Source organism: Gavia stellata, chromosome 29 (assembly GCF_030936135.1).
Source record: "Gavia stellata isolate bGavSte3 chromosome 29, bGavSte3.hap2, whole genome shotgun sequence".
NCBI lineage: Eukaryota > Metazoa > Chordata > Aves > Gaviiformes > Gaviidae > Gavia > Gavia stellata.
In genome coordinates, this window is record NC_082622.1 from 287,383 (window position 1) to 560,156 (window position 272,774).

General features: G+C 47.2%; 8 protein-coding genes across 12 annotated transcripts; 6 read left to right on the forward strand and 2 right to left on the reverse strand.

Moving 5' to 3' along the window:
* The first annotated feature begins 107,601 nt into the window (after nt 1-107,601).
* Nucleotides 107,602-108,720, forward strand: POU3F1 (POU class 3 homeobox 1). Its single transcript, XM_059830935.1, has one exon. It carries the CDS (start codon nt 107,602-107,604, stop codon nt 108,718-108,720), a length of 1,119 nt encoding a protein of 372 aa, XP_059686918.1.
* A 32,539-nt stretch (nt 108,721-141,259) lies between these two features.
* Nucleotides 141,260-146,583, reverse strand: UTP11 (UTP11 small subunit processome component). The gene is made up of 8 exons (XM_059830893.1): nt 146,518-146,583; nt 146,342-146,403; nt 145,523-145,625; nt 145,155-145,268; nt 144,306-144,399; nt 143,881-144,011; nt 142,173-142,283; nt 141,260-141,547 (listed from the first exon to the last, which is right to left on the reverse strand). Exons 1-8 carry the CDS (start codon nt 146,578-146,580, stop codon nt 141,464-141,466), a joined length of 762 nt encoding a protein of 253 aa, XP_059686876.1. The 5' UTR covers nt 146,581-146,583; the 3' UTR covers nt 141,260-141,463.
* A 1,504-nt stretch (nt 146,584-148,087) lies between these two features.
* Nucleotides 148,088-179,071, forward strand: FHL3 (four and a half LIM domains 3). 3 transcript variants are annotated; one of them, XM_059830737.1, is made up of 6 exons: nt 148,088-148,122; nt 174,153-174,337; nt 174,418-174,592; nt 175,268-175,437; nt 175,619-175,805; nt 177,079-179,071. In XM_059830737.1, exons 2-6 carry the CDS (start codon nt 174,182-174,184, stop codon nt 177,228-177,230), a joined length of 840 nt encoding a protein of 279 aa, XP_059686720.1. In that variant the 5' UTR covers nt 148,088-148,122; nt 174,153-174,181; the 3' UTR covers nt 177,231-179,071. The 3 variants fall into 3 exon arrangements, with proteins under 3 accessions (XP_059686720.1, XP_059686721.1, XP_059686719.1); XM_059830738.1 differs by having other exon boundaries at nt 174,156-174,337; XM_059830736.1 differs by lacking the exon at nt 148,088-148,122 and adding an exon at nt 150,547-150,571.
* Nucleotides 179,072-186,288: 7,217 nt separating this feature from the next.
* On the forward strand, nt 186,289-194,743 carry SF3A3 (splicing factor 3a subunit 3). Of its 2 annotated transcripts, XM_059830810.1 has the most exons (17): nt 186,289-186,384; nt 186,614-186,661; nt 186,848-186,900; nt 187,388-187,493; nt 187,967-188,039; nt 188,446-188,537; nt 188,966-189,048; nt 189,433-189,571; nt 189,914-189,982; nt 190,345-190,412; nt 190,766-190,873; nt 191,199-191,268; nt 191,955-192,119; nt 192,234-192,344; nt 192,784-192,874; nt 193,795-193,850; nt 194,464-194,743. In XM_059830810.1, exons 1-17 carry the CDS (start codon nt 186,289-186,291, stop codon nt 194,539-194,541), a joined length of 1,506 nt encoding a protein of 501 aa, XP_059686793.1. In that variant the 3' UTR covers nt 194,542-194,743. The 2 variants fall into 2 exon arrangements, with proteins under 2 accessions (XP_059686793.1, XP_059686794.1); XM_059830811.1 differs by lacking the exons at nt 186,848-186,900; nt 187,388-187,493.
* A 10,246-nt stretch (nt 194,744-204,989) lies between these two features.
* Nucleotides 204,990-222,773, forward strand: INPP5B (inositol polyphosphate-5-phosphatase B). Of its 2 annotated transcripts, none has more exons than XM_059830638.1 (22): nt 204,990-205,046; nt 205,173-205,252; nt 205,727-205,824; nt 206,219-206,248; nt 206,726-206,836; nt 211,215-211,308; nt 212,682-212,870; nt 213,585-213,686; nt 214,097-214,211; nt 214,867-214,983; nt 215,826-216,013; nt 216,600-216,711; nt 216,875-216,984; nt 217,889-218,024; nt 218,632-218,742; nt 219,406-219,568; nt 219,725-219,960; nt 220,544-220,657; nt 221,050-221,134; nt 221,528-221,655; nt 221,912-222,023; nt 222,368-222,773. In XM_059830638.1, exons 1-22 carry the CDS (start codon nt 204,990-204,992, stop codon nt 222,490-222,492), a joined length of 2,613 nt encoding a protein of 870 aa, XP_059686621.1. In that variant the 3' UTR covers nt 222,493-222,773. The 2 variants fall into 2 exon arrangements, with proteins under 2 accessions (XP_059686621.1, XP_059686619.1); XM_059830636.1 differs by having other exon boundaries at nt 212,700-212,870.
* A 1,611-nt stretch (nt 222,774-224,384) lies between these two features.
* Nucleotides 224,385-239,229, forward strand: MTF1 (metal regulatory transcription factor 1). Its single transcript, XM_009822233.2, has 10 exons — nt 224,385-224,798; nt 231,577-231,815; nt 232,241-232,372; nt 232,909-232,982; nt 233,525-233,658; nt 234,467-234,544; nt 235,597-235,699; nt 236,288-236,844; nt 237,719-237,785; nt 238,838-239,229. The coding sequence occupies exons 1-10, from the start codon at nt 224,385-224,387 to the stop codon at nt 239,224-239,226; spliced, it is 2,187 nt and encodes a 728-aa protein (XP_009820535.2). The 3' UTR covers nt 239,227-239,229.
* A 7,665-nt stretch (nt 239,230-246,894) lies between these two features.
* On the forward strand, nt 246,895-250,208 carry YRDC (yrdC N6-threonylcarbamoyltransferase domain containing). Its single transcript, XM_059830640.1, is given in 7 exon segments — nt 246,895-247,041; nt 247,231-247,257; nt 247,259-247,470; nt 247,818-247,932; nt 248,282-248,401; nt 249,130-249,272; nt 249,601-250,208. Coding segments are annotated over 7 exon segments (828 nt in total). The 3' UTR covers nt 249,665-250,208.
* A 402-nt stretch (nt 250,209-250,610) lies between these two features.
* On the reverse strand, nt 250,611-254,060 carry MANEAL (mannosidase endo-alpha like). Its single transcript, XM_059830761.1, has 4 exons — nt 253,649-254,060; nt 253,090-253,199; nt 252,601-252,677; nt 250,611-252,150 (listed from the first exon to the last, which is right to left on the reverse strand). The coding sequence occupies exons 1-4, from the start codon at nt 254,058-254,060 to the stop codon at nt 251,514-251,516; spliced, it is 1,236 nt and encodes a 411-aa protein (XP_059686744.1). The 3' UTR covers nt 250,611-251,513.
* Between the last annotated feature and the right edge of the window lie 18,714 nt (nt 254,061-272,774).

Here is a 272,774-nt window from a genome sequence, read left to right on the forward strand (position 1 = left end):
AGCATTGTGTTATTTGTAGGTGCATACCTTCTATTGCTGGTGCAACTGTGTGCATGTATAGTGTGTACAAGAGGATGAGCTGAAACTGCACTTCGCCTATTAACTGATGATGCCACAGCAAATAAGACTTGAGTTAGAAGAGCCCTTACCAGATCATTTGAGAGCCAGTTCTAATCAACTTAATTCTTTCAGACTTTGTTTTTTAATCTTCCAAAGGAAATCTTTATAAATTTGTAAGGCAAAAAACCCCAACGAAAATAGAAGTTGTGTTACCATAGTAAAAATAAAGCACTTGAAACCAATTTCTTTGAGGTGGTGGTGTGCATCAAGCATGAGGGAAACACAAATAGAGTCCCCTTCCTTCATTCAGCTAGATCAACGCAATGGATTGACAAGGGCCCACTCTTGTGGGAGCAGTTGGCCAAAATTGCTTTTATAATATATTCTGGAACAGCAAGTAGGGAGGTACTAGAAGAAGCCCAAAGGGGCCAGGGAACGATATAAAGGTTGAATGTAAAATAAATTTCAGTGATTATATGTGGACACTGAAGTGGAGCTGAAACAAAAAAGAGGGTAGAGCTAGTAAAGAAAAAGCTAATAAAGATAAAAACAGTGCTCAATAATACCAGTTTTTCCTTCAGAATACAGTCAAAGGTTTTGGGGCGAATCCTCTTAGTATAGCTGCATTAACATTAGTGGAGAGTCTCAGGTGCTTTTTGCTAGAGAGTTGTTGGATGAAAAACATTATTTTATTGTTTAAAATGCCAGACAACTTGAGAACTGCACAGATTATGAGTAGCATTTGTGACTGGGTTTTTTCAGATTGCTACTGGTATTTAGAAAGAACAGAGAGAAGGCGGAGGAAAGACACTAGGATCCAAAAATACATGGTTTTGGTCTTTGCAGAACTTTGGTCTAAATGTTTCTCCTAATCTCTCCATAGTCGTGAGGCATCACAGTTGCCTATGGGCTTTTTTGAAATACAGTTTTTCACCTTTTGGTTACCCTTCCAGGACAGTACAGTGATAGAACAGGAAATGGAGGACACAAGCTAACTTTTGTTTATGGAGGTGGTGAATCTGACTACATTTCTTACATTTTGTAACCTTTAGCACCTAGTTTTGGAAGCTTTTTGAGCTGAGACAAGCAGATGAGGCTCTCCCCGCATCAGCTAGGACATCATCTGATGAAGCCTCACATGATAAAGGCTACGTAGTACTCTTCAAAGCTATGATGGTGGTAGATGGCAGATGGTTCCCCAGCAATAATTTTCCAAGTTGTCTGTTAACTACAAAGGTAGCAGGAAAATTGAATCATATGACACAGCTATACAGGAGAGGGCCTGCATCATGTCACTGATAGGTGAGATTTGTCCCACAGCACAGCTGTGCTCATAGATGTTTCATTAGCTGTTATATTGCAAGAACCAGTGGGAGTCTGGAATGCAGCTGGCAGCTGGGCTGTGGGAAGGGACAGGCAGCCAAGACAATTGCCAGTGCCATGGAAAGTTCTGCGAATGCCGTAGTGCAGGTGATTGGGTTCCAGGTGTAGTTCAACTTCTCCTCTGAACTCATTTGTTGTTCCTTGTGGGGACAGCAATATAAGAACACCATGGGACTCTTGCTCTGGATTGTTTTTCATTTTACAGTAGTAAATGATGATACTAAACTGGGTGCGGTGAGGTGGACGTGTCAGAAGGAAGAGCCAGTCATCTTACAGAGAGACCCGGACAGGCTGGAGGAGTGGGCTGGCAGGAACAGTATGAAGTTTAACAAAGACAAGTGCAAAGTCTTGCACCTGGGATGAAATAAGCAGAGCCCAGTACAGACTAAGGTCTGTGTGGCTGGGGAGCAGCCTTGCTGAAAGGGACCTGGGTGTTCTGGTGGACAACAAGCTGAACATGAGTCAGCAGTGCGCCGCTGCCTCAATGAAGGCAAATCAGATCCTGGGCTGCATCCTCAGGGGCGTGACTAGCAGAAATAGAGATGTGATCATTCTACTCTACTCAGCGCTTGTCAGGCTGCACCTGGAATACTGTGTCCAGTTCTGGTGCCCACAATTCAAAAAAGACACGGACAGACTGGAGAGGGTCCACGGAGAGTTCACAAAGATGGTCAAAGGGCTGGAGAATGTGCCCTGTGAGGAAAGATTGAAAGAGTTAGGCCTTTTCAGCCTGTAGAAGAGAAGGCTTAGGAGGACCTCATCACAGTATTCCAGTACTTAAATGGCAGCTACAAAGGGGACGGAAGCTCTGTCTTCAAAAGGAGCCACATGGAGAGGACAAGGGGCAACAGGTACATGTTGCCCTGGGAGGGGTTTCATCTTGATATAAGAAAGAAATTTTTTACAGTGAGAACAATTAATCACTGGAACAACCTCCCCAGGGATGTGGTGGAGTCCCCATCACTGGAGGTTTTCAAGGTGCAATTGGACAGGGTGCTAGATAATCTCATCTAGCCTTCCTTTCCCATGAAAGATTGGACTAGATGATCTTTCAAGGTCTCTTCCAACTTGAGCTGTTGTATTATTCTGTGATTTTCTCAGCAATTTAGTCTTCTGTGTTAATAGACGTCTTCTAGATGCTGACATCTAAAGCTACTGCTGCCCTTTGTCAGTGGCCACTTGCCATGTGAGACGATGTAGAGAATTGTCTGGTAAGAGCAAGCCAACGTTTAGCCTTTCTTTTCAGTTTGCCATTTAGAGCCGAAAAAGATCTTTACAATATATACATACAAGCTTATGATAGACAAATTGCCTTTTCTGTTCTGATCTGATAGTTGAATTGGTTTTTCCAAAAATGGTGATAACTCGCTTTAAAATTTCTTCTCCACTGACCTAAGAATATGATTCACAGTGGCAGAAAAAATAGGAACAATTTTCATAAGGTCATGATCTTGTGGCCTACAGAGAACTAAGAGGTCACAGCCCGCACAAACTGACTTGACTAGACAATTCAGGGAGACAGTGCAGAGAAATATCATTTAACTCTCCATTTTAGGTTAACCTTAGTGTTTGACAAAGACCACCAACAGAATAGTGCGATAGTGAATATTTGACATTGTTCTCCATTATTCCCCTATAAGCAGTTAAAATTTTGAAATTAAATAATTAAGCCTTTTTCGTCAGTGCTGAGTTATATTTTCTATGTATGCACAATCAGTTACACATTCAGGAAGGGAGTGAAAATAGAGCTTAAAAACAGTAGAAACAAAACTCTATTAAAAGCACAGACTGGCCTTTCAATACCTTAGCGTTTTCTAGCACGTTAGAGATTGCAATCATGATATTTATAGGTTGCTTGTGAGTCGAGTCAGAGGATCTTCCTTTATGCCTCCAAGTGCAGTGTGAGTTATGAGGTGACATCATCTTTGAATATTCTACTAGTATGTTAATTAAATTATAACTTTAGTTCAACTGAATACTTAAACTTGTAATTTTCTTGGAAGCTGGTATTCCAACAACTGCAGATATATTTAGCAGAAATGTGTTAACTCTGTATTTGCCAATACCATTAAAGATAATAAGGAACAAATCTATGCAGATGTCCTATGCTACAGTGGATAAGTGATTTTCCACTGTAACAAAAGGTAAAAGCCTATTCATTGAAGTGCAGCTAGAAATTATTTCTAATTGGTATGAAAGAATCCTTAAATCGGTATACTGCTTTTAACATTTTGGGCTTAAATTACAGTTAATAGTTCCCATAAAAGAAGCAATAGGAGAAATAAGAAAATTCAGAATCCTTGAACACTAAGTGCTGTCTAGATTTCCAGTCATAGCATCATCTCCAATGGTTTTACTGTCAAAAATAAAGCAACCAGAAAGTTGTTTATACCAACACAAGATGACAAAGTTTTTGCTAAATATCCCTAGCATTCCTCAGCGGAGTGCTCTCCAGGTTTTTGTGTGGGCTTAATTTTAACATATGCAGGTATGAGCCTGCAGCAGTGTAGGGCATCTCCCTGTCCTCATTGCAGACTGCTCTCCATTGCTTGCTGGAAGGGTGGTTTTGGTGGTGCTCTGCATCACAGTCTGAGGGTGTGCATGCAAGGGGCATTGCCAACTAGGCTGCTACCAGGTGTATTGCACCAAGTGTGAGAGAGGCTCTTGACTCTGCCCCATTTTGTTCTCTCTGTCTATTCAGTCTCATTGGGCTTCCTCTTTCACAAATGTTTTGCATACTGCTTGTATGTTTTGCCAAAATTGGGGAAGTTTTAAAGTTAGATAAGGTTTCATTCAGCAGTCAGAAATGGGTGAATATGCAGAGTCATATTCTTCAAATTCATTTTTCCTAATCTTTTTTGCATGAAACATGGTAATAGGAACATCATTGCTCATTGCCCCAGGCAGTTAGTCATGCGAGTTTCTTGAATTAATGCTTGATTGTTGCATAGAAAAAGTATATGGGCTTCGGGTTTAAGTAACAGCATGATTACCTCTTTGAGATAGTTGGACCTACGACTAAAATTAACTAATCATCTCCTCTATCAATGTTATAAAAAGAAGGGTCAGGTGATAGCTGGATTCATAAATGCCAAAAGACTGGTTGTGCTTGAAGATGTGGACAGAGGCAGACATCTAATGAGGATGTAAGTCTTGGCTCACCCATCTGAGTTGGAGTAAAGTTGTGTTTCTTTCAAGACTAAGCATGTTTTTCAGAAAAGGGGTGTAACGTTTGTGTGAGCTTTCTTGACGTGTTGAGCCATGTGGTTGGCTTACATACATTGTGAATGGTTGCAAGGTCTCCTCCCCAGTTTATGAGAAGACTTGCCACACTGCCCTTTCGTGGCAAGCACAGCACAGCTCAGACCATGCTTTCTGTTCGTTTTAGCCAGGGCCATGCAGTCAGGTGAGGGGAGGAGGTTCATTCAGTGAAGCAAGTATGTTCAAGCCTGCACAGGCTAGGAGCTGTTGCGGTGTGGAACCAGAGCAGGCTAGCAGTGCCACGACACTGGGACAAAGTGCCAACAATGCTGTTCTGAGGGACTGATGTCTGAAGCTTGGCTTTTGCATCCACAGTTAGACAGATACACAAGTGTGGTCCCTGGAAGCTTACTGTTCTTACAAAGATTACTGCAGTCTCAGACACCTAGTATAATCTAACTTTACACTGTAGAAACTACTCTCCACCCATGCCCAAGGCTCAGCACCATTCGCGGTGGTGGCGGAATGCGTGCCTTAACACGTCAAAGAGTATTGCCAGGGGTGGGTCTCAGAAAGGTTCCCAGTTCCTGGAGCGTTATGAGGGTCCCAAAGGTATCTGCAGAGTGTGTTTCATTGCTTTATTTTTAGGTTGTTGGAGCTAACAGAGCCATTAAGTGTGAAACATAAACTGGCAACAAACTAGCACATGCCTTGGGCAACAAGCAGTTCTTGGTTTTTTTAACATCATTCACCTCTGGAATGTCTGTCAGTGATGCATGATATGACAAAAGACTCATCCTTAGATACCAACTTCTTAGCACGGAATAAATTAGCAAGAACAGAAAATTCCCCTCCCTTGAACTTCCACAAAGCATGGCTACTTTGGCTTGTCTGCGACAGTTTGCAGCACAGTGCTTGGCTTGGTCTAGCTCTGAGATGCTACTGTCCCACGTGGGAAGTGAGAAGCAAGTGTTTGTGGAGAGAGCACGAGCCAAATATCGTTATTCCATGTTTGCCTCGTCATCTTCTATTTTTACAGTTGAATATTAATGAGCAGTGATACCTGGGCTTATCAGCACTTTAATTACAGGTGAGATACTCAGGGTTACTGTTGTTGCTCCCCTGTGGTTTTAGCTGTACTGTCAGGTTTCTCTCTAGATCATTAAATTCTCATTTTCATTAATGCTTTATTTCAGCACAACCTGCTCCTTGTAACTTAAAGATCTATCCGATTACCCTAATTCAAAGGATGAATGGCTGGAAGAGGGTAGTAAAATACAGCATCGGTTATACTTTAGCAAATCCATGGGTTGCGTTAATTATCAAATCATAGAGTCTTCACGGCACTTGGCTCCAACTCATCACTTCACAAAAGTGAATAGGACTGTCAGGACAGGCTCTTTGCATATACTTCATAAATTCTGTTTTACAGAGGCATCAGCTGAAAATATCAAGTTGAGCAACGAGATACAGAAAAAGAATGAACCACACTGCTGGAAATACAATGAAACTTTGACATTTCTAAGGGAATATTCACTCACAAGCTGTATAGACATCCACATGCTTAAAAGCTCTGAGACCTACAGCAATCAAAATGTACTTTTCTGGGCAGCTTTCTGAACATTTTTAGCATTTTTGCACAAGCTCTAATTTTCTGTGGTTGCTTCTGCTTTCCGTTCAGAATCATCTAGTTACTGGGAAATAGGTTGGAGGTGAACATTTAATCAAAAATTAGCAAACTTAATTTTGCGTTTAGGATTTCCATACAAAAGTACGTATTGAGGATTTGGCTAGTGGTTACCTGTCTTACTATTAAAAATGGTTTGCTTTGGTAAGGGACACTCTCAAGTGATGATCACTGGCACTGATAGTTTCTGCAAAAACAAAATATCTGCATGTGAAACTTACTTTCTATGTGGAAGAGTCAGGCAGGATTGAAGGCACAACTGGAATCCCCAAGGAAGAAGACACTGTCTAAAATAAACCCACTGTTTTATAAGGCTTTCCTGTAGTATCAGTGTTCTGACAGGCTGAATCTGAATGATCTGGGTCTCAGTGGCCTTTCAGCTACAGTGTATATGCTTGTGGCCAAGAAGTTCAGTACTGCTCTGAAGAGCACAGTTCTCCAACAGGATTTTCAGAATGCTGGAATCTGTTTGTTTGCTGTTCAGAACAACAATGCACGTAACCTACCCACCTTACTCCAGTGGCCGCCTGTAAGGCTATGGTTTTGCACTCAGCTGGTGCAGTCGATATACAAAATGCTTAGCTCTATATATTCCCCAGGTTATATATGCACATTCACCATACATACACGGTAGCAACATTTTAAAGGGATATAAAACATTAGATATTAGGGAGAAAATAGAGAAGAAAACAGAAAAAATAATTATGCCACTAGAAGAATCAATATGTGGTACCCCCATCCTGAATGCTGTATTTAGTCTCAAAAAGAATATGAGGGAAACCAGAAAAGATTCAGAGAGATCTGACATGGGTGATCAGAGATACAGACTGCCTTCGTACAGGATGGTGACAGATAGAGTAAGAATTACTTGATTGCAAAGAAGGGGAGAGTCAATGCTAGAGATTCTCAAAACTCATGCGTGACATTGTGACTAGTGAAATGTTATTCCCTGTTTCTCGGTATATTAGAACTGGAGGCACCTAATTACATTTTCATCCATCAGTGTTTTGTTTTGTTTGTTTGGTTGGTTTTTTTAATTAATTGTGAAGTAATTGGATGTCAGAGATGGCAGAAGTTTGAGTAGGATCAAAAAGGGATTGAAACTGACTCGTGAAATATAGGTCCTTTTGCGGGTATTGGCATGTTCCATATGCTACCTCTGACTCTGAAAGTCCCTTTAAAATATTGATGGTCAAAAGTTAGGACAGGGTGCCATGGGGAGGGTTGTGCCGTGGATGCCTTGTCTTTGATTCTGCACCAGGTATCTGTGGGGAGCAGCTGCCTAAGACAGGACACGAGCTAGGTGGGCCTACAGCCTGACACAAGACTGCTGTTCTTGTTTTCTTACATTTAAGAGTCTTTCCTCTGTTCATCCTGGAGCTCTATGTATGTAGGCAGAAACAAAAGGCTTCTTTTTGACAAATTTTATATTTCGGAGAAGATTTTCAACTGAGTCTTTCCAGCATTTGCCTGTATCACCTCCCTAGGTTTTTTTATCTGTAGTTTTGTTTTAATTGCTATCTTGCTCCTTTATATAGCAAGGGGAATACAAAATTAAGAGATATCTATAACCGTTAGCAGATGAACGTAAGCAGCTCGGTTTCAGAGTAACTGGTGGAAAACTAACTGCTATCCATACCCTTGTACAGCGATAGGCAACTTACCAAGCTTGCCAGCTGCCAGCATTTGTCAAGTGAGTTTTTGTCTATGCGTCTTCCCAAAGAACATGTGCCCAGTCATGAAACTGCTGAAGCTGTTCTCCGTCTCCCTCCTTGGACGTGCAGCTCTCACAATGTTTCCTTGCATGCACTGCTATTTCCCACAGTGGTTCTCCCAACAACTGCTGCTGCTGTGTTTTCTCCAGTGGCTTAGTCATGCTGGAGCATAAGCACCTCACCTCCACTGCCTCAGACAGCCAAGTCTGGGTGGAACTGGCTCCCTCCTGTTAGGCTGCTGGAGAGGATAAAAGCTGCTGCCTGTGTGTCTCTGGCAGAGCACCAGTAGGCCTAGTTTGTTCCTAAGAATTTACATAAAGATGGTATTTGCAGTATTTTGTCAACCCAATAAAATTGTCCATGGACTCTGTGCATTTTTTTTTTTTTCAGAATTCCACACAGAAAGTTAACCAGTATTATACATTATTATCTTGCTGTATAAAGCAAACAATCCATCGTATTGCACAGCAAGCCTGTAAGAAACCAATGGTAATCCATTTGCTGCAAGATTTCCCTCTTTAGCCTAAAGGCTCTTTATATTAAGAAGTAATTCTAAGTGGAATCCTTTGTATTTAAGAATCCTCTGATTCTTTAGTTCTTTTTCTCATAAGCATGAGCTAATGTGTACATGCAATGTGAGCCTGCTCTGTTGTTTGTACTCATAGAGCTAGTTTTAAGCAAATGCATCTTCTATTCACATAAGTCAATAATAAAGGGTGGCCACCGTATGAAAGCTAATCTCAGAACTCCAGTAAGAAGAAAACTTCCCATAATTCCCAAGCTGTATTTTTGTGGTTTTAAAAGAATGCTGTTGAATCTGCACTTGGAACAGAGTAGCTGAATCTTATTTATAGCTCTGTTCCGTCTGGTTCATTTCCTCTTACTTCCCTACAGAATGATATGAATGAAAATGACACTATTGACTATGTGGGTAACAATAAAGGAGCTTATAGAAATAAGATTTTTATAGTTTCAAGACTAAGGGAATCAAAAGCCTGAGAGCTATGATCTTAGAGAATAGGAGAAGGATCAGGCTGTGCTAGTTGAAGAGGTGCCACTGGTGAACCTTCTGGGTTTTGGGGTTTTTTTGGTTTTAAGCACAACTTCACAAACTACAAATTCGCATAAATGATGTGAACATTGAGAAAGACTTATGTGGGCATGGAAACTCCATGTCATACCTGTATTTCTTGGTTTCATTTGCAGCCAGATAGCAAGACAGAATTAATTTCTACAATGTACACTTTTAAAAATTAATATTATTTTTAAGTGTTCTTAATTTTTTTTGGCTGTTCAGTATTTTCCAAATGAGCGAATAAACCACAGAGCACTCAGACAATCTGCACAAAGCCAGCAAAAGTCACTAGCCTTAATACATCTGAAGAGGGGACACATTGCAGACTGCAGACAGCCAGAAATACAAAAGCAGAAAAATGAAAACTTACGAGTATTTCCCAAAAGCACTGCTGCAGAGTATTGTATTGTGGAGAGCACTGTAACATGCAAACTGAATCAGGCAAATTTTTATTTATTTTAATTCCCTCAGAAGCCAGATTATGCTCAATTTTTTCTATAAACAAAGAAAACATGGTGCCTTCCTCAACAAGCTTCCTCTATGCATTTAAAAATGAACAATCAAGACAGCAGCTAAGTTGGAATGAAGATGGGCTGGAGATGAGCCAGCACGTCATCTGGAAGAGCTCCCTGCAGTCAGAGTATGGTGGAGAGGCTGCAGAGCTCCTTGCACTAAGGATGGTGGGCACTTTGTCATGAAAGCATGTGCAATAGGCCACCTTGGGTATTGCTCACATACAGCACTCTTACTATAAGCATTATTCTTCTCGCTCCATAGTCATATCTGATGCCTCTACACCAAGAAATTGGTATTCATTTTGGAGAGAGTCCCACGCTTGGAGGTCTTCAGGGTGGCATCCTGAATACACCATTTCAACTTTAAAAGCACTTACTGTTTTAAGGGGGATTCTCTTTGTACGAATGGATGTTTTCTGGGCGAGGCACCATTGGCAAATGATGACAGATAGAAAGACTTATAGCAGAAGTAAGCAAACACTATGACATCTTCAGGGTAATTTGGAGTGAAAATATTCAGACCATTTGTAGTAACTTAAAGGTAAAATTATACACAAGTATATTACGAGCAAGATTACATTCAGTATTAATCACGCAGAGTAAGTACATATAGCTGTCTTGTTGCTCCTGCCTTGGCATTTAATGACATTTTGATGTACATAACGTATGAACAACAAATGTGTAGAAGAAAATAATCAATAAATAGAAGACGAATTATCACAGTGATGTGTATGTGGCAAATAAAGAAGGGAACTTGAATTCTCCGAGAATGCAACTATGCAGGTAAAATATTGTCAAATAACATGAAAATTTAAGCTTGACTGCTTATAATAAAAGTTTTACAGATGCTAGGGAGTTCTATCAGACAGGCCTAATTTCTGACAGTGCCTGTGAGACAAGGATAAAGAGAAGTAAAAGCTGTGAGGTATGAGAGTACTTTTCTCACTGCTTGTCTGTGCAACACCTTGGCCTTACAGCTTTAAGTCATCCACTCCATATTTACCGAAATGTAATGTAAATGGCTTAAATTTAGCTGAATGCTTCACTATTTTATGCTGCTGTGAAGTTAATGAAACTAGAAATCTGAATCAGTAGCCCAGGCTGACATGCAATGCCTTGGCATGGGATGCCAAGCATAGGTCTGAAACTAGTATCACTAAACAGGGCCAGTCCTGGGATCTCAGCATTCCCACTGACTGAAGCCCTGAGTTTGTGGATCTTAATTACACCCAGCAGGGTATCCTTCTTGGCAATGAGAGAAAAAAAAAAAAAATCTGAAGTCTGTCTCTTCAATATACTGTTAGTGCTGTGAAGGTGGAGGGAAAGCTTGGTTTGTATGTATTTTTCTTCTCTGTGCAAGAAAACTTAGCCTGCTGCCATCTTTCTATTTGTGCATTTCCATTCAGCAGTTTATAATGAAGATTTGCGTTCTTTAAGATGCCTTACAGATTGTTTCTTTACTGTTAACTAATAATTGGTTTTACTTTAAAGTTCATAGCTGGCGTGTGGTTAGTCCCCACTGAGAAACAGCCACTTTGCTAAACACGAACCAATTAATTGAGCAATGAGTTATCAAACAACAGGAGATGTTCCGATCTTTACATGTGTATGTGTAAAAAAATGTAGTGCAGCCATATTAGATGTCATGTTGCTAAAATAAATTCCTGTCTGTAAGGGACTGTGCAGTCAGACAAACTTTAGGTGTTGCATTTATTTCAGTTTGAAGACATTTACTTTTTTGTTTTCACTTTGATTTTTTAAGAGATAACAATTAAATTACATTTACATTGCTGTGTAAATGTCTTGAATTTTAGCATACGTGTTTGCCAGAGGAAGATTTTGACTGTTTTCATACTTTACTGAAATACTAACTGGAAGTTTCATCATGTAAGTTAAGAGACAAAAAAGACCTATTAAAAGTAGTTCAGCTTATTCCCCAGGTACCAGTTCAGGATCATTCTTCACAGTATTGTTCTGTGTAGACCTTTGTCCAGTTTCATTTTTCTGTGTCTCTTGGGTTAGAGCTCTTGCCTTGTATCATTACATCATGACGTGGAAAAGTTAACCAAGTGAATCTCATATAATTCTTGCTCTTGCACAGTAGATCAGAGCACAAGTGGATGTGTACATATGGTTGAATTTAGCAGCAATAAATGAGGCTGGGATCACAGCATTCAGACTGACTTAAGTTGCAAGTTTACGGATCTTGATTACAACCAGCAGGGAATCCTTCAGTGATGAAAGAAAAAATATTCAACAGCCTGTCTCTCCACTGTGTCTGTTGAACACACTTGCCTGATTTCAAATTAGATGTGTGCAAGTTCTGGAAGTCAGGCTCGTTGTAAAGATGGCAGAGTCTTGGAGAAGTAAAAAGGGAAAAGTAGTACTACCAGCACAGTAACTACAGCCTGGCTTTCTCTGACGGCTTCTTTCCTTCCCCTTGCTTTGTGTCCAGTGTGAATTGGTACTAGTGTTACTCTACTAATAAGGTTGTGAACACTATGCAAGGTCTAGCTTGTCTTTGTGCTGACACTGTGTTACTGTCATAGTTTTATTCTTGTCAGGGTATCTAAGTTCCAGAGAACAGGAGTGATATATCATGTGCTGTATCCATCACGGCTTTAAAGAAGGCGGTTTGTAGGTTAGTAGACTACAGAAACTACGTTAACGTTGCTATAATCCCCACCAAAGTCAGATTATGTCAGAGTTAGAAGTGAGGTCTGTAACGCAGCCTCTTAGAAGTGGTTAATGCCAGAGAGTGTAAGATATCTGCGGAAATGTTGGGACCTCTTTGGGTTTTTTTGTGAATGACCACAGCACATTTGTTGGGAATTGTGTTATATTATTATACTTATATATTTATAGGGTTGTGTACCTGTGATAGAAATTAAGCGGATTGTTCTAACTAAAGTAGTATATGGCTGAATGTGCTGTGAAGTTATTTTATCATGTGTAGTAATTACAGTACGAATACAATCACAAGTTACGTCCACGTTATTCCAGTTTTAAATGCAATTATTTAATACCTGAACTTACGGTTGCTGTAAAAAAAAGAAAAAAACAAACAACAACCCAAAACTTAGCTGTCTATTCACCCACAGAAGAGCTGGGTTGCTGATTCCTGTTTCTTACCTTCTTTCTTTAGCTCCATGAGCAGTACAAATGTCCCAGTCCACAACACTCTTAATTACAAAGGTCAGAAATGGGCAGCTGCACCTGGTTTTGAGCCACTGCTTTTCTAGGCATGGTCACCTGTGTTAGAACATACACAGCAACCATCAACCTCAGCATTCAGCGACAAGTAGATACCACCATGTTTTGGTAGTAACAGAGCTTTCTTCTTTGAAAAAAGCACTGTGTCCACATAAACTAAATACAGCAGAACAGCTGGATGATGGAGGATTCTAGATGCTTAGTTTAAATTCTAGTTCACTAATTCCTCCTCACAGCCAACCAAACAGTCCTGTAGATACTCTGTTCCATAGCTTTACTGTGTGGCCTGGAAATCCAACAGGTCCTTCATGATGCAGAAATTTTTCTTAATGCAGAAGAGCAGGGGAGCATCTACTTGGATGACAGTGATTGCCCCAAGAGCAGATGTAGATGTAACATCCAGGTGATAGCACAGGAATAAAGAGAGTGTTTGAATGCATGCTAGCCTGTGTTCCAGAAAGGTAGCTGAACAGTCTCCCCAGCAGAAAGGAAATGGAAGCAAATTTACCAACAAGACTCTAACACCTTCTTGTAAGTGCAGAAAGCATGAGAATGTGTTGTAATGGTGGTAGGCTTACGTAAGTGAGCAATTCCCCGTCTTTTTGTATGTTGTCTCATTTTGGGCAAAATGATAAAAAGTCAGCAAGTTTTGGCACCTAATTTTTTAATGTGGAATGGAAAGACTTTGGGAATTAGGATGAAACGAAGACAGACGCCTTTCTGGAAGTAATGTTGGTAACTTTAACCGGGCTATTAATAGTAAACTGCTGAATGAGCCACGCAGATATTATGTGAAAGAGGAGCTGATGAGTGAGGGCAGGATGGAGGAGCTGATGATCAAATTAGGGGAAAAGACAGATAAAATGACATCTGCGAAAGGTAGACAGCCATTAATAATCACTTTACGCATTCAGAAGGAACCTTGAGCAAATGCACGCCTTTCTGATGATTTGGCAAAGCTAGCATTGTCCTCTGTGTCCAAATAACCAATGATTTCTATCTTGTTTCAGAATATTATCTTGCCTAACATAATTTACGGCAGGTTGCCGATTTCTCCTGAGAAGGCTGAGCCTGTCGGAGCTGTGAGGATTAATAAAGGCTAGGACCAAAACCAAAAAAAAGCCCCTTGTAACCCAAAACCCCAAACTGTTTAGAAAAACTCCAGAATGGTAAGTTGGTTTTTTTGGGTGCTTCTGAACAAAGATGTCACTGGCAAAATACCTCTTTCCCAAGAGGTGGCAAAATGCACACCACAGTGAAAAATCATAGAACAGTATGATACAGACCACTTTAAGTAGACAATTGCATGGGACAATAAGCCATCAGGAGCAGATTGAGTAGTTTGGCATAAATGGTCTCTTACTGGTTTCCTGTCTCATTAGTGTATTTCCTATTTAATCTGTAGTCTCTGAAATGGGGAACTCTATTCAGCATGCCTGTAGTGATGGAGATGTCAGCACTCGATGACAGTTCTTTGTAGTGTGGGAAAATTTTATTCTATGTATAACTGAAAGAAATATAGGAGACATGAGCAAATGCACACCATACCACAGACTGTTTGACTTTTCCATGTAGTTATTAATTGTTTATTTCCAGATATTTTGAGGACAGAGGACATTGGATAACACAATTTCTGGGGCTGACACTGGGTGGTCCTATACGTTCAGGTGTATATGGGACTTTCCTGGTTATTATTTTTGTCTCAAAACAGGCAGTCCATAGGGAGTGGTCCTCAGAAAACCATCTCTGTATGTCTGTCTTCTGCCATTCCTCTGGACATCGGTTTTGTTCTCGTCCCTCCATTTGTCTGTACCTAAACCCTGTGTCCCCCCCTGCTTTGCAGCTTATTTGCTCTGTGCTGATCCTTCTCACCTGTCTGTTCTCAGGCAGCACCCTCTGTGGCGATGAGCAGAACAGGAAGCTTTCTGTGCCCTGCACAGCCTAGGACCTGGGAGAAGCTCTGTAGCCTGCTCAGCCATTCTTCACACATCTCCCAAGGGCTAAGTGAGAAGAACAAGAGGTAACACCTTAAATGAACCATCTCATGTATATATTTTTGTTTGATCTAAAAAGAGACTTGAAGTCTGTTGCCTGATGCTGTTGTTTAATAAAGTGAGTTGATGGATGCTTGGGACAATCTGTGTTGCACCCAGAGCTAGATACCATGGGTATTTTCAGCTCCTTTGGAAAGTTACTAAAAGGAGCTTGGCTGGATTTATGAAAGGCTTGGCTGCTGATCACAGTTCTGAGTCAAGTGACGCTGACACAAATTAGCAAAAGCTAATCCCACTCCTTGCTTCTCCTGTCTTTGGACCTTCTCTGCCTGTCTAAGCACCTGTCAGAACAGCATGCAGCACTGTGCCTGAGTTCAGCCCTGCCTCTAAGGACGACTGACTCTGGAGCACATTTACACTAGTAAATCTAAAGAAAATGGGCACTGCAAGGGGGACACTGCTTTGTTGTTATTTTCACTCCTGCCCCACCCCCCCAATCTGTTTTTGTTGGAGAGAGCAGAGGAGAGTAATTTCTTAGTGTTCACCTGCAACACTCAAGTGAAAAAAGTTCCATGCTCCCAGCTCCTGTGTGATATGCCAGGAATAATGCTGGAAGCAGGCTTGAGGGAAGGCCAAGTGAGCCCAGGCAGGCAAGCAGAATACACATTTTTCTAGCTCTGCTCCACATACCAAAATATTCCCCAAATTCATCTAACATTTCCTGCTGAAGGGTTGACAGACGTGCTTCTCAGATAGGGAGACTGTGGTACTCTACTCAAATATGTTCAGGATGCCCTGGGGCTAGTAAGAGGCATCTTGTCAGAAGATTTGCTAGGTATTACTACAAGGGAGTGGGTTTCATGTGCACTGCTCCCAAACACAACCACCAGTTATATCTTAGAATCTGCTGAGGTGTAGCAGTAAAGAGGAGATGATCATGAGTCTCATTGTACAGCACTGCAAACGCCGTGGATTGCAAGAAGCCTTTTCCTACTGCAGACAAAAGTAAGCAAGGACAGAATTAGACTTTCTATAAGAGTGAATGTCAGGTTTTCACCAGATGTTCTGCCCAACATGCAGCTAATTACCCCATTATTTTCCTTTCCACTGATGCAAATAACAGTATGTAGTATTGCTAGGACTTCCTTCTCTTGTTTAGGGTACGATATAAAAGAATATTTTAACAATTTTATAGTATATGCCTTTCTTATTTTAAACCAACATCATCTTGGTTTGCGGCTAAATGATGCACGTCATCCAATGAGGCAGATATTTGGGCTGATGCAAACTTCATTTTTCAGGAACGGGACAGATAAGTTCTCATCTTCAGAGATCGCAGAGTTCTCTAGGTAATATGTTAAAGCAAGAGGCACTAAAGGCTAGAAAGGCTTTTTTTTTACAACTCAGCAGCATGTAATTCACTGCTTCACTGAGAGAGAGGTGGAATTTAATTTTTTTTCCCTTGTGGTTGTTACCAGCCTGTTTGTGAGAGTGCATAAATTTGTGTGTGTGTCTGTGTCTCTGTGCACGCATGTGTGTGTGTATGCGCCATATTGCTGATGCTCAGATTGCCTTTTTTCCTATTTTATTTCTATGTTTGGGAGGGAACCCTGAAACTCTGGGAGAGTGATGGAGCAGTTTGACTTTAGCATCAGTTCCTCTGACATTATTTATGTGATGTGTTTCTCATAGGTTCCCTTGAAGTAAGAACTGTTCCCCGTCACACCCAGCCGCGTCCCATCTGGACTCCGACCACTCCCCCCATTTTCTCTATAAACCTAAAAAGCTGAGCTGCATTCTTTTGTTCTTCTGCCTGTGCTCAGCCAGTCCGTATAACAGCATCCTTTCTCTCAGACCTTCTAAACCTGGCTGGAATTGCTGTAATGAATGTATAAGTGACAAAAAGAAAAGCAGAGTGTAAAAGATGCTAATCAGCCTTTGTTCTTTTCAGACCTGACATGCAGGACCTGAAGTATAGATTTTGTATGGAGAGAGATAGATTTTAATTAAGCATCTTAATAGAGAAATCCTTCTTGTTTTTTTCAGAATAAATTAAGGAAGTAACTTTGATGCAATATCATTTTCATCTAATCAGTAACATTCTGAAATTACCATGTTGTTTTCCATTAGAAATACCATCATCCAACAAATCAGATAATATTATTTAACATAGCTATATTGCAGCCTCAGCTAACATTAACCTGGGCATGTGTATACACAGAACAGCAGATGGCAAGTGAGTTGACAAATGTTTATAGGGAGAAAAGGGCAGACAGTATCAACAATTTTATATACTCCTTTGAATAAGATGCCCATATCCGATCTAGATTCACTAATAATCAAATAAAGGCTTTTCAGGGTTTTGCCATCTGCATATAGAGAATACTGATTACTGACACTAATAAAAGGCAAATGTCATTAGCTTTTACTTGTATTCACAGATTACTAATATCTCCATTAAAACATTTGACTTTATATTTGGCATGAATTCAGGGGTTTTTGTTTGACATAAACTGATACATTGACAGAGACATTCCCATTAGCTTTTATACCATAGTATTTGCCTTTTTTTTAACGTACAAAACAAAGTGCATGAAGAGAAATCACCTTGCAAAGCTGGAACAATAGTTTTAAGTCTGGAAGAGTGATGGAGTTGCTGCTGCTTGACTGTATCTTCGATAAATGTGTGTGGTGGTTATAGCAGTTTTACACAACTGTAGTTTCTGTGGACAAATTTGCAAAGTTCATATTCATGACAGCCAGAGGTAGGCCACAGTTAGCCTTGCATGTCCAAGCACTCTTAGTTGTTATTAATATTTATTTTGTATTACAGTAGTGCCTTGAGGCAAAGTCAAGTGGGTGCCATGTTTGCCCAAAGTGAAAGCTTGACAAAGGAATGGGAAACTGAGACACCTGGAGATCAAGTGACTTGCGCAAGTCCTAGCATACAGAGACTCTTTATTTGAGCTGGCAACAAAACGCAGCTCATCTGTGTAGAATTTCTCTCTTGACCCACAATACACATTTCTCTTTCTAATGGAAGGGGTCTTCCCAAGAATAAGACATTCCCAACTGAGGTGTAGGGATTGTTACCTCCTGATCATATCATTCAGTTCTGTCAACAAGCGACATGAGGATCTGACAATAAAAAGCAAGGAAACCAGAACTAATCACATGTCCCATTTTTTCACCTACCATAGAAGCTGAACTAAGGGTTTAGGGCATATGAATAGGCATTAAAAGAGCACGCAACTTTCCCTCTCAGAACAGACTTTCAGGATCACTGCAGTTATCCTCTTGGTTCCTTTCGTTTGGCTAGATTATTACCAGTTCAAGCAACAGGAAAATCTAAGACTGCCAGTATTTTTTTATGTGACTTGAAGTCCTGTGTAATAGGCTCCATCAAAAAAACCCCAAAGTCGCTTTTTTTGACATCACAGCTGTAATGCAATTTCATGTGGTGTCCTTAAGATTGCTACACACACTATAATTTCTCATATACAGCTATCAGCAATAACCTTTTGTGGCAGCAGAGAGAAAAAATCCCCAAAATACATATTTGTCTAACATATACTTGTAGACCTTAAATCCTGTCTAACCACATACAGCTGTATTTCTCTGATCTCTGGTGTAGTGGAGGATTGTGCTTTTTGCTTGTAGGTAGAGCAGAAGCAGCTGGCAGGGCTTGTGCAAGTAGGAGCTCAGAGGAAATTCGCAGTCCAGCCTTCGTTCTGCTCACCTGGTGCATGCAAGGAGTTGGCACCCTCTGCAGTCTTACATATGCACAAGAACATAAAATATTGTGTTCTTACCGTTCAGTTTTCCTTCTTTGATCCTGAACAAAAATAACAGCTTAACCTAATGAGAAGTCAGAGGAAAAAAGCCTAAAAAGATGGTACAAGTCAAGAACAGATGAGGAGTGCAGAACTTGTGAATTTCAGGCACCCAGCAGTGTGCGTTTCACTTCTTACTGCCTCTCCTACTGTCACAGACCAATTTATATTTTGTGCCTCAACAGGAGATGCCCCACTGCCAGCAGAAACTTCTGATGATCCTCAGCCTCACATGCTGCTCTGGCAACAAGCTCTGAAGAATACGGAAGATTCTGCAACATATTATTCCTATAAATAAAAATGTATTTCTCACCAGGAATTCATATTCAGATACTCTTCCACATTTTAGCATTGTGGGTTTTTTTTCTCTTCTGGATATGCATTACCCCTTGTTCATGTCCTTTTAGCTTTTTCGGATACCTCTTTGTCTTGTGAAGTCTGGTAAGCAGTAGTACTGTCAGTGGGATTTTAGTTTATTGATTTGTGTGAAGATTCTTCCTAGCTTCCTTCTACTTATGAAGTTGTAATGAGTCCTTTCCAACCTGTAATTAATACATTATCTGAGCAGGAAGATGGAAATATTGCAATGAGAAAGCTTCAGGTAGCAAGCTACTCATCTTAATGTCCACAGTTACACATTGTGCAGTAACCCTGGCATTGCAGTAGTTTGTAGTTGTGGAAGCCTTTTTAGATGATCCAGATTTTAAAGTGCTGTCAGAGGACCGGCCCTAGAAGCATACAAAACCACCTTTGCAATTTCTTTAGGTACAAAAGCTGTTGGTCTCTGATGCTGCATCAACATTAGCATTTTAGCTGGGATCAGTGGTGGGCTTTCAGCTGAGATGTCCTAGCTGTCTACAGTTGCTGTGTCTTGGTATTGATCTTGAGGTAATCTTGGTGTGCGCTAAAATGGAAGACGCACTCCAGGATTGCTCATGATGAGCTACGGCTGCAAATGGTATCTGGCCCATGTGCGCTCACACTAGAGCCAGTCCAAAGTTTAAAACAAACAGACAAAAAAACCCCTCAAATGCATATAATGTTGCTGTCAAGTCCTCAGCACCAGGTGCTTTGTGCAAATGTGCTCCTATTGCTAGCAGATGTGCTACTACAATGCTCTAATGGAAGTAGTACCAGAGGCATGAGTTTAACTCAGCACTTTGCATAGTCTGCTGTACTAACTACACATATTGATCTGGGGTCTGGAGCATGAGCAAAAATTCAAGCACCATCCAGCTAAGATCTGAGCCACAGGGCCTTGTTAAGACAAGAGCTGCAGACCCAGATATTGTTAACTTGAGTTTTACATACGGAATGAAAATAGTGTAAGAATGACCTCAGAAACACAATTTCCTGGGAACTGTTGTGTGAAATTATAGGGTTTACATACAAATGTAACTAGCCAGGCTCTCTACACAGTATTGAGAAGAGTCCCACCAGACATTTGCAGTGAGTTAAAAATACAGGATAAGGTGGAGGTGGGAAGGGTTGGAAGACTTTCTGAAAACTATTTCATGGAGCTTGCCTAGCGTTTTTCATTTTTAAATTGTGCATTTGAAATAATGTTGCACACAGCTGAAGAAAGACTGAGAGAAGGGTAGCCAGAGAGACATCCCCACAAATCTTACCAAACCTAATAAATAATGAAGCTTAGTCCCCAGGCATCCCTGACTACAGCAAATCCTTTCCTAACTGAGCTAGAGTGCCCCACAATCTGGTTTGGTGTTACAAGGTAAAATGCAGATAGCATTTGTTCTGAAATGGGAGTCTGCCAACCAGCTTACAAGGAAACTGGCTTCACTTGTGTCCCTCAGCTTCCTGGATGCATAGTCAAGTGGCACGTAAGAGATTATGTCTCTTTAGCTAAGATGCAGACGGTGGTGTTACATATGAAGACGGTACCTTGCCAGTGCTATGGTTGGCAATGCAGGACAAGGCTTCAGCACATTTCCAAGCGTGTTGCTTGAGGCAGAGTAAGGGGCTTTTGCAATTAAATCCTGCAGTTGCTTGATGCTGAACGTGACCACGGCTGTGGGACTGTATGGAGAAGACAGTATACTATTGGAACAGTAGATATTCTAAAGAGATCATACGTTAGCTGCACATGTAATTACATCAGTTGAATTATCAGATTATATTAATGATCAAATCACCTTTGGAAACAAAAGTTGATAACTGGCTTTGTTCATGAGGAAACTGCCCCTTGAGCAACGAGCAACCTAGCATCACAAATTGGTCCATCCCTTTTTCTGGAACATCTGCATTCAACCACCTTGGAATTACAGAAAAACAGGTTAATTCAGCTTGGAAGGGCCCTCTAGATGCATTTGATTTAACCCCCCACTCAGAGCAGGACCAACACTGCGAGGTACCAGGGGAGCATAACTGACCCATGATTTTGATGCAAAGGCCAGACTTAGAGTTGTGAGAAGATGAACTTAGATGAAGTTCTATAGCCCGAGGTAGATGGTACTCATCATGGATAACAATCTCCCAGTCTTTCTCATGGTTTGTTAGTGGGATTAGCTGTCTAGTTTGCCAAGTTTTCTGTAAGAGGAAGACTTCTAGCTAAGATAAGATCAGCTTCAGAGAGACTCGCTTGACAGAACTGAGTCTTAGTTCATTTCATGCTCTGGCTGATATCATACGCCTACACCGTGCTGTCCTGCTAAGAGGCCTTGCTGAATTTCTGAAACTCCTATACCTTCCTGAGTCTCTGCTTTCTTCACATACAAATTTAGTCCATTTTTATTCCTTCTGTCTTGGTGCTGGCACTCCCTAAAGCTGTTTGGGTTTTTTTTATGCTTCCGTTTTATGAATGCTGTGCTTAAGCAGTATATGGCTAGCAAGCATACAGCTTTTGCAGGTCATAATGTTCTTTATTTTCTCAATGTGGTTCATTTAGAGGCACTTCAAGGAAACATTTTCCTGCAGGTTGCTTGTGAAAGGAGATTGCTTTGGGTAGTTTCTTTATATTCAGTTTATCTTTACTTTTACATGAAGTGCAAACGTACATTGATAATACATGGAAATGGTCAAAAGGAGAAATTAAAACTGCTTGCATATGCTTTTTGAAATGTGTTTCTGCTCTGAAAAGTAATTATGTGAATTTGACCTGGCCTCACTTAGCTCATCTTCTCCCTGAGAGTCAGGTCTGCTGACATTAGCGGAGTGGTTACTGTTGTCAGAATGGTCTTCCTGGCTACTATCCAAGAGACTGAATTAAATTTGAGATTTTATGCATTATCAGTAGATTATTTTTTTTCCCTATAAATTCTAATTGCAGGAATACCTCAAGCACTCCTGTGCCTTCAGGATATGGTTGACAGCACTGCACAAGTGTGACTGAGATCCTGATAAGCAAGTGAAATGACATGGATGCATAAGTTTACCAAAAACAGAACTAAGAGAATTTTGCTGGGGTGACAGATGGAACAAAACTTTGGTGAGTATGGATTGAGAATGCTTTGGCACCTAATACAGGTAAGAATGCCATGTAATTTCTTATGTGTCTGGCTGCGTGGTGCACATACATACACCTCTGATTTTTTTTCTGATTCCATGAAGAATCCCAGCGACATGTGTTTGGCCACATTTCTTATTTATTTTTAAAATTTGGGCATGAGTTTGAATGTGCAAATTTAGGCTTACAAAGATCAGATTTGTCTTTTCAAAAATCAGAGGTTATTAGAGGAACTTCCTTTTCCCCTTGGAAACTGCCATCAGCTACCCCAGAATGTCTCTTGGCTTGGAAATGTATGGCTTGAATTGTTAATTAGTGTTTAGGTTTGTATGTGAAAAGCTGATATTCTCTGCCTCTCTGAAGGAAGAGAGGCCGCTGTCCATTTTAGAACCAGTCCATTTCCAATCTGCTCTCTATTTCCACCACTGATGCTCCTATCTTGCATGTGAAATGAACCAGCTGTTACTAGGTTTCCCAAAAGAAAGATGCAGACTCAGTGATTGTCAGAAGACGGTGTGTATTCCGATTTGCGTAGGCTTCTCCTTCATTTCAGCCTCCTTCACTTGCCTAAAGAAACTAAAACGTGTGAGTTTCGAAGCACCGTGATACCAGTATTCCCCCTCTGTATATAATATATACTCCTCTTTTCACTGAGTCAGAAATACGTGATCAAAAAACCCAGGTATTTTTTTAAGAATAACATGCAGCTAAGGCAATTTTATTACATAACAAATAGTAACAATAAATATGATCAGTGCTTAGATTGTAACACAGGTGCTTTCCCACACACTATAGACCGTGAAGTAAGTGATAAAAAGAACTTACTAAATGGATCGTATTAGAGTGGGGTGTTGTCGGGCAGTGCGCTGTAGGATTTATTAATGCTAATATATGTTAAGAAAATACATTTTTTATTAGTCCTTCTCCACATACAGTTTTAAATCTTTCCATTGAAATCTTGGTGTAGAAATAAACCTGTTTAAAAGAATTTACTTCTGTGGCACAGCATGCCTTAAAATTTAACCAAAAGTCAACGTAATAAAAAAATTGATCAGTTCAGTGCACACATTTCTTTGCCTTAAACTGAAATGTGCATTCTGAAAGAGCATGGCTTGTGAATTGGAGATCCATGAAAGGAACAGACCTGCTAAAAGAATAACGTTTTGGTGCAACAAGCTTATTTGCTTAACAGCTTTCTGCTGCAATTAACATATGCGGCAAATGCCTTTATTTAATGTGACAGTCTGCTCAAATTACCCTCTTTCAAGAGTGGGATTATATAATCTGGAAATAGCAGAGTTACAATGAGATTAAAATTATTGAATGTCTTCTTTATCCAAAATGCCAGCAGCACTGCCTCCTCCTTGTCTTTGTACTTCATGCTGACTTGTAAATGATCTGCTTGGGCTCTGGTGTCCTTAAATTAATGAACTGTCTGAGAGCACTGTTCAGCATAGGACTGCTGTTTGGAACAAAAGAAAGAGAAACTGAAATAAACCCTGAGGAAGAGAGTTTGTGCATCAGCAGTACTGAAAGTATTTGACCTCATCCGGCTTTGTGGGTTGTCAGTTGCATTGGTCCTACAAGACTGAAACTAAGAGGATGCTAATGGCAAGGCATAAAAACATAAAGGACAAGATTTATAGTCAGGAATCAGCCAGTCCCATGCTCTTGGCTAATCAGTGGTTAGCCCATGTTCAGTTGGCTCCATTGAGACCACTTTCTCCCGAGACACACACTGGGGACCTTCTGACCAGAGAACTGGCTTGGACTGAAAAAAAGGGACACAGACAGCGTGGACTACTGCCCACTGCAGAAAATGCCACATGGGGCATCCTGAGCAGGGTATGGCTGCAAGTCACAGCAGGTGGATACTATAAGCATGATTTGATCTTGAACTGCTGTTTTCAGGAATCGCTATGCTGGTGGGGGTGTGAATGTGCATCAGCCAAGCCCATGCCATTGTCACTGTCCCATTCTGCACACCTCTGTCAGAGGCTTGCTCCCTCCAGCCTCCTCAACAGTGTTTAAAAAATATGCAAATTGCTTTTACCTCATGTTGCCAAATAAACAAATAAAAGGGGAGGGTGGTCTGATATCTGTTAGCTAATGGGTAAACAGAAATGACTGGCCCAGCACGCATCAAAGGTGAGGAATTGGCTTGGACAGGCACTCATCAGATGGTAGCCAGCAGACCACTACAAGGAGCCAGGAAGGTGATACAAGCCTCTCAGAGCAACTAAGACTTCTAAGCTCCAGGAAAAGGTAGTGGGGTTGCTGCTCCCCCACCCAGTAATTGGATGACATTCATTTCTAGCAATTTAATTGACTTGGTCCCCAGAGTGGCCAGTCTTTGAGCTGTTGCCTTGTTGTTTGTCCCTAAGATCATTTCTGCAGCTACTGAAGGATGTGGAAAGGAGGGGAGAAGGGCGCTTTGTGCTGAGAATGCATAGGCTGGTTTGAGACACTGGAACCTTGAAGTAAATTCAAAACACAACCTTCAAATCACAAATCACCTATGAAAATAGACTTCTCCCTGCAGCTGCTTAGAGAGAGGAGCAGGTGAAACACAAAGCTGGTCATGGTTTTACCCTGCATGCCTTTAAAAGGGTTCAGAGTCATAGCGAACTCAAGTGTACTCTCACTGTTAAGCCAAGAGACAATCTCCAGTTTCAGTTAATTTTAGAGCCGTAACAAATTCATCTTCCCAGTGCCTCCAAATGTGGGATTGTTGAAGAAAAGTTTTCATGACTTCTGAGTCTGGTGTTCTCTGTTAGTAGTACTGCCAAGGTGGTTAACTGATTCACATAGTTGCATATCACTTTGGTTTTCCATTCTGAAACCTGCTCTGGTCCATGGCTTTTTCTTGAAATATCAGCTACATATTTCAGAAAAGAAAAATGTTCATTCTGGGTATCAGTATGAGCAGCTGCTGAATATTAGAAAATAAAAAGCAAGGCCAAATAGGCAGAGAATCTGGAGACTAGGCAGGTTGGACAACTGTATGAAAAGCAGGTGATTTTACACTAGCTTATACTTTAGAATTATGAAAGTCAGTCCAGCTTGCATCACGGTGGTAGAGGATCAGGCAGATCAGTGCACATGCTGAAACAGTCTCTTTCTGTGCATGCATTAGCCTGCATCAGCTCATCACAGAATCTTTCTCCTTGCAAGAAGTTTTATAGGAGAACTGAAGAATGCCCTTAGAGCAGACACAGAATAGCTCAAATCTGCTCTGAACAGCAGAGTGCCCTCTGAGCTGATGTCAGTTTGTACTATATAGTTTTGGCTAGAATAAGCATGGAGAAAATTTTTTACATTATTCTGATGATTTGGGAATGGAAGTAATAAAGTAAGATTTGATATAGTCACAATTGCATTGAATGTGAAGTGGCATACTGCTTTTAACCAAGGGAGTTTGTATAATGTCTTTTATGCCCCATATGATGCAGGAAGGCACTTCTCTGCTTTTACTAGTTTACTGCTTTGTCTCTCACATGAAGATAATCCCAATATTAAAGAACTGCTAATTCACAAATGCCATGAAAAGAATTCATCCAGAGTTGCTTCAGAGAGAGGTGCTGAAAATCATCAGTGTGGTCCTAAACAAGGCAGGAAATGGTACCCTAAAATGTTGCCCAAGGGGCTGAGCTAGCTGAATTGAAAATTTAACACAGTAGTTGTTAACGAATTCGGGGACTGTGATGCCAAACTCTTTTTGAAACATTTGAATCTTTGGCAGTGCTGGAAAAGGAAGTAAATCAGCCGTGTTTTGGTGGCTTAGAATCTGTTCCTATCTCATAGATTGCCTAGGAGATTACAGGAGAGAAGTCTGCAATACAGTGAGTGCTACAGTAATGGGTAATCCTTGTTAATAGTTTGGGAACAATCCTATAGGGTGTAGTTACCATCTGAGTAGATCATAAGATGTTTAGAGTATGAGAAACTTCCTGACCATTTTTTCTTAACCCAACTAGGAACCCAGGACAGTACTCCAGCTGAAAGTCGTACTTGCCCCTCAGGAGTAAAATATGAGAGAATTGAATAGGACTGTTTGGGGGAGTTGCAATTCTGCTTTGTATTGGAGAACAAGACCCAGGAGTCTGTGTAGGAGAGGGAAGCTCTTGTGTGTGAAGGAGCCCATACCATTGATCCCTGATAAATGAAGCTGGGAAGATGTTGTCTAGCCAGGTTGCACATGCACATACAGAAGGATAGTTCCCCTGCTGCCTCCTTGGTCCTGTTGGAAAACTTGAGAGCAGAGCTAGGTCAGGGACTCCAGACCATAAGCCAAGGCAGGACTTACAGTCATCTCAAAGATTTTCTGCATGTTGGACTGTTACTACCTTGTGCTGGTTAGTTTTGTGTCCTTCCTCTTCCTCCTTCCTTCGCACGTCTCTTCACCTCAATTTCATTCCCCTTGTGCACCTCTTACCCTTTTTCTTGGTTGTCTTCTCCAGCCCTTCCTATTTATTTCTGTTGCATTGAATTTTTTCCTTTGCTTAAATTATGGCAATGTTACACTGTTTGTTTCCATCAGCTTGTCTGTTCTGCTTTACCCCTTTTCCCAGCTATAGAAGTTCTTGTATCTAATTAGGTAGTGCGTTCAGTGCTTAGCACAGTGTGCCCCTGTTCTTGGTTACCTCTTAGGATCCATGCCTGTAAAAGTTACAATTTCTTAACAGTAGTCATGCTTGAGGATGCCTAAGTAGGATTTTCTACAGCTCACTATAAAGTACCCTGACCACAGCCTGCCCACTCAGGAGCACACTGCGTAAACATTTGTAAAATTGTGAGGAACAAGGTAAGGAACCAGATTCTTTCCCTTCTTGTTTGGCAAAAAAACCCCCCAACTTTTCTTTGGTTAGCACTATGCTGGCAGAAGCTCCGTTTTTAAACACCTTCCAAGAGTGACTGTGAAACATCTAGAGACCACAGTATCTGTCACTTTATTTTTTTTCTGAGAGTCTGGGAAACTCCTCGAGACGTCCCCAACCCTGGAAAACTTCCAAGTATTCCTAGGAGAGTATAATGAGGCTTTAACTCTGAGCCTCTGAAAATTTGCATTTTCAAATGTGGAGGAGTCTGTTTCCATTCTTGCCAGAGGATTTGGCAGCCACTGCATCTCATTGGGACCATCACCCATTTCAATATGAGGATGCAAAGCCTTCTTTCAGTGTGGTCTTTGTAACATGGGACATGCAGATGGGTATCTGGGCAACATGGAAAAAGCTTTTGCATATGGCTAGAGGATGAAGAGAGCAACCAAAGAATTCATTTTTTAGTCCCATTCTCCCCACATTATAAAAATGACTGAATTGCTAACTGGTGTTGCCTGTCGCCCAGCGAACGCCAGGTCACCTCTAAGGGAGTAATGTTGTCTCTTCTACGTGCTAAACTTGCAGACTCTTCAGGCTACAGCACCCGAATTTCCCTCAGGTGTACTGAACATTTCAGGTGATGATTGACCGCTCTCCCTGATATTTGTATGATTATTAGTCTCTTCTCTGTGTGCTATTCAGCGGATGGCACTGCTCATAAAAAGCAGATAGGAGCAAGTTGGGCTGCTGCCCCTGGTGAGTAGGAGAGAGGATGGGCTGATTGATGACCCTTGGCTGTTTTCTGATGTTGCAGTTGTTTTTTATGATGTCATTAGGCGGCTATAGTCACATTAAGGAATCCCTCATGACATCATAAAGGACTTGATATTTCGCTAATGTTATTTCAGCAGAGTGGAGCTCTGGCATTTTACAGTCTTTGCTTTCCCCATAGAATTAGGAGTTGTCTAACTACAACCTGGAAGAAATGCAAAAATAGTCAAATGCCGACTTCAAAAGTTATGGTTGAAGAATGCTAATATATTGGGCTCTCTCAGAGCACACAGCACCTTTAGGTGGAATACATGATGCGTTTGTAAAAGATGCCATCAGTGAATACGTATCCTCATGCAAAGGAAGAATCAGGCGTGCCTTCCACTTTTTTTGGTGTACAGACACAAAAAATTTATTTTTTCTGGACATTTTTTGGAATAGCATGAGAGATCAATGGGCCATAGGATGGCACCATGGCACCATGTGGACCTTGGCATAAGAAGACAGAGTTGTGGTGTAATGGTGAGATCAGGAAAACACTGACAATGGAGCCAGAAGGTATCATTTCCTAACGTAAGAGGGGAATGCTAAACCCTGTACTGAGAAGAGACACTATTTTGAAGACCTTGGTAGAGGTGGGTAAAGCACTGTGCGTGCTGTTGCCAGCTGTACCAATAGAGGCATATGTGAGGACTGAGGTTGGTCAGCCTTGTTGAGTGTCACCTCACAGTGCGAGAGCTCAGCATCTTCATTGCAGTAACACAAACATTTCCCCAGGTGAAACTGCTCTTAGTTAAGGGTAGGAGACTGGGAAAGGAAGGAGGAGGACGTTTGCATACCGAGGGAGAAATCAAATTACAGTTTGCTTTACTGCAGTATTAAGGGATCCCTCTACGTGGCTTTATGCGGGTCTCTTCTGCTTTCCTTTCCTAATGAACTTAATAGTATATAAATACTCTGAATGGTACCTTAATCTGTCCCTTTTTCACAGAGGAAATACAGCTCTGGTTTTACATTACTTTTCTTTGTGTTCTGTGGGAGTTCCCAAAGCAAAGGAACTTATTTTTAAACTACATTTCTATGAATTTTGCTCTCTTGTCTCCGGTTACCCCAATATGTATGTACTAAACAGCAATAATAATATTTATTGCATTGTTTTAAGATCTTTCATTACTTCTCATCTGTGACTTTGGAATAGCACCTGGGAAGATAGCGAAGTGGTGGAGCACCCAAAGCCCCACTGAACAGCAATGGGAATTGGACCTTTACCTTGCACAGATGCTTTCAAAAATCCTTGCTGTTGACTGCAAAATCCCTCTTGAAACAGGCCTTAGGCTGCTAACTGTTTTAAAAGCTGTTGAAATTTTTACCCATAATGACAGGCAGAAAACTCCGGAATCTAAAAGACTCTGCCATATGGATGTTAATCTGAAATGAACACTGTCTTATTTTGCATAGAGAACTATACAAAATAAAAAAACTGCCTCCGAGACCCCAACTGGATTTGCTGTGGGATCCTTTTTGGCCAGAATCCATCTGCATACTAAAAATTCAGTAAATGAGAATGATGGGGGGGGTTTTCCCCTTCAGAGAAGCTACTGCAAGTACGAGTATGTAACAACTCAAATTTATTTTACAACCCCCAAAACAGGTAATTGGACTGTTTGGTATGAGACATAAGCATTTTCCGAAATAAAAGCCAAAAAATAATAAAAAAGTAGAATCAGGGCAAAAGTTAGTCTGCTAAGAAGAGGCTATCACATTCGTAAAGTGAGACTGGGGGGTTTGGGGTCTGGGATACACTGTCAGATCCCAAGTTACAACAGTCAGTGACCTAGTGGTTGCTTTCAGTTTGTTCTGTGAGTCAGATGGGAAGCAGATAGACTTGAGGCATAGGGAAATTCAACTTATAAATGCACCTCTCATTAGAGGAAACATAGGAGAAGGCAGAAAGGAGAGACCTGAACTCCAGAGAAGAAGGGGGAAAAGCTGAGGGGGGAGTGGTAGTCCCTCCTTGTACTCCGCACTCTGAGAAAATTATAGGAAAACCCTTTGCCTTCCTCATTGCCTTTCCTTCGTCTAGAAGCTTAGGCCTCTTTGGCATTTTTTTCAAGGCAATGAAATGAATGATGTTCCTTATGCTGAAAATCAAGAAAAGCCTTGGTTTTCTTGATTCCAGAATGTATCTTTAGGAATGGTCAGTGCCACTGCTCTGCAGACAAAAAAACCTGCCTAAATTCATTTATATCTAGGGCTAATCATTTTACCCATGTTTTACACTCTTCTCTGAAGTTTAAAGCTTTAATTACAGTTTTCTTAGCTGGCAGATTGTTTAACATTTTTGAAGAATAAATAAAATTGGCATTTTTCTCTGTAGCTTGCTGAAGCAGTATATTCCTTTTTGCCTCTTCCTCCAAGACCCTCCTTTTCCTAGTATATGTCAGTACAGCAGGAGAATAACCAAGGTGTTGGGGGGGGTTGGGGGGGAGGAAGAACATTAAGTGACATTAAATCAAAGATAGTTATCAGCTGTCAGTCAGCAAATGGCACAGAGCCAGAGCAGCACTGAGTAGGGGTCTACCTGTCCAGCCTTACTTCCTTTCCCTTCAGAGTTTGCAAAAGGTGTAATATTTGTCTTTAAACAACATAAATTATTACCAGGTGAATCTGGAATTTAACACAAAGCTCCATTTGGAGAATGAAAACACCTTTCAATAGAACAGTACCTCTGATGATGCATCATTTATCCATTCCATTTCAATGCCCCAGCCTCACCATCCAGTACTGCAGCAGTTGTTTTCTTCTCCTGCTTGGAAAGAAAAATATTCTTATCATTTTGAAGGGGTTACTGTCACTGACATTATTAATAGAGCTATGTTATTAAATTACTTTATATGCACCATGTATAATATTTGTCCTTTTTTAACACGCGTGACATAAGAATCTCAGTGAGAGACCCTGGTGTAGCATCTGCCTTTCAAGACGACTTCAGAAAAAGACTGTAAGGAGGCCTTTATCTGTTCTAGATGAGAGGGAAGAGGAATGGGAATCCTTGTTTATGTTCAGTGAGGACTAAATATGTCAGCTGGCTCTGCAACCTTTTCTCATGTTATGACATGTTCCCAGTATTATGTTTGACCAGTTCCTGTCAATGAACTGGTCCTTTCAATAAAATGCTAGGGTATTACAGAACTTTGCACTTCGTGTTGAATTTGTGCAGCCAAGCAAAAAGCTGCATAAAAAGGCCTTCTAAATACCAGAGGACAAAAAACCCCTGTTGTTTCTACTAGGTTTCAAACACTTGGATTTGTTCCTGCATAAAAGGCTGTTTGCAGGGTCTTTGTGCAAGTGAATTTCAGAGCAGGTACCTCATCATAAACATTCCTTGCAGTACTAGAGGTTGTGCCACAGTTTCTTCAGGCAGCCCTGCCTGTGCCTTTGAGTCCTGTCCTTAGATCTGAAGAAGGCAGGAGAGGCAGGCAAAGCATATGTATTTCAGAAGCATACCAGCAGCTCAAGCTACCTGAAATCTTGCTGAGGAGACTGTTCTTCCTCGGTCCTTGTGGTCCTGAGGCCATCTCTCTCTGCCTCTCTGGTAGTGCCCTACTTGTCACACTAATGCTAAGTCTGTGGCCCCTTGACAATCACAACCCCCAAGGCAGCAGATTTTAATTCTTGTCAAGGGTACAAAAATGTCTGTCTGAGAGCCTCCCATCTGCCATTATTCTGACTGCCAGCTTGCATGTGGTTGCGCATGGTTTGATCTCAACAAGAGTTGCCTGTGAATGGCACAGTCGCCAACTGACAAAGCTACACTCCAGAGTCTGTCCCTTGCTCTTCACTGCACTGACACAAAACTCAGGCTTTGCATCAGAAGCGAAAGAGCCCCAGGAACGGTGGACACTCTGGAGTGTGGTCCGGTATTCTTCTCTTGTGGTCAATGACTAGCTTTGCCTGCAAGTAGGCTACGTGTGTCTTGGGCATTGCTCACCACCCCTGCTGCTCTGTTCTCAGTTGAAGCCAGTCCCCTCTGTGTGATATCACAGTCAGGTGGCTGTGACAATGCAGGTAGATTGGGACTTCAGATAGCAGAGAAGAAGCAGGGGGACACAACCCCCTGAGGAATGAACAATTTTATTTTTGTGCAGTAACAGTGTCATGTACAGTGAAGATGAATACAAAGGAGAGTCCTCAGAGGACATTCTGGCACTCGGCATTTCCCAGGGTCATTGGTGGCTTTGTGATTCTTTTTTTAAGTGTATAAATCACTGATTAGATGTCTGTTTGCCAGGCTGCACCACCCTGGACATGCCTGGAGATGTCCCAAAGGAGGAGGTGGGAAAGGGGGAGAGTTGCCTGCAGCCTGGGATAGTTATCTGTTTGCTTTGAACAGAGCAACTGATCTACCTCTGGGGTTTTGCTTTCACACAAGTTCATCCAGTTCACCTACTTATACTGCTCGTTATTAATAGAATCGTTAGCAGGTTCACTCCACAGCTTGTAGGGAAGGTGTGCACATGGGTGGCACCTGAAGACAGAAAGTATCTGATTATATCTAATACTTATTTGGCTCATCTTCCCAGGTGTGCTGTTCTACAGATAATAAACCAGGCAACTTCACAGAGGGAGGTACAGGCACACCCTAGCTGTGGGCTCCGGCTGTATTCCAGCATCAGCTAACAAGTGGGATGCCCTTGCTGGTGAGGAGTTAGGGCTGTGCCTGCATATGCAAAGGAACATAGACATGGATGCTACGACCTGCAGAAATGGCACAGGTGAACAGATTTGTCACTGAGCAGTAGGTCTTCAGAGGCACCTGTGTTCTCAGCCAGGTGCTGACACTGAGCTGCTTTGTTGTCTACGGACACATCCTTCCCTTTGTGCATCCTCTTTGTCCCTGACTTCTGCCCATTTATACATAAGCTCATCATGGCACAACTTGCTTTCTGCAGATGTAGTGCAGCGAAATGCGGCTGCAGCATGGGTATGTTTGCTTGAATTTGCTCAAGTGTAGCTGCTCAGGTGCCAGCTGCTGCATAGATGTAACCTGTGTGTTGGAGCACAATGTCATGTAATAAAACTCAGGTCTGATGTGTGCATATAGGGAATGGATCATGCACACTGTTCACAGTGACAGGCTGCTCTGGGTCTTAGCACGTACAAGGAGGAGGAGGTCTGTCATGGACCTGAGTGCTGTAGGGTGAGCTCTCTGCTCTGTGATACGTTCTGCGGCATCTGTGGTCTTCCTCTGGCAGTGAGGCTGAGCACTGATACTGAGAGGTAGGTCCAAGATTTCAGCTGGAAGCAGTTGAAGAAGAACAGAAAGGAAACATGGGAAAGAAGGTCTCCTAAAACAATCAGACTTCCCCACCTCTCTCAGTGTTATGTACAATGGTACATGGACTTCCTCAGCTGGATTCCACTTACAACCTGCTACGCTACATCTAGAAATGAGCATGTAAGGGTGAGCAGTTCATTATTACTGAACACTCTATTCTGCCCTCACATGCAGATAGTGATCTTGATTTAGCTGTTCAGCCATGGATGCCTTTGAACTCAGACCTAGCAGAGCGGGCTGAATCTTTTCCATCTGATTCATATCCAGAGCTTCTGCTATTTACTCAAGCCTCTCGGGTGGAGACATTGGGTTGGAGAGCTTGTGGGAACAACTCCCTTCAAGTTCTAGCTGCAATCTGAAAGCTGTGGTGTAGGAAGAAAAACAGGGTAACCAGCCTGTCTTCAAAGTGAGCCTTTCTTCTCCCCAGAGCAAGTGTAGTTCTGACCCTATTTAACACAAGCTCTCTCACACAGAATGAAAGGTTAGTACATGCGATGTTTCAGGCTCATAGAAGAACAACTTCTCTGCCTGAGTGGAGCAGGTACATGTGTTTAATCAGCACTTTCATCAGTACAATTACAGTAAGGGTGGCAAGTGATTTTTTTTTTTTTCATCTGTACTGCCAAGTTTTCATGGCAGTCTTGACATTTTTACAGCACTCGCTTTAGCAGTAACATGTGCTCCATGCACTGAGTGACCCTTCAGCAAGTTAATGCTTCCAGATCTACCTCAGAGTGAGCTGGCTGGAGACCTCTGGCCAGAGTAGCACTGTTTTAGCTTGTCAAGATGGCTTCATTAGAATTTTCATTGCAAATTTAGTGCATGAAATAAGTTTGGCTTCCAGCCTGGTGACTTGTCTCAGTCACCTATGCTTTTAGCCTGTGTTCAGGATGAGCAAGAATGTCTTACTCAGTAGTAATCATGTCATCTTGGATTTTTAAACCTCTCCTTTATTCCTGGCAAACCAACACCTAATTAGTTTGATAGTATTAAATGCACTGGATATTTATGTTATCAGTTATTAATGTATGTTGCTGATATATGATTCTATTTGACTTGAACAAAGCACCTTTTACACTCTGGATGAAACAGGCATTATTTTGCTTAAGTACTGGGCAGATGGTAGCCTGATAGTCATTCATCTGCCCCTAGAAAGCATAGCACTAGTGGACCAGTTTCTTGGGCAATGCCTTTTTGTGCCTGGTAATCAAGGGCTGCCAGCTGTTGGGATATCGTTCTCGCACATCTTTGGCCATGAGTTTAGAAGGTATTGTGGGAGCTCTTCAGACTAACTGTATTGTATAGATTTGAGGACTGTGGTCATAATATCCATGAACAGGGAAAAAAAACCAGAAGGCAACATACACAGATTAACGCACCTGTCGTGTAGTCAGAAAAAACTGCTCAGAACAGATGCAGCACAATGGCTGTTTGCTAAATGTTCACGGGCAATTGGCTCAGTGGAGCTGTGCCATAGGGCTGCAGAGAGTACTCCATAAGCAGTGGTTCAGGAGTTCTTTGGGACGTAAAGCAAGTCCCTTCTCCAGTGGAATTTTTTAATGCGCCCAGATGTATAATAGTAATAGAAGCATTCTGTAAAAGGCAGGAGCTCAACCAGATAAACTTTACAATAAAACAAATATTAAAGCTTATTTATAGTGCCATGCTCTCCTTTCTATTTGTGAAACCTTGACATATTTATCTTTTATTTAGAAATTATTAGTCCCAAGCTGGGCTCAGATGCTTCATCTCCTTTTTGAGTTATGAGCCAGAAAAAACAGTAGAGCAATGATACCCTTGGAGTGATGGCTTTACATCTTTAATCTAATTAATTTATGAGCATTTCCAGGGACTCCCTACTACAGCACCTGAATGCCTGGAAATCCTGTATTTTAAGAGTTTTCCATTTGGTATTTTGTTTCCTTCTGCTAGTGTGGGTCTCATGTTTCCCACCCTGTAGTGTTCAGTACATAGAAAAGCGGTATTAATAAGTCTTAGCGCTTATTATGTCAAGTAAAATTGAATTAATTTCTCCTGAATTGTTTGTTGGTTATGTTTGTCTTGTTCTGATGAGATGATACTCACTGATAGCAGGGCAAGAGGTCCCTATTTGCGGCTTCTCTTGTTGTGTGTGAGGCCTCACCATTGCTTTGTTTTCTGTAACAGCAATAACCAACACATTGATGTGCTTTCCTTAAATGTTGTATTACAGGGGTCTGAGTTTCTCTTGAGCTGCCTTTAGTTTTTGTAGGCTTCCAGGAAGCAGTGGTAGATATGGCGATGTATCAGAGGTATCCAAATCCAGACTGTTTCAGATCTGAATTGTGCTCCTCTTTCCCTCTTTGGCAGGTGTGAAAGAGATGGAAAACTCCTGAATTAGCATTTGCTGTTTGTCAGTGCTGCGCTCCCTGACAGAATCAGACCCGTATTGGCTCTTTTTCTCCCTCCCTCTTAATTAATTTTGCCTGTGCTGAGCAAGCGGGCTCCAGCAGGCTCGCTGCCGTGGACTGATTTCCCTGTCTCCCTTTGATGTGTCTCCTGAGAGGGGCAGGGCACACTGGAGAAACTCATCAGAGAGACCTGCTATTGCTTATTTTCTTGCTGCCTTGGGCAGAGCTCTTCTCTGTCCTCTACCCTTACATTATTTCTCTTTCAACAGCAACTACGTTGTCATAATACAGTAGACGTTTCTCAGCCTTGTGAGCTGTGGGAAGCCTGGGGCCCATTTGCTCCATCGCTGCAGCAGGAGTCAGTGCACAGAGAGCACCGGCCGCCCAGGATGGGGTCGGAAACCGAGAGGCTGGGCCTGGCTTTCAGAGGCGCTTGGTACCCTTGTCCCTGGAGAGTTTACAACTCTGAGTCCACGGTTGAGGGCTGGTGCCAGCCTGCTCGCTGCTCTGGCTTGGGCCAGCGTGCCTCCCTGCCTGTCCCGGGGAGGCTCGTCCCCACTGAGCCTGCCTTTCTTTCTTTCTTTTTTTTCTTTTCTTTCTTTTTTTCTTTTCTTTCTTTTCTTTCTTTTCGTTCTTTTCGTTCTTTCTACTTTCCTTCTCTCCTGTGGTCCATCTCTGGCTCTGCGCGGCAGCCGACAGCCGCTGTGCTGCCCTTGGCCAGCCCTGCCCCGCCACCACAGCCAGGGCAGCTCTACCTCCCAGGCCTCCTGCCCTGGCGCGGCAAGGAAGGAGCCGGCGAGCCTGCGGCAGGCAGAGGCAGAGGCAGGGCAGCAGCTGCTTCCCCCCATGCAGTGCGGGAGCTGGCAGTGGTTGGAGGGACGGGGTTGAGGAGAGGAGGCACGTCGGCCGGGGAGAGCACAGTCCTGCTGCGGAGCAGGGAGGGTGCTCGCAGCTGGCGCTGGGGCCCTGTGAGGTCCCCTGCTTCGGAGCTGGCGTTTTCCGTGGTGCTATCAGGGAATCTGCTGCGAGCTGGCTGCGAGCTGGCTGCTGGCACGGGGGAACTAATGAGCTTTGAGAAACGTTGATGCCTGCCTCTGCGTGTATGAATGCGTGTGCACAGAGCAGACGCCAATCTGCAACGGTGTGTGGAAGGCTCGAGTCAGAGCCATGGGGCGCTTGTTTTCACCGCACCAAAACAAGTAATCACAGCTCTTCACTTTTTGCCATATTTTCTCTCTGTCTCGCTCTTTTCTTCTTTTTATTTTAAAAATATTGCCAAGTAAATGTTAGATTTCAAATGCCCTCATTATTTAGATTTATTCATGAGACTCCCACTTGATATTTCTGTATCGTAAAAACAGTTTGTGAATTCTTCGTAGCAAATTATTTTATGTGAACTTTTGAAATTTACTTTGTATTAATTAATTATTTGACTTTTGTAGAGTATGCCTGTTCCGTGACTGGACAGAGGAATGCAAGTCAGCTGCACAATATGAAGTGCAAATGCCAATTCTTTGCCAAATACTGAGCTCAGAACTTGGTGCAGTACATGAATTAATTCTCTTACTCATGCATTCCTATTTAAAATATATTAAAACCTCTTTTTCAGATCTTGGCTCTGATATCTGCAGAAGACAAATATGCCCCAAAACTACAGATTTGATCTTACTGCAAAACTGATCTTTAAATTCAAGTAAATAGTGGACAAATAATTTTGTCCTATCTAGCCAGCATTAGTCTTGAGTGGACAGTCCTTAAGAATGGAAAACTCAGCAGTGTAGAGAAGTAGATTACACTACAGCACAGTTGGAGAGAGACTGAAAATGAAACAAAAAAACCCCACCTTTCTTCCTCCATTGTTTGAGAAAAATAAACAACAATCCAAATTTCTGATTTAAAATTTGTTTGGCCAAGAAAGCCCAGGGAGCACCATAATGGTCTCTTTCAAACCAAACTCCGTAGTTGCCTACTGGGTATTTATCACCGGAATTATAAAATCACAAGCCCTCCTCTCCCCAGTGTCTTCAGCTTTCTCAGCACTAAAAGCATCATTTCACATACATAACAACTGCACTGCTCTTTTGCCTCGACTGACTCCGTAGGGCCCATGTGCCTGGGAAGGTCAGCTACTCTCACAGCCTAAGACACATTCTTCCTTTCAGATACAACATTTTATTTCAAGATTTGTGTGTTCTTCTAGTGTCCATCTACCGTCCTGTGACACAAACAAGGATTTATCTCTGCCCCATGTTTCCCACATTTGACTTGTATGCTGCTTGTTTCAGTCACTCTTTCACACTTTGCAGTGGCAAGAGGCCAAAATAAGCTTGTAGCAGCCTGACTTCCATGTTGGCCAAGGAAATTAGCACAGTACTTCTATGCAGCAGGATTCTGCAGCAAAAAAAAATGCACTCTTTCGTCTCAGTGGCAAGGTGGTAGTGAGCTGTGATCTGACCTTTCTTCCTTGGAGGCCTAGATTCAAACTCTGCCAGCAACTCCAGTCAGAGAACTGCAGGCAAGTTTGTCTCCACTGGCAGTTTTGTCTAAGGCGAGGCAGGGCAGAAGCAGCGAAGGGAGACAGGGATGAAGGGGAGCCACTCTGTTGGGGCGATGCCTGGGCAGCTTCTGCTCCAGCGCTGGGCAACTTGGCTGTAGACACCGGGTGCCATTCTGAGCACAGCATGGCATGGGTCGTCTCCCCTGGTTTTGCCAGTCCTTGGCAGCGTGGTGGGTTGAAGCTCGGGGTTCCGCAAGGACAGAACGCAGTTGCTGAGGTTTCCTGCCTCTCCTGCAGCTCCGCAGCGATGGCTTTGCACGCAGGTAGGGCAGAGGACGGGTGAAGCTCCTGAAGCAGAACAGCAAGGCAGCTGCTGGCCTCTCCATTTCCTGCAGGACTGGGGCTGGAAAGCCATGCTTACTAGGGGCTGTTTGTTGTCCCAGTCCCGTCACCAGAGACAGCCGCCCTGTTCTGGGCAGAGCACTAAAAAGGGCAACAAAGGATAAAAATCCTTTCTTCAGCGAATATTTTCAAGGTTCTTTCAGAAAAGTATAAGTTAGAAAACTGGAACTGCTCTTTAAGTGCCCAGTGCACCCTTCTTTCCAAAATGTGAATTTGCAGGTAGGTGAACAAACAGGTCTGCAGTGACTTGCTGCTGCTGGGGTGTGTGCATCTGAGCAAGTGTGCGTCAGGAGGCACTGTGCCTTGTGTGATGTGCTGTGTGTGGTGTAGGGTAGTTTTCCCTCTATTTTTCTCTAGTGAATAGTACAATAAATATGCTCCCTGACCTTGTTAGTGCACAGGCTAAAGTACCCTGAGGCTCTACCATAGCATACATTTTTCTTGTCTTTTAAATTGAACTGCCAGTTATATATGTTAGTGAAAGAACTAGAGGTAAACAAGCCACAAATCTGGTGAAGGAAAATGGTCACTGAAGCCACATTTGCTAAAGCACATAGTACCTCACCTTTTGTTATCTCTCTTTCTGGTGTTTATAAGCCTTTCTACGGGTTTTCTATACCTACTGCAGCTGTGGGAATTTCCATATTCTTATCCTGCTTTCAATTTGTTCCTCTCATCTGGCCAGGCCTTCGAGTACACCTCTTTAGCTGGTCTGTAAGGAATAATTGTTGAGTGCCTCTGCTTTTGGCGCACCTCAGCAGTGCCCTGCTATGTATCCAGATAGCAGGTGCTGGATGGAATATTTATTCTGACCTTGTAGAACTGGCAAGAAAAAAGCTGGGAGTGGGCACTGGGCCTCATACAGCGCAGTCTACAAAAGCAAGTCTCACATCGCTGTCACTATATCTTCAGATCGTGTTCTCCTCCTCATGCTTGCTGTGGTCCTGGCCACAAAATATTTTCCTCAGTTCCCATCAGAATTAGTTTTGCAAGAAGAGCTAAGAAAGCAGACAGGGGAGAGCAAAGAAGGTGAGGAGTTGGGGGAGAAGTGGATCAGGGAGTTGGGCAAGGAACTCGGAGAAGGGCTGGGTCCTTGCTCTTCTTGCAAGATGTTAATTTGTGACATTTTTGGCAGCTCTGAACCATTGTAAGGAAGCCTATGGCAAAAACAACTCAGTAATTGTTGGCCATCTGCTATCAAAAAAATCTAAAGTGGCGGAATGACTTAAAGAACGTGGCACATTTTTGGTCCAACTGATCTTTTACTGAATCCACTGGAGGCCATGTAAGAGCTGCTTCTCCAGCTCAAAGATATTTGCCAAGCTTAAATGTTACCCACCTATGTAGCTGCATAGAATGTGTGTTGAATGCATTCCTGCTGAGGCAGGAGCTCCAGTCCATGCTGCCCGTTGCCAACATGTTCAGCAATGCAGTATGGCGCACACTCACTTGTGAATGTTCTCAGCAGTATTGGCATGCTGAAGCCGCAGGGACTTCTCTCCCCTTTGTACTGTGATTTGGAGGTGAACTAGTTCACTGTGCAAAGTGAAATCTTGTACTTCGCCAGGATGAAGCAGCCCTGTATCCATAGAAATACTGTTTCTGCGAGCTCATGTTTGAAAACATAGGCAAATGGATCATTAGCTGTTTTAATTATGCAAGTCTGCTGTGGCAGTTACTCAAACTTTTTGCAAGGCAACAATAGAACCATAAAACTGGTTATCAAAGATCGCTTTTAATAGAAAGAAAAGCCTGTTGCTTACTCTTTCCTTAGAGTGGTTGGTGCTTTGCTCAAGCCCCAGCTAGCCCAGAGCTCAGGGGAAGAGTCAGGTCAGCCTACATCATTCCACAGTCAGAGAACAAGCTGAAACTTTCTGGATGCAACAAGCCATACTGAGAAGACAGAAAAGGTGGCCAGGCTATGGATGGCAACTAAAAGAAATTTTTTTAATGGGTTCTTGTTCCCAGTCCCCAAGAGGATTCAGCTGAAGAGCATCCAGGTCAACCAGGTACTTCTAACAGGTGAAAGCAGAGCCATGGGTTTTGATCCTCCCTGCACTGATGTGATCCATATGTGCACTTACAGATGTCTTGGTGCCACATATGGATCATGAGAGCCAGCCTCTGTAGATGTTGGCAGCAAGGTAAGCTTTTCTTAGTTAAGAAGAATCTGTAGAAAACCCACCCCACACCCATACACACTCCAAAACCTTCCAGCACTACATGGGAGATCTGATTGCTCTGCGGTCAGTCCGAAGTACAAAATGTGTTGTACCTGAGAGTTCAGGGAAGGAGAGTGATTCTGACAAAGTTGTATGGGAAGAACACTAGCCAAGACCACTGCTCTGGGCTGTGCTGACCAGGTAAACTGGATGTATTTATAAGCTTTGATTTGTCTCAGTATATTTATCTGAGGTAAGGACTTGATCATGCTGTTCAATATGTTCCATCTGACAAATGTTCTCTCAGTACAGTGGCTAACCAAGCTGAAGTTGCCAAAACCATGAAGGTCATTTTAGCTGAACAGGTCATCAGGACAGCATTAAAGGGTTAATTACAGTCCAGGCTTAATATAGCTCTATCTTAATATAACTGTTTTGATTAAAAAAAATTCAGTGTCTCTGTCCTGGCATGCACCCTCTGATCCACATCTCAGAGTTTTGTACAGCTATCAGTAGGCAAGTGGAGTTCCTCTATGAGAATATTAGAGGTATAACTTTGCAGGTCTGACATGCAAGTACTTTATATGTAGTACATTGTGTCATTTCATGGGGTGCAAACTGCCATGCCACATTTCTTTGAGATGTGGTACCGTGGAATGCTTCTTCCTTTACAAGTGGAATGTATTTGAACTCTCAAATCCAGCCTAAAAAGTGATGTGGCATACTAGAGCAAGTGATGTTGGTCCCTTGCCCTTTGTGATGGCAACTCTGAACACAAAACGGGGAATTCTGTCTATTCAGTGTTTTGTGTATAGCCGGGTTATTTTACAGATTATTTTACAGACTTCAGAAAAAATACTCAAGAACCACTCACCTATCATGGGGTTCATCCTGCAGTTGTGACTTACCACACAATAATATTTGTTATCTGCATAATATCACTGACAGCTTGTATTGGTCAAGTGTCTCTCTTCTGGAATGAATGCCTCTGTTCTTGCTGAAAGAACACCAAGTGTTAATGTGATTTAGGTCTTTCCCTGCCTGTTTAGTTGGCAGGAAGCTGCAAAGATGCTCAGATGACCATAGAAGCAGCATAGAGGAAAAATCTTGGGAGTTTTTGTAAATTGCCCCAGAGAGCACATTTTCAAAAGCTAGTTTCGAGACTATATTGAGGCAGAAGGTCCCAGGGAAAGATCTGACTCCTCAATTGCTGCTCCTGCTTTCTGCCATCCATCTAGTCCTTCGTGTGAGTTCTTGATACTTGGGCTGCAAGCATGCCATACTTTAGTTCAATACAAGGACCTGCCAGCTTAAGCACAGACATTGTCCAGTTTTCATTTTAAAATGAAAGAGAATATAATTTGCACATCAAATATAACATTCTGCACAACTACTGCTTGGGTAGTAGGGAAGGGAAAAAAAGGGCAACAAAGTCTGCTTGGTACAGATTGCTCGAATCATGAATATTCATCATCAAAATGAGAAGACCTGGAGTTTTCATAGCAGCTCCACCCACCAAACTGAAATAACTGTTAAAGCCTTTGCCAATAAAATGCCAAATGAAATGGGTAGAAATTGAAGCAATGTAGATTGTGCAAACCGGCTGTTTTCCACTCTGAATTTGGTGGATGGAAATAAGAGGTCTCCAGCAGCATAAAGCAGCTCTAGGTCTTGTGATCAAATATCTTTTAGCAAACACTGAACGTGGAGAGCATGAGATCTGGACTTGTATTGCCATTGCCTGCACCCATGCCCTGTACTCATAAGCACCATGTGGGCACTTGAGCACAGACTTCTCCTGGGGCTGAGTTGTTTTATATGACTGTAGTAATCCCCCCCTGCTAGCTCTGCTTGCTTTCCATGTCAATTCTCTTGTATCAAAACACCTAAAAATCCTTCACTGCTGGTTTTAATTACAAGCGTGTTAGCTGCTTCTCTCCATGTAATTACTAAAATGAATGGGAAAAGCAGAGATGAGAGAGTGTAAATGCTCTTCACACAGAAATGCAATTACGTCTGCGGGCATCTTTCCAACTACTCCATATGTTATGTAAAGTTTTGTGTATGTATGTATGAGTTAATGAGGCTATTTATGTTTTCCCTTCTTACCTTCACAATGGAATAATTTCAGACATATTTTATAAGGTATTTGTGATTGTTAGGTAGACAGATCAGTATCTCCTTCAGGTACAGTCATATCTGCCTCAAAAACCAAAGAAAAAAGATTACATTATTATTACAGTGTATGTGCACTATAGGCAAATATCTAATCTTGTGTGCTTAGTGTGCTGCTAATCTTCTAAAGTCAGTCTAAGTGCAAAGAGCCTTTGAATAGCCTCCTGAAAGTTGTGACATTAGGGAAGCACCTGCACCTGTGCATCATTTCTTTGAGGACTTGCCTTCACTGTGAAATCAAGTCAAGTTGTCTGCACCTGAGTTTCTTCTCCCCAGTTGGCCCACTGGAATAAAAGCAACTGCATTTAGCAGCTTTTAATTCTTTGTCCTGAGACTAGCTAAGCAGTTCTGTGAGCTGTTGTTAACTCTTCTTAGTCCTTTTGGTATGCATGACAGGACTCAGAAGAAAAGCCTGGAATACAGCGGTACGTGAGTGGACCTAGCCTGTGTGCATGTGGTAGAATGATTATAAGAGTCTCTGATAAATTGTACTTCGTCAAGCTTTATCCCATGTCTCCTGCTAGGGTGAATAAGCTAAACTGTGTGCCCTTGCATCCAGGCTAAAGAGGGTCTGTGTCTGGAGAGCACTTGCATAAGGAATGGGTTTGTAGTGTGGCTAAATATATGTAACTGCTGTTCTAGGATCTGCCACTTCCTGCTGTCTCTCCAGTTGCTACAGAAGGGCAGGGAGAGGTGGTCATTACCTCCACTGCATTTGTGAGAATCTTGGCATCAGAAATATGCTGCCGTGTTCCTTGTGAAGGAGGGAAGCGTGGGGTTGCTGTGAGCAGCCTTCTCATCTAGTTGTTCCTGCTAGGAAAGTCAAAGGAAATGAATCCTAGGATGCTCACATGTGTTTCTCGAAGGTGGCTACAATGGCAGTGACCTGGTATGAATACAAAAGTGAGTGAATTGTAGAATTAGCAAAGCAAAAAAAAACACCAAACTTTTTTTTTTAGCTTTATCAGAAAGGAAATGAAAAGTTGAGTAAATACTTTAGGGGAAAGAAATCACAGATGCATATGAAAAAAAGGTTTTCTTAGGTGTGTTTGACTTATATTTACATAATTTTTGCAATCTTCTTTCATGTAAAACTTTTTACTCAAAAAAAGTCTTTATTCCATGTTCAATACTTGCAAAAGTGAAGCTAAAATACCTTTTCAGGAAGCATTTGAACTTGAAAGCCCTTGACGCATAGTAACTTACAGAGAACTGGGGATCAGGAATGATGTCACGTGGCTCATGTGATCCAAATGGCAACTTTACTTGTGGACCAGAGCGTAAATATAATCCACAGAGGGTGTCATAACATCATGAGAAATACTAAACAGTTTGTAGGTAGATGTGTGTCTCTGTCTCAGTTCTACAAACAGAGATGAAAAGTGCATGCGTCAGGTACATTATTATTAGGAGTCATTTTAATAGGTTTTTAAATAAATGACGACTGTCCTTTTACTGAGTTGACTCAAATATCCTTACACAGGCAACGCTGAAATAAATGCAAGATATAGTTAAAATTTGGGGACCATAAAATCACAAATCATTTTTATCACTCAAGATAGAAAGTGAACTCTAGCTTCAGTGAAGTCAGTAGCAAATTTCTTTTTGCTATGTCAGTCTTTGAGGAGACTCTTAAATAGAAAAGATATTTGGTTGTGCACACAGGGAACATTCTAGCGGTATGGTACTTACTGTAGATCAAGTTCAGGAATGTTTTAGTAACATTCTTTATGAAGAGTGGAATATTTGAAGAATATTCCTTTTGAGTGGAAATCAAATAAAAACTGACTTCATTAAAAAGTACGTTATAAGATGCATGATAATGTATCAAAAATGGGAAAAATATACTTAATAAAATACAAGAAGTTGCTACTGTAATGCAATTAAGATTTTTCAGTCAAATGTGCTGTTTGTGGTGCCTCTGTTTTCCGTGCTAGAAATCTTTGTTTCTCATTTTCAACCTAATTTTTGGTTTATGTCATGACTCCTCAGGAGTATCAAGAGGAAGTTTTTATGCAAGACAGTGCTTTCTGAGATTTGTGTGACAAGCCTGGGTAAAATTCAAATGACTCTGTGATTTAATCCATTTGGAGCTGTTGCACTAAATCACTGTAGCTGTTGCTGACATACCAGCCCACAGAAACCTGGAAGCTGATGATATAAGTTTATCTGCGTATCTACAGGTGAAAACTCAGGCAGCCTTGAATTGCAGTGAGAAGTGTTTGCCTCTGTTCTGAATACATTTGGGGAATGAGCAGGGACTGCTTCTCTGAGCACTCTGTAAGAAGTCTTGCTGTGCTTTTCCCCCTGAAATAAATTGTCCTCAAGGTCAAGCTATCTTTCAGAATATACAGTAGGAACTTTCCCTTTTATTCCCAGTGATGCAGGCCACTACCTTATTTATTCGAGAAACACAGATTGGGAAGCCAAAAATATTCATAAATTACCTATTGCTAAAGTAAGTACCCACTTGACAAATTTGCAGCTGGCCTCAGTCTCCTGCAGTGGAGGCTCTAATTGGGAACTTGAGTTTCCTGCAGTCGTCCTATCTGTGTTCTCTCCTGTTTGCAGAAACCACTGACTTTCTGGGCTGGGACTCAGCTTACAGGTAAAAGGAAATGGAGCATGAGGGAGGCTTTAGTCATGTGTATAAACCCTTTTGACATGGCTTTGGGAAAATGAGCAGTAGTGTTAACCTTTCACCATTCTGATGCCAGTTTCACAACTGTCGTTAATATTTGTTTATAAACTTTGAGGTCTCAGCCATACCCCTTTAAGCTGACTGAATGTGTTACAGAGCAATTGCAAGATCAACAGTGTCTAGAATTGCAAGTAAGGGTATGAATTGTGATAAATAGTTCACAGAAGCTAAGACTGAGAATATTGGAATACAACAGAAGATAAGCTCAAACAAGATATGTCACTTCCTAAATGAAGAAAGAAAAGTTAGAATTTTCCATTCTTGGTTTTCCTCTCAAGAAAGCAATTTTTAACAAGTCCTGAAAGGAATGGGCACAAAGATTAGGGCCTTTAGCTTCTAAGCCAATACGAAATGGATATGAAAACTCCAAGTGGCAGAGCAGCACATGCAGGCAAATCATCCAGACACCTATTTCTGGCCAGAGAATTTTTCACTTGTTTGATCAAGGTGTATTTCATTTTCAGTTAAGGTGTTGTTTCAGAGGCTATCAAAATAGCGTAGCTTAAGCTGCTCCTTCTCAGGAGAGCGCGTGACTGACGTCGTCACTCACAACCATGGCTGGCCTCTGGCAGCCTCCACGGAGCCTCCCAGGGAGGAGGGCCAGGGAGACCATGTCTCTGGACCACTTCTGTCCACTGGGGCAGAAGGACACAATCGGGCAGTGTGTCTGGGCTGCCTGTTTCCCTGTGGGCAAAGAGGCAATTTTAGATCCAGAGTTGTCCAGCTGGCATCTGATGCACCTTTCAGCATCCATTACAGTGACTTAAAAAATGTATAAAAAGAAACAAAGAGGAAAAGCTGTGTTTCATCCAGATCATCTGCTGAGTGATACTTTGCCCTGGTGGGATTTAGCTCCCATTTTGCTTTGGGTTATCCTCCGAGGTTAGGAACATGTTGTATGGATGTTGTGAATAGGAAGTGGAAGTTTCTGTGGGGTCTCCATAAGTCACCAGATACAGATTCAGGAACTTGACTTGCAGCATTTACCTGCCACACAGAATTATGCACAGGAAGCTTTTGGCTGGAAGAAATATGGTGTAATGTTAAGGTTCTCTTCTGGAGTATATGCTTTCTGGCAGCTGCACTGAAGTGCAGCTATTGAGCTCCCCACCTTGTGCCAAGATCTCAGCCATTCCTTCCAGCACAGAGAAGAGGACTGCAGAGACAGTTCTACTCATTAAACATATTTTTCTCTTTAAATCCATTTTCATAATTTTATTTTTGGATGAACCAATAAATAAAGGACTCTATTATGATAAACGGAGTACTTGCAGCAGCTATAATGCACAAATTAAAGTTGGAGCAGGAGGTTTGAAATGTTTCCATATTTCATAATGAAGCTTTAGTCAGTTCTGTCATCACTGTGCTGAGCCAGATAATGTCTGGGAAGAAATACATGAGAGCTTCCCTGCCCTGTTTTGGGATAGAGGAGAGGGGGGTGCCAAGTTTGAGCAGGTGGAGGAAAGTTATTGCTGTTAAAACATTCCTGAGACTGAGTGCATGTAAGGAGAGTGCAGCCCAGGCGTGCTCCTGAGAGGTTCCGGACACAGTTGTAGTGCATATGCAATGGCCATTACATCATGTGGAGGGCAGCTGGGGAATGAAACTGGTGTTTGGACTGGGAGTGTTTCCAAAACAATACCAAGTTCTTTCCCTTTGTCCTCTCACTTATACCACCTGTGTGCCTGGGAAAGGCAAAGCCTGTGGAAAGACTCCAGTAAATTGTAGGTGTGGAGTGAAATGCCTGGAGAGCACAGAGAGGATAGGCAGTGCCAACCCTAGCCACTACCTTATTAAATTTAAGATGAAAGGCATCATCCCCCTTCCAGTCTCTCTTCAGACAGCCCCAGATTAAAATTTTTGGAACCCTGCAAGCTACTCTGCTTTGCTCAGGAAAGTTAACAACATTTTCAAATACCTGCCTTTTAGTGAAGGGACCCCTGACAGAAGTAGGTGATTGGAAATGGATGCCAGATCAGGAGTGAACCAATTTCAGGATGGCATAACTTCTTCCAAGTATGAAGTGTCTTTCAGGATCTCTCTTTCATGCCCTGCAGAACTGGCAAGTAAAGGGAAAACCTAACCTATGACTTTTTTCTTTGTGTCAGTGAATATCCAGCTCAAGTGTGCACAAATTTTTCTTTCCTGCATTAAGTTCATCAGCTGCTATTCAAAAGCCACATCTCCTTCTCAAGAGTCTCCACTGTGCAGCTTCCCTAGAAATTCCCGTATTATCACACTACTGTATGATTCTGCTGTAATTCCCATCTCAGATGAGCTCTGCTGAAACAGGACCACAATCAGAACAGAAAGATTTTTTTCAAGGAAGACAATTTCTTAGTAGCTGGGAGAAGTAAGAAGGGGAATTTTGTTTTGTTTTCCTCCCAGCCCCTTTGCATTGGCCACTTGCAGCAGCCCACCATGAAGGAGAACACAGGGTAGAGCAGCCTCAAGTGTATCACATCCTTTAAAGGGTCTATCACATCATCTCGCCCTGCTCCGATCAGCGTCAGAGTGAATGCTTATTTGCAGTTCTAGTGTAGTCAAGGCTAAAGTCTTTGTTCAGTAGGTAATGGCTGAAGAGGGGCAAGCAAGTTTGCTAATGAGCAAGCTCATTGGTCTACTTCTTAGAAACACTTCTTAAGCTAGTTGTAGAGTTCTGAGGTAATGGTTAATTTCTGCCAGAAAAAATAATCTCCTCTATGGCATGAATTTGAGGTGATCCACCTCAATTGTATCCTACATTAAGAAGGGATGATGGGAGATGTATTTCTACCTGAGGCTTGGTGCAAGGGGCCTGAACAGTGCTACCATCCTCAGTAGTATGGAAACAAGTTCTTTATCAGACCTGCTCAACCCAGGCTCAGGGCAGACGCTGCCCTCCAAATGTTACCTCTCCTGGAACAACACTCAAAAGAGGGGAAAAAAACATCTGGTGATCCTTTCCCCAAGGAGTATTAGAAGATTCTCTCCCATGTGTCAGTTGTGTCGGCTGTTAAAAAAAGTGCTTTTTTTTCTAGAAAAACAAAAATATCTGAGGTCTTACACAGTAAAATGGGAGACTGTTGTGGCCATGCTCCAATTTCTGTGTTCAGTTCTCCTACCCTGGATTTGTATGTGCAAAGGAAGCTCTGTTAAGAAAATCTCTCTACTACTCTGGTTGCAAGGAGATTTGATTTTTAAAATAACATTTATTAAAAATGGAATAAACTAGATAGAAAAAATCTAGTGCCTCCCCTGCCTGCTGTGCCTCCCAAACCTGAGATCATTCTTATTCGAGTGGCGGGTTGGGTATTTTTCCTCCCCATGGTGCAAAATGCATTATCTCTTCTGCTCTGTCTGACAATGTATTTGCATCTCGTGCTAAACAAGTGAAACAAAGCCCTCTTTGAAGTGCATAAAGCCATTTATTTCAAAGGGGAAGCACGGAGTGTGGCACGTTGGCAGTGCACTTGGCTTGAATTTATCTTGAAATGCTGAGATGTCTTTTGTGTGTTTTTATAATTACATCATTAGCACCTTTAAAGCCTATTTCACTATCTTCTAAATGTTCTGGTTAGAAATTCAGAGATGGAGAGGTGTATCTGAGTGAATGGAAGAAAATCAGGCACACTTCACAAGCCAATTTTCTTGACCCATTAGGCCAGCGGTAGCACCCAGCCCTTTGGAAGATAGAGCTGTCTGCTTCACCCACAAGCACCATGTGCTTTTCCCACTGGCTATTTCTTACACATACATAAGGGAAACTCCCTTAAAACAGTCACTTCCTTAACCTTCTTTAAGGCCCTCTGAAGACTCATCTTTGATGCCTGCAGATCCCTGCCAGCTGGCATTGCCTGGCTGTTGCTGAGCAGAGTTCTGCTTAATGTGCATAATGCTGCTTGCTTTTCCACTTCCTTCTCCTCCCTCCCCTCAAGTTTGTCTTCTCCACCTGCTGCATCTTGTTCTAATCTGGTTTGTGAGCACTTTGGGGCAGAGACTGTCTGATTTATAGCGTGTCTGCATGGCCCCTAGCACAAGGTAAAAGCTATTAATTCAAATCACCCTATAGTTAAAGAAAGCTTTATGGGATCAATACAGCTGTGCTATTAATAAATAACCCAGCTACAGTGTAGTAACTTTGTACTGTACATCACCTTAAAATAGCCCCGTAACCTACTACAGAAAGAGAGTAATTTCCTCAAGGCTATGGCTGGAACCAGACCTGGGTTTTGGTTCTCCATCGAAGTATTTGTTGTGCCTCAGAATCCTAGTCACAAAGACAGACCAGGCTGGGCACAGTGCTGGCAAAACTGATTTGATCTTTAAGAATTCCGAAAATGCTAGAAGTGCTAAGGATACTTTCTCCTCAAATCACAACAAGACTGCATCACAATTTATTTAAAAGCTTTCTTATTTTCTGCTTTGAAGTTGTGACTCATGTTTTACACTTCTGTGGTGTCTTTCAGATTAAAAATTATAAGCAATGTTTGTTCAAATGTTTCACTTGCGGTTTTTTGAAAATTCCTACATAGGTGTTGACTGCAGAAAAACGGTTAGAAATAAATAGTGTAGTAACTGTTTGCTTATTAACAGTCTTACTCTGGTGCTTTAGAACATAAGTTTGCATGTGGCTGGCACCTTGGTGTATATTAACGTGAATCCTGCCCTAGCCATGCGTGTGCCCTGTGAATGCTGCAGGCTACAGCAGGACTCTTGGCAAGGGGTCATACTTGTAGCTGGGGCAGAGGGGCAGCCCACGAGCATGAGTTGGGAGGTTTTCACTGTCACTTCACCACAAGAAGCAGCAGCTATGAGTTGGGGAAGGTACTTATCATTTGGCCACTAAGAGCATTACCGTAGCAGATCTATGGTTTCAGGCTGCTTGTCATATTGACTGGTGCTATGCAGCTGTGACACTATATCATCTCAGCTCAGGTAATTTTTTGCAGACTGCCAAAGGCTGTCTTGGTGTGACATTATATCTATGTAATTAAACATATGTACCCAGAGACAGTATCACAAAATTACATCCTCTGAGGAGTGAATTCTAAGACAGCCCAGACAAATATGTGACAACAGGAGGCTATAGAGCTTTTCACAGTGATGCTAGACCCCAGACCTTGGGCAGTGTGCCCCCAGACTGTCACACTCAAACCCAGGAAATGATGGTGCATGCAATTATACAAATGTATTGCGATAAAGCCAATAGGTGCTAGTGAGCTATCTGGGTAAGGAGCTCGTTTAAAACACTCTAAAGAGAAGGCGTTTGTCCTTTGCTTTGACTCCCTGAAGAAGTAAGTCCCATAAAGCTTTAGCAACGTATGTCTGAGCTTTTAAGCTCTGCTGGAGGCCCTGTGGGAGTTTGTGATTGCTAGACTGATACCTGTTCCCCTGCAATGTACTGCATCCCGAAGGTGGGGTCTGGGAAGTCAGTGGATCTTTGTGCACAACTCTGACTTCCTGCCAGGTGATTTTCATGTCGAAAGGTCTCCTCCCATTCCATCTTACTTAACTCTAAACTCATCACAATGAGGAAGTAGAAGCACATGCTTGGTTTGATGTTCCTACAAGTACAATCTGATTAACTGCCTTGGAGAAACCGGCTGGGACCTATTTTCCTGCTGTGACCTCTTTCTTCCAGGGCTTCACAGGCTTCTGGCACAGCTTTGACATCCAACCTGAAGAGTCAGGGCGTGCTTCGGAGAGTGACAAAAAAACTGCAGAGCTCTCGAGCTTGCCCTTGCTTCTGATGCTATGCAGCCAAATTAAAAGAAGGGGGGGGTGGGGGGGGAGTCCCTTTGTGTCCTGACTTCAGAGATTATGAGAATGGTTTTGCTTCCATGTTGTTTTCAGTAGAAATGGGAATATCTTGGCAATCAACAATTAATTTTGAAGGTGTAATATGAACAATTGATCATTTAAGGATCAAGAGGACATTTATCCTCTGAGCATTGCTGCTACCCCTTCCACAAGCATCATCTGAGACAAGTCGTTCATGAGTGTTAAATGTTACGTCTGCATGCTACATTGGATGTGTTGCATATTAGCTGCAACTGATGATTGTATGTAGCTATGCATACCAGCTGCACATGTAATTCATATTTAATAGTATATTTATGATTCAAACTGGGTCTTTCTGTTTTTTAAAAATAGCCTGGGAAAAAAGAAATTGCTCATATGGCAGGGCGTTCATCATTTCCACTAGATGACTACATTTTTTTGTTCCCTAGTAGATATTTGAAAAGGGAGTGTAGTGGTTTACTGTCTGCTGAAGGTGGCTGATTAAGAATTGTATTTCTCAAATTAGTATTTGAAGCAGTTTCCCTGAAGACTGTCATGGGAAGAAAATTATTTTAGTACTTTTTCCAGAAGATGATAAAGCTGTAACAGAATGTAAACTTTTCCTATGGTTTCCTATAGGTGGAAGCTGTTGACAAGTAAGCCTTGATTTGTAATCTAATTTGTCTGTGCTTCAGGAGCATCTTTTTGAAAGTAACCAAATATATAAAGATTAGTGTTACGCAAAAGTTTTCTGCACTAGGCTATACTTTCCTTCTGGTTTGTATATCCCAAGTGCAACTGGCTTGTGAATGAATAATTTTTTTTAAAGGTGAGCACACTCTATCCCAGCTGAAGAATATACATTCCATTTCAGTGTTACGAAAATGTGTTGTGAACAAACTTGTGTACAGAAGAAAAGCAAGGTGTGCTGGTGACTGAATAATCATTAATCTGTTGACAAAAATCACTGTTATTGGCTAAGATCACTCGGTAAAGTACTACTGTGTTTAACAATAGTCTTAAGAATGAAATAAACAGATCATAGTTTGACTTGCATTATCAATATGCTGCTGGCTGCTTTTCACACTTTGTGATAACAATTACTACATATGGGGCTAGAATATCATTCACCAGATGTAACTGTTATTAGACCATTGTGCATCTTACACTGCTAGTTCCAAACTGTTTCTGTAGTATGGATTTTGTTAGGCAGCTTCTGCAGCAATAGAGCTTTTTGGTGTTCAGCCTTTTGGTTTTTGTGACTGAGACTAAGTGAAAACCTGCTGAAGTCACTTTTGGCTCTTTGTTGCTAATAGATCATTGTGAAGCACAGAAACCCAGGTGTAGTTACACCAGAAAATACTGGGCATGTGTAGATACAAGCTGAAAATGCCATCCTGTCTTACGGGGGTATTCCATGTCGTAGGTGCTGCCTTGAACAAAGACGTGAAAGCTTTAATTTTAAAGGCAAAAGTCCAGAGTTGTTTCGCAGATGAAAGAAATGATCAGGAAGTGGATGGCTAGTGTATCAAAAACTCAAGGCTTGCGGCTTGTGTCAGCATTCACCATCACAAATGGTGTAAAATGGTGTTCCTCAGGTCTGACTGATAGATACTTTCTCTTTCCCGGTCTCTTGTACATATTAGAAGGACAAGCAAGAACATGGAAGTGTCTGTTTGCTTTCTGTCTATATAGTCATGGGACAGTACATGTAACTGTCATATTCTGACTTCTGATGCAGGTATGCAGAAGTCAATTAGTTGAAATAAGATCACTAAAGACAATTTTTCAAAGTATCGAAATCATTAAGAAGCCTAGTTCCAGATTTTATTTCTTACAGACATTTAGCTGTTATGCCAATCAGTATTGCAAAGGGATTTGGGAACTTGTGCTTCAAGCTTCAGAGGCCTTAGATATATAGTTCTTCTGGAAGTCCACCTCAAAATTTGGCTGCAAATTGTAATGGAACACCTGGGCCTCAGATATCTGTGTCATATTGAAAGTCACTGTGACCTACTCTCTGTGCTACAGAGTGCCCACACTGTCTTCTAAAATATGAATTAAGACCCAGAATTACACAGAAACTCTTCAAGTTTTTACACTGTTTCCATTTCATTCCACACTTTATTTGTTATCACGCAAAACCCTTTCTCTCTGATCTTTACTTTTGAGACATTCTGAGTGACAACCCTCTCAAAAGCAATTGATTACCTCTGTTACATGAGGGGAGAGTTATATGGGGAACTTTCCCGGATGAGCAGGACTCCTCCCTCTGCTATGCCCTTCTTTTTTTGAAAAATAAGCCATCTTTCTTCAAACAAAATGGTAACACTTATGCTTCCAATTCTGCTTACCCCCTGGCCTGGGCTTTGTAAATGTAAGTGCAGATTATGAATGCATGTGCAGTGTCTGATGTTTCTAGGAAGAATACTTTATAACTGAAATCTCTCTTCTCCTGGGGATGAAAGCAAAACAAATTTAAGGATTAAATCACACAGAGGTATAATCCCCAAGGGAAACTTACTTTAGTTATTATGATTATATTACGATGTACGCCTCAGTACAGCAGAAGCTGTGTGAATACCATTTCAGTGGGGAATAATTTTTAGTCTTACAGCGTATAGTACATTATAATGCATTTCTGGGAGCCTGATGAATAATAACTGCAATCCTCAGACTTCTTTGCTTTCTTCGGTTATTTTGATACTCCTAACCTTCTCCTCTAAAAGAGAAAGGAAAAGAACAGGAGATTTTTAAAATAAAATCTTACAATAATGTAGTTAGAGAAGTTTTAATCATGTATTAATTGCACATCTCTGTATATACTTCATGGTATACAATGTTTATACAGTTTATGGAAAAGTAACAGGGTGAACCTTTTCAAAGAGTCTCGTCCTGCTTTTATACTGGTGTAAGACCTGAGTGATCAAACCAGGTAGACTTCTGTGCTTGTTCTGTGGAAGTCAACTATGTGAGGTGTAAGGTGTGGGAAACAAGGACCTTCTGCATATTGTATTTGCGCACTCTTGCATGATATTGCTCACATGGTGCCTTGAGGCAGCAGATTAACCCCCAGAGCCCACTGTGGACCCGATATTGGGGTACAGCAATGTACTGATAGTTGTATTAAGACGTAGTATTTTGCATCCCACTGTACCCTATGAAGGAAATCTACAACTCAATTGTTAGAAAAAAGAAGTTCTGGGATTTCAAATTACTTTTTTTTTTTTTTTGGAAGAGGCAACTTGAAGTCTGTCCTGATGTTTGAGTGAACAGGCAATAAATGAGACTAGCTAAAAGTGAAACAAAAGGGTGTGGTTGCAATATAGCAAATGCTAAAAAATAACTGGCAAGCCACATGGCCGGTACACTGCTGTCTGGTGGTGTTTAACAGCACTGTACCAAGGAACAGATAGACATACTTCCATATCAATAGCATAGGAACTACCCCAGAAAACTGCTATTTGGTTAAGTATTAGTGTTTCCTGTCTCCGTAGCCAGATCCTTATCCTGCCCCATATACCATTATATTTAACTGTTTGTGTGTACCAAACAACACGGTGTTTATAGATGCTTAACTAAAGAACGGACTAAGTGACTTGACCAAGGTCACTCAAAGAGTCTCTCAGAGCAGGAACATGAGCACAGGTCTCCAAAACCCTAGACTGGTGTCCTTACCATTAGATCATCCTTCCCGTGAAGACTGAAAATCCATAGTGATTGCATCGTTGCACTGTATACAGCTTCAGAACAGCTGCCTCTAGAATACTGTGCTCCTTACAGAGCACTTCATTACCAGGAAGATATTGATTGACACATTGGAGGGAGTTCAGAGAAGAGCAACAAAAATAATTAGGGAGTGGAGAGATTGACTGGAGAGATTGATTTATGAGGGAAGATTAAGTGAGATAAATATGTATAGCTTGGCTCACCTGCAGCTGAGGATGGTGCATGATAAGTCTGCAAATATTTAAAGGGTGTAAACAATCAGGAGGAAGAATTACCAATAGTGGTCCAGTCTATTTGTAATTTGGTGGTACCACATGCTATTGTTGTACAGAGCTTTCTCACAGCATGGCTGGGCCACAGAGCCTGCCTCTGAACATCCTTCAGGGAAAAAACAGCTATTGGAGCTATGGGATTGGTGTGACACTACAGCAGGGATGCTTCTCTGGGGACCTGGCTGGGACTTAGGAGCATGCAGTGGTTTCACCTAACGGGCTCATGGACTCTACCTTGCATGAGTTTGGAGGGTGATTTCTGACCTGGAACAGCAGGATCTAAAGTCAGACTCGTACCAAACATGTGATATGCTGTAGAGGAAACAGAAGAACTGTAGTTAATATCACTTGCATCAGTTAATGTCAGTTGCCATGGCAACTATGGTACTTGATTATTATGGAATAGCAGAGCAAGAAGCCAGGTAAAGCTTGTGGAAATTCATAGTAGATCTGGATTGGATAATCCCAGTTTTGATCAGCCATAGAATGAGTTGGAAGCAAGCTCGCTCAAATAAATCCCGAAATAACATCGGAAATTCCATTTTTCAAGGGGTAGTGGGTTTCATAATAATAAACCTTCCCTGACCCTGTAGCTTTAAGAGTTTCAGGTGACATTCACTGACTGCTGTCAAATAACCATGGTCCGGAGCTTGCTGGATGTCATTGCTTATCCAAGACAATTTTCACTGTGTCATTCTGTGAATATAACAGGCAGGTCTTTAAGTCATTCTTGTAGTGAGACAGTGCTGGGTGTTCCCATGTCCTGGGGCAGCCCCTCTGCTTTCTGTGACTACATTTCATCACAAGCAGAAGACTGGGGTCTCTTGGCTTAGCAAAAATATACCCTGAAGCAGCACAGCTGTTCCTTTTTTTTTTTTTTCTGTGTCCACTCCCTTCTGTAAAAGAGAAAAAGAAAATCTCAAAAACATGAGTTCCCTTTGTTTTCCAAGTAGGTGGCCTGCTGCGATCAGGGAGGCACCCCTGAGTCTCAGGTACACTGTTATCGGGGAGTTGTTGTCAAGCTAATTATGTGATTAAAAAGGCAGAAGGGATGGATATGTAGAAGCAAATTGGAAAGGAAAGGCAAGCATCAACAAAATGAGGATGGGCAAAGACTATCTTGTTGCTCTTCAGAGACTGTAAACAGCAAAAGCCTGCTAAGAACTGTGAAGCCGTTGGCTGTATCAGATGTTGTGCACCCTGGAGAGATGCATCCCCCCAGGGAATGCAGAATGTTCTTCTGCTGTTCCCCTTTTGGCTCAGCAATCAGCAAATCCTGTGCAGTCCTTGTAGCTTTGTTGGCTTTGATACAAAGTTCAGTAAGTTCTGCCTTCTGTGTAGTGTATGAACAGTCTTTGAAGGATATGATGGCAGTAGTTCTGTCCACGTGCTGCTGGAGCAAAATACAGGGAAGAGAGGAGGATCCAAGGCTGTTGGGTCAAAGGTGCAGAATTACCTGACAGGAAGTTGCAGCCCAAAGCTAAAATGAGGTGACTAGGGTGGGAAGAAAAAAAGTTTTTGCTGTAAAAATTGTTCAATTGACCGAGAAGGCCCCGGACATAGGGACATTCTCCAGGGATAGGTCCCTTAGAAACACATCTGAACTGGGTGGTCATGGAAACCTTTCTACATTATGGTTCTTTAACATTCTTTACTTGTTTCTTTGCACAATGAAAATGGATCCTCAGACAGGCCCCATACCTTTCTCAGGCTTCTCAGCCCACGTTTCTCAAAAAATTTGTGGTCCTCACTCTTCCCAGTGCAGGCTGCTGTCAAATCCTTCGGGCGGGAGCAGTCCCTGCCCTTGAGGAGCAATTGGCAGAATAATGAAACTGTGCCTATCCCTTAGCCTGGGGGAAGAGTTGGAGCAGCAGACGGGAGCCTGCAGCTCCGACCATGGTGGGGAAAAGGCACAGACCTGCCAGGAGAAAGGGGAGTGCTGTATTTTGTTTTTTAAAAAGGAAACCGGTGTTTTAATTTAAAAACAATGGAACCTTTAGGGTGCTTCAAAATATGTGTGCTTAGCAAGGTGTTGTTTGTAATGAGAAATGGGCTATTTGCAGTGTAGTAGGGGACGAAGGTTTCAATGGTAAAATCTTGAGGAAATTAATAGCAAATGATCACACTTCTATAGGGACTTTTAGTTATCTTTTCACTCTTGTGACAGAATGTATTGTCCTTGCCATAACTTCAGCAGGAGGGAGCCTCCTGCTCTGTGGTCAGGTCTGTAGCTCTGTGGAATTACCTTTACGAACCCTGCTGAAACATCTGTGGAAGACTACTGCATGTCCGTGAGCAGACTCTTCTGCAAGGGATGTGTTTCCCAAGCTTTCAAAGAGTTTTTTGGGATTTAGGTTTTGGTTTTTCTTTTGCCTTTCCCTAGGGTTGTGTATATGTGCTAAAATCTGATCAAACTGAGAAGAACCTCTTTTCATATACTAAAGTTTTCACTTCAATATCATCACTCTGGGCACAGAACTAGGACTTGTGTCATGGACCTCACCTTTCAGCATACCTGGAAAAACTAAGAGGTTTGAAATTGTTAGGCCCAACTGTCTGTGAAAGTACAAAATTTCACTGAAATATGAAGATTTTCTACTGTATGTTTTGACAGGAACTTTGGCTTTCTGGTGTGAAGGAGGACAGAGAATGTGCTTAGTCTATGCCGGAGAAAATGTTGGGTTTTTCCTGATGTTTTTAAGTTGTACGTGTTAATGTAAAGGAAAAGTAGGCAAAAATTGTATTCAAATGAAGTCAGCAAGTGGATTGCTTGGTGTTGGTGTACAATAAATAGATGGAGGGGGGATTGTTTGAGGTTTTTTTTTTAAACAGTGTATCAGTTTACAAAGACTAAGTATGCTGATCTGTGCGTATGTGACTGGGAATTAAGCATACCTGTAACAGAATTGCATTGATGTGTGCAGCTGGGAAAAAGAAAGACACTAACACATAGTTGCATGTACAGAACTTCTCGGGTGAGCTTTCTTGACACTTGCCTGCCCTACCTCTTCCTTCTGTGCATGCGAAAGAAAAGCCCACAGCTTGTACTCCTATTCCAACTACTGACTTGTGCATTTCCCTTTTCTTTTCTTTTCTTTTTCATTGCAAGCTCTGTTTGTAGTTATACAGTCAGGTCTCCACAGAGTAATTTACTGGCAGAATCTCTCCCAGAATCCAGCTTGAAACCAAGCTGTAAAAACAGCTGAGAGTGTAAATAATTCATGCAGACAATATGACTTTTTTATGTAAATTCGGTGCATTAACCCTCTATTATAATGATGGACGACAGATATGGGCGACGTTGCCTTGGTAAGAGCTAATGGATGGCCGCCATAAATTCAATGCACATTTTATTGTGTTGCTGGAAATTGTGCCTTCAGGCAATGCTGTTTACTTTTATGTAAAACTCAGGGTTCCCTAAATATTACAAATATTTTACATCCGACTCCTCAGCATTTGGGCACAGCACACAAATCAAGCTTTCTTCATCTGAGTTGTAATTAAAGGTTTGGGTTTTTTCATGGACAATTATCTAAAACTATAAAGAGAAATATTTTTTCCCCTTTAGATGTTCAGTTGTTGATGTATTAGCAAAACCTTTGAAGAGAGATATTAAATAACTGCAACATATAGCCTAATGCAAAGTTATATGTTGTATGCATACATAACAAATTTGGAAATAGTTTCTTGTTACTGGTTTTTATTTTTCACCATTTCTTGTGCTTAGTTACACATAAAATATTCTTTTTTCCCCGCACATATGCTTCTCTCTATAATTCATATCTATTTTATCAGGGTAATTCTCTGAACCATGTCCTTGAGGAATTCTGTCTCTCAGTAAACATGGAAACTTCAGTTCATTTCAGGGAATTTTAAATATTTTGGTTACTTTTTAGTTTCATATGTTACTGTTTTGCACAGACCTTAAGTAAATTGGAATGACACTGGTGATTTTTCTCACACGAAATGGTTTCAGCAAAACATATACTGAAGTATAATGTTTTTTTGTAGTTTTTTTTACTATATCATTATTATAATAAATATACAATTAATTCACCTTAATCAAACCATCAATTTAATCTCATAGTACACTGCAGCTTTGGAAAAAGAAAACAAGAAAAAAGCAGTCATATGTAGAAAAGGATACTACTGCTTCCGACAGCGTGAATTGAATCTCATTTGTAACAAGGGTAGTTAACTTCGGAAACAACGGGGTGTTCATCATCCCTTTGCATGTTTGCCAAACACCAGTTGGCCAGAGGACCCTAATGACCAGAACAGTCTCTTGGGAAGCACCTGTGTGGGAGTTTATTGAAAGCTCTGTTGAAATTTCTGAGGGAAATCTTGTAGATTCATTGTGATAAAGGCATGTTCTCTTAGTCTCCTTCTTTCAGTGGAATGTGTCATTTTTTGGCAGTTTTGTTGTGATAGCTGTATGAAAAAATGCTGCACAAAGTTGAATGTGAGTGATTTCAACTGAGCTAGCTCAAGTAGAAATGCATTACACTTTCCAAAAGACCCTAATTTCCTGAGGACTGAATAGAAGGCACACTGTAAAAGAGGTAAAAAAACACTGAATGAAAAGGAATGCAACAACTATGAGGGGAAAAAAAAAGGCTAATTAAATCAGTCTTGTGAATCACATGTAGTATTAAGCAAAGGCTAACAGTTTAATTGCACATAAACCTATTTAATAATTGGCTTTATTTTGTGTCCTGGCTATGCATGCTTATTTCAACTATATTAGGAATGTCACAAGATGAAAGTGCATAAGCTGTAACCAAGGGCATTGATGTATTTTTTTGGTCTTTAATATTGACTGAGATTCCTAAATTTGGACTTTCAGATTTTGCACCTTATTCTTCTGACGTGCTTTACTGCCCTGAAGCCACTTTGCAAAATTCATAGCGGCTTTCACATGCTCTGATGCTTCTTGGGACCAATTCAATCTTGAACAATAGATGTGTGTGCAGTAGAGCCAGGAAATGTTACACAGGAGATCATGGGCTTATTCCCCAATAACATTTTGATTTGTAAAGTATTCGACTACACAAAACACACACAGGAGACAACATTAAAAAAACATTAGAGACCATAGCCAGCAAGACAGAAAGGTGGCTTACAATACAGATTGACAGCATGGCCTGGGATATAGGCAGGACACACTAAATAATCAGTGGAAATATTATAGAAAGTGTTTTCAATACTTTACATTATTCAGCCATTTAACAAATCTCTCCTCAGATGGCATTTTGCCTTAAAAAAAAAAAAACCACTAGTACCCAGACAAATGGTTTTTTCCTGTTGTTTAAAATAAATGTCTTCTGTAATTCACACATCCAGAGAAGGCCAATTTTCCAGTCTTGTTCCTTGTCCAGTATGTTCCCACATGGAGCAGACACAGATGTGGAACACTGGGAGGAGGTATAGGGCAGATTTGCTTTTTCTCCCCTACCAGTTTGATCTGTTTGAAGGAGGTATTGTCTATAACCCAGTACATACAAATGTTCAACAGGATCCTGTTCTTCTATTCCTTATGCAGAGCAGAGTATTCCTGGATCCATGGGTCAGTACCATCCTCTGGTTAATGATAGGTAGAGCATAAGGTATCATTCTGTCCAGGTATGCAATTTGAAGGTCAAATGTTCTGAACTCTTGAATATTAATACATGGCTGTCACCCTGTCTTGGACAATTTGCTTTTATGTAATTCGTTGCAAGCATTAGGAGACTTTGGCTGCACTGGGGAAAACAGCACTTTCCTCCCAGTGCTGCTGTACCAGCTTTGTGACAGTGTGTATCTCAGAGATGATAAAAGGAAAGGAAGATGTATTTGGAGGTGGAAGGAGGTCTTGAAAGCAGACAGACTGCCTTGTAGGATTGTGAAGGGAACACCTCTTCCTAGTGATGAACACATCCCGGGGTCAGTTCAAATTCAATCTGCAATTATAGATCACTACAGATCAGAGAAGTCTAGATAGGACTCATCTATGGAAAATAAAGATCCTTTCTTAATAATTTGCTCCAGAATAGTAATATTCTTATATTCTTCACTGGATGTTCATAGAACCATAGAATGGTTTGGGTTGGAAGGGACCTTTGAAGATCATCTAGTCAAACTCCACTGCCACAGGCAGGAACATCTTCCACTAGATCACGTTGCTCGAAATCCCATCCAACCTTACCTTGAACACTTCCGATGATAGGATATCCACAGCTTCTCTGGGCAACCCATTCCAGTGTCTCCCCACCCTCATTGTAAAAAATCTCCTCCTTATGTCCAATCTAAACCTATCCTCTTTCAGTTTAAAACCGTTGCCCCTTGTCCCGTCATTACAGGCCCTGGTAAAAAGTCTCTCTCCATCTTTCTTATAACAACCCTTTACATACCTTACAAGGCTGCAATAAGGTCTCCCTGGAGCCTTCTCTTCTCCAGGCTGAACGATCCCAGCTTTCTCAGACGTTCTTCATAGGACAGGTGCTCCAGCCCCCTGACCATTTTCGTGTCCCTCCTCTGGACGCGCTCCAACAGGTCCATGTCTGTCTTGTACTGAGGACCCCAGAGCTGGATGCAGTGCTCCAGATGGGGTTTCACCAGAGCAGAGGGGAAGAATCACCTCCCTCGATCTGCTGGCCACGCTTCTTTTGATGCAGCCCAGGATATGATTGGCTTTCTGGGCTGTGAGTGCACGTTGCCGGCTCAAGTCCTCCTCCACAGGGCTGCTCTCAATCCCTTCATCCCCCAGTCTGTATTGATACTGGGGATTGCCCCAACCCAGGTGCAGGACCTTGCGCTTGGCCTCTAAGAGGCTATTTCATATCAGCTGGTATGTCATCAGCTAGAGAATCAGAGTTCAGAGGAGTTTGGAGTAAAGCTCACAGAGAGTGTTTAACCCTGAAAGCAAGGAGCAGAGCTTTAGAGCTACGACTGCCGTTACAGCAACAGTCAGTGGAAACACAAATCCGTGTAGTGGGAAGGTGACACAAAAAGCTGCAGCAGTGCACCTGAGAGCTGTCAACAGGGCCATGGTGTCTTCTGAGCTGGAGTGACAGTGGGACGGGGACAAGTTTTTGAGTGATGCTTTCATAGTGTTGGTTATACCCATCCTGCAAAAAATAGCAGACAACTGATAAATTGGGGCTTCAGGGTCAGGCTTCCACCTTCCCTGTGAAATCAAAGAAACTACGAATTGGGGAACCATCTTGCAGGCAGCAAGAGTTGTTCATAGTTTTGTAGATGGGGAAGGACTTGTGTGCCTCTGGACTATCTGGAACAAAGCAAGATTTCTGCCCTCCCATTTCCAGAGCAAGCAGTGGGTACAGTCCCCTCAGGCCTCACAGACATTGCTTGCTGCCAGACAGGGCAGTCGATAACTAACTGGTCAAGGAGTGCAGCCTACATCTTTAGGCCACCTGTGCTCCCCCACTCCTTGCTTGTCTTGCACAGATTTCCAGATTTTGCTGCTAGTTTGAGATTGCTTGGAGATCTGTCGTCAACAATAAGGAATCTTCAGGTTTTCGCCTTGTCAGAAAAATACGCAGAATTCATCCCACCCTTTGTCCAATTGTCAAACCTAAAAGGTCTGTCCAACTGCAAACTCTACCTAAGCTCTGTCTCTTCCTTCTTTACATGAATGTGATGGAAGTGAGGACCTCTTGGAAAGGTGCTGGGAGACCAGGATGTCCCTATGTAAACTGTGGGAGAGGTTTCACTTCGGTTAATTTAGGGGTCGTGAAAAGAATGACACCCAGGCTGGTCCACCCATTTCTCATCTCTAAACGCAGCATTGTCAATATAGCGTAAACATTTTTGCTAGCCCTCTTCTTCTCTGTTTAATACATTTAAGTACTGCACTCTGCATATGAAGAATAGTGATGTTATCAGAAAGCATTCAAAAACATATGTTTTAATGAAATGTGTTGACAACTGCTGAAGTAAAGTTTTTGTTAAGTCTCAAGAGTTTAGCCATCACAAGCAGTATTAATGAATTGAATTAATTAAAAAGCATTTCAAGATGAAACAGGGCCTGTTCTATGTAAAATGCTCTATACATTAGACAAGCATTATGGAAATCACTGCTTTGTACTACACTGTAATGCAGCCATTTATAAAAGCTTCTCAAGATCCATGGATAGCAGTAATTTGGGTTTAGCGTGTCTTTGAAATTCATTGAATACAGCATGTGCTATTTAAAAGCATGAAATCTGGATAGTTCCACTGCCATCAAAGTTTGTATGGCTTGGAGAGGGAAACAGGAGCTCAGCGTTACTGGAATGAGCAAGTGGGCATGGAAACAGGGTGAGGCAAAGGAGCATCTGGTGAGCACCGGCAGAGGCTGGTGCTGATGTCTTTAGGGAGCAGGCTGTCTGACTAGCAATAACTCAGGGTCCAGAACTAGTCTGAAATCTGAGTTGTTTTACTAAAAGAGTCATTTCTCTCGTCTCTGCTGTTCCTCTGCTTGTCTGCCATGAACTCCCCTCCTTTATGGACAAGCCTTGTTCTTCAGCACATTTTCTCCTTTTTTGGTTGTTTTGGTGCGTTCTCTAAGAGGAATACCATCAACTGTGACCAGTGGCATTCAAAAAAATCTGTATTCCACATCAGATATCCCTGCAATGGGCATAGTAGGTTAGCATGAGCATCTGGCCACGGGCCTAAGAAACCAAGCATGACAAAGGATAGTGCAGTCCTATAGCAGGCCTGAAGAGATGGGTATCCACAGGCAGCCTGGAGCAAAGGGCAATTCTGTCTCACCTGGCCAAAATCAATCATAAAATGAGAGTCATTTGCAGGAAGCTTTTCTCAGTGGGAAATGTCTATCTGTTTGCACAGAGGGAAAAAACTTACTTGGGTTGGGTTAGGATTGTGACTTGGATTTGGATGAGTAGGGTAATGACATCAACACATAACACATTAAAAGAATGTATCTTTATAATATTATTTAATATATAAAATCTTCATAATAAAAAATATTAAGATCTTTATAATAAAATATTCTTCATAATAAAAATATGAAGGGTGAAAGATAAGAGAGAAACTGAAAAACAATATGATTTCATACATGTGTAGTGAAGGTTGTTTCATTTTATGTGTTTTAGGGTTTGGCTTGTGGCAGATTTATTTCAAATGGATGCACCTTTATCTATCTGTTTTGTAATCTGTCTGGGTCTTAATAAAGGAAATTTCATAATTCAAGGAGAACTAGCCACAAAACTGTTGGTAGATTTCAAATGTTGTATTATATTAATACTGACCATTCAATCAAGAATATGACCACTCAGTAGAAAAAAAGAAAAAAAAAATCCTAAATACAAAATGAGAGTCAGGTTCCTCAAGCAATGTAGACAGACACTTAAAGGATGGTAAAGTTTGCTTAAATACTTAGCTACTGCACATGTTTCTAAAAATTCATTTGAGACATTGCTTGGAATACTAGTAAATCTGCCAGGGACCCTAGTTGGTTAGCACAAGGGATAATTCCTTTGGCCCTTAGTGTCCTAGGAAAAGAGCTGCCAACATTGCATCCCAAAATGCTTAGGGAGATTCATCCCATAAGCAGGTATGATTCTGCTCTGTAGAAAAAATAAGAGAGCTTGTTCTGCTACTTCACTAAAGCATGAGCAATATGTTTGCACTTGTCACAGTTAACATTTGCATTTAGTATCTGCATGGTGAGAACTTCTAAGCTTGCTTATACCTGCTAAACAGGCACAGGTAGCGTTTGTGTCTGACCAAAAGAAGTCTCTCCCCCCTGGCTAGATGCTGTACTGCATGTAGAGCAGTATCTGCCAAAACAAGGTCTGGCATTTTCTATTTCCTTTCAGACTCTTCTTGCTAACTAGACTAGAAAGGACCAAAAAGCCTTTTCTATGCAATCATGCTATTAAGGGCTGAAGCAGCCTGGCCTTGATTAACTGACTAATTACTGCCGAGGCATCCTGGCAGGTGGTATCTGTGAGAGGCAAACAGCTTATAAGGGTGATGGCACCTTTCTCCTAATGTATAAGGATTGGGGGGGAGGGTGGAAGAGTGAAATGGTGGCAAGGGTTTGTGTGGCTGCAGCAGTAGGTTTAGGGTGACTTTGAGACTTTAGCTCCAATGTTTTACTAAGTTTTATTCAGTAGTGCAGGTAGTTTCCATGCAGGGCAAGGTACTGATGCAGATCTGTGTGTTATGCTGGGCTAGGTTTCTGTTTTGGTATAGTAAACAAGAAATACAGCTATTAGCAGCTGCCATGGCAGGAATAACCGAGTTAAGAGATTCTCTGGGAACAGCCACTAAGCATCGAACGTACTTAGCTTGTCTCTTACTACTGTGCCCTGTATCCCGAAGAGGGTCACTGCTCTGTAGGGCCTGGGAAAACTCCTGCTCCAAAATGAGCTGTACGTTGTTGTGGAGTAGTTTCCAAAATAAAATCCCAGTCATTGCTCCATGCTGTGAAGGCCTGAAGAGCTGGTAAAATATGTGGTCGTGTTGTTGTGGCTTGGTGCTCCAACTGAGTGTGAAGGAGGGAAATGGCTTTCAAATAACACAGCTGACTGCCCCTGCTCTAGAGATACCAGTATTTCTTGGTGTCAATTATGTCACAAGAGCAGTGTGTTCTGAGATCACGGTATCTGTCAGGCAGGGTGACCAGAGGGAGACAGCAAGTATGCAGCACAGCTAGGGTGATGAAAGTAAAGGTCTAGGATGCTGGGCAAATGCTTGTTACTGCTGACTGACGGTTAACACTGCAGTGTCCTATGGTGGTGCTGTTTTTGAAGACCTGTATTTGGAAGAGCTGTACATCGTAAAACCCTATCCATGGGGGACCTATGGCTCAGCTGAACCTGGGCTCCCAGAAGATACAGATGTTTTAACCAGCTACTTACTTAGCCAAATGGTCATCTCTAGTGTTGCTTAACCAACTGATCCTAGAAATTATTTGAAGGTACAAAGCTCAAGGCAAATGCTGACTGATTCTATGACCAGTAATATTTGTTAATTTTTAAATTATCAGTCTGTTTGCATACAGGTGTATGTTTCTTTACTGTTGCTTTTCCACTTAACAATCAATCTGTTTTGACTGTGATTCAGCTCAGTTCTGTGCTGTTGGACCAGCGTGTTTAAGTCAAAATATCCAGTTGTTTCCTAATCAAACTGTTACAGCATTTGAAAATCCAAATTGTAAATTACTCTGTGCACAAGTGGAAAAGTAAATAAAATAGGGGAGGTAGATACTTGTGGGAGAAACAGCAGTAAGAAGGGCAGAAAGACATAGTCGTTATGGCATAAGAAATAGCACTTGTACAATTTCATTACGGAGAACAATAAACATTTTTAACCCAGGCAAGATCAGCTGTAATCAGAAAGAAGGGAAGAAAACTGGTGTTTGACTCTCTTCTTATTGCCAGAACCTCAAGATGGAATTGCAGCAGCCCTGAGACAGTTGGTCAGACACAATGCCCTGTATTGTCATTTACTTTTAAGAGTAGCAGAAGGAGTCTTGTCAGTGAAGAATTATTTTCCCTGACTCTTGGGAAGGATGGCTAGCTTTGAAGCACTTTCTAAAGCACAAATTGGGGAACAGTTTTGTAATGCACTTGATTTTTTTTTTTTTCACTCAGTCACAGCTGAGAATAGCATCTGTAGTAGTTAAATGAACATGAGCATTAATCACTTCAAATTATGTAACATACCCAGACTATGTAACAACTACGATTTGAATTATATTTTGCAATGAGTGATATAGTTGCAGTTCATCCTGAAATCCTGGCTGGAATCTGTATCTAATCCCACGTGAAGTAATTTTGTATTCTCAGTTCAGCATACGGTAGAACGGCAATCAGAATTGCAATAGCATCACTGAACTGCATATAAGACACTGGAATTTAATGAGCATTTAAAAAAAAAAAAAATCCTTGTAGTCTTCTCCAAGGAGAAATTGTTGTATATAGTGAGGCAGAAGGTAACACTTCAAAACCTAGGGCACCAGCCAACCTTGCATGTTTGAGAGAGGGCATGTGGGCTCTCCAGACAGACACAGTCTCTCTCATACACGTGCAATGTACTACTTGTGAGAAGAGGGAATTCTGAGCCCTTGCTGAAATAATGGCAGGGAGGGTCATCTCAAGTGTTTTTCTGATCTTTAACCTCGTGATGCTGCTATATATTTTTTCTTCAAAAGAGCAAATAAGCAGCCTTGCCACACAGACTTGAAGGTAAAGTACAGTAGAGTTACCAGTTCTAAACAGTTCACAACCTCACAATAATACAACGGAAGTCTAGTCAACAGCCCCCAAAACAGGGATGAAGATATTCATCAAATCTGATGAGGCTCCTATTAATTAGGGTTGTTAAGTGGTAGTTACACTTTTGTTAGTATTACCATTTGGAGATTTAACTAACAAACCTAATGGGGCTACTCCTGCAAGATGTTAATTAGATATGGCAATTCCACTTACCCATGCAGCCTCAGCACACAACCATCACACATCAATATTTAATTTAATTACTGATGTTGTGGTGCAAGTCACATCTGATTTAAGAGATAAATATGCTTAATTAATAATGAGATAAAACACATACAGTATGTCACCTTTTGTCATTTGAGCTTTATTAGGTATAGTAAGAAAAGACAAATATGAACATTGGAGAGGCTATGATGTGGTGCTCGGCATCTCTGCATGATCCTTGTCCTTCAAGTTACCTGAGCTCACACTGTATTATAAATAAGACAAACAGAGCTGCAAGTGTGCAGTGCACCATTCTACATAAAGATACACTCGTGTCCTGAGTAATTTATAATTTACTTCATTTTTTTGCATAATTAAAAAAGTGAACATTCATCTTGGATTATATGTAGCATCTCTAGAAATTCATTTTATCAGGTTTGATCACAGAATTCTAATTTGTGTTGATGTGGCCTGGTACAGAGGCCAGGTGTGCAAGAAATCATTCTGCAGCAGCATCCTTTGGAAGTCAGCCTACTTTCCTTTAGCATTGGACATTCTGTGTTCAGGGCTTCCTACAAGAGGCTGTCAAGAACAGTGTATATCGTTGTCATGCCGCAAGGTAGAGCTCTGGAAGGGTGCATGCAGAAAGGTTGCTTACCACTTTGTAAAGTATGGGGGGAGAAAAGGACAGAGAGATAGGCCTTGAGGCTAGTTGTGATGATTAACTGTATTAAAGCAGCTTCTAGCTAGGACTGGATCACTGTTTCATAATGGGTTTTATAACCTGGACTGCCAGTCTTAGCCCCAAAGACTTACAGTTAAATACAAAACAAATGGATAAAGAGGTACTATACAACCAGCACGCAAGATCTGCTGAAATTAAGGAAACTCTCATGTTCATTTTTTTTTAAGAGGATCAGAGCCTTAGAAGGTCCCCCTCTATACACAGCATCCTTTGTAAGGCTGTGCTTCCAGGGGTTCACAAGCTAGCACTAGAAGTTGTGTGGGTTGAAACTTGCTATGCAAGATCTTTGCCTGGGGGCCATTTGGTTTGATGTGTTTGACAAAATTTTAAGAGCTCCTAAGTTAACTGTGCCAAACAAATAGTTTCCTAGAGGCTGAGAAGGTTTTTGGAACTTCCTTGAGGGAACATTCCCCATTGGCAGAAAATCTATGAAAGCAAAAGCAACTCATGACATTATAACCTACTGAAACATATATTACTCTCAGATCTGTCTGTAATCATTTTTTCTATGTTGTATATAACTCTTCTAGTATTAATATTGAGATTAACTAGTATAATGGGTACCTGTTGGGCCATCAAGAATGGTTAGTGAAGGAGACCATTTCGGTATGGTCTGAGAGCTCCTCTCAGAAACAAAAAGAGCCAGCCAACAAATCAAGACTGGGAAAGCCTTCAGCTGTCCAAGCCTGTTTTAATACCCACTCATCCAAAAGAAAACACATGGGAGAGTAAGAGGAGGAACACTAATGCACAAAGCGTAAGTGGAGCAATAGGCAGGGAATAATGGAAGTGCCAGTGCTTGCAGTGAGGGAGACTCTTCTTCAAGGATCATAAAATAAAACTGCTGTTTTGTCAGCTCCATGACCCAGTATAGTAGGTGGTCACCACGATTGGCACTGTGATCTATTGGTATGATGGGTGTACTACAGAGTTTCCAAAGGGTGTGACTGAGGTGTGGATTTCAACGGTGCTGAGCTCACACCTTCTGTTAGCTGCCAGAAGAGGGAGAGGCATCCTGGGACCTGTTCCCTCTAATTATGCTCCCTGGTCTTGACAAGTAAATGCATCCAGAAGCAGAGAATGGGGAATGGAGGAATTTGTGGAACCCATAGCTCCACCAGCCAAACCTAACGCTGAGGAGTGGTGTATTCCCCATGAAACCAGCAGCCTGGATGACTAGCCAAGAAATGTATGGGAGACAAGAACTAATCCTCTTTGAGAAGAACCTGTAATTTTCCCCCAGGAGAGAAATAGTGCTACAGCTGGAAGGACAGGGTAAGAGCAATGCTGCCTCCAGCTCTGTCTGAGCATACTGCAAATCTACAACTTGCATGGGAATGCTGAGGCCAAGTATCACCATAATGTGCATGATAGCGTGTGTTTACTTGAAGAGAGCGTGGAGGAGGTAATAGTATAGCTCACAGTGATTCGGCTTTCAGAGAATATGCAACACAAGTTATACCAATAGCATTTGGACTTGATGATCTTACAGGTCTTTTCCAACCATGGTGATTCTGTGATTCATGGGTATGCCCTGGGCAGACAGAGACTCTGGTAGTTGTACCAGGATCAGTAGCTAAAATGGAGGTGTAGCATAAAATTAAGCTCTTGTAATGAAGTTGCACTGGTTGATGGAGGCTTTATCCTACTGTGTGGTTAGCAGTTGTATTGATATCTGAGGCACAAGAGAGTCCCATTCTATCTTCCTTACAGTGCTGCTTTAGTAAACATTTGTTTCTTCCCTTTTATTTTTGAGAGCTTGCAGTCTAATCCTGAGGTAGTCCTGAATGCTCCGGTTTTATATTGTCATGGGGAGATTTTACAAGTTCTCCTGTGGCAGAATGTGGGCTGTGTGTGCCACAAAGTATACCCATGAGCTGATGGAGAGTATTAGAAAACTGGCTGATCCTTCACAGAGCCAAAGGCATGCAGGAAAGCGTTAATATTCTTTGTTTCTTCTTTCCTCTTCTTCCTTCCAAATTCCTACCTGTCCTCACTGGGGAAAATCTGCGCACAGTCTGTCCCAGACTGATGATTCCAGCGAGCACATGATGCCACTAGCACCTACATGTGTGAAATCCCCCTCTCACTCTTTCTGCAGAACACTCTTCCAGAACAGGGCCTGGGGCTGTCCCTTATGGTTCAGGCAGCAGCAGCCACTTAGCACAGGCAGTTGTAGTACTTCTCACCTGCTCAGCCTGTCTGACTTTTCCAGGCTTACTGGTGCCTGTGGGAGATGAACCTGATCCTCCAGCTCTCCTTGCCATTCACATGCTTCCTAGAGACTTGCTTTTGTATTAAAGTGCCCAAATCTGGTCTCAGGATTCGGGAAGGCAGCATGCCACTGATTGCTATTGATAGCAATTACTGCAAATTAGAATATACACCCAGATGACATCCAGCAATATACGCTGAAGTAGATTAAAGATTTAAACAGTTGTTTGACAGGGGAATAATAGTCACCCTATCCTTTCAGTAGAAAACTGTTTCTGGCCTCTGCAGTTTAGAGTACCTGCGTGATATTGTCGCTGTTCTGTTCATATACACTTGGACATGTTTCTGAGAAGCTGCAACTTATTGAGACCCCCTTTCCTGTGAATGAGTAGTTTAAAATTGTTTCTTCCAATGTTCATTATTTTGCACTTGTCTATACTAGTAGCTAATGGAGTTGTGTTGCAGAAGACTCACAGCTGGATATGACAGTCAGAACCAGATGTTCACACCCTAGGCCAGACACAGCTGTTTCTCTGTAGCTGGCAAGGGACGTAGAACAAGTAAATGCAGAAACAGCAAGCCTGAAAAAAATCTAAGGTAATCAGGCTGAATATGCCTGGAGATTTAGGCCATCTGGAAGATTGCCAGAGGGCTATTTATTTTGATGTCTACACCTGCTGAATGGGAATGCTTTGTGTGAACTCAAAGCTTTAAGTGATACCTTCTCTCTCCCTTTTTCAGCACTCCTCTCCCTCTAGGCAGTGTTGCTTGCTTGATAAATTGTGCTCTACAACTTAGGTGGGTTTTTTTTTTTAAAAAAAGCCCCTAAAACTTATCTTGTTTCCTGGCTATTGATGAGGGTAGAAGGAAAGCGCTGCAGCGCTGGAGAATAGAAAGAGAACACAGTGTCATAGACTGCCCCTTGGAGGGTTAAAGTCTGTAGGCAGTGTAATCTGCTAGATGTGTTGTGAGGCACTGGAACAATTTTCTTTGCCCCATTTATTGTGAATTGGGAGAGAAATTCCCATAAGCTTTTTACCTACTCTTCTGTGTACACTACACCTTCATGTGCTTAGTGCAACAGATTTATCCCACAGTGCCCCATCTGGCTCAGCCCTGCTGGCATGCAGTCCCCGCTTTACAGACAGCATGTGCCTGCCTTGCTGTCATCTTGAAAGCTCTTGGGATTTTTATTTTACAAAAAGTTTGGTGTTGATAGTGGTGATGAGCATGCTCCTACAGCAGCGAACATTTGATTAGGATGATTTCTCAGGGCCAAGGCAAGATTTTTGGGCAAACAAGACCAAGAGGATCAGAGATAGAAGGTCCACTATCTTAAAATTGCTCACAGGCTAGAGGTCTCTCAGAAGATCCTGGTTTCCCCGAGTCCCTGTGCTACCGTAAGGAAACGAAAACATCTCACAGGTGAGAGAGCAGTTACCTTAAGGAGTGATGTCCACTACTGCAATAGTAATCTCTTCTAAACACACAAAAATCTGTCTTCTCTTGTATTTGATTTTTTACAAATATTTTCCTGGTCATTGTTCTGATGCATTCAGCATAATTCTCTGAGCAATCTCCTACTCTCACACCCTCTGCAGCCATTAGCAACATAGATTTTGCCATCTCCCCAGCGTGTGCTGAGCCGTAACCCTTTTGTAGTTGACATGCAGCATATGCAGCTGGACTGATAATAATTGTGCCCACTGCTGTCAGTACCATTCCTGGTTCTCAGATGTGCAGCAAACAAGCATTTTCTTTTTTGCTTATGCACATAACAGTTCTTCAAATGTTATTATTGTTCTGTACTGGTTTTGGTGGGGATAGAGTTAATTTTCTTCATAGTAGCTCATATGGCACTGCCTTTTGCATTTGTGATGAAAATAGTGTTGATAACACACTGATGTTTTAGTTATTGCCAAACAGTGCTTACACAGCGTCAAGGCCTTTTCTGCCTCTCACACTGCTCCCCCACAGCAAGTAGGCTGGGGGTGGGTGAGAAGCTGGGAGGGAACACAGCTCGGACAGCTGACCCCAACTGTTCAAATAGATACTCCATACCATATGATGTCATGCTCAGCAATAAAAGCTGTGGGGAAGAAGGGGGAAGTTGGGGGACGTTCAGAGTTATGGCGTTTGTCTTCCCAAGTAACCGTTATGTGTGATGAAGCCCTGCTCTCCTGGAAATGGCTAAACATTTGCCTGCCGATGGGAAGTAGTGAGTTAATTCCTTGTTTTGCTTTATTTGCACACACAGCTTTTGCTTTACCTCTTAAACTGTCTTTATCTCAACCCATGAGTTTTCACACTTTTACTCTTCTGATTCTCTCCCCCATCCCAGTGGGGGTGAGTGAGTGAGCCGCTGCGTGGTGCTGAGCTGCCTGCTGAGATGAAACCACGACATGTCCCACAGGCAATAGTCAATTCAGTGGATTATCTGAAAATGCGCCATAGGTGTCTCTCAATTTCCCCACCTTTGCCAAAGGATACAGTGGATTTCCTAATCTTATTCTTATGGAATATCTGTTTCTTAACCTGACCCGGATAGTGGAAAAACTAATGTGTTATGCTGTGATGCTTTGCCAGAGGAAGAAGATACAGTTTTTCTTTGATTATTCGTTTGGTTTCCATTAGTAGGTAGGTGAACTACAGAGTACTTGAGCTGACACCTTTGAAGGACAACAGATTTTAAAACAAATAAAAGGAGACCTACTGTGTGTTATAAGCAATAATCAATAATTAAAAGCCTTGTTAAAGCATTGCTGAAGAGTACTTCAGAAGAAAAGTAGTTATACTGCATTTCATGGTTAATTCAATGTCAATTAGCTGATTGTTAACTTCCCTCCAGCTAATCTTGTTCAGCACAGAGAAGAGAAATCAAAAGCATTCTAGCTTTAACAAGCCTAGTGTTTCAATCATTCATCTCTGCCCGCAGGCTCAAAATCAGTGTCAACAGACGTTTCATTGCAATTTTATCAGCCATTTCTGCATGCCACTGTTTTCTTGGCTGCCCTGATTGTCCCTGAAAAACCATCTGTGGGAATCAGAATTCTTCTTGAGCAGAAAGCTGAACAGGCTGCACTTACTCTTATCTAACTCATGGTCGGGTTCCCTTTCATCTAGGTAATAACGAGTGCTCGTCTCCACCTGAACTTCCTAAACGGCTCGGTGAACTTCTCTTCCGTGGAAAGGTCCGCAGGAAGCTGTCTAATCCGCCAGACACGCAAGCACAGCCTGGGGTTCGGTGCGGCCCGCTGCACGCCCGCGCCGGCAGCCCTTCAGCACCGCAGACAGCGCCCTCCCGCCCGCGCCGGCAGCCCTTCAGCACCGCGGAGAGCGCCGCGCCGCTGGCGGGGCCGGAGCGAGAGACTGGAAGCGGCCGTCGGTGCCCGGGCTGGCCGCGGCTCGGGGGCATCGCTCCTCGCCCTGTGCCCGGCACGTGGGGTTTCGTGCTGCTTCAGCCCTCCTCTTCCTCAGGCACCAGCCGAGCAGCTGATTTCAGCACGGACAGAAATAGCTTTAGGGGCGTGAATATCTCTAAAGCCTGAAGAAATTGAGGGGCTCTCAGGCATAAACGTTTTTCTACCTACATGTGCTTGAATTGCCCATAGAAAACTGTGTCAAAAAATAACAGGTCACCATATAAAATTTATAAGATTGCAGACGTTCCCATTTGCTTCACAATGACATCACTAATTGTGAGATTCCATTCTGTGAAAAGTATCAAGAACAAGAACTAGGCTGAAGCCTGAAGTCAGATGCTAGTGGTGCTTGGGTCTTGTCTAGCTGTTACAGAATTTGAACTGATAACAGGCTGATTTCTACCTGAAATCAGAATATCTGACTGCTGCACTCGTATTGCAAGCAATGTAATATGGCATGTTACACTCAGGAATGACACAGGACCGGTATTTCATACTTCTTGCTGATTCCAGACCTGGTCTGTGGTGCTTCAGCTTCACTCCTGTCTTACAGCAGTGTAGACAATAGGTCCACAGTAATGTTTTTCATCTTCTGTGACTGATATGGAGATTGCCTCATCAGAAAAAGCATTGTTGTGGGCTTAGAAATCTGTGCGATTGTCATATTTTGGCTGTACAGCAACAGTGTTATATATCTGGCATAAAGCAGCCAACCTCTGGAAGCTTAAAATAATACTGCAGACCAAATGAAACCATCCATCGCAAGACAGAGCCACTGTCTTCACAGAAGTTTTTAAGGTTTGGCTCACAGTTTTGGACGTTGCTTTCCAGGAGGTACAAACAGATAGCATTTCACTTGGAGCTATCTGCACCATTGTGTCTCCTGCCTTTAGTCTGTGTGGTAGAATGCTTTCTGGAGTGTTGCATTATGTTTTTGCTCATTTAAGTTCTGTCTGAAAAACCTGCTGTTGTGACACCCATAGTATGATATTCAGTAGTACTGCCTGTTCTCTTGATTAAAAAATATAATTGACAAAACCAGTTTGTATCTGTATGAGTCACCTACATGTCTAGTTGCTATAACTCTTTTATTCCTTCCTTCATTCATTCACTCTATCATGACTAATGGTTAGATGAGGTGTTTGTGGGTATGTGGATCTCTATGATACACCTAGCAAACTTGTGCATCAGTTTGTTCTAACAGGAGGTATATGTGAATTACCAGAACTGGATCTGTATGTGTCTCTTCCCTGTTTTGGGGGTTTGGCTGGGATTGGCTTTTTGTTGGTTGGGGTTTTGGTTTGGTTTGTTTTTTGGTTTTGGGTGGTGTTTGGGTTTGGTTTTTTTTTTTTTTGGGGGGGGGGGGGGATGTTTAAAAAGTAACCTTTCATCTCAGCTGTTTTGCCCCTCTTTTTTCCCCTCAGAAATAAGCTCCTGGACAATACTGTGGGTATCAGCTTTACTTGTGTGATATATTTGAAAAATAATTTCTAGCAACATTGTTTTAGATGCTTAAATGTGTGAGGGCTGTGGAATTACCACCCTTGAAATGACCTCTGATTTATGTTCAGATAGGGGCCTGATTTTCGGTGCTCTTTTAGATAATGTTTTAGACTTTACATTTGTTTCTAACTCACAATGACCCAAAACAATGAATGTTTAGTTCCAGTCACTCTTGCCCTTGTCATTATTTTTGTGGCTCTCTTAATAATTTTTCTTCACAGGAACCAGTAGTTGAGCATGGAGGTGAGGCTACGTCATACTACCGTGCTACTCATTAATACAGTGAATTAATATGGATTTATAAGAAAGAAAATTTTATTTTACCAGCTGAGATGTCTGTCTTCCCCATCATTTTATGATTCATTCTGTTCCCCTGCCCCCGTGTTCAGTTTGAAACTGTTGTCATCAAACATCTACTAAGCAACCTAGCAAAAGCAGCCCAAAGATAGGATTGACCTACTCATAGCTCAGTTCAGAAACAACTTGGCTGTAAAAATCTGTATCAGAAGGTGAGACAGACTTAACCTGAAAAAATAAACTATTGGCCCTGTAGGGTAGAATATACATGCTCTCAGTGTGTATTATACTTACACTTTTGAAAGAACTAATTCACTTTTGGGGTCTGTGGCTTTCTGCCTGTTTGCTTCAGGAACAGGGTGTCCCAGCCCGGCACCTGGTGAGAAAAGTGGAGTCACCATCGTTACCCTTAACACACAAACTGGTTCTTCAGCCGTTCTCCTCATTCACGTTGGACAAAATGACTTAGTGAAATGATGTGACCTAAATCTGCTCACCAAGATTAAGAGAAACTTGGCATCTGTCCAGGCAGCATTTGGTCAGTGTTGCTACCAAGGTACACAGGAGCCAAGCTAACAAAATTGAGGTTATTTCCCTGGCTCGGAGATGTTTGCTAACACTGACACAATGCCCATGGATCAGATAGACATTTTAGAAGTTCATTAATTTTTATAACAGGCAGGAGGCCCACTCTGTTGCTTCAGTTTGTGAAAGGCGGTTGCAGAGAGGTGGGTGTTGGTCTCTTCTCCCAAGTGACTAGCGACAGGACAAGAGGAAATGGCCTCAAGTTGCACCAGGGGAGGTTCAGGCTGGATATTAGGAAAAATTTCTTCACTGAGAGAGTGGTGAAACACTGGAACAAACTGCCCAGGGAAGTGGTGGAGTCACCCTCCCTGGAGGTGTTCAAGGAACGTGTGGACGTGGCACTGCGGGACATGATTAAGTGGGCATGGTGGGGTTGGGTTGATGGTTGGACTTGATGATCTTGCGGGTTTTTTCCAACCTTAGTGATTCTGTGATATGTTTTTGGGGAGGCACCTACAGAGAGGCAAAGTAAAGTACAGGTCAAACCAAGCCCACACTGTTATACCACTTGTGTCTGAAGAGCTGAATTCTACAGTTGATCTTCTAACAGTGTCAAACATATTTACCTTAATGGCTAGCATTGAATTTCTGATTCTGTTTTCCCAATTTTGCTTCAGGTTTGGTGATCACTTTTGTGACACTTCTGTTTCAATGGGGCCCCTGATAACAGGGATGATCAGGAAAAGTTAGGTTCAGGTACCTGCTACTCAGAAGGTCCTTCATCACAGAGCTAGTTTTCTCTGCTTCTTCCTTTTCTCTCTTTTTTTTTTTTTTTAACAGAATAGAAGTTAGAGTATTGTTGCCATGATAAAGCTTTGCTTTTGTGCTTCTGTTCCAGGCTGCCTTTCCTTTGGTTTTGGATGTTGTGCTTGACCCCCTCTTAGATGTCCTTGTCCTTTCTTCCCACTTTAGAGTCAGAGGTAAGCATATACCATGAGAATTCCAGAGCAAGGAGGCTTTATGACTTCATAATGCATAATATGTAAATTCACATACCAGTGTCTGAGCCTAGAGTCAAATAGGAGTTCAGAATGGGAAATAGGAGAGATAGGCTTCTGATTGCTTTGGTTCAAGAAAAATCCTTTGTAATAGAATTTTTGTAAAGGACATACAGCTAACATTAAAGTTCTAAGCTAAACCATGCTGCATGATATTAGGGATTAGAGCTAAAGCAAAGTTTTTGTCTCTTCCCGAGGACCTGTTCTGTTGGATAGCAGATTTCTTTCAGGCTACAAAAAGTCAAGTTCGTGTGTTGTACTGGGTCTCCAATAACACAATACATATGAACTAGGCTACTGGTATTCAGCCTTGCAGTCTGCATTTACAATCTGGGGGCAGGTGGGGATGTGGGGAGGACAACATGGACTGTAGGTGAATCAGAGGTTGCTGTTTCCTCCTCGGATTGAAACAAGATGTGTGATATGGCCCCTCTCTCTCTGAAAACATGAACGTACATTATCAAGGTTGTAGCAGCAACAATAATGGGACAGGATTGATGGGGAGGGAGTAGACATGACCCATGAGGCAAAGGCGGGGGCGGGGGAAGAATATGACTTGACCAAATGCAGTTCTTGGTTTTTTTCTTCATGAAACACTGATCTTCACTAGGTCATTTTACAAACATTACTTCACTGGAACAGTGTTGCACCTTAGTTTGATCTTGTGAGCATATGATACTTCCTTTGGTTTTTCTCATATTTTTTTTCCAGTCCAGCATCTCAGTTCAAACTGTGGCTGCATGTTCTTTGTCAGGAGATGTTTCTGGTGTTCATAGAACTCTGCACAATCTAGCAGGGTGGGAACCACATGGCTGGGGCCTACAAGCACCAGCAGAATACCAGCCGTACCAGTGAAGTTACCCAAGTTTCATTATCAGAGTTCCGTTTCTCCTTGATTCTGTCTCGGAAACAGCTAAAATCAAGGCTTCTTTCAAGAGCTTATGCTAAGAAAAAGCTGAAAGTGCAATAGTGCAAAAAAAGGAACACCAAAAGACTCTAAAATTCAAAAATATTTTTCCTCAGGAAGATACCAATCTTACTGCCATCAGTGGAACCAGCAGTTTGCCATGAACTTGATACTGCATCGACCTCCCTGTGGGCACACATCTATGTCTTCATGCAAATATATCGAAATGGGTATTCATTTTTCTAGTATAAACTTTTAAAAATAAAGGACCAGTCCCTTGTGGAAAGATGCTCATGTGAGCTGACAAGAGCCATCCTCTCTTTTCCAGTTCTAAGAAGTGGTGTTTTCAGTGCAGGAAGGTGATTCTTGTCTCCTAGGATCTCTTTCTTTCAGGGCTACAGAAACAAGAGCCAATTTCTTTTTAGCCTAAATTAGCTGAGGATAAAGGAAATTAAACACTCTGGGAAAAGTTCTGAGGGAAACAAAAAGGGGGGGAGAAAAAAATCTTCATCTGAAAAAAAACCTGAAACTTTTTTAGAATAAAATAGTATTCTCCCATTTAGATTTTCCAATTTCTGGGACTTTTAGGCTAAAAAGAAATGCCTTTTCCTATTAAGAAAATTGCTTTCACTTCCCTGCAATGAACAGAATACTGTTTCTAATGATGGAAGAAGTTGAGTGTAGCTGCTGAGTAGCTGGAATGGGGATCCAACTATCAATGTGTCACTAGCTAAATGTGATTTGAGATGCAGTTTGCTTTTCTATATCTCAGATCTCAGGGCTAAACCACAAACTGTACATGACACAACTAAATTAATATTTAAAAATAATTACTTGCTGCCTGAAGGTAAACAGAAAAAGGGTAAATAATTGATAGCACTGGGACTGCCACACTGTAAGTCTGCTGAGCGTTTATGATGTGCTGTGAAGGTTCAAAGGGATTGCTCGTCTGCTGCCTCTGAAGGAGGGTTTTTGCTAATCATTCCAGGGCTTGTTTTGTCAGCCAGCAATGTTTTCAGAGTTTGAAGCACCAGAATAGAATGCCAGCTTAATTTAGGCGAATCTCTAACTTAATTTTCTAACTTTCCTTCCAAGATTTGCATTGTAAATGATAAGGTGATTTTCATACATATAATTTCTTTTTTATCCCATCAACATCTGAAGGGAAATTTTATGTGGTCTGCTGCCAAGAATGTAGAGTAACTTGCATTTAAGGAGTGCTTACATAATGTGCCACCCTATGACAATACCTGTCTGCAGAGCTTGGTGGTGCCTTGATAGTTGGCAGCTATTCACTTTTCAATGGTAAATATCCCTCCTTTTATGGCCCAACATCAGAATAACCAGCGTTCGAAGTGGTAGATGACCACAAAGAAAGGTAAGTAATTTCAAATTGATTAATTTTGCCCTGCAGTCAGAAAATTTCTTGCACTGATTATTGCATTGACAGTAAAAAAAAAAAAAAAATGCTGCCTCCACACAGGACTTCACAGTTTTCTAGTGTTAAAGCAAAGGATAAGAAAATAGACTGGCAATATATGCAGAGAATCAATAGCGGCAGGTCTACAGTGTATTTAAATAAGGTGCCATACATCCTTATGGGGCAGTGATCGTTAGATAAAACTTTTAAAAAGAGAATGAAAACCAAGCAGATGCTAGGATCTATCAGCAATGCCAGCTGGGTCATATGATCAAATGATTCCCAAGTGTTACTTGCAGTATATATTTTACTCAGTGCTAAGGACAGGAACACAGGTTCTTGTCTTTGTGCCCAGTCAGACCTTCAGTAATGGCAGCTACTTTAACGCCTAGCACTGCATCACACTTTACTTTCATTGCTTGAAAATGCAATCTAAGCTCTCATTTGGATTTTGGAAAAAAAAAAAACAAAACGTACTAAGGTGTACAAGCATGTGTGTCATTTGAAGACACGCAGTAATTCTTACACTCTATTGAACAGCAGTAAGGCTTTAAGTGGAATTTGTGAGACTTTTTCTGGATGATGTGCATCTGGAAGTGAATGGTAAGAACGGCTAAATAGAAAACATGATGTGCAAAGAGGGACTGACAAAAGTATGTTTTGTTCAGTCCAGAGAAGACAAATGGGAAATGGTAGAGCAGCCATCTTATATGTAAAATGTTGCAGCAAAGAGGAGGGAGTACTGTGTTCTCCCCTATGTTTATTATAATGGCTTAAACTGGGCTGTAGCGGGGGGAAAAAAGGGAAATGCTGCTGAGATAGGTCACTGTTAGAGCAGATTGCTGGGGGGGCACTGTGGAATCTCTGTCCCTGGAGATTAACAACACGTCAAACAAATATTGTCTATAAGGGATGATTTTAAGAGTACCTCAGTTCTGTCTCTCTTCCAGCCCTGGTAGTCTGGGGCTAAATAATTGAGACACAAAGAAGCTAAGCACTGAATCTTGAGTGGGACATCCGGGTCTACATATATTGGGTCCAAGCTCAATGTTTGTGTGAAACATATTAGGGGGTGTGAGGTTGCTAGTTTTCATATTTTATAGCTACTAGTGCAGCATTTGGATATTCCTGTATGTCCTAGCTCTACAGGTCCTTACTTACCTGAGAATCCCCATTCTCATTGATAAAAATAATACTATTTCTAGTCCTCATGGTTTCAGAGGAAGGCCTAAAATTGTGGCTGTCTACAGCCAAGAGGCTCAGAAAGCAGAAGGCTGCACATCTCTGATATGCTTTCATTATTATCACTGGCGGGGCAGGGAACTCCTGCTTTTTTGTGCTTGGGGTTCCCAATGCAAGGAAAGGCAAAACAAAAAAAACCAAAACAACAAAAAAAAAGTCTACTCTGAACTCTGTTCCAACATTCAGGTCACCACCCTTCTCCTTTCTTCCCCACACCCAAGACCACACACTTGCACTTGCACCTCCAGGCATGCATGTCTGCCTGCCAACACAGAGGAGGTTACCGATCTCATCACAGTTCTGGTTATCTTTCAAAGAAAAATGTCCTAAAAGAAACCCCAAGAGCTCAGTGGTGCAACCCCACCCGCTGCCACGGAGCATGGCCACACTAAGCCGCACACAGGCTGTGGAAAGGAGTGCTGCTTTTCTTGTTGGGAAAGTGGCCAATGGGTTTTATAGGAAGAAGCAGCTGCAGGCAGGTTGTTGTTAGAGTGTTTGCTGCTTTAAGGGAATGTGAAGCATTGAAACAGACTGGGGCATCTCTGGCCAGTACAAGAATCATAGTGGGAATTTCATTTTTCTTATCTTTCTCTGGGAAGTTATTTTATGTTATTTGCAGGAGTGTTTTATGAGACCCAGGCCTTTGTGGGATTACCAGCTTGAGGAATAGGAAAACGGGGATTCTTTCTTGAACGCTGATGTGAACAAGCACAGGACAGACCCACGCTCAAATTTCAGTACCTGTGGGTAGCTAGATGTCCACCCAGGTGCTCTAACCCTTCTGTTCTCTCTGTGAGTGGGATGTCAGTTTTTAGTTTATTTATCTTTTCTGTTTGATGTCTCTAGAAGAAAGTAGCTAATAAGGTGTTCAGAACTGCTCCTGAGCCAAACCAGAGGTTCAGTCCACTTTTCCAACAACTGGCCCAGCAAGGTCTGTGTTTCAAACACCCATAACACATGTGACGGACAAGGTTTGGCAGGTGTTGAACAAGCTAATGCTTCCCCAGGTGCCAGGATACAGTTTACATTTATTTCCTAATACATTTTACCTCCCGCATGGGCAGTACCCTCCCAGTAAGAGCCATCGCACTGTAGCTCTGTCTTGTAGAATACTGTAAGTATAGACAAATTCACTTGGAATGGGACAAGAGGTTACTGTCTAGAGGAGGATGTTTTCTCCTTCTGCTTAGCAGCAATGAGGAGTAATTTTCTAAACTGGGCACTTAGTACCAGACAAGACTGATGCTTCTTCAGCAAGTTCCCGTCTGATCAGCCTGCCACATGGTGAAGGAAGAGCCTGGAAGGATCCCTTTATTGTAAGGAGGTCTTGAATACAGGGACACTTTTTAACATTTCCATCAACTGCCAAAATAATTTCTGCAAAGGATTTCAATCTGAAATAGTAAGGTGACATTCTTGTTCTTCTCCAGCTCATAAATACAGATATTTAAAATTCAGTCTTTTCTAGGAACTCACACTCAACACTGTATTGAAGAAGGCTGTATTGGGTTTGCGTGGCAAGGTTTTGATAGCTGGGGGGCTACAGGGGTGGCTTCTGTGAGAAGCTGCTAGAAGCTTCCCCTATGTCCGATAGAGCCACAGCCAGCCAGCTCCAAGACAGACCCCCCACTCACCAAGGCCGAGCCCATCAGCAACAGTGGTAGCACCTCTGTGATAACATATTTAAGGAAGGGAAAAAACAACTGCGCAACGGCAGCCAGAGAAGAGAGGAGTGAGACTATGTGAGAGAAACAACTCTGCAGACACCAAGGTCAGTGAAGAAGGAGGGGAGGAGGTGCTCCAGGCTCTGGAGCAGAGATTCCCCTGCAGCCCGTAATGAAGACCATGGTGAGGCAGGCTGTGCCCCTGCAGCCCATGGAGGTCCACGGGGGAGCAGATATCCACCTGCAGCCCATGGAGGTCCACAGTGGAGCGGATATCCACCTGCAGCCCCTGGAGGACCCCACACCAGAGCAGGTGGATGCCTGAAGGATGCTGTGACCCAGTGGGAAGCCCGTGCTGGAGCAGGCTCCTGGCAGGACCTGTGGACCCATGGAGAAAGGAGCCCACGCTGGAGCAGGTTTGCTGGCAGGACTTGTGACCCCACAGGGGACCCGTGCTGGAGCAGTCTGTTCCTGAAGGACTGCACCCTGTAGAAAGGACCCACGCTGGAGCAGTTTGTGAAGAACTGTAGCCCGTGGGAAGGACCCACATTGGAGAAGTTCGTGGAGAACTGTCTCCCATGGTAGGGACCCCACGCTGGAGCAGGGGAAGAGTGTGAGGAGGAAGGATTGGCAGAAACACCATGTGATGAACCAACCACAACCCCCATTCCCTGTCCCCCTGTGCCGCCTGGGGGGAGACAGTAGGGAAAAATCTACCTCCTGAAGTGAAGTTGAGCCCAGGAAGAAGGGGGGGTGGGGGGAAGGTGTTTTTAAGATTTGGTTTTATTTCTCATTATCCTAGGCTGATTTTGATTGGTAATAAATTAAACTAATTTCCTCAAGTTGAGTCTGTTTTGCCTGTGACAGTGATGGTGAGGGGTCTCCCTGTCCTTATCTTGACCCATGAGCCTTTTGTTATATTTTCTCTCCCTTTTCTAGCTGAGGAAAGGGGGGGTGATAGAGCAGCTTTGGTGGGCACCTGGTGTCTAGCCAGGGTCAATCCACCACAAAGGCCTTTTATAAAGGATGTGCTCACTCATGGTAAATATTACAGTCACAGAAGAAATTATGCTTTGTTTTAAAAAACAAAAATGCAGAAAGCATTCAGCTTTTTTAAAAAAAACTGCTCTATTTTGCAGGACTGGTAACATTATCTCAGTCAAAACCACAAAATCTCTGGGACTAGCTGCTGGGTTGAACACTACTTTGGTTTGTCTTTAACAGGGAATAAATTGGCATTTCTACAGTGAATGGTATTGCTAATGCGAATTTTGTTTGACTAGGAGATTTCTGCCAGGGTAGTAATCTGGTGTATTATGAGGTTAGTCCTGTAGAAAGGACAGTAGTGAAAATAGCTCCTGAGTGTTGATTGAATCAAAAACTAAAAGCTAGCACCTTGAAGAGAACTTCCCTTGAAAACATTGAGGCTTTCAGAGGTGTATGCCAGCAGCTGTGAAGCCAACCATCCCAGTTAAGCTTCCCAGAGAATGCAGTAATACTTGCAATAAAGAGATTTTGCTAGTGAAATACCCACTTGTGAACTATTCATGGGTATAAGAAAAATGGATCGGAGGTCTTGCCACCTGAATTCCCTTCCTCTCCCTCGGTAGGTTATCAGCATGAAAACAGGAAATGAATTGGACACCATTAATAAAACATGAAGTCTTCGTGTTCAGGCTCTGTGCTCCATCGTTCAAGTGTAGAAGACACTGTGTGAGAAGGAAACAGAGGAGTCAAATCCACAAGTTCATTTACTCTTTTTAACTACACAGCAAACTTTGGCTCAGACTTGGAACTAAACCTTTCTTTTCTTCCCCTGAATTTGTTGAAAAGCTTTTAAACCCTCATACAGAAATCCTGAAGGATTGTTACTGAACTGTGAGTAGTCTTTCAGAACATAAAAGATTTTCCTAATAGATTTCACCAATAATTAGATATTGCTAATACTGTTTTTTACTCAAAAGTGTCTTTCACTATGATGTGCATTTTTAGACCTTGTTTTCATGTGTTTGCTTTTGGAGTTGTTTACATGGTGCAGATTTTTTTGCTGCAATAGATGCCCTTTTTTGCCAGTTGCTTATGTTTGTGATTTTAGGAATGTCCCAAGATACGTACCTTGCTCTTTTTTGGGGGCTCATTTTGCTAGAGGGGAATGTATGATTCACCTGTCTCATAAAAATGTTGTTTTCCACCGAAGAACAAAGGATTAGCCTCAAAGAATGGAGGTCTATATGCAGTAGACTGAAAGACACACACACACACCCCCCCACCGCCAGCACCACCACTTTTTCTGTCTGTATTTTAAAACCATCTCATGAAAGCTTCTGGTCACAGCAGTGTGCAACCCAAGGATGAGAACTCGCAAACCTGTTACAAAAAAGTCATGGGAACAAAAGTAGAAGACCCAGTTCAGCCAGACAAAGAGGCCTTCTGCAGCTAGAATAAAGGCTTGTTTTGTTCTATGGGGGAGTTTAATTGCAAAATACTTAGCACAGGTGAATCATAAGGAGCCTAACCATAGGAAGAGGTTAACCACAGTTATAGGAAAGATTCATCTGAGGCTACAGTAAACAAGTTCTTGGTGGGAAGAAACCAGAAGACTCTCCTCAGCATGGACAGGCCCACTCCTGAAACTCAAAGGTCGAGTTGTGAGTCCAAAGCAGGAATTCTCCTCCTGACCTTAGATAGTTCTTTTAGGAAATAGCCAGGTACAAGGTCAGGTGGAAAGATAAGATGTTTATTGCTAGTGGGAATTTCTGTCAGGCTGCTGTGGCTGGAACCACCAGTTCATCTCCCATGGGAGATGGTGCTTCATAGTAAGGTCTACCATAAGTGTAACATGGGGATTATTAGGACTTCCATATTTTTGAACAAATTGATATATTCTCACTGTTAAACAAATGTTGAAGTACTGCTTCCTGGATCCTGTCAGAAGCAAGAGGCTCCAGTCTCATAGAGGTTTTAGGCCAGGTCCAAATTCCTTTAATTATTTCTGTTTAGTCTCCTTCGAAAGAACCTGTTTGCTAGATGTGCCTCTTGCTTAATTCCTGAAATGCAGAAGTAAAACCTCAAACTGGGTGAGAGACCTGGACAGTGAGACAATCTACATTCGGCAAAGTTACAAATTCAGTGTTATAGTTCAGCTCAATTAAACATAATTTTCTTGGCTGCCATCTACAAGTTTGATGATAGGAAATTGGATTTGACTCATTACAATACAAAGGGGCAGTTTGGTAAATGTACATTTTCTGCCAAAATCATTAGTCAACTAACAGAGTAGAATTATGTTTTCATTGAAGTTTATGTTACCATTTGGTTTCCTTGGTTTTGCTGTCTGGCTCTATCCATAACAAGTGCAGCCAAGCTCTAATTCTCAGTCGTTTGAAGTTATTCAGTCTCATGAGGGATATGCCAGACAATTCATTGGACAATATTCAAAATATTAGCAAGGTTAATTCTAATTGCACAGAAGGATCTATATTAACATTTCTAGTTCAACACATTTTTTGTTACTTGTTTTAGGTCATATGAATTGTTTTTCTACATGATTGCATTTCTGTTATCAGAATGTCAAAATATGAAATAGTAAAATTACTATACAGTCAGTTCATATGCCAAAGAACTGATATTCCTTTGGTTGAGTCAGAGTATTTTTAGAAAAATTCTGAGCCCTCAGAATGACATTCTGAAAAAAAAAAGTTGAAACCATTCTTTTCCCTCAGAAGGACATGTCTGAAAATGCCCATTTCCAGTGTTCCCATCCAGCTCTAGCAAGTACTTAGACCGCGGGCCATGGCGGCACTTGAAAACAGCTGAGATGCTCAGGATAGTCCCTGGGGATGCTCCATGCAACGTGGCTGCTGGAACCCGCGCAGCAGCCCCGCTTCAGTGCTGGGAGCATGCGCGTGCCAGGGGCTGCGCAGCCCAAAGGTGGCAGGGTTGGGTGGGAGATCCACAGCAAGGGGGGATCCCCCTGGAATGGGCTCGGGTAGAGCCACAAGGGCCAGGCATGAGCTTCAGAGAAAGCCTTCAGATAAATGGGCCCATTCTCTCTGTTGGTCTGTGCATGGGTGTGCTAGTCCATGCACCATCTTACCACTGACTCCTGTGTGGCTTCCACCTGAGCAGAGTCTGGCACTCTGGGGAGAAATAGCACCTAGTAAATGAAAGAAACAGATGAAGAGGGAAATGTTGGAGGCAGAGAAGCACTGCTCTGAAAAAATCCATTTCGACAAATCCTTCCTATCCAGGAACCACCTTCTGTTTGCAGTTTGAGGTTAGTGGGAATAGAAACTGGAAGATTCTGTGAACAGTGAAGAATAACGCAGCTGAAACCTTGCTGTTTGGGATCAGCTGAGTGGAAGTCTGAGTGAACATGATCAATTGAGTGGAAGTCTAACTGGATGTGTTCATGGAGGGGTGCCTTAATAAGATTGAGGGAACGTGGGACTGAGCATGATTTATTGAGAGTAATTGAGTATTCAGTACTGGAGTAGGAACAGGAGTCACGTCACTTAGATTAAAATACCTCATGCGCTTGGTGCTTGCTGCAAATACATTCTTCCTGGAAAAAGAAATAGTTAGAAATAGCCTTCATTACCCCTTCAGAGTGTTTTCTAAATAACACTTCTCTGTTCTTTTTGAGATATTAGTATGTTAAATGTCCAAACGGTTCTTGCTGAAAATGATGCCTCTGTTAAATTACAAGTGCCCACTCATTTTCCAGGTAGAGGTACTAGGTACCCAGGGCCATTTGGAAACCACTAGCAGATGACTAACCAGCAGGGAGGGCTGGGAAAGACCACTTGGCCCTGCCAAAGGGTCTGAGCCAGGCCTTTTTGCTGCAGTCATTTGTTGCCTAACACTGCATCTGATTGCCTTGTAACTCTTTCCTGTGACTAAGTTTTTAGCCTTTCCTGTAGGAGTCTGTTTTACACCAGTCATTTTTTTTATAGTGTGTGTATATATATATATATATATTTTTTTTTTTTTTTTTTAATCTAAACTAAACTTTTCCTTCCCTAGCTCCAGGTCAGTGCTTCTCATGCTGGTGTCTCCTGCCCCTCCCTCTCCTCATCCTGCTGCTCGTTCACATTAACTGCAAGATAATTAGAGACTGATCCTGTCCCCTGAGTCGTTGTTTCTCCAGACTATGGCTTAAATCCTACCCTTCTGCAGCAAACCCACTGAGATCCTCAGGTTTGGTCCTTCTGGGGCTGCTCTTGCTGTTGGATCTAGTTCTCAGCACAAAGTTCTTTGATATTATAATGTTGTAATGGCAGGAGACCCTGGTTAAGCAAAAACAGAACCGGCCCTCCCTCCCTCTGGGGGTTGCGGGTTATTAACAGAGCTTTGCTCAGCTGAGCAACATGGAACTGTCAGGTCTCTGCCCGCATTCCTGTCTTGCAGCTTCAAAATTCTCATACTATTTAAAAAAAGCAAAAACAAGGCAGCTTATGTGGTCCCAGCAGATCCTCGTCCTGGCATGGCTGCTGATCTTTTGAAGTTAGAGGTTCACAAAATCCTGCTGTCCATCTCTGTTCCCCAAGAGGAACAGGTCTGGGAACTAGCTCCTCTGCGGGTTCAGCTTGCACCCCACTACTGCCTTGGCAAAGCCAGCTCCAAGGGGCAGGGACCCCCTTGACACCCATGCCCATCAGGGAATCCTTGCTGTGAGCCCAGACCCCTTGCCTGCTTGCCAGCCAGCCTGCCAGCCTCCACCCCTGCTCTGCCCTATGGAGACTTTTTTGTTTAGTGTTACCTGCTTTCTTTAAGTTCATTATGAAGCATTGTATCAACTGTCTTATTGGAATAGAAATTAATTCTATCAGCTGCAAAATCAGTGTCTTGAGTCTTTTGGACTTGCTTGGCACAACCTGCTTTTAATAAGCCCCTGTTACACAGTAGTTGTTAGACCTTATTCCCAGGTGTTTCACGCTGTTTACTCCACTGTGTTGTATGGAGCTGATACCAGGTTGAATGGGTCACAATTTCTTGCTTCTCTCTTTCTGGTCATCCTGACAAGCAGCGAAGTCGCTTCATGTGCTCACTGCAAACCCTCTAAAACTCATGCTGGACTGTTCGTGGTGCTGGGAAAACTGCCAGAGCTTCATCCCCAGCCTATGCTCTCCTTTTTGGTTCATGGACCGCTCTTGAAGTCACATTGACAAAAGGCAGCAGATCTGTGACACTTCTTAGCCCTGTAGCAGGGACAGGCAGCAGTATTGGAGCCAGACAAAGAGTTTGGTGCTTCAGAACCAGGTCTTGTTGGTTTGGGATCTTTCCATTTGAAGGCCTCTGGCACATTAAGAGCCCTCCCCTGAGCTTTTCATCCTCTTTCAAGCTGCTCTAATAAACCTCTTTTTTATTTGGCTCAGCTAGTAGTCTGTGGTGGGTCTCTTGCGTTATGCACGTGCTTACCCTGGACTGAGCATCACCAAACTCATCTCATGCACACACTGCAGACAAGCTGCTGGCTCACAGTGTGCTGCGGAGTTGAGTGGCTCTGGCAGCCACCTCTGAATGACTGAAAGCTTCATGTCACATATGCAACCTGCCATGCACCCAGCTCTGCTGGAATTATGGCTCTGTGCAGCACCGAGCATTTATCTCCGGTAAAGCAAGCTGTTCAGTAAGGTTCAGGATTGCATTTTACATTGCGCACAGCATAGACTGGGTGCAGTCCAAGACTTCCACATCTGCAGCTGTAGCATAACCAAGGGGAGAAATCCAGGAGGCTGCATCTCCCTGAACAACAGCACCACTTACAGCCTGGTCTCAGATGCCAGCCTGGGGCCAGAGCCACGGAGCAGCAGTCTGCCAGCACCAGGGAGGAGGCGGGTATCTGCTTTTTCTGTGTGCCTCAGGATTAGTCCACCACCGTTGAGCATCGCATCTGTGGCCTGCACCAGTCTGGGCTGACAACGGTCTCTGCTAAGTGGCTCTTCCTGCCTGGGGGTGCCTGGGGCGTTCAGCTCAGCAGGGTGCCTATGCCCTGGACAGAGGCTGAAGAGTGGAGCAACAATTTAAGCTGCTGCTTAAAAACATCTCCTTGGAAAGCTTCTACCTGCTGCAACAAAGAAGGTGCCTAACCAACAGGAGAAAGCATCGTTTCTTCTGTCTTGGTTTGCCATAGTCTAGGACACTGGCCTGCCAGACAGTTACCTGGGCATAATTTCTGGCATGAACTTGAGATAGCTGGAACTGAGGGTCAGCCTCTTCCAGACAATCCCAGCAGCAGAAAGTATCTGAAGAATCCCACAGACTCACACCCAATTTTCAAGGCCAGCATTTCTCCCAGCATACACAACCCTGCCCAGGAGGCTAGCAGGGTTACATTATCTGGAGTTTGAATCTGGACATGAGGAGGCAGGTGCTGGAGAAAACAGGCAGGCACATGAGCAGTCAAAGGCAAGAGCAAGCGTTTCAGGTCTGCACACTCAGCACATTGCATCCCATCCAAGCAGAGCTGGGGATGTTGAAGAAGTGAGACAGGGAACAACCGGGGATGGGTTGCAGGGCTTCTGCCAGACTGAGCACCAGGAGTAAGGCAACATCGGTGCTCTGTGAGACAGGGGAATGGAACTGCTTAAGGCGAGAGTCAAGGATCGAGAGGAAAATTATAGTGGAAAAAACCAAGCATACTGGGCTGCAATTCCTGAGGGTTGTGATGAGAGACCCTCTGGCCCCTCAACCTGTTTGCACTATTGCTGGAGACACACGAGTCTTAACATCCCAGCAAGAGGGAGAACGATCGTGCCCGGAGCGGGTGTCCATGGGAGGCACTGCCAGGGAGATTAGGCAGGGCAGGGTGTTCAGGGCAGTCCCTCACACCGGTTACTTTTGTGATTGTTGTTGCTCCAAGTCCTCTGCTTTACAGGAATGCGTAGTGCAAAGCACGAGGCTGGAGGCCCGCAGTGCTGGGTGTGCTGATACCGAGAGCTGCTTTGGCTCCCGTCTTTCAGTGCAGTTTAGCATGACCATGGCAGACGTCAGGAGAGGTGCCCACCCCTCCTGCGGGTCAGTGGCTGCTGGAAAATGCTCCTCATGGGCCCCCATGTCCTCAGTGGTCTCGCAGCTGCCCGCCGCCCCCTGGGGCTGGTGCCAGCCCAGCCACACAGCAGACCCACCGCTATGCTGCCCTGCCCGGGAGAGAAAAAACCAAACCCAAGTGCTAAGCGTCTCAGGAGCATGCCGGCCAGGAAGGCAGCAGGGGATCCAGCCAACATGAGCGGGCGTGCCAAGGCGGGGGGGGGGGCACCCCTCACCAGACAGGGTGTCCCTGTGGGGTGCCCGGCAGCAGCTGGTGCCCGGAGAGCTGGCGCCGGGGTTAGCACCCTGTCGGGCCTTTGCTTGTATATAAGTGTTAATCCTCCAGATGGAGTTTCAGCAAAGAGAAAGTTGAGGCAATTTAAATGGAGGGCTTAAGGGCTGCCCTGCACTGGGAAGGGGCTCAGGCCACAACTGGGTAAACGTCAGGTGAGCAGCACCAGGGACGGTGCCTGCTCTGGGAAACACTGCCAACACAAATCTCTTAATAGTCTCTCAGTCTTTGCAAGGCCTTAAAATCAATCGGAGGATTAACTAAGCAAAGCTGGTTTTATGATACCTGATCCAGCTCTGTGCAATTGGATCTAACCTTGCTTAGGCCCTCCTTTGTGACTGGGCTTGCTAATGTGCCGCCTGCAGCCTAGGAGCCCTGTGGAGCAACAGCAGCAGCCTGAGGAGGAGCAGGGGAAGACCTCCCGGGGGGGCATGGGGGAGCGGGGGGGGGTCCCACTGCCACGGGGGTAACCTGCTCGGGAGGGATGCCGGAGAGCAGCAGCATGGCACTGCTCATGCACGCCAGTCACTTCCCTCCCCCCCTGGCGTCTTCTCTTAATTCACCATTTCTCCTTGCAGAAGTTCTCTGAAGGTAAGCCACTGACCCCTTCTCACTAGCTACCAGCTTGGTGTGGCTTCTGGGACACCTTCTTCCCAGGAACAGGTATATGTTGCACTTTCCCTTTTCTCTGACCGTAGTGGCTCCTGGGCGGGGGTGTTCAGGGCTGAGCTGAAGCCTGGGAGCAGATACACCCATCTCCTGCCACGTGCACTGGTAAGCCTCATCTGCAGAGGACCACTTTGGAGATGTCACCAGTGAGGGAAATGACCAGTCTCCCTTAAACACACACTCTGGCTCCTGGCAGATCAATACTGTAATTCGTTTGATGACAACAGGAGCAGCCTGCCCAGCTGACACCAGGCAGCATCTCTGTTTTAAACCAGGTGTAGGAGTGTTTGTTCAGCTTTTGCCAAAGCAGTTTGCTCTCTCAGGCTGAAAGTTACTCCTAGTGACAACATGTGCATGAGAGCTCTGTCAGGTCCCTAACCAGAGTCCGAATCGCCCTAAACACCCTGTGGCTGCACAGCACGGGCGGATCTGGATGTTTCCACTGTACCTGCTAAGCAGTCACAGTACCAAAGTGATGTGAGGAATAATGAAATATCCCCTCCAGAACCGAGCAGTCTCAGTTTTCTGGCAAAATTCTTCCCTGCCCCTTTTTTCCAGCCTCACTCCTGCAGTCTGTGGCCAGGTCAGTTCAGTCCCACAATGCAGAGATCGTGATGCAACATAACACAAAGTGATACCTGGCTGCTGAATTACCCTGCTCTCCAGTATCTGTGCTGACTTGCGAGCCTCACAGCTTTAGGCCTGTCAGCCACCAGGAGTTCATCTATGCAAATCTGCTACAAGAAAATGAGGTCTATAAATAATAGACACCTTGGGCCTGCACGTCGGTACAAGGTAATCCATTGTCTTGCTTGAAAGGTATCCGGTTATATTTCATGCTTACGTGTGAAAGTTACAAGGAAAAAAAAATCCAACCTTTACTCACCTTCTGACCTAAAAAAAGAGTGGAGGGGAAATGTTTCTTGGCTGAAACTGAAACTGGTCTGCCAAGAAGCCAGCCCTTGGACTTCGCTCTGTGCTGGGGGGTGCTGTAACAAACACTCCTGCTTCTTCTGCCTCCTTTGCAGTGGTTGCCTCCTGCCCCTCTGGTTTTTTTTCAGAAGAAATGTGAGAAAGCTTATTTACACCCCAGCAAAGGGCTCCTTTAGATGTTAACAAAACCCAAACCGTTCCTAAGTTGTACTGCCTTTAAATCTTTCTAAACGGAATGTATTCATCTCAGAGCAGTCTTGGCTCTTGGGAGGCACTTCTCTCCTGACTGCTGCTTTGGGTGGCCCTGTATTCTTGGGAACACGGGCCACAGAAATCAGGTGAAATTATTTAATTCTCTTTCTATCCTAGTTGTGAAAGCATTTATATACCTGGAAAATATTCAGAAATGTGCAACAAGGCTGATCAAGTGTATAGAATAGCATCCATATGAGGCACAGCTCCATAGACTGTGATTCCTCAGCCTGGAAAGGGGTGACTGCGGGACAAAATGATAGCAGTCTCTGAAATCGTGAGTAGCATAAAGTCACCCAGAGGTGATTTGCTCACTGGCTCTGGTTCTTCAAACAGAAGAAGGTGGTTCTTTGCACAGTGTGTCATTAATCTGCACAAATCTTTGCTGCAGAACATTGTGGATGCTGAAGGTTTACATAAATTTGAAAAAATAAACTGGACAAAGTCATGGAAGGAAAAAAACCCACCACCTCCTAACAGCTATTAAATAAGAAACCTCACTTCTGTCATGGGAAATCTCTGCAAACTGTCAGAGTCTGGGAGAGTCTTCTGGAGGGGCATTGCTGCAAGCTTTGTGCTGTTCTGACAGTCTTCCTGACGTCTCTGTTGCTGGACAGGGTATCTTTGCTCTCACCTCCTATAGGCATTTGATGTCATGATGTCCCCATGCCTCTCCTCCCCCATGATTTCCACCCCCATCACCTTTTTCTAAAACTCACAGATTTAGTGTTACAATTAAGTTCTGCACTGAATATATTTTTGGTTTGAGAAGCGTCCAAACAATTCTTTGTGAAAGCGCCTTCTGGCTGCCTGTATAGCATTCTGAAAGGGACAAGCCTTTAGATAGGCTGGCAAGTCAAATAAATAGTAAATAAATGGTTCTGAGAATTGAAGTTTCCCTGGGAAGCCTGAATCTCTAGTTCTGTAAGGGCTTGGTTATCAAACAGATGATTTACATCTTACTAGGTATTTCCATCTGTTGATAGAAAAATGCTCTGTTGCATAATGTTCCTTTTGCTCCTGGTTCAGTTCTCACTATTGCCAGAAGTGCTTTTGGGCCCCCAGACCAGTCTGTTTAAATAATCAGCTGGGAGCCAGTGGTGCTTTGGGGTGCTCAGTCTGGTGGGCGAGCAGGGAAGACCAACAGCGAGGGCCTTGGCAGAGCCGCTGCCTGTGGGCTGCTGCCAGCAGGCACCCGGCTGCATGCCCTAAGGACAGCTTCTGCCTACGGCTCTGCCCGCTGCCTGCTGGTGCAGCTCCAGAGCACCTACCTCGGGGCTCAGTGCCCACTGGGCTTACTGCCACCCACTTCTGAGAATGTATTTTTCCAAGCTTGGATGCAAATCTCAGTCACTTCTTTTTCAGCATATGTAAGTTTGCTCACTTTTGGTCACACGTGTCCAAAGGATGGAATCTGTCTGTATTGCAATTGCAGGGGAACTTTGCAGTCCAATTGCCTGCAGATGTTCAAACTTGCAGCCACCAGAGGAAAAGGACAGCGCGTGCAAACTGAGTGCGCTTCCATGTTGCTCGCCTTTTGTGTCCGTTCCGCTTCGCCAGTCTGTAGGTGGACTGCTCTACTTCTTGGAGGATGAACTGAAAAGCTAGCAGTGCCAATAGCAATGCATTTGTTTGTTGCTACAAATTCGCATCTCCAAAGAACCCTGAGAACTGTAATTGCTCCAAAGTATCCCAGAATGCGTTGTTTTGTAGCAGTCACTGGGAATATATTATCCTTAAGTGTAAAACAAAGAACCTGGAAACTGTATTCAACAGGCAAGCAAAACAGGGAATATTTTAACCAGCAAAACGAGGGGAGAGTGTTGAGATGAATGAAGAGAGGAGGGAAATACTGGGCTCAATGCCTGATTCCTAATCCCTAAACTGTCTTACTATAGTATTGTGAAAGCCAGGAGGAATAAACCTAATACCACAGCTTCTTGCCATCAAGAAACTATCTATTAATACAGTACTGCTAAGGTAATTAACCAAATCAGACTTAGTCCAGTGCTGAAAAGGATTTCTTCCCCCAGGGATAAGCAGATGTCTCAATCTAATTATACAAGTTATTTAATCAGAACCAGAGGTTGGGTATCTAATGAAAATACTACCTAATGTGGGGGGGAGAGGTGGTAGCTCTGAAGCAGTGCAAGCAGAGGGGGATACAAGCTTCCAAACCGGTAGAGTTTCTAATGCTCTTCTGCCTTATTTCTATACATGACTTTAAGTAAGATCTCAGGACAGGAATTTGAAAAAAAAAATCACTTGTGAAAAGAACACATTCCAGCAAAATTTTGTTTCACTGCCTGGTATGGAAAGAAAGTTCTAAAAAATGTCATTAGTGCTTCACCCACCCATGGTGCTGACACTGGAACAAACAGCTGTGTTCTGTCTGAGGCAGTTGATAGCGCTAAATGTTACCGTTTTGTCAGCCTTGCTTCGCCTAGGTAAAAACTGTAACAGATGCCTAAAACCTGCCAGTTGTTCTGTGTGCGTGTAGCTGACAGTGGGAGTGCAGTTGTTCACAACTGGAAAGCGCACACTCTGCAGGCTTGCAGCAAGGGTGCTCACTGTCTTCTCAGGGATGGGCAGAGCCCCTGAACCGATGATTCTTGTGATATACAGGTGTCTGAAAAGCAAGTGGAGAATCACTCCCACCGGGAAGGCTGTGTTGCTATCACCAGGAGCCAGTGCGTGGGCTTACTGAACAGTCACAGGATGGGACACATGCACGCTCCAGCCTCGAGAAGACAGAGGAGCTGAATTCCTTTAATTTTATTATAATTGAAACCCAGGTACTCCTAACAGTTGTCAGTAACTTAGCCGCACACGAGGAACTTTCCTGCATGCTTGAAGGTAGCTGCTCCCAGGTGGAGCCATGCAGTCTCCAAGGAGGGGCACAAGGCTCCTGGCAGGACCGCCCCTCTCTGGGCTGGCAGTGCTCACTCCAGGCTCCTGCCCATCTCTCTCAGTTTAGCACGTTCCATAGATGAGGGTCTTCTCTCTTGAGTTCTTCCCGACAGCTTTGTCTGCCTCTCCACCACCGCTGCCCAGTTCCTGATGCTGGCCGCTGCGTGCTGCTCCTCTTGCTGGCTTGCCAGCCCCCTCCGTTTCAGGGCCAGACTGGCGAGCAGTGCCATGTTACCTAGTGATGCATTTCTGACTGTCCCATCTCATTAAGCTGTTCGAGCAGCATGCACCCATGGGAGAGTCAGGAGGGAAAGCCGGCTCTGGCTGCTTTGATTGGCTTCTTGCATACGTGTGCACATGCATTGCAGATAGTGCCGAGTCTTCCCGAGCGATTACTGACAGACAAGGAGTTAACATGTACAGCTGTGTGGCCAACCAGCCACTGCCTTGGAAGCTTTGTAACTGAGGGAGTGTGGGCAGCACCCCCAAAATTAGGATTCTGCCCTTTTTTTATCTCCGGGGCTCTCTTTCTCCCTCATTTCCACCAGCCAGTTTCAGCAGACTTGGTCCCACTAACATCCAGATGGGCATGAGGAGGCTCCTGATCCGCATCCCAGCAGTGAACACTTGCGGGCTCCTCTCCGACAGGCAAAAGCCCGTCTGCTTTCCCTCACTGGGGTCTCCCCAGCACCACGCTCAACCAGAGACTTTCAGCCTTTGTAGAACTGCAGGGTGATGTGGATGGCCAGCAATGCCTATGCATGTTTGCACCCACAACACACCCCAGCCTTGCTGCCACCGAGTTGTGTGGGCATGAGTCCTGAGTGAAAACAACAGAGCCTGTGCAGCGTCAGGCTGGGGACTCACAGCAGATGTTGCCCTCTCCCAGAAAGAAAGGGAGAAAAGAGGAGCACCACATGCAGCACAGCCACATATTTTACTTTCAATTAAGTGATAGTCCGGAAAGATCCAAAAGGCTTTGGGTTTGCTGGCCACCTGTGAGCTTGTCAGGTTGCTGTTGTTTTTATGCTGCCACCTAAAAAGTTGTCCTTCTGCCCTTCTGATGCATTAAGAGTTTAAAACAATAGCTTATGATCACATAGATTAAACGAGGACAGAGGGAAAATGTTGTTCAGCTGAAGATTTCCTTCAGTTACTTAAAGTTACGTGTATTCTTCTTGATTAGTTTCAATTAATCTTAACCTTGTATTTTGTCCAGTTTAAATAAGTTTATGTGTTTTCTCTGCTGCGTATACATATGAAGTGACATGCACATCTAGAAGAAACAGGCAACCTTTACGCACATTCTTCATTCTGAAGCACAGAGCATCTGTTTGTAACAGCTGAACTGAAGAAATATGGCATTTCTGAACATGTAGCTGTAGACGAATGGGTTGTGATATGCTGTGAGACTGAATGAAAGAGGGGAGGAAATAAAAAGTGCATAGACCACTTGAGTTTACGCGGGTATCAATTCCATTCTTTAAGAATCTGCTCCACAGAGACGTGTTTGCAAAGTGTGGTTTCTCTTTGTTCATGTAGAAATCTGCACACAAAAACTCTTGTGCAAAAATGATCTGCTTTTCTACTAGCACCTACAAATGGGAAAACTACAAATTGAGCACAGATCGGGGGCGGGGGGCGGTGCATGTTAAATCTTTTTCTGTGAGCTTACAGCTGTGCAGAAACAACTGAAGCTGAGGTGAGGCACTGCAGCCACTGAAAATCTGACCCTGGATATTAAACAACCCCCCTGTGAGATAGTGTTCATCTAGGGGATTTAAACAATTCGGAATTGCCAAAGCACAGTGCCCCTGAAAGAGAATTTACTAGACAATAGAAAAGCGATTGGCAGAAAAAGAAATAAAGATGAAATGTGTGTCTGTTTAACCTATTTTTCTTCACTTCCATACTTTGTTATGTATTCTGACTTCTTTAACCGATCTCTTATGGAGAACTCTTCTCTATCTTTATATCCACCTTGAACGACTGAAACACTGTTTGCCAAAGGCTTGCAGGCTCTCTCCCTCCCCAGTCCACTGCCCTTTCCCTGGAAAGGACAGATGTGCGCATTGGCAGACAGACCTGCATCTCAGCATTTCCGTGACGTTACCACCTCTTCAGACTACAGAAAGAGTAAAGCAAGGCTCCTGTGCTGCTGCTAAGAATTTTGTTGATGAGGTTCTAGGAAATGTTGACCCAAGTAAGTGGGACTGGGAAGAAAAGTGTTCAGAACAGTAGTAAGAGTGAAGAGGTGACACATCATTGCACCATGACTCGAGAGAAAGACCGGATCCTGGAGGCCTGTTGACTGCAGTGGGAGTTTGTTGGCCCACAGTGCAGCTAAACAAAATACAAGAAATACAAGCTGTGGAACAGATCAGAGCTCAGTTGAGACAGTCCTGTAGCCAGTCTGAGAAGTGCTGGGCCCTCCCCAATGAGCTACTGTCAACACACAAGGAATAAAGAGAAATTTGACTTTGAACTATGCTGTACTATATCCAGAAGACCAGTTGTATTTTCATATGCTGTATAAATAATACACTTCTTTTATCAGCTTGTACCTATTCCACACCGAATACCTAAGCGATCTGCCTGTGAATAAAAAAACCAGCTGCTTATGCATTGTAGAGTATGGGGCATTATGGCATCAGACCCCATGCAAAGATGCATCTGTAATCTTTGCATTTAACTCGTTCTTTTAACAAAGCAGGATCCACTCCTGTCTTGTCAACTGTGCAGTCCAGTATGACACAGACAACCTGCATTCTGTCCTCTGACTGCTTTGAAACACAAATAGTTTACGAAAAGGAGATTGAGGAACAGTTCTTTTCTAAGATTTGCCCACTTAAAACCAGCCCTGTGGAGCTGTGACATAGTCCCTGCTTGTGAAGATTTCTCTTCTAGAAGCAAAACTGTAAGTGTTGGGAATGATCTGAAGCCTGTCATTTCAGATGTGATGATCCCTTTTTGAAAATCTAATTAATTAAAGTCTGTTCATCTTGGAAAGTGAAAGGCTTGTGGTTTTTCTTTATAGGGAGCAGCAGAATGAATGTTTAAGATAAGATACAGGAGCAAGGTTTTGATGGTAACTACAGTATGTGGTCACCGGGAGGATGGTCGGTTGTCACTGGGACCAGCAGAAATCATTCTCTGCAGACAATGCATTTCCCTAAGGCAGATGCTGATGGGGAAGAGGGACTGTGTTCAGAGGGACAGCCCTCCCGGCAGTGGCACTGAGTGTGGCCATGCTCCTTGCTGAATGCAGACGTGGAATTAATGCCTCCTCCCATCCAAGTCTGTGGAGAGCTTTTTACTGGCGTCAGTGGCAACAGGATCAGAGTAGAGTCTTAAGGCTCTTCCCCTGGAGCTTAGAGGAGTTTAATGGAATAAAGTCTAAGTTGTAATTAATTGGCTTCTGCTTCTCCTGCAGGAAAGAGTTAATGAAGGCAAAGCTTGTCTGGCCAAGGGGCTGGTACGGCTCCAGTAGAGCTATGACTCACAGATGGAACATCCTGCCAAAGCACCCTCCTCATCCGCAGCTCCTCCTATCCCAACAGTAATAGTGTGAATTGGTCCAGCATCGTGGCCAGAAGGGATTGTCCCTTACAGCACCGGGTCTTCTCACTCAGTTCAATACTATTTGTTTGCACAAGAAATCATTGCCTGCCAGATAAGACCCTACACATGTAGCTGTATTATGTTGTTTCTGCGGTGCAGAACCGTGGTAATCTCATAAAGGCTCTTTACAGGACTGAAGGAAGTAGAGGTTAACAGAATAATTCAAATGAGTAAGGAAATGGCCAAAGGGAAGACAGAAACAGATAGACTGCTGGGAAGCAACACACAAGGAGAAGTTACTGAGTGAGCTGGGCAAAGATGAGTCTTGGAACTGACCAAGTTCAATATTTTCATCATTGAGCTTGGCTCAAAAAGAGGAGTGGAGAAATGAAATCTGTCGGTGGCATCATCCTTACAAAACAGCCCATGCTTAGTGACATGCTGTCCCGGGCATGATGCTCTACTCCAATTGCTCACCACTTCCCTCCCTCTGGAGAGAATAAGACCAGCGAAGAGCCACCAGCGGTGTCATCTCTCTGCTGCTGAGTTTCAGCCTGTACTGCCAGGCCCCTATTCCCGATGTGAGAAGAGCACAGAGGGTGGGGGGCTTAGTGTGCTGGGATACAGGCAGGGAGGAGCAGAGATGGGTAGTCTGGAGGCTGGTGCCTGATAGCTGTTCTCCAGAAGCACATGATCACCTGAGAAGTGAATTGCATTAAAAATGGATGTTTTTCTTCCTTCTGAACTCTTGTCCTCTGCCTCAGTTATAACAACAGGGCCAATGATGACTCACAAAAAGTACAAAAATTATGATAGAATGAAAGTGCAGTCAGAAGATAAGGAGGACTCTTGGTCTTGACAATGAGCTGAATTACACCACTTTGAATCCGGACTAGCAAAGCACAAATACATGGATTAGCACCAGTATAACAGATCAAAACCTGAGGTGGAGAGTTTACACAAGGCATAATTTGTAGTAACAACAAAATTACAGGGCTTCATCCCTTCATCTCCCAACCCTTGCACCTCAACCTTGCCACAATGAAAATTTCTGCCTCCCCGTTCTTCTACATCTGTACATTTTTCAAAACATCCCATTTTGGGTAGACAACCTGGGAAGCATGGCCTGTTAACACTGAAAGACCAGCTCTGGAACTGTACATCGTTAGAGCAATCAATGTGGAGTGGGGAGAATAAAGGAACACACATGTCCTACACCAAATCTGTTTGGAAAATGAAAAAACGAACCATTCTCCATGCAATTCCCCTTTCTCGCCAGTCGGACTTTGCAGGTTGCTATGCTGACTGTAATCACTGCTGGCTGACTTTGAGGGACAAGCACATGAGAGCTCCTGAGTTTGACCAGCTCCAGGTGTGGTGATTCCTGAGATCTCATTACTCACTGCACTCCAGTAAAATAACGGCTGCTTCTCCTCCATGTTCGAGTTGATATTAGATTGACAAGATCAAGTGACGGCACAACCGTAGACACCTTTATCTGCTGTATGCATAATCTTTCTTGCTGAACCCCTGCCAAACGCATCCCCAGGTCTTATCTTTTCTAAACTGAGTATTTATTCATGTGGTTGTTTTATGTAAACTGCAAAGAGCCTCATTAAATGGAAATCTTAACTCAAAAGCTTCATTATTAAGGTGGAACAGAGCTCGGAACGCACAGAGCGAAATTACCAATCTTTTGTGTTATTTTGGGAAGAAACACTTAGTGCCTTAGGCACCTCACGCAGTCCAGTGCTGAGCCTAGTGTTACCCGTAACCTCACTCAGGAAACAAGTCTGGCTTTAAGGTGAACAGTTTTACTGGCCGTTACACAGGAGTGAGTTCCCTAGGGCTGAGGAGAGCAGACCTCTTCAGGGAGAGGTGGGCAGGGACGGCTGGCAGCACTGCAGATGGCTGCCTCAGCCCCTGCTGAAAGAGAAGCTGAGGGGACCCTGGACCCTGCCCCACCCCGGCAAACCAGAAAAATCCCATCTGGCTTCTAGAGAAGGACTGGGCCAGGTGGGAAGATGGCTTGGGTGTGCAGCTGTGCACTGGCTATTGCTCCCGTTGTTGCTTGGCACTTTGTGCCTGCAGCACCTTTGGAGCTGGCTGACAACCCAGGAGCTTCGGGAGAGGATGAGTTTTTTGCAGACAAAACTCCAAGTCACTTCAATGCTGGCATTCATTGAAGGGAAATACCAAGATTTCCGTGCTTCCATGTTCTCATTTATATTACAAATGCTAATGAAAGAGTTTGAAATGAAAGACACATGCTTAAGAACGTACAGGCAGTGAAGGCGTTTCTCTGAAGCTGGAAATCAATTCTCCAGTATTTTCCCTTTCTTAGTTTGACTGAATCCAATATATATACTTTACCCAGCCATCAGAATTGCGAAACTGGTGCTTTGCACCAGACAAGAGTCATAGCATTTTTCTCCTAAACAATGAGCGGTTGCTAAACAGGGTAAAATTAAAGAAGGTAACAAATCAGTATCCAGAATTTGCATTTCTTCTGGAGAATCAGCTTTTCAGGGACAGCTTGTTTTCCACAGTAAAGAAAAGCTTTTTTTAATTCAAACCCTTCAGCAACATTAACATGCCTGGTGCAGATCTGTATACCCTGTCATACTTCTTATCTCAAGGACAGCACCTCCAACAGCAAAATGCTGCATCCATCACATGGGAGTATTAGCAAGTGCCCAGTCGTCTTGAGTATGAGTAAAATGCGTGACCCGCTGGCTTCGTGCCAAGTCAGCTGCTCTCTAAAGCTGCTACGTACCTCCCGAAATATTAGTACAGACTATTTGTTTCATTACGGTAGTGGGCATACATGATTAACCAATATTGTATTTGTGAAAAAAGGCTAAGAAAGCTGAGCCGGGCATGATGCATCAGGACACTGCGGTATCATGCACATGCTTAAAATCATGCTGAGCCACTTGTAGAGTTGTGCGCGCGCGCGCGCGTGTGTCTGTGTGTGTGTGTGTCCATGTTTGTGCACATGCACAAACACTGTTGGGGAGGGGGTGAGGAAAGCTAGTATGTCATCCCTACTTCCTTCCGTGCGTGTCAATCTTAGCGATTGTGGTACGTGTCTGTGCATGGGTGCATGTGTACATTTTACTTCCCTTTGTTGCGTTTGGTACTTTTAATCCTCTGGGGCATATCTCTGAGCTGAAGAACTTTAGAGCTGATACAGCTTTTTAAAGTGGGGATTATGTAAATGCATATTACGGGGCTTTCATAAATAGGGATTATTTGTTGAATACATTTGAGTGCTTCCTTTGGAGCCATTAAGGTCTGTTGTGTAAATAGGAATTTAGTGACTGCCTAATCTCAATTTCATTGATTCAATAAAAGATCACAACAGCATTTTTTGCATTCATTTTGGCCTTGTGAGAACTGTATTTCTGGACAATTTTCAAATAATTACAGGACTATATATGACTAAAGCTAATCATAGTGAGCATACCTTGCACATCTGTATTAACTCTTCTCCATGATTCACTCTCTATTTCTCTTTCTGTCTAGTTTTATGGTTAAAATCACTGTTGTCCCAGCCACTACCTTGTTAATTGTCACTCACTAAATTAAGAATTCTGCAAGTTTAGATGAGCAAAGCAAAAAGAATATTTTGCCAAAAGATATAGCCATCCAAAAAGTGGTAAAAAATTATTATCTGTGCTATAGTCCTAGATGAAAGACATTTAGAAAAAATGCTAAAAAATTTGGGAAATGCTGCCTCTCCTCAGGGGAGTTTCACACTTACAGACAGAGTTTACTCTGAGAAGACTTGACTTTTAGGCTCCTCTCAGCTGACAGGTAATGCTGGTATCTTTCCCTGCTGCAGAAATGGTGCAAACCCACTGATCCAATGTTCGATCAAGTTGTTTCAACTGGTGTCTGAGATGAGGCTCAGACAGTAACGGCAGCTGGCTTCACTCGTGCTGAGCCGCAGGAGACCTGGATCCACCATGACCAGAGGAGCTGCAGTATGCCATGGCTGTTCCCCCCACGGTGACCCCCGGGTGGTAATGCAGCTTACAGTGCAAACGCTGCAGAGGAAGCAGCAGCGTCCCTTCCCAAGACTAGCCACAGACACAGCGCGCTCGGAACAGCACGACTCCTGACGAAGTGAGCCTAATCCTGTTCAAAGACAGACTACAACCAAAAAGGACTTCCTGTCTTGATTGAAGCTTGTCGGGGCGACCATGACCATGTTTTCCCAAATGGGTGGCTTCCAGGGCATGCAGTTGCAGGGTGAGAGCCTCTCCCATAACTCTGTTGTTTGGCACTTGCCGTATCTTCTGGACCCAAAGCTCACCGAATCCAGCTCATCTTCTTTTCTCAAATTGACTTTTGTCTTCTGTGTGGGAGTCTTGTTGACTTGTTGGAGGTAGAAGCAGCAATGCCTTTGTTGTTTTGCCTTAGAAGAGAAAGCCGTCCTAGCCCCGGGCCAGGTTAAAGCCCCTTCAACACATTTGAATTCACTGGATCAGATGGGATTTGTCCAGTAAGTGAGGACATGACATTGCGTGCTCAATTCACAGGGTGTTAGTAGATACGTCATTCTGCAGTGTAACTCCACAGCCTTCCAGTCTGTACCAGCGTGGAAGAGAAAGCTGGTGCTGTTCAACCCCATTAAAACTGGAGGCTGGGGGGGATTCCTCCCCTCCAAGCCCCTCCTGCTCCAGTGCATGGATTCTCCTACTACACCTGATGGCACTGCAATGTCAAACATTGCAGATCCTTTTGGCATTACGCATAGGAGCTGATCCTAAACTGGGAGAGGAGTGGAGGGGGAACTGGCATGTCTCTATGTCCAGCAGAAAACTGACAGGGAGGATTCCTCCAGCTCCTTTGAGACAGGCTTCCAGCCATGATGTCCTGACACGACATGGGCCCTTGTCGCAGATCATCCACAAGCAACAGCAAGCCTGAGCATCCCCATTACCTGGACCCGGTCGGGGACCACAGCATGCACTGCATAGCCAGCATCCCCCTTGCCGTGCACAGCGGTTCAGGCTCCACTTCCCTACGTGCCGAGCTTGCCTCGTTATTTCAGTCCTCCCACCAGCCTCAGATCCAGCTGCATTAGGCAGGTTTTGATGCTGTCACAGTCACACAGAGAATGAATCATATCGAACATTGCCCATGGGGTTGTTTATTCCTTGAAGAGGGAATGGACTGCATGCCAATATTCCTGGTAAGGCATAATGAAGGAACTAGCTTTTGCTAGGAAACCTGGATGCCCTCCTACAGGGATTTGCTGGGTGATATGGCTCTAGAAAAGTTATGTAAAAATAATAATACAGATGATAAAAATAATTTTAAAAAAGCAAAGTCACTTTTGACAGGGTCTTTTAAACAGCACACCTCCTCAGCAGCACACCTCAGTGGAGACAGGGACACCAGGACACAAATACGCATGTCCAGCTCTTGAAGTTAGCGCTTATGTGGCCATATCTTAACCCTTCCTGTCCACTTTACTCAGGGTGAGAGCTCGCCTTTGCTTTTATCTCCTTCACATTGTTTTACAAAAGAGATACTTTGCCACCTGGCTCTCACTTCTGAAGCTGGAGTTGCTGAGAAAGGTGTTAAATGGGAATTTCTCATCTTCCTCTGTTCTTTGCTGTTTCCAGTCTTTAAATTCAACTTTTATTAAGCAAAACAAGCCCAGAGCACAATCTGTGCACAATGCCTTGGTTTGAAAAGATCATTTGATCAAGCATAAACCAACACTACTGTGTAAACGGTCTGTGATGGGGACCTAAATTATTACACACAATGTGTTTTCTCCTTCGGTGACTTCTGAAATACATTAACAGACATAAGTTTGAAACGCGATCCCATCCTCAGCCTTTGGAAATGATTCATTTCTATGAATGATTTACTGATTTACACACAGCTTATTTTGCATAAAGTTAGAGCTGGGCACATTTATTCATTGTGATTCCCTTAAAAATGGATATAAATATCAAAAGCAATTGGCTACCAAAAATTTGAATATTACAGCACTGCATCATGGAGAGTTGACATGAATATGAGTCTAGGTCAGAAAAAAATATACAGAAAATGCTTAAGCAAGTATGATATTTTACAGCATGTCACTGAATCATCTGAAAGGGTTATATTCATTACAAACGTATGCAGTGTTTGCAAAGGATTACTCAGGAAAAAAAAAGGAGACCATTATTCTCCTCATGAAATATGCTCCGTGATCTATGAAACCCATCTCTCCCGCAAAGTCCAGCCTCTTTCTACGGCTCTATACCTGAAAAGAGATACTGGATTCAGTGAAAGGAACCAATTACCAATCATTCCACAGCTAGAAATGTACATGTTCAATCCCAAACTTGTCAGTTTTGGCAAGGACAGTGCAAAACTGAGCCTGCCAGCAGCAAGGCATGTCACTCTTGTACCTGTTCATTCCATGATTCAGCGAAACAAGGGCCAGCGGCTCCCCAGTGCCCTGACATGATGCCTGAGCCCTTGCAATGGGCTGGCACTGATCCTGCTGCTGCCAGTTTGGCCCTTGGCTGCTGAAGGGCAGGAGCCGTTCCCGCTGGGTTGGGTGTTGTCACCCTGCCCGCTGCAAGCCTGGAGGAGGAGACGGACCTCTCCAGCCTGGCGTGATCCCACCCAACCCGCAGCTCCAGGGGCTGGGCGAACCAGGAGAGGGGTCCGGTGTGTGCCAAATCGGAGTGATCACAGGGCGGGCACCTCAGCAGGTGTGGGCAGCGCCTTTTCCCTGCCACCCCACGGCACTGGCACTGGGGGCTTGATTCACCACAGCCTGCAGGCCCGTCATCACGCCGGCACGAGGTGGGCAGTGCAAGTCGAGGCTCAAACTGGGCAGCACGATGTGCTGCAAGTTCGCTGGCGTGGGGTGTTGAGGCCTTCAACGCAGAGGAAAGGGATGAGGCACACCACCGCAGGAAAACCTTTCAGGGGGCAGCAGTCAATGTCCTTAACAGCAGAGAGCCACCCTGCCCTGGCGTCTCCTCTCTACTGGGACAGAGCAGGGCATCTGTGTATGGCCATTGACATGTTACACTCGTACACATATTGATCCGATGGTTCATTGTTCACCCAAGCCCTTGGCAAAGGTCACTGTCTCTGCTCCCATTTGTAAAAGAGGCGAAGATTAATTTTCAGAAGTGATTAATGTTCCTGGTGCCCATCCTGATTCACTTTGGGCCTCAAGCCCCAAGTCAAGTCTGGAGCTGGGTTAATTAAGGTGTCCCTTGCCCCTCTCCCAGCACTGCCAGACACGTCCGTTGCGTGTTGTCGTTGTCTTTTCCCACAAACTCCTCCACCCTTTATCCTGTGCCAACCCTCAAACCGGCTCAGAGACTTGCCTCTGAGGCTGCTTCCAAGACCCACATTTCCCGTGACGCCCAAACGATCTCAGATCCTCGTTTCTTGGCCCTCGGTGCTTTATCCTATGGGGTGTATAGGAAGGACCTCCCACCTTCCCAGGGTCCAGGGGCCGAGTTTTACCGAAAAGGTGAATCAGGGCTTTTAACGTCCGAGAAGCTCTTGATTACTACCGGGTTCATTGCCTGAGGAGCAGCGGCTGCCGCTGCGCAGCAGTTGCGGGAGGCCGCGTTCCCCACCTGCTTTGCAGCAGCCCAAAACCACAGGGCAGAGGGGACAGAGGCGCCCCCGGAGACCTGCCCCGTGCCCTGGAGGGCTGTGAGGCAGAGAGAGCGTGGGGCTCCGCTGGGCAGGCTCTGCAGCGTGCTGGGCTGGACCGTGCCGGGCCGCCAGTGCCGCTGGTGCCGTGCCAGGCCGTGCCGCGCCGTGCCACTGGCGCCGCTGCTGCCGCGCCACGCCGCGCCGCGTCGCGGGCGCAGTGCGGTGCCCAGCCGTGCGGCGCGGTCCCGCCGGCGCGGAGTGGCAGCGCGGCGCTGTGCCCTCGGCGCCGCGCGGCAGCGGGCCGGACCGGGCCAGGCCGGGCCGTCGGGGCCGCCCGCCGCGCCGAGGCACGTGCCCCCGAGCCTGCCGGCGCCCCGGCCCCGCGCCTCCGCGCTCGCGGCCGGCCCACGTGGCCGACCGCAGCTCGGCATGAATGAACCGCCCTCCGCCAATCGGCGGCCGCCCCGCCGGCGGGCGCACGCGGGCTCCCCCGCCGAGCGCCTCCGCCAGCCAATCCCTCGGCAGCGGCCGCCCGCCGACGGCCAATGGCGGCGGGGAGCGCGGGGCGGCGCCCCGCGCCGGCGGCGCCCTATGGCGGAGCGGCGCGGGCCGCCGGCGGCGGCGGGCGGGCCAATGGGGCGCGGGGGCGGGGCCGGCGCGCGGCGGCCCGGCGCCCCGGCGCGCGGCTCTAAAGCGCGGCGCAGCGCGGCGCGGCGCAGACGGCCATGGCCGCCACGGCGCAGTACCTGCCGCGCAGCGCCGCGCTGATGCACCCCGACGGGGACCGGCTGCACCAGGGCACCACGTACCGCGAGGTGCAGAAGATGATGCACCACGAGTACCTGCAGGGGCTGGCCCCCGCCGCCGGGCACGCCGTCGGGCTGGCGCACCACCAGTGGCTGCCCAGCGCCGGCACGGACTGGGGCAGCGGCGGGGGCGGCGGGGGCGCGCACCTCCCGCCCGCCGAGCACGCCAAGGGCGGCCCGCCGGGGCCCCGCGAGGAGCTGTCCGCCGCCGCCTTCCACCACCGCCCGCACCTGGTGCATCAGCCGCCGGCGGCGGGCGGCGCGGCGGGCGGCTGGGCGCAGGGCGGCGCGCACCACCTGCCGCCCATGTCGCCGCCGTCGGGGCAGCCGCTGCTCTACGCGCAGCCCTACGCGGGCCTCAACGGGATGCTGGGCCCGCCGGCGCCCGCGCTGCACCACGGGCTGCGCGACCCGCTGGGTGCCGAGGAGGCGGGCGCCCACGAGCTGGCGGCCTCGCCGCCGCCGCTGGGGCCGCCCGAGCCGTCGGACGAGGACGCGCCCAGCTCCGACGACCTGGAGCAGTTCGCCAAGCAGTTCAAGCAGCGGCGGATCAAGCTGGGCTTCACGCAGGCCGACGTGGGGCTGGCGCTGGGCACCCTCTACGGGAACGTCTTCTCGCAGACGACCATCTGCCGGTTCGAGGCGCTGCAGCTGAGCTTCAAGAACATGTGCAAGCTGAAGCCGCTGCTCAACAAGTGGCTGGAGGAGACGGACTCCAGCACGGGCAGCCCCACCAACCTGGACAAGATCGCGGCGCAGGGCCGGAAGCGCAAGAAGCGCACCTCCATCGAGGTGGGCGTCAAGGGCGCCCTGGAGAACCACTTCCTCAAGTGCCCCAAGCCCTCGGCGCACGAGATCACCTCCCTGGCGGACTCCCTGCAGCTGGAGAAGGAGGTGGTGCGGGTCTGGTTCTGCAACCGACGGCAGAAGGAGAAGCGCATGACGCCGGCCGGGGTCCCGCACCCCCCTATGGAGGACGTTTACGCACAGGCGGACACGTCGCCGCTGCACCACGCGCTGCCCGGCGCCGTGCAGTGACTGCCCGGCCCCGCCGCCGCGGGCCTCGACGGCGGCGGAGCGGGCGCGGGCGGCGGGCGACGCGCTTTAATTTATTCCTCAGACTGGCCCGGCCGCGCCCGCTCCGCGCCCCGCGCTGTATTTATTCGCCCGCCACGGGCGCCCTGCGCGCCGGAGCCGCTCGCGGCCGCAGCAGCAGTAGCCAAAGGTTTGCGATCTCTAATTTATTCCCTTCCTCGCGTGGCCGCCGGGGCGGCGGCGACCCCGGCCCGGCCCGCTCCGCCCCGGCCCCGCTCCGCCCGGCCCGGGCTCGCCCGGAGGACGCTTCGATATCGCTTCCCGGCCCGTTTCTATTTATTTTCTAACCGTGCGCGGAGCCTTCTCCCTCCCGTTGGTGGGTTCGGTCCGGTCCATCCCCTTGGGTTTCGGTTTTTGTTTGTATCTTTATTGCAAAACCAATGTAGACTGCGAGGGTACGTTTCTATTTATGTTATAGTAAATATTTTATTACTTACATAAACCATTTACCCAGGAACCGGTCTCGTGTCGTCTTTGCGGGCTGCGGCGCCCAGCCGGCAGCGGGCCGGGCCGGAGGAGCCCGGCGGTCGGGGCCGGGGCCGGGGCCGGGGGCGGCGCGGCGCTTCCCCCGCCGCCCGGCCCGCCGGCGCTCGCTTCGTTCCCGGGGCCCCGGCGAGTTCCCCCTGCAGCAACCGCCGGCGGCTGACGAGACCCCCGTGCCCCTCTCGGGCCGCTGCCTCCCGGGCGCAGGCAGCCGCGGGACGCCCCGTCGTTCCCCGGTAGCCGTGCGGTTGGCGCGAGTGGGGCTCGGCGGCGTTTGCCCTCACCCGGGACTGCGCTTGGGGGAAACGTCTTCGTCGCGCTTGTGCGCTTGTATCCTCTCTGCACGTGTGAACAGCCAAAACTCGAGCGTCAGCACTTGCGAGCACTGGCAAAGTGTTGCAGCTTTGTGTTTGCGGCACTGCGATATTTTACCGATCGTAACGTAACTTTTTGCAGCCTACAGTATGAGCAGAAACCATTCTAAACATAACTTTATTCCCGCTCGCAGAAGTCATAAATGGATGCTAGTATAGCTAAGAAGATTCCTTCCTGCCACTCAAACCACGCTCTCGGGTTTTCTGATGTCGCCAGTTCTTCATTTCATGGTTTCATGCCCTAATATTTTGTGGTTATGCCAGGAAAGGCTGAAAATTTAGTTACTGCATTCTCCCCTTCTAGAAGGATCAGCTTGCATCTCTGCCTTAAACCTATTCTCTTTCAGCAAACGTCAAGAAAAGTCGCCTGTGAGGGTTGTGTTTGCCTTTGCAGGTCCTTTGATTCCCGTGGTATTCTGTGTGTTGGGAAAACTTTTGAAATGTGCCTTTACAGAGCTCTTGCACTGATGAAATACTTAGTCGAAATCTGGTAGTAAAGCACCAAATTCTTTCTTTTTATTTGGTAGGGAGCTTCCCAATGTTGTTGAACATCTGGCGTTTGCTAGTTTCCCTCCTTGACTCTTGGTACAAATTAACATGCTGTGAAAACAGCAGGCTTAAAAGGGTTTTTCTAGGGATAGCACTGCATCCTGCACAGGAATTCGTTTATGATTATTTTTTTAATATATATAATTTCTTAACATATCAAATGTAACTTATACTTGAAAATTTATACATGAAAATTCTTGTCTTCACTGTGGTTTGATTTTGTTGTATTTTGTGCCTTTGGGGGGTGTATAATACTTGCCTAAGCAACGATGCATTTGCAATAGATCATGTTATAAATTACCGCATTCTCAATGTCTCTTAAAATGTAGCTATTCTACATTAGCTAATATAAAACTATCAAGTTCTCCTCAAATCAAAATACTAGTAAACTGGTTTTTGAGGTTTTAAAATAAACTCACTTTGAGCAGTTATTTCATTAATTACTATGTTTGGTGCTCATAGGTATGTAAAGAAATGGTTCACTTTGTGGTACAAATAAGCTAGCAAATGCTGCAGTTTAGTGTATTAATAACTTTCCTTGCCATGCAGAGCAGAGTAAGAAATCTCACTTAAAAGATTCAGTGTGCAGTGTATGTTTTGTCAGCTTTTGTTACAGACATAGCTTCCTTTTTTTATAATGTGACTGCTTTTTATAGAAAAGCACAGAATTGTAGGGCTGTTGTAGAGATCCTGAATTCCAGAAGTTTTGCTGTATTTACTGAATATTTACTGATTTCTAAATAGCTGAGCATATGCAGTAGCTTAGATGATACACTCCAGTAAAAAAGTGAAGGAGCATGATGATTCAAGGGTTTGAGTCAATGTATCATGAAAGCATTTAAATTAGTTTTCAACTCTGAAAATCTTCCCTTAGCTATTCTTTTGTGCGTTTCACACATATGTACCATTGTGTTTAATGTTTGGTAGTGCGGTAGCTCTACAGCCTTTACTTCAGAATGATAGCCAGGCTTTAAGGGAAGAAGAAACAAAATGAGAAATTAACGAAAAAGGGTTTGTTTTTTAAAGAAAACAAACTCTTGTTTGCATTAAATGATTAATTGTACTGCTTTTCTATACCAGGAGTGATTTCGGTAGCCTCTTCCTTCTGAACTAACCTGGCTGGCAAACGGTATTTATATTGATACTTAGAAGGGAAGGGTCAGTTTTCACATTGCGTTCTCGTAATGGATGAGATGCACTGTGAGTGCCGGGGAGGACGAGCACCCTTGGGTTGTTCGGTTTGTCAGATTGTATAAGGCGCTGGCAGCCCCACTGCATTAGCTCTCTCATGCTGTTGAGCAGCAAAAATAAAATACACTTTTATGTATCTTATTTCTGCAGTGCCGCAGCCCTCAGCTGTTCTAAAAATCAAATGCCCCAAAGGTTTGCCTCTCTTAGAAGAACTTGTTAGTTTTCTTGGTCAAGGATTAAATAGCAATTACTGGAGGGAGACTTGCTTTTTTTTTTCTATTATTTTTATTTTTTTGGTGGTTGTTGTTTCTCACTAAAGTGAAAGTATGAGCTCATGCTACTACATCAGGAGTAAAGCACATGAAGATAGGGCTGTGATGTTGGTACATTAAAGAAAAGCAAATGTACAAATAGTTATTTAACAGTGCACAGAGTACATAGTGGAATATGCAAGGTAGGAAGTGTAGGTAAGGAAAAGGAGTTACGTGCATTACCAATATTAAAGGGGTTTAGGTCTGCACTGATCTGAAATCCTTCCTTCTAACCCAAGGACAGAGGGAGCTGCAGGCGCTCTCTGCTGCTGGGCAGTGCCTGGCCCCAGCAGGTGCTTTTCAGAGCAGCATTGCTTTTGCACTTGCATTCGGGCTGTGGTTAGTCCCTTGATAGCATCGGGTGTGCTCACCGTGCTTGGGGCAGGCACTGTCCTCCAGCATGCCATCCGCCTTCAGAGGGGATGGTGGTGACCTGTTTGTCTTGCCCATGCGGGGTCCCGCCTGCACGGTCCAGAGAGGCTGGCGCCTGGCCGGTGAAGTGTGGAGTCAAATCTCAGCCTGGTGAAGTGAGGTGAAGTAGTCGCCAAGGGGTCCCTGGTCGGCTGGGGCAGTGGGCATCAGGGAAACGTGTCCCTGCGGTGAGCTCAGCCCTTCCCTCGTGCTTGCAGCAAGGCACAAGGCTGTGCTGTGCCGTCCTTGCTGGGAGCAGAGCAGCCTGCCTGCGCTTTCCAGGTACTCGGGAGGGCAGCTGCGCTTTCCAAATGCTGTTGTCTTATAAATCGGTTATCAGCAATTTTAGGAAATTGCTGTTTTCTGTAAGGCGGACAATATTTAGCAGAGTATCACTTACTTTTTTTTCCTTTTATTTTTGAAAAGGTGGACAGTTGCTGCTCAGCTTTCCTGTGTGCCTAGGAAAAGGTTGTGGTGTTCCAGTATCCAAATTTCTTTCTAAATTTCTTGTCTTAGAATATTATTGCTGCCACTTGCAAGAGCAGGGAGTGCTTGCTCTATAAAGACTGCAGAAGTTACTACAGCACAGCAGTTTGCCTTGCTAGGCACAGTCCCACATAATTATTGATGCCGTATTCATCTTATGCTTTCAGCAGAATCTGGTCTCTTCTGCTAACTGCTATCCACTCAGAGCCGGATCCCAGCAAAGTGCCCGCAATGCAAACTGTCCCCTAACTAGTTAAAGCAGCAGCGGAAACACAATAAACTCTTTTCATGTAAATTTGGGGCATCAGTGTTAACACCTTGGAATCTTGTTCCTAACTCTGCCCATCCCTGCTCACTTGCTCTCTCTCCCACAAGGAAAGATTTCAGCACCGTCTGGTTGAGCATATATTTTAATTCTGCGCTAATGTTGTTTGCATATATTTTAATTTTATGCTAATGCCACTGTTCTTTGGTTGGAGCTGGATCAGCCCCGGGAAAGCTCAGTGTTGTTATTTCACAGGTATTGGAAACAGGCGTGGGTCATGTCCCCAGGGCAGAAGTCCACAACTGTGGAATTGCTTCTTCTTAGCTGCCTTGTATTGTCTCTTACAGTTGGGTTGTTTAAAATCAGCACATCCTGGCCAACAAACTCCAAGCTGGTGCTTGTATCTTGTGGCATGTGTTCAGAACAGGAGTGCAGCCTGCTGTGGCTCTTGCCGGTGTGCCCTGCCTGCAGCACGACATGCATGTGGACCGGCTGCCCTTCTGCTGCTCTGGGAGCAGATCAGCTCCAGGCAGGGACAGGAGCAAGCTGAGATGTGGTGGGGGCTGTTTTGGTTTTGGTTTAAAATGCTAATGTCCATAGATGAAAGTGTCTGGTCTCGCTAAGGTTTATATTGCTGCTTAGAGACCTGGCCCAACAGACCCTCCTGAAATGGGCAGCTACAAAGAACAGGATTTCTCCAGGCTTACACCAGTGAATACGATGAGGGCTCTGATCAGCATCATCCCTCTGTTTTACATGTATGTGCATATATAGGAAACACTCAGAGAAGGAGCTTGTTAAGTCTTGAATGTGAACTCCCACCGCACTTGCAGACCTGATATATGGGCATTCAGCATCTCGCCCACTTGTTATTTGTTGGTGAGTGTAACTGTGCATGTGTGCGCACACAGCTCTCACCTGGGCACAGACATAGGAATACAGCCAACTGCACTTAACTAGGTGCTTTCCTTTGTGATTCATGTAACCTCTACCCATGAAAGTTCCCCCTAGTTTCAATTTGAACTAATAAGACGGGGCTTCTCCATGTAACCTACCATGCCGTGGACGGGAATTACGAGGTTGCAAAGGCAGCGTTAAAGCATATGATACTGTACACAAGATATAATGTGCATGTTAGATCAGACCTCATGAATATTTCATGTTCCTTGATATCACAGTATTTTTGGTGTTGGTCAAAATGAGTGTTGTTTCTTGTAAGCCTTGCAAAGGTGTTTTGGTTACACGGGTGCCCTGGCTCATATGCTGCTGAGAGCGCTTGCTACAGAAGAGAATGCTGTCTGTGCCAAACTTTAAAAACATTTTTTATTGATTTTTCCTTTTTACCACTTTTCTTTTGGAGTGTTCTGCCCGATAAAGACATCTGTGCAACACCTCCAGCACCCAGGTCGTGTTTCCTTGTGGCCACATTGACTTCATGCAGCTCCACAGAGGGCAATCTGCTTTTGATCACTTTGCCAGGTTACCGTTCTTCCAAGTCGTCTTGCTTTTTAATCCCTGCAGCAGCTGCTCTAGGGCCAAAATGGACAGCAGTCACCACAGCCAAAGAACAGTATTTCTTTCATAATGTTTCCAAGCTGGCTTTTCTGTCAACGTGTTTAAGAAAGACGGATGGCTAGTTGAAGCTGCTCGGCTCCCTGTCTCGGGAGCCGTACCCCTAACAGCTGAGTGCCTTGAAAGTAAATGAATGAACAAGTGCACAAAAATCTTCTTGCAGATGTCACGTATATGCACAAGAGTTGTCAGACGCTCCATGGAAGTGCTTGCTCCTCACTAGGGGATCGATACAAGGTATGAGCAAGCCACTAGCCATTTTTTCATTTCACTGTGGTATTTTGGGGTTTTTTCTGTGGAAATTTGTCCTATGGTTTTTCATTACCTGGAGCTCAATGTGTATTAGTACCTCTCACTCATCCTGGAGGCTGTGTGACTTTGAGATTATGCTGCATCTTAAATTTGTAGCTAGCCAAAACTCCGGGAAATGAATTTGATTTACATGTTTGCATCTTTTGCAGTCATTTGTAGGACTGGTTTTAAAGAGTCAGGCCATTGCATCAGATGTCTTTATGTATTTTTTTTAAACAAATACTTAGTTTTAAATTGGAGAAGTTTTTTGAGTCGTGACTAACCTGGTTACAGGGAAAAGAAGTGATGGCTTTTCAAATAAATCAACAGAAGTATGGGTGGTGAGAGAACTGTAGTATAGAAGGGCGGTTACCAGATTTGCTACAATGGAGATTTTCCTCTAAAACTGTATTGGAGTTCCTGGATTTTACTCCCAGATCTCCTGTTAATTTCCTTGAGGACTATGAGAAATGTTTTGGGGGTTTTTTTCCAGTGTTTTTACTTCTCATGAGGTGACATAATAAATTTTTTCTTAAGTTGCAAGGGTTAAGTTCTATGGAGTGCTGAGAGGACCTCAGCAAAAAGAGCTGCAGCAGTGTGAGACGCTCCCTGCCTAGTGGTGTGAATAGTGTGGGTTTGCAGACAGCTTACTCGGTAGCTCCCGCGGAAAGAGCATTTCCATGTGCTGGACTCTGAGGTGCAGTGTGGCCAGAGCTGTACTGCAGGGATGCAAGAGCTGCTCTCCTGCTTCCCTCTCTCTTACTAGTCTGTATGTGGGTATTTTCCTGGTCTAGGCAAAGTGTTCCTGACCCTGCTGCCCCAGGGCTGTGGAGAGCAGGACAGGCTTGCTGTGTGTCGTGAGGATAAGTGCTGTGGAAGGGCATCACCCACTGCTGAAATGGTCTCCATCAGCCCAGGAGCCCCATGGAGCTCCAGATCGTGATGACAAGCACAGCCGAGTGCTGTCTCGCCAGCTCCCAACTGACTTGCATCAGCACAGTGTTATTTTTCCTTATGTTGCCTGTGGTGTGTATCTGGCGGAGCTGTCTGGAGGAGCACCGACGTGCTGTGGTGGCTGGCCCTTCTCCTCTGCCCTCTCTCCCAGCCAGGTGGGTGTCAGGGTGCAACTTTGAATTTCTCTTCTTCAGGACCACGGTCCGTGTCCCTTATGCCTTCGTGTCTTCTGCAGAGCTCGAGTGCCAGGAGCCAGCGAATACTTAGTTCTCAGAACAGTTTTAATTACATGTCTTTTCTCATGCCTTAGCACAGTCTCAGGTGTCAGAGCATTATTCAGGAGCAAAGGGATGAAAACTGTTGCCAAACCTGACCTCATGTGTTGCTTCCCTTGTCATCCCCCCACGGTTCTCTCCTGAATGAGTCCATGTACTTGCGCGGCAGGATCCGCTCGAGCGGTGAGCTTCACGGGTCTGATCCTCTGGGCCTCAGCCCCTGCAGCTGCCAGCCCCTGCGGCGGCGAGGGGAAGCCTGATGGGCCTGCTAAAAGGTGCAGAATTGCAACAGGCATGGGAGCGATCTAACACACTCATCAGCACAGAAGAGCCTTGTATCTTGTGGTTCAGGCTACAAATCACCACAGGGCTTGGGTTTTTTTCTTTCTTTCTTTAAACATTATCACTTCAGACAATGGAGCTGGAGTCATCTGCAGCCGTCTAGTTGGAGAAAACGAGGGGTTTGCTGAGCCCCATGAGAAGCAGGCTGAGCAGCCCACTTGTCAGCCAAACTTTGGTGTGAAGGATGTTGATTCTTCAGCAAATATGGGCAAGCAAAAAGCAGCAGGCAGTTGCAGCGCTGGATTCATTCTGTCCTGTACGGCTCTCAGGTATGTGTGAGAATCATGCTCTCATTCATAAGAGGGTTGTGACACAAACAGGATTTCCTCCCCATAGGAGGATTCTTAGCTCTTTGTTTTCCTAAAATTACTTCATTTACTCTCAGCAACAACACGCAATTTTATTTTCAAATGAAAATAAATAACAACTTAGCTCATCACTAGCAGAGCTTGCCACTTTGAACCGCAGCAAGTCTGTGACAGTCTTTCTTCAACAAGCCTCTTACTGGTGTATCGAAGAAGAGTTTTCTCAGCTTTGGAAGCATCCCGCAGTTGGCTCGCACTTCCTTAGTCTTACTGGTGGCTGGATTGTTCTGCTGCTTGCATGGCACCAGGTGCTTTCCAGCCCCTGGCTCAGAAAGATCAGTGCAGGGCCAAGCAGCAGTGCTGTCCTACCTGCTGAGCAGCATCCCCATCTCCTTGCCTCTGCCGAAGGTGCAGCCAGTGATATCTTCTGCTGCAGCCCAGAAAATGGCTACACTCACGAGAAATAAAAAACCTGAAGCTGTCCCCAAAGTCACTGAGATGCTTGTCTCATGGTGTGATTGCCCTAAATATGCTTTTAAAGTGAAAGACAAATAAACAGATCTTTGTGGGGTTTGTGAGCCAGGGCTCTGCAGCACAAGTCTAATGGGTTGCACAATTGGTATATGCACACTGACACTTGCCTTGCATTTGTTTTCCTGTCACTATTCATTTTCAGACATTTCTTTCTAGTGTCGATGGCAAAAACAAAGCACTCAGTGATACTTCGTCATCCAGCATGTTCCCTCTCCGTAAGTCACCTTCCAGCGCTAGGTTTGGGCGGGAGCTAGGAGTGCTGGGGCACAGCGAGGGGTTGGGAGAGCTGAGCGGGGTGAGGAGCGGTTGGCACAGGCGTGTGTGTACCTGTGTCGGGGTGTTCCCCTGGTCAGGTGTTGTTGCTGCCTTGTTTGGGCCCTCCCCAGGAGGTGGGGGGGTCAGCCTGGCTCTGTCCCCAAGCAGCCTGTGACAGCCAGCACCGCAGGGCAGAGGTGGGAGCCTGCAGCTAGCAGCAGGACAAGAGCCAAACTGCCTGTCCTGGGACTGGGACTGGCCAGCCAGGCTGCTGCCTGCAGCATGGGGCTTAAATGCAAGGCCACGTCTGCATGCTGGGCTAGCTTTGGTCAGCTTCTTGGGAAAGAAAGGCTTGGACCTGGTAGGTAAAAGCTTCCTGTCCCAGAGCCCTCCTGCACTTCTCCCTGCACCTCGGCCGGCTGTGCTGCCCGCGTCTGCCCGGGGCAGGGGCTGGCTGTGCCCCCCGGGGAGGGGGCTTGCCTCCCCAGCCCTGGCTGGGCGGGAGAGCAGCTTCACAGGCTGGCCCAGCCTTGCTGGTGTTGGGGACAGGCACAGGTCAGCATCATTAAGAGGGAGAGTATTGAATCGATACCTGGAGTGTTTGATATTCTGCTTAGTGGAACACTTGTTATGTCTTTAATTACTATTTCTAAAAGCACCACGGGATGGAAAGCAAAAGGCAGAAATAAATAGCAAGGGGTGATCAATTGGGCATGAAACCCGTGTTATTGATCACCTTTAACCTCTGCTTAAACTAATGACAGAGCTACCATTTAACAGTCCCCAGGCACAAAGCGCATCAATTGTACAAGTGCCACATAAATCACGGTGGGTTGCAGTGCATTGCCGAGCGGCCCAGCCAGCCCGGCGGGGAGGGCGAGGGTCCTCTCTGGAGCTGCAGGGGGGCACTGGCCTGTGCCGTGCTGCCGGAGCACCCTCAGCCGGTTTTCTCAGGTAAGCTGCGGCTCTGTGAACTGATACTTCTCACAAAAAGGCTCCCATGAGGAAAGCCGTGTCAGAACTGTGAATGTAGTGCAGGGGCTGCAGGAATGACAGTATTTCCCCGGCCTGCCTCTTTCCCCAAAGAGCTAAAAAAGATTTATGCTGTTAAAGATCTCATTGATGCCTGCTCCTGACCTCCAGATACTATGACTGGGGGATGGTTACTGAAGCATGGTGAGTTTGCAGGAGGAAGGACAGGCGTGACTTAGATATGGGATCATTGTTTCACCTAAGCAAGTATTTGAAGGAGCAGAGTTTGAGGAGGGAGTGACATAGGCTATACACAGTGAGGATCACCTTTTCCCATATGCCTTCAGTTGGCTTCCTGTATCATCAGCTGTGCTGGAATTGCCCTTTCTGTTTGGTATAGGGGTAAAAAAAAAAAACCAAACCATCAGGATGTGCAATTGGCAGCAGAGTGAAGTCAGCACAGCCTTTCTGGATAACAACAATAATATTCATTAACATTCAATCTACAAATTATCCCTTGAAACCCCAGCCTGGAGACTTGCCAGCTTTCAACACAAAACAATGTTGTCTGTTACGTTTCCAGCATGGTAGCATTTCCAAGGCTGTGTCTAACATATGGCATCACAGAGCTATCAGCTGTACATCCCGCCACATACAGGGCGAGGGGCTACACCCTGCCTTTTGAAGGGAATGTTTGTATTTCATTAAAGTAGGATGGTTGTTCTGCAAATTCAGCTCCCCAAAGAATTAGGAGGTGGTCTTTTCCTTGATGTTCCCTACTCTTGGTTTTGGTGAAAGCAGTGGGCTTTTTCGGCAGCTTTCAAAAAGCTGTTTGTTTCCAGAAACTGTTTAGTAAGCATTCACACTGAGCCCTGGGTAGGGAGGGTGGGGAAAAATCTCAGCAATTTGGAAGAGTCTCATTGAGCAACGTGTCTATGTGTTCATCCCTCTCAGAAAGCTCTCGGGATTACTCCTGTCTCTGCGAGGACAAGGAAAAAGGTCCCTTGCCTGCTATTAAATGGGCTGTCCACAGCATGATGCTGAGCACATACTCTGCCTGCGGCTGGCATTGCTGTGCACATCCCTGGAGGACTTCCTTAGGAGATCCTGGATTAATACACACTTTGCCTTTGTGCTGCCATTTGGAGGGTTTCTACTGAAACCTTAAAAATCATTTGGGTGTCCTCATCCATCAGCTATTGGAAACATTATTGATAATACAATCATTCCTCCTTTGGTCCTTCTGTTTCCCTTTTTCCCTGCTGCAGATGCTGTAATTTGTCACTGCTGTCCCCCTGAAATGTTGAGAGTTTGGAATCTGTCCAGGTGCAGCGCAGGAGCATTGCAAATGCAGCACAGGAGGCCTCCTGCATCTCTCACCACCCACGCATGCAGCCAGGGCTGCAGCATGCTTGTCCACAGCTGAGGGACAGTCTGATATGGTCCTGGGGAAACTGAGCAGCCTTCCTGCCTCTACGTGTGCTCAAGCTCTGCACTGGCCAGGCTGGGGCTCTGGCTGGTCTGTGCCCGCGGGACTCTACTCTGGGGTGTCACAGGTTTGGGTCTCTGAAGTGCCTCATCCCCTCAGCTCTGGGTATTTCATGGGGACCTGTATGATATGTGGGTACCCAGGTATGTCTGCTGACCCTGGTGACAGGGCTGCTGTAGAAGAAGCCTAAGCCAGCAGAGGTCCAGCTGGCATCGAGGAGGGCAGTGCTCTGCCCTTGTCCCAGACCGGGTTTTGGCCAGCGCAGGAGAGTCAACCTGCTTTCTTGTGGCTGAGCGGTGAGCTGCTGGCTGCCAGCCACGGGGCTGCTGGATCCTACCAGGTGGGACAAGCACAGCATCCTGCAGCCCTGGTGCAGAGGTCTGCCTGCTGCAGAGCTCCCACACCGTGCCACTCGGATGGGCTGGCTATGCAGGATTGCTGGCAAAGCCATCGGCACATTAGGAAGGCAAGGGAAAGTTCTGCCTTCAGAGCTCTTCCTACTTCTTCCTAAGCCACCTGTGGTCTCCTAGTGCTTCCCTGGAGCACGTGAGTGAGAGTGCAGAGAACAGGGTCAGGCTCTGCTGTGTCCACTTCGTTCTGCCCTGGGACCAAACACCTCTCCCTGCATTGTACTCCCTCACTGCCTTTTTCTGTGAGGGTCTGTGCGGTGCCTAGCATGATGCAGCCCTCACAGAATTGCTGCAGGTGAGTCCCTTCACTGGGAAGCAGCCACTTGTGATAGATCTGCAACTGCAGAGGCCTCTTTGCTCAGGCAGTACTTTGCTTTCTGGTTTCCATCAGTCTGACACTGGCAGAATTGGCTTGAAGGGGTCAGTGTCCCACTTTGCTCCTGCCCAGGGGCCCAGGGCTCCCTTCGGGTGGGTGCTGCAAGGTCACCCTTGGGGTTTGCTCTGAGGTCCTGTTCACTGCCATTATAATCACTACAGGCAACTTGGTACAGGCAGTGCTGCTGCTCCTCTTACGGTCAATGAAGGAATAAGCTGTAGGTGTCATTAGCTTTAAGCTGGTAGTTAGCTTTCAGTCTGTAGGGGCTTCTAAGGCCTGGGCATCTCGGAGCAGAGGGGCAGTGAGTGCCATCCTGCAGAGCCCCCCGCTGAGCCCTGCTCCTCGTGCAGCACTGCCAGGGCGGATTCGCCCCAGACACCTGTGGATGGTAGATGCAGGCTATGGGGGACACCACTGGCTGTGATCCCTGTGCAGTGGGCAGCTGCTGCTCTGGCAGAAGGAGCATCTCAGTGCACAATAAAATCTTCTTACATGTCAGTCCAGAGGGGCAGAGCTCCCTGCTGACAACAGCTGCGCAGAGAGCTTGGCATGGATTTGCATAGATGAAATGATTTCTCCTGCCATTCATTCAGTCTTTCTGTCTGCCGGCTTCCCTGCTCCTCTGTGGAATCTGGGGTCCACACAGAGAGCATTCAGCTGGCCGCGAGCTCTTTGCTGCGCGTTGCTTTGCACAGATGTCCCCGAGCAATTCCATGAATTGTTGCTCTATAGTCACTAAGCTGTTTGGGAAAACATTTCAGATAACTGTCCTACGCATTGGGGTGACTGAATTAATGGCATTTGAATGGTCAAAAAGATAGTGTGAATTGGGAACAATGCTGTCCCTGTAACGGGCGGCAGGAGAATTCCAGTTGGTATTTTCATTGTTAATGAGCAAACCCAGGGCGCTGTGCGGCCTTGCTACCTTGGAAGGGGCTGGAGAAATGCACAAACCAGCCCGTCACTTCCCCTTCTGAACTTTTCAAATGCCAGGAAAGGAATGCTTTTCAAATTGTCTTTTAGAGCTCCACAAGTGAGACACTATACCTCAGCTGCGAGAAGCAGGGTGGGGGGGGAGGACTGTGGTCATGGCTGCCCAGGTGTGTGCTGCCTGAACACTGTGCAGTGCGATGAGACTCAATTTGCACCGAGTTCAGGAGTTCCTCCCCTTGGGTGCCAAGGTAGCGCCTCTGACTGAGGATGCCCATGAAGGTGGGAGCAAATTCTGCAGCACCGTCACACTTTGCCCAGTCTCACACGCCTCCCTGCGTGTCCCCTACTGACCGTTGCTGCAGTTAAGGTATGGGGGAGTGGGGAGACTGGGGCTGGTGCGGAAGGAGGAGAGGGAGAATGGCATGTGCTGGCAGGACTGTGTGGGGAGCTGAGATGCACCTTCACAACTACCGTGGCGGACCCTGTTTCCCTGCAGTCTGAGCAGCCACCTCAGAAATAGCATGTTGACTGCACACTCCCAAACACAATTTTCACTGCGTGAGATGACCGTCAGTGACGTGAAGTCCCCAGTGCGGCAAGAGGTGTCCCTCGTGGCAGGAGGAGGGGTGAGCCCATCTGCAGCCTGCCGGCGCATCCTGTGCGGTGGCAGGTACTGCTCCGAGGAGGGTGCTTGGCAGTCAGGAGAGCTTTGTTGCATCTGGGCTTGGCAGAGCACAGTGATCCCAGCCATACATCATCGGGAAGAACGTGCGCTTGGGTAACACATTAGAATAATACATTATTAGAGCACTGTTGCTATGGTGATATATTAGGGCAATATATCATTAGATACCTTCCATTGATGATGTATTACTCCAAACATGGCTCCTGCCAGCACCAGCACAAGGGCCACAAGGGAGGTCTTGTGTTTTTGCAGAAACTCTACGCCTTCCCTAAGGAAAAAAGTCCAAGTGTAATGGCTTCATTAAGGGGATGCGGGGCAGGGGCACCTCTTCCTCTCTCCTGAGGCCCCTTACAAGTTAGGCTTGCTCTGTGCTGAGCATTTTAGTGCATTTGCGCAAAAGGACCTGCCTGTGACCACCAGGCAGAGGGACAAGATCTGCCCAGGCCCTGCGCTGAGCTACAGGAGCTGAGGCATTAGCGGGTGCCTCCCCTGGTGCAGCGTGGAGTCCTGTTGGATGCAATGCCTGCCACTCTGGGTCCTGTGCACCCCGTGTCCATCACACTGTGCTCTTGTGCAGGGACCAGGTCTACAAGGGGCCAGAGCATGCGCTGAGGAAGCTCATGTTCTCTTGGTCCCCAGGTGGCCAAATGTGCTGGTGGCATGTACTGATGCCCATGCCTGTGGCAAAGGAGACAGATGGACCCAAAATGGAGCCCAGGGTATGGGTGACTGCTGCTGCTCACCTTCCCGTGAGCCACATTGCTTGCTGTTAGCTGGACTCTGTTCGCTTGGGATCACTCTTCCCATTCACACACTGCTGGGTGAACTGCACCTTGCTGGGCCAGGTCTCTCGCTGGGTGCAGGCCATGGGCAGATGCTGCCATTTGCTGGCCCAAGGCAAGAGGGACACGAGTTGCAGCCAGTGTGCCATTTGCAGTCCTCCCTGGGCACAGGTTTGTCACTGGCTGGAGGAAGGAGCTGATGGTAAAGCTCTGAGTGCTGTGACACCAGCAGCAGCCGTCTGCTGCACACAGCAACATGCACCACAATGCCCAGCAAGCAGCACTTTGCACTCACAAGGCCGTGTCCCATTCGAAGCACAGAGCGGAGAAGAATTAACAAAGTGCTCAGCACCAGAGGGTAATGCAGGGAGGCCCCTGACACAGCAGACTAAGGCTCATGAGTATCCACTGTCCTCCTCTCTCTGCTGTGCCCCCAGGTCCCATGGGGCAGGCACCTCCTAGGGCTGTGGGGCAGCTGCTAGGTCAGCATTGGTGCTCCATGGGGGGGGCAGGCATGGCTGGAGATCTGCACAGGCACTTGTGGCCCTTCACAGCCTCCCGCTAATACCAATCATCGCTTTCCCCAGCTGCTGGGCAGCATCCCCGCCCTGCCAGCTTGGAGTGAGGCTGTTCAGGTGCTGCATTGATGCTCTTCCCCTCGGCCCTGGGGGACCCTGGCCCCAGCCTAGCGTGAACCCAAAAAGTTGAGCCCGGGACAGGCTCCAGCCAGCTGGGTCCTCAGGCACCTCCGTGGCCTCTGCAGGGCTGCACTCTTTTCAGCTCAGCGCGCTAAATTGCTGCAGCGACAAAGGCTCCAGAGAGCAGAATGGGAAAGCAGGTTGCTTTTGCTGCAAAGTATGCAGTGTGCATCAGATACAATTTGATTTTAATTAGTGGAGAAGAAAGTAGCAGAGTTAATAAAGTATGCACTGCCTTTTGCAGGGATGTCGGTGCTGAATGCCTGAAAAATGCAACAAAATCAGAAAGACAAGTGCAAGGTGAGCAAAGGCTGACAACGCCTGGGCAGTGGCATTGTAAACAGAGTGCCAGGAGAGATTCCCTGACCCCTGTGAGGTCCCACAGCCAGGCTCACTGCAAAAAAACAGCTGGTGGAGCACATGCTGTTACTTGGTGCAGAGATGCCCCGGCTCTGCAGCCCCAGTCAGAGTGCTGTGTGTCAGCTGCACTTGGGGGGCTTTTCAAATGGCTGCTGAGAAAGCGCTGGGTCCCCTGCCCAGCTCTCATCTAGGGCGTGACTATGCAAAGTGAAGGCTGCTGCTGAGGCTAGGCAGGTACCCATTGCTTCCCTCCCCATCTTTTCCCCATACCTGGAGGGACCTCAGTGTCTGTCCCCTCTTCCCTCATAGGGGACAGTTGTGGTAGGGCTGCTCCTGGACCTCCCCCTCTCCGGCACTGCTTAGAGCATGCAGGTTCACAAGCAACCCTGGATGCAGCTGCTCAAATATACAAGCTTGTGTTTGGGCAGCAGGTCTTCTGGGCTCCGTTCCCAGCAGCGTGGGCTAGTGGTTAGACCACTTAAGAGCCAGGCTGCCCCCACATCACCCCGCAGATGCACACTTCCTTCCCTTGAACTCTCTGTGGGAGCAGAGTCTGCCCACTGAGGGCAGAGAGGGCAAGAATAAGAGGTTGTTTGTGCAGACTTGAAGTATGGTAAATAATATTCCCTTGGAACTGCCCTGCTGCTGCTGGTTCCCGTTCATAATAATGATGTGTGAGACATTTTAGGAGAGCAAGACTGAGTCTGCCCTTGATGCCAATGCTTTTAAGGGTTCAGCGTGCTGCCCTGCTCTCAGGCACCATCTACAATGCTCTAAGCCAGGGCTGCTTTTAGCTTCTCAATCAATTGGATTCAATTAAGTGATAACATGAGCCTATGGGTAGAGAAGTGATTGCTTATCCCTTAATCAGCAACTTCTCCCCAGGTAGGGCAGAGCGGTTTGCCACCCAGTGTCTATGTGGTTTTAGTGCAGATGTCCTCCAGATGGGAGTTGGGGGTGAGAGCTCCTGGCTTAGCCCCGTGGAGCCCCGACCTCCAGCTGGTGCCCTCTGCCCTCACTGCCGAGCCGGTGGTGGGAATGGGGGGCATCCTGCAGCTATGGACTCGGCTGCCTTTGCCCTCTGAGGATGCTAGTGCCAGGCCCCAAGGCTGAGGGTGAACCTGTTGCTATTGGGGTTGCTGCCCCACGCTCCCCAGGAGAGAGGACCAGCAGCACAGAGCCGAGGCTGGAGATGCTCAGCAATGCCTGCACAGACAGGATCAGCCACCTCGAGAAGCAGAGATACATTTATTTAAAGCACTCTCTTTTTGCACTCTGTCCTCAATGCCATGTTTCCACTGGGAGATGCTGCCAGCATCCACCCTGACACATCTGGGAGCAAATGTGTTAGGGAGGGTAGCTCTGTCCCTCTCCCCGCTCCTGCTCCATGGCCATGGGATGCACAGGGCACCTCGGCTATCTGAGGCCAGACCCGGCTGTAAGGGATTTGAGACATCAATAGATATCAGTGTCAAAAAGGACAGGAAAAGGTTATTTATCAGAAAACAGGCCAAGAAGCAGGATTGCAGCAGGGGTGACATGTGCTCCGGCCATGCTGCCAGGGCCACATCCTGTGGCAGCTCAGAGGGGTCAGAGCCACCACCCCAGCGCTGCTCACGTCCCCACACCAGCTGATAACCATGTCTCAGCCCTGCAGCCCCCGTGCTGTGCCCTGGGGCCAGGCTGTTGCCACCAGCCATGACAGCAGCCCGATATTTCTCTCGCTTCCTCCGGTGTAATTAGGACTCTGTAGGAGTGACAGTCTCCTCAGAGCAAGTCAGGCTTGGAGGGGGCTGAGGTTTCAGAGCAAGCTCTGCTGCCCCGCAGTGCTCTCCTGCCTGCCAGGCTCCCCAGGCTTGGGGAAGCTGTTGTTTCTGTGCAGAGACCGGGGGCTCTTTGGCTGCCAGGGAGCTGCAGAAAACTTTGTGGGTGCGTGTATGTGGGTGTGCGTGTATGTAAGTAAAATGGTGGAGATTTAAGAGAACAATGTTGTACAAAACAAGAATAGAAGAGGTTATTCATTTTCAAGATAACACCAACAAGAGGAGAATACTGAGTTGCTGTTCAGTTGTTGATCGTTTTCTGGTGACTCTCTAGTAAAGACCCTCGTGTGCCACGTGGCCTTATGTTTCTCCTCTGCTACTGCAGGGGACGCGCGGGCTGTGCCGCTGCTGTACGTGGGGCTGACTGCAGCCCCGCTGACGACAGCTGGGTTAAGTCCTACTGGCAGTGGGGAAGGACCCCTGGGAGGCCCACTGCTGCAGACCTTGGCTCGGGAGCAGCGCAGGGGACGGCCGCAAGATGTCTGGTGGTACTCCTGGTGCCATGGCTGTTCCCGCAGGAGCACATAACGCACTGAGGCCTCAGGGATGCCGTCAGCACATCCCTGGCATGGCTGGCAGGTTCTGCATCCTTCAAACCTGTCCTGACGCCACAGTTCAAGGTACAGCCCCAGTGCTGTACCCTCCCCCCCATCACCTACCTCTGATTAGAGCCCTCGGAACAAACCTGCTAATGCCTTTCCCAAGCTCTCGCCCCCACACTTTTGCCATATAAATCACTATAATTAAAGTGTTTGGAAAATGCTTTGGGAGCCCAGACAAGCATCCCCACATGCTACACACCCAGCTCGGCAAGCCCGACTTCCTGCTGCACCCACCCCGCTGCCCCGGGCGCTGCATCCCTTCCCTCCCAAAACAGCCGGCAGGACAGGAGAGAGGACAGTTCCCAGGCTGTGCTTGCCTCGGGCTGCGGGCCTGCCTTAGCCCTGCTCCCGGCCCAGGCTGTGTGCTGAGCAGCCTCCCTCAGCAGAGAGGAGCTCGAGAGACAGGGCAGGATGCTCCGCAGGCCCCTGGCACTGCGAGCGAAGCCTGGACAAGGCGGCCTGCGAGGGGAGCCAGGGGTGCTGGGGCTGCTGGGGAAATCGCCGCTGTTCACATCTCTCTGTGATAAGCTCAGAGAACTGGTGCTCTCCACTGGCTGCTGGCACCTGGGTGCAGAGGAACCTGGGGAGAAAGCCCGTCGAGAGGGCATGAAGGGCATGGCACGCTCCACCCTGCACCAGCCCTTCTGCTAATTACAGGGGAACGAGCCCCAGTGGCCTGTCCGTGTCCACATTCTCAGATGCGGAGGAGGCAGCGGAGGTGAGCCCCAGGGGTGCGGGCATGGCTGGCAGGAGCCACCGAGCGCTGCAGCCCGGGCAGGGAGGGCAGGGCTGCTCCGGGGACTGGCAGAGCCTGCCAGGATGGTCTGGGCACTGAGGCATGGTCACAGCTCCCCCGCTCCAGCACGGCTCAGCGGGGCAGGAGGGGGTCCCATCCTGCCCTGAGCCAAGGCACGAGGAGCCCAGGAGGTTTTGTCCCCATCTGTTCCGTTTAACTCGGAGCCGAACAGTCGTTCAGGAGGTGGTGTGAGCCACTACCTGGAGGAAAAAAGCCATTTTTCAAGCCATGGGCAGCAACATCCATGAAACATTAATTTTTAACAGTGAGCCCCTGGAGTGAAGATCAAAGCAATTATGTGAGGAGGCAAAAGCAAAGGGAAGAAGAGGAGCGGCAGGAGAGGAGACGAGAACTGCCTGGGTGGGAGCTGTGTGGGTGTGCGGTGGCTCTCCAGGAGCCCCTGGAGCAGGGCTGAGTGGGGACCGGCTCACGCACTGCCTGGGGCATGGTGCCCCATGCAGAGCAGCTCCTGGCAGGGGGGGTGAGCCTCTCAGGACACTGGTGTCCACACGCAGGGAGGTGGTTTCCTGGGCTCGACTGAGTACAGTAATTGCACACGCATCAACATCCCTCTTGGTGGAAGAAGCGCAGGCCGGGGGCCAGGAGGAATCAGGGCTGGAGCTAGTCATCAGTGTCCAGCTGGATCCCAGCATTTGACAGGGCAGTGGGGGGGCATCTGCCAGCAGGAAGGTCCCTGAGCCTGGGGCAGAGCGCAGCGTCCCGGGAGCCATTCACTTGCTGAGCTCGCCCGCAGTGGGCTGGGGCCCGGGCGGCTGGCCATGCTGGGCTGCAAGGGGCTGTGGGCACAACTGAGCAGTTGAAGTCTCTGTTCTCATGCAACGTCCTTTTCGTCTTGCCTTGTGAAACAGGAATAACTGCAGCTCCTGATCTCATCACCCCTGGACCCACCATTGCTCAGAGGTCTGGCCCCCTCCTGGCCTTCCCATAGTGACCCCCGCCCGAGACCCGTTTCAATGTGCATTCCCAGGCCCCTTGTCCCCATTCCCGAGCCCCACGGTTCTCTGCCCAGACTCCTCCAGCGGGTCCCTGCTCGCGTGTCCTCCTCTCTCACGCTGCGCTCGGCTGGCACCAGCTGTGCCCCGTGCCAGGAATCTTTGAGTCACCTGGACTTTCCTGTTCTGTTCCCAAGAGCCCCGCTGCTCCTCAGGTGCCAGCACTGCTGGCCCTGCCACGGCAGCCCAGGTGCCACCCCACAGCAAGGGCTCCTTCCCACCCAGCACCCCAGCCGCTGCAGCTGGTGTCAAGGGTGGGGAGCCAAACACCCCAGCCTTCTCTCCTGGGTTCAGCTCCAGAAATGGAAGCGGATTCCCTTCCAGCCCCTGTATGCTGACTGGCAATAGCTGGTGGGTACACTGCTGGCAACACCTTTTAGGCTAGCAAATGCTGTCCAGGGGGTCCAGTCCCAGGCAGATCACAGCTGTCCCCCTGCCTGCCCCAGCCCCCTGCCCACCTGCGCCAGGATCGCCATGCATGGGCACTCCTGCATCCCCTTCACCTTGATGCTCCCCCTGAGCTTTCCCAGTCACCCAACAAGATCGAGACCCACATGTGAGGGTCTGCAGGCTGTCCTTGAACAATAGGCATCAGGTGCTATTTCACAGGCTGACAGAGTCCATGACCACATGAAGGTCTGTCTTTTGCTGCCACATTCCCTTCCGCAGCAGGAAGGGTTCAGCAGCCCTGCTCTCTGTGCAGACAGAGCTCAGCCCTGCTCTAAGCTCCTGCTCTGCATGTATTTTTCACCTTTTAATGAAAGCAACTGAACTGTCTGAAGTTGCCTCTCAACTCTTCTCTGGGGCTTGGATTGCCAAGAAATGATTGACGCATTTAATAGAGGCAGTGGGTGCAGAGGAATTTGGCAGGAGTCCAGCCTCATGATACACAAAGGACACTGCCGTTCCTGCTCAGGTTTTCTGAGCTCCTGCTCTCTTGGAACAAGCTGTCCTGTGCAGGGATATTTCACGCTCGCTGGATAGCTCTGTGAGCTCAGGAGCAGCCCTGGGAACAGGGCAGAGTGGAAGCCGTGGGAGTGGTGCGGGATATCCATGCATGTGCAAACGTTTTGGGCAGGCAGGGTTTTGCAGGGTCTGCAGCGCACAGCACTAGGCACAGACTGGGGAAGCCAAGCCTCTCTCAGTGCTTTTCTGGTTTTTTTCACCACTGCTTTGCGATGTAAGCAATCTCGTACCCATACTGAGTGTGAATGTGTAATGGTGGATACTTGCATGTTTTTGCATATACATGCTCATGTGTGAACCTGCATGTGAGAGTTTTTTTCTTACATTTCCTGGAGAGAAACCCCCCTGCCATGCATGGACTAGTTTTGGAGCAGCCCGCACAGATTGCATTCAGCGTACATACCTCTGCATGCATACTCCTAAATACACTTGCATGCACACATATGTGCTCACATATACATGCAGGTGTTCACCCTGCACCACCACGTCCCTACAGACTGAGCGGCTGGCATATGCTGTGTGACACTTGCATGCAATGCAAATGTCAGTCTGAGCTAACCCATTACTTAGCAGTAACTAACAGTTGTTACTTGACTCAAGACAGCCTCCCCTTAGCAAAAGAAGACTTTGTCAGCCAACTACAAGGTTTAGGCCAGTACAGTCTGAAGGCTTTCGTTTCTCCAGCCTTCCTGGGAGGTATCAGAGAGTGACCCTTAGCCATTTCTTAAGCTCAGGAGCAGAGTTAGGAACAAAGCCCCCTGTCAGTGCCTGACCACAGTATCTGACCTCGGCTTAGCTTTATCCCATTGAAAGGCACCATGAAGCCAGCGCTGATATTACTAGTATCTCTCTACAGCAGAGGGAGCTCCTTTGGTTATTTTCAGGGGGGCACCCATTTCAGATATCCCTAGAGAGTGACTTCCAGGAGCAGACTAGATAATGGGTTTCTTGTGCATTCAATGTGTACATTGCTCATCCCCTGGAGCTTCCCATCTCCTACAGATATAAAGGGCAATTTGTGAAGCTTACACAGGCTTATTAAAATATCATTGTGAAAGAGTGACATAAGTACCTGAATAGAAAATAACAGAAAAGATTTGTCACGTTAACCAGAGACTTATAAGTCGTTTCCTCTTCCTTGTGTCTTCTTCCCATAGGAGTATAACAGTCATTTATTACCACGCGTGGAAAAAAAGCCTTAGCTCTTTGGAGGATATGCTGGTTTCTTGCAGGAGAGCGGAGCCACTCTATCTGACTTGTGATCTGACGCAGGCAGGCTGGTGAAGTGAGTGTGCCTGGTGCTCAGATGCCTGGCACATTCTTTCAAATAATGCCAAATGAGCAGCATTATCCTGAAAGCAGTGCAGCCTGAACCTTGTTTGTATGGCCATGGCAAGTGTGGGCTGGAATACAGCTCGGGCTATTATCATGTAATGAACACAACAATTACTCTGTAAGGGGGGAGAAAGGGTTAGGGCCAGATAGAGTCTTAAGAATAAAGACTTGTTTGGGAGAATTATTCACTGGGTCCCTGCTGTAGGTGGACGGCAGCAGATTAGAAGGAAACATTATCTCTCAGGGCAAGTTCAGAAGGACAAATGAAGCCAAACTGGCACGGGCTGAGAGTCTCAATACATTATTCTCTTTGCTCTACAAATCTGTGAGAACAAAGTGCTCAGTGTAAATGCTCACCAGGGCCTTTTTTTCCCCTGCAGGACCACAAAAGTTCAGCATGAGACGAAGGGCCACGTGTTGGCTATTAGTCCACTACAAAGAGCATTTGAGTTTAGAATTTAGAGTCTCATAAAAACATTATTGTCTGCATCCTGGGACATTTGTTTGTTAGGGCAACATGGACTGAAAAAATGTGACCCTCTGCGCAGCTGTGTGCCTCACTGCTCTTGTCATCGCTGGCCCACCTAAGGGGCTACCTCAGGACAGCCCCCCCAGCCTGGCTTCACCCTGCAGACAGCCCCTGTGCCCTCGCTCCCCCAGCAAACCAGCCCTCAGCATGAGTCCTGTGCCCAGGGAGCCTCCCCACCGGGCATGCACCTCCTGGCCTTCCTATCTTGGGCTCCTCTTCGCCAACCTGTCTCTGCCACGGGACTGCTCTAGCTCAGCTCCACGGGGAGCCCCGAGGGGCTGTGCAGTCCCATTGGCACAGGCAGCTGAGCAGCTGGTGCTCTGCGCTGCAGGGAGCCAGAGGGACCATCAGCGAGGAGCAGCTCCCCAAACCAGAGAGACACCAACCACCAGAGAGACTAAGCTCATCCTTCCTTGGACTCCTCCTGAAACAAGTCTGACACCTGCTTCTGGGAGAGATGCAATGGGAAGGCTGGCTGGACTCGAAGTGGTCCCACCTGGCCAGGGACCCCTGGTTGTCCACCACCTTTGCAGTGTTAGAAGGGAACAGGAAGGTTTGCATTGCCCTCAGCAGGCACGTAATGCTTACAGCTTACACAGGCTTATAATCAAATCTCCTGCTTTGGGGCTGTGTCCTGTCATCTCCAAAGGTGAAGAAGAAATTTTGCCCCGATGAACAGTTGGCCTGATGTATTTTGTCGGGGCGGGAGGTTGCACCTTACCCAGAGGCCTTGTCACACTACATGGAGTGAGGCACAGGACATGCGCTGTGGAGTGGTAGCCTGAAGCCTCCGTCGACATTTCTGGCTACGCTCTGCTCACATACATCTGTGGTTTACACATTCACCAGGTTTGAGGCAAGGAAGAAGTTTATGTCCAAGTGAAAATGCCGAGGACTATAGAGGTCTTGCCTTCCTCTGCCTCAGGGGTCATGATTTTCCTCTTGGGAACACCCAGGCATCTTTCCCCTCAGCACTTCTCTGCTGTCACCGAAGCCCTGGGCGGGGGTGAACCTCCTGCTTGAGGCTGCTGTGGCTCAGCCTCCTCAGGACTGAAATGCCAAAACCCAGCTGGAGCTGCTGGACCCAGTTTTGGCTCACTGAGTGAAATGCAGTGGATGGCAGCATGCAGGCTATCAGAACACAGGATCTGACAGTCCCTCCTGGACTTGCAGTCTGGAATCAACAAAATTATGGACAAACATTTGCAAGTACATCTATGACACTTCTGGGTTGTAAGCTGCTTGCTGCCTTCCTGGTTTAGAACGATTTTGACAAAAAGCATCCACATGAATTTGATATAGTTAAGCCCATGGCCAGACTTTCTAAGATGCTTGGCAATCTATGGGACAGTTTTTAGAAGCATTTTGTTTTGCATTTGGATTGTCTTCCAACTAACAAGATGATCAGCTTTGGGCTTAGTCAGTACTGGGAGGAAGGTTTTAAGGACTGTCTCTCTTTTGCAGCCGGAGACGTGGGACTCAGCAGGGCCACTCCAGGTCTGCAGCTGCCCCGGGATGCTGCCATGAGCTGCAGGCAAGCAAGCAAGCACGGTTCAGAGCAATCTGCATTCCCACCCCCCGAGATCCGTTTGTCCTCCTAGCCTTCCAAGGCAGCCTGCACACAGCAGCCACTGCTTCCTCCAACTGTGCTACAAGGAGCATGTGCTTTTAAAAGGCTAAAAAAAAGGTGGACTACATTATCTGTTCACAAAGTCAGGGTAAATATTAAAGAGCCTGTGAGGGGAAATGTCTCTGATGATGTCTTTTCAGGAGTGTGGGAGAAAAATCCATCCAAAGGCTCTGTTGAGGGGTATGGCCCAAATGAAAGCAGTGCTTTGAACTTGTTCAAAGCCACAGGTCAGCAGTCTTTCTGGGACTGCAATGGGAAGCAGCTGCCCACCTCTCCTTGGAGTAAGCCAGAAGGTCACTTCAGCAAATCCACAATTTAAATAAAAGACAGTGAATCCCAGAGAGAGCCATTTGAAAATGAAAGGCATCAAATGTGAAGACAGATGCAGTACGTCTGGGTGGCAGAGGACCTGGAGAGCTCTGGCTTAGAGAGCGAGTGTCTGTGGTGCAGGGAGGGGACAGGTACCCCGGGTGCTTCCGAGTGCTGCACCAGTGAGCGCCTGCCCTGCAGGGATGGAAAGGGAGCTTCCATGCCCCCTGTCCGTGGGGCACAGCACAGCCCGGGCCCTGGGAGACCCTCCTGCCCTGCTCCACCAGTGCAGTCGGGCTGGGGAACCTTGTTCCTTCTGTCACCGGGCGGTATCGCAGCCAGGCTGAAAGAGGCATCTCCAGAGAGGTTGAGAACTGGGAGAGAGTCATGGGTTTGGGGGACTCGTCTCCTGTAGTCCCGAGCTGCACCGGGGAAGGACAGCAGGTTATTAAAAACACCAAGGAGATACTTTGATTGATAAAGGCAAGCAAAACAGTCCGTGGTGTTATGTAACGCAGCTCTGTTGAAACAGTGCAGGAAAGTTGCCTTGTGCCAATAAATCAGGCGGCGGCCACGGAGGAGCAGATGTGAATCACACCTTGCTTCATATGCCCTGTGGTGTTTTCACTTATTGTTCCAGTTTTAAAGATTAATGGCACTCAGAGATGAGTATTATCTACGCTTCCATTTCATACTTGTTATCAGAAGGGCTTTTTTCAGCATAATTAGCATGGATCAAATTTTCCAAGTGGCTCGGCAGACTTACTGCTGTACCTTGACTGCCCAGGACACCTGGGACATCCCGCTGCTGCTGCTGGGCACACTGGACCCTGACTCCCCATAGCACCCTGACCCTGCACCGAGAGGAAAGCCAGGGCTAGGGGCACCCAAGCAGGGTGCAAGGGAGCAGCTCTCCCGACCCATGCTGCTGCTTGCTCACTCACTGCTCCAGGACACACAACCTCATTGGAGGGGCAACAAGGCAGATCAGGGTGGTTAATGGCAAGCTGTCCCCTCTGCCCTGCCCAGCGAAGACAAGCAGCCTGGCAGCGACAGCTCCCAGGCAGGGAAGCAGCGGCCCCACCAGTGCTGACCGCAGAGAGCCAGGCTGCCCACACCCTGCGCCCACAGTCCCAAAGCCAGGCAGCTGTGGTGGGCACACAGAGGGCTGTGCCCTGCCTGCCCGGCGGTGGGTGTGCAGCCCCACTGCACCTGGGAGCCCGTTGCTCCGGCTGATCCAGCACAGGCTGGGCTCCAGCGGTGGAGCTGCTAATGCCAGCCACAGCAGAGCTGGTGTGGGCACAGCTCCGGGCCCCATGCCAGGACATCCCTGTGGGTCCTGGGGGATGAGAGCTGGTGGCACATCTTGCCTTGGGTCTGAACAGGGTTTGTAGCCTTTAAGCATGGCGTTTCAGAGAAAGGTCACTGCCGTCTCCTCCGTCAAGCAGAGCTGCGGCTGCTGCAGCCCGGAAGCAAGGGTTTCCTGACCTGGGCTGCCAGGAACCCCCACGTTCTGACACAGCACCCCTGCAGAGCACAGAGCTGCAAGGGTCTGATGGCCTCTCTGTCTTTAAACAGGAGGAGAAAAGGTTCTCGCTGCAGTGAGTGGAGTGGGGCAGGTGCTGGTACTCACCCAGCCTCTGGCCGGCCCAATCAGCCAAGGCAGCAGAAGCCTTAAAGCCCCTGCCATGGCAGGGGTGCAGGCAGCCCGCTCCCTGCTTCAGGCTGCTTTTTGTTACTGGGGCACTGGTGCCCAACAGAAAATGAGGGCATGGAGTATTTGTTGCCTGGAGGGGTAACGGAGGTGGATTCCTTGTCCTGGAAGCCCAGCCTGGCTGTGGGGCAGAGGGTCGGGAGAGGGTGGAGGTGGTGTGGGAGGGCTGGAGGAAGTGGTGGCTAGGGAAGGGAAGCCTGCTGGCATCTTCCACCTGGCTTATCTGGGGCTGCCAGCACGTGGTTAGGGCTTGGGCATGCTGTGTGTGCTGTGTCTGGCACGTAGGTGTGTGAGGGATGCAGGGGTGTGGGTTGCTGTGTGCTGCGTCTGCCTGTGTGCAGAGGTGTTGGCAGTGTGTTGGGGGGAGCAGCTGGGCTGTGTGGGGTGCTTGTGTGGGGCTGCCAGTGGGCTGGAGAAGCACATGGAGCACAGTGCTGAGCTCCCTGCTACATACGATCAAGCTGTGATCGTTTCTATCATGAAGATAAACTGGCCATTGTTGCCAAAAATAAATGTTAGTGTTCCAAATCCACACTTCAATAGCACCAGCTCATTAGAGATGCATATCATTTGGCTCCAGTCCCACACCTTCCAGCTCGTTATAAATATGCAGTTGCTGCTGGCTCTACCCCAATCATCTCTGCAATCAGAGCTTTTAATTAGGTTAATTAAATTGTATCAAACCTCGCAGGGACGCAGTTCACTGATGCTGATGAGGCAGCCAAAACAGACCTTAACTCTAGCTCTAATGAAGGCCCTGCTGCCTGCTGCAGCTAATGACAATGCATAATAAATTAGAGCTTCCCTAGAAAGGTGCATCAGGGCTTGTGCTTCAGTAAATGATGATCTATATGCACTAACTTACTGTTTCAGTCTTTAGGTCTGCCAAGCCAGGGACATCCTGGGAATATGTTCTCACTAAATAATGGGCTCCTACCTGCTCAGAGCAATGCTGCTCACCTTGGCTCTCTCAAGGCACTAAAAGCTTCGGGTATTTAACTGTAGACATGGCAAAGCAAATATTTGCTGCTTTCACCTTGCACAGCACTTGGTCTACTCTGGTGCCTGGCTTCTCCCAACAGAGGCAGCAGCAGGTATTTATTTATTTGAAGCCCTCTGTAATGGAATTTGGGCAGGAACATTCTGTTTGGAGGGAAATGGGGGGGGGGGGGGGGTGTGCCGCATCCAAGTGTGCAGCAGCAGGAATGGGGACAATGCTCCATGCCCAGGCTGTTCCTGGCTGTTAGCAGCCCCCATGCCGCTCCCAGCCAGGTGAGGAAAGGTTCGGGTGGCCAAGGAGCCCGTGGAAAAGAGAGGTTTAGGGCAGCCATGTTGAGCAGCAATTAGTCATTCCTGATTTACATCCTGCTCTTTCAACTCCCTGCTGTGAAACTGCTCAGGCTTGAGTGGAGGAACTCCACCACCCTTTTCTCCTTGGTGCCCTTGGGCAAGTCACCTTAGCTGAACCTCACTGTAAGGACAGCAGGGTCTTAGTGACAGTCGCAGACAGTCCTGCCAGCTGGAGATGCCTGTGATCCCACCCGCGGACCACCGTCCTGCTTGCGACTCCAGGACAGCAGCATCCGGACAGCGAGCGGGAGCTACTGGGACTCCAGGCTGTCCGACTGCCGGGCTTTTGGTGAGTGGACTCATAATGCGTCATACAGGCACAAGTGGTGGGATGGGTGGGGTTAAAGCCTCCCTGCCCCACTCTGCTGAAAGAAAACAGTGGTGAGGGCTCTGGGGTTTCCGAATGTCCCTCCGGCTGCCATGTCCCTCCGGCTGCCGCAGCGCACAGCCGCTAGTGCAGACCCAGCAGTGGCTGCCCATGGGGGGCTCCGGAGCCTCCCCTGGCATGTTGGCTTCTGTTGCTGTGCCCAGGGATGGGGCGAGGAATCCCACTGTGCTGGCGTCCAATCTAGTTTGGGCTCGGAAAACGGGGCCTACAGGAAACCACCCGTGAAGCCTAAGGGCTGGTGATGGTTCTCCTGCTAGTAATATATTGTTGCAGTTGCCTAGAGATAATCCTGCAAGCGTTTTAATGTAGCCTGCTATTAACTTTTATAGACAGTCATTACCAATTGAGTTCTTCAGCTTGAACAAGGAATTACATGAAATTATTATACAGCACAATATTATTCTGAGTCACCCGAAACCTGAGCTGTGAATCTGTGGGGTATTTTGATATCTGTATCTTGCAAGCTGCAGGGAATCTCCTTGCTAAAGAACCTGTTGGTTCAGCCTTTGATACTATAATTATCAAAAGCAGAAAATAGCTGTGGGCTGCTTCTCTCTGTCCTTCCCCACGAGGGCCCAACTAGAGGATGGCAGATCCCACCAATGTCTCGCTTCAAATCTTGCACTGCGGTCGAGTGGGCTGGGTGTTTTGTTCTGTTATAAGGTATTGACTCTTCCCAGACCCTTGCAGAAACATTTCAGTGCTTTAGGATGAGGGAACTAAGCTAAGGGCTTTGGGAGTCAAACCAAGAGCAAGGTCTGACAGATGAACTGAAGGGAAGAGTTTGGCCCTTTGCAATGTGCCCCGGCGGGAGCTGTTGGGTCCGGTGACTGACCCACAGGCACACCGCCCCACACCAGAGCCGTCTACTGCTGTACAGTGGCAACCGTGTCCTATAACCCTAGACACAAACGATGTTCTTTTTTAAATATCTCTTAGAGCTAGAGGCTTTTCCAGAACCTCCTGGAAAACATGATTTCCAGCCCAAATTTGTTCCTGGGCAGTTCATACACAGTTGTGTCTGTGCCAGCACTTTTCTCTGCCATAAGTATTTTCACGCTGTTTGCTGTCTGTAAGCTTTTTAAGGCACTTGTACAGCCTTTATCTTGCTAGGCTGAAGGAACCAAGACCTAGTCCAGTTTGTAAGACACTCTCAATTCCCTTCTGCATCTTAGAGGCTCTTTCATCTATCCCATTGTGAACTAATTTTCTTGAATCTTGGTGACATGCATATGGTGTTCCAGATGAAGTCTCATGACACTCCTGTAAGATACTTCCAGTATTGCCTCCCTGATATATTGGCTTTTTTCCTCTGGCAGCCTTAAGTCATTCTGTGAATGCACCCACAGATTTTGCCTTTTTTTTTTTTTTTCAAATGTGGAATTAGCATTAACAAGGATTTGTGCAAGTGCTCACTGATAGCTGCTATATGAGTAAGCACCCAACTTCCCTATTCAAGGTTAACTGTGAAGCTGAGGGGAGAGTCCAATGCTCTCCATAAAACCCTCCTTGTCCTTGTTTATTGTCTCAAATCTTTAATTGTTTTGGAGTGTGATGATGTTGGATGTTTTGGAAGCTGTTTTGTTTGGAAGGATGTGGGAAGCTGTTTTCAGATAGCCCCTATCCAGGTTTTTTCAAGACGTGAAATGGGACTGGGGATCTTCCTGAGAAATGGCCAAACAGAACCTGGGCACCATATTTGCTCCCTGCACTTTCAGAAATGCACAGGCTTGTCTGCCAAGGAAAATCAAAACAGATTCTCCCTTCTAGCAGGCAGCCCATTTCCCACTCATCTGTGCTGTAGGTAGCCGGGTCTTGGCACCAAAATATAGTGTTTAACCTATGATGGCATTCTCAGCATTAACTGCCTGAATGTTTCTCTGGACACCAAACCACAGAAATACTGTGAAATGCAATGGTGGATGTTGGTCAGATGAAGAACTTTGGTTTTGCTCTTTGAGATGGTGCAATTTTTTTGCTGGTAGCCATTGGGAGCTCTCCAGGGCAGTAGGTGTGAGTCAGCCCTATCTGCTAAGGTGGAAGTTCAGTGATCAGCACCCACCAAATCCTTGAATGTTGCAGGCAGGAGTAGGTGAAACGTGTTTGTGCACGAGAGCTGGCAGCTCTTTTCAGTCTGTTGTGGCCACAAGATGATAAACCACTCCACAGCTGACTGGATTTGTGCCTAGTCTTTTGTGGTCAGGGTCCAGCAAGAAGTCTGCTTGATGTAACACCACGGACGTAACAGTGCTCCGGTTTCCCTTTGTTAAAACTTTCATGGTTTCCCAGGGAAAAGTAACTCAGAACAGGCCTCGCTTTTGCTCCTTGTATCCCGCACAGCGAACATGAAACTGTTGTACCTTCACTGAAATCTTGCAGCTCCTGCATGCCAGCGGCCAGATGAGAACTACCACCAAGGAGAATAAGCGGTATGGCACTCGACCTATGATTTTCCATAGTGAGAGCACTGACTGCTCAAAGCCTCGCAGCTACCCGCTGCATCCCATAATATTTTGCCCCTTTACTGGGAAGAGATGGCTCTCTTCCAGGGATTAGCTCATTTGCACCCATTGCAACACTTGATCTACCAATGGGCTCGGAGGCGCACCAGGCATTTCGAGCATCAGGCTAATGACTGTTCTTGTTCAGGTGGTTACTTTTCAGCTCCTGCCAGACAGTAATTTCTTTAGGGTCTTCCAGAGGAATTGCTGGTTTTCTTTCCCATTCTTTCCAGTAACTCTCTCGAGGCAGGTAACATTAATCAGGGATAAGGATCAACTATTTATCTGTTTAAACCTCAATCTAAAAGAGGTGTCACTTCAAAGACACCCAGCCAGTGCAGTGGGGACCTTGATGTATCTTTTAAAAACAATCAAAAGGTCCCCAAAACATAGGTGAACTTGGCAGTTTTCTTAGAATCTATCTTGCTTTTCATTCCTCGTGCTTTTTGTGTTTCTCGGAATGCTGCCAACGGAAGCTTCCAAAGCCAGTGGATTACGGTATAAACTCTTCAGGTTCTGTCCAGAGCAGGAGAAAGGAAGCGGCTCTGCGGGAACGGGCTCTGCAGCCCGCAAGGCCGTAGCACAGCGAGAGCCGGCTGCTCGTCTCTTACCCTTAGCTGCACGAACACGGAGTTTAAGAGGAACTGCGGACCACCCTAGGACCCGCATAAAGTTTCGAGCTGGCGGCGGCGGAGGGCGGAGCTGGCTCCCACGACCGCGCCGGCCGCGGCCGAGCCCGCCGGAGCAGCGCTCTGGGCAGAACCGGAACCGGCAGAGCCCTTTCCCTGGGAGACTGAGCGGCAACCGCCCGCCGGGGGCCGGGCGGAGGGAGACCGGCCCCGCTCCCGCCGCGGCCCCGCTCCCGCCGCGGCCCCCCTTCCGCCGCGGCGCGCTGCTGCCCCCTGCCGGCCGGGCCCGGCCAGCGGCCTCCCGGAGGACCGGGGATGGGTCTCGCCACCGCTTCTGCCAGCGGCGGGGAAGTAACTTTCACGGGAAAAAGCGTTGCGACTTTCAGTCGTGTGTGTGTTTTCCTGTGAGGAGGGAGAAGGAGGAACTTTCCCCCATGCAGCGTGTGTGATTTTCCGTCCTGGCCGTCTGGTGCCAGGTGGTTTATAGCGTGCCGTCGACAGTGAAATCGCCAAACTGCACCTCCGGCAGGAGAGAGGATCTTAACTGCTTTTAAGAGCAAAGTATAGTGCCTCCCTTAAGCCTTCCCAGAAAAAAATTCACCCCGCAATTGTTGCCAACTTGGGAATCTTTGCAATGGCAGAAACAATGTCTGAAGCTGCATTCGAGCACGTAAAAAAGTCACCTTTCATCTAAGAGAAGCTGGGAAAACTCCCAAAGTGGGAAGAGCTTGAGAATAGCTTTTTTTTTTTTTTTTTTTTACCATCTTGCATGGGCATGTGCTTATTATTGGCAGACATAGTACAAGTGAGAGAGATAAGAAAAGGAATGTTTACGCCCAGGCTCTCTTAACTTGCCTGAACTGCTCCAGGACACTCAAGGATGCGTCTTCATTGTTCTCGGTTGGAACCCCCTTCCAACTACCAACATTGCAACAACCATAACATAAACAAAGAGGACAAGCTTTGGTCCCACACTTGGCTCCTGTATTGTCTCTCCCTGTATGTGAATTTCAGCATCGCCTCTCTTCGAACTTGGTAGGCAACACTGGAAATTTGGCGTGGCATGGGCACTACCCCATTGTATGGCAGAAGGCAGAATGAGCACAAACAGTGCCTCAGCTATGGCAATTATTCATTAAGTTGAGTTTTTCTTCCTTTCTGTACAGTGGAAAAAACAATTCCCTGCTTCTAGCACCATTCCAGAATAGTCTTTGGCTAATATGGTGCCTCAATTTAGTAAGGCGCCCTTAGCAATGCCTTTCACCTCTTACATTTTAAAAAGTGAAATACTTTGTGCAGATAAAGCAGAATGGGAAAATAAGAGGGATTTGGGGGTGGGTGATTAGAAAGATAGTAAGTCAACTTTAACCTGCTTGAGAAGCTAGCTAAAAGAGCTGACCTGGTATCTCTTATGGTTTTGGATGTGCAATGGTCACTGGCCACAGAGCAGAACATAACAATCCCAGAGCACCTTTTCTGTTCACACGTGTGGTGCAACCCATCTCCCAGTCTCTTAATTTTAACCTTGACTTTTCAAGGATTGTTTATGGTGTGTATTACTAGGACATTCAGGCACCTCTTGTGGCTTGCCACTGTAAATACCAAGAGAACAAACTCTCTGATTTATTAATCAATTAATTAGATACAATATATTTATGGCTACCACAGGCCCACAGTAATTTGTTTTAACAAAGTGCTAGGCTGCAGTGAAAAACAAACTGATACGGTGTATCAGTCCTCCTTCATAAGGAGGAGCCTCTTTCTAAGCAAAGATGGTAAGAATTATTTAATGGAATGGCTAACGTTTCCGCTGAAATTTGAATTTGTAAATAGCTGGACCATTTGTTGTCTCTTTCTTCACCTTCACTTTATGAGTTTTGTCCTGGAAAAAAGAACAAGAAAAAAAATATTTGCTGGCATGTAAGAAAAAAAAAAACAACCAACCCACCTTCATATAAATAAGAAAGTCCCTGTCTGGGACTAACATGGCGTTAGTGAAAAATGGTCGCTTCCCCCTGTTTAGGTGGGAATTTTATTTCCATACGTTCTTTCCACCTTTAGGTTGTCAGGCACAATCTGCTTTGTTCAAAAGCACCAGTGAATGGTGAGTCCCTTTGAGACAAGTCATTTTTTTAGTCATTGGGATTTTTAAGAGCTTCTTGTAACCTACAGAAATGGTTCCTTGCCATCTGCTACTTGACGTATTAATTTAGTACTTGAGAGATGGCAACAGTATTTTAGAGAAGACTTGTGAGCACCATTTCAAAGTGGAGTCTTTGTCCTTGCTGACATGATAAGACTTGGACTAGCAGATATAATTTACCAGCCATGGCACAACTGGAATGCTTCATCTCCTTGCTTTTTCCATACTAAAAAGGGCATTATTTATTTTTAGGAGTTACCTGGAAGTGTCAGTATAAAATCAGAGTGAAGAAACACATACATACAAAACTAGACCTAATGACCTTAACAAAACAGATTCAAAGAACCAGAACTAAATCCCTCACCAAAAGATCTTTACGTGTCTGGATTTTCTGTGCAACAACAAACATGGCCTTTTCTCTTTCAATGCGCTGCTTCAGGAGGTCATACTGATTCTTCCTCTGCTGGGCTAATTTCTGGAGAAAAAAAAAAAGAAGCATTTTTAAGACAGAGAGAGGTCTATAACTGACCTATTCTGAGGCACTTGGACCTCACAAACATATTTTACATTTTTAAAATCATAATCATATTAAAGAATGCTGCTTCAATTCTGTGGCTGGATTCCAAAGAACCGTTTTAACATCTTGATTCTCATACTAGAGGTTTTCTAGTTAGGACTTAATTCTTTGTGTTTGTTCTAATCTCCTAAATTCAAACATAAAAAAACCAAACCTCTTCTAACCTAGTTTAGATGCTGTGTAACCTTTTCCACTACGTGGCTGGAATGTCATTTTTCTAAACTGAATTTCAATGATGTTGAGTGCAAGATAACATTTAACTCCCTAATGAAAACGCAGTTTATCGGGGGGGGGGGGGGGGGGGGAGGTACTAGAGACCAATTCCTGAAGTGCTTAGAAATGGCACAGAGGCCTCCCAAAATGCAACCTGTTTGGTCACGTTTACCTACTAAGAGCGGATGGCTTTCCCAGCACAAAAATGGTATTACTGCAGGTGTGATTTAAGTAATTAAATTAAGGAGAACAGATCCCAACATGCTTAAAATATGACTCAGACATTTAGAGGAGAACTTGTCAGTCTACAACTTGTCCAACTGCTTTACTGACAAGCCAAACTGAGAAAGCTGGCAAGAAGAAAGGGACCAAAGGGTGTCTGTTATCTGACATCTGATTCAGAAAACAACAGGTTACCGATTTACCAATCAGCAATTTTAGACAACTTTATTTTTACCTTACTCATACCACCTCAAGCTTATAGGACTGTCCAATATATCTAAACTAATTAAGCGGTATTTACACTGTTAAAGCTGAGTGTAGCTACTTCTAGGACAGAAGTGCTGTGATACTAAAACATCGGAATCAAAGTTGATTGCCCAAGCAATTCATCCTGAAGGATCATGAAACACTTTAAAATAGAAAAAACAGGAAGTGAGACTATAGCTTAAATGTCTTTAAGAAGAAAAGGGGGGAGACAAATCCTGAATCTCAAGCCACTTCAGGCTCAGAACCTAACTGAAAAATACCATGAGATCAGAAACCCAACAATAGATACATCTATGTTGGAATAAGCTTCTTCACATTCCTATTCAGGGGTGCAAGGGTTTTTGGGGAGGTGTGAGGGGAGACTTAACAGCGGATGCTGCAAAAATCACACTTAAAACTGCAGCAACCTAATGAAAAGATAGTCCCATAGGTGTATGTCATGTAACAGAGAAGAAATATATCAATTTTGCCAAGGAAACTGCCTAATCAGATCTATACCATTCCTTTCTGGCCCATACATCACAACTCTTGATTTATAATCCACAGTGGACTGGGATACAACTGAACAAGTTCTCCATGTTGGTCCAGGAGAAGATTTGACTGTAAGCTCCAGGCACTTCTTGATGATTAAGTGACATCCACTACAGCCTTGCATCACCAATAAAAATTCTAAGACAACAGAACAGCTTTGTTCTCCTTCACAACAGTCCAACAAATCCTCTCTAGTGCTTATTATATAAAAGATGTAAAACATTAAGAAAACTATAATACAAATAGTGGCAGTACAAACTACCTTTAAGTGGGCAGGATCAGTAGCTCCTTTCACTGTCTCCTTCTGCAATGTTGCAATGGTTGGTCGGTTGTACACTCTATCTACGAGCTCTGGAACAGTATCCAGATGAGTTGCAATATCAAACTCCTGAACTATAAATAAAGAGAAATTTAGGAATAAACTCACATGGACTGCTTGGACTAATGCTCAGCAAACCTTCCAAACATGTAGCTTAAGTACAGTCAGTGATGGAAGCCGCAGCAACATAGCTCCTGCAGAACTGAGGTCTTATCTAGTAATCAAGAGAAATTTCTAGAGCACCTGAATTATTATTCCTGAAAAAAAGTTTTATTATAACAGCATAAAGAAAGCACCATACTATTTTAAACAGCCTACAATAAAACATCACAGAACAAGTTTTCCAATAAAACCTATTTAAATCTTACCTTCTTTTTTGGTATCAAAGAAGAACACGTGCTTGTTGGGATTCTTCCCCTCAGCATCCAGAAGATGGAGCTCCGACTTCAGCCTCTCGATTTTCTGCAGAAAAGCAAAGTTAATCTGTTTTGCCAAACATCTGTAATAAAGTAAATAATGTCTCCCTGAAGTAAATTCCTGTTTGTTTCTCAAGCATCTTCCTTCCTTTTTAATCTTTGAAAATACATATAGTCTATATTTATGTCATGTCTTCATAACCTTTTCGAGTAGAAGTTAACAGTAATTTCCAGTATTACCCAGCCAAATACATACAAATCAATTTTCAAAACAGTAAGTTATTTGTATGGCAAACAAAGTAGGAATGATTACCCTGAAATCACTAGCAAAAGTATGAAGGAAAGTTCAAAGCTGACTTTGTTTTATCTGCAGTGATAGTGTGTGGATCAACATCAGAGCACAAAACATTTTCAGAAGCGGGTCACATTTCTGTTGATTGCCTGCCTACCATATTCAAACAACCTACTTCAGTAACAATAATCCTCAATTCTTTATAAATATGAGAAGCAAGAGTACCTGTTTAATGTCTGAAATTTACATAAGAAATTGGTGTTTAATGTCTGAAATTTACATAAGAAATTGGCATGTTTTATAATAATGCATAGTATATTTTTTATTATTCAGTACACCTTTAGATTCTATATATACAGCTCCACTGACATTTCCATCTATCATTTCCAGTATTACACAAATCAGATTTCACTAAACATAAACACAATAGCCAACAACAACAAAAAAAAACCACAAAAAAAAGAACAATTCTGAGCAAACCGGAATACACTAAAAAAGCGAAGTATTACCTTGGCTTCTGCCACTCTTTTCATTTCCACATATTTAATATCCTGTGTCCTCATCAATTTCACCTGTTCAGGGGTCACTTCATCCTTTGGCTGCTTTATCATATGAACTCCATCCTAAAAGCAGACGGAATATAGCACTTACAGACAGATACCATTCTAGCTATAGTGTACTATGGGTCCTAATTATAAAAGCAAAAGAAACATTTTGTCCTTCATCCCTCATTTTCTTCAAAACCTTCCACAGGCACCAAACCAAGTCTGCTAATTTATTAATTCATCAATTAAAAACAAAACAAGGTAGAAAAAAAAAATTATGTTACTTAGAGCAACAGAGTGTAACCCTGCTTGAAGGCAATTTAGATTCTCACCTGGAGCTCTGCACGTATCATTTTAAAGTAGAACTCATCAGGATTCTTGTCCAGAGCTTTCTTTTGAAGTGCTCTGAGGGCATTCTGTTTCTTGTGATAGTCACTGTGGAAAAAAAACCAAACCAAACAAACAGAAGTTGTTCAGCAGTTTCTCCATGTTCACGCTCCCTGATGAGATGCCAAGTCCTTCAAAGTGATGCTGGGAGCTTTGAGAGGGCAGACAAGGCTCCACATACAGAGCTTGACACCAACAACCAACTTTAGCTTTACGGTTTATTCCTTAACAAAGCCAGAAATTAATCATGTCCAACAGTATGCCTTAGAGGAGTAATGGAAACACCATTCTGCAAAGCTTACTGAGCTGCTTAGGACTCCTAGATCTTCTACAGAATCAGCCATTAAAGGTGGAAGATAATGCTTATAAGTTTTGTATTAGTCACAATAATAACAACGATTTTGTGGGGCCTTTGCCCTCCACGTTCCCTTTCCCTCTGACTCAACCACAGGGATATTTAACTGTCTGTGCACGTTGCGTTTTTTCCTATGAAAGCGCCTGCTAGATGCGACCAGGTACACCGCTTTTTGTGCGACCAAGAACACCGGCTCTTCACGTCGTCTCTGCAATCTGTGACACTGCGGTGCAGAAACCGCTCCGGCCAGAGGGCAACGCTCTAGAGCCCGGTGAAAAGCGCGAACGCCGCCGGTGCCGGCCACCCCAGCTCCACCCCAGGGGCCGCCTGCCTCGCTCCCGGCGCTGAGGCCGCACCTCGTGCCCAGCCATGCCCACGGCCGCCCTCCCCTCGCGGCGGCCCGACTCACTCGGCGCGGAGCCTGTAGTCCTTCTTCTTCTCCAGCAAGCCCAGCTTCTTCCGGGAGGCGGGCTAGGAGGAAAGGCAGGGAACAGCATGGGCGGCCGCCGCGATCAGCGATCGGCGGCGGGACCGGCCCGGGACGGCCCGGCCGAGGCGGACAGCGGCCCGGCCCAGCGCACTGACCTGTGCCCGCTCGCGGTGCGCGCGCTGCCTCGACTTGGCGGCTTTCCTGAAGGCGGCCGACATGGCGGCGAGCGGCGGCCCCCGCTGGCCTCACTCAGACCTCGGGCCTCCCGCCCCACCGCGGTGCCTCGGCTTGGCTCTGCTCTGCTCCGGCCCGGCCCGGCCCGGCCCGGCCCGGTCCCGCCCCGCCCCGCGGTGCCGCCGCCCGGTCCCGCCCAGCTCGGTGCCGCCGCCGCGCTGTGAAACGCCAGGCGCTGTGCACTGGCCGGAAGGGGTGGACCCTCGGGGTCAGAGGTGGCGCGCGAGGCTCGCCGGGCGGTAGCGCCGTCTCCATGGCGACGGCAGGGCCCGATGCGTTCCTCCCGCCCGGCTGGGCCCCGCCGCCGCCGCCCGTGCCGCGGCGGGAGGCCGAGCGCAGCCCCGTTAAGCCGCGGCAGTGCTGTGCGGGTGGGAGGCTGGGCCGACCCGACCTCCCCCGGGACGAGGGCGTCTCTGCCGGCGCACGGTCCTGAGGGTCCGGTCGGAGCGCGGCCTGCCGCGGGGGTCTGTTGCTGTTCGGCGGCCGAACTCGCTCGGGAGACTCGGACCCGACCGTCGCGGCCAGGCGGGAGGGGCGCAGGGCGGCTGGAGGTCGCGGGCCCGCGGGTGGCTGGAATTCTATTGTAGAAACGTTCCCGCCGCCGCTAGAGACTCCCGGGCTCTCGCTCGCCCTGTGCGGCCCGGGCGGGGCGTGTCTGCGCCCTCCCGGGACGCGCAGGCCGGGCGCTGAGCCGCAGCCTGGTGCCGGTACGGCCAGGCACCCCCGAGCTCCACGCGCGTTTCAGCCGTGGGCCTTGTTGCGAGCCCACGGCTGCGTGGGGGAACAGCAGCGCCGCGAGGGAGCCGGCGCTTCCAGGAGGGGGAGCCGCAGGGCCGGCGGCGGCGGGGAGAGCGCCGCGGGGCTGCCTTGTGTCCAGCGCCAGGAGCCGAAACCGGCACTCTCCTCCGGGGCGGGAGCTGGCGTGTTTCTCCACTGCCCGTTCGGAGACAGGAGAGCCCGCGGCCGGCCGGCCCTCCCGGAGTCCGCCACCGCCGCTCCCTCCGTCCTGCGGACAGCCCCGCGCCTCGCAGAGCTGAGTAACGGGGGAGCGCGGCCCGCGGCGGGGCGGGCGGGCTCTGCGGCAGCTGGGCTGCGGGATGGCCGCTCGGAAGCGAACGCGGAGGCGAAGGGATTAGCACCGGGCCGGCTGCCTCGCGAGGGGGGTTCCGCCGCGCACCGCTGCTTCATGGGGCACACAGGGAGTATCCCGCGGGGGTCGGGTACAGGCGGCCCCGTTGCCGGGGCGCACGGACGCCCGGGCTGGCGGGAGCGTCCCGCTCGCACCCGCCGGCGCCGGCGGCGTATTCCGCTCTCGGAGCGAGTGCTGGTGCGGGGCGGGCGCAGGACGGGCGAGCCCGCTGCCCCCGGCCCGGCCCAGTCCGCCGCCCCTCGGCCCCGCCCCGCCCGGGGCCGGGCTCCGCGCCGCGCCGTGGGGCTGGGGAGCAGTGCCGAGCCGCGCCGCGCCGAGCCTGCCCATCGCCGGGGCGAGCAGCGAGCGGGGGGCGCGGCCCCGGGACGCCGACCAGGTGGGTCGGGACAGGCCGGGCCGGGCAGCGCCATGGCGGGGCGGCTGCGGCGGGAGCCGGGGCGGGAGTGCTGCGGTTGGCGGCGGGAGTCGCGGCTGCCGCCCGCTTTGGCCCCCGCAGCCCCGGGCGGGTCGGCAGCGGCGGGGGTTGCCCGGGGCGCAGCGGGCCGGGGTGGGGGGGCTGGAAGGGAAAGTGCCTCCGCGGTGGGTGTCCCCGGCGCTATCCGGGGACGGGGCATCCCCGCGGGACCGCGGCTGGGTTTGCTTTGTCGTTACCCGGGATGTAGCTCGCTCGGAGAGCTCTGCTTCGGTTTGTTCTAGGAAGCACAGCTTACACCGTTTATCTAAAAGAAAAAACCCCAAATCCTTCAGCCCAGTCTCTTTCCCAGACTGTAAAGTTGCAACGCTTAAGCTGTATTTTATTAAGAAAGCTCTGAAGCTTTACCCAGCTAATAAACTCAGAAGTAAACTTAAACCAAATGCTCAAGCGTAGTATAAATTTTCAACACATCCTAAATGGTTGCTATGTTTCCAGAGAATCTCAGGGTAGGTATGGGGAAAGACTACTCACAGCCTTGCTGCTTTTTTTTTTTTTTTTGGTGTTAAACAAAGACTCAAAAGTCACAGTTTGAATCTTGCTATTAAAAAACAGCTCAGCATGTTTTCAAAATTTGTTTTGCTGAACGCAGTTTTGTTTCAGATTGTTATGTTTTCTTATAGGTAATGTTTTCTTTTTTGGTTTCCAGTTTTGTCGGTGTTTTGTACTTGTGGTTACATGAATCACTTTGACTCTTTCATAAGAATTCATGGAAATGTTGGATATACTTTATAGTTAGCCTGGGTCAGGCATATTAGTAGGAATTACTCTCCACTGGCTCAAAGATCAAATGGATGGCATAGGATGGTGGTTACTTATCTTCACAGTGTAGGTTTTTATGCTGAGGTCTCTATACTTAGATTTTAATTTAATACGTTCACTGTTTCCCAGTTTTGAAAATCATAAAGGAATCTTTCCAAAATGGAAAGCCTATTATAGGAGCACAGGGAACGCCGCCCTGGACTGGCCTAAGGTCTGATGAACGCCGTGTCCTGGTGGCAGCACAGGCCAGTGAACAGCCAGGGAAGAGTGCGGGGAGATTGCTTTTACTTTTCTGATTCCTCGACCAAGCATTAGAAATCTGTGGCTCCTAGCTGCTATGAATGTGTGACTGTCAAATATTACTTTACTGTTAATTTTTGGAAGCTTTTTCTTGGGTATTTCCTTAGGAGTTTCTTGTATTTAAATATCTGCCTTTGGCATGAGTAATATTTTTCTGGTGTTCACAAAGGTGTTGAAGCCGTTTCATTTCCCTAATTTGCTTTGTCAAAATGTGGTTTAACTTCCTGATAGGCAAGCCATCAGCAGGACAGCAGGAAAGGGGAAGTCTGACATTTCTCCTGTCTTATTTTTGTGCCATTTTCTTTCCTTTTCCTAGGACGGAGACTGTATGCTTCTCTTGCTGGCTACTTCCTTAGAGGCACAGAGTTGTGAGCATTAGTTTAATTCTTATGCAGCTAGGTCTGTAATTTTATACACTTTTAAGACTGGTGGCATAGCATAGGAGACAAAAATATAGGCAATATAGTCAGTTGTGGGCACTAATTATAGTGGATGCTCTACAGCAAAAAGTAGGTTTTGGAATAAGAACTCCTTCAACCTGTACATAGGGAGTGGTGGGGACACACCGAAGGCACGGGGGTGTTTAGAAATATCCAGAATTCCCTGGCAAGAACTGTGAACAGTTCCCATGGTCTCAGTTTCTGGAGCACCACTGTCTCTCCATGTTGGCTGTTTTTGAGGTGCCTCTTGGGGGAAAACCGGTGCATCTTCCCTGCCTGCAGAATAGCATCCGAAGAGCTGAGCGGTGACTACTGTGCTGAAGATCAGGCTGGTTCCTTGGTCTTTGGGAGGTCGGTAGGTCACTGCCGTTCCCTGTGCAGGATTTGCAGCCATCTGCAGCACGTCTGCTGTCAGCTGTGCTTCCTGTTAACACTGCAGTTCGTTTTGGAGCCGACTCTGAAACAGCCTTGCTGTCTGAGGACACCGTGGCAGCTGAGTGGCTGGCTCAGTTCTCAGAGATCATCATGGGGAAGAAAGGCAGGAGTCTCTTTCCTGGCCTATGTCATTGTGGTCGCCCTGATCACACATGCTTTTTTTTCTTCTAGGGTACCAGCCTTGTGTGGCTATAGGCAGTGTTCACTGGTAGATAGATTTCTGAGGGGTATGAGCTCAGTGATGTTCTTTTGGGTTTTGGATCTAGCAGCTCTAAGACGGAGGTGAACCCTTGACTGATGGAGCCAGGACAAAGTTCTCTGCAGGCAGGTTACTGAAATTCCCAGTGCACCAACTTTGGAAGCACTTGGTTCTGTTCACAGCCAGGACGCACTTGCTGTATTGCTTGCTCTATGAGGTAAGATGCTTTCTACTGTGTTCTTAATTGTGGCTGAGCTGATGCTGTTACAAGGCCTGCTGTTTTTTGAAATCCCAGCAGGAAAATGGAATAAATTGATTACTTTTAGTGCTCAATTGATTCCCACTCCCTTTCCCTGGAAAAGGACTTCTATGGTAATCACAGCACTGATACACAAGATTTTGATGGTGGCCTGCTGGGGTCCTTGTTCACATCTGTGGGATTTTCACTGTCCTTTGCTTGCATGAGGTGATGCTTGAAGAGCCCTAATTACAGCAGTAGCCTCAGGAGAGAGACATGAGTGTAAACCTTTTTGCCTCTGCCTCACCTTTCGTGTGAGAAAGTTTCCATAGACAAAGAAGGTGTTTATGGAAAACTGGGGACTGACTGGCTGGCTGGTCTGAATAAAAGCCAAACTACATAACTGGACAAACAGCTTCATAATTTCTTGTGACTGCTCAAGTAAGGAAACCATTTCTCCTCTGGTGTTCAGTATTCAGTATCCCTGGTTGACATCCACTGTTCTTGGATTGCCCATGCCAACCATGGAGCACTCAGCTTGGTCTGGCAAGAAGGTGGTGCGAATGACATTTGCAGTTTTGCTCAGCATTTGACTCCAGAGTGCAAGCTGCTACACCTCGTTCCTTAGGGGACTTCGACTATTTCTGCTGAAATAGGTGCAATTTCAATTGCCAAACTGGAAAAATTCAGAGGGAACTTGACAATGTTTTGCCTGGTGATGTCATGAAAACAAATGTAAATGTTTTACTGTTTTTAAAAAAAAAAAAAGGACAGCTATAACAATAGACACCAGCTGCATCTAGGAAAGGGAAAAGACCAGTTGTGAGGGGGCAGAGAAACTTTGCCAGTATTATTTAATGTTCGGATTACTACCAAGAGTTTGGGATCACTTTTAAAGGACAAGACATTCAATTATGAGGGCTGAGAGTTTGCAAGCAAAGGGGTTCAGCTGCACGTGCTTTGTTGCTTTTAATGGGACTTGGGTCCCACAGCCAGACTTGGCAGCTCTGACTGCTCTCTGTGAAGCAGCTGCCATGAAGCTGCTGCAGCGTTCTCCATTCTGCAGTCATTCGACAGAGAGGAGGTGGCATTTCCCGTGAAGGCTGATATGTAATTACTAGACTTTGTCCATTGAGAAATGGTGGGTCTTTAGCTAGTTGGAAGGAAAAATGCTTCATTCTGCAATGTAGTTGCTGAGAAAAGTCCTTTGTGTTTGTTTCTTCTCTTCCTTCCGTTTTGCACTGGTTTTGCCAGGTGTAAAATACAATTGTCAGCAGTTTACGGGGAGGGGGAGTGTCAGTTTTCCTGTTGAAGAAAATATCAAGGGTCTGATTGTGAAAGGAAAGGGGAAATAGAAGAATGCCACATGGCTTCCACCTTCCTGTATTTCATCCTTGCAGAATTGCCTCTGCTCAGTGACTCACTTTGTGTCTGTTGATATTTTCTAAATGGAGAACAGTTTTAACAATGATTCTGCCCTTACTCAACAGGAGCCCACTGGGAGGATAGTATTATGCTGGGAGGAATCGGAAAGACATGTTCATTAGGGCTAAGTTAATAGTTAATCAAGAGTTATTTAGAAATGTGTTAACACAGAATCCAAATACCAATGGAATAAAAATCCTGAAATTTATGTTCTTGTTCTTAGTGCAGTCTCACTTTTGCTTTATTTGGCCTGTGGACATCTGACTGTTAACATTAAGTCGTATCATTTTTTATTTGCTTCTGAAGATATTGCTGTAGATTGTCGTAGGCTTGCAAGTTGCAGAGTTCTTATGTAAAGTATTTCGAACTTCTCAAATAATAAAAAAAAAATCTTAAATCAGCGCCATGGATAAATATTAACTCTAGACCCTTCTGATTGGTGTAATCGCTGGACGAAACTTTGTTGATGTTTGTGCCCAACCTGCCCAGTACCAGTTCTGTTCAGGAATATAAATTCTCTTCCAGCACCAACCTGGTGGCTGATGCCAAGGACATAATCTCAACTAACTGCATCCTAACTTAGTTTTGAACATCTAAGCTGTAAGCCAGAGGAATGTGCTGTATCTGACCTGGAGCTGTTAGCGGCCTTCAATATCATAAATCCAGTGAGTGGAGAAGCCAGTGCAGGTGACTGGACAGCTGGAGCTGTTTTCTCTACACACAAGGGAAAGGAACCTCTGCATAGCTCAAGGAAATGCTCAGTGTTGTTGGAATGGCTGTGGACCTGCTTCCCTAGTGCTTCCTTCAGCACATGTTACACTTGACCCTGCCAGTACTAAACGCCAATAGGAGTCGAGTCATTGTCCCCAGTGGCAGATTAAACTGCTTGGCCATTGTTGAGAGTCCAAGATTTTCCTCTCTCACTCTGTTTAAATGACTGCTTGGATGTGCAGCCAAAGTAAACATGAGCTAATAAAAAATGTGGAGATAACAGATACAGACTAGCTGTTGTGGACTAAAAAGGCATGCTGTGGCACAAAGATGTGCGAGTTTTGCTTGCATCTTTTCTACTGTAGTTTTGAAGTTCAATTACCTGAAAAAGAGGTGGTACGGATCAAGTATAACTTCCTTTCTATTGCGATAGGGAAACTGTATTTATGTGTATTTCTTTGAATAAGAAAGGGATCTGTGAGGCTGCTGAGGATCTAGTGCCTGCCTTGCAAGGTCTAGTGCGCAAACCCCAGGCTAGCACTTCCTCACTTGAGAGCTGGAAGTGCTGTGGCAGTCCATGCAGTTTTGGAATACTTCCCTGTATTTTCCCCCAGTCAATTTCCTAGTTGGCAATAAATGCATTTTCAGTTGACTTTTTACTTTTTCATTTACTGAGTACACAGCCTGTGAAGGCCATTGCTGTAAGATAACATTGAGATCAGCAGTTGGCAGGGGGTTGTAAGGAGGTGAGATATCTACATGGCTATCAGGAGTGCCTAAACTTATGGTAAAGGAAAGAATGAGATTGGGAGAGGATCAAAAATCTTTGAGTGTGAAGCCCCTGTGGTGTGATAGGGGTTGGATTGTCCCTGTATTCCTGTGATGCAGTGCTGTTGAATACTGTCTTACGTTATAAAAGGTGCTGAAGTGAGTAGCTGGAGACGTACTATAATTGTTTGGATATACAACTGTTTTAAGTGCTTGTATGTTGCTAGCATACGTAATCACTGTGTGTCTGAAGACAGCTGACCTATCAAAGTCCTTTTGCAGTGGCTTTCTTTGCTTTCCTCTTCCTGAGGCCTGGGTTTGAATGCCTTTGGCTTTGGTGGGACAGTGCGGTCTTGCACTCTGTCCTCCAGCCTCTTCTGTAGTGGAATGGCAAGCAGTGATCAAAAGGTTATAGAGAAACTGAGGACTGAGAGTGTGATATGGCTGATATGACATTAAAGGATTAAAGGCTGCTGGGCAATAATTACCATAAACAATGCAGACAAGTCCAGATCTAGGAACAGTTTTTCCTCTTTCATCCCAAGCCAGTCATGGCTCATGCTGACAGCACACCTGGAAATGAGGTAACTGAATACTCTGCCCACATTGTTCAGATTAGCTGGGGCTTGGGCACAGACGTAGCATGTGTTTTCTCTACTCCTGGGCAACCTTTGTTCTCCTGCAGCTGGGAAGTTTTACTGATGAAATGAGACAAGACAGGGTGCTTCTCTTCCTTTCTCGGGAGGGACGCTCCAAAGCCGCCTGTGGTGTGACTTTCCTGTGAAATACCTTTCCAGATGCAGAGATCTTGCTGCTATTGGAGCATGAGGTGGAAATACTTCCAGTGCTGCCTGAACATGTTATTTAGGTCAATTGCAAGGAAGATGGCAACATGAATCAGAAAAGGAGTTGGAAGAGGAGGAGAGTCATTAGACAGCACCTTGAAATCCCCTGCCAATGCAGGATTTTTCTCTGCCACCACAGAAGCACAGTTAGAGATCACATTCTTTGTCTTCTGTGCTCTCTGTACATTCTTGTAACTATGAGTAGCTGGACTGGAAATGAAAGAGAAGACTGCAAACAAAAGCCTTGCCTTTATTACTCTGCATCAGTGTACCTATTTCCTGCTGTATTAACTAATGTCTCTGAAACAGAGAGGGAGAGCAAGGTCTCCTCCTTATCCCTCTGGAAAATAAGATACATCAGAATAACTGCTCTAACTGCATCCATTTTGGGTGAATGAGTCTCCGGAAGATGCTTTTGTGGAGGCACAGTCATCACATTTTTGTGGCAACTGCCCACTGGTGGAGTGCTGGCCGAAATAGCTGGGATGATTTTCCCACCAGGTAATGGGCAGGCTGTGCCTGGTGCGGTGCGGCAGCGCCAAGCAGCGCTGGGGCTGCACAGGGAGTAGAGCAAAGCCAACAGCCTGAGTGCGCTCGGCTGGGTGTTGGGCTGAAGGGATATCAGCGGTGGTGGGAAACCTTCTAAAAATGTCCTGTTGGGCAGGACTTTGCCGAGCACTCCGTTTCCCTTCCCAGAGGAAGCAGCCTTAATTTACCCGTTGCTCTGTAGAGACCTGTAGGCTAAAACAAATTATTCTTACGCAGTAGAAAACATTGGGACCAACCTTAACTGATGAAGTAATTTGCCAGCTTTTAGCCTCAAGATCCCTAGTCCCTCAGGGCTTTCCAGCGTAATGACTTGGGTCCGTTTCCCAGAAAGATTCTCTTGGATATGTGCTGTTGGCAATACTCTGGCTCATTACTGGACGTTTTATTTTTCCAAGAGCCAGCTCTTGTTAGCTACGTTCTCACAGCATTGTTTTCTTTCTAGAAGAAGCTTTTGCTGGCTCTCCTAAACTATCACATGGGAATTGCTTACTAGCTTAGATTTATTTTTTTTTGTTTTGACCCAAAGCTGCGCTTCGCTCCCCTCTGTAACACTGCCAACATAATTTCCAGTCTCTTTTAAGCGTATGTTTTGCAATAATATCTAAACTCTTGGCTCCAAATAACTGCCTTACAGAGAGATTAGTATCTTTTAACAAAGGAATTGAGAAGCAAATAGTGAGAACAAAAGCAGTATCTTGAGAGTCTATAAGACTATCCTGACCTTTCCCAAAGGCCTCAGCCTAGACTTCAACATTTAGCTAGCAGATGGCAGAAATCAGGGTGGACTTTGGTTTGCATAGTCCTCTGCCCAGTCACTGCGTTTGCTGGAAACGTGCTCTGCACATTGTGGCCATCTGGGCTTGACTGTACTATTCTTATAATCTCCAGGGAGCCTTCTCTAGCAGAGCTCATCTCTGATGGAAGTCCTCTTTGGCTGACCTTGCAATGAGGCTAGTATTAGCAGCGTGGATTTTTGAGATTTGACAGCAGCATTCTTCACAAGAAGAAAACTGGCTTGGGAAATGTTTTGTCCTGGCTGGGAAAGAAGGTATGCCACTTGGCAGCTGTGGTCTCCAGGTATCCAGCTGGGTACGTGGTATTAAACTAGAGAGTGGGGAGGTCAATATTAACGTTTTCAAAACTTCAGGAGAAAGTGCTACAGGAACGCAAAGGCTTTCAGAAAACAACTGAAAAATTGCCTTTGTTTTAGACTGGAGAACTAGATGTGGAAGTGGGAAGGAAGTTGTACGAGGCCATTCAGGAAATTAGCAGCAGTGGTGGGAGTATACCTTGTATCTTCTGATATTAAAAAGCTCCCCTTTGGTTTGCATCAGTGCATGTCTGGGAGGCTGTGTCTGATCTGCAGAAATAAGGATTGATGGTTAGAGAATTGGCATCTTTGGAAGTGAAATTTCTCTCCTAATTAGCACATTGCTGAATTTGAGTTGCAGGTGAGTTGAGTTCCAGTTGCTCCATGCGTTCTTATGAGTTTAGTGCATATGACTATATAGGAGTGCACAGATTTCAGCATCTCCCTAGGACTAAATAGCACCAGGGTTAAATGTATTTGCTTTAGCTACAAATTTTTGTGGCAGAATAGCAGAAGTGTGTAAAGCTTATGCTCTGGTGAATGTTAAATGGGACTACGTACACTTACATTTCTATCCTCGTTGATTTCTTTGTACTGCAGTAGTATCATAGATCTGGAGCTTGCAGATTTCAATTAAATTTGCGCAAAATGGCTTTGGGGCAGTTTCTGCTTGAGAATCGTTGTTGTTGTCCCTGTACATATAAAACCTGATGCACCAGACAAAAATAATGCAATCAGAATGGATTTTCTAGAAATGTTTTCTAATCCCTCTGAATTGTGATTCTTAAAATTTATATTCAAATGTCTTCTGCCACACAGGCAGAATGAGGGCTCCAAGTGGTGTGAATAACTGCTCTTGGCAGCACTATTTACCAAAGTAGTAGCTAAGTTGGATCCTGTATGTTCTGACCTGCCCGAGTCACAGGCTGTCCATTTGTGCCAGCTGCTGTAGTGTGCCGGAGAATTTCCTGCATTGCTTTTTAAAGGTTTATATATGCAGGGACAAAAAATAGATCAGAAGACTCGCATACACCATTAAGATCCTTTCCTGATGTTATGTGCTGTGTAGCCACCTTTTCCTCCAAGCTCTTTCCAGCTGGCCTCGTCTCTCCATGCTATTCCAAGGTTTTTTACCTTTATTTGCATGAGTGAGCCTGGGGTTGTGGTCTCTTTTGCTCGTCCTTTGGTAGGGCAGGCAGTTGAGAGGTGTTGAACCTGGAGCTGAGAGTCTCAGAATTGCAAGGGAGCTGACTAACAGGTGGCTGCTTACAGAGGGAGGCGAGAGTCCGGTGTGGGGGTCCCGACAGGAGGCAGAATCTTCATCTGAATCTAAACGAACGGCCTGCTTTTCAGAGGAACTGAGCTGACGTTGCCTGAAACCAGAAGAATGGATAGGTGCTCAGCATTCCTGGAATTGAGAGGCCAAGATACAGGCTGCCAAATACAAAAACAAGGCAAGAACAAAACCAAAACCCCTCCCAGCCTCTGTTCGGAGGCCGTAACTGCTCTGGCTCAGATACACAGTGTTTCAGGTGTGGAAGGGTATATCCCAGCTTGAGCGGCCGGTCCCATGAGCTGTGCTGTCCTCTGGGGAGCAGAGTGTCTGCGTTCCCGTTTGCACTGTGCATCTCGCAACGTGTGCTCACAGACCTGTGTTCACTTCTAAATCACCCTGCTCTGTACTCATGAAACTTTCATGATGGATTGCTGAATGCTGAACCTGTGGCACCCATTTGTCTTCTGCTCCCTCCTGCCTGTCCCAGTCCATCCTTAGTGAAAAGTCTCACTCTTTCCTCGGCCTTTTGCACTCTCCAGCTGTGCACCGCTTGGAGCTCACCTGAGGCTACTTTTGACAGGAGAATTTGTGTGGTGGTCCCAAAGAGGCTCCTCTCCACGTCTGCCCTGTTGCAGCTTTGTCCCTTTGTTTCCCAGGCATAAGGGACTTGTGCCTTTTGCAGCTCTCTCCGGCTCAGCTGGCCAGCCCTCCTTCAGCCATGCTCTTGAGAAATGTTAGTGGAGAGTTAGACCTGGCAGATGGAGGCTGTTACCTCATTCCACAAAAATGCTTTGTTATTGAGAAAATGGAAACTGTCTGAGGTTTGGGAGCTGAATAAGAGTCATTGGTGTCTGTTTTAACCGCAGTTTGGTGGTGACTGCTGAAAGTTCCCCTCTCCGAGCATTCCCTTTTCCTACACCCATAATCTTCAAGTCATCGGAGAGCTGCAATGATTTAACTCATTAGCTGAGCAACTGCTGAATACTGTTGCACACTCTGCAGAACCTTTGCTAAAACCTCAGCATCTTCCAGCAGAAGAAAAATGGCTAGCCAATAAATAACCCTCTGCAAACTGTTGGCCAGAAAAGTGATCCCTATGGATACTAAGCCAAATTCAACTTTTTTACAATCTCAGCTGTGCCTCTTGTTTACCTGATTTTTAAAAAGCTGTATTAAGATTATGCAGGAACTTCTTGGAGAGAAAAGGCATGCATGGAGGCTTATGTTTTGTAATCCTTTAACACAGGTATCTGAATCCCAGTTCTGAAGAGAAATTCCTTTTCATCAGTAATTTTTAAAAGTAGATTTCAGCACTGGGAATTTGGGAGCATAGGAGAAAGAATAAAAATAGTGATTGAACTATTTGCAAGCTGGTTTTCATATTGCTATGACTTGAGTATGACTCAGTACGGAAGAGCATTAACCTAAATACAAGACTTGGTTTAGTTAACAGATATTTGTATGTATTTGTGAAACTGTGGCATCTGATACCTCCTGCCGAGAACATTGCATAAGCATTATTCACCAAGCACCCTAATACAGCTGAAAGCAGCAGTGTTAGCTTTTTGGAAATAAAATGAACGCTATTTATGTATTTTTAAACTAATGAATATTAGTGGGCCAAATTAATGTCTTCCAGCTGCTACAGATGGTTTTTACATGACTAAATATTTTGGTGCATAGAAAAACCTAGAATACTGGAACCACAAGATATTAAATATTTAATTATTACCCGGGAATGTAAATACGACCTTGATATTTTGAATTTGTTTATCCAAATTTCAAGCGTTCACTTAGAAATTAACAAGATTGGAACCATATTAATTGGTTATGTGGGAAGAAGAGTGACTACTCAGTGTCTTCTCCAAATTTCTTTAAATATTATAGTGGATTTCAGTAACGGGAATTTGCCTAACTGGAGAAATAGTCCCAGCTGTTTCAGGCAGAACCCAGGATCAGTATTTTAGCTGTAATGAACTGTTTCCCTTCTAGATCCCTGCTTTCTGTGGGTTTACAGTGTAACCATAAAAATCCTTTCCAGGCTGAGCTCTGCCTCCTGAGGTCTTTGGGAGGTTTTTTAATATAAACTGCAAATTGTAAAAACAATTAGCAGTTGATTTTTCAGGCGTTATCTTACCACTTTAGAGCCCATTCTGGACACGTGTTGTTCCTGTAAGAGTAAAGCAACCTTACTTCTTGAATGATCCAGCCCCTCATGTGAGTGTATCGTAGGTTAGGTAATTTCTGTTGTAGTTCAGATCCGTGTGGCTGCAGATCATGCCATTTTCCGCTAAAGCAGCGTATATACTAACTCAGTACTGCTGGTGAAACATGTCTGGTTTTTAAGGCTCTTCTACTGAAACAAAAGAAATTTAATAATAGTATAAAACGTCTGTCTGAAAGGCATGGTTGAAGACAAAAATTCCTCTCTGAGGTCCACATGTGATGGCAGTATTCCTAGATACTGCTTAGGATGTGAAGATGGTGAAGAAAGTAGAGCAACAAAAAAGTAGATCCTGAACTGCCTCTTGAGTGCAAGGACTACGTTTGTCAGCATCTCATGATCCCATGTAGTGCCCTAAACTACTGACTTTTGCCAGGCTTTTCGCCTCACCTTGGAATTCCACTACCCTCGTTTAAAGAAAACATGGCTTTTTCTGTTTTTAAGAACTAACACAGTTTGAACTGGTGCATAACTCCTGGTGTTGCAGTACTCCAGAGCCTTCTTCCAGCTCAGCATGCTCACTTTTAAAGCCTGAAGTTTAAATAGTAGGAGCGACTAGCAAAGGCATGGTGTTACTTGGTCGAAAGATTGGGAGTCTGGATTAACTGTACTTTGTAACTGCACAGTACTGTGTCTGTCTGTCATAGAATGGTTTGGCTTGGAAGTGACCTTAAAGATCATGTCCTTCTCTTCCTTCTCGTCCTTCCTTTTTCCCCTGCTTCTCACAGAGAGCTCAGTTTGTGGAATCTATTTGGGCGTAGGTCTATCATGTGCATTAGTGGGTGTCCCAGTTTCCAGGCTGACAGGGATATGTGCTGCATCTCAGAAGGAGACGAAAGGTGGACGGGACCTTGGATCTTGGTTCCATTTTTAGTTCTACCAGGCTTGCCTTGTGCCAAAACCTTCCAAGGTGATAATCCCAGGAGGGAGATAAAATAACTCCCTGCCCTGCAGGTATTATAAGGGTAAATAATGTTTTTGCCTGTGACAGCTGTTAAGGAATTGAGGAAGCAACAATCCTATGAGAGGTACAGGATGTCAGATCGGTGGAAACTGAGCGCTCTTGCATTTATGGTCTTGCACTGGATCATCATATGTATTTGTGTTATTTGCAGTAGGGAATCAGGGAGCTAAACTACTTTCCAAATAAAGAAACTAATCTTAATTTGTGTCCTTAAACGTGGATTAGTTATTCTCATCTGCCTCTTTTCTCAGCACATGGAAATTTTCAAATAGAAAAGTCAGCGTTTAAATTTTAAGGCATTTCAGTGGCTACCTTTAACACAGTGAACACTTCATATCAAGAAAATTGCTGTGATGCCCAACTCAGAGCATTCTGGAATATGTAGAGTAATAGTGGTACTTACTAAAGAGTCATTAATAGCAAAAAGTACACAGTGTGTTGCATGTAACTCAGCCAAGAGAAGTTTTATTTCTAGTATTCCTCAACCCTATGCAAACATCATGCAACTCACAGGAAGATTAAATCTGGCCCATTGCGCTTGAATAGAAGTCTTGGATGGAACTTTTGGAGAGCCTGAAGAGCTGTGTGTGGAAAATCACAAATGCACTTCAGGTTGGTGAAGGTGTGAGACCATATGCACAGACTGTATCATGCTTCATGCTCTGTGAAACAATGACTTAACTAAGGAATGATGAAATGAATGCTTTCAGATCCTTGATAGCTTTGTGGTTTAATTTTGGAAGACGACGCAGACAGAGCAGAACTTTGAATAGGTGGAAGAGGGCAATCCAGAGATTTTGAATAACTGGGTCCCAAGTAGATCACACTGTTTGAATAACACTGACCCTCTCCAGTGGAAATTGGTGAGTTCTGCTGCTCACCTCATTAGCACCTGACTTGGTAAGTCAGGCTAATAATGATGTTCATTAGCTTTTCACTTTCTGTTAGGAGTTTTGCTTGTTCTCTTTTTTTTTTTTCCCCTGTCATTGTGACATTGAGAAATAGAAAGGGTTTGGAAGTGAAATGCACCTACACAAAATTGGAATCGGAATTCTTCTGTCTCTTACGAAAATTTAGAGTAACTTGAATTGTATGTGTCCAATTTCCAGTCACAAGTAATGACATTTAAACCTCTGTAGGAAATGCAATCCCTGTGCTGATGTCACCCTCTGGTTTATGATGTGACTGCTTTTGTTTCTGGGCAAGCACTTGAGTGTTTTGCTGGCGAAGTGGTGATTTACTAGTGAGAGTCTCTTGCTGGTCGCACCTGCTCTGTCTGCAGTGTGAGTCGCTGGGAGAGCCACCCTCGTACCGCTTCTTACAGCGCTGCTGCTGCTGTTGAGACCATTGGGTTTTACGCTGGTCCATCCCATTTGGCAATGCAAGGTAACAGAGAACTGGTCTGAGTTTTTGTTTCCAGGGGTTTGCCAATGTGGGACAAATAGCTTGTAAATAGAGCATTTTTGTTCTGGTGGGTTAGGAGAACAGAGGGAGGGTTATTAGGGCATTGGTGGTGCCTTGTTGCAGTGAAGCCCACGATCCTCAAACTGCCTGAGCATGCAAACAGCTTTGGAAAATCTTTCGATCTAGTCACAGAGCAGGCTGCTGTTGCTTCCTTCAGTGAACGAGTGTGGAGCATCTTCTTTGCGGCAAAGAAATGGGGCATTGCTTCGTATCTGCTGCTTCAGGGGCTGAAACATCAACTCTTCTTGATCTTTACCTGAAAGTTGTCATGAGAGGAGCCTCCATTAGATAAAAAGGAACCAAAAGGTCAGAATTTTAATCTGTGACAGATCTGTTTTGTGTTGGTTTCCTTGTAAATCTCAGATTTAAATGAGAGAATGAGGGTCTGTAAACGAGCCACAGAGCTGGATCGAGGGCTCTCTAATATTGTTCCCTCTTTCCTGTTCATGTGAGGGGGTCTGTAAAGGAGCAGTTTTCCTCTCTCTGCGTTTTTAGGCACAGTCAGCACGTGTGCTTTACCATGCTGTCTGCCAGCAGCAGTGCTCCATGTTGCCCAGACTGAAGTGCTGCCACTAGTTCAGAGACAGACACATCCAGTGGGCCGGGGCCATAGATGTTGGAAACTCAATGTGTAGCTGCATGATACAAAGGCATTCATAAATTTATTGAGTGTTTGTGCCACTTAAAATAGCTGTTTCCACTTAGTCTTTTGGATGTGGCACCAGTTCTCCCTTTCATAGGTACCACCAAAGACTCTCTCTCTCCGAGTACGGCAGCACAGCATGGCAGAAATGGGAAAGCATGTTGCATCTTGCAAATTTCTTTTTAATGCTGCGAGGAGTTATTTCTTAGAGATTTTATGTAAAGTATGTGACAGTTACCGATGGCTTCTTTTGTTTAAAATGTGCAATATTTAAAAGTAATTTTTAAAGGTGCCAGTGAGAAATGCTTTAACAAGGAGACTGGTTTAAGATAACCAGCTCTGTATAGTAAAAGTAAATGTCACCTGATGACCAGATCACCTAGTAGAGAAATCTTCAGCCACAGAAGATGGAAACTTGTTTCACTCCTACGTTGGCAAGGCAGTGGCTAAAAGAAGAGGTTCTCTTCCTCTCTCACCGATCCAGTTTGTGCCCATTCTGTACTTTCTTTTACTCTCGAGGGCTCAGCTATGCTGTCCTTGCAGAGCGCTACCTTTTTTCAAGAGGGTTGCAGCTGGCACATACAGCATCTCCCAGGCAACAAATGATCTTAGTTTTGTTTCGGACCACAGGCAAGCAGTTCTCGGGACGGTAACATGAGACAATTTGTCCTTGCCAGGATTCAGTCCTTCCCCAGATTTAGAAGCTGCTCACATGCTGCGGGCTACAGAGCTGTGATTGCCTTTGGTTGCAAGGGACACCAGCAGCTGTAAGAAGTACTTTAGGTGGAGACTGTCCTTGCTTCTCGTGCAAATAGCCAGCACAGGTGGCAAGGCCCACGGTTAGTGATTGGGACGGTGGGAGAGAGGCTGCTGGGCAAGAGCTTGTGTGGCACACGAGTGTCGTTGCCGTGTCTCCCCTGTCACCTTCCTGACTTTCTCTTCACGCTGCTGATTTTGCATGCGGGTGGAGAGCCCCAAGGGGCACAAAACTGACAGGGTTACAATGCAGGTTACCTTTGTCAGTCAATATATCTGCTTATATCAAGAAACCAACTACAAATGCTCATGTTTGGGAGACAAAGAATCAAATCGGAAAAGGGAATATTTTGACCAAATTTGGTGAAAAAATTCGCTTCGCCCTTTGAGTAATAGGCATGCATTAAATAAAACGTGTCTGGTTTATATGTCTTTTCCCGCTACTGTAAGTCAAAGTTGCTTTGTTTATTAAAAAAAACTGAAGTTGAGCAGAGCCCTAATCAGCAAAAGAGCTGCCAGGCTTTCTGGAGAAGACAGTTAATAAGGGATTGGGCTCAGACCACGCAGGTTTGCTTTTCAGCATGTGAGCACAAAACACGCGCACTGTGACTGCATCCGTCCCCTGCAGCCTGACCACAAGTTCACGTGCGTGCTTGTTCAGAAGCAAGCTTGAAGCAGCCCTTTGATTGCCTTGATGTGCAAAATAGAGGTATAATCTCATAAGTACCTTTTATTCAGCAGACTACAAAAAGCTTTGTAAACACTAACTTAAATTATGTATCACCTCAGAAATAAGAATCGCTTCATCCTCAGTTTAAAAAACAGCTGCCTCTAAGGAAAAGAAAAGTAAACACTACAGCACAAGGCTAGAATTGTAAGAGAACCTTAGGGAAATAGAGAGGCATTCCATTATTTCACAGTGGTATCTGTACTGAGATGCACACACCCCAAGAACTAGCAACTGGAGCAGTCAGATTATTTTTTCTGCATATAGGCTGTGATGTCTGTTTGAATTGCAGGGTTCTTGTGTGCTGAGCAGATCTAAGATGAAGGTAAATTGGCCTCAGTGTGCAGTTAGTCATTTCCTGTCATGCTTTCATGTTTGAATTCTAGTGTACTGGGTATGACCTTTATTTCATGGGGCAAAGAGATTTTGAAACACTATTGCTGGAGTCCTGGGTTTGTGCAGTTGGATAAGCTCTTAGGCATTTATATGGATATGGGCCAACTTTGCTGGGTTACATGGGCATAAATCAATCCTGTCCAAAATTAAACTTTCATTGCTAGATTATAATCCCCACAACATGCTTATTCTTTGGGACTCCCTTTTTCTTTTTGTAATAGCTAGGGCATTATAAAGATCTCACTGGGTTTCTGCATTTGGACGGTTTAGGACGTCCTAGGCTCTGTGCAACAGAGATCTGTCTTTTGAGTTTGGGGCGTGGATGCGTTTTCGCATTTGATCTTTGTGGTCATGTGTTTGTTTCTGGAGAACACTGACTTCATGCAGGGGCCCTGTACCTCGTGTGAGGTTGTAATTGCAATGATGTGTGGTGTTACAAGGCCGTAGCACGCAGAACAAGAAAACTTATGCTACAACAGGCAGGTAACACGAAGCACCTTACCTACCAATTTGTAGTTTCACGTACATTTATATATAACTCTCTTCATGACTTCCTTGACAAAACCTCATCCAGTTATGATCCTTTCCCACCACCTTTTCTTGTCCATCACTTCATAATGACACAGGCAAAGAAGGTTCAGAGATAAAATATACCACTTCTAAGCAACAGATATTTCACTGTCCAGATTAGCTTCTGCGTAGACGTGGTGTGGAACCTGGGGCCTGGAGGCCAGCCACTGCCCATTAATTTGTTTTATATGGTTGATGACTATCTTTAGGGTTTGTTTTGTGTTCTTGCGTTGCTGTTTGTTGCCAGTAGTATGATGGTTAATGTACGGTCTGCTCAATATGTCTGAAGGGCCTATTCAGCCCTGCACAAGCAGAGAGTTCCTCATTCTTGCCCAATTTTCTAGTTGAAAGAGGAAAACTAAGGGAATTTGTGGATTTGACATTGTCAGACTCTCATGATGTGATTTGTCAAGCACCCACTAGCTGATGGCATTTTTGCCAGGGCTGTTGAGGCTGAGACACCACAAGCAGATGGGAATTGTGTATGTTCCCACCTTGGGGATGTAGTGTGAGCTGATGGTGCAGTCCAACACTGGCAGCCTCTTTGCAATGGCACTGGAAGTGCTGCTGGTGTTATGCCCGCTGACTGCCACAAACAAGAAAAGCTTGAAGATTGTGGGTGCTCACTTTCAGCATGCACTCCCAATGTTTTTGTTATTGCTGTTACCATAATTGAACAGAGTGTATCCTTCTCTTAAATGGGATGACTAATGTGCTTGAGAGGAGAAGGGAGCAGGAGTTCAGAAAGCAGTTGCACGCCTGTTCCTTGCTCCTTTTTACGAATTGATACGAGCAGTCGTTTCCCTGGACTGTGACTCCCGCTCCTCTGATCACACCGAAGCTCCTGTGATCAGTCACGTTCCCTGAAACTTGGCTCCCACATCGTTCTTCCTGTTATGGTCACTCTGGCCATGTCTGCAGCTGCTGCCCTACAGCCAGTTATGAGCTTCAGTAGCAGACTCGCTTGGTGCAAGCCATTGCTGCCCGCAGGCGTCTGCTTGGTCAGTGCTGCATGTGGCAGGGGAAGGTACCTGCGGTGTGGGGCTTGGGCCAGCCTGTCCCTCTCTTCTCCCAAGCCTCTTCAGAGGCTGGCCGGAATATCTTCTGCTACATTTTTAAGCCACAGGTTTCTTAACCGGCTGGTAAAAGGGACTCCATTTGGCTGGGGAGAAGTTTCTGATGTGTTCTGTCTTACTCCTCTGCTCTTGGACTTCCTCCTTCAGTTAAGTGGTCTGTTTCAATCATGACAGGTCCAAGCTGCCCAAATGGTTTCAATTCCTGACGTCCTGTTGAGTGTGCAGAATTTGCTTACTTTGTATACATTTTGAAGAAGATTAACAGCTGATCTCTTGAGCAAACATTCAGCTTTTATGTCAGCAGAATGACACAGGCTGCTTGTTCTGAATGTGTCCGAACAGCTCTGCTGCTGTTAGCTGCGCCCTCTGTCCAAGCTGCCCTCTGAAGAGGGAGGATTTTGTTCAGGACCTGAAATAGTTAATTAACCCTTACAGGTGTTTAGTAATAAGTTTTTAACTCTGAAATTGTTCCCTCCTTTCTTCCTGGGCAGAGTTTTTCATTTTACGGTTGCATAGTAGGGACTCTTAAGCTTCTTTCTCTGACCTGGGGGAATTAACTTTCCCTAAGGAATATAAGTCTAGAGCAAGGGCTGAATTGTCTGTTGCCATTCTCCTTGTCAGCCTGCACTCGGCTGTCCCTCTGTTGGGGACCCATGGGAAGCCTGGCATTTCTCACTGGTGGTGTTTGAATAGATCTTCTGTTTCTCTTCCTCCAAACCACGTATCTTCATGCTCACTGTGTGGATGCTTCAGCTCACAGCTGGATTCAGGGGACCTGCTTGGATAGGAAGGATGTGGGGAGGAAAGGGACAGAAGTATCTGAAAACCAAATGCAAAGCAAGGTCTTGGCCACAAGAAATTACAATTTGAATCTCAGTTGGGCAAACCCGCCTGGTTTTCCACTGTAGCATGGAAAATTGGATTCCCCTGCAACTGCGGCCTCATTAAAAAGAGATTCTTTCTTTAAAGGGTAGAGAAGGGACAAAAGTCCCAGTGTGCACAAATGCTGGCTTAGAGCTTTGTCACATTACCTTGTATGGGGATGCTGCTTTGTGAGAGCCTGACTTACTAGCAGCAGGTTTTCCTTTCACATAGGAAAAGTTTTGGTTTATGTTTCCTTATCTTAGGAGAAAGAATGAGGAATTTAGTACTAGAGGAAAAAGGTCTGTGAACTCATTGGTGTTTTGAAACCAGAGTAGAGTTTTGGAGTTCCTTAGGACCCTGAACTTCCTGACAGCCCCTTGCCCGCTCCTGGTCCTCCTGGTCCGCAGGCACAGCAGCTCAGCTCACGGCCTGGGGGTGTGGAGATTTCAGACCCAGCCATGTCTACTGGAGAGTCTGTAAGCAGACAGCTGACTCTGCGTATGGACTCTCTAAGGTTTGTTGGCCTTCTTGAGAGACCTGGCCAATCATTTATGGTAATTCAAAAAATTTAATCAAACTTTAAAAAATCATTGCTGCTTTCCAGATCTTCTATCTGGTCTGGCAGAATTCAGCAGGTTCTTAGACCAGGCATCAGTGGTCAATTTCCTCCCAGATTCAGGGTTGCTGGTGTTAGGGGGAAACGTGAAAGTGAGCCTGGCCTCCTGGAGATGGTGCCTCCTGGAGATGCATCCCATCACCTCCTCCTCTGTAGAATAATGTCGATATAGAAAATAAATATTAGCATACATATTGTGCCATGTCACTAATGTATAAAGTGATAAAGATGCTTCCTGTCTCTCATCCTGCATATCAGCCTGTTGTTTGAGGCAGAGGGCACCTCTTACTGTGCTTACCAGAGTCGGGCTTTGTCTCTATTAGGTCTTCCAGTGCTCTCATTGCACATGTAACCTCACTCTGCAGCCTCTCCAGCAGCAGGAAGCTGCTTCTGGGTAGGACTGGGCTCCATCCTTAGCAGCACCCTCCTGGAACCCTCTTGCTCCATGGAGGCGGTGCTGCGTGTGAAGGCACTGCTCAGCTTTTGCGTGCCTGCACCTCTGCCTGCGCTGCCGGAACCTCATGTGAGCCCAGCACAGCGGGGGTGGCTGTGCCCTGCACTGCAGCCATTTGCCGTTGCTCACCTTGGACCGGGTGTGCTGTCTCAATCACGGCTGTGCAAACAGTGCAGTGCTTCCTGCAGAGCACCTCTGGGCAGACTGTGGGCTGATATCAGGTGAGATTTTATCAGTTTAAGGGTAAGATCAGACATTTGTGGGACAGTTGTGCTTTTAGCGCTTATCTTGATCTATATGCAGAGCTGTCAGGAGGAGTCCATGTAATGAGGTTTTGTTCTTTGGATGGAGGGCACCTCAGAGATCTCTTCTGAACATTAGGAAACCCTGAATTTGCCATTCTAAGGCCATATTAAAATTGTGCAACAATCTAGGTTTACCTTGTGACTTGTCAGATGCTTTAACATTTCACAGTTTCTGCTACTTCTTCCTCTCAAAGTTGTGGGCATTTTCAGGACGCTGCCTACCTTGCTGAGCAAGGGTGATTCTGAGAGCACTTACTTCATTTGAAATGCAGGGTGTTTCCTCCCAACTGTGCCAGCCACTTAGCTAAATCTGTTGCAGAGTCCAGAGCAGCCCATGACTGCTCTGGGCAGGAGGCTGATCTGCCCATACTTGGGGAAACAACTGCAGTGCAGCTTGCTCAGCAGAGCTCGGTACATGCACATCTGTAAGTGCAACATCCCAGTGGTGGAGGTGGGGGCTGTGTGGCCTTACACCCAGCTGATTCATTTGTCTCCTGCCTCCTCCTCCAAGGCCGACTGCAAGGACCAAATTTTCCCTACGTGTTGCAGAAATGGCCTGCAGTGTCCTCCCGTTGTGCTGGTGATGGGGGAGCTGCCAGGTGAGGTCCGTGGCTGTGCTGACAGTCCCTGTGAGGACTCTGCTGCTCGCTGCACCAGAGCACCCCGGAGCAGCCCTTCATACTTGAGACTTCCGAGCTGTCTGTGAGGAGGCTCAGGTTGGAAGGCAGCTCGGAGGCGAGATCTGAGAGCAGGAAGTGACTCAGTGGTGGTACGAGCAGGCGGGTGAAGGCTTGATGCAACACCACTCCTGAGGGTGCTCCGTGCAAGCTGGATCCCGCTGGGTTATCCTGATAAAACACTTGGCACCTTTCTGGCAAGCTGCCTCCAGCCTCTCACCCAAAAGCAGGATCTCCTTTAACAGCACTGCACCAGGTCCACAGCCGCGCTCATGGGTTTGGGAGCAGAACGAGAGGATACAGACAGAGGCAGCAGCGTGAGGAGGTGCAGAGAAACCCACGTGGCACCCCAGGGAGCTGGCCCCCACCGCCCTGGAGAGCCTGGGGCTTGCGGTGACCCTGAGCGGATCCGCAGAAGCGGTGTCAGGAAACATGGACTGAAAACGTTCCCAACCTAACGGAGGGGCTGGAGCTGCTCCTCAGAGCAAGCAGCTGGTTTCCCTTTTAGGGTCGGTGGCAGGCAGAAACAATTTCACACAGATTCCAGGACCCATTAATGGTTCTGGAAAGCCAACAGGAACAAAAAGTGTTCCTCTCCTCTTCTGACCTTGGAGCACGTTGAGGACTGTCTTCCAAAGCCTTGTCCCTTGACGGTTTCATCCTTACATGGGGAACGCTCGCCTGTCCCAGCGAGGTTGTGCTTTCTCTTCTGCATGTCTGTTTAGGTGTGAACTGCGAGCGGACAAGCTGTGCACAGAGCAGCCCAGGGAAGATGAGAATAGGCAGGAACCTGACAGACAGTCAAAGGCAGGTCTGTTCCTGTGTCCTGGAAAGATTGCTTCCCTAGGAATAGCCTTATGGGTTGCTCTAGGATCACTTCACGGAGCAGCTGGTTGTGACCTGACAACGGACAACAAACTGGTGTGAAGTTACACAGCGTTATAGGTTCACCGTATACATGAGACCTCTCGCTGAACGAGTTCATTGTGGCAGGAATTGTCTCAAAATCTTAAGTGATTGCATGTAGCAGAAAGCCTGGCTCTGGACAGTCTGTACTGCCTCCTTTGCATAATAGCTCCCCAGTTCATAGACACTAAAATTAATGTAATAATCTCCTGGGGCTGTTGCTAAGCCATCTGCTGTGTTGCTGTGGACAATGACACCGGGGTGGTGTTAGGTGCATGTTACTCTCTAATTACAAAGTGGACTCTGCTGTGCGCCCTTGACAAATTGCTGACCTTTCTCATACGTGAAGCTATTCTGAGCTCTGTTCCAAGCTGATCAGATTTGCATCCTGGAGCACTTTAAATGTTGTTTGTGAGAGGAGCTCTTGTTCCCAAAGCTGTTTGTTCATGGGCACAGGAGAGGAACTGAACTTCCTTTCCTCCATGAGCACAACTATATCTGTCAAAGGGAAAGGGTAGGCAGCTGGCAGGCATGTATCTGTTGTTTATTTTTGCCCTCAGACAGCCAGCGAGACAGCTGAGAGAGTACCCCACATCCAGCTCCACTGTCCCCATGTACGAGGGACCTGCTCCAGTAGACTTTGTCCTACAGGGACCACAGCCATCTGGTAATGGGCAAGCAAACACTTTCTTGGAAACCGGAATCCCATCATTTTAAGGCAACACCTTGGTTAGTATTTGAAGGTGTTACTTGCATCAGTCTAGCACACAGCTGATGTTTATAGGGTGGTGCAGACTGCAGAGTATGAGCACACGCTAATTAGCACACATAGTGACTGCCTATGTTGTGCCTTCTAAAGCTGAGCATCAATTAAAGTTTTTTTTTAATGCATTTTAAAACTCCACCTTTTTTCTTCATGAATGGAGACAATTTCCGGAGACAATTTCCAGGTTCCTCATTACAATCACAGTAAGAATTATGGGCTTTTTTACTCTTTCTTTTACTCTATTTCTTTTGTCCCACCTTCCCCTTCTCCATGAACTTGGTCTCTGGCAGTGCCATGTCCTCAGGGGCAAAGATGCAGAGTTTGCTTTGGCGTTGCCTAGGGCTTTGACACCCCTGCCCAGCACTGCATGCTGAGACCGGAACAAAGAGAGCAAACAGCTTATCTAGTACAAATAACCCTGAGCAAACTTCCTGGGCCTGTTCTTTTTTCTGTGGAAAAGGCAGCGCAGAGTCTGATGCCGTACGCTCTCATAGCACTCTTGGCCACGTGACACTCTTGGGACTTGCTCTGCTGGCAGCCCGTGCATCTGCCAGCCCCCTCGGACTCCACAGCTAGGAGAGCAGGAGCTTGGCTTACGCAGCATGCAACAGACAGCTTTGGGGAGAAACTACTCAAAGCGGAGGCCAGCATGGCACACCGCTTTAAGGTCTTCCTCGGTATACCATTTTCAGAGGGTTTATAGGGTTTTCACTTCCTCTTCTGTGGTTGCTCTGTGTTGCACACCCTGCGGTGAAAGCAGCGCTGTGGGGCACCCACCGGCGCTGCCTGCAGGATTGCCGGTGAGTGCCGGCCAAGGGCTTCGGCCAGCACAAGGCTATAGCTGGGGGTCCTGGTGGGCTTGGGAGTGCCAGCTGCCCTTGTTAGCGGAGGAGAGGAGGACTGGCACTGCCAGGGCCATGGGTGACAAACAGCGTTTGGGATTGAAATGTTCCTGGCCTGTCACTTTTTTTTAATCCCTGTTTCGATCATGGTGATAGTTCGGCTGCCCCAGGGGAGCAGGGCTTGTTCCAGCCATGCTACTGCCCTGAGCACTTGCTGTGCAGCTGGTGCTCACACCCCGTAGCTCTCCTGTGGTTTGGTGGCTGGCACCAGCTCCCGAGGGTACGTGTGGGGCAGGAGGACGGTGCACACTCGGGGCAGCAGCGCCTGCCTCGTTGGGGTGGTTCAGGGGTGTGAGTGCCCCAGCAGTTCTTGGTGGGTTTATCCTGCCCCTGAGACACGGGGGGCATGCTGTCCCTTGTTTTGAGTTTGGGGACCAGGGCTCACAGAGGGACAGTGTCTGAGTGAGGTGCAGCAGTGCTCAGGAGGCTGAGTCCTTGTCACTGGTAAAACCCAAGGCTTCTCCCTTCCCTCGCATTTTCCGATGTCCTCTGACCCCGTATTACAAGACCACAGAGATAAAGCGCAGCCCATTGAGCAAACATGGCAGCTCCCCGCTTCGGCGGTACGGCGGCTCCCAGGGTAGGAGTGCTCATTAGAGGCCCTTTTATTACAGACACACCTTGGAAAGTTCCCTTCAACAGGGCTTGGAGGAGGAGGGTTATTAATTTGATTTTCATTCTGTGCCAGAGAGAAAGGTCCCAGGTGGCTTCAGGGAGTGAAGGCGAGTGGGGTGGCAGAGAAGGAGGTGGTGGGTGAAAAGTGGCCAGGAGCTGTGGGGGGCGCAGGAGCTGCTGCCTGGCCAGATGAGCACCTCATGGGGTGCCCCAGAGAAAGGGGGCACTGGGGGGCTAGCCCAGGCTGGGGGCAGAGCTGGGGCAGCAGGTCTGTTTCAGCGCCCTGGCACCCATCCAACTCCCCTGTGCAAACTGCCCCGAGCGCCTGCCCCATCTCCAGTAACGGACTGGAAGTTGCCCAGCCCGGCCCAGGCCACCTTGTTCCACGGGCAGCAAGTCTGGGGCTGCTGGTTAGGGCTCTGGAGGACAGGCTCGGCGGAGCAGTGGCCCCAAGCCCGCGCTGCTCGCAGGGGCATGCCATGGAGCTGCTCCCGCGGCCGCAGCCACGCGCACCAGCCTGCCATGCTGGAGGGCACGGAGCGGTCAGCGGAGCAGGCGATGGCCGGGGCAGCAGCTGGGTAACAAGAGTGTCTGAAAAGGGACTTTGTTCCCCCTCTGTTGGTCACGTAGCCATGTGGGAACACGAGATTTATTCACCGGCAGTCCTATCGGCACATACCAGGCTTGACAACAGCTGGGAGCTGTGTGGCTTGACCAAGAATAGCCCTGGGGAGCTCGCTGCCATGAGTCAGAGCTGTCTGGATCAGCTCCTGCCCTGGAGGCTGCCTCCCAGCGTAAGGGAGACGGCCCTGCGGCCAGGGAGCCTGCGAGGAGGGAGGCGCAGAGGGTGGTGGTAGACTGTAAACTGTAGATTGAGCCCTAATAGCTCTTTCTGAAGTGGGTGGGTTGATGAAGAAAACTGCAGCGTGCGGCACTCTGCAACTGACTGCTCAGATATAATTCCATGGGCTTGTCTACACTTGATAGCAACCTGTATTAAAGAAGGGTGTGATTTTGCAAGTGGAAAACTCCATATTTAGGAATAATCGGGTTAAACCAAACAGAAGGAAGATACTGTTGTTCTGGGATTAGTGCTCCAAAGAAAGCAAAATAGTTCCACAAACCTCTTGTCTGAGAGGGAGACAAGGGGCAATGAGAGACGTCTGATCTCCTGCATGCAAAACCCCAACACCTCTATTGCTTGTAAAACACCCACCCTCCCCAACACTTTCTCCCTGAAGAGTGTTTGTAGTTGGAGCAACACATACAAAACGCTTTGCTGGGATGTGGCTTCATAGCTGGGCACAGTGTGGGGTGCCTGATTTCTGCTTCCCTGGGGAGCAGCTGCTTTAAAGTTCTGGAGAAGTTCCAGAGTTTGAAATGCTGGCAGCTCCATCAGGCAGAGCATCAGATCACAGGCTGTCGGGAGGAATCTTGCCGTTGGTCCAGGGCCATGCTGGTGGCTGAACGTGGGTCTCTGAAGGGCTGCTTAGTAGGCAGATCTCCCTCAAAGTGTCTGGCTCTCTGATGTGACAGTGGACGTGTACCCACACAGCATGTGCACGGTCCTGTTTTGGGTGCCAAATAAAAACTTTTCATGCAAAAAAAGTCTCTCTTTTGGTCATCATTTATGCTTTGCTTCCCAGCAAGAAGGCACACAGTAAGAAGCTGAACTGCATTCTTACATGTCTAGGTTTCTGAGTGGTGCCTAAGTGCTCCAACTGTTGACCTTGAGTATAAACCTGAAGCAAGATTCATCTCAGGTCCTGAATGCGTGCAAGCTTTTTTGGAAGTGCGTACAGCCACAGAGCAGGTGCAGCAGCTCAGGTCCATGTCCTGTCCTGATAGTGGCTGTTTGTTGGCTCAGCACAGGGATTCGCAGTCCTTGTCCTCTGGAGATGGCAGGGCTGTGCAGAGACATCCCAGGAAGTGTAAGCTGATACTGACCCAGCATCTCTGCTGATCTCTTAGCAGGTGAAGGAGGCCCTCAGACTGGCACCATGACAGAGTGCTTTGACTGCGACAACTGCAAGGAGTCCTTGTATGGGCGCAAGTACATCCAGATGGACAATGGCCCATACTGCATCCCCTGCTATGATTCCCACTTTGCCAACACCTGTGATGAGTGCAAAGAGCTGATCGGCCACGACTGCAGAGTGAGTATGGGACCCCGTGGCCGGGCAGGGCAGTTCCCTGGGGCGATCGGTCCCCTCCTCATCTTGGCTGTCCTCCCCAGGAGCTGTACTACGAGGATCGCCATTACCACGAGCACTGCTTTCGTTGCTTCCGCTGTGACCGTTCTCTGGCCGATGAGCCGTTCACCTGCCAAGGCGAGGAGCTGCTGTGCAATGACTGCTACTGCAGTGAGTTCTCCTCCAAATGCATTGCCTGCGAGAAGACAGTCATGCCAGGTAGGAGTGGGCAGAGTCAAGCACTGCAGTTTGTTCCTGGTCCCAGCAGGGTTGGCCAGGGCTGCAGGGTCCAACACTAGGGCAGCAAGGAAGAGAGCTGAATTTCTGCTCTCCTGCTGCACTGTCAGTGCATAGAGTGGGCCAGGCACTTTGCTTGTCTGGCAAGACAGCAGGAGCCCGAGCTGCAATCACCACAGCGGCTGTCTGTTCCCCTTTTCACGAGGAAGTGAGCTGAGGAGGAGATAACAAAGGGTTTCCTGGGCATTTTCTGGTGTGTGCTGACGAAAAGAGAAGGAATGACTGAAGGTGTGTGAGCAAGGAATGACTGAAGGTGTGTGAGCGTCTCTGGAGATGGCCTGAGGCAAGGGAGTGTCTTTGCTTGGCCATTCTGGCACCATCTTCAGATGTAGGTTACAACAGGCGTCTCTGCCGCAGCCTGTGTGCTGCAGCCTGTGTGCTGGTGCTGCGGGCATGTTCCCGCAGACCTCCCCTTGCAGCTGTGGGGTGGGCCTGGGGGCTCCCCTCTCCAGCTGCCTGCTGTCCCGAGCTGCCATGGGGAGGGTAGGCACAGAGCCGGGTGTGCAGGACCGCAGTTTATCCTGCACAGCCACCCATGTCCCCTGTGTGTGCCTGTGCTGCTCCCTCCTGTCACACTGTGCACGGCTCTCTCTGCAGGATCCCGTAAACTGGAGTACAATGGACAAACCTGGCATGAGCATTGCTTCATATGCAGCAGCTGCCAGCAGCCCATCGGATCACGATCCTTCATCCCGGACAAGAAGGATTATTACTGTGTCCCCTGTTATGAGAGCAAGTTTGCTCCTCGCTGCACTCGTTGCAAAAAGGTATGTCTGGCCTGACAGCCTAAAGTCCCTGAGTTCTCTGATCCAGGAACATGTTCCCTGCTCCTGTCTGAGCCCCACCAGAGAAGGGTTCAGGCACCAGCACCCTGGCTAGCCGGTGGTCGTGTGCTGCAGCCTGTTTCCCCGTGCCCGTGTGTTACCAGTGTGTGCTCTCTTCCTGCAGACCCTGACCAAGGGAGGAGTGACTTACCGGGATGAGCCATGGCACAAGGAGTGTTTCGTCTGCACAGGCTGCAAGACCCCTCTGGCTGGCCAGCAGTTCACCTCCCAGGATGACAACCCATACTGCATTAAGTGCTTTGGGAACCTCTATGCCAAGAAGTGCAGCGCCTGCACAAAGCCCATCACAGGTGAGCAGAATGGCTCTGGTTACAGGGCTCTTCCACAGGGCAGGGCATGACCTCCCTGCCCCATTTCCAGACCTGCGGTGACTTCTCTGGGTGAAGCTGCCCTCTCGAGTGCATGTGTGACCCAGGCCCATATGATGCTCATACACATCTCCACCATGCAGGCTTGCTCACGTGTCTCCAGACACTTCAGGCCTCCTGGGGACAAATTCTGGGGAGTGCAAGATGCCCTCAGGCATGTCCCACACAGAAACAGTGGCAGCCGCTTTCTGAGGAACCCCATGCGAGAGGATCTCTTTGTCGAAATGGTCCTAGGGCCACTTGTGTCCTTTCATCTGCATCTTTCAAAGTGGTGGGAGGAATTCCCTCTGCCTGGGGGTAAAGGCTCCCAAAATGATGCATCACTGATCTTGTGTGTCTAGCTTGCCTTGTTTGAGGCTGGTTGCCACGTCCTGTGGAAAGATTGCACACAGACAGGGAAAGCCAGATACTTCCAGCCATAGCTGGAGCAGCAACTGCTGCAGGGGAGTCTGCACCTGTTGTACCTGCCTAAGACAGGGGAAGCAGGGGGTCCTCTTCTGCAGAAACACCTGAGAGGTTCTGGCCTCCTCCCTGTCCTCCCCTACTTGACCTTTCCCTTTGCAACTCGTGTCTCTTGCTGCTGGGAAGGCAGGCAAAGCCATGAATCAGCTGGTGACTCAGAGGATGACTCTGGCTGAGGACAGGGCAGCTCCCGGGCACCCCGCTTCCCGTCTGGTCCTTATCAATTTGTCTCAGTCCCGGGGAGAAGGGGTCACAGCCCACAAGTCCAACCACTGCCAGCAGAGGAAGGAAGCTGCCTGTGGAGCCTCTGCAGAAGCCCGGGCCTCGGCTGGTGGCAGGAGGGCTCTTCCCAGGATTTCACTAGCACTGTCCTTGGAAGGAGCTGCTCCAGGCAGTGCTGCCAGGCGCTCTCCCCACAGCCCCCTCGTTTCCTGTGCCGGTGCAGCTCCACTCCCTGCTCCTCTCTGGGGAGAAAATGGTCTGATGATGATTCTGGTCTGAGGATCTCAACCCTGCAAAATCTCGTGTGAAATCATTTTGGTCCTTTTCTCCCCCAAGAGCGGAGATCCATATTTCAGATGTATTCAGATGTACTGGGGGTGTTTGGGTGGCACAGTCCAGCACCACATGTGAAGATCTGACTTGGAGATGAACAGGCCAAGACTCGGTCTGTGCGGGAAGCTTGTCCTAGTTTCCCCAGGTATTCTAACGCTGCACTCTGTCCCTCCCGTAGGCTTTGGCGGTGGTAAATATGTCTCCTTTGAGGACCGTCACTGGCACCATAATTGCTTTAACTGTGCCCGCTGCAACACCTCGCTGGTTGGGAAAGGCTTCATCCCTGACAACGATGAGATCCTGTGCCGCGACTGCACCAGCGACCTATGAGCCTCCAAGGACACCGTGGGGCAGGGGCTTTCTCTATTCTTCAGGGTCTTTGTGCTGGATACCCCAACAACATTTCAGGGGCAGGGCACAAGGCACAGGAGATGGGGGCTGAGCCCGAACCGCGGTGTGTTCCGGGGGTTCCTGTGCCCCTCCCTGAAGGCTAGAGTATGCTATGCTATGGCTCTGTGCAGAGTCAAAGCTAAATAAAGTTGAAAAAGGAGCTTCAAGACCCCCCCATTATTTACTCTTTCCTTTTGCTTCCTGTCTGGCCAGGCACAAGCTGAGCCCAGCACCCCAGCTGAGCAAAGGGCAGCAGCAGCAGCTTCAGCGTTGGGCTGCTGGATCTGCACGCTGGCAGAACGTATTTGCTCCCCTTGGCACAGTGCTGACTTCTCTCTTTTCCCCATGTGCTTCCCTTGCTCTCTGTGATATAAGGCAGCAGCTCCTGGTCCATGCGGCTTGGCTGTGCTGGCCTGCGTAGCAGATGGCTTTGCAGCACAGCCTTTTCTGTACGTGCAGCTACTGGCCTGTGGCACTGCTTGACCTGAGCGTGAAGGATGCTCTCTGCCCCATTTGGGAGGTTTGGGGACACCAGGCTGGAGTGTTGTCAGAAGAGCATGTGTCCCTCCAGATGGGATCCACCTCCAGACTTCTGTAGCCACCTCACCGTTTGCAGGCCAGACTCTGATCTGCACATCTCCATGGAGGTGCTCTCACTCAGATGTGGATGAGGAGCTCAAATCGCTCGCAGATACGGGGTGTTCTGCTCCCACCACCTCCCTGCCGCATTCCTGTCCATCTATGCTATGATCTCCTGCGGCTGCCTCTGTGGTGTCTGAGCTGGAGCTGGTGGGTATTGGCCTGCTGGTGGTCCCCCCTGAGATGCGCCTGGCTGAGCCCCGGACAATGGCGTGCTGAAGGCTGAGAGCACCAAGGGCTTTATTCCTGCTCCACCCCTCTCATGGGGAACCATGGGACGGGGACTGCCTCACTGAGCCCAGCTGCCAGTGGCACAGGTAACACTGAAGACCTCCCATTAATTCGGGGAGGGGAGCGTTGCCCACAGGCTGTGGCTGCGCTCGGTGGCTGCTGGGAGCGCTGAAGGGGAGGGTCCGTGGGAGCACAGGGCTCCAGCACAGAGGTCAGCTGAGGGGGCAGTTGGGGTGTCCACAACTTGCTCCTGCCAGGGCTGAGTGTCCCCCGCTATGGCGGGCAGAGAGCGGCGGCTCCCCCAGCCACACTCATCCCTCGCTGTGTCCTAAACAAGAAGCAAAGCAAAGGTGGCACCTGGGCTGCCCTCGGGAGGGGCTTTGTATCTCCCAAGTCCCTCCATTGGCCCTAACTGTGCAAAATAGAACACCCTGAGCCATCCTTGCCTGATGGCTGAGCTGGCCCTAGGCCCCACTAAGGCTCCTCTGCAGTGGGGTGCTCATGCCTGCCTTGTCTACATCCCTTTTGCTTCTGTCTTGCTGGGGCACTTACGCTGACCCTGCTTTCCTGCTTAGACAGCCACATGCTTTTCTGAAAGCATTTCTTGTGGGTTTTTTTCCTTTTGTACTCTTTTGTCATGAATATCTGTTATTTTGTAACCAACTGCAGGATGAAGGGGCTAGCCCCCCCCCAGCTTCACTTAGGAACAGAAAATGTTATGCATGTTGAAGTGTTATTAATTCTGTATTCAGATCCTTGTTGAACCCTCGTTTGAAAGCTTTGATGCAGGCAAATCAGAGTTTGTGTGTTTGCTATTCTGAGGAGCTTGGAGCAGTCTCTAGAAGGAAGTGTCCTAAACCTCAGCCTCCTGTGTATTTCCTACGGCTTTCTATAATAAACCGTTTTAGTGATGCTTGCTCTCATGTGTTTCTCGAACCGCAGGCACAGGGCAGAGTGCCGTCTGAATCAGTGTTGTAGCTCTGTGCTCAGTCTTGTCCTCGCCCCTGACCCCATACTGGGAACAGCTGGTCCCCCCAGTGCTCATGCCTCCTCCTCCCCAAACCACACGCCCAGCATCGGCAGTACCAGTCCCGTGGGTTATGGCAGAGGAACAGCAGCTCCCTCTTCCTGCTGTGGGGCTGCAGTGGGTTTCCGGTGCCAGGGCTGCCTGTCTGTCCATGCCTGCTGTCTGTCCGGGCAGGCTCTTCTGCAGGACGGGCCTCAGCAGGACTTGGCCGGTGCTGGTGCTGATGCTGCACGGGTGCGACGCCTCTGGGCTGGCTGTTGGGTCAGGCTCAGGGGCAGCCAGGATGCTGTGCTGCCGCTGGAGCTGGTCTGGATCGCTGCAATACCGAATCGTATCCCGCTGTGCAGACAAGCTTCCTTCCCCCTGCGATACATACTCCCCCGTCCGCACACATAGGCTCTCGGGAGGAGGTTTGGTGGGGAAGTTGCTGTACTCTTCAGTTGGGTAACAGTGGTCTCCTTCTGGCAGCCTTCCCCGAAGCGGTGCGTGCTCATTACTCACTTTTATCAGCCGGGGAGCCATTTATTCCCTAACATCTGAAACTATTTTCCACAGATTCCTTTACATTTACTAACAGCTGCCGCGACTTCCTCTGGGCTTGCTTGCCCCAGCACCCTGCTCCGTTCCCCTTGCACGGCGGCTTGGCTTCTGTGGGTGCTGTTCCGGTGGCACGACAGGCACAGCCCATGGGGCCTGTGTGGGACCGCGGCACTGGTTATATGCGTGCGCTTTCCTGGCTCCTTCGAAGGCTCCTGCTCTGGCAGCTAACGGTGTTTTTAAAGTAAGATTTTTGTTGCTGTTGCTGCCCTGTGACCTGCGCCGGGCTCCGGTTTTGCTGCTGCTCGGCCTCAAAGGGTGAGTGAGCAGCCCCAGCCCGGGAGGTTTCCAGCTGAGGCTGTCCTCTAGCAGGAGCAGCACAGACCCTTGTTTCTGCAGCGCTGTTTCCAGGGATTAACCACAAAAGGTTTCTATACAAAGGGCCCCCAGGCTCCTCTTTCAGCCAGCCTCAAGAGCCTCACGTTTTTAGCCAAAAAAGGAAATGACCCAGCTGCACGTAGCACTGGAACATCTGGATTTTATCCCTGTCATGAATGGGTCATGGCTATGCACGGCCCAGTGCCTGATTTACGGGAGGGGGAGGGTGATGTCATGCACAAACATCCCCCGAGACTCCCAGAGTGCAAGTCTAAAACAGTCATGAAAATATTATTAAGCACAGGCGAACAGCGCAGGGGGGAGGGCAGGGCTGGGGCTGCTGCGCAGGGTGAGGTGGAAACAGGAAAACTCACTGGGAGTCTAGGCCAGCACTGGGGGTGTAGAAAGAGGCCCCAGCATTAACCAAACGCGCCCGAGCTGCACTCGCCTGCACGACCAGCACAGGATCAGGGACTGCATTTGCAGTCCTGATGGGCAGAGCCAGGTCCAAGCCACTATGTGGCCCGGCCCCAGTGAGGTGTCCCAAAAGGGACGCCTTTTGTTTGCTCTGGGGCAGGGCAAGTGCCAGGGTGAGAGCAGGGCCCTGCCATGGGCTGGATGGTGCAGTAGCAGGGGTTGGGCAGGGATGGGGACAGGGACAAGGACAGGGACAGGGACATAATGCTACCTGGTGCCTGGAAGCAGCCTTGTGTCATGGCCCAGGGCACCAGAAGCAAGTTAGCTCAGCGGTGACAACGGCTGCTCACTGCTGGCCATGCAGCGGTGCCCGTGTTGGGCACATGCTAGCCATGTGCTTCGTCCCCTGGAGACGGACACGGCTGCTCCTGGCTCGGGCTTGCTGTGGGCAGCGGTTTCACTTCCCAGGGGTTTGGTCTCTTTCCTGCCAGAGTTTCCCCAGAGGAGAGCTGAGACACTGGTGTGTTGGGTACAGTCTGCATGGCAGCAACGTATGCCAGTGTCCCAGAGCCGACGGGAGCTGCACTGCTGGGGAGCGAGCTCTGCATGCTCCTGCCTGCGGTTGGGCAGGAGGGAAGGGCTAATTTCAGCTGCCTGCTGGGGTTTGCCCCTTTTCCAGCTGTAGCTGCACACAGGTTCAGACATCGTGTCAGATTACTGTCCCGGTAATGCCTTGTCTGAGCTCCCCGAACCGAGCGCGGACCTGCCTTGGCTGCTCCTGCATCCCTCCAGGTGACTGGTCAGGAGGCTGTGCCGGTGCTGGGTGAAGCTGGAGGCTTGGGCTTGGCCCCATGATGGTAACAGGCAGGTCCCCAGGGCAATGGTTGCAGGTCCCAGGGCTGGTGGGAGAGCCAGCTTTAAAGAGTGAATAGCTCTCCTTTGTCTCTAGCATTGGGAGGTAGGGATGTGGTTATAGCCAGGCTGAACCCTGCAGGCATCCTGTGAATGCTCCCCCAGGTCTTTTTTGTTGTCCCTTTGTCCCCACCCTCCCAGCACAGCGCCTAGTGAAGATGCTGGGGAGCTGGGGAAGGAGTAGTAGCTCCGCACAAGTAGTTTTGCTCCCGTCATCCCACCTTTCCTTCCAGAAAAACTGTGTGATGTCCCTCCCTGGTCTGTCTCACAGCCACTGGCACAAAGGCTGCTGCTGCAGCACATGGCACAGGGGGGCTGCGCTGCTGCCCTAGAACGGCACCTCCCAGAGCAACATTCTCCCACCCGAGCAAACCTTCTCACAGGTGTGCTGCCATTTGTGGGGTGAGGAGGAGGAAGGCCACACAGGGGCTGGTCTTGTCCCACCTCGACCCTCCTAATGCTAGCAGCCCAAAATAAAGAGGTCATGTGGCTGGATGGGACATTGCTAGATTTCAACTCCTTCCCTTTCCAGGGATGATGTTTCATGCAAAGGGAAATGGAAGAACACTAAGTTCAGAATCTTATCTCCGTTTTTATTTTTAGACAGGCATTCATGAGGAAGAAATGACGTACTTTGGGGCAGCCTGTAGTGCAAGAGAGTAATTAAAGACAATATTCTTACCTTCGGTATCATTCTCTCCTCAGTGAATTGGCTGTTCCCAGCACAGGATCATGTTTGTCTGCCATAATTAAGCCCAATTTTTTTGTTGTTGCTTCTGGCTTAAAGTAATTTATCATGCACGGTAGAAAAATATGAATAATTTAGTCGTGAGTTAAAATGTAATTATAGCTTTGCATTTGGCAAAGTGGGGGCAAAGCACTGCCATGATCTCTCCTTGGCATTTAGGGTGGATCTGAAGAAGGCAATTAAAATCCAAGTGAAAGTGGAAGGTTGCAGCCACGGTTTCTGTGGGAGGACTTCCACCAGGCTCATGTCACTCAAGCGCAGTCATGTTGTTGAAAGCCTGTCAGGCAACAAAAGTCTGCAGTCCCCAGGTACCAAGGGCAACAGCCCTGACCCATGAGAAACAGAGTGAGGGCTGCATACCAGATCCTACATGCTTATTTCTTCCAGGCATGTTCCAGTTCGGACTCTGATTCATGGCAGTGTAACACTGTTGGACCCTGTCAACTCTGCCAGCTGCTGGCGTCCCACCTGCATGGGATGGGGAGGGTTTTCTCCCCCAGGCACGGGGGCTTGTACCAGGGTTGGGTGCACAGTGCCGGCTGTGGGGCCAGGAGTTCTGCCTGGGCCGGCTGTGATGAGCACGCGTGACAGGGACACCCAGTGGTGCCAAGCCTGGGCATTCTGTCCCTGCCCTGCCTTCAGCCCTTTCCTCAAGCCCAGCTGCAGGAGGTGATTTTACAAGCTGTGTGCTTTGGACAACGACTGCGTCTGGGCTAAGCGACCATGCCTGCGAGACCCCATCTGTCTTACTTCCTGGGGCTCAAGAGTTTTCTCAGGAAGACAAAGTGGAGGCAGGCTTGCAGGTAGGTTGGAGTCACTGCATGCTCTCCCTTGGCTCTCAGCACCCAGTGCTGCATGGGCTGGACACCGGTGCTGCCTGGCCTGTCCCCAGGCAAGCCCTGAGGAGCAGTGCTCCCCAAAAGGCAGGCCTGCTGGGGCCCTGATGCTGCATGAAGGCTGCCTTCTGCTTCCAGAGAGGTCCTGGAACTTCAAGGGTGAATGTTTACTTAAGCAAGTTCACAGTAATTTTGATAAGGGTAATTAAAGCCATGACATTTTCTAAGTACTTCTTCCTGTTTTCTCTGTCCTTGTTGCGTATGTTCTGCAGCAATGCTGCGGCAGAGAGGAAGAGTGCGTGTATGCAGAGAGCAGCATGTGGGTGCATGGCTGAAGGACACCATGCAGGGTGGAGTTGCAGTGTGGCTGCAGGAGGGGGTGTTGTGTGCACGCCCTGTGCTTGCACAGCGGGTATGAGTTTTGGAGCACTTGTCTATGGTTAGGAGGACTTCAGGCACATGTGCTACCAGGCCGAATGCTGTGCTGCGTTTCCGGGAGATGCCAAGGCTGTTTCAGAGTGCATGCAATTGCATTTGTGCATGCATAATACTACGGAAAGCAGCTGGGCTAGCAGTGTTTGGAACACGACTTTTGGGAATCTGTTTAGCTTCCCCCTCCTCCATTCCCCTCTCTCCCACCTTCTGACACCAGCCCAGCCCCTTCCCACTGCTCAAGATTGCCCCGAGGCTGCTGCCTGCTGTGAATGGTTTCACAAGTGTCTCCTCCTTTTAACTTTGCCTACTCCACTTTGCCGTTGCTTCTAGAGAAAGGTTGTTGTGCCTCCAAGGCTGGAGTCAGTCCTGATCCCAAATCCAATGCCAGCATCTCAGGGCAGTCTGTGCCACCAAATACGGTCAGCACTGGGGAGAGCCGTGGGCAGGCCTGGAGGGGCTTGGAAGGCAGCCACCGGGAGGGCTCCTGCCTGCAGAAACCCCCCCGGGCGCTGTGCCCAGCGGGACTGGGCTGGGCTGGGCTGCTGCAGTGCAGGGGTCCAGCTGCTGCCACAGAGGGACAGGCAGGACTCCCAGCAGGTAGGCAGGGCTGTGCAGCATCACAGCTCTCCTGGCTACGAGGCTTTCCTTCCTCTACCAGCAGCGACTACCACACACCCACCCCGGCTCTCTGTGCAGCCTGGGCAGCAGTATATATTGCACGGGGCCCAGCTGCTCCACATAAACCAGCATTTTCTTAGTGACTGCTAACTGAGTGTGATTTAAGCTAATGGCCTCATACAACACAACATTTTCCTTCACTCTGATTTACTAGACCAGGAAGTGTAAGCACTTGCCGTGGTGGCAACCCTTTCCGCCGCTGAAAGCTGCAGAGGACCTTCTGCAAGCAGCCAGGCCTGTGCGCAGGGATCCAGTCCCGCTCCTGGCCATGGCGGTCTGCCTGCCCCTTGCCAGGGTTCCCTCTACAGCCCCTTTTCTCTTTCACCGTCAGACTTGCATCCCCTCCTGCAGAGAGCATGGTTCCAGGGCCTGGCCCTGGGCTGGAGTGCAGGGGGCACCTGGGAGGCGAGGGGGGCCATTGCTGCCACGTCTGCCACCATCCCCCTGCTCCCAGGCTGACATACGCAGGCTCTCAGCAAGACACTCTCTCCCCCAGCAACCATCCCAGGGAGCTGTGCTCTGCAGCAGAGGAGTCCTGCAGTGCAGCGGGCACAGAGACTACACACACCCACCCGGATGGGGCTCCGGGGTCCTGGCCAGCGTGTCCCTGTGGCCTCAGCAGTGAGGGACACACAGTGTGCCACCAGGCCTGTGCCAGAGCAGGATGTCAAGCCTGTTAATAACAGCACTGGTGGAAATGGTGGAAAAAGGGGTGTTGGGGAGCTTTGCAAACCCCTCTGTGGGCTCCAGTGCCCAGATTCTGTCCAGGTCATGCTGTCGGCACCTTTGGTTTTCTGGCAGTTGCACAATGATCTGTCTCTCCCTGGCAACAGAACGACTAAATAGCTGCTCACAGCTGAAGCACTGGAGAACTGAGACCACAGAAATGCCAGGGACCTGCTCCAAGTGGATGCCAGCTCCTCAAGCCTCTCTGATGTGGGCTTCGACTCAAGCCCTGCCTCCCCCCCCCCCGCCCCCCAACCCTGCTGCTGTGGCTGCAGTGTGCTGCGTGGGTACCACCGTGGTCTTCAGGCCTGTGATTTCCTCCAGCAGCTGCTCTTGGCACTGAAACATCTCTCTGGTTGGCCTCAGTCCTTGCTACTGCTTTCTTGAGTGGGCAGATGGGACAGAAAAAAGCAAGCTGTTCCTTTGGGTGTACTGTCAGGTTAGCAGTCTTCCTGTGCCTTATCACAGCGCCTAGAACTGCAGTGCAGGTTACTTGTGTGAAGGAACAAATGCTGACAGCAGAAATCCCTTCCCTCTGGCTCCCCACCTGCAGAGGAAGCGCCGGGGCTGCTATCAGATCTCTGCGGGCTTCTCTGCAGCCCTGTGGCATCTGTGGAGGTGGCTCATGTCACCACCATGGCCGGGTGACAGCACGGCCATGCGAGGGCCACCAGCGCCCGGTCATCACCCTGCACCGTGGCTCTGCCCGGGCAGCTCCTGTGGCACCAGGCCAGTTCTTCACACGCAGGTGGACGCCCCAGAAGCCTCCTGCTCTGGAGGGTTTTGCTCAGCAACCCCCGTGCTGGCAGGGACCCCAGGCCCGGCCTGCAGCGCTGGGGCCGGGGGCTGAGGCCAGGGGCTGAGGCGGGGGCTCGGCCGCGGCAGCGAGCCGGGCCCGGGCCGGGCGGTGACGCCGGGGACTCGTCGTGAGGGTGCCCAGAGGAACCGAGAGGAACCGGCCCGGTCCCGCTCGGGGGACGGGGACCCGTCGGCCTGAGGTGGCTCCGGGACGCAGGGGCACGGCCGGGACGGAGCCGCCTCCTGCTGACGGCCCCGAGGCCGCGCCGCTGCGGGCCGTGCCCTGCAGCCCAACCCTGGCAGCCCGGCACGGGGCCTGGCCCCTCTCCCCCCGCCACTGGGCACCGGGGCTGCCCCGCGCCCCGCTCCGCCCCGCCCCGCCCCGCTAGCATCGCGGCCGAGCGCCGCCGCCGAGCCGGAACCTCCGCGTCGGGCGCGGGCGGGGCCGGAACCTTCCGGCGGGACACAGGCGGGGCCGGAACCTTCCGGCGGGACACAGGCCGGGCCGGAACCTTCCGGCGGGACACAGGCCGGGCCGGAACCTTCCGGCGGGACACAGGCCGGGCCGGAACCTTCCGGCGGGACACAGGCAGGACCGGAAGGGGGGAGCAGCGGCTTCCGGGCGGGCGAGGGAGGATGGAGACCATCCTGGAGCAGCAGCGGCGCTACCATGAGGAGCGGGAGCGGCTCATGGACGTGATGGTGAAGGAGATGCTCACCAAGAAGTCCACGGTGCGTCCGGGGCCGCGGGGACGGGGGGGCGGCCGCGGCCCGCGGCCGCCCTGCTCCTCTCCCCGCGGCCGCCCTGCTCCTCTCCCCGCGGCCGCCCTGCTCCTCTCCCCGCGGCCGCCCTGCTCCTCTCCCCGCGGCCGCCCTGCTCCTCTCCCCGCGCCCGCCCTGCTCCTCTCCCCGCGCCCGCCCTGCTCCTCTCCCCGCGCCAACCCTGCTCCTTTCCCCGCAGCTCCGGGACCAGATCAACTCGGACCACCGGACGCGGGCCATGCAGGACGTGAGTGCGCCGGGACCGGGGGCAGGCGGCGGCCCCGGCAGGCCTGGGGTGGGCTCCGACGGCGGCCCCAGAGCAGCGCGGGGCAGGGCAGGCCTCTGCTTAGTGCTGCCGGAGCGCCCGGGAACGAGCGGCTCTTGTCCCTGGTAACGTCCTCTGTGGCATTTGGGGCTTTCTTTTGTTTTTTAGAGGTACATGGAAGTGAGCGGCAACCTGAGAGACTTGTATGACGACAAGGATGGGTAAGTGCGGACACCTCTTCTGGTGTGTGTGCACCCGAACGTCTGCTGAATGTTTTGCCGATGAAAAACGTGGGTGCTCTTTTAAGTCAATTGTAAATATATGAGGAGTAATGCTGGTATGTGAGACCAGGAATCAGGTTTTGGAGACTAAACCTGCTAGAGCAGGACCCAGTTTGCACATTGGATACATACATGCTGGATATACACATTTTGTTATTTTCTTGGTTTTACTCATGGGGGGAGGTTGTGAGTTGCCTTGAAGGTTTGTAAGTGGAGCCTACAGCACGTTCAGTGGGAGATGTGACCTGGCGCCTCGAACCGTAGGCCTGGCAGACTGCGAGATCTGATGTCACTTTCTGAGGTTTGCAGTCAGTCTTAGTGGAGCTTTGTGTGATCAAAATGCAGCACTAGACCTGGAAAAAGATTCTATCAGTGTCAACGTGTTTTCCTTTCCACTTGTAATCTCTTCTTTTTCATGAACTTACAGCTTACGGAAGGAAGAACTCAGTGCCATTTCAGGGCCAAATGAATTTGCAGAATTCTACAACAGACTGAAACAAATTAAGGAATTTCACCGGAAGCATCCAAATGAGGTAAGTAGTTATCTACTTCATAAGAATAGGTGGTCTGTTGGACCTCATCCCTACAATAAACAGACTTTTTTTTTCCAATTTAATTGCCTTAATGTACAAGTATGAAGTACACTAAAATGTCACTTGAGAAAATAAGGTGTTCAAGGTTAGGTAGTGCTTCAGATACAGTATGTAAGCTCCTGTGAGAGCGGTATGAATAGGAGAAGATGCAATATGCTAACTGTGTTCTCTGCTTCCTGTGTGTTAGCTCAGGAATGTTGTGCTGCTGAGCTGGCGTTTGATCTTGCCTTTCTCATGCTGGCTAAAGTCAGACACTTTTTTTCTTTGTGCAAAAGTAATGGTGAAGAAATGCTTTGGATACCTTTTCACTTAGCAGTTTTATTGTTTGCAACCTGTTGTGTTTTTTTTATTAATTATTCTGGGACATGAGCTGAAGTAGTGATTTTTTCTGTAACTTCTGCCTGTTCCTGAAGATCTGCGTTCCGATGTCAGTGGAGTTTGAGGAACTGTTGAAGGCCAGAGACAACCCGAGTGAAGAAGCTCAGAGTAAGTTTGTAGTTTTTCTCTGAGGCCAGTTTAAGTGAAAATACGGTCCTTGCTTGAGAGGCATTATTTAATTAGTTGTTTGATCTGTTTTGCATGTTTCAGAGTTCCAACTCTCTTTTTCTAAATGACTTCTGAAAATTGTTCTTTTGTCATTTAAATTCTTCTGAACTGCAGCCCTCTGCAGCACCACTACCACGGTAGTGGTGCTCTTCTTGAGGAATGTTCTAGTGTGCTTACACAGAAGCAGCCAGGTGTCTGATCAATGAGTATCCCGCTTGCATTGTAGATGTCTTCCTTAAGCATAAATTAGTCCACAGTTAATCCTTTTCAAGTTCTAAAGCATATGTATAATAAATAGGGAAGATTAAGCTCATAATAAAGCTCTTCATCATGATCTTTCCTACAGATCTGGTGGAGTTCACAGATGAGGAAGGGTATGGGCGATACTTAGATCTGCATGATTGTTATCTCAAGTACATTAATCTAAAATCATCAGAGGTAAGTGGCTGCATATATCTGGGCAACTTCAGTGCTTAAGGCTGAGGGGTTTTTCTTTGATTGGTTCATGCTTATTTGTTGTTTTGTTTTTTTCCTTACGTAAATAAGTTTATTTCCAAATAGCTATTTCGAAGTCACTTTGTTGCATGTACAGCTTGACAGCATCTGAATTCTGAATGCTGCTTCATGACTCCTCTTTTGTTCTCTTCAGTTGATATCTTTATCGTTAATGTAATGATGGCCTTGTAAAAAGCCTCTGTTTTCTGCTACCAAGTATTGATAGGTGTCTAAGGCAATGTGTTGGTGCACAGAGAACCATGGGCCTCTGCAGTCCAGAATAATGGCATGAGCTAGTGCTTTTCTTCTGATCTGGGAACCGGATGTTAATTTGACTCTATAAACTCTGACTCAAACTTTTTTGTTCTTAGAAATTGGATTATATCACTTACTTATCCACATTTGACCAACTCTTCGATATTCCCAAGGAGAGAAAAAATGCTGAATATAAGAGGTGAGCCTTTTTGCCTGCCTGCTTCTTTTATGACAGTTGATGAGAAGGAATTTGATTCTTAAGTGTGCAGCTGCTAACAATATAAATAACAGTCAAACTTAACTCATGTAAATTGGGTCACTGAGCTATAGTAACTCAGTCATGTGTTTGAGCCCTGAGAAAACATGCAGCACAGCACAAATGTGGAAAGCCACGTTCTACTCTGTGGAAGGACCTTACTTTATCCTTGTAACTGCTGCATCTAGAAATCCTGTGTTGAAAACTGTCATAATCTTGATGACTTCCCTTTGGAGGGCTGGAGGGTAATTACTTTCCAAAGATGTGGTTGGAGAAATATGTTAGAGTTTGATACTGAATTACCTGTGCTCGTGATTACTCTGCCAGGTACCTTGAAATGCTTCTTGAGTACCTACAGGATTACACAGATCGAGTGAAACCATTACTGGACCAGAATGAACTTTTTGGGAAAATTCAGACTGAGTTTGAGAAGAAGTGGGAAAATGGAACGTTCCCTGGCTGGCCGGTGAGAAGTCGTTAAGCCCATGTGAATACTTCAGTATTTGTGATAGGTTTTCTGTGAATCATTTGTGTAAAGTCATCACCGAGGTTAAGTCTTAATAGCAAGGTGTGTAGTTGTGTATCACAAAGATGCAATTTAATACTAACTTGAATTTGAAAACAACGTAACCGCTTTGAAACAAAGCTTTTTTAAGGTTTGCTTATTTTGTATCTTTTCTATTGCTCAGTCTACTGAGAGAATTTTTCTCTGTGAAATAAACTGCTTTTATTGAGGTTAGAATATTATATTGCATGAAGTGTTGTAGGATGTCACAAAGATCTTGCATGTGGTTTTTTTTCTTGACAGAAAGAGACCAGCAGTGCTCTCACTCACGCTGGAGCACACCTGGATCTCTCAGCATTTTCCTCTTGGGAGGTATGTTTTCAGTGCTCTACAGTTAGTGATAAATTTTGAGCAGGCGGAAGCTTAGTCATTTTGTTTCTTTTCATAATTTTACTTGCTGCGCTTTCACCTCTGGCTCTGTGCTCTCTGAATAAAACTTTGATTATGCTGATGACTTCATTTCTTCCATTAGGGGTGTGTAACTTGAAAGATCTGGTTGGATTTGTCACATTCCTCATTTTTCAGTGAGGAGAGTGGTGCACCCTTGACAGTCCTGTCTTGAATGCTGTTTGTTGAGGGTTTTTTCTTCTTTTTAGTGAGTTACAATATGGATGTATGTCCATTTTATTTGATTAATAGTTTGTCTTTTATTGTGATTTACTTTAATTAAACAGGAACTGGCCTCCCTGGGGTTGGACAGATTAAAATCAGCTTTACTGGCCCTGGGACTAAAATGTGGCGGGTAAGGAGCAGTATTTTTGTAGTTCCTTTTCAGGTTTTGAGGTCTTCCTGTCTTGCATTCCTTTATGGGATACTTGCTTGGTTGTCTCTATTGTACAAGAATTACTTTAGTGATGTTTGAAAGACAAAACGTTGAGAACCAATCAGGGGATACTGCGATCTACTGTTTTGAAAAGTGTCCTGTACTGAAGTCTCTTGTATAGAGGAATTTGGCTTAAGGAACGAAGACAAAGATAACAGGAAAGCTTATGATCTCTTAAAAGCTAAATTTAGAATTTTGTTGCATGAATTCAAATAGTTCACAGGCAATGTAAAACTATGGTTTGGACTTGTCTCCTCCCTGATTCTCCATAGGACTCTGGAAGAGCGTGCTCAGAGACTTTTTAGCACTAAAGGCAAATCCCTAGAAGCTCTTGATCCTTCCTTGTTTGCTAAGAATCCAAAGACAAAAGGAAGCAAAAGGTGAGTTCCTAAAGGTCGTTCTCAGGTTGGTGTTGTTCTCTTCACTTGGATGAGAAGTATTTCTGTAGACATTGCTCTTGTATAGTCATGACAGAGAGATTCTTGGAGTATTAGAAAGTTTTTCATGTTGAATCAAATAGTCCTGAACCAAATGGAAGGTATCAGAGCTGAATGGTTTGTGTGCAGTTTAGTTTACATGAGGTGTTTAGTACTTGTTTCTATTTTCTTGCTGCATACAAGTCAAACGTGTCTTTAGGAGTTCAGTGTACGCATGATGTTTGCAGTTCTGGAATGAACTTCACAAAGTTTATTTATTTATTTCCAGAGACACTGAAAGAAATAAAGATCTTGCATTCCTAGAAGCTCAGATTTATGAGTATGTAGAAGTTCTTGGGGTAAGGATTTTATTTTGTCTTTGAGCTTTTTATTTCAGAGCTGTCAAATAGTGACTGGAAGGTCATCCACATCTTTACCCAGTGCTTTCACAGACAGCATGCCCAGAAGAGTTATTTTCATGTCCGGAGTTGTAATATTTTAAAGTGCATGTTAGCAGATAGCTTTTTCTGTGAGTAAGTAGAACATGATGGATTACATTTATATTTCCACTAGCTAATTATTTGGCAGGCTTTTGTGAACAGACCCAGGTACAGAGGCTACATGTTGCCTTGGGGAAGCCAAGTTTTTTAGTTTTTTTTTCTTAAGCACCACAGCAATGTAGGTAATTTCTATTTTATGCCTAAGTCACAGGGTATTGCAAACCTTTACTTGTTCTGCCTTGATGCTTGTCTGAAGTCCTTGCTTCAGTTTGGGGCAATTGCTTTTAGCAGGGTGGCTGTTGCTGTTAGCTTGCCATCTTGGAAGTGCTAATGGTAGTACAAGTTTTTCATTCTTTGGAAGTAGGAAATGTTATACTAAAAACTTAAGTTCTTGGGCTAAATAAAATGAGAGTTCTCTGTTTCGTACTGGCCTTCTATTCCCCTCCCACTGTACACTGAGGAAGTGTTTCACCCTGCAAGAGTTTGCCCTTATTTTGTTGCTGTCATGTTGTGTGAACAATTCCTTCTCTTTTCTCACACTCTAGGAACAGAGACACCTCACTCATGAGAATGTGCAGCGTAAGCAAGCTCGGACGGGGGAAGAGAGGGAGGAGGAGGAGGAAGAGCAGATCAGTGAGAGTGAGAGTGAAGATGAAGAAAATGAAATCATTTATAATCCTAAAAATCTGCCTCTTGGTTGGGATGGCAAGGTAACTGACATTGTCAGGTCTGGAAAAGTAGGAGCTGTCACTGACTCCACACTACTTTACTGTTTGAACCTGCCTTGCCGTTTGGCTTAATCTTTGTTTCTCTTTGCTTGTCAGCCAATCCCATACTGGTTATATAAATTACATGGTTTAAACATCAACTACAATTGTGAGATTTGTGGTAACTACACCTACCGAGGGCCCAAAGCTTTTCAGCGTCACTTTGCAGTAAGTAATATTTTGCTACAAAAACCTCAGTACTATGTTCAGATAATCTTTATAAATAACTGGAGTGCCCGAGTGGCCCTTCTTCCACTTGTAAAATGCAGGTCTGAGCTGATGCTGCAGGGCCCTGCAATTGGAACTATAAATTATGTAGGACATACTAAGATCTCTTCTGCAAATTTCTGTACTGTCCCTTCTTGTTTGAACGTTAATTTCAGTATCCAGGTCTGATCGGTGCAGAGCGCATGTTGACTGCCAGTGTACTGTTACTGTCTAAAATACAGAAAAAATATTTTTATAGAGGTTTTTTAAGACTGGTAGATTTGTATTTTGACAGTACTTGTTTCACCCTGTCCAGATGTTAGTATGTCTTTTAGTCTTTGGCACTGTGGATGAAGCGGCATTCCCTCTCATACACTGACCTCTTGCCTCTTCTCCCCAGGAGTGGCGTCATGCTCATGGGATGAGATGCCTGGGCATTCCCAACACCGCCCATTTTGCCAATGTCACGCAGATTGAGGATGCTGTCTCATGTAAGTAGCGAAGGCAGAACAGGGAACATGTGGCATAAGAATGCTCATATTAGCTCTTGCCAAAATTTGTCCTACCCTATGACCAGAGACTAGTTTCAGGAAGGAGGGTAAGAAACATGGTGCGTGTGGGATGATCCTTCCTTGGACCATCCCTCCCAGCTCTTAAAAGGAGAGTGGCTTTTTTTCTTTGTTGGGTACCTGCAGGAGTAGGTGCTTGCTGGGATTGCCAGGAAAGTGTTCATTTGCTGCCACCTCTTTTGTCTGTGATGCTTTGTGTATGAAACTTCAGCCAAGTGCAGTGGGCCACCATTTCTTCAGGCAGAGTGTGGCTACATCATCCCATGTAACTCTTACTTAATTGATGTTCATCAACATCTTCATGGGGAAGCCAGAAAAACCTTCAGAGGTAGAGCCTACAGGCAGATTTTGAAAGCCTACAGTACTTAAGACTTACAGTGATTATAATTTAATGTGGCTAATCTGTGCTGATGTTTTGAGGAGGCTACCTCATGCAGAGGTTGTTTCTTGAATCTGCCCCACTTAGGTTAACAGATACAGGTTATGGTTCCTGGAGGTAAGTTAATTCTTGCCTAGAAGAAACCAAACAGGTCAGGCCTTGATTTCGCAAACAAGTTATTACCTTTAGAGCTGTATCTCTGAAGTTGCGTTTTTGGACCTTTGCCTCTTGTGTCCCATCCTGAATGATCACTTTAAAGACTTGTTTGCTTTACTTCTTGTGCCTTTCAGTAAACCGTACAGGGGAATGATGTATTTGTAGCGGATATTAGATACATGCCTGGACTGCTGAAGAGACAGTGTTTTGGAAGGAAAAAAAAAGCTCACATGTATATTTTACTAGATTAAAAACTAGTATCTCAAAGGGAAATGGCATCAGATCCTGTATGACTTTGTTTTTACAGTGTGGGCAAAGCTGAAACAACAGAAGGCTTCAGAGAGATGGCAGCCTGATACAGAGGTGAGATGTTACAGAGGCATGTGGATGTCTCTAGTCCTGTGTACATGGGAACCCCCCGTTTACCTTGCATGAATTGTCTGGCTCTGTCAAAAGAATTTCTAAGAGAGTCCCCTGCATGCTGGAGAGATCAGCAGGAACCTACGCTGCTGGTTGCACAGCTCCTGTTAGTGGTGAAGCATGGAAAGCACTTCTTGTGCTGTATTGGAAAGTAGTTCTGATAGGACAGGCTCAGGCCTTTGTGTAAGCATCTTTTAATGCACTGCTTTACAGTGCCAGTGTCATCTTTGTTGTGTGAGAAGAAAAAGGAACTGTTGTGAGCAGTGTGTTCACTTACGCTAGTGCCTTTTCTTAAACTTCTGTCTCAAACCATTTTCAACAGTATGCAGGGCAACTGTGGGAAATACAGCCTGTAGTACAGCTTGTAATTATTCTGACTCTGGATAAGCTCTTCTCATGGAGCCTGCTGGTAGATCCACTGCATACTTTCATGCAGAGACGTTCTTGGCAGGATGGTTGTGTTCAGTAGGTGCTGCTGGAGCTAAAATTAAAGTGCTGTAGTACAGCCTGAGTCAGGCTGTGTCCAGGTGTCTCTAAACTGTTCATTCCATTCTAGGAGGAATACGAGGATTCTAGTGGGAACGTGGTGAATAAAAAGACCTATGAAGACTTGAAACGTCAAGGGCTGCTGTAGCTTTTCCCAAGTGAAGGATTTCACGTCTGAAAAGCAAGTGGAGATGTGTCAGCAGCTCTGACTCTTCTTCAGTTTCTGGATTTTCTATTTGCATGAATATAGATTTCAAGGATACTTTATAGAATCACTTTCTAGTAGGCCCCTTGTGAAAATCAGACTTGTGATGTTATTTTATATTAAAAAAAAACCCCTTGAAAAATAAACTGATTTTAATTTAGGAAGTGCTGAGAAATTTGTCTCCTTTTATATGCTGGAAGGAAGACATTTGATTACAGTATTTTTGAAATGCTTTTTATGCAGTTTAAATTGTCAGAAACAATTGCTTCTCTTTTGTTCCCATTCTGATGGAAATTTTTGTGATGAGGATTGACTTTCTGTAAAGCATACATGAACATTGCATGCTGACAACGAGTAACGGTCCTATACTATATCTTGCTGTAAGCATATGGTTTTCTTTGGGCTTCTTTGCAAAACAAATCTATTTGGCTTGCATTGCTGCTTTTACCTTAGGTCTGTCTCCCTGTGGAGATTTGGCCACTGGGATTTTTTCAGGGAATTAACAGTAGAGCTTGATTTAGGTTGGGCTGTGTGGGCAGTTTGTGGTAGCTTCTCCAGCACTGTGGCAATCCAGGTGCCCCCTCCAGCCCCTCAGGTGGGGTTTCATTTTGGTATAGAGTTGGCTTGTGTGACGTCTCTATCCCCAAAAAAACCCCTTCCTCTTTTGTTGCTGTGCAGGGCTGTTTCCATCTCCAGATGCCATGGAGCAGCAGGTAACAAGCGCTTCCCCTGGGTGACGGTTTGCGCAGCCGGTGGTTGGCAGGGGTGGGGCTGGTTGCTGGTACCAGGGCGCAAGCCTGTGGGGCAGGTACTGCAGTGGCTGTTGGTGCTCGGAGGCGCTCCACCGCTAGCAGCGGCTACAGGCTTGCGCTGGTGCGCCGGGGCTTCGGAGAGCAGACCAACAGGGTGAGTCAATGCTGAGTCCCTGGCCCTGGGGGAAAAGTTGTTCTCCTTGGGAGGAGGCCGTGTCTGGTGGGCATTCGTTCCTAGCCTGCCCTGGAGCTGGGTTGGGCTGTGCTGGAGTGGCACCCTGCTCAGTAAGGTTGTCCAAACCTGGCCTGGGTGGTGGCTGCCCTGATTTGGAAGGTGAGAAAGATGCCAGCCTGCACTGTCTTCTCTTTCGCTCTGAATGAAAAGCCTCAGTGGTCTCTACTCAAGCTTCAGCCATTCCAGGTCCTCGGGGAATGCTAACTGGGCCTCAGTCATAAGACAGGAGGGGAGTGTTACAGTTCTTCTTGGAGAACTTGGCCATGGAGCCTGTTTGGATTCACGTCTCCACTGTTTCCTTAGCTAAACAGGTAAGATTTTGAATGAAAGCAGAGAGGTTCCTACAGCGGGGAGCTGGGTGTCATGGAAGCACCAAAGCAGGTAGAATTTCCAAAACCATGTGGGCAAATGGCAGGGCAAGGGACTGGGCAGTGAGAAGCTGTGCAAGCAGCTCTTTGTAGTCAGGACTTGGCAGCAGTGTGGAGGCACATGCAAGGACGTAACCAGGACCTTTACAGCAGAAAACCTCTGTGCATTGAACCTGCTCCATCATGAAGCCCAGCCACTGTTTGCAAAACTCCCTGCTGTGAAGCAGCAGTGACTCCCATGCCCACCTCAGGAGCAAGCTGCTGCAGCAGCTTTGCCAGGCAGCTCTCGTGTCACGGCAGACCTGCCTCCTGTGCCGTCTGGCCGGCCCATATTGCTTTCCCAGAGGTGCTGCCTGGTTTCCTTGCTCAGTCCAGGCAGTGAGCTGCTCACAGCCTGAGGGCTGTGGTGTCCAGGCTGGGCAGGTGGGAAATCCTGTCTGAAAGGGATGTCTGTGGCACCGCCCTGGGCTGTGGGGCTGTGGTGTGGGCTGCCAGGGAGGGGAGACGCACGCAGAGATGGACGGGTGGGAAGGATGTGAATGTTTATTGTGAATTAACCAGAAATATTTGAGCATTGGCAGTGCAATGGCTCTTTGTGATCCACAGCATTTCCCCTTCTCGCTAGGGAAAGCTACTTTAGCTGTAAATGTTCCTGTTTATGTTTCACATGAGTTGTGTGCCAGAACTAATAGGCCTGTGTTTTGCTCTTTGCCAGGTCCTGAGGGCCTGTTGCATAGACATGTCTGGAAATGGGCATTTTTCACACCAGACTTTCTCTGTCCGTCCACAGCAATAACTGCTATGGAGGGTGTCTCTTGCTGCCCTGAGTTCTGAGGGCTGGTGGGCTTGGGTCCTCCTGTGACGGGTGCTGCTGCTGATGGGTCTCATCTTCATTTACAACAGCATCAGCAAACTGCTGCCAGGTGCTAAGTGTCATCTGTAACTACCCTGTCTTTGTGCTCCTGGCAGCTGCTTGCAGCTCTGCATATTGCCTGCGAGCACCGGTGGAGGGTTACCACACCAACGGGAGCACTAGCTCCTCGCGGGCTCCTGCTCCCCAGCAGCCATGCTGTGCCCCTGGGCCCCATCAGCAGCAGGCGGCTGCGGCAGCCTCGGTGGTTTTGGAGAGCCTCTTGGGAGGGAGCGACTGTGGACATCCTGCAGCTGAGCCTGCATGGCTGAGTACCGTTCCTGTGAGCATGCGGCCATGCGCAGCACCGTGCTGCGGCCCTGGGGCTTGTACTGGAGGTAGAGTGCAGACCTGTACCGGGGGTCTGCCCCACAGCTCTGTGGGGGCAGCTGCCTGCACCCTCCAGCAGCCAACTGCAGCGCTCAGCAGCAACACAGGCAGGAGCCAGGTGAGCCCCCAGCAGCTGCCTTCTTTCCCTGACGGTGCTTTTGCAGGTGGTGTCCTAGGGGTGCTCTGGGCCTCTTGTGCAGCCCAGGCACAAACACCCCCCAGGGAGAGCCTGTGCTCCCGCTCAGCGTTGCGGCTGTGCCCTTCACTGGCTGCACTGCTGCTGGCACAAGAGCTGGAGCTGGAGATTGTGCTGGGCTGAGCCGCAAGGGTGAGGCAACCGCCCTTGGGAGCGGGCACCCGGCACTACTGGGGTGCGTGGCTGTGCTGGCCAGCACCGTGCTGGTGGCTCAGGAGTTTCAGTCTGGGGTAGGCAGCTCCCAGGCCCCCTCTCTGCTTGTTCAACTGCCTCCTGTGCACCTGTGGCTGAAAGAGCCTGACTCTTGCTCCCTAAAGTCCAGGCAAGCACAATGACAAGGGTGCTGAATTATTTGGTTATTTATATGTTAGATGATTTCTGGGTTGAGAGCCTGTTGAGACAACCTGGACCACAGTTTTCAGAGGTGCTGTTGGTGGGTGTTATTGTTGCCAGGCACTTATTCCTGCCTGAAAAGCATGTCCTGCCACTACAGGGACCAAAAATGGAGTGCTGAACAACCTGGATTTCTCTGGTGTCCCATGGTGTCTGGAGCAAAGGCTGTAGAATTTCCTAGGAGAAAGGTTTCTTCAAAAAAAAAAAAAAAAATTCAACAGGATAAGTCTCTTTTATGTAACTTGTCCTGCTATTGTTTCTGCCATCTCATCCTGAGTTATGCGCCAGGTAGAGTCAGGGAGCATGTGCTGCTGTGACCGTGGCAGCGACCGCTGGTCTGTCCCCTCCTGCTGCCCAGCTCTGACTGTGCCTCTTCCTGCCAGGTCCCGGGTGAATTTGCTGGTGGATGGAGATGGCAGGTCGCCGACGGCTCGTCTTTCCCATTCAAGGTAACAGGGGCTCTGCTGCAGCATGGAGAGCAGCATCCATCCCGGCCCCAGCTGTCGGAGGCTATGCCAGAGGCTCCCTGGGGCAAGGGGTGGCTGCTGGTCATGGGGGCCTCTGGGCAGGTGGGAGAGGTCTTTCTGCAGCAGGGCTGGTTCCCTGTGGCCAGCATGGGTCCCTGACCGCAGGTGTGTCTGTGGGGCTCCCCACAGCCTCCCTGAGGAGAACTGGCCATGACCCTGCTCCAGGAAGGCTGGTGGTGTCTGGATTTGGTGTTTTGAGGGTGAGCTGCCCATGCTCCCTCCTGCTGGGGAGGCTCTTTGGGCTGTGGGTAAAGCGGGCAGCAGATGTGGTGGTCTCAGTCATCCCCCCTCCATTCCAGGCCTGCTGCCCTGCATCTTGGCTCTGCACCTCTGCATCCAGGACCCTCTTGCCACAGCAGGTGAGCTCTGCACCCCAAGGGAAACCTGGGGCTCCTGTGGGTAGCAGGGTAAAGGCAGTGTGGTGCAATGGGGACTTTGTCCTTTTCCCCTCCAGGCTGTATTCTGTAGCATGGAGCTGCACTGAGGAACCTTTTTTTAAGGTTTTGACCCCAGAAAAACCTGTTATTCACATGTAGTGAGGCTGGAAGGGGTAGGGAGCAGCTGTTGTAACATCTGTCTGTAGTGCTGCTGCAGTAGTCTGTTGTCCCTGACCTGTTTGTTGGGCTGTCCAGTCGCTGGCTGCAAACGGACCTTGTTTGGGACATCCTGTCACTTACCATCCCCATCCCAACCACAATGTGACTGATGCTTCCCGCAGGTGCCTTTGGACCATGCAGAGGCTCAGGAGGGGATGCAGGGCTTGCTGAGTGCAAGGTTGGTGTTTCCTTCACCAAGGGAGAACTTTTGTGTCTTCCAGAGCACAACACGGCCGCCAACGCCTCGGTGGCCGCCAACGCCTCGGTGGCCGCCAACGCCTCTGTGAACAGTACAGAAGAAACACTGGTAAGGAAAGGAAAGAGGGCTGTTGGCTGGGCTGTTACAGCCTCACGGACTAGTCTCTAGCCTGACTGGTCTCTTGCGGGAGCCAGGAGTCCCATGAGAGCATCTCCTGAGGTGGAAGGGGAGCTCCTCGGGCATGGCGAGCGAGTGCGCAGGGGCAGCCCCTCCAGACAGTGAGGCTGTGGTTGTGGACAGCACTGCAGTGCCGTGCGAGGAGACTTCACTGCACGGTGACACCCTGGTGTGTTCTCCTTCCAGCTTACCTGTCAGAGCTTTCAGTGCTCTGGGGAGAGGTGTTACCAGGATGAAGCCCATGCCAACAAAACGGTGACCTGCCATAATGAGACTTTCTGCGAGGTACGGAGTTCGTTGAGATGGAGGCGCAGGGGAGCTGTGATAGGGAAAGTCTGTTTTCCCTTTCTTTATATTGGGAATCCACAGTACTCTATTAAGTCTGTGCCAATCTCCTGTTTTCCTTCTCTTTCTCTGTTGCAGTCTGTCAGTTATTTTTGTTCTTTCGTAATGGCACCTCTTCACACTCCTAGCATTTTACCCTTTGACTCTGCTATTGCAGCTTTATCGTTTCTCCAGCGTGAACTACACAGCCCGGTGCAGCAGCGTGTGTGGCACAGAGATGTGCAGGACCAACAGCAGTGTGAGCACGCAGCAGTGCGCCCTGGACTGCTGCGACTCCCCGCTCTGCCTACAGCTCAATGCCAGCTCCTACGGTAACTGCCTGCGGGGTACCGGGTGGCAGCCTGAGGGTCTGAGGTTAATCCTGCTGCACAGGAGGGAGATGGGTGGGCGAAACCCCGTTGCAGGGGGCTGGCTGTGGCTGCATCGCCACATCTCCTCTGCCCTGGGGCTTGCTCTCCTTCACAGCTGGGGTGAGGGGAAGGGGTGGCCCAGCAGCTCCAGCTGCAGTGTGAGCCACACTGGTGAATCTGTCCCATGTGCGGCTGTGGAGGGCTCTGTGCGGGTTGTGCGCTGGGTGCAACCTCACAGGGCTCCTCCTGTGTCTGCAGGTGACCTGCCACCCGCCACTGCGCCTCCTACAACGACCGCCACCACCACCACCCCCCGAGCTCCCCCCCAAAACGTAGGTACCGGCCGGGCAGCTGCTGCTGCGGCCACAGGCTCTCCTGGGGGCTGCGGCTGCTGGGACAGCTGAGCTCCCACCTGAGTGGGGGGAGAGGGAAAGGTCCCTCCTGCGCCAGCTTTACAGGGTCAAAAGCTGCCTCTGGAAGAGGAACAAATCCTTAACGAGCTTTGAAAGGAAAGAGTCCGTAACAAGCCTTGTCAAACAGGCCTTTTCCCAAGCCCAGCACTTATATCGGTTCAAGCAGTTTGAACCGACTGTGTGGTGAGCCCTCCTCGCAGCTGCAGGGAGGGTGCAGGGCCCGGCGGGGCACTGCAGCCTTTCTCCTGAGCCTATGCGTAGGGGAAGGTGCTTATCTTTGCAGAGCCCTGTTAAGAGGAAGGAAGAGGAGGTTTGAAACTTGTTTGCTACACTGGTGTTTCACTGACGTTTCCTGCAGTTTCAGACAGGGTGCTCTTAGTCTTTTATCTCTCTCTGTATCTAAAATGCCTGAGACAACACTGGCCAAATAGCAAGAACAGAGGGGGAATTAGAGAGGAGCCCTCAGGAAAGAAGGGCTGTCTGAAGTTCTGTTCTTGTCCTGGGAGTCCTGGTCTCGGGACTGATGAACGTACAGTGTCTCCTCTGGTCCTCTCTTGTAGGGGAAGGTGTGTGCAGCATTCTCCTGTCACGGGGATGGATGTTTCAAAGGCAAGAAGACTGTTGCTAGATGCATTGTGGGGCATGACTTCTGTGAGGTATGGCCTTGGGGCTAAAAAGCAGGACAGCTCATGAGCTGGGATGTGCCCAGGAGCCTGGGTCTGTTCCTGTAATGTGAATACTAAAGGCTTGGCAGGACCCCCAGGCTAATGTCTCTCTCCTCCTTCCAGATGAAGAAGACGGGCTTGAATTACATGGCGGGATGTAGCAGAGCCTGCAAGGCTGCCAAACCAGTCTGTGCTGGTGGGATGAAGGCTGCCTGTTACCAGGAGTGCTGCCCAGCTACCCTGAAAACTAGCTGTCTGAAACTGGATGGCAAAGTTCATGTCAATAGTGCTGGGCAGGTGACTCCGGCCCCGGTCTTGAAGCTCATGGCATGTGGGGTGGTCTTGCTCCTGAATTACAGGGTCTCAGCTTCCCTCTGGGGGTAAGCAGCAGTCAGGGTGCTCTGCAGCCTGCCCTCCTGCAGCTGAGCTCCCCAGCGCGCGTTAGGATCCCTGCCTCTCTCTGACTTCAGCCAAGGCTGCTACCGAACGCCCTCTGTTAGGTCCCTGCCCCAGGAACAAGGTGGCCCAGGTGCAGGTGGCTGCTCCTCCCTGTGCAGGTGCCTCCCCCCAAGCCTCTGGGCGAAACACGGTGGCAGTGGCTGCAGGCTGCTGACAGGCTCCTGTCTCTGTTAGTGTGGTCCTGCAGCACAACGTTCCTGGGCACTCTGCTTCCAGAGGAGGCTGCAGGCATCTGCGTGGGTGCTCTCTGCCCGGGGGTGACTCCTCCCATTTTTGAGCTGCTCAGTGAATGGCAGATCCTGACCATGGGTGGATGTGGGGGGGTCCCTCTCGGCTTGGTGAGCCAGCGCTCTGCTTCATACCTCTGGCTGGTCACAGCGATGACACTGGTTCCCTGCCCAAGCTCCTGCAGAGCAGGGGGCATCTGTACAGCTGCCCTGTGGGATGCCCTCCTCCATGGGGTGCTCTCCTCTTTCCCCTGTTACAGCACCCTTTTCACCTGCTTTCCAGTCCCAGTTCCAGCCTCTTCTGAGTTACAACTGGAGAGGATGAATTTCTGGTGCCCCGGTGCCTCGCTTGTGCTTTGTGAGCAGCCCTTTGTACCTAAGCCAACATTGTGTGCAAGGGACACTGAAGCATGTGGCAAAAGCCAGGTCTCCTCTTGTGCTCCTTTCCTGGGTGGCTAGTTAGGCAGGAAAGCCCTTTCATTAGCATGCTTAAGCAGCAGTAGTTTTTCCCCTTGTCTTCCCAACAGCAGCTCATGCAGCTGCCCTAAGGGCTGGGGCCCTCCTGGGAGGGCACAGGTCACTGACTGGCTGGCTGAGCTGCTTGAAGGCTGTTCCCGAAGCCCGCACGAGGAAAACTTCTTTCCCCTGGGGGCTGCCTATGGGGCGTGGTAGCACACGACTGCCACTCTTGCACAACTAACAGAGGGCCACCACCGCTGCTCCTCTGGCTGGCCCTCCGTGTCTGCTCGTGGGCAGCTACACTTGCTTGGAGTTCACTATGCTTGGCTTGGTAGTTGCCCTGCACAGGACCTGCTGCTGATCCCAAATCCTACTTCCCACCCCTAAGTTCCCCTCTAAATCCTGCACCTTCCTGGGACTGGTGAGTCCTGGCTCCTGTTTGGTGTCTTACATTTCAGTGAATTTTAAATGCTTGTAATTGAGACTTCACCAGTGTATCCAGAGGAAAAAACACTTAATCTATGCACTAAGGAAGCTACAAAGAGGTATTCTTCCCTACCCTGCCAAAATCCTGTAGGCCTGTGAGACTTGAGATCTAATTACAGTTTCTGAGCGCTGCTGCAGTGTGTGCCTCTGTGCTGCTGGGACTGCAGATGCTGGAATGATTGAACTCAAGAATAGGAACAAGAGGGTGTTAAGCCTGCTTAAAAACCAGAAAATTCTGCCTTGACTGGAGGCACAGGGTCTGCTCTAGTTAATAATCTGCTTGCGGCACAGCCTTTCTGGGCACCCTCTTACTTGTTAGTTTAAAACTGCTCTGGTATTGAAGTATCTCTTGTCTGGGTAGGTAAAAATAGAACTCTTATGTTTCATCGCCAATTTTTAGGCAGGAAAATGGGATTAATCTAGAAGTGTCTCATGTTTTAGATGATCCTGTATCACATCTGTGATTCTCTACTGCTAAAGGTAGAGCAGCTACGTGAGCATTAGCCTGCAATGTGAACCACACCCCCTCCGGTGCTCCCCCCAGGCTGTTATTGCATCACACGGAGCTGGTGCATAGCTTGTTGGGCAGAACTCAATGGTGTCAATGCGCTGCCGATCGTATGAACACACGCTCTGCTGTCCTCTGCTGCTGTTGTTTCTTTAAAGAAAAAATTGCAAAACTATAGAAATCCGGGTGTCAGTCCCCCTGGTCGGTGATGGGGGTGTTTTGAGCGTGGCTGAACACAACGCGACTCGGAGCAAGGGGAGGGAGAGCCCGGGTATGCTGGTTCAAGGCGTGGCGCTGGCTGGCCCCGGGGAGCCTCGTGCTTTCACCAGCAGAAAGGCTTTGCTCTGCCCCCCCCACCCCCTTACGAGGTGCTCCAGGCCGGGACGTTCTTGTGCAGCAGACGTGGGACTGGATGAAACAAGCCTGACTGAAATGGTAGCTGGCCCCTTCCATGTTGCAGGGCAGCCTCAACCAGCCTGCTGTTCTGGTGCATCTAAACCGCAGCACAGGGTTTGGGACATGTCTTTAATTTGTTTCAGGCCACAGTGTCAGCATATGCATAGCAAGTGAAAACAGGATGAAACCCAGGGTTTTTTCCATCTCAAAAATACCATCCAGGGCCACATTTCTTGTAAGAATAGTGGTTTAGCGTCTACAGCAGGTATTTCAGACTGTTCTCCTTTCGTTTCCTCTTTGCAGTCTCTTGTCCATTCTGCAGGGCTGCTGGAGCGCAGAGCAGGGAGCGGAAAGGCAGACAGCAGAGTGGTTACTTTCACAGAGAGTGCTTGGTTTTTTCCTGATCTCTAGATCTTGGCTATGGCTCCTACATCTGTGGAAGGAGCTCACTTAGGCCAAACGGTCCTACCTCTGCTACGCAAAAGACAGTATCTGGTGACATTTTCTAGCACCTGCTTACCCACTCTGCAGTAATTCGTTTGCGTAATAAACCGGCAGCTCAGAAGTTGGCTTATGCCAGCTGGGTCGTCTTGAAATTCAAGACAAAAATAATTCAAGGTGCTACTGAAAAAAGAGCATCTCCCGGTTTCACGAGGACATCAACCTTTCCACCTTGCTGCTAACCCAGAGCTTCCCCTTCCCCGCGGGGGAGGTCTGCAGGATGCTCCGGCCGGTGCCCGGCGCGGCCCACCGGCTCCGCCGCCTTCGCGCCTTCCCACCCGTTCGCACCCCGCGTGCAGCTGCAGAGGATCCGCTCCGTTGTGAAACCGCGCCCGAACTCGCCGCCCGGGCGCGCAGCGGCGCCGGGTTGTCCCCGCGGCCTCGGTCCGCCCCGGGCGCGATCCCGCCCGCACCGCGCGGGGCCGCCGGCCGTGCCTGGGGCAGCGCCGTTATTGCCGGCGGCTCCCCGCGGCCCGGCCCCGCCGCGTCATCCAGCGTCCGGCGAGCGGCAGCGCGGGGCCCCGCCCGCGGCCGGTCCCGGAGCGAAGGGCTAAGGGACGCCTGGGTGCAGGCCGGGAGCCGCCGGGCCGGGCCGGGCCGGGCCGGGCGGGCTGCGGGCGGCGGAGGGCGCGGGGCGGCCCGGGCCCGCGGGGCGGCTCACCGCCGCGGGGTGGGCCCGGCCTAGCGGGAGCGGGGCGGTGCCGGTAGCGGTAACGGCCCCGCGCGGGCAGCGCGGCGGGGGGGGCCGGGGGACACCGCGGGCCAGGCACGACGCGTCGCGACAGCCGCGCTGAGCGGCCGGGCCGGGGCAGCAGCCGCCGCGTCCCGGTCCCGGTCCCGGTCCCGGGGAGCGCGGCCCGGCCTGGCGAGCGCCAGCCGCTGCGCTGCCGGTGCGGAGGATGGACCAGTCGGTCGCCATCCAGGAGAGCCTGGCGGAGGGGGCGACCTGCCGGATCGTATCCTTTGCTTCGGCCCTGGTTGGCGCAGACGGGCGGGGGAGGCCGGGTTCCCTCTCCTCCCCTCCTGCCCGGTTCTGGCAGCCCTCCCGTCGCTCCCCGCTCTTCCTTGACCCTCAGCTGAAGGCGGTGCAGGGCGTCCTGGCTGCTGGGGAGAGCGTGGAGAGCCGGCTGCTGGGCCTCGTGGAGAGCCGTGGAGAGCACGCGTAGGTGCCGGAGGCCGTATCCGCGGGCTGCCTGCGTGGGGAGGGAGGGCAGGGTGGTCCTGGTGGGAAGAACATCCGCAAAAAAGCCAAGAGCTTTGCAGGTCTCTTACAGGCCTTGGAAACTGCCTGAAAACTCCTTCCTAGCCCTAAGACTTTCTACCAGGGTGAAGTCAGGCAGGGCAGTGATTTGAAGGTGTTGTGCATTGGCATTTCTCCTGCTGTACGTTATGGACGGTTGGTGAGAAAAGCCCAGGCCCTGGATATTTTTGTCTGGTGCGTTTTGCCAGTAACATAAATACACTCGTAATTAAATGACAGGGTAAGCAGCTGGGTGGGCGCATGGCTGAGAAGTGGTTTTGGGGTTTGCATGAGGCTGTGCTAGCAAGCGCTGCTGGATGGGGTGGGGTCTGTCCGTACCTGTGGAGATGCCAGAATCAAGGAGGCGTTACCTCCATGTCTGCTCCGTGCTTGCAGGATCTACGTATACACTCACCGGAGGATGGCCATCGCAGCTGAGGATGTCTGGCTGGAGAAAGTTATCCCGATCACAGAAGGGTTTGCAGTGGAAGAAGGTACTAACACTTTGGTGGCTTAGTGGCCACCTCCAAAGAAGCGGATGAAGTGTTTTGGAGTCTGTATTTTGTTGTTCTACTTGCTGAAATTTGGGATCTATTCAGCCTTAACATTTTTTCTTCAATTTGAAATCCCTGGTGATGTTTGTGCATCACATGGCATAGCTGGAAGGGCCCTGCTAGATTAATTGCTGTGCAATCCAGAGCGCCCTGTGTCCTACCAAGCACCAGCCGTTGCCTCCTATCCCGGCCGGTTTGTTCTGCCCATCTCCATTCGTAGAAGGAGTATTTGGGGTTTGAGGAACTTGGCGAGCTCGCTAACCTCAAAGTATCAGCGCGGTCTGCAAACCTGTTACTTAAAGCTAAGTAACTGAACTTTGTTTTGCTTTTACAGTTGTGCTTGACAGTGACCTTCATGTCATCGGTGAGTTCTGTTGTGGCTTTAATGCCTGTGTTACAGGCGTTCCTGGGCCCTGCACCAGCTACACTCAGTGAGGCAGGAGTGGGGGCTCTTGTGATCGGACTGTTGCCCGGGGGCATCTTGCCTTGCTGCTGTTGGGGAGCTCGGTGTGCTGTTTGCCATGATTCAGTTCATGCTAACGAGTATTGTCACCCCAGTTCAACCAAAGGAGTGATTTTTCCAAACACTTTTAAACTGCTACTGGAAGATTAATTACTGTCGCTGAATGAGCAGAATAAAAATTACTATAAACGCTGATTTTTATATTTTTAAATGGTATTCTCATGTAAAATGTGGAAAAGGACCATGATAAGAAGGCGTGGGGAGACTTGTTGCTGAAGTCTGCGTGCGTGCCAGCTGGTGTAGAGAGGAGAAAATGCTCGGTTTCTGAAGGCTTGTCAGCATGAACCACAAGAGCTCTTCTTCTCCCAATGTCTTTAGGCTCTGACGTGACTATCCAGATAAGTTCAGAAGATGATCGGCTCATGGTGCGGTTGCCTTTTGGTTCCCACACGCGCACGTTCCTTCAGGAGGTCAGCAGGTGCAGCCCAGGTAGGCGCTCTGTCGTGTGCTGGACGTGACCCGCGGGTTCAGAGGTGTAGGCGGTCTCGGCTGGCGTGTTGTGTTTGTGCGTTTCTTCTCCATGTGGAAGAGCAGCATTGGCCTCTGCTGCCAAAACTTGCGCAGAACTGGAATGATTTGCAAGTGTGACGATTCTCCGTCGCCAGACAGCTCAGCAGCGATGATCAGCGTTTTGCCTGAGCAGATGCGAGTACTGCGACAAACAACCCGCCGCTCGTGCGGTCCGAAGGCCAAATCGACATCCGTTTTGGGCCAGCGCTGTGGAAGACCGGGCAGAGCTCCGAAGGCGGCAGCTCGCTTCGTGTCCGCTCGCCCTGTCCTCCCGCCGTTCCTAACCGCCTCCCGGGCGGGCGCGGTTTTCACGGGGGGCGGCCGGCGCTGCCCGCTCGGCGCGTCCCCACGGTCGCGGCCATCCTGGCCCCCGTTCCGCTCGGAGGGGGCTCGCCGCCGGCCCCGCGGGGCGGCCCCGCGGAGCCTCGAGCGCCTGGGCCGACCCCCGCCGCAGGCGCGCTCCTCGCTGCTGCCGCGGCTGCCTGCGGCCACGCCGGGGGCGCCCGTGCGGCGCTGGGCGGCGGCGCTCCGGCTCCCGGGGGCGGGCCGGGGCGGGCCGGGCGCTGGGGCCGGGGCGGCCGGCGGCGCCGAGCTGCGGCGATGTCCGCGGGCGGGCGGCCCCGCCGAGGTGAGCGCGGGGGCCCGCCGGCGGGGCGGGGCGGGACGGGTCGGCGAGCGGAGGAGCCGCCGCGGGCGGGGGACCCGCGCTGCCCGGCTCGTCGGGGGCCGCTGCCCGGCGTCTGTCCGGGGCGCCCGCGGCTCTGCGCAGGGGAGGCCGGGGGCCGGCCGGCCGGGGCTCCCGGCGCTTCGCGGGGCGACGGCCGGCCTGGGGGCAGCCCGCAGGCACGGCTGCCCGCTGCCTCCGGCGTCCCCTTTGCGGGCAGAGGAGCGGGCGGCAGCGGGAGCAGAGCAAATCGCGCAGGTACCGCGGGAGCGGAGCTGCTGTCCCGCCGGGGCTCTGTCAGCATCGCCCCATCCAGAACGCAGCAGCCTCCAAGTGTCCCGGGCGCCGCTTGCGAGGACGGCCGGGGCTTCCGCGGCTTTGCGGCTCTGGTGCCGCTCCTCTCGCCCTGCTTGCCGCCCCTCGGCTGCTGCTGGGCTCCGCCGTGTCGGTCGCGCTCTCTTGGCGGGGTGTCAGCCCCTTCCGCCTGCGGGGGGGATGCTTGCGGCTCACGCCAAATCCCCGCGGCTCCGGGTGTCTGTTGCCGTTTCCCTCTTTGCAAAGCGCACGTGTGAGACGGTGCGGAGAGCTAAAGCAATTCCTGTCGGTGTGGAAGTCAAAAAGGGGGACTGGAAGTCGGTGTGGGACTCAAAATCTGAACTACACCATTTCTAGTTTACCCGCCTTTGTTTAGACTGGGCTGCTCTTAACTCATGGAGGCGCAGTTTGGTATTGCTGGCACTCCTTCTTTTTATTTCTGTGTTTATCAGTAGTGTGTTAAAAAAAGAGAAGGGATGAATTTTGTGACTCAGGTAGCAGCACAGCCCGGGTGGAGGCAAGGTGGGGGGATCTGGGACATCCCCTCCCATGTGGCATTTTAACTTGTAGCTTAGAACGGACTGGGAGAGACTCGGGCATATCTACATGCTTCGGAGGAAAAATATGCTGAATGAAACGCAACCCTGGCTCCTTTGTTGGTGTGTTTTTGTTGTATCTGGAGCACAGTAACACTCTTTGAATGGTAAGCTCCTTGGGAAGTAGTTCTATCAAATCATGCCTTTGAGCTTTGACAAAGTTGCCTTTTCAAGGAAGGCTTAATTGTGTTTTTCTTGCGTCAGAGGAGTCTCGGGTTCTACCCCCCCACCCCGTATTAGCAGAAGAAATGCTGTCTGCCATCACTTGGCGTCTTTTGGAATATAAATTCATATAGAATGAGGTTTTGTCTGCCATTTTCCGGGAATAGCTGTAACTCATTCTGTCCTTAAATGAATGTTTGAGAGAGTTAGCAACTCTCATGGGCAAATGAAAGCACATTTAAATACTGTGTAAATGCTGCCATTTGCTAGTAGAGTGGTATTAGTTCATTGTGTCTTCCGTGAATTAAGGCCGGCTAATGAATGACAGCATCTATAAAGGGATTTAAATGTGCTTTCCCTTGTATGGTTTATGTTCACAATTTTGATTAAAACCTCTACCAAAAATCCTATCTGTGTGCATGGAAGTGCAATCACAGTCACAACTGCAGTGTTCCTTCATTTGGAACAGTGAAAAGAACAAACGTGCTTCCCTCCAGCCTGGAGTAGCGCGGTCCCGCGTGGATTGTTGCTTACGCCTTCATTAAAGAGGGAGCAGACTGGCTAAGACTGATATAACTAATGGCAAGACTAATTTAATTCTACCTTTTGAGCACTAAGCATGGATCCTACTTTATCCAGAAGATACGATACATTTTCTTGCTGTAGAACAGTACTATAATGTCATTGCACATTTTTAACAAGAAGGTCTTTACTACTGCCTAAATCTCTTTTAACTGCAAATCCTGTCTGATTCAGGCCACATACGTTCTGCTGTTCTGTAATCTCTGCACATAGCTCTTTATTTCTGCACCCAGTTCAATTATTGAACAAGGCCATTAGCTTGCTAAAATACTCCACTTCAGATCGCTAACATATAGATCCCTCTGGCTAGAGCAATCTGTATCTAGGTATACATTTACCTAAAGGAAACAACCCTTTTCCAGGGCTAATCTCTTTCTTAGGAGAATCTGGTCTAAAACTGATTTCCGCTGATGAGGTGAGAATGCAAAAGTGTGATATATGACTGTGATGTTTGGATCATGTAGCAGCACTGAGCAGGCACACAAGTCTTGCCATTCTGGCAACCAACACCACCTGCATGCTGGCAAGTGGCGTCATCCTATACGGGTGATAAAGCCTGGACTTCTGCTCCCTTCCTGTTACAGAAGCAACAGTTGTCCGTTACAGTGAAAGTTCAAGTTGGTTCTTGTCACTGTCAAGATACATTGCATGGCCTTTATCGGGAGAACTCACAGAGGCTTAAGCAGCACTGGTTAAGTGCTTAATGCCTATGGAGAAAATTTATGTTGCTGTCCCAGCTCCCCAAGACCACGCTTCACAGTGCATCTCTGAACTGCGTACACTCCTGTTCAATTCTACGTGACTTTGGCTGTGTGATCTGTAATGAGGTTTGAGTCACGTGCTCTTCTGAAGCTAGCCTCTGATAAATCCTCTTACAGTCTTTATTCTCAGAGAGCTCTTGGGCAGAAGAGGTTTTCCAAGCTGAGAATATGGCCACTTCTTGTCAACTTGTTTTATTCTGAGTGCTTAGGTAAAGTACTTCAAGTTCTGTTTCTGGTTTGCGTTCTCATTCTGGAGAATGTGCTATGACAGCAATAACATTTTAATTTTTCTGAATTGTGCTCACTGAAGGAGAAGCTCAGCTGAATGACTAGAACCTTATAATCTTAAGAGCAATTTCTATATCATCATTAGATTTGTGTGCTAAAGGGCATAATCTTGAGATTGCTGTTTGTGCATCTTAAACATGGAAACTCTCATGCAGAGTCCTCTTTTTTTAACTGTTATTTTGCCACTTGTAGGAGCAGAATGTCATAACTGAAACAAAATGCTGAAAGACAGGTCAAATTTTGCTAATGTAGTGTGGTGTGTTTAGTGTCACACCTATATTCAGTTATATTTGCATGGTCGCTGCCCTATTATTTTTTTAGGAACGTGCAATTTGCATTGAGGTACTTGTTTCTGCTGAGGTACGGTGAGTTCATATGGTGACTCTGTACTGCACTGCCTCGAGGGGGGAGACACTTGTGCTTTGCTATGCATTTGCAGATAGGTAGAAACCCTTTAAATGGTAGTGTGGGGTTTTTGGGTTTTCTTCCCCCTTTTTCTTCCTTTCTTTGTACTTCCTGTCTTGCTTCAGAAAGGAAAAACCTGTTATTAACAGACATTTTTTGGATTCCTAGGATAAAGTCCTGGATTTTCTGCAGCTAAGTCCTGGTTTGACTTAGCTGTAAGGAGAGCCAACAGCAGCCTGCTCCAGCAGCGGGCAGGCAGCATACAGCAGTTCTGCTGCTCTCCATGGCTGCACGGCACGATAGTGTCAATTCTTCCTCTAGAGGGGAAGCTGCATCGTCACCGAACAGTTCTGTCAAAATACGCTATATCTATCAGATAACTGAAAGAGAGGCTGCGGGGCACTTTGTTTCTCCACAAAACTAAATTATGTTCTGCTCACAGATTTTTGCCAGTGTTTGCATAAGTGTCTTGATAAATTAAAGAACACTTTGTGTTTAATGTGAAACTTTTTGGGTTTTTCCAGAAGTGGTTGGCTCTGAAGGCATCAAACAGAATGGAAAAAAGCTTGCAGTTAGTCAGAACCGAAGCCATGACAGCACTGATAAAAGTGCTCCCAGGTATGGTATCTCTCTTGCTTCTTGTATAGGTTTGGTGATGCAGTTGAAGGGAGAGTTGTGCACATCAGCACTTTGTGGAAGGTCTAGCAAGGAGTAAAAGTGGTGGCAATGTTTCTTTGCCAGTTCAGCTATGCCTCCCCTCCACAGAGGATCTCTGTATAGTGACAGTAAATATATATAGCACCAAAGTTCTGGGTACTTCTGGATGATTGTGTACGGATGGAATGAACTGTGGTGGGCAAATTGTTGGTGCTTTGATGCCTAGAGGAAGAAAAAGAAAGTGCAGAGAGCTTTTTGTCTGGGCTTCCTGGTTTTCATCTGGAAACCGAGTGGGGAAGTTGGTCTCTCTGGTGCCAGTGTGTGAGTCTGTGCACACACCAGTGCTCGAGCAATCTTGCAGCTGCATTATCTAGTTCCATCTGCCGGTGACCGTGTCGGTTGCAGTCCCCAGAGGTGGTGGGATCTAGTGCAGAAGTTGGCAACTTTTTGAGAAGAGTATCTGCAGATTTTAGTCAGGGCAGAAGAAAGTTCAGCATAAGCGTGCTGTCAAAACTTTAGTGGGAATTCCAGCACAGTCTCTCAGAGGCAGTCCTGCTAGTCCCCTATTTGGGCATATTTTTGCTGTTTAGTGGGACAGGACCTGCTAGTGTTATTTATTTTGAATTCAGAGAGGTTTGGCTTAGAGCCACCCTGTCTCATAGATACACTCCTAAAATGTTACAGTTTCATTTTCCAGTTCCCAGGACTTTGTGGTCCCTGCTGCATATCCTTCAAAGTCTGCCTGTGTGCTGTCCTTGGCACTGGTGTGCAGGTTGTTGACCTTAAATTTATACCATCCACTTGCTTGTGGGAACTCCCAAGCTGTGGCATTATTACTGTTGCAAAAGGAGTGTGCAGAGCCCTGTGATACTAAATAAAACCACCTCTACCTCCACCCACTCTGTGCTGCCTCCTTTCTAGGCAGAGCTGGGAGTTTTCCACCAGAAGGCTTTTTAAACAAACACAGGTTTCCATTCTTCTGCTGAGGTCAGAAGGGCTGAGCAGAGGCAGCGAGAGATGAGATTTTCATCTCCTTGCTCCAGTAAGCAGGAAAGGTGTACAGGTTTTGTATCAACATCCAGGTGTGAGTAAGGCCTGCTCTGGATCAACAGGCTGCACCAGATTAGTCAAAACCGTTTGTTATTTCAGTTAGTTAAACTGGTTTTATCTAGAGATCTGAACCGTTCTAAGAAATGCTTATTTCAGTCTTGTGTGCTTATCCCAAACATTGATTATCTGTCTTTGGTGAAATAGACATATAAATGTGAATCAAGTCTTCGGTGGCAGAAATAAGCTGTTTAGGGTGTGTGTATATCCTGGGTTTCATTGTGCAGTTTTGCTTTCGTTTGCAGGCAAAACAAACTCAAACCTGAAGTGACAACTGAAATGGTACGGTCCTCCAGCGTGATGGCTTCAAACAAGGCTTCAATCTTATCAGAACCGAAGTTTGGACTAAGAGATACTATTGTTAAATCTCAGCTTGTACAAATGGAGGATTCCTACACACACATCCAGAGCTTCAGGTAGTGATCATTCCTGAGAACTTGTATTTGTGGGGAGTAAGTTAGTTAGTATAAGCTGTCAAAATAACCCATGTTTGTTATTTCATCTAGTATCCCTGCAAATAGGAAATTTTGTAGAAAGTATGATCCATACTTTCCAGAGCAGCTTGCTTTCCTTGTTTAGGCATTAGCAGAGAAGAATTTCATTCATGTCTCTGTCAAGGCTTGCCTCATGGTTCTTGTTGAGAAAATGGCCTTTTTGAAATGACTTTTTCCTGTGCTTATTTCAGTCTGTGTCTGGAAATGCATCAGTTCTGTGCACCTCTGACCTTTACTGCTTCTGTTCACTACTTATCCATGTAGTTGTTCCAATAAGCTCTTAAGAGCTTGGGTGAAATATATAATTAGGATCAAAACTTTACTGTGGTTGAAATCCTTTTATGCATGTCATTCTATGAATTTATCATTGCAAACTGCTACTGCACAGCTCTAGTCTTTTTTTTTCTTAATACTGTATGTAAAAATGTGTATCCTTCTGTAAAACATGTCTGTAAAGGTGCTACTGTAATTAAATCAGTTTAGGGATTTAAACTTTGTCACATTTTCCTAATTTCCCCCTAGAAACATGTTACTCCTAAATAGTTATATGTAGTACTAAGTACACAGATTAATAATAGTGGTATTTCCATCAGCTCTACAATTTGCAGCTCTGGGATTTAGTTAACTTCTTTGCAGATTTTTTGTTGGGACATATAATGTGAACGGTCAGTCACCCAGAGAAAGCCTCCAGCCTTGGCTGAGATGTGATGCTGAGCCTCCAGACATTTACTGCGTGGGGTGAGTGTCTCTTTCTGACCTGTCCTTCCAAACCTTGACTGTGTGTTGCTTGCTTGTGAATCTGTAGCATGGAGGTGTTCAACCAAGACGCCACAGCTGAGGAATGTTTACATTGCCTTAGTCCATTGCACAGCTTTAGAGTGTGTGTTTGCATAGCCTGAAAGGACTGTTATTCTGGTAGTGTTTGGATTCTCTGGCACTGCAGTGTTACAAAATCTTTAATGCCATTCAGTTTAATACTAATAGTAATTTAGCTTTACATTTAACATACCTCTAAAATCAGCATAACTGAATTTGAGTTTTCAGTTATAAATTTAGTGACTATGAATTGATTTAGTTCTTTCCCAGAGGAAAGGGCTGGAGAGTTATAAACAACTGCATGCATCCATGGGTTCCTTCCTCTAACACAGTTTCCAGGAGCTTGATCTGAGTAAAGAAGCCTTCTTTTTCAATGACACACCGAAGGAAGAAGAATGGTTTAAAGCTGTAACTGATAGTCTTCACCCAGATGCCAAATATGCAAAGGTAAATGTGGGGTTTGGGGAGGTTTGAGTGTGGAATCATTTTCCACTTGGGCCTCTTTTCCCTTTGCTTTTTCTTGTTCTCAGTTGCTGTGTCTTCCAGAGTCTCATTGTCTGCAGGCTTTTGTTCAGTCAGAAGTGCTCTGAAGGTGAAGTAGGTAGTGTTGCTGTGCAGGGTGCTGAGGCAGGGGGCAGAACAGGAGACCAGAGCTAGGCATCCACGCATAAAGGAAGCTCCTGCTGTTTTGGGGGAAGAGAATAGGAAGTATCTTAGTTTCTTCCACAATGCATGGTGGAATGAGTTGTGAAGATATCTTGGTAGGAATGCTGCTTATGTTTTGGCTCCTGCTCCTTAGGTCTGCTTTGTCTCTTGTCACTGTCATTGAAGGGAAGCTCTTTCCGTGGGCTGTGCCTGTGCTGTAGGTTTTGCTTTGGGCTTCAACTTTGTTTACTGGGGTGTTGATCCCTGGCTCCTTCCTGTACTGTGCTGCCGGAGTGCCTGTGTACTGTGAGCCCAGTTGGTCCGTCAGATGAGCCTGGAACTCTCTTTTTCTTCACCTGTATTTTGGTGACTCGTGTTCTGGACTCAGAGGCGATGTGCCTTCTCTCATCAAACCTCTCCCATTCCAGTATTTAATGAAACAGGATCTGTTTTTCAGGTGAAACTTGTGCGGCTCGTGGGAATCATGCTTCTGTTGTATGTCAAAGCAGACCTTGCTTTGAACATCTCCGAGGTGGAAATTGAGACTGTGGGAACTGGAATCATGGGGAGGATGGTAAGAATGGCAACTGTGCATGAAAAGCAGTGAGATTTAGAAGAGCCCTGGCGAGCTCCGCTCCTTAGGTGTAGTGGTTATTCCTCCCACTGAGGGATGCAGCTGCCTTTCGAAGCACATAGTCCTGTCCCTGTGCCAGCTCAGGGCATTGCTAGAGGGAATTGCCATGTGCTCGCAAAGGCTCAAAGACCTTGAGGGAGAATCTTCGCTGAAGACTTCTTTTTCTGATTGTATGTACTGGGCTGTGTGGGGCCTTGCTCTCATGTGATTTTGATGCTGGCTGTGATTTTGACCAAAGCAAATAACACAAGGAAATATGAGTAGAAGAAACATGTCTATCCAGATTAGTTTTTCTGTGGAAGATTTAGTGGCCTCTTGCCATTTCACACCATTGGAATTAAGTCTGTGCCCTTTGAATGTAATTTCTGTGAACATTGCAGCTATAATTTGTCAAAGGTATTTTTGACCATCTAAGTCATGTGCTTCCTCCTCCATTTACAATTTTTTTATGGTTTGTGCTGAAAGATCCAGTTTGTTGCTAAACAGGTTTTGGGACTTGCTGAAGTAACTGACCAGCTCTCTTGCTGATTTTAATTTCCTTTTGTATTAGCTGATTCCTGAGTTACAGAGTACCATATGCTTGCTGTGTTCAACCCTCACATGAGTTACTGACTTGAATTCATGAAGTAGTTATCACTAATTGGCATTTTCAGCCTTTTCCTTTCTTTGGAATTAAATGGTTTGCCTCAATGTCTTCTGGCTTGTCCACTGCTAGTAACTCACTTGTGGATTCATCTGTTGTGTAGAAGTTTCTGACCAGCGTCTTTGTCTTTATCTTTCAGGGTAACAAAGGTGGTGTTGGCATAAGGTTTAAATTCCATAACACTAGCGTGTGCATTGTGAATTCTCACCTTGCAGCTCACACAGAGGAATATGAACGGAGGAACCAGGACTTCAAAGACATCTGCTCTCGGATGCAGTTCTGCCAATCGGATCCAAATTTGCCCCCTCTCACTATTGGCAAACACGAGTATGCTTCCCGTCTGACTGTGGGAATCACTGCATGTGGCAAGGAAGAACCTTATGAATGTACTGGGGTGTGAGGTTCTCTCAGCAGGGATGTGAGAAGGGGTGCCCAGTGATCTAATCGTCAGCCTGGAAGGGCCAGAAATGCTTTACTGTAACCCTGGTTTTGAGAGTCGTCACCTATATGGTTCTGACAAGTCACTTGCCTTCTTACGTTCTTCCAGGCCTTGTTTTCAAGCATGAGCTGGGAATCGGGCAATAATATGCATCGATTTCCCCAATGGGTTGTGGGATTTAGTCAGTGTGGAATATTAAAAGCACCAGTTATTAAGAGGTTGTGACAAACATGCAGAACAGGAACAGCAAAGGTAGAAAATGTAGCTTGTCTTTCAAGTTTTCACTCTTACTTCTTCTCCGTGATGGAGAAGCAGACACAGCATCCACCTGATCATGTTGAGATTAGAAGAGCTCATGCTTGCATTAGATGGTTTAAGGCACTGCTGTGGAGCTGTGCTTCCACCTCACGGCCAGCTTGTATTTTGGACATCTTTAGGCCTCTGTACAGACTTCTGGTGTACATTCTCTTTCAGTGTGATCTTGTGGTTGGGTGACCTCAACTATCGGCTGGAGGAACTGGATGTGGCAAAAGTGAAGCAGCTTGTAGATGAGAAAGCGTTTCTAGAGCTTTGCCGGTATGACCAGGTATGATGTCTCACCTACCTGCAGGTGGTGCTGAGGGTGCTAGTTAGAAATTGCACACCTACTCCTTAGCTTTCTCAGAGCTGAACAGCTCCCTTTTAGCTCATATGGGACTTGTGCTTGAGCTTATTTAAAATGATTTTTTTTGTCTTTTTTCCTTCCGTAGCTAAAGAGGCAAATGAATGCAAATGCAGTCTTTGAAGGCTTTATAGAGGGAGAGATTTCTTTCCAGCCAACATACAAATATGATGCTGGCTGTGATGACTGGGACACAAGGTACGGTGATTGTGTCATATGTGATGCTACCAATGGCTAACATTACCATTGAAGGAAGTAAAAACAAAGCTAAAAAGAATTGCAGATCTAATGGCTATAAACAGGAACAGTTCTGAGATTGTTGCTGTTCCTCCCCCTTGGCTCCAAAATCCATCTCCAGTTTACATCTATTTATGTTGTTTTTCTTCCACTGCTATTTGTCAGATATTCCTAATCTGTCTCCCAGGAATAATCCATTGGGTTTCCTCTTAGTTAGAGGTGTCCAAAATTAAGTTAGTTAGTTAGTTTAATTCTTTTGGTTTGTTTTGTTTTGTTTTTTTTTTTTCCCCAAGCAAGATTTTTAGGATCTTTTATCTGCTATACCTACTCAGGTCAGATCAGCTAGGGTTCAAAATGGTGCATTTGTGCTGTCCGTAGCTGAGTGCATTCTCCAAAAGACTGTGAAAACCATCATTCCTGTAGTGCACTACACAGAGTGGCTGACCTGTTCTTAGTAAGCTGGAAACATTGGCTTCAAGTGTAGGAATGAAATCTGTGCACTAGTCAGTGAAGAAAAAAAAAAAAATTAAAATGGGAACTTTAAATGTAGAGCCTGAATTCGTATTTTTCATGGTTCTTACAGTCAAAAGTATCTCTGAGTATTGCTTTGTATGTTAATTATATCAAAAGAACAAAACAAATAATTGCATCTTTGAAGAAGTAGAAAGTAAAGCATGATATAGAGATACCTAATAGTAGACAGTCAAACTTTTTATAACTACTCCAAGAAACTGTGGAACTTTGACAGCGAACTACCTCCAGGCCGTGTCAAGAAAACAGAGTGTCTGGGAGAGCAGTATTCTGCCTTGCATTGTTATTCCACCTGAACTGCGCCTGGAAACTGTAATTTTCACCTCTGTTTTAGTGAGAAGTGTCGTGTTCCAGCATGGTGTGATCGGATACTCTGGAAAGGGCGGAACATTACTCAGCTGAGCTATCGAAGCCATATGGCTTTGAAGATCAGTGATCATAAGCCAGTTAGCTCTGTGTTTGACATTGGGGTAAGTATGTCAGTGCTGAAGGAGATAAATGCTGACCTCATCCTCTGTGTGGGGAGAGGGGGAAGGAGGAGGGAGGTTTTCCTGCTGATTTTCATCTCCTCCTGCTTTTATGGCATCCACAGAGAACAATGGCTTAAAAGGTGGGCTAGACAAGATAGTGAGATAGGATTGTTGTTCATGGTAAGCTAGGGTTGTGCTAAATGATACTTTAGTTAAGCAGAATAATGCATGAACATGTGTAGGTGTTTTTCAGAAGTGTTCTTTTGCCTTTTTTCTTATTTTCCTAATAATTTTCACAGAGAAACTTGCAGTGCAGGAATGCTACATCATTGACAACACAATAGTGTGTTGTCAAACTTTTTTTTTTTTTTAAAAAAAGAAAAAAGAAGTTGATCTAGTACTGACTGGATGACTCTTGCTAGTTATGCCAAGGTCCTTTCCTGTTGGATCCTGAGGAGATCTTGGAGCATTAGCGCTCCGAGTGGCGCTCTCACACTTTAGCTAGTGTGCTGCTAAAATCAGATCACTTCATATGTGTCCAGCTGTGTTACAGCTCTCCTGCAGAGCCACAGTAAATGCCAGTTGGTGCAGCGTGTGTCCTTTTCAGGTGAAGGTTGTGAATGAGGAGCTCTATCGAAAAGCCTTTGAGGAAATAGTGCGCTCCCTGGATAAGTTGGAGAATGCCAACATTCCCTCGGTGACCCTCTCCCGGAGAGAGGTAGGGTATGTTCGTGTGCTGTGACTTGCTGGAGAAACTGAGCAACCCTAGACCCCAGAAGTGTATTCCAGTGGCAGAAGATGGATTCTAGACCCCAGGTTCTGGTTCCAAAGAAGTAGAATATTTTGACTTCCAACTGTTCTCTGTTTACAAGCCCTAGAAATATTTGCTTCTGTTTAGATGTGGGTAAATTCCATTTACAGTACCAGGCTGAAATGTAGGGTGTGTTACTCCCTGAGGTGGGGAGAGAGAGAGAGAGTAAAAGGGGAGTTCGTGGCCCTTGCTCTGACTTGTTCTTAGAAACATAAAAATGTAAAATCTGAAGGATTTGGAGAAGGTCACAAAACTGGCATTTGCTTTGTGTGTTGGGGACTAAAAAAGATAAGCAAATGAGACATTTGAGGCTACAGCTATCTTGTTCTCAAGTTTCATTGAGGTTCTTTGAGGGCAGTATTTGTTTTAAAGGGCCCACTGATGCAAGCGACTTTAGCATACAGAGTAAGCAAATGTAATCCTTTTTAATCCTGGAAGAGATGGGATGCAGGAGCAAGAGGGTTAACGTGGGTATTCTGCTGCTTAGTGATTAAACTGCAGGACAGGAATTGCTGTTGGTGCTTGGCAAGGTGGAATTGGTTGATGGTGTTGACTGACATTTGTTTCTAGTTCCATTTTGAGGATGTTAAATACATGCAGCTGCAGGTAGAGAAGTTTACAATCCGCAATGGGCAAGTCCCCTGCCAGTTCGAATTTATCAGCAAACCAGATGAGGAAACCTACTGCAAGGAGTGGCTTATTGCTAATCCCAGTAAGGGCTTTCTGCTATCAGGTGAGCTCCTTGTTGTTCATCTCGTGTTAATGAGCTAATAGTGTCACGTTCTGGCTTAGTTCTCTCTGCTATTTTGAGAATGCTATGCCTATCTGCAGGCTTATTGGTTTAATACCTTTTTTAACTAAGTATGGGGTTTTTATCATCTTCCGGCAGATGCTGAGATCACAATTGAGTTGGAGGTGTTTGTTAACAAATCAACAGCTACACACTTAAACTCTGGAGAGGAAAAACTTGAAGATATCTTAGTCTTGCATCTTAACAGGGGGAAGGATTATTTTCTGTCTGTAACGGGAAACTACTTGCCCAGTTGCTTTGGGTCTCCCATTCATACGCTGTGTTACATGAGGGAACCAATCCAGGACATGTCAGCAGAATCCATTCGGAAACTTGTGAGTTAAAGACAAGAATCCCTTCTGAACCCACAAGAACCATTAAAACTAGATGTTAAGTCCTGTTTATTGCTAAAGAGCCTTCTTCCCCTTCCCTGGTCCGTAGTCTGAGAACGCTGATACAGCTTGTGCTCTCCAGTGCACCATCTTCACGACTTGCATTAGTTCTTCACATGGATGAACCAAACCCTTTCATATAGAGAGCACTGAAAGTAAGATCCCATTTGCTCTACCTGCACATTTAGAAAAGGTGTGCAATGTCTAAATGTCAACCTTTTCCCTGGAGCCTTTGGCTTTCTCCACATTGAATGGAGATATGTGAGGCACGATGTAACATTTCCATAGAGCTGAGTGTACATGAAGCGTGTTTATGAGAGCGTGTTTCTTCTGTCTGGACTTTTGATGTAAATGTGCCTATTGTACTAGTCTTGTACGAAGACTGGTGAGTGAAGCTGCACAGTTTCTTAACAAGTCTTAATTCTCAGGTATGAGCTCTGTGAAACGTTTTTGCAGAGCTGAATAAGAACTTGGCTAGCTATTTTTTTTTTTCTTTCCCCACCCTCCCCACATCTCCCTCTCTCAGACCCTGCTGCCACTAGAAATGAGTGATGATGCTGTTCAAGCTGAAAAGCCTATGGACATTCCAAAAGAGCTGTGGATGATGGTGGATCACCTATACCGCAATGCTTCCCAGCAGGTTGGCAGCATTTGTACTGGAAACACAAAATAATTTGTTTGCGTTAGGTTTAGTTTTGAAGAAGATACTGGTAATAGCAGTCATTGCTAACTGTGGATGTTCGGCCAATGGTAAAGAGAGGTAAAGGACATCTGTGATAAGTGATCCTGGTGCCCCGGGTTGCACTGTTTCGTGATGGTGACCTTGGCTGTCTGTGGCATGCATCAGCAGCTGTCCTGCATTGCTCTCCACTGCAGTGCCACAACCTTACTAGAACTGCTCGTGGTGGGATTTGTGCTGGTAACTACCAGTTTGGAGAGATTTTTCCAGCCAGATTATAATGACATTGCTCTATTTACCCAAATAACTTTTATTTTATTTTCCTTGAGACTGACTAATGGTCGTCTTTGCAGGAGGACCTGTTTCAGCAGCCAGGCCTCAGATCAGAATTTGAGCAAATCCGAGATTGTTTGGACAAAGGAATGCATGATACCCTCCGTATCCTTTTAGATTGATGTCGGTAAGGCTCACTAAGCCTTAATGATCAAAGCTGAAAAAGATTTTATCAGTCGTCTATGCTCCCCCATCATTTTTAAATTACTGTCTCTCATTTCGGGGTAACCGAGATCCGCAGTTCCTCGCTACTCCTTGTAATCAGTACGAATGCCTCCGCTAAGTCCTTATGGTGTTGATGAATGATTGTTGATGAATTACGTAAGTGTCTGACTGCCAGCAGAAACAGCTTGCTATGTGGAGTTAAGTGATTTAACTCAAAGCTGTGAACAATAGGAGGAGTTCTTGGAGACCTAAGCAAAGATTAATATTTCAGCAGAAATACAACCAAAATAGATCATGCTGTGCTTGCCTCTTCCTTAACCGTCTTTGGATCAGTTGGCAGCAACCACTCGGTAGCGGAAGCTCTGCTGCTTTTCCTGGAAAGCCTGCCGGAGCCTGTCATCTGCTACAGCTTGTACAGCAGCTGTTTGGAGTGTGCCAGCAACTACCTGCTGAGCAGCCAGGTATCGCCGGCTTTGCTGTGAGACCGTTTCTGTAATTCCAGAGGGAGGGGAGGCAAACTGTTTTATGCCAGACCAGGAACAGGTTTTTGCTCTCAGAAACTTAATCATCTGATAATAGCAAGGGTCTAGAACTGGTGCTTCTTGGTTATTAAGAACTGTTAGTATTTGCAGACAGAGTGATGTTGCTAGTAGATAATGCTGCTAAGCCATTGCCATATCTTCAATATAAGTGTTGGATTTTTTCCCCCCTCCTCAGATCATCTCTAACCTGCCAGGGTGCCATAAAAATGTATTTGAATATCTAATGGCATTTCTACGAGAACTACTGAAAAATTCAGGGAAAAACCATTTGGATGTGAATATTCTTGGTAAGGCGAGCAAAATAACCATTCTGTTCAGAGGGGCTTTGCAGTTTGTATAACAAAACACATTTCTCCAAAGTGAGTGCAGTCTTGGCCTCTACTGTTTTGAAACACTTACTCATGAGCAAACAGTCCATAGAAAAATGGTCATTGGAGTAGCCTAAAAAAAAGTTCTAAAGTGACTCAGAGATGCATGTGTCATCAGCTTTATCTTACCCTATTCTGAAGCCAGGCACTCTCTCACTTTGACTGATTGGGGTTGATGGAATTACCCTTGATATCCTGCTGCTGATGGGCTCTTACTGTGTGTCTGTGTGGCTTTTATTTATTTATTTTTTTTTTAAATGCAGCTAGTATATTTGGTGGCTTGTTACTTCGACCTCCTCCTGGACGACCTGCGCCTGATATAACTGAAAAGAGGAAAGCTCAGCAATTTATCCATCAGTTCCTCTTGAGAAAAGACAATTTACTATGAATTTCAGATGCAGCTAATCTGATTTTTTAGATATCAAATTACTGTAAAAATTTTTTTTGTACAGTATACTGGCTTTTTTTTAATATCACAGTATTTTATACAATCTATTGCTTTTGAAGGTGCAGATCAGGCAGTTTGCATCAGGTGTCACTGTTTAAGCTGTAAAGTATATCAAATTTCTAAATAAGCTGTATGTAGACAAGCAAAAATATAAAAGTTGATATTTACAGTGTATTTTATTTAACTTGTATTAAAACTCAGAATTTTAAAATCTTTGTTATTTAAATAAAAATATCTCGGTGCATTTTTCCAGCCTGTCTGCCCATTTTTGGTGTTGGCTGGCTTAGGCTCTTGGTTTGTTGACAGTCATTTAAGTCATAGTGTAAAAGGCCTGGAGGAGCCCCTGTCCATGGTTTAATAACCTGTCTTGGGTAGCAATATGGTGGTCTTCCACTCCCCACCCGTGTAACAATTTGAGACCATGTAGCAAGGTGGATCTGTGATCCAAGGGAGGTAAGGGACTGGTCTGCAAGAAAATGGTTTATTTTAACAACGTGTGCCAGCTGGTGCATATGGTGGTGCATCTGGTGCTGCAGATGGTGGGAAGGGCGTGGGGGGGGAGACAGGTACTGCCGTGAGGAATGGAGGCCTCCACCCCAGCTCTGTCAGCCACTGCAGCTGTTTGTCTGGACTTTTTTGTGCTTCAAAGGAGGTATTTGGCAATTTTGTATCCTGATGAAGAGACTTTGAAAATACTGAGTAATGCATGAAGGTGTTTGTTGTCTGTTGCTGGGCTGCCATGGCTGGTAGCAGCTGTCATCTGGCCTGTCCTGCAGGGATCCCAAGACTTATTTTTGAAAACGCTGAGGTAAAAATCAAGTATCAAGGAAAACTTATCTTAGCTTTGTGTGCTCTACTTTCAACTTGTACTAATTATGGAAGAAACGGCTATTTTTTTAATCATGTAACTGTATTTCGATGCTATAAATTTATTTTAGCACTGGCTGCGGTGCGGGTGTGGTATCTCCTCCGCTGCAGTGGCTGCCAGGCTGGGCCATGGCCTCCACCGCCTGGTCCCGACCGGAGGCCTGTTGCTCTGGGCACCGCCACCTCCGTTTCCTTTCCCTTCTGGCGCTGGTAACGCTCCTTTCTGTGCCGGGGGGGCCGGCTGCACTTTGTGTTAGCACCGCAGCAGTACTGCAGGAGAAGCCGCTCGGGGCGGGCCAGGGTGCGGGCAGTGCCCCGGCTCGGGGCGGGCAGGGCCCGGGCGGGCGGCAGCGCGAACCGTCCGCTCCGGGCTGCCGCCGAGTGCGCAGGAGTGGCCCCGCCCTCAGACGCGCCTCACCACCCCTTCCCGTAAGGGCCCGCGGTGGGCGCGGCGCTCCCGTCGGGCCATGCGCGGCCGGAAGCGGAAGTGAGTGTGCTGGTAATCATGGTGCCGCTGGGGTGGGGAAGGAGGTGTCGCCGCTGCCGGGAGCTCGGTGAGCGCGGTGGGGCCGGCCGGCTGGCGGGCGGCGGGGCTGCGTCTCGGCTCCCGGGCTGCGGGGCGGCGCGGTCCCGCGCAGGCTTTGGTAGCGGCTCTGCGCGGGGCGGCGCGGCAGTATGGGGCCGGGCGGGGGTAGCGCCGCGGTCAGGGAGGGGACGCCTCTCGCGGGGCGGGGGCCACGGCGCACGGCCCAGCACCTCCACTAGCACCCGCCCTGAGGCTGGGCGGGCGGCCGGGGCCGCGGGGCACCTGCCCGGCCGCGCGGCGCTTTGCCTGCGAGCGGAGCAGGGGCCTGGGCCGGCCCGGCCGGGGCAGAGCTGCCTGACTCCCCCCGCCGCCCGTCCTTGTGTTGCAGATGAGTCGTTACGGTCTAAGATCACGATATCGCACTGAGGGGCGGTGAGCCATGGGGGAGAACAGTCCTGAAGGTAACGTTATCTACTATGAAGTGGAGGAAGACGATTTAACCCAAGATGACAATATGATGAGGTTTGCTGATAAAAACGGGCTGGTTTCTTCATCATCTGGGACGGTCTATGACAGGACAACTGTTCTAATAGAGCAGGACCACAGTGTATTGGAAGATGATGAGGATGAAGGACAGTGTGGTGATCACTTGCCTTTTTTACCGGAGGGTCATGAAGAAGGATTTCATTTAATAGCAGATCATGAAGGAATGTCCCAGGGTTACGTGCAACATATTATTTCTCCAGATCAGATTCACCTAACAATAAATCCTGGTTCAACTCCTATGCCAAGAAATATCGAAGGAGCAACACTCACTTTGCAGTCTGAATGCCCAGAAACCAAGCTTAAAGAAGTAAGTAGCTAAACGTGATTCTGAATTTTATGCTTATTGTAAGTCCTTTTCACCTGGTGACCTTAAATGCTTTGAAAATGTGTTTTTCTACAGCTGTTTGCTGGGAGGCAGACAGGAGTTTCCTTTGTTCTTAAAGGTTACTGTATAGTGGAGTGAATTACACTCAATTAAATCTGCGGTTGTTTTAGTGAGCGAAATGCTTTGTGCTGATAGGCATAACTGTTTCCCACGGTCACTTAATGGGTCGGCAGCAAAGCTGCGAGTGTCATCAGTTTTCACTCTTAATATCCTGCTGCTTTCTCGTGAAGCAGCCAGGAAGCACTTTTTGACATGCGGTAACACACTAGATAGGAGGAGAATATGGTACTGAAAATGCGTTTATATTAGTAGCATTTGTGATTTTAGTGTTTTTTTATTTTTCTTTTGGTTGGACAATTATTTCCTGAATTCAAAGATAATTAAAAAGAACACGAACTCTGTTATTCTGTGGTTAACCACATTCTTGAGAAAAGCACATCCAAGTTACAGGTTAAATTCCAGACTGTTGGCAGTAGCTAGTATGAAACTGAAGATGCCAAACTTAAAATTACTTGTAGCTTTATTCTGTCACTCACAGGGAAACTGTGAGAAAAAAATAAGGGAAACTTTAGACTACCTTCTGCTGTATTTTGAAAGCTTAAATCAGCTGACATATTTAAAATAGTGATTACTTTTATTTCTGTTTCCCTAATGAATTCTACCAGCATGCAAAGTGGTGAGGGCCTGTACAGACTGACTTGGGATTCTTGCTTTTTAGGCGCAAAAGCAATGCAAAGTTGATTGAAATACCAACACAGTGACAACTTTTTGGCCCATTCTGAGTTAAATAAGGGGTGATCTATACAAATGTCTGTGCTATTGTCAGTGGTAGTAGTATGAACTACTTGAGTAATGGATATTCGGTGTAAGAGAGAATTGCAGAAATGAGGCCTTGCTGAAAAAGGAAGCTGGGTTTGAATGCTCTGAATAATTTAGATTAGTGGAGAACCTTCATATTCGCTCATTTGGCAGTGAGGAAATGGGTCTATAGGAGGCCAGCTCTGCAATTAGTTATGAAACTTCTGGACTGAGGGTTGTTCTAAGGAACATTTAAGTTTAAGGAACTCCTTTTGCTCAGTTATTATTCACATTAGCAGCTGCTGTATCCTACCTTCTTAGCTGCTAAAATATTTAATTTTTGTATGTCAGTCATATCAGTACTTTCTGTTTGTAGGATAATCAGCTTGCAATCTGCAGTGTCCACGAACAGTGTGTACTAGCTAAACAGGTGTTGATGATTGCACGTGCAATTAAACTGATTTTATTTCTTTACCTCTCCTTTTTAACAAAGGCTTGTAAGACCTGGAATTTCCTAATGAAATCCTTTATCTGAATTTATTTGCCATCTCTTGAATTAATTTTCTGGCGCGGCAGGGGGAGTTACAGTATAATTTGAGTGCGATGGAAATAAGCCCTAAGCATGTGTGACATTCTTCCATCTTGTAAAAACTCTTTTTGTCCTGCTGTTTCAAATGCTTGATAAGTTGTCTGGAGATGGGGAGGGGAAAGCTCTAAAACCCCTGAACATTTGGCTCATCTCTAAAAGTCAGCAGTCCAATTCTTTGGTACTTCCAAAACATCTGTAGCAGTTCTAACACTTGAACTGTTTTATGGTCTTAAATTTTCAGGTCAGTCATTTATGAAGCAAAAGATGGTTTTACACTTCATTAATTATCTTTAACTTCTTGTTGTTATATTATACTTCTCTCACTATAATTCTGTCTGTAAGAATAAGTGTGATTACAGTCTTCTATTTCAAATTCATTAACTTTTTTGTTCAATGATGACATAGAAAAAGTAGCAATTTAAGGGGAATCTCGAGTTGAAGGTAAACTGAGCAGTTTAAGTAGACTTTGGCACAGTGTGTCAGGCTCAGCTTTTGCCAGTCTTGTTGATTATTGGACAATTAGTTCCTACTTCTAAAGTAAATGCTTAATTAAGATTCTTTTTAGCTTCCCTCTGGTGTATCTCCTCGGGAGAGATAGCTCACTGTCCTTTGCAAAAACCATATGTGATGCAGCCACGGCCTTTATCTTCAAAGCAACTTGTTTCTGTACGCTTCGTATCCCAGCCATCTGTGGTTTTTCCTGTTGCTGCCATGTTTCTTTTTTGTTGCTGTTTGCATATGGAAATGGTCTTGACTACTAGCTGCTGTAATTGCGAGTCTTTCATGGTCAATATATAATTTTATGTGTATAATCAGTGCTTATTTGATGTGCTAATGTTCCTAATGTGAAAAGAGAATTAAATGCTTTGCTGCTTTACAGAAAGTTTTATTTTGCTTAGAACATGGTGGGAGTATTGCTTCTGTCTGCAATATCCTTCTCGGAATAATTTGTGAAATAAACATTTGGCCTTTGAGAAAAGGGGGTGCGCTGCAAGGCCTTTGCCATAGTTCAGGCCATTAAGTGGAAAGTGTTACTGCCATCTTCCTTTAAATATGTGCATTGGCAGCTAGGAACCAAATCCTTAATCTATAATTAATATTATTTTCTTTTTTTGACTTCTAGACCTAACTGTAAACACCTAAAAGCTTAACAGACTCCTCACTTAATTTTTAGGTAGTTCATGCCTATGTCAAATCCCTTGTGTATTATGGGGAGTGCTGTGGAGAGTGTCCTGTAATGCAGTATGTAAAATGTTAATTTCCAGCTGCCTTAAAACTCTAACAGGGATCACCTACTTCAGTACTGATACATAAATTGTACTGAATCTGATGATCCCTGGTGAAGATAATGTACCCCTTCTCATCTAATAAAATGTACTTTCTGACCTTGTGTCTGTGTTTTATCGGTCTACGCTCTTGTGTTTTGGCTTGCTCAACACAACCAAACTTCTTAATTATGTTGTAACTGTATTGTAATGCTTGGATATTTATTGATAACTTTTACCTGATTTGAACTGTAAATTAAGGACAAGTTGCTTTACAGTGGAATTACTGTTTCCTTCTTTGTATGGCGCTTCTAATAATGCAAAGTGACTAGATAAAAATGTGAAGACCTCCAAAATCTCTTCCTCTTCAAGTTACTGTTGGTCCTATCATCTAGATAATTTGTTCAGCTTAAACACTTGATGATTTTCATCTTTCCTCATTACTGTCTTGTACAAAATCAAGGAAGAATCAGATGCAAACATTAACAGCTGGTTTTGGTGTAGTGCACCACTTCCATTACTTTAGCATCATGTATTTCTTGACTAGCAAATCTATAGTAAGTTAAATACTTTATAGTAAACCTTGGAGCACAGGAGGAGAAGGATTTAGCAAGAATTTGCTCTGTATTGTGAATTTCATGGTAGGCTGTCAAGTCATGAGTCCAAACATGACATTTTCCTACATGTTCTCATGTGAATTCATCGTGTTTCCTGTGCTTAGGGAAACCTAGGTAACTAGTGTGTATAGAAATAAAGAGAAAACAGTGTATCTTAAATAAAATGTAGTATCAGAAGAAATTGAATTAATATCTCTCAACTAGCTTTATTTTTTTTAGATTATTTAAAGCTGTTACAGTGAAGTGTAGAGGAGGTCCTTTACCCCAACCCTGTTATAAAAACAAAACGCCATGAACAAATTCAGTCTCCCTTGTTAGATGGGAATGTAGTGAGGATTGGAAGAAGTGGCCCTTCAACAGGGCAAGATATTTTGAAAAAGGAGAAGTTTTTGGGTTTTGGCAGTAAGGCTCCTGAACTGTCGTTTTTAATAAGGCTCTTAAGTATGGGTAACTTTCTCTCAATCTTACTGGGACAAAATGATTTTTTTATACTTGTTCTTTCACCACCCTCTGTAATTTCTTTCTGCTATCCTTTCCTCCCCTACTGTATTTTGCAATAGCTAAATATTTTTCATGGTAGTTACAATTCCATGGGATAACATTGATTGTCATCTGTCATGTGAAATTGGAAAAGCAAGGAGAACTAGTTCCTGGATGTGTAATTGTCTGTTCAAGTCTGCACTTGAGAGTAAAGTTTCTCCCTGGACAAATCGAGTAGTAACATAAGTGTTGATAATAAATAGCTTGGACAACTCATCTCCATTTAGCAATATGCTGTTAACATCAACTATATCTAAGAGGCAGGAACTGAATTCAGTACTAGCCAAGACGAAAACCACTGCTAGTTATTTGATAGTTGTCTTACATCTTTCTAGCTTTATAGTTATGATATTTCTATGCTCTGTGTAAGGATCTCTTGTATGCCTAACCTGCTTTAATAGTCTCCAAATACTAAGGTTTTATCAAAGGAAGGTGAAAGTAAATGCCAGCCTATTGTGTTATCAACAAGAGACTACAGACTGAGATTACTCAGCTCCTATATACTCAGATTTTATAAAGCTTTCTTAAAGGGGTCCTACTGGCAACTTTGTCCCCTGCAAAATAGGTTGGAAGTAACTGAGAGACTATTTATTTCTTTCCTTAAGGAGGACCATCTAGAACCCAAATTATACCTGGTATGGGTTTGTGCCAGGGCACTATATGACTGCAGTGCTTCCTGGGAAGCTGTTGGGACGATGCATTTAGTTAACTGCAATCCCTGCCCTTTCTGCAGAGCCAGTTTCCCAGGCTACCCTTACTCTAGAGGTGATCTTCTGGACAGGCAGAGCCTGGGTTTGAGTAACCTGATTGTTACAGCCCTGAAACGTGTGCCTTAGTGCTTTAGCCCCCGTTCTGTAGTTACTGTTATGAAGTCCTTAAACGTGTATCTAGAGAGAGGGGAGTGAAAGCGTGCAACGAAATATCCTTTGGATGCCTCGGTTCTCAGGTACTTGATGTAGGATCTAGTCGGCATGCTCTTAAGAGGAAATGCTGAGCGCAGGTGGCTCAAATTGGCACCATTAAGAGCTGTTACTTTGACTATTTGAGAAACAAAACTTGAAGGTGTGTACCTTCCTTTGGACCTTACAGCACTGATATGGTCTCCAACAGTACCAGCAACTGTTAGCATAATAAATAATGTGTTCTAGGTCCCCTCAACTGTCCTTATTCTTGTGCCATTGTAGTACATGAATGGGAGACAACTTTTAGACAAAACACAAATGTGTTTCAGAGTGCCATTTACAGATCTCGTAGTGATTTTACTGAGGGCCCATTGTTTCTTTCATTTATATGATATTGCATAAAGCATTAATCAAATTAGTTATTTTATAGAAGGATTAAAAAATATTAATATCTTAATTAGGCACACCAAGAACGATGCGTTTTTGGTGTTTCTCCTACTTAACATATCTACCTAAATTTCTGTTATTCTGAGGGGAGCATGACTTCAAATAAAGTGATTTTATTCTTACCTGACAATAGGTTGAGGGATCCCATGTTATTCTGTTTTCAGCTTCCAAGCCGTGGTAGTAAAAAACCGCGATTATCAAATGCTCTTTTCTGATGGGTGTATATAAAGGAAAAATAAATTGTTGAGTCATGGGATGGGTAGAAACCCATAAAAGTTACACATTGGTTATGTATAGGTTCATCTGGTTCTCCTGGTATCAACCCCCAGTTCAGTATCTGGTTTTTTGAAGACAGTCTGCAGCCTTTTCTAAGCAACAATACTAGGTACTGGGAGACAGGTGCTTTGTGCCTTGGAAAAGAGGAAAATTGCTGGCTTATGTCCTGCTATATTATCTTCCTGATTGATTGTTAGAATACTAAATCTGCAAGTTCCTGCTCCTCTGTTGTGAGTTTGCATTGCCTTTCTAAACATTTCCAAATCAATGGAAATACTTTTGGAATACTCTTCTGCTTCTTGCCTGTCAACCATCAAGTCCTCTCTTGGGCTCTATAATCACTTTTACATGTTAAGGTTTCTCAACTGCGACAGTCAAATGAAAGCCGTTGGTCTGATAATTAATGTTGAAGATAAATTTATTCAAGCATATCAGATGGCATATTTCTTCTACTTCACAAGAGAGAATGAGATTTAATTAAGCGTTATGACTTGCACACTGGAAGCTTCTATGTGGTCTTTTCCTGCCTGTTGCAGAAGCTAGGAAGGCTACCAAATCTAGTTCAACATGAATTTGTTTCCTGGTGATCTAGGTAGCTGACTGAGAAATCTGTAACGCTTGCCTTTTGATGTAAAGGACCTTGTTTGATTCATTACACTTCAGGCATATTGAAGTAAACACAGAAGAGAAGAACAAAGCACAATGAAGGCTGCTTTTCTGAGATAAAATGAAGTAAATAATAGACTGACGGTTAGACCATAGGAGATGCTGAAAACTGTAGTTCTCATTCAAGGTGTTAATGGGAATTCAGCACACAGGGCAGTGCTTTTCAGGGTCGGGTTGTGAAAGTACATTTTGCGATGTTTTCCTCCTCCATAAATAAGTAGCTCTGCTAGAAGCACCTGAGTGAAATGTAGGTGCTACATATGGGAATAGCGGGTAGGTTTGCTAGTCTCTTAGTGTCCTTTCCTACTATTTTATCAGATTTTTAGCTAGAAACATTTTCAATTATGTTTTTCCTTTTTTCCCCTCTTCTGTTAGATTACTCTTCTGTAAGGTCAGCCTGCTTTCCAATGTGTGCCACTCCTTCCTCACATAGTGCAGCAGAAATATTAAGTTATCTGATCATTAAATGGCAATAATTTTTTTTTTTGCCTTTGAGGTCAAAATTTAATCCATTGTCTTTGATGTTTAACTGCAGTTCTACCCTGTCTGGAGTCCAGAAATGCTTAAAAATTATTAAGTATGCAGCATTTTGTCTCTTAGGTTAAGAGATACCAGTGCACCTTTGAGGGCTGTCCGCGCACTTATAGCACTGCCGGAAATCTGCGCACTCACCAGAAGACACACCGTGGGGAATACACTTTTGTCTGCAATCAAGAAGGCTGTGGCAAGGCCTTTCTTACCTCCTACAGCCTCAAAATCCATGTTCGAGTGCACACTAAGGAAAAGCCGTTTGAATGTGATGTACAGGGCTGTGAGAAGGCGTTCAATACACTGTACAGGTAGGAAGTCTCTGCCTATTTCTCTTGCAGATGTGGCTGTTGCTGTTTTGTAAGTTGCATCTACTTTTTGTTTGTGTCTGAATACAATTGTTAAGCTTCTTCCAGGTACAGGTATGAATATAAACCCCCCAAAATGTGGTGGAAGTGCTATATCAAGAGTAGGATGACAGAACCTATGATGATATACTTAGCTTATTTATATTACAGTAGTATTGAAAATGGTGCACAGACACAAGGAATTCTCAGATTTGCTTGAGGACTTCGGAAGTGATATCAATTACTTTCATAAGCTAGTTACCTTCAGTTCAGAATATGTTAAGCCTTTGATCCTGTCCTGCACATTTGAATGAATGGCTTGCTTGCCTCAGGTAGGGGCCGCCTCATACTGCAAGTCATAAGAGGGATTTTTTTGGCATGCTTTTTAGGTTGAAAGCACATCAGAGGCTTCACACAGGGAAAACATTTAACTGTGAATCAGAAGGCTGCAGTAAATACTTCACAACGCACAGTGACCTGAGGAAGCATATTCGAACACACACGGGAGAAAAGCCATTTCGGTAAGTTGCCGGATGGCAATTTTTACTTCTGTGGGACTTCTGTAATGGGCCACCTGTGCCAAAAGGCAGCTATTGCTGTCCTGAATTAAAAGCTATTCTCATGAGAAAAAAGTGAAGGTGTCTAGCATTTGAGCATGTTTGTTCTAGAGCTCCCTCAGTTGCCTGTAAAAGTGGGTGAAATGACTGTCTTCAAAGGCAAGAATAATCAAGCTATTTTTTAAACATAAATGTGTGCCACAATGAGCATGTTTTTAAAACATGTTGCTGCTTCTCTGCTGTGATGCAATGTTTATTCCATGAAGGAGCCCCTCGACTCCCAAATGCTGACTTCATGCTTGAATTTTAAAGTCATATTCAGAGCCCTGCAATAGTCTGTGTAGCATGCATAGCAGCTGTTGGGAGATACCTGATTACTAACACAGATTAGCATTAGGCCTGCTTTTCGGAGTCCTGGGACTATTGCAAAGCATGATGTAAGGTTGTTACTAACACATCAAAGAAGCCTGATGCTAACTCTTCCGTGATGCCTCATTCAGGTGTGAGCATGATGGCTGTGGAAAGGCTTTTGCTGCAAGCCACCACCTTAAAACACATGTTAGGACACACACTGGTAAGTCCCAAGGGTTTGTTTTTTCTTTAATTGAGCTTATTCAGTTTATTCTAACTCTCAGAATCGTAATATGTATTTATACTTACATGTAATATGTGTGTGACATCAAGCTGAGTGGTGCAGTTGATACACTTGAGGGAAGGGATGCCATCCAAGGGGACCTTGACAGGCTGGAGGAGTGCGCCCATGTGAACCTCATGAAGTTCAACAAGGCCAAGTGCAAACTCCTGCACCTGGGTCAGGGCAATCCCCAATATTCCATTTGTGCACATCCGTTTATGCTTGACAGGTCTTGAATTTCATAAGCATGTTTCACAAATGTATCAGTAATGATGCATAAAAATTAAATGTTGTGTTCTTGTGTCAGTTCACGTGGTAAAATGGAACCTTTTATCTGCACGACTCACAAGAATGCTGAATGCATGAAGTGGCATTAAATAATCATGTTTGTATAAAATATTATTACTTTCCTAGGTGCTTTGAAAGTACGTGTCTGGTATAACGTTTGTAAGTTTGTTATATGTGTTTTGTGCTGACCATAGGGGAGAAACCCTTCTTCTGTCCCAGTAATGGCTGTGAGAAGACTTTTAGTACACAGTATAGTCTCAAGAGTCACATGAAAGGTCATGAGAAAGGACATTCCTATCATGTACTTCCCAATAACAATGTATCTGAGGTTAGTAGCACTTCTTCCTAATGCTTCTGTGTTAGATAGAGATAAAACCATACTTGGGGGAAGAAATTATTTGGTTTGTTACTTGTTCTAAAGGTATAACATTGAAGGCTGGGATTTTCAAAGGGAATTGTAACTACTTGGTGCCCCATCTCCCATGAAGAAACCTACGAGTGCCTCTTTTTTGAACTGAGAATTCAATTTCAATTCTGAAATTGCTGGCATTCAAGGTGGTGGTGTAGGGTTTATTCTCATATGCTGTGTTTACAGTGTGCTGATAATAAACAGTGGGATCAGTATTTCTGAAACTTCTAGCATGGTATTTTTTTGCCAAGTTTTATTTAGAAAAGCTCATCTAAATTTGTCTATTCATTTTAATCACATTAAAATTAACGTTTGGGCTACTGCTGCTTTGACAAGTATGCCACGTACTGAGACACGTTTATAGGCAATATATATATATTATCATGCTTTCCCTGTAGATTCTAATGTTTTAATACTATGTAATAAGCATGTAAAATAAATACTAACTGTTATGGTTTAATTTTTTTATTTTCTATAGACTGATTTGTTCCTGTGCTAATTTAAAATTCTAGGTTATTTAATTTTTTGGAAGTAATGTGAAAGAGATGTTAAGAATCATTGATGGGATATCCTTTGCTTGGTAGTATTGCTCCTTTGATTTTAGAACTGAGACTCAGTAAAAGAAATTCTGCATAGACAGAATTGTATGGACTCTAAAAAGTAATTTAAAACATTTCTGACACTATTTTTTCAATATATAACTCAATTTCTTTTTTCTCCTTTACAGGATACAAGCCACTCACTTTGCCTGAGTGACTTAAGCCTCATATCAACAGATTCAGAATTGCGCGAGAACTCTAATCCGGTGAGTTACTGTCCTGGAATTGCCTCACCCGTCATTTGAGTTTTGTTTTTTTCTGGCAATGTGCTTGTCCTGTCAACTAGAACACAGCAGATTAGATATGTATGGCTGGTGGCTTCTGTTTCACTTGTTCAGGCCTCTGGCATGCTCTACTTTAGGCTTTTATTTCACTAGTGGAAGAGATGTAGTCTGTCACAGAATAAGTGACTTTGGATAGAATTGTTTTAGATGTACTGAATACTGTTTCTTTGTGTGTCTTGTGGCAGTTTGCAGGAGGCTCTCTCTTGACAAAAAAGTATGTTTCTTACATGCCCTATTGAGCCTGTAAATATGACACGTTATTGCTGTTCTTTTTGGAATGTTGCAACAAATAATAAGTATTTCTGTCTAAAAGCAGAATAAGTGAGTGAAAGAGAGGGATTTTCCTCCAAAATATGCAGTGCTTAATTCAACCTGTTTTTAAAGGCTCTGCATCTGATTTTTACCGTAATAATGTTCTTGCTTACTGATAACTGTTGACTGAGCTTAAATTTTACATGGAGGAAAATTATATACTGATGAGACTCATTCTTTTGTGCTTTGATGCGGAAGCAGTACACAGCTTTTTAATATATTCTGTTCCTAGAGCAGTGTGAGTGACAGTAGTGCATAGTCCAGGATGTAATCTAAGCGGAGCTATTTTCTTTCTGCTCCAGAAAAGGTTACACAAACAGCCAAGAACAAATTAATGCCTGTTTCTGTTTCTAACAGAGTATTGCAAGAAATAAGGGTTAAACAAAGTGGGGATGCAGAAGAATATATTTTACTTTTGAAGGACTTACTTTATTTTTGTGAGGATTTGCTCATTATGTTGGTAAATTTGATTGCAGGTAATAAAAACTAAGTGTCATTTTACACTAGGTAAGTGAAATATGTTGCCTTTCCTGAAGGTGGCTGGTTAATTGGAGAGGTATTTCTGACACTCATATGCTGCTTGACTGGGATTTGTGCAAAGTTTATGAACACCTGAGATGTAACATTATCTGATGTCTTCCTCTTTATTTTCTATTTGCCAGACACATGGACAAGACCTTAGCACAATCTCACCAGCAAGCATCTTTGAGTCTATGTTTCAGAGCCCAGATCATACTGCAAATCAGGACGACTCTCAGCAGACAGGTACAAATCGTATTTGCACTATTTTAAGGGAGAGCTTTTTGACAGTTTTCCCTCTCTGCGTGCACGTACTTAATTCAGCATTTCAGACTGAAGATTACTGCCCCACATAACTCTAAGTAGCAAACAGAACTTTAACGTCAGTGTTGAAATTCTTTTGTGTTGAAATGCATTCTATTCACAGACAGTGTAATGCTCAGGCAGTGACAGGGGAACTGACCGAGTATTTACGGCATGTTGTTGTACAATGCTGACATTGATACTTTTGGGTTTTCCATATAAGTGTTGTTTTCAAGCTTCCTCTCTTGACATAGCTGCACAAACTCGCTGATAAAAAGGCTTCTTAGAGCTAATGAGGCTGAATCAGCTTGTGCGTAGTATTCAGTGTTACCAGCTTCCTGAATTTGGACCTACTTTTAGATTTCACTGTCTAGTGTTACATGTTTTTGAGCACTAGTCTAAAGATGTGAAAGTGGTAATGCTTTACTTAAAAAATCCGTCAGCTAGCTGGTAAGTTCCTTGAAAAAGTTGTTTATTCAGATCTTATGAGAACTGATGTATTTATATTTTTTCTTTGTTTTTTTCTGGCAGCTGCCTTGATTGAAGGTTTTAACGGCGATGCAGACTCAGTTACTGCTGTTCCGCCTTCTGCAGGAGACTCAGCATCGTTGTCTCTTCCACTTGTACTGCAGCTTGGCATCTCTGAGCCTTCGCATTCAGCACTACAAGCCTCAGCAGCACCTGCTGCTCCCGCCTCCGTAGGAGCCAGCTCACAGCAAGCTGCATTTGGAAATCCTGCAACTGTTTTACAATCCCCAGAAGTGCCTGTTCCTCACAGCACACAGTTTGCAGCCAGTCACCAAGACTTCCTGCAGCACACTCAGACACCACCACAGCCCATTGTACAAGGACTTTCAGTGGTTGCTGGGGCATCTGCCCCAACAGCATCAAGTGCCACTGAGCCCCTGCCAGCTGTAGTTCAGACTGTGCCTGTTGGTGCGAACTCTGTTCTGACTAGTAATCCAACTATAACAATTACTCCTTCTCAGAGCACCGCTATTCTGCAGTCCAGCATTGTCATGGGAGAGCAAAACTTGCAATGGATCTTAAATGGTGCCACTGGTTCTCCGCAAAGCCAAGAACAAATGGTTAGTATATCCAGCATCGCTTTGAAACAGTTTGAACCATGTCTCTTCCTCCTAGAGTCCTTGCTTTTGGAAAGAAACTGTGATTGTAAGATACAAACCAGGATGCAGTATTGTGTAATGCTTATCATGTTAATATGTATAAACATGTCACCAATGCAGCCCCTAACATAGATAGAGAAATCCAGGGTGCAGAAAAATCTTGCTTTCTTCTTTTCCCCAGTGACAGACTTCTCACAGCAGGGATCAGCTTGGTTTACCCAGGACAGTGCACCACATGGCCTGAGAATATATGTGGGTTTTAATCTATTACTTTTGACAAGTAGATGCACAAAAAACTCTGTAAAGTTTGTGTTCAGACATTTTGTAATCTGTCACTTCCTAATTTAGCCTGATAATGAAAAGTTTTCTGGGAAAACAGAATGTTTCTGGTTCTCCACTAAATCTGGATAGCTGAGACTTCAAGTATTTTAACTTTAAGAATACTGTTGCCACCTTCAGGCTTTCTCAGTTGCAAATGATCAAGAGTGAATGGCAGAGGGTACAAGCAGCATGACCAAGCACAGCAGTTTTTTAAGAATTCAGTCATTCAGCTGTCAAAAACCACAAGCTGTGTTAACAAGCATGTAGTGCGGAGGGTGATTGCTCCCCATCTTTAGGACTACTGAAATAATAATCAGAGTTTTGGGTTAGCCAGAACATAGCCCAGAACCAAGCTAAATGTTATAATTTTTTATTAGTTTTCCTGTGTGTTCTCTTTGGAATAAGCGTATAGCTGTTTCTTCGGATTGCATCTGTTTAGAATTTGAACAATAGAAATTTGATTGGAATCAACTCACACTTTTTTCTTGTTTTCTTTCTTTTTTTTTCTTTAAAGCCACAAGTTCCAAAAGTAGTAGAAAAGGTTTTTTTTACCACTGCGTTACCAGTAGCTGGCAACACAGGTAAGCTTGACACTGAACTTGCTTTTCTCTCTTTCTCTGTTTGTAGTACTGTTAGCTTGACCAGCATTTGTGGTGATTTTATTGCTTGCAGAAATGTTGAAGAAAATACTTTCATTTTTTTACCCTCCTGAGATTTTAAGTGCAGTCTGCTGTAGACTCATAGGTTTGTGCCGAGATCTGTCCTGTAGTAGTTTCTCTAACAACTTGTAAGATAATCAGGTTCACAAATTAGATCCAGTATTCATAAAAATGGTATTTTCATGGAACTTATATAGAAGAAAAAAAGACAGAAATGCAAGGACATAATTTGTTTTTTGTTCTTTTAAATGAGGACATGAAACAGGTAGTAAACTAATAAATCTAATCAGTTGTTTAGCAATTGTTTTTGGTAAGCACTATCTGTGAGATTCATCAAAATGATACACAACTGTAGAAGTTCTGTTCCATAACATGCTTCCTACACACTGTTGTTATATTGCAAAGATGAATAAATTGGAGTCAGGAGATATCAGGTAAGTTTAAAACTTAAAATTTTAAAAAAGTAAGCCAGGCAAGTAGAGCAGCATAGGAAGAGTGAGGAAGAAGCATGAGAAGCAAGATGGGAGAGGAAAGCAGACCAGAGAAAATGAACGGGAAAATACCTGTGTTGGTGTCAAGGAGTAGAATTGCTGGTGTAATGTTGTACCATCATCTTCAAAGATTGGTGCATCGGGACTGGGGCATTTGAATGCCACTCTTTATTGGATTTTATGCTGTAAAAGTTACAATGGTTGTCAGAGAAAAGATATACTGCGCTGTGTGTTTAAAAAAAAATAAAATTTCAGTCAGACTTCTAATGCCTGAGTTCAGCCTGAACAGGTTGCTCATCAACAGAGAGTACCTGCCACTTTTTTCTTATTTATCATCTGCTAGAGTTATCCATTGTGTTTGAGCAAAGTAACACACAATCTCTGCTGCAAGGTGCATACAGTCTAATTTAACAAAGATGATTTGTCTCTCCCTGCTGTGAAATTATGTAGTTCCGTTGTGTTTTGTCTCTGTTTCACCTTCAGGAAACCCTGTTCAGCAGATTGGTCTCAGTGTTCCTGTCATTATTATAAAGCAGGAGGAGGCCTGCCAGTGTCAGTGTGCCTGCCGAGACTCTGCCAAGGACAAAGCCACCATTAAGAAGGAATGTTCCTCGTCTGATTCAAAAGCTTTGGAGCAGCCAGCTCCCCAGCTGCAGCCCCAGACCTTTCCTTCTTCTTCCCCTTCTCCTTCATGTGGGCAGAGCAGTCAGATAGTTAACCCTTCAGACTCACAGACTGAAACATTAAGTGCCATGGATGTATCGGACTTCCTGTCCCTCCAAAGCCCTGAAACCCCATCTAATATAATTCCAATTGAAGCACTACTGCAGGGTGAGGAAGAAATTGGTTTGAATAGCAGCTTCTCTAAGTGAAGATGTTCCAGATTTTCCTTTGCACCTGGAGGGTAAAACCCTTCTCCTTTAGAAGCAGAAACTGAAGGATTGATTCTTTTTCTTTCCTCTTTGGAAGTCTTGTGGCTTATTTCTGCTTCACAGATGTCATCTTAGTCACGTCCCAGGTACATCCATCTTCGAGAATCTATCTAAAAAAAGAAAAGGAAAAAAAAAAAAAGAAAAAGCTAAGTTATATATGAACTGTTTTGGCTGCACTGTCTGTCACTTTTGCTTGTCATATGTGAACACAGAAGTTAAGGTTACTCGTGTGCAAAAAGATTTTAAAAAGAAAAAGGGGGGTTAGTTTGTCTCCAGTTGCACATCACTTATGTTTGGGATTAAGGTACTGGCAGTGAGTGGGTCTTTGTTACGACTCCTTAGGTCTATAATTTTCTTCTGTCTCTTATGTCTGATACTAACCATGCACTATAAGGGGAGCCCAGGAAAGGAATTTACTGTAGTAGAAAATGGCATTATTATAGAAGATGATTTATCTGCAATTTTATTGGAATGCGATCGTCACATCACTGAGTTGGGAGCTGATACCTGGGTTTGCTTTGTACTAAAGCTGTTACTAAAGCATACAGAAATTTTGGGGCGTTTATTTCAGTAGAGCACAAGCGCCTTGTGCTCCTGATGACCTGTTCATTTAATTTCGTTAGACTTCAAGTGTGGTGGCAGACACACTGTTCCACAACATGGAAACACAATCAGAGCCCCTGCTTATTCAGGCTCAAGAGTCTGCTTTCTTTGCCTCTCTTTGAAGGATGCAGTGAGTCCCAGATGTAGTCAGATTGGTGCCTGCTGCTCTTTTGATTTATTTGGCTCTGTTCAGAAACAAGTCATCCTCTTAACCCCCGCGACTGTTTAATCAGGAGCATGGTGCCTTTGCTGGTTACTCTCATCTTTTGTCAAGAACAACTCTAGGAAAATTTTCAGAATGATTCAACATAAATTCAGTTTTAATTCAGTGAGTCTATCCTTTAGCTGTCCATAAATGCTTCCTTTTTTTCTGTTAAGCTATATAATCTCTGCCTCCAACCTACTGCAATGCCAGCTTTTTGTGCACGGGGCTATTTCTTGACTAAAAGATGTTACACAACATAGTAGTTTTTCATATCAAACTGAAAGTCTATATTCTAACCTACTCAGGGTAAATAAAACACAACCCCCCCCTTCCACCAAAAAGCCTGTAATGTTGCAATAAATGCAGTCTCATTCTAAATGGTTTATTTATGCTGCATTATTTTAAAAGATGTAATTTTATAGTGTTTTATCCATCTTTCTGGCTTTGGCTGTCAGTCTTTTCGTGTCAAAGGAAAGAATATTAAATAGTCTTTATTCAGTTTACAGTGTTGTCATTAGTGAGATACAAAGATAATGACTGTAAGCCAATTAATGTGGTGTGTCTCTGCGCACTAAATTTAGGAATGCAAACTCCTAGTGGATAGAGATCTTCCACTCTGTATTTGATCAAAGCTGCTCTCTATACCTGCTGTGGGGAGAATCGTATGAGTGCAGCCAGACCTCCCCAGGATGCCAGATGATTAGCAGGTTTTTTAACCCTCTCGTGACGTGCTCTGTGTAGCCTTACCAACACTGCTGTCACAGTCTTAGCTGAGACAGTGGCTTAAGTGATCTCGCGTGCTATTCCCTTGCGAATGAGCTGCCACAGCACAGATGGAAGTGGGCTGAAGGGAACTGGTTTTTCACCTCTCTGACAACTTGCTTCCAGTTGTTAAGTGCAGAAGGGTAAAACTGTGTCCAGTTAGGGCGAACGTGAGGGAGGAGAGGCTGTGCAAAGAATGCTTAGTACCTGTGAAGTAGAGTGTCACTCTATTAGGGCAGAGTGCTCTGTTTTGGTAATTGCAGTGATGAGCTTGGGGGCACCAGCTGAACTGGAAACATGCTAATTGTGTTTCCTCTCTATGCTGTTGGGGTGTGTTGCAGTGCTGTGTCGTCCTATAGCAGAAGGGATGTGTGTCCTGCAGCAATAAAGTTTGCATCCACAAAATGCGGATTAACGAAGCATTTTATGTTTTGTTCTTGTAATGGTAATCCCTAGAGGGCAGCGTGATGGTGGCCCCCTTTGTTTTTCTCCTACAGCTTCATTTTGTGATGCAGTTTGGTTGCAGGCAGCAAGAACTGCTTTGAACACAAAAGAAATAGTCTCAGGCCTGTGTGGCTGGGACTGTCCTCGCAGGGATGAGTCTCCTGCCAGCTCTCTTGTGTAGAGCTTCACTTTGGAGGAGTGCAAGTGGCGCCTGGAGCTGCATGGGGGGGGTCCCCCTGGGGCACAGGCCACTGTGAAGGGCCTCGCGCCTTTCCTGTGGCGTAGTGGGGTGGTGGTGTGTGAGGGTGAGTGGCTGTATGCATGTGTGCATGTGAGAGAGTCTGCATATGCAGGAGCATATGGATTCCCTTGGAGCTGCGAGGTTTTCTCTGATGGGGACAAGGATACCAGATGTGGCCTGAAATGTGACAGCTGGGGGATTTAGCAACCTCTTCTGAGCCTCTCCGTCCTTCAGGAAAGCATTTTTCCATGCTACTTTTGCTTCTTGTGACTTAGTCCACCTAAAACACGCTTCTGGTTGGACCAGATAGCACCTTCAGAAACTCCTTTGTGACAGAAATGAGTGGAAGAATCTACCAAAGGCTTTGAAATCGGAAGCTAATTTGGAAGTGTGGTGGTTGGCAGCAGTGAGGTGCTGCATCCTTTCTGAGTGGGTGTCAGAGGTTAACCTCTCTGCTGTTTTCTCTTCACAGCTACTGTTTTCTATTGGTGTGTTCTAGGAAAAGCAATGTGTTCCAAGTTTATGCTGACTTTTAGGTGCATTGGGTTTGCTGTTACCCTCTTTTATGAGCATCAGGCAGGCTGCGATTTAGGTGAAACTAATTAGAGCTTGTAATGAGGCAAGAGCAGCATGATTCTGTGAGCGCACAGGCCACTGTACCATGGGCTGTGCATCCCACCCAATTGCGTTGTACAGATGTGTGCTTTTGTTGTTTAATGTTGGTCTGCTTTCCAGTGTGTTCCATGCTGCGTTTACCTGATACGTTTCACAGTGGACATTCGCATCATCCCCAGTGCTGTGTGATCAAACATTGTACTGCCAGGGTGGTCATAACACGCTTGATTGGGAGGAGATCTGTGAGCAGCTGGCAAGAGAGGGCAGTTGCAGCAAAGCCGTGAGATTCCTTGATGCCAGAGAATTTTCTATCCTTCTCACCTTGTTGTCCCAGCATTTAGCATGTTCACAATAACACTTTTAATAAAGGGGAGAGTTTCTACTGTTGTAGATCTGGAAAGACGTTGGATTCCCAGAAAGGGGCATGTTCTGCTAATACGCTGGAGCCTCTGAGAACAGTGTGCCCTCCCTCTGCAAAATCTGCATTTCATGAACCCCTTTAATTATCAGTCAGAGAGCAAAACTGCACTGCTCTGGGTCGTTCTGTGTTAAAGGTTTTGCTGTTCTGTGGCTTGTGGGGATTTACTTGGTTACTTACAGTTTCTAGATGGGTGCAGAAGCTTAAACATGTAGAAGGGGTCTCATTACCAACATTGGTAGCTCTAGTCACCAAGCAGTGACCCAAGCAAGCAGACTTGGCGTGCGGTTGAAGGCTATAGAAGCTGCTTTTCATGCTTGTAGATGGTAGAGGGATGGAAAATCAGCACTGTTTAAATGCTGGTACTGAATTATATAGAACAAAGTACGAATTGGGCACTTCTGTAATGCTGACTGTGTCCAGAAAGACTAGTTCGCAGAACCTCATACTGGTATCTAAAATGCACTTTAGGTTATTTTATCTTTAACCCAATTGCTGCAATTTCTTTTGTATATACTTTCACAAAGTTTATTTTTGCTCTGAGTAAAATTTAACAGGGGTGTGCAAAGATGAGCACTTAACTTGGTGCAATACTTGTAGCTAAAGATCATTGTCCCATGTGGTCAGTCTGTCTGTGTCTGTCTAACTGAATATATATAGTAACTAGCTCAGTGACATACTGCCCTTCCCTGTCTATACCCAAGAGAAATTATGCATCATTAGCAAACATCCAATCTATGCAAATATTCCACTGAGAGCACTGTGCTTTAGCAGGCCTTTTCTCTCACGCTTTCTGGTGGGCTGCTTGTCACTTCAGTTGGGCACAACTGTGTTCCTTGGTGTATATCCTTTCTCCTTGTCCTCCGCTCTGTTCTGCCACACAAGTACGAACAGAAGTGACAAGCTGTTCTGAAACAGGCATGTTGCACCTTTAAAATTTGTCTTCACGATCGTTTTTGATGTCATGTTATCTGCCTTACTTCATGGAGGATGGCGCTTCTGCAGTCATCCAAGATACTGTTTTTGCAACTGCAGCAACGTTGTTAAACTGTTTACAGTACTCTTCCTGCACCAATTATAAATAAGGCTCGGAGAAGGAACTAACAACTGGCCTGTTGGTTGTGGAACTGCTGGGGGAGAGGAGTTAAGGTGTAATTGACCTTGGAGCTGATTGGAGATGAAAAGCTGCTCCTGATTTGGGGGGGCAGCACAGCTGGCAACTGAAACGAGAGGCAGCCAGGTCTGTGATGTAGAGCAGATGGGATCTTGGCGTCACGTTCGTTCTTCTGCCGCTGGGTGGCTGTGAGACCTTGGGCAAGTCACTTAACCTCTCCGTGCCTTGGTTTCCTCCCTGTGAAATGAGGACAATGAAACTAGTCTTTGTAAAATGCTTTGAGATCTGTGGGTGAAAAGTCCTTGGCATTAGTGATCTGAGCTAGCTGGGCAGAACTGTTAGAGTCAGTTTGGACTGTAAGGCAAAAAAAAAAAAAGCATGTCTTTAATAAACCCTACAAATTTCTGATTGCATAGTTTTTAATTGGTACACTATTTTTTCCGTAACATATTTTGGAAACAATGTCAAGTTTTTATAAATGTTACCTGTAGTTGATACTCATGGACAGGGCTGAACTTTTAACTTTTTTGCGTCTTGTCTTGATATATATCATATGTTCTAGAAGTTGGATTCTGTGTCTGCACTGAGAAATGCAAATTAAACTGGATATTTATGTAGTAGTGTACATAGTCTAAGTGTGTGTGTTCTTGGAACTAGTTTAAAAATCCCACACCATGCTTTTGGTGGTGTGCAAGCTGGCCAAAATTTGGTTCATTATGCAGTGTACACTTTCTCAAATAAATGCAGTTTCTACTTTTTCTTACAAGAAATTTTTTTCATATGATCTTTTTCAGCAAAATCAAGGGTATGTTTTTGCAGTACCGTAGTTACAGTAGCTGGTATTTCTTGCTGTGTAGCTTTGTGTCCTTCCACTTGCTTACTGAACCAGAGCTATCTGTCTGACCCTTGTTTGGAGAGAGAGTTGTAGTTGTAGTTGCAGTTCTATTTCACACAGACCAGCATCAGCGCAGCGGGCAGGGATGCGCAGACCTCGAGCCTGGTGCAGTTACCGAAGCAGTCTTCAACATCGGCAGCTGCATAACTGTCAAACCAGGAAGTCTAGGAGAACCGTAGGTTGTCTACTTACTGCTTTTGTCTTGTTGGACATGTATGGGGAGCTGGGCAATGGTCTTGGAGATGACAAAATAAAAGAACCCCAGTTTTTCAAGAATGTGTGTATGGTATTAAAGGAATTTATTTAACTATGAAACATGGGAACAAATGTGCTTACATTGAGCAATGTGAAGATGTTAGTTACAGGTACAGTACTTCCAAAGGAAGAGCATCTCCAAAACCCAAAAAAGAGTAAATATGAATTTGTATTTTTTGAAGAATGTAAAATGTGAAATAATGGTGTTTGCTTAATTGCTCATTTTGTATGAAGTTAATATTGTACTTTGAAATATCTGCAAAGAAGTGGAAATTAACTTTTTTGGAATTGAAAGCAATATTAATACTAATGGAATCCTAATTAAATGCTTATTTAAACATTGTGTTATAATAGTCTTTCCTAAGAGTATTATAAATAATGTGGGAGATGAGTGTGAGCATCCTTCCCCTGCCCCTCAGAACAGAGCAGGACATGCAGGCATTTCTAAATCCTGACAGACAACAGCATTTGCCTTAGCAGACTCCTCCTTCCCCCCCCAACAATGACCTTCATAAACTTCATACCCTCAAGTTCACGTGGGTACAGATAAGAGTTAGAGCGAGTGTTGTGAATCTACAAATTATTCTTGATTTTTTGAAATGGGAAATGCCTGCGTAGTCCCTTTCATGCAAACACCAACTGTGTTAGGTGCAGGTACCATGATGTCGAGCACCAGCAAGGCACCATCAGCCAGCTGAGACTGCAGGGGAAGTGGGAAAGGCAAAATTTCCAGTGGTGAAGATAGTAGTTTTAGTACCTGAAGCCTTCAATGTGGGGATGCCAAGTACTTATCAATAAAGAGAATGGGAACTTTGGGGAAAAGTAGTGGCAATAAGGAAAATAGACTGAATCTCTACTCTGAATAAATCAAGCTTTCAGCATAGCAAAACATTTCCATGTGGCAAAAACCCACCCCAACAGCTGAAGGGCATCTCCCAACCCCACACCTCCAGGCTCAGACGGCTGTAGTTTGTTCATGCCTCTCTGATCATGTATCTGTGACTGCAGGATTGTAGTTATCATTAGGGATTGAGTTGCTAGCCACAAAACAATGCACAGCTTTCATGCATCGCCAGCCCTTCTAAAATCAAGTTGGTCATTAACTAGTACTGATCCTGTTAACAGTCAAGGAAAGAGTCAACATTTGAGACAAACGGGTGCAATCTGTTTAAAGGCTGTACCTCCTTCAGTAAGAAGCAGCTAACCTCTACGTGGGCAGAGGAGATAGACTAAGCCAAATTTTGCTTTATTTAAAGGGCAAATTTAGTAAGATAAGGTATCAGTGCAACAAGAGAAAGCAAAGTCCAAGGCCACAACTGAGAGAACCGGCTGTATTCGCTGACTCATCAGTCTTTGGGTTTCCCCGGCACTAACTAGCAAGGCTTTTCCGGAGCCCGCAACTCGACGAAAACCTTTGGTCCCTTCGGGCTCTGCGCTGGCGCTGCCGGCTCCGCCCGCGGGCTCCGCGACGACCAACTCCCGCAGCCGGTCCCGGCAGGCCCGCCGCGGTCGCTCGCCCCGGCTCCTCGGGGCTTCGCGTCCCCCCCGCCGCCAGGCACGGAGCTCCCCCCGGCCGGGCCCGGCGCCTGGCGAGTCGGAGAACAGGGCAGGGCGGGCGGGCGCGGGGCGGGGGCCGGGCGGCGCTGCGCGGGGCGCGGGGCTGAGCCCGCCGCGCCCCGCCGGCCCTCCCCCGAGCGCGGGCCGGAGCTTACGCCGGGCGGGTGGCGGTCAGCACCCAGGGCGGCCTGGAGGGCGGCCATCTCCGCCGTCAGCTCCTCGCAGGCGGCGATGCGGGCCCGCAGGCGCCGCTGCCGGGCCTCCAGCAGGCTCCGCAGCCTCCGCAGGTCGTCGGCCACCTGCGGCAGAGACAGCGGTCACGGGTGGCGCCGCGGACCGCCCCCCCGCCCCGGCCCGCCGACACCCACCATGGGCCGCCCGCGGGGCTCCGCCGCCGCCGCCTCCATCCCGCCCCGCGTCGCCATGGGAACGGCCCGGCTGCCACGCCCCCGGACGTGCGTCACCGCGCCACCCTCTGCGGGCCGGAAGCGGCTCTTGCATGCTGAGCGCGCGGCGGGCGGCGCTGGCGGGGCTGGCGCGGGCCGGGGAGGGAGCGGCGGGCCCGGGGCCGGGCCGCGCCTGCAGCGCCCGCCTGCTGCTGCCGCCCGGCGGCGCGGCCCAGCCGGACGCGCAAGGTGCGGGTGGGGTACCGGGCAGAGGGACGAGGCCGGGTCCGGGGGGAGGCGCGGGCGGCGGCGGCGGCGTGGAGGGAGGCTGGGCCGGGAGGGGCAGTGGCCCGGCGGGGAGGGGAGGCAGGGCTGGCGGCGGCGTGGGCCGGCGCGGCGGGAGGCCCGGGGTCGCGGTGGGCCGCGGGGCGGAGGTCCTGGGCCGGTAGCCGGTGGTGCCGGGCCGCCCCGCTGACCCGCCGGTGTCGGGCAGGCTGGAGGGAGGCGGTGGCGGCCGCCGTCGGTGCCCTGCAGGCGGGCGGGCTGGTGGCGGTGCCGACGGACACGGTGTACGGCGTGGCCTGCCTGGCACAGGATTCCGGCGCCGTGCGGAGCATCTACAGCCTGAAGGGGCGGAACGGGGGGAAGCCGCTGGCCATCTGCCTCGGGGACGTGGACCGGCTGTACAGGTGGGCGCGGGCGCTGCGGTCGGTGCGCGGAGCCCCCCGGGACCCGCCGCGGCTGGGCGGGCCGTGCTGCTGCTCAGCGGGTCTCGGCTCGGCTCCGAAGCCCTTGTGCGATACCGACGACCGTGTGCGAGCGAGGCCGCCCGGGGAGCCCAGCGATGCCGCACTTCCCGCGGGGGCTGGGGCTGCCCGCACGCCGTGGTTTGTGGCAGGGAGCGGCTGCTTTCCACTCGCCGCAGAGCGTGAGGCCGGCGGGCAGGGCTGCGCTGGAGCTGCTTGGCAGTGCCCGGCACCAGTGGCCTGGGTGAAGCTGTGCACCCGCCTTTAACACGCTTCCTCTTGCCATGTAGGTACTGCCACGTGAACGTGCCGGACGAGTTGTTGCGGGACCTGCTTCCAGGACCTGTGACCCTGGTCTTGAAACGTTCAGAAGAACTAAATAAAGACTTGAATCCTTTCACGTCGGTAGGTCTTTGCCACAGGATACGTCTCTGTGTTTTTGAGGGACAGTATGCTATTTTTGCACTTCTGCTGTAGTAGCTTTTATCCTTACGTGTGCCTTCAGCGTGCTTAGCAGTGATTGGCATTTTCCCGAAGCTGGTCCCTGTGCTGTCGTGCTCCCCATGACTTATTTGAACACGGTATAACCCAGCCTTAGGGGCTAACTTATGAAGGCGCGTCTCATTTTTGCTAGTTCAGCAGGTGTTGATGTATTGGTTCTCTAGGGTATCAGCTTTAAGTCAAGAGGGCTTTGGGCAATGTGAGGTTAAAAACAGTTACTGCATGTAAACCCATGCTTTCTTCTTCCTTGTAGCTGGTTGGTGTTCGTATTCCAAACCACCCTTTTATTAGGGAGGTGGCACGAGCTTGCTCTGGACCACTGGCTTTAACAAGTGCTAACATCAGCTGTCAGGCGAGCACGCTGACGGTTTCGGTAAGGCTGGTTTTGCCGCTAAGTGACATTATTGTGGTAGTCTGTCAGAGCCCCAGGCTTTCACAATTGGAAGCCAGCTTTAGCAATAAACCAAGGATTTCTCTGCTGCTATTATGTTTGGCTTTTTAATGACAATCTCTAGTTAAAACAGCCTGCGGGTATGCGGTGTGGGGTAGCTGTCTTGCTGCGATCCTCACCTTAAAAAGCGAGGAGGGCACAGCTGAAAAGTAATACTTAAAGGCTCATACGCAGTGGGTGCCAAATCTGAAAGACGGAAATTGCTGTAGGAAGGATGATTGTGGAATGAGACTGCTGCTGCCTGTACAGCTCCTTGCAGCCTGGTAACCAACTGCCACTCAAGGAGATGTCTTTTTGCAAAGCTTGTGACCCTGGTGATGGTGTAGTTGGGCATAGTACCAGACAGACACCCTGTCCACGCCCCCAGATGTCTTGATAGACTTCTAGCGCTTTTTTGTGCGCTCCTTAATAAACAGTGGTGCAGCTAAGAAGTCTTCAACCAGACAATCCTTGTGGCTATCCTGCATGTCTGAGATAAATCTGTTCTCAGAAATCAAACTGGGATGTGTTCATGACAGGAAGAAAAGTGAGCTGACCTGACAGAGGAAGGGGAGAGACCACCTCCCTTGACACCAGAACGTCCAGTAGTATCTGTTAAAACGTGATCACAAACCATCTTCAGCACTGTTAGCCACACCTCTATTTTTCAGGAATTCCAAGACCTGTGGCCTCAGTTGTCCTTAATCGTCGATGGAGGCCAAATAGGGGATGTCCAGAGCCCAGAGTGTCGTTTGGGGTCAACTGTGGTTGACTTATCTGTGTCGGGGAAATTCACCATCATTCGTCCTGGCTGGTGAGCACTCTTGGCTGAATATAACTGTAGGTTTTCCTTTACCTTCGATGAAACGAAGCTTTCAAGGCTTTTTTTTCCATAGCAGTTCAACCTTCACATTAACGTTGTTTAGCTTAATTACCAGCAATCCTGAAAGAGTGCTCCAGATTCTGAGCCCAGGAGACCCCTTCCTAGAAGCTTCTATGTGCAACACTCTAGTTTTTGGAGTTCATGTTCTCCTTGATTCAAAATGCAGTACTGTGTCTAGCTGATTACTCTTTCCCAGAAAATGCAGTTTAATCCTTAAAACCCTTTTTTTTTTTTCTGACAGTTCTGTTTCATCCCACAGTGCACTGACATCTACAGTTGAAATCCTGAGGCAGAAGTATGGCTTGATACCAGAATCATCTTAAGACTTCAGACTCTGAGGAGGCTCTGCAGAGCTGGTAAAGCTGGGCACCGTGTGCCTGCGCATTCAGGAAATGGGTGTTCATGGCCTTGTTTAATAAGGTCGATGGGTTATGTCAAGGTTAATTAAAAAAAAAAGAAAAAAAACAGAACAATAGTTGATGGGTATCTGTTAATTACTATCACGTCTGCTGTAGTCTGAGAAACCAACCCAAATATGTATGCTGACCTCTTTGTGCTGCTTTACCATTCCCAAATACCTCTTGGCTTTATTAACATGATTAGGCCTTTGAAATACAGTAATTTGAATGTTTGAATGACTATTCTCAGGCTGGGATGATGAAGGTAGTGTCTGATCCACCCTCCCCTGAACACTTATTCCATGTGTTTGTTTATTGTATCTGCACTGAAAGAAAAGCAAAGATGGAAAAGATGTTTTCTGAGCTTTCATGATGTTATAGCTATGGTGTCCTCTAGCTGTTTTTCTCTGTTCTAAATGTAATCAAAACCTACTATTGAGATTAAACTGTAAGTGCTTTTGAAAATTAACGGTGTTCAAATGGTCCCTATCTAGACAAGAGCTGCTCAGAAAGACCTGACTTCCTCCTGATACAAAGAATGACAACACAGTCTTAGCGTGATGATATTAATTTTTTAAATGCAGACTTCCCGCTCTTGATTTTGTTCTGCAAACAGTGCTAAGCTGAAGTAAATAGGGAATGGATGAAAGTTTCCTCTGGTGTTTATTCTTCATTGAAAAGTAAAGTTTATGGAGTTGCTGTTAATTTAAAAACTGGTAAGCAGCTTGCATGATTTTGTTATAAATGCTTATTTTTAGACATTGTTGTCCATCACTTTTGACGTACTCAGGTGTATGGAGTTATCATAAATAGAACCTTGTTTCAAATCCAGAGCTGCTACTTCTCATTTTATTGATATAGACAAGTATAAGTTAATTTCATGGCTAATTTAGAAGGGTCCAAGCATGGCTAAAGTCACAAAAAAGGGAAAGCTACTGGGAGCTGAACCTCTTTCGAAGCACAAATTAATGGTGTTTTCAGTTGTACTTTTATTGCAAATATTTTTCTCCTTGGTTCTAAAGGGGATAAAGCAACTTCAGATCTAAAGTTTCAAAGCATGGAACACTAAACAATCAGTTAAGAGCTTTTAGTATAGATCATTGCATTTTCTTGGTTTCCAGCACATACAGTAGTAAGTAGTCTCTAGTGTTCCAGCTCTAATTATCTTTAATTATTTGGATACAGTGGACCACAGTGACAACGCCCACTGCGGAACTCCTTGGTATAGGAGAGTTGGATAAAGCATGGCTTAGTTTCACCTACAGTAGACAATTTAGAGGAGTATTTACTCCTCTTTACAGGAAGCTGATAGAGAAATGCTCTGACAGAGCTGCTAGCAGAGTGAGGGATATGTGATCACTGCAGGCAGCAGGCCAAAGGCGTATGGTGAAAAGCATGCTGGAACCCAGCTAACCATGTCGAACATCACACAACACACACACAGAGTAAGAAAAAACAGATCTTTGGCCCCCAAGCCAGCACCTCTCCTGAATCGCAGAGGGGCTATGAAAGGGTCATCTGTACTAAATCTGCAGAAAATTAGATTTGACTGCTGCTTGCAGATTTCCTGCTCCCTGTAACGCTTCCTCCTGTGAGTTCGTAGCTGGGGCTTATGCAGTCCTTGAGATATTTGCAGGTGGCCGCTCGCGTTCAGCAGCCTGGTTAGGCTGAAGGTTCTGTGGCCGCGTCTCCTCGAGTGCTTTTTTTCTGAAGCGCGTCTCTGTGCTGCAGCTTTGTCAGTGGGATGTTTTTCCAAGTAAGGCAAATCCTGAAATCACATCAACCATTGCTCTTTCTCTTTGCTGAAATGTTCTGCCCACCTGCGAGTCAGCTCCAGGTACATGCTCGGCTGATGAGGAAGGTAGTCCAGATAAAGGCGTGTCAGTGTCTTCTTGGGTACAGCTTTCTCGATCTGGGTGCCTTCGTGCCATTCGTTGAAGGACGTGATGGAGACTATCTCTGGCCTGACCATGAGAGCAGCCTGCAGAGCTGTTTCATAGTACTTCCCGTTGACTCTGTTCCGAGTGTTGTGGTTGTTCCAGGGGCGAATGCTGGTGTCGATGTAGCCAGGGCCAACGCTGGGGATGAACATCAGGTTGTTTGAGTCGCAGAAAGTTTTGATTGCTTTCCAGTTCTGGTGGGACGACCCAAAAGAGAAACCATTGGACGCAAAGTATGTGTACATGCCATCGTACCCTGCGGAGAGGATATCGTGCTTGTGTCCCTCCTCTACCAGCAGCGCTATGAACACGGCGTCATAAGCAGTGTTGCGGAGGGAGTGGGAGCCTGATGGCGTGAGAAGGTTGGCCCAGGATTCAGCCGGTGTCAGGTAGGAATCGTAGATATAAAACAGTGGGAGACTCTTGCCGGTGCTGGTCTTGTACTTATAAAATGCTCCGTGTGATCCATATCTAGAGGAGAGCACAAAGCTTTTTCAGAGGCTGGGCGGTAAGGCCTCAGCAGGCATTGCCATTATAGGGCAAGCATGGTGTGAGACGTGGTTGGCTGTAGGGGCCTCCTTTCCCAGAACCTTTATCTCTGTCTTCATGGGAGCGCCTGTGTCTGCTCCTTTCCTTTCTGAAAGAAAGGGTAGAGGTGCCAGCCTACGGGTGATAGGCTTAGAAACTTGAGCAGAAGAAAGCAATTTTGGGTTCTGAAGGCAAGGTATTGAAGTGCTGGAGAGGGCGGGATTTGATTATGACTCCTGCTCAGCACTGCCCTGTTGGCTCGCTCCAGGTGGCTCCCTCCCCTGTGCACTGATTTTTGGATACTATTCTGATGCATTTAATTCAAAGTTCTGCACGCTGTTTGTGCTTAAAGCAGCATTACATAGCTGGATTTAGGCTACATGAAAAACTTACTTGTCCACGATGTATTTGATATTCTCATGCACAGTGTGGTCATCACGCCCTTTGTATGGCTGGATATGAAAGGCAACCTTCAAAAGAGACCACAGAGAGAGTTATTTTCATCACACTGGTGTTGCTTTCTCTGCACCCTGACCTCCCAGAAGACCCTAGGTCTGCTGTAAAGGACCTGTCACCTGCCGTGGACAGACTGGGAGGACCCCTTCACAGCACATGCAGAATACAGCGGTCTGCTTCAGCGGCTTTCACTAGTTTTCCCTAATGCTAGTAAAAAGTAAACTGAAAATCCTATTATTAGGAAGAGGAAAAGCCCTGTATTTAGCTATTGAAAAATTGTTCCCGTTGTCTTAAACGCAAGTACTCATTTGTTTCAGTGCAGTCACTGAAGCAGAGGAGCAGGGCCTTTGCCCAAGCACAGCATCGGCTTCATGCTGGAGTTGAACAGTGAGTGTAATGGCCTCCAACAGCAGACAAGAGCCTTACCTTTACGGCGTATCTGTGCGCAGCATCCAGTATGGAGGGCACGAGGCTGTCCACCGGCTCCCCGTTGTCGTCTGCTAGGCCTGGTGGGTTCCAGGACAGGACCAGCACTCCTACAGCGGCATGTAACAGAGCGGGTCTCGGTCAAACATGTTTTGTTACTAAACTTTTCCTCCTCCTGCGCGTCAGTGGCGCGGTAAACGTTTCTCGTCTTTCTAATGCTTCAGAGGACCTGTCCTCTTTGAGCCGTGGTTTCCAGAGCCGTCATCAACGCTCCCAGCTGCCGCCTCCCTTGGGTGCCTGCGGCGCTCTGGGGGGTGGCGGGGGAAGGCGGGGAGCGGCGCTGGGCGCGGCGGGGGGTGCCCGGCGAGGGGGCATCGCAGCACGGCGGAGGGGAGCGAGCGCGGCCGCCTGTGTTGCGGCCCCGGTGCGGGGCCTGGGGGGCTGGTGCGTGCCCGTGCCCGCCACCGTCCCCCGGCGACGGCGGCCCTTGGCGGGCTGGGGGACGGGGCTGGCGGGCCGGCACCGGGGCTCTCGCTGCCCGGGGGCCGGCGGCGCTTACCGATGGCGGCGGCGCGGAGCTGCCCCATGTGCTCGTCCAGCACGGCGGGGTCGCGGGAGCTGTAGGGGCCGAGCGCGGGGTAGAAGCTGGAGCCGATGTCGTCGGGCGGGCGGTGACGGCCGCGGGGGAAGCCGGCCGAGACCCGGGGGTCCCAGTGCGGCACCAGGGCGTGGTCCCAGTGCCGGTACCGGCCCTCGAAGCGCGGGCTGCCGTACCAGGCGTAGTAGAAGGCGTGCAGGTCGTAGGAGGGGCCGCCCGCCGCCGGGGCGGGGGGCGCGGGCGGCTTCGCGGGCGGCGCGGCGGGGGCCCCGGCGGGGGCGGCGCGGAGCGTGCGCAGCGCCACGGCGGTGCCCAGGGCCAGCAGCGCCGCCAGCAGCAGCGCCCGCCCGCCCCGCCGCCGCCGCCGCCGCATGGCCCGCTCGGCCCGGCCCGGCTCTCGGCGGAGGCCCGCCCGGGGCGGCGGCGACCCCTGCTGGCGGCGGCCGGGGCTGCAGCCGGGCCCCCGGCGGGTGTCCGCCACCGCGCTCCCTCCCGCACCCTCACGGCGGGCGCGGGGTCCCCGGCTGGGCGCGTCTCGGCGTGCGGGCGGCGCTGGGCGCTGATCCCCCGCCGCACCGACGATGCTCCTCGCAGGACCGGCCGGTGGCTCGGACCGGCCGCGGCCCCGGCTGGGAGGGCGGCGATGGGGGAGGGCGGGGGCTGCTGTCCGCGCCTGGAACGAGTGGCTGGCGAAGGACTAAACTTACTCGAGGGAAGGGAAACACGCTCCGGCAAACGCGGAGGCGCGGCTGTCCCAGCCGTTAAGGGGAGTAACGTTTTAATGGGGTGAATCTGTTACGCACAAATGTTAAGGCGATAAAGCCCCTGCTAAGTGGAAACCCAGTAACGAGATGAACCTGTCGAGGGAACAAATTGCCTGCAAGTCAGAAACGGGCTTCCGAGGCACCCCAGCAGCTCCGGGGCTTCCCTTACTTTGCTCGGCTGAAGCTCGGGCCGCCCCCCGCGCTGGAGCCTTCTGGCAGCGTTTCCTCACGACAGCCACCCGTGCAGAGTCGGGGTCTGTGGGAGGAGCGCAGGTAAGCGTTAGCTAGAAGTTTGCCTTTCAGAGCTTTCTGTGGTTTCTGGCTGGGTTGGGTGTGTGCAAGAGCTACCTGTGGGCTGGGTGCCAGGTTGGCAGCAGCGGTTCTGGTAGGACATCAGTGGAAAGGGGTGTTGGGAGAGCACCCCAGCTTTGGCTGGTGTGCTGGGACTCCAGCGAGGAAAATGCCTGGCCAGCCCTGGTGTGATCCTGTGTGCTGCTGTATTGCCTTGGGTATGTTTTGGCCTCTCAAACCCCTGTAACTAGTGCCACCTGAGTTTGCCAAAGAGATTTGGCAAACTTCTTCTTGTTGCTTGTATACCAGCCCTGCCCTGGGGGTGATGCCTGCTCCTCTCTTCCTGGGGATAGCAGCATCCTGTCTGAAGCGGCTATTTCAAGTCCTAGTCCCAGCTGTATTTCATGCTTCACCATATGTGGATGCTAAAAGCAGCACAGAGCCAGTTTTGGAAGAGCAGCGAGGAACATCCCTCTGCTCAGATGAGCAGTTATTTGTGAAAGAGAGAACCTCATCTTTGTCCTCTGTCTCATCTGGGCGTAGGGCACAAACGCTGCTGGAGCCTGAACTCTGCACGCATGGGACTTGCTCTAGGAGTACTTCATCTCTGTGTATAAATACGGTACAAATGCTGTACTCAAAGGAGTGGAGAGAGGCATCCAGCTCTTACCTCTCCAGCTTCTGGATCTATTTGGTCAGAACACAAATGCAACTATACCTTCCTAAGGAAGCTGCTGGACCCGATTGCAGGGGGAGATCAGAAACCGTGGTGCAAATGTACTTTAGTGGCTCAGAGAGGATAAGGCAACCAAAAGCCTCTCCTGCTTCCCCCAGTTATTTTTCAAATCTTTTCAAGACCAGTGTGATAATTTTGGAGGCCTGATTCATGCTTGGGGGTGACGGTCCTGTGTGTTTATTCATCAGCTCACACCTGCTTGGGCCTCTTCAGGGACTCAGTGGGCTTCGTTCCCCGCTTTGCCTCTCGCTTGCTGTCATCTGCTGGAGATGAGGATGTTTTTTAATCTAATTTTGCGGATGCCAGTTGTGGGTGCAGTGAGTGTCGTGCTGAGCCAGCTAGCTCAGGAAGCTAGCGGTGCTGTGTTCGTGGTCGTCTTCTGAGTCATCTCTTTCATTTGCTTATGCAAAGGACGCTGCTGTTTGTGACCTCCCGGTTGGCAGACCCTTGTGTCTGAGCACACTAGAGCCACCAAGAACCAGCTGCAGGGAAGGAGGCAGTGGGGCTAAATACACTGCTTTTTGATGGACAGTTTTAAATTGCTCTATTCAGCCCATCATCCCACAAGTAGCTGCTGTCATTTTCTTTCAAATAGCTACCTTCAGGCTACTTGGAGAGGTCAGGCTGCAGAGGGTGGATGCTCCAGGGAGGTGGGAAGAGCTTTCTCTTTCTGTATCTGGTGCCAAGGACAAGGGTACTGGACGGAAATCTGCAGACCAGTGAATTTGCACCTCTAGACCAGTTCAGCGCCTCTAGAAACTGCCTTTGAAGTTTAATTTATGAACTGCCAGATGAAGGAGCTGAAGGCAGGGCAGAACCATCTAAATAAAAATTATTTGGAAGCAATGAGCAGCAGGCACATGGTATACGAGTCGGGATCTTCGGGTCTAACAGCCATGTCTAACCTGGTAAAGTGGTGGTGTGGCTCAGTCTGGGTCTCCATGCTGCCAGTGTGATTTGTGTCCCAGCAGTATTGCCAGGATCAGTTTTTACTGGAGTCCTATCCCTGAGCCCAACCGACTCAAGCGCCCTGTAGCGCGGAAGGCCGAGAAACACGAGTTTCCAAAAATTACTGCGCCAGGGCACTTCTCACTACTGCATTGTTGGAGATGAGGCTTGTCCTAAATGACTCTCCCACTGGCTTCCCTGATGCCTCCGTCCATGCAGGTTTGTTCTCTGAGCAGCCCCCTGAGCCAAGCCCGACCTCCAGCCTTTTGGTTCCAGGGTGGCGGAGCTGCCGGAGCCGTGTCTCCCACCACTAGATAGTGCTAGGCCACCGCAGGGAGTCTTGGAGCCGCGGCCATACCGGCTGACCGTGTGTACAGTTGTTTAAAAGCTTTAATAAATGAGTGCTGTGCTGGGGCCCGGCTGACACGGACTTGGCGTGGCGCAGATGACGACTTGCGTGCTGAGTTGCCCGCTGCAGGCGAGTGGCTGCTGGGGAGGGCAGGACGTGGTGCTGCTCTCCTGCCTGTGCCTCGTCCTACCAGTGATTTTTCCCAGTGTCTGAGTGCCATGGAGTGGTTGTGTATCTTTATTGCTCATGAGCAGCTGTCTCAGTTGCTGCTAATGGACTGTAATACACACAGAGCTGACCCCAAAATGATGTCTTCACAAAAATTGCCCGTCTGTGGAGCTTCTGCTGTAAAAGCTCAGAAGCACCAGGCTGGGTGAGTTACTGTCATCTGCAAAGTGTGTGCGTGAGGGGTCTCTGGGTACTTCCCCTTCTCTGAGCCTTTGCTCTTACCTTGCCTTTCCAAATCAGATATCCTGCAGCATAGAGGGACCGAGAGAAATGAAGGAGGGATCACCTCCCTTTTGTCTGCCTGCGCAGGACCCTCTCACCTCCACGACTGTCCCTGCAGTGCTGATAGGCACTGCTCTGAGCAGAGGGTATGACTTGGTGGAGGGGACAGAGTGGGGTGCAGGGGGTCCCTCCTTGGGCCCTGGCAGGCAGTGAGTGTGGCCGGTCTGCTCTCTGCAGCCCCTGGTTCGCACTGACACTGAGCAGAGCCAGAACCAGCTGCCCCGAAGCCTGGCTTCCCCCGCAGCTGTGGCGTGGGTGTAAAGGCTGTTTGGGGGCTCACTGTGATGCCTCACCGTAGTGAGCAATTTCCCTACTGATTCTGCTCCCTCTGTATTTGCATCGTGAGCTTCCCCCCGCCTCGTTCCTCAGCTCATCAGCTATTCATTGATCTTTGCTGGGCTCCTCCAGCACTCATTCATCACTCTCACGCCCGCCATCCACTTTCCAAATGTTTCCTATTTTTCTGGTGATGTATTTCCCTGTTCAGACAAGCTAATCTTGCGCCATCAATAATTGGGGTGCAGCTGTGCTCCTGACCTCAGTGCTGGCACAGGCACGTGGCTCTGCCCTGTGTGGACGGAGCCAGCTGAGCTGTAGGGACGCCGGGTGAGCGGTGCAGCCACGGGGCCTCCCGGGAGCCACTTCCCCGGCTGCTGGGTCTCTGTTGCAGGATGTCGTCCCTCCCCTTGGGGACTTGGAAGCACCCAGATGAAGGTGATGCCCACAGCCAGGAAGGGCTGTTTTCCCATAGCAGGGTGGGCGACGGTGGTCTTCAAGGAGCTGAGGCAAAGCCCTGAGGCAGAGCAGCCTTGCTTGAAAGGGGCTGGCTTTGCAGTCTGCTCTGGGATGCCTGAAGACTTGTCTCTCTGTCACAACCTGGCGTGGCCTTTGCGAGCAGCCTTGGTGGGCAGAAAACTGGGGAAACATATTGGCATCTCAGCCGATGGCTCTGCTTCTGGCTCATTCCATGCTGCTGGCATTCAGTGTCCCTGCAAGTGACAGCTTTATTTATGCCACCAGCATCAAGAGGATGAGCCACGTGTCAGGCATGGGTGAAATGGCTGGTGCCCTTGTTCCCTTGAAGGAAATGCAGGCATTATAAATTAGTTCTTTCCTCTGGCTTCTGGGTGTCTGCAGGCCACTGCAGCTGTCAGGGTGATGTACTCGGCACCGGACAAAGTGACCAGCCTTTGTGTCAGCATTTGGGTGCTGTCAGCACCTCTGGAATGCACCAGCATGGAGCAAACCCAGGCTTTGTTGCTTATTCAGGTGGTTTTGGTACTTTCCAAAATGGGGACCCTGCTGCTGCACTGAGTGACTTTGCGCAAAGACTCAGTGCCAGGAACTGCGTGTGCGCCGGGCAGGGGGACACGTCAGCAGGACTGACGGCAATGGTGAGCGTCTGGGACACTGCAAGCTGTCTGCTGAGATGCATTGTGAAAATACACTCATTGCCAGTTAGGACATGCCGATTAGACAGATAGCTTCTGCTGGAGTGGAGAGAGATGCCTTTTTAGATCTTGTAGGTGGAACTATAAACACTTTCATAAGCCAATTCACAGGAGCTGTACAGATCAGGGTGACTCTTGTGTTTGCAACCCTTGTTGAAATCACATTGGCATGAGCACTCAGAGCAGGAAATACATGGTTTGCATTTTAATTAGCACTTGCCCTCCAAATAAAAATGCATCTTTAGAACTTCATTAGCGGAGCCAGTTCAAGCTCATATGGCAGTGATTCAAATGAGCAACAACAGACCGGGCAGGCTTAGTCTGTGTTGATATCAGAGGTGAAGCTGCAGAGTGTCTGACCCCTTCCATCCCTGTTGAAGGCATTGGGGAAAAATGCTGTCAGGGCGTTGTGTTTGGAAGTCTTGGCCGAGTAATCGGGTCTGTCTGATGTCGGGCAGTTGCTGGGTAACTCTTGCTTCTCACCGTGATCCTACCTACTGACGTGTATTGAGTGCTTCCCCGTGACCACAATGTCAGTCTTGCTGCTGCAGTTGGTGGCTAAAAGCCTGTGGCTTTTCATACCCTTTTTTATTGTGTGCAGCTGTTATGTGGCAGAGGTGGTTGTGCTGAGAACTTTTCACAGCTGGTATAGTTGGAGCACCCTTTATTGTGGACATTTGGTTATTGTCTGGAGTACTGTAGGAGGCAGGACATAAATTAGAATAGCCCAGGAATAACTCTTGTTACAGGAAGGTGCCTCAGAGAACGTATTTAATTACTTTAATATTTTTTACACATTTTTGGCCATCTCTGGCTATAATTGACACTAGATTTATTCCTCGTCCTTCCTCGAGCTCTGCAGGTCTGAGTGAACATGTATGGCTTTCACAGTGCCATAGTACAGGCATGGTCTGCCAGGTGCAGATATGCCTCAAGTCATGGCTTTGATGGGGCAGTCAGGAAGCCTTTGGCAAAACTGCCCCATGCCTGTGCAGGGGTGAGGTGCTGTCCCTGGGGAGACCCTCACAAATACCACCTCCGTGTCCTGAGGGCTCTTTGCCTCTCATGCCACCGATGTCATTGAAGGCAAAGCAGCTAAGTCCTGCTTTGGTGAGTGCAGCAGCAATGTGCCTGCACGGCTGGAGCATCCTCCTTGTCACAGTGTGGCACAGGAAGCCACCATTCCTGCTGCAAAAAGCAGCCTCCCCCAGAGATCCTGCTATCCGAGGCATCTGCTAGCCCCAGCCAGGGAGAAGTTTTCCTCCATCACCACAGAGATCTGCAATGCTGCTTCTACGTGCCCTCACTCTACTTCACAATACAGAGCAAAGAAAACCAGGCTTGGGCTAATTAAGCTGGAAACATAACATTGCAATTTGTAGCTGATTAAATCTTTCAAACAATATTTATGTTAATCTTCTGATTTATTTTCTTATAATGCCTTGACTAGGAGATAGTCCAGTGCATGGGGAAATGCTTCCAGATGGATCACAGTCCGCCTTGCCAGATGCTTGAAGCTCAGAGTGAGGATTTTTCACTCACTGTGGTTACAGCCAGGAGGGATGATCTTGTCCATCTAGGCCATTTTTATTCGTAGAGGGGGATGCTGAGCCGCAGTTCTTGTTTTTGCTGCAGGAATGAGTCCGCCTGTAACAGGAGAGGGCTGTGAAACAGTGCATGGGAAGGGGCATCCATGAGACAGCCAGTTCTCGGCTGGGGATGTTCTGCCTCTCTTACACACACCTTGCATCTCTGAGCCAGGACTTTGCTGTCTCAAGAGGAGGCTGCTGTAAAATGCTCCTTTGACTTTATCTCCAGAGATTATAGGGGCCTATTGCAAAAACCCTATTTCCTTTTACATGCTACACATGCATATCCATTTATACTGCCCTCCAGCCCTTCTTCTAGCTTCAGAGTTGGCAGGATGCCTGGCACATTTCCATAGGATGCTGATTTAAGGAATTAGTCTGTAGAAGCGTAGACGACAGAGACAGAAGGGACCTTGAGGCCATCTGGAAAGTCCCCTTCCCCAGACAGCATCCCCTCTCCCAAGTGACTCCAGACACATTTGTCAGATTTGCTCTCAGCTCCCTTTTCTGGAAGAAATTCCACTTGGCTGCTGCTCGTCTTCTTCCTATTTTCCAGTTCCTTAAAAAAAATCTTTATTGGGACTGGAATTTTTCAGGGGCTTAAGGGTAATGTGGTCTGTGTATGCCCACCTCTTCTTTTTTTTTCTCCCTTTTTCGAAAAGGCTGTAATTTACCCTTTCTGGTCTTGACACCTTGGAGATGGCTGCAGGGTGAGTCCCCAGGGGAGGGCTCTGGGCAGCGCAGGTCGAGGTGGGGATGTGCCGGCGGACAGGGGTGCCGTGGGGTGCCACCACTGCCAGAGCCAAGTGCTGGGGCAATGAGCAGCCTGTGCTTGCAGGGAGGATGGCTCCAGAGGTCAACGGGTTTTCATTGCGGAATTGTTAAATTAACTATTCATTTAATTATATTTTGATTAAATTAGATCCTCTTTTTTTCTTTTTTTTTATTTCACCGGCAAATGATTCCCTGCATAATTAATGCTGGCTGATTCTGCTAATTCACTTACTGCTGCTGAGGGGACAGAGGTTTCAGTTGCAGTCTAAGATGTGTGCTGGTTTCCAGGAGCCGGTGCTGCCTGTGCCGTGCCAGGAGCTGCCCCGCAGGAAAGCCATGCTGCGGCCCCAGGGCTCCCCTGGGAGCACTCTTGTCTCCGGGGCCTGGGGGTCTCCGGGACAGGGAAAGCACTGGATCAGACCCCTCTTTGCAATGAAGCTATCAATTTTTATTCATGACCCCATTCGCCCCTGGGTCTGTGATTATGCTCTCCATTAACTCTGCCCACAAGTAGCTGGGAAGTGGGCTGGCTGCAGCTCTGTCCAGTGCGATTACTTCATTACGCCGTGACGCAAACTGTCCTGTAATTGCTTGCTGTGATGAGATTTCTGAGGCAGCGGGAACTCCCGAGCCTGCGGCAGCTCGCTGCCCGACATGGGCTGTCCGCTGCCCGATGTGAGCCATCGCTGTGTGCATGGGCTGTCCGCATGTCATATGCCATGAGGTCTCAAGGTGCGTGCACCCCAGGCCCACGGTGGCTGTCGTGGCTGGCCCTGCTGCGTGCCGAGAGCGGCCGCTCCCGCAGGGAGCGGTGACTGATGGGGCCGGTTGGGCTGTGTGGCCGTCACACCAGCGGGGCGGGATGGCTCACACTGAGCGCAGGCAGCTGAGTGGTGAGGCCACGATTTCTGGAGTGGTGAGGCCACGATTTCTGGAGACGGCACTGAAAATCAAATGCAGCGGTGCTTCCCTGCCATGGCGCGCTGGCCCCCAGAGAGGGACCAAGGTGGGGAGAGCTCGCTGCCCTGTAGGGATCAGCCTGTGCTGGCCTCGCCCAGGATCTGGGCAGCTCTTGGAGCCCTTCAGGGGAGGCAAACTGTGACAAACTGTGTTTAGGATGACGTGGCGGTCAGCAGCCACGCATGGGGCAATGGGACAGTGCGGGAGCGGCAGTGCCAGAGGTGCTGGCTGCAGCCCCAGGTGCTGGAGGTCCCGCGCGGGGCTTTGCGAGAGAAGCAAGAGTATGGCACAACTTGACCCTGCTTCTTCTTGGGGGCAAAACCCAAAGTGTCTCCTGCTTCTCAGGGACATGCGGGAGCTTGAGGAGCTGTTATTACTGTGTGCTGAGCTGATGAGCTGTCTCCTGGTGAGAAACAAATTTAGTTAACCTTAAATTAGTCAGGAGAATGGGAGACTCTTCTTTGAAACGATGTCATTCAAACCATTGCACCTGAAATTATCCCCACTAGAAATACAGCTGGAGATAGTAATTAATTCATCGTGCTCCCATATTAATTCTGCAGCCGTTCTGCTCCAGTGTGACTTTGACGAGCTGTGTCAAGCAGCAGTTCTGGGCAGGGCACCCTGGGACGGGCAGCCTGGTCCCTGTTGGTTTGAGTGTAGCTGACCATCAAAAGATAATTTTCAGGTTTTTCCCTGTGGTGTATAGTCTTATCCTTTAAATACCCTTCAGACTCTGACAAGCTTCTCGAGGCGTGGAGAGAGCACTTCCCTGCCTCCAGGTGTCTGAAGGGAAAAGAAATGGTGAGTCTACAGGGACTTGGGGTTTTAATCATGAAAGATCATCTTTTAAAAACTGCAGTGTGAGCAGGACAATTGGTTTAATTATTCTGAGCATGTTTGGCTGAAATCCTGTGACTGTTACAAGCCGTCCCTTCCCCTCTCTGCTGGATGGGGGGGGGCACAGCGCGTTGCTGCAGTTGCTGGGGAGGCAGTCCCTGCGATGGGGCAGGGACCCCGGCATCTGGCTGGCCCCAGGAGCCCCAGGGGCTGGCAGGAGGAGCAGCTGATGGGGGTCTGCAGGGGAGGTCGGTCCTGGGACCACCCCCTGCCCTGCTGCGGAGGTGACCCTGCTCTTTGGCTGGGCTGCGGGTGGGCTCTGGCTCCATGTACCTCCAGAGCTCTGCGGGTCTGTCGGTGGCTGCAGTATGCCCATGGTGGTTCTGGGCAGTGCTTGGCTGAGAAAGGCTGGGTTTGGTTGGCAGACTGCAATCATCAGTAAAACTAAACTCAGCATCCAGCATGTTCCTGAGCAGCGATGCTGCTGGCAAGGTGCTGCTGGTATCGGGAGCAGGCTGGTCCCGCAGCCAGCCGGGCAGCCACCCTGCTCCTGCCTGCACTGCGAGGGCAATGCTGGCAGCGCTGGGCGGCTCGACCGAGATGAGCGTTTGGTGCAGAGACCACGTGTGGCTCCACTTGTGCCTTCCGTGGTTAATGCTTCTGCGAATAACCTCTTAGAAATGATTCCAATTAGGCTAGCACATCTCTTTGTAATCTGGATCCCTGTTGTGCTGTCAGACTCAATTCAAATTTAATTTGCAGAAGGTGTATATCGGGCAGCTTTTTTACTTAGCACAAAACTGAGAGGAAGATAACATTGATGGAAAAAATAATACAAGTTCATATTTTTCTTACCTTAAGGAAGGAAAAGAGATGCCAGAAAACTTAGCCAAATTTACATTTTAATGGGAAATGTTACAACTGCCTGCTCCAAGAGGCAGAAATTGCTTTCCGGATGGGACCCTGACTTTATACCAAAGTGCAGGGAATTAAATCTAGCAACCTCTGATGAGATGAAAGGGATATCTAGAAATGCAGCCACTGCCACCAGCCAGACGTGAGGGCAGGGCCAGGCGCTGCTGGCAGTGGCAGGCTGCCTGTCCCATCACGCCTGGGGGCACAGGCAGGAGGGCCTGAAGGGAGGGAGGCTGCTGGGATGAAGCTCCTGGCTCCAGGGGTTGGAGGTGTCGTGCAGGGTGTTGGAGGGCTGTTTGCAGAGAAACCTGTGCCTGTCAAACCCCGGGGTAACCCTGCCCCTGCTGACGTCCCCCACCCCATTATGTGGGTGACGGCAGAGGATCGGGACGGGCTGGCTAAGAGCAGTCTGTCCGTGCTCCCTTTGCAGCGAGGTGGAGTCTCCAGCAGCATTAACTGCACTTGCACAAGTGCCACTTCAGCCTTTCCCGCTGGCAGCTGCAGCAGGAGCCCTGCCGAGAGCCCGTGTCAGAGGCAGCTGCTCCCTTCGGGGTTTCTCTGCCCTCTTGTCTAATTGTTCCTAATCAGAGCAGCTCAAGCCTGCAGACAGGCTCCGGCAGCATGTCTCTACCATGCCAGCCTGGTGCCTCAGACCTTCACGCAGGGACAAAAGCTGTGCCCAGGAGAAGCTGCTGTTAATTTCTTAGCATCTTAAAGCTCTTTGAAGATGCAAACACGGCGCAGTGCTGTGTAGGCTTATCTCTCTGGCAGTGCCTGTCACCTGCAGCTGTTTCTGGCACATTCATGAGCATGGCAAAGACTTGTCCCTGCTGGGACCAAGTCTGGGGAGCTGCAGGGTGAAACTAGGAATGTGTCTTGCATCTCTTGCAGCTCTGCTGGGCTCGGGCACAGAGCAGTCTCTGGCTTGGGCAGGTAGCTGATGCGCTGTAGTCTAGCCCTTGCATTTGCAACAAAAGAATATGTGAGCTTTTCTCAGTATCTCTGGGTCCTCTGAGTCTCCCACTGGTGCTGGGATGTCCCAGCTGTCCCCCAACCCGGTCCCAGCTGTCCCCCAGCCTGGTCCCTGCTCCCCTCTCTGTGTGCATAGTTGCCCCATCCTGGTGATAATGACCCAGCCTGCACCAGGGATGCATTTGGGGGATTCGGCAGCCTCTGAGCTTGTTTTTCAGATAATTTCTCTGTGCTTGAGGGCAGCTGGTTTCGTATACACATTGGATTTTTTTATATATTGGCAGCACAATAGGCAAAGAGTTTTATTGGCATCAGATTTCTTGTTAGTAACGACCAAGGTGTCTGAACAGTTGAACTGACCATTAATAATTCAAGCGGCTCAGCTCACCAGCTATTTATTTACTTCCAAAAGTTGCTGGTAATTGTTTTTCCTGCTTCTAAAGTGAGAGATTGCGACTGCCAGTGTGGACTGGCAGGTCTTGCTGTGAGTAGCGCTTGTCTGTGCCCTTGACTCCTCCCCGGCTGCGCTGGGCTCTCCCAGCCGTGGGAGAGGCAGAATCAGAGAGAGGAGAGCCTCTCCAGAGGAGAGAGGACAGCCTTGGGGCAAAGGGACGCAGGCACGGGAGTGGGGAGCAGGCTGGGGTCTCGCACCCGCTGTGGCTGCCTGAGCAGTGGGAGCATCCATGGCTGGTCGGTTGTGCGGTCACATCCGTCAGAGAAGCTGTGACCCGCGGCTGGGGCTGCCCTGGCTGCCTCTGCAGTGGTGCTGCGCTCCGCCTGCACTCGCTGCGGGCAGGGCTCGCCTTGGGGCAGCCTGTGGGCTGCCTCCCCTGGAAGGCAAACAGCGAGCAAGGGGGAGGCTCTGCTGGCAGGGGTCTTGGAACCCCTAAAGTGATGCAGAAACCCCAGGGCACCCAGCCTTGGAGCTGGGATGGGGATGCTCCAGCAGGAAGCAGAGCCCTGGGGAGGGGGTGGTGGCCCAGGCGCACGGAGAGGCCCAGGAGGAGGGGTGTGTGTCTGTACCCCTTGCCAGCTCTGCAGGTCCCTGCACCGCAGAGGCTCTCCCTCACAGTCAGGATCGCACTGAAAGGTGCCACTGTCCTCTGGAGCGAAGCTGGCCGTGGCCGCGTCGTTCACTCGCTCCGCCAGGCAGGGCAGGGAGGGTGCGCAGGTGGGGCTGGCGGAGCAGAGCTCGCCCTGCGTGGGAGCTGCCTGCGGTTCCTGGAGCTTGTCCTGTCCCCAGACGGTGCTTTTCCAGTTGTCAGAGGAGCTGTGCACAGTGGATGGGATGTAAATTCACAGTGTTGTATGGCAAAGGCATCACTCAAACAAGCAGGTAGTGTGCTTATTGGGGATACTACCAATCCAATAAAATAAGCAAAACCATTGCTGTTACAGGCTCAACCAGAACAGATGCTCTGGCACCCACGAGGCTGCTTCCCTGGGTGAAGCAGTGTCACTGTCTGGAATCCAAAGCAGTGATAAATCATAGGTGACCTTCAGTAATTTATTACTGCCTTGTGGAAAACACTGCTGTTTCTCTGGGCTGGTTCCTGGGCATCTGCCTGGGATCACAGTAATTCCAATCTTTAGCATCGTAATGGGTTTGTCATGGGTTAGATAATGATAAAAGGCTGTGGATGCAGGGGAACGGCAGATACCGAGCTGCTGGAAGCAGAGCAGTGTGTGCACCAGTGGCAGCTACCGCCGGCATTTGCTGATGTGGGAAGTGCCGTCCTGGGCTGCTGGGTCTGCAGAGCCAGGCAGGATTGCTCAGAGGCACCAGTGGCTCTTCTGCACTGGGATGGAGAGAGGTTGTTTCTAAGGTTTTCAGATTGCCAGGCCTTAATAGGCTCTGGCCTTCTGCTGCACACTGTTCATAGCAGTAAGACTAATGCTGTTAGTGGTAAGTGGTGGGAGAAGCGCTGAACGCTCCGCATTGTTTGCAGCGTGGCAGATGTTCTGTTAATGATACGGAACAGCTCAAGGCGAGTGCTATGGGTTTAGATTTCACAGTGACGTGCTGAGCTCCTGCCCAAATCCGGAGCCAAGTTCGGAGGTGGCGGGGCAGGAGTTGTGGAGCTCGTTGGTCACAGATGTGGGCTGTTGGGGTAAAGCCGTGGGCTGGAGCCACATACTGAGGCCATGGTGGAGTGGCAGTGCTTGGTCCTTCAGAAACCTCAGTGGGCACCTGCTTGGGTCAAAAATACAGGCTTAGGTGCTTCGGCTTGGACAGTCTTGCACCGTTCCCTGCGGCAGTGGGGATGCATCCATCTGCCCTGTACTGAAACGCAGCAAGGAGTTGGGACCCTTCCTGCCAGCGCTGGGGTGAGAGAGCGGCCAATGATGCTCGCGCTGTCTGTGGCTCTTGGGAGATGTGGTGGCTCACAGGGTTTGCCCTGGTGCCACGCCAGCCCTGCAGGCCCTTGTCCTGAATCGCACCCTGCTCACTGTCGGCTGCTCTGCCCCTGTGTCAGCATTTCGGCATCTAGGAGGACTCTGAGGATGCTCTGCAATGCTCAACCCAGGCCAGTCCCCAGGTGTGGGTGCCTGAGTTTAACCAGCTTGCTCTGTGTCCATGACAATAATGTGGGCGTGGCTGGAGTGAATGTTATTTCCCCCCCAAAAAGTCCCAGGGAGAGAAAAGACTTTCTAAAAGCAAAAACTTTCCCCAATACTTCAATTGTGAGGCAAAATTTACATTTTGATTTTTTAAATCAATAGCAATTCACAAATAATTTTCCTGTGCTGCTACAGGTCATCCATCAGCTTTGGGTCTCTGCTCAATAGAAGCCATTATTGGTTTTTGTTTGTTTGTTTGTTCAATATTAGTGGTTTGTTCAGCTGTTCTCCAGGTCTGTATTATAATGACAAATTACAGACTCGTGGGCTTTTTTTCCAAATAGTCTTAGAAAATGCAGATGGATGACATCATTACAGTGCCACTGAGCCAGGACACACCAGTAGCAGCAGCTGTGAACATCTGGGATGAAATGGTGCTGAGGAGGGCATGTCCCCATGCATGTGAGGGCCAGGCAAGCGTGGCTTCGGGTGAGCAGGCTGGACCTCCTGGAGAGGGGGCTCAGGCACGCCACTGCCTCCATGCCCATTCGTCCTCCCCCACGTCGTTTATCCTTGTGCCCTGTGACAGGCTGGAGGGAGCAGGGCTTGTTGCGTATTGCTTCTCCTTCTCGGGTCTGCGCCATCCCCGGGCCATGTCGGGGGGGCTCCCGTCGCGACGTGCCGAAGGAGCGCGTGTGCTGGACGGTGGTGGGCTGCACCATGCCAAGTGCCCTTGGGTGGCAGTTTCTGGGGACGGAGTGGCTGTGCAGAGCCCAGAGCCCATGGGGGCACAGGAGGGTCCTGAGCTGGGGTGGGGGGGTCTCCTCAGGGAGCGGCCGTGATCCCAGAGCTGAAGCTGTCCCATACCCGCTGGGTTCTGCAGGTACAGGGCTGTTTGCCAGCACCAGGCCTGTGCTATTATGGGCAAATTACCTGTGGAATGCCTTTTTAATACTAAAAGAAATAACTTGATTAGTAATTATTGGTGCAGAACACTTGGGGAGACTCTGCAAAAGGCGAGGACGGGCTGTTTCACTGGAGCTGCCTGTCAGTTTTGTCATCTAATTATAAGACTGTTCAGTGCCAAGACTCTGGACAGAGAGAGGAAAAAAAACCCTCAGTGTAGTTGTATTGGTCATATTTTGTAGCCACTAATTACTTGCTTAGCAATTAATGTTTCTCTGGCTGGCTGGGGAGCTGTCATGGCCTCGGCTTGGGACAAATAGCTCCGTACTTCTCATTGCACAGCTTCCAGACTTTGTTAAATGTGGGGCTGGGTGGGGAAAGGGATCAGCCCCCCAGTTGGACCCCAAGCAGCCCCAGTCCTAGCACAGCCCAGCGGGACAGTCCCCTCCGTGTTGCCCATCCACTGCTGCAAAGCGGTTGGGTGCTGTCCCAGCGGAGCTGCCCCAGCCCTGGGGTTCATGGGCACACTGGTGTGCACCCCTGGGTGCCGGAGTGGGGATGCTGGTAACGACCATCGTGCTCTCACCCTCGTTACAGTGGGAACAAGCTAATTCCTCGTCCGTGTGTCTTGCCTTGCCTTTTCGTGGCACATGTTTGTAGTATTCACTCGAGAAAGATGGATCAGGGTTGGCTTTTCCAGCTGGGGAAGGAGAGGCCGGTGCCGAGCGCGGGGTACTGCTGTGGCCGGGGTGGGCTGGCTGGCTCCCCGGTGGAAGCAGCGAGGCCGCTGACAGGCAGAGTGCTGGCAGAGCACGGGCAGGCTCCGGTGGTGGCAGGTCCCACCGTGTGCGGTGGAGGGATGTCACTGGGATTGCTTTGTAATTTTGCTTTTAATTTGAAATGCGTGTAGCACCTCTGGCAAGCACAGCCCACTTCTGCTCCGACCCGGTGCCGGGGGCTCCATCCGTCGGACTCGGCAAAGAGGGAAGGGGCTGGGAGGCGCTGCCGAGGCACCCGCTCCCAGGGCCTGTCCTGCACCGGCGCAGCAGGGCTGAGTGCTGCAGGTGCCTTTGGCTCACAGCGGGCTGCCATCTTCAAAGGGAGCACCCCTGTAATCCGCCACGCAGTCCAAACCCCCGAACTCGGGTGCTGCGGCTCCCACCAAAGCCACTCGTGGCTGCTCTGTGGGTGCAAGCCAGGGTACAGGTGAGGCAGGAGGAGAAAGGCAGAGTACGAGCCTGAAGGAGGGGAGTGACAGGCACTGAGGTTATTTGTTGTTTAGTGTTTGCTTCTAACAAGCATCATTTTCAGCTTATTAATTGTGGCAGGATGTGAGCTGGGTGAAAATTGATTTGGACCCCACCATCCAAGTGGTCAAATCGTTAAGTACCTATTTTACGCTCTCTAAACAGACATGGTAATTTTTCTCTTCACATACTGTTTTACACCAGCTTAATTCCAACAGTAAATTGAAATAAAATGAAAAGCAGCTTTCTAGCCCAGAAGGCCTTCCTGGCACATGTGCATGAGAACAACAGCATGTATCAGGGAGATGTGTCCTGAAGTACCAGGCAGCATGAACAGACAAGCAGAGCGAGCAGACAGACGGACGGAGGAGGGCTGTGCCTGTGTCTGTAGTTGTTCACATGTCTTGTTTGTGTGAAGTACACGGTGGAGCTACTACCATTACCATGGTGCAGTAACAAAATGAAACTATCTTCAGCCTTGCAGGTGGCCAAGGCATTTTTTGGTCTCTGTTGGCCTCCTGCAGCCAATGTCTCAGTGTCTCTTGGCTCCCAGCTTTCTGCTCCAGCCCTTCTCCCTCCAGCCTGGCAGCTCTCGGCAGCAGGCCTGCCCCAGTTTAGTGTCCTGAGTTCTGCAAAAGCTCAGATGGGCAAAGCTCACGCCATGCTAGTGTCTGTCTCCCCACAGACCCTCATGGACAGTGAGAGTGGGTGTCTGCAGGTGAAGTCAGGAGAAATAGAGAGGCAGGGCGAAGCACCACCTGAGAAAGACACGTTCCAGATGAGGGGGACCATCCTTCACTGCACAGAAAGAAAACCTCTCGCTGTCCCAGTTGTCTGCAGCATGGAGGTGAGGACAGCAGGAGCTGGCAAAGGAGGCAGAAGCCGCTGAAGCTCAGACCCACCTGCAGTTGCCTGGCCATGGTCCGTGGGGACCTCCAGCCTTGCAGCACAGGAGGGAGACAGGGGGCTGGCAGTCACCGGAGTGCAGGCGAGGGACACGCTGGTCTCCAAGTCCAGGACAAGGTGCTGGACCTGGGGTTGATGGCTCCACCAGAGCTCAGCGTGCCCATAAATCAAAATCTTGATGTGAACTTTAGCAGCATCCATAAATTCTTCATTTATCATTATTAAAGATATGTCAACTTTCAAAAATTGATTTATAGCTGGTAATTTAGATCATGGATTGTCTCTGATACAGTAAACTATTCATATCCAAAGCCCATCATGCAGTTTTCTACTTATTAGGAATTAATGACTCATAAAACAGGGCCAGAACAGGCTATTAGTGTGAATGAAGGGAAGGCTGTGACTGTTGGGGTTTCCCTCCTGAATAAGTATGAAGGAACCCCTGATAAATAGCTAATTGGGTCCATACAGCCTTTCGAACACACCCTGGGCTGGGCTGTGCGCTGCGGTGGGTCCCGGCCCTGCCCGGGCAGCTGGGGCTCGCAGGCAGAGCCGTGCCAGCCACTGTCAGGCTGCACCACCAGGTGCTCTCCTCTTAAATTTTACAATACATATGTTAAACCTCCAGTTCTTCTCTGCACTGGCAAAGCTTTGAAGTCCTTTATCTACAGGAAAGAGCATCTGCTGCTTCAACACCATGGAAACGGCTTTCGGCAGATAAAAACTTTAGTTTATCATTTTAATTCAGCACCAAATGCCATGAAGTCAATAATTTATCGTGCACTTTACAAGGTGTTTCTCTAAGTCTCTAGTATGGCTGTTGTTTGTTTCTAATGTTGTAGTGATTTTGCATTTGTGTAAGTGCCACAGAATTGACATTTATATAGCGAGACAGATTGTCCTGTCTTAAACAGCGTCTCATTGTAAACTAGCAACAGCTGCTAAATTGATATGCTGTGTTGACATACCTTCATAAATAACATATTAAGTCCTAAAATAAAACTCTTCTAACATCTAAATTAAATGGAATCAAAGCTTAAATCATCAGCTAAATACATTTGCAGATGCCAGGCCATCATGCTGGTGGTGGGCGACGTGGCTGGGTTTGGCAGTGGGAGCTGCAACCCCTTTGCTGAACCAGGTTCCCTCTGTGGCTGACAGCCAGCGCGAAGGGAATACGGAGTTTCATGTACGAGTTCAGGTGAGGTTTACTAACGAGGCTCATTAAGTGAAGAACATGGCTCCCGGCAAACAGCACTCCTTGGATGCCAGGGGAGCTGGGAGGGGTGGCAAAACCCACAGACCCTGGCTGCCTCCCCTCCTGCTGACTGCTCTCTAGCTCACCCGGTCTGCCCTGGCCGCTGCCGGGACGGGGCTGCTGCGGAGGTGAGGCTGCGAAACCATCTCCTCTTTTCTGGGACCACAGTGTTGCCAGCCCTGCCTGTTTCTGAGAACACTGCCGGGCGAATCTCTTGACTGCTTACAAAGGTGGTGTTTCTGTGTGGTCCGCGTCGGGGACTGTGGCTCTCGGCAGGGGTGTCACCCCGCGGTGCGGGCGTTCCTGTCTGCTCGGTGTGCGGATGCACGTACCTTGTTGCAGACCTTGTTGCAGACCTTTGGTCCAACAGGGACAAACCCTCCCCTCCGGGCGGAGGGGACACTGCTGTGCGGCTGCAGTGGCCTCGTGTGTCCTGCTCAGTTTTGGAAGGGGGAATGGTTCTGAGAGTGGGTTTGTACCAAATCGTTTACCGAATTGCTGGTTTCTTTGGCTTTGTAGAGGATGTTTTGCATCCCAGTGCCTGATTAATAAAACCTCTGCTCACCTACTGTGACAAACTATTGTATTTTGGTTAAAATATTATAGAGAGATACTGGTGTGATAGAATGTGCAACATTATCTCTAATAAGCAATTATATTTCATAATATGAATTAATTAAAATCTTACACTTAAATCAAGTACCTAATTACAGACCTTTTACCTTAATAAAGATAGAGTGCGAAAAGGGATAATATGTATGGTAATTATTGAGTTAAGCAGAATGTAATGTGCATCCGGGGCTCGCCTAGGACATTCTCAGTCAATACTTAATTACCTTACTGCTCTCTGAAGTCTACGTGGCATCTGACTGCTCTGCTCGGGCTCCCCCTCGCAAGACGTCGTCGCTGCTGTGATTTACCTGCAGCTGCTCTCCTGCAGTGGCCGGTGGGTGAGCGGGACGCCAGGGCAGGTGTGGGCTGGTGGGTCACAGCCAGCTCTCGGTCTGTGCCTGCGGTGTGGCAAACCCGCTCCGCACTTGGTCCAGCCCGTCCATCCCACAGCATGCGCCGGTGGCCCAGCTCTGCCTGGCTCCTTCCCATGGGGCGTC

Bases quoted from the DNA above. Each gene is read 5' to 3' on its own strand.
- POU3F1 (XM_059830935.1), top strand. From the start codon at position 107,602: ATGGCCGCCACGGCGCAGTACCTGCCGCGCAGCGCCGCGCTGATGCAC.
- UTP11 (XM_059830893.1), bottom strand. From the start codon at position 146,580: ATGTCGGCCGCCTTCAGGAAAGCCGCCAAGTCGAGGCAGCGCGCGCAC. The intron at 142,284-143,880 runs GTAGTTTGTACT...TTTTTTCTCCAG, and splicing joins CTGATCCTGCCCACTTAAAG to AAATTAGCCCAGCAGAGGAA. The intron at 141,548-142,172 runs GTGAGGGATTTA...TCTTTTTTCCAG, and splicing joins AGACACGTAAAGATCTTTTG to GACAAAACTCATAAAGTGAA.
- FHL3 (XM_059830737.1), top strand. From the start codon at position 174,182: ATGACAGAGTGCTTTGACTGCGACAACTGCAAGGAGTCCTTGTATGGG. The intron at 174,338-174,417 runs GTGAGTATGGGA...TGTCCTCCCCAG, and splicing joins TGATCGGCCACGACTGCAGA to GAGCTGTACTACGAGGATCG. The intron at 175,438-175,618 runs GTATGTCTGGCC...CTCTTCCTGCAG, and splicing joins GCTGCACTCGTTGCAAAAAG to ACCCTGACCAAGGGAGGAGT.
- SF3A3 (XM_059830810.1), top strand. From the start codon at position 186,289: ATGGAGACCATCCTGGAGCAGCAGCGGCGCTACCATGAGGAGCGGGAG. The intron at 190,874-191,198 runs GTGAGTTCCTAA...ATTTATTTCCAG, and splicing joins AAGACAAAAGGAAGCAAAAG to AGACACTGAAAGAAATAAAG. The intron at 192,345-192,783 runs GTAAGTAATATT...TCTTCTCCCCAG, and splicing joins CTTTTCAGCGTCACTTTGCA to GAGTGGCGTCATGCTCATGG.
- INPP5B (XM_059830638.1), top strand. From the start codon at position 204,990: ATGGACCAGTCGGTCGCCATCCAGGAGAGCCTGGCGGAGGGGGCGACC. The intron at 218,025-218,631 runs GTAAGTATGTCA...TGTCCTTTTCAG, and splicing joins GCTCTGTGTTTGACATTGGG to GTGAAGGTTGTGAATGAGGA. The intron at 220,658-221,049 runs GTTGGCAGCATT...TCGTCTTTGCAG, and splicing joins ACCGCAATGCTTCCCAGCAG to GAGGACCTGTTTCAGCAGCC.
- MTF1 (XM_009822233.2), top strand. From the start codon at position 224,385: ATGGGGGAGAACAGTCCTGAAGGTAACGTTATCTACTATGAAGTGGAG. The intron at 232,983-233,524 runs GTAAGTCCCAAG...TGCTGACCATAG, and splicing joins ACATGTTAGGACACACACTG to GGGAGAAACCCTTCTTCTGT. The intron at 235,700-236,287 runs GTACAAATCGTA...TTTTTCTGGCAG, and splicing joins GGACGACTCTCAGCAGACAG to CTGCCTTGATTGAAGGTTTT.
- MANEAL (XM_059830761.1), bottom strand. From the start codon at position 254,060: ATGCGGCGGCGGCGGCGGCGGGGCGGGCGGGCGCTGCTGCTGGCGGCG. The intron at 252,678-253,089 runs GTAAGGCTCTTG...TCTCTTTTGAAG, and splicing joins CGCACAGATACGCCGTAAAG to GTTGCCTTTCATATCCAGCC. The intron at 252,151-252,600 runs GTAAGTTTTTCA...GCTCTCCTCTAG, and splicing joins ATCAAATACATCGTGGACAA to ATATGGATCACACGGAGCAT.